Source organism: Lethenteron reissneri, chromosome 29 (genome assembly GCF_015708825.2).
Source record: "Lethenteron reissneri isolate LAM-NWPU_2019-01 chromosome 29, ASM1570882v1, whole genome shotgun sequence".
In the NCBI taxonomy this organism is placed as follows: Eukaryota; Metazoa; Chordata; class Hyperoartia; order Petromyzontiformes; family Petromyzontidae; genus Lethenteron; species Lethenteron reissneri.
Window position 1 is genome coordinate 13438417 of NC_083807.1, and position 254243 is coordinate 13692659.

The following is a 254243-nucleotide window of genomic DNA, read 5'->3' on the forward strand; positions in this document are numbered from 1 at the left end:
GGTGAACCGGCGTTCGTGCGCCTAACAACATGTATAACAGTCACCCATAATAATTCTAAGAAAATCACACCATACATTAGGGCGCCCCTGCAGCGCGTTAACGACAGGGAATTAGCGAATGATCGAACGTTAACGAAACGGAAAAGATTTCGACCGCGTACGCGACGCGGGACCCTCTCCGCTCCCAGCGCAAGGTCGCTTCGCTTCCGGATGAACAGGAGGTGGCAGGCTCGAAGAAGAAGTAGGTTGTTGGTGCATGGTCACGTCCAGGGCGGGCCCCGTTGGAGGGGGGGCAGCGGGGGCTTCTTTAGCCCTCAGAACCTGTTCATCTGCAGGAGGCACAACACAGTCCCCCTTGGGATCAACGGGCGTGTCAAGCGGCGCAGTCGGCCCAGCAGAACCCGGCAGGTCAGATATTGGGGATGAAGGACCGACACGCGCGTCAACATAGGGTTTAAGTCGCGAGGAATGAACATACCACCGACGTTTGCCGTATTGAACGCGGATACTTTGCGAGTTCCGAACATCTACGAGCGTCACAGGCCCCCGCCATGGCCTGTGCAATTTAGGAGATGTGCCCGCCGGTACCTGGGGGCAGTGGAGCCACGCCAGGTCTCCCACTGACCAAGGCATGCGAGTATGCGATCGACGCGCATACCGTTCGTTCCTTGCCTGAGCACGGGCCGTCGCACACCGGGCAGCCTCTCGCGCTTCCGTTACTCGTTCAAGCGAGTCACGCACGTGGTCAGGCAGGGAGCGGGACGGTTGTTTACTCGGCGTACCCAGTTGCACATCGATGGGTGGAACATTTTCACGGCCATACATAAAAAAAAACGGCGAGAATCCCGTGGACGTGTGCGGAACCATGCGGTATGCCGCCAAAACGCCTGGTATGTGCAAGTCCCAATCGGTTTGCTTTTCACTGACCGTGTGACAAAGCATAGCGGAAAGGGTACGGTTGAATCGTTCCACCATACCATCTGTTTGTGGATGGTATGGGGAGGTGCGAACCTTCTTTGTACCTAGCGCGTCACAAACTTCCTTAAGCAACTTAGAGGAGAAATTCCGACCTTGATCCGTGAGCAGCCTTTCAGGTGCCCCTTTGTCCATGACATACCCGTTCAGGAAAGCGTCGGTGATGGACGCTGCCGTTTGGTCGGGTAGAGGCCAGGCCATCGGCCATCGAGAAAAATATTCCACCCCGACCAGAAGGTATTTAATGCCCCTAGCCGACGGGGGAAACGGCCCCAGAATGTCGAGAGCCACTAATTCGTTGATACGGGACACTTCAATGGAACGCAACGGTGGTACATAGTGGTTCCGAGGCGGTTTCCTCTTCGCACAGTCATGGCACGAGCGGACAAAATCATTGATGTCCGCCGTCATACCGGCCCAGAAAAAATCCTTTTGCATCGCGGCCACAGTCTTTTGGACGCCGAGGTGCATCAACTTATCAGCGTGCAGAGCACGGAGCAGGTCGTAGCGAAGCGAAGTAGGCACCACCAAGCGTGGTCGGTCAGACACCCCGTCGGTACACATTAACAATCCCGATTTACCCCGAAACATCCGCCACTTCCAGCCCGCCAATTGCGATTTCTGTTTCCCAATCAATTTGCGTAGTGGAGACAGCGAGGCATCGGCCTCCTGCTCGCGCAACCAGACCGCGTGCGGCAACCGTAAGGTATCATCGGTGTCCACCGGCACCCGCTGGTCCTCCTCTTTCGCTTTCGCCCCTGCGTCGTCCTCATTAGCTATCGCCCCCATAACCGGGCAGGGCGACGTGGGCGGCGCGGCGCAGCGGTGCGTGCCCGTCAGGCAAGTGCACGGAGGAACGGGCGGCAGCCGCGAGAGCGCATCAGCGTTCGCATGACGGGCCCCCTTTCGGTATGTTATATCGAAGGAAAATTCCTGTAACGATTCCAACCACCGGCCCAGTTGGCCTGACGGCTGATCCAATTTGAGGGAATATTGCAAAGCCGCATGATCAGTGCGGACCAGGAATTTCCGTCCATACAGGTACGGTCGGTACAATCGAACAAAATGGACAATTGCCAAAAGTTCCCGCCTTGTCACGCAATATCGTGTTTCCGCAGGGGAGAGAACCCTACTGCCATACGCCACCACCCTCTCAATCCCGTCTTTACGTTGCGACAAAACGGCCCCAATGCCGATATCACTAGCATCCGTATCAAGGATGAACGGCTGTGAAAAATCTGGGTAATCTAACGTAGGCGCCGTGGCGAGGTGGTTCCGAAGTGCCATAAACGAACTTTCTTCCTCCGCCTCCCATTTAAACCTTTGATTTTTCCCAGTCAGAACGTGTAGCGGTTTTGCCAACGTCGCAAAGTTCTTAACGAAGCGGCGATAATAGGAAGCGAATCCAATAAACCGCCGAACATCACCCACTGAAGTGGGTGTGGGCCACTCACGTACACACTTCGTTTTCAGAGGGTCAGTGGATACACCGTCCGAACTGACAATATGACCCAGGTAACGGACGGACTGTTGCAGGAGGTGGCATTTCTTCGGTTTAAACTTAAGGTCAGCCGTACGCATTCTTTGAAAAACTGTCTCAAGGCGTTGCAGATGTTCCTCGAACGTGCGGCTAAAGACAATTATATCGTCTAGATATATGAGGCACGTTTCCCACTGCAGTCCCGCCAACACCAATTCCATGAGGCGCTGAAACGTGGCCGGAGCCGCGTTCAGGCCCATCGGCAGCCGATTAAATTCAAAGAGGCCTTGCGGCGTGCGGAATGCCGTTTTGGGTTTTGACTCGTCATCGAGGGGAAGCTGCCAGAAGCCCGAGGACAGGTCGAGGGTGGAAAAGAAATTAGCACCCGATAAAGCATCCAATGAGTCATCCATCCTCGGTAAGGGGTACGCGTCCGCCACCGAGATTTTGTTCAGCCGGCGGAAATCAACGCAAAACCTCGTACCACCATCTTTTTTCTTTACCAAAACGACGGGCGCGCCCCACGGACTATTGGATGGCGAGATAATATCCGCCGCCAGCAAATCATCTACCGCACCACGCACGTGTTCCCTTTCCGCCGGGCTCATGCGGTGAGGGTGCATACAGACAGGCGGCGACGCACCGGTTTCAATATGGTGCGACAAAAGCGATGTGCGTCCGAGGTCCAAATCATTTTTGCTGAACACATCAGCGTACTGCAGCAATAGCGAACGCAAGGCGTTCCTATGTTCATTTGACAAAGAGGAATTCTCTCCGCATAAATCCGCAATCCAACGTTCTTGTGAACGATCGTGCGGAGGCCCATCCGCGGGCATCTGAGCGCGCGGCGGTTTATTACAAGAGGCAAAATCGGTAGTGGCGTGAGCCAGCACCGATCCCTCCGGAACAACAACGCGATCAGGTCCCCCATTCAAGACCTGTATGAAAGGTGCCTGACCTGGGCGCACAATCGTTTGTGCCGCCGCCAAAGAAAAATATTTCGATACGGAATTCGATGGGGATAATAGCACGCCTTTCGCACCCTTTGCCATCTGAAGTGGTTTTCGGTAACGTAGCGGAATAAGCATTTGCGCTCCCGATGGAACCTCGACCGTAGCCGCAACTACAGCAGTAACTGCGTTACCTGTAGGCGCTGTGGCCAGCAGGGAAGGCAGGAACGCCATCCTACGACCCCCCGGCATTTCCAAACAGTCCTGGTCGACCCGTATTCGCAACGGCATTCGGCGCAGGAAATCCGTACCCAACAAGCATGGAACAGCTAGTGAGCGAGAAATTAACACAGGTCCTGCGGTGGTAATATTTCCAATAGCGATGCTCACATCCACCTGTCCGCAGATGCCCATGCTCCCCCCATTGGCGGCAACACACGCATCATTAACCTTGCGTATTCTGGACGCAGGAATGGACAACAAATGAAAAATTACATCCGAAATGATGGTAGCCGATGCGCCCGTGTCCACCAAGATACGGACGTCAACGCCGTCGATGGTACCGCGTACCGTCGACGAGCCCGACGCCGCTGCCACAATCCTGCGAGCCAATTTCTTCCATTGTGTAGCAGAGCGTGTCAATGGATCAGGAGAAGTAAAATTACCCTTAGGAGTGTAAGAATGAATGCGAGTGGATGAGTGATGTGACACGACCTGCCGGGTGTCCGATTTGTGCCGACTCGCCCGAGTTTGTTGCAGCTCCGCGGCAGGTAGAGAAGATGAAGGTCCCCTTGGCGGAGGAGACGACAGCAGAGGTCGGCAGCGGCAGTCACGGGCGAAGTGGCCCCGTCTGCCGCACTTAAAGCACGCGGCCGATGTCGGCGGGCGGTCGGACGACCCGGCCCTCGCACGCGGTCGGCCCGTGTAGTCGCCCCGCTGGTCGCGCAGCCGCCGGCCCGGAACCCTATGCGGAACAGCAGCAGCCAGCATGTCGTCGTCGCCCGAGTCGTCGGAGCAGTGGACAGCCAGTCGCGGAGACCACCCCAGAGGCGGCCCATCGATCTCGGGTTTCCCCGTCCACGCCGCCATCTGGTCCCACCGCTTGATATTAAACTTAGCGTCCAGGCAGCGCGCCACCCACCGCGATGAAAGCGGTTCGTGGCCGCACACTGGTAGAGAGATGTTGAGCTCCTGAGACAACTCCAGCATACGGGAAAGGATGAGAGGATCTAAATGCTCGGCCGTCGCGTCGGGGTAGGCGGCCATGGCCATCGCCATCAACGCCCCCCGATAGGCCAACGGCGATTCCTCCGGTGCCCGGCGACGCGACATAAATTTTCTGGTGGCCGATGTCGGCGGGTCGTAAAATTCCACCATCTCTGTGAACGCGTCCCGCAGCGTCTTCTTCTTGGACGCCGGGATGGAGCGAAAGACTCCCAGAGACACATCATCGAGCAGCGTAGGTAGCGCTCCCAGCGCTTCTTCCTCCGTCCAGTTGACAGATCTAAAAGCTGACTCGAAGCGCCACGTAAAAGCACTCCAATCGCCCCCGGCGATAAATTCTTTTATTTGTGGAAGGCGATGTCCGCGGAGGCAGGCGCGTGCCGCGGGCGTCTCCGGCCGCCGTTCCCGCTCTCCGCTCAGTGCAGACAAAATGGCGTCCGGCGGCCGCGTGGTGGCAGGCGCGCCCAAAATGGCGGCCGACGACTCTGGCGCAGCCGCCCCACCCAAGATGACGGCGTCCTCCCGCGTGGCAGGAACAATGGCGGGTCCCGCCTCCAGAGCAGGATCCCTTCCCGCAGCGTCCAGCTGATCGGCGATCTGGCGACCCACGGCCGGTGAGGACGCCACCGCGGTCACCAGACTTAGCAGAATTGCGCGCAACGACTCAATCTGCTCCGCCATCAGCCGCCATTCGTCTCTTGGTCCTACGGTGGTGACATCCTCCCCCGGTCGACGCTGAGAGGCGTCGAGGCGAGCGTCATCAGCCGGCGGCACCAGGGCTGTAGCTCCCAACAGCTCATCTTCATCCGTCTCGACCTCTTCCTCCGACAGAGGCACGGGCAGGTTCTTTTTTCTGAGGTGCTTAGACATCTTGACGATCGTCCAAACAGTCGCAGAATTACTTCTGACACCAATGTAATAATCCTCCCGGAGACGGCTTCGGAATCAGTCCTTTATTTCCACTTCCAATACACTGGCTCACTCACTCTCCGTTGCTGGCAGACAACGGAGAGAGGACAGACTACACACTGAGTCCTCTCCGCGTGCGTGGCAACCCCCAGCCCCCGTCCGCGCGTGACCCTGCTCCTGTTAGTTTCAGTCTGCTCGCGATCGCTCTCTCTCACTCGCTCTTAACACCTCTGTCACGTGGTTCCCCCAGCCAATCGTTCATGGACAGCTTTGACCATTCTCGATGGTTCCCTGTCAATCCCGGGACCACGCCCCTCATCCGGCTCCCCATTTGCTGGGACCCCGAATGGCTGGGCCAATCACTCCTGATGACCTGTCGTGATGATGCATGGGCCATGGTCCCTATCTCAACCCTTATTGGCTACAAGCAGGACCGGCAAGCCCATTCCCACGTGAACCCTCTATGGCTGTTATTACACATACAAAGATTATATCCCGAATTGATAAGCGATGGCAATTTTATTCCTAAATTTAACAAAAATCCACCCCCACAACCAAATTTAATCAATGCAGGTACATTTCTTGAGGATGTTTATTTCTAAAATCATGATAAGAATATTATTCATCACGGTAATGAAAGCATATACATTTGTTTCCTTGACCTTGACGCTGATTGCAAGAAAAAATACTGACCAATGATAACACATTCCTGCGGAGGGAGCAGGTAGAAACGTTGGGTTGCTCGGTGAATGGCCAGGGTTAACGGCGGCGTGGAGTATTCTGCAAATATGCCCAACTGTGAGGGCGGGCACAAGCCGGCGTGAGTAGGTTAAACGTTGAGTTTTATAAGGGCACCACGGGGTGACCAGCCCCTCCCCACCTAGCCCCACCCCTCCCACCCCCCACCCAGCCCCACCCCCCCCCCCACCCTCCCCACCCAGCCCCTCCCCACCCTCCCCTCCCCACCCAGCCCCTCCCCACCCTCCACTCCCCACCCAGCCCCTCCCCACCCAGCCCCTCCTTGCACGACGGACGGACACAATAATCTCCTGTGGGCTGGTGGAACCAGTGGGTTCCTACCAGTCAAAGGTTCAATGCACACCAGTGTGATATTCCTGCCGTCTCATCGACATTGAGAGGTGCGTACAGCCATAATAAACACTACGAATGTTTAAGTAATGTATCTAGTTTTAATTTCGTGCGCTGTATTTTACGTCTCGTCTGTAATGTATAGTTGTGTCTATTTGTTACTACCTTTTGCACTGCCATCTATGTTGTACTGTCTCAACCTATCTCTTGTGTTGTCGATTTGCACTGTTTCATCTGTACAGTATTTGGCATCATGCATCCCTGCTGCATTGTTTCATCTTTCGTGAGCATCTACTCTATGTACGTTTAACTTCTTTCGCACCGTACGTAGCCCAGTTGCAGTCCCCAGTCAACGTTTTCTCTGTAGGTCCCCCCAATCTCATCTGCTGCCCCCAATGCCCTGGAATTGCCTCCTTCCAATCACTCGCACTGTTACTCTCGGCCCCTGCTAAAGTATATGCTCAAGATTTGATTGTTCCCTCTGCCTGTGACTCTCCCTTCCTCTCTCTCTATGCAATACATTTCCCCACTCTTAATCTCCGGCGTTTTCAAATGCAGTTGCTGTATATATCCAAATCCTAGTATTATATGGCAAGCAAATAGTCATTAAAATAGAGACAAGTTTGTTCAGGTCAATACAAAATTAATATTTGAACCCGATTCATATCTCGTTTCCTATTAGGATCCTGCAAGATGGTATGGATGTATCAATTCCACAAATTTTACAAAATCAGCAGACGGTCATTTAATATTAGAGACCAAAAATAATATATAATTAAAAATCGAAAACTATGTTTATTTCACCAAGTAAGGCTCACTGATTGATACAGCTCCTTTTCAGAAGCGACCTGGCCACAAATGATAGCTCAACGATGTGGCTTATCGTGTGGAAATGTGTAGCAGCCAAATACTCTAAATCAGTGGTTCTTAACCTTTACTGCAAGCCCTGCACCCTCTTGGTTCTCAATCGTTAAAAAAGTATCATGTTAATACATACATAGGTTTGATAAAACAAAGTAGTTGCACTTACCTGCCCGTGGTTACTTTGTGTTTCGATGATTTACCTTCGAAAAAAATCTGTCCGTGTCTTGCACCCCCAGGGGGTGATTGCACCCCAGGTTAAGAACCACTGCTCTAAACGTAACAAACAATTTAGACATTTTGCCCACTCACTGCTGGAAATTTTGCCCACCCGCTGCTGGAGGAAGGCTTTCCCTGCACCGTGTCGGTTGCCGCGGTTGTTTGACTATACCTCACGATGCTCGCCGGTGCGGTTTTCGTGAGCGAGAGAAAAGCTCAGGACTGGTTCAGATATCACTGACCACGTCACGCTGGACTGGGAATCGAGCCCGCGTCGAAGAGTCAACAGCACGTGAACCACTCCGCCACCGCTCCACACATATACAGCATACACGTGGTACGATAATGGTTTATAGAGTTATTAAATACGCTGTATTACAATATTAGAGCCACTGACAAATGTTATGTGGCACAAGGGATATATTTTCAATATTGTAATAGTGTAATGTGACTCTGAGCCACTCCTCAGAGACACAAGATGGGAGCAGCTGTGCAGTGGGTGGTGCACTGTGTGCTATGAAACCGGCGACCTGAGTACGATCCCGTCAATGGCTAACGTCAGTGGCGAGTGACATCTGAATCAGTTGTGGATGCCTCCTCGTCAGCATGGGGCAGCAGAGGGCCGTCAAGCAAAGTCCGTGGTTGTAATGCACAGCTATGCTCCTATGTCTATGCTTGCCAAACTGCGCCAACCCGCAATGGCCAATGTGGTTAAAGACAATAAAAACAAACCTCATGATCAGCATGGTGTGGATAGGTCTTTATCCTACAGTGCGCTGAGAGTGGCGAACGAGAGACATGACTTGAGTTAGTCTCATTATGAGATCTTGGCTTATATCACATACTTTATGAAAATACAGTATGTTAAGAAGAGATAAATAATAATTATCCAACCAGGGAAGGCCCACTGAGCTACATAGCTCATTTTCAGAAGCGACCTGGCCACAAATGATAGCTCAACGAAGTGGCTTATCACGTGGAAATTTATAGCAGCCAAATACTCGAAACGCGTGTTGATTCTAAACGTGGAGGGAAAAACCGGAGGACCCGGAGAAAAATCCACACCACCACGGGGAGAGAGAACATGCAAAATCCAAATATATAGGCGTCAGGGTCGGGATCGAACCCACGGCATCCTGCGTACCGGGTGAGGGAGTTGACATCACGCCCCACCGTGGCGCCCACAAAGCTCTGGAATTAACTTGTTCTGCTCTCGACATATCAAAGTTAACAGGAGCCTTATAGCAGCAAAAGCCCCGGTGACCTGCGCAACTCTGTTTTCAATTTTCATTTCTCGCGTGCTGCTTAAAAGAAGAAAAGATGAAGCCCCTGAGAATGTTGGCTGATTGCGCTGCGGTGGACAGCATAGCGTGTGCCGCAATATCAAAGTGGTGGCACACTTGGCATGCCAGCCAAAATAACGGTGCAGGTGAAGCCCTTTCTCCCCGTAAATGGTCTCGGGGTCTTAGGAGTGCACGGCTGATTGCGAGTGTCCGCCTGGGAGCGAGCACGCCGATAGACTTCACTTAGTCCTCCTCTGAACGTCACTTTTTTGCTGCACTCCATCGCTGTGTAGCTTTACTCTTTGCAGTCTGTATGAGTATTTGCGGGCGGTGGGGTTAAGGTTAGTTCTGAAAGGGGGAGGGGGGGAATTGGTGGCGCAGTTTTTCTAGCACCGTGTTATGAACCCATTGAGCTGAGTTTAAATCACGGCGACGGCAAACATCACCACTGTGATGATCTGAATGAGAACTGCTTCTCCCCTCCCTTTTACAAACGCGCACTGCGCCTGCATGGTGAAGTATGGACAATCAACCCACGTGACCAGAAAGGAGTGAAGGAGAGACCATCTTCCAGCAGTCGATTGGCAAAGGGCTGTACATGATGAGTATTTATTAGCGAAAGTTGTTCGCGTGGTGTTGTTTCTAAAGACACTTTTCCCAAGACAATTAAGGTCAGCAAAGTTTATTTACATTTCGCTGGGTTTTGTGTAACTTCCACCCATTAAACCACTAAACATTTCAGCAACGTTTTCTTTACACCACACTGCGGCGAACAGCATCTGCCTGTTGCAACTCTTAACATAAAGTATGTCGTGCTGACACTGAAAGTTTCTACCGAACTAAAAGTATAATTTCAAAAAGAAAAAAAAGTACAATTCAGGGTGTTTGAAGCCTGATCGATGTCTGCAATGTGGCGAACCTTGCCCTCTCTACTCTCCCATGTTTCAACATCTGAATCAGAATATTCATACAGGGGGAATCCGATGAGCTATAAAGCTCTTTTTCACTGATGTCCAATAGTTCTTAACCCCCCTCCCCGCCCCCACTTCGCTCTTCTGGCCTCACAATTTTTTTTCCACTTTGGAAAGCATAATTACCGTTGCATGCATACACCATATAAACTTGTCGTTGTAATTCTCCCTCCTATGAGCTGCTTTTCCTAAAATCCACACCCCTTAATCCTCACAACTATCCTTCCTACGAGTCATGTTTTCCCGTGGACAATATTTGTGTGGCCGGAAGTGTCGGCATATCCACCACGCTGCCCACGCTGATCTGCACATCTGTGGGCAACGGGAAAGTCACATAGAAGTATGGATAACACAATCCACCGATTTGCGTTCCCGATGCCAGCGTGGGTAAAATACATTTAACGTAATTGTGCAACAGTAAATTATAGTAGAATACTGCAGTATAAGATCTTTTAAGCTGGCTTGCGTGACTGAATTTTGAACTCTCACGGTCAGTTATGGTTCATATTATTATTGGAGAAAAATAATAGAAAGGTCTTTAATTAATTAATTAAAACACAGAAAGTAAAGAGACAAATGGACAAGAGAATAAGAAGGCAATTGCTGAGGCAGACAACTCGGATGGATGTGGTGCATAACCCTGGCACGGACCAGACAGGAATTTTACTGAGATTTATGGTTCATTATTTCCATATTCTGAGGGGAGAAAAACACTTAATGAGGATACAACATTGCATCGTACGCATTGTAAACTGTGAAACAAACACAATGAAGTGTTCTGGAATGGATTGTACGCTTACATCTGGCACACATTAAGCCAAGTCAGGGTGCCGACTTGAACATAGTCACACATTTGTGCAAACAAGAAGAAATGTGTGGCCTGATGAGATTATTGCATAATATCACTTGCAGAAACAAAATAACCTGTCAAATGTTGGTCATCACATTTTTGTAATTGTACAATTACACAGAAAATGAAGAATTATGTCTCATCCGAAATCAAAATCAGGATCGTAAACATAATTATTAATTATTCTTGGGTCTTTCGGTAAAGTCACGTAGATAGGTTCAAAGGAAATAACAAAAAATATTTTCTTTGAACCGATCTACGTGACTTTACCGAAAGACCCAAGAATATGAATTCCTGCAGTCACGAAAGCTTTAAGTCAATAAATAATTATTAATTAACAGACTAAAACATCGTGTTTTTTTAATTAAATAATATTTCCAATCAGTAATTTCCTTAGTGGTTAAGTTTTGCTAAATTTCCCAACCAAATTATGTTTACAGTCATCCCAAATGAAATAACTTTTTGAAAAAAAATAGAGTCTCGTCATTATTTTATACATATTGAGGTATGCTCATCAGCGTCAGACATGGTCAATCCACTGCTGGATGAAGGTCTCCAAAACCACCGCCACTTTTCACAATCCTGCAATGTCATAATCCACCTCCTATGTGAATTTATTTAATCGCTCCATCTCCATGGCGTGGACGCCCTTTCAAGCGCAAGAGGTATTTTAACCGCACAGACATTCTAATAGAACAAATTGAGTCACTGTTCAGCTTCAACGATGTGGAGCTGAACACGTGAGCCTGTGTTGATCACCAGACTCTGTCCTTTAGCACGGAAAGGAAAATCACTGCCTTACATCTGGGCAACTTCCAGGTTTCCGGAATGCTGCTGGCACCGCAGCATAGTCATTCTTATTACGTGGTACAGAGGATTCAAGCAAAATGACAAGCGTAAATAGATGAAACTCAACTGCCTTGTGTCACGGTGTAAGCTCTCTTCAGGAATAACAACCCATATTTGTGGCACTAATTAGTATATGTCTATGTACAGCGGTGTCTTTTGCCATGGCATTATACCACCCAGCTTCGTGTCATGGCATTGTGACTGCACAGTGTTCATTACGTAGCTCAATGCAACACTAGAGGTCCACTATTACTTACCTCTGTTAGCCACGTCTCATGTGAAATGTGTAAAGCTGATATCTTCACCACCTTTTCATGGGACGAATTCCACCCCTCGTGATTTAATTGCCACGATTTGGGCTCACGATTCAATAAAATAATGTATTATTTTACTTACATAGCGGTGAACATCACGCCTGCGGTGGCTGTTGGGGTAACGTGAACAAATTGGGACATATCGGACTCAAATATTATGGATTCTCACACACAATTCAGTTCAAAGATTGTGAACTTAAAAAACCCAACACGTTTTAATCTATTCCTTTGTTAAATTGCATATTTACTCTACCCACACGTCAAATGATGTCTCTGGTAGAACCATGGTGTTCCTTTTTGCGTTGCACTCCACGCTGAACGAGTTGACCTTCCGCAAAACACATTCCTGCAGAGGGAGCTGGTAGGAACGTTGGGTTGCTCAGTCAATGGTCAGGGTCAACGGCGGCGTGGTGTATTTCGCAAATATGCCCGACTGTGAGGGCGGGCACAAGCCGGCGTGAGTAGGTTAAACGTTGAGTTTTATAAGGGCACCACGGGGTGACCATCCCCTCCCCACCCAGCACCACCCCTCCCACCCCCCACCAAGCCCCACCCTCCCTCCCCACCCAGCCCCTCCCCACCCTCCCCTCCCCACCCAGCCCCTCCCTCCCCACCCAGCCCCTCCCTGCACGACGGACAGACACAATAATCCCCTGTGGGCTGGTGTAACCAGGAGGTCCCTACCAGTAACAAAACCTTTGCACGATACAGTGCATCTTCACAAGAGCACTGTTCAAAAAATAAAGAGCACAATGGACCACGTGCGCCAGTGCGCGTCCAAGTCTGTTTAATGCCACGCAGATAGCATAACCAGAGCTCGGTGACGGGTGCCAAGAGTATTTTGCGTGGATGTCTCAGGCCACGTGTTGAGGATGCTATGTCGATATTGCTCTGGGCTAGCTTTAAGCCCCGAACCACGGAGAGGCACTCTGCCCAAATCTCCAACACTCTTGTAATTATTTCTTAATGGACCACGCTGCTTTACAGACATCGGGCATTGGGAATATGATTTCCAATATTGGGCATTCGATATGTAAGTGCATCACCTCTGGAGTTTAAACAGAATGAACATTTGTAGTTTAGAGGCATGCAAATATAGTGTAACACTATCGAAGGGCTCAATAGTACAACCCTCAACTCGGTTACAAAAGCGCTGTGAAAAAAAAAACTTTTAAAAAATCTACATGGTCCCCTGCTTGTGCATTATTGTTAGTTGTGCAATATTCCTTCTGGACTGATGTTGTTGTCGTTGCTGTGCTCACGCACCACGGATAACCCATGTAAAATAGCTGGGCAACTGGCTAGAATGGATTTGTCGAGTAACAAATACAATCAACTTAAATAAGCATGATGTGGCTTCTTACGTCCTGTTTACATTTCTGAGCCAGTGCTAGAAAGTCCACATGCCTATGCCAGGATGGGTCTATCCATGAGAAAGCCCTTATTGCCTTCCCAAAAAACGGTACTATATGGAGTATTAAATTTACTATATGTGGACCTTTGTGCAAAGCATTTACCATAATAAATTGTGTCGCAAAATAAAGCTGTTTACACAAGAATTTACACAGCATGGAGAATGTGTACATGACTCGCATATCACTGGCGCTGGCGGATATGACCATTTATGGGTGGGAACTTCCAAATATCGGATGTTATATTTTTTTCCCCAAGAGTTCCCACCAAAAATGAGCTGTCACATCTGGCTGGAGATTACCAGCAAATGCCATTCACAACAGCGGCACTGCCACCAAAGTTGTCGTGGCTCGTGCAAACAATGTGCATATCCGCGAGAATTGCTCACTCCCCACTGCACGTGCAAATAAGTGTGTGCTAGGGAGTGAAGACAAGTCCGTAGCACATGCAGCCTTCCTTACGTGGCCCACAGACACAGCCATCCTCGGTAAACTTGGAACGTTGGGTCAACGTTGACTCAACGGTTCCAATCGCATGCCAACGTTGCAGGTGCACTCGATGATGCCTACTCATTGCATTAGCCCCTTTGCCCTTTTGACCTCCCAATGTGAGGCAGCCCTGCTGAATATCAATAACGCCTTCCGGGAGGGAGGGAGGGGAGTCCAGGAAGCAAGAGCCGATCACATCCTGTTGGTGGACTTCACAATGTGTTCGGGATGAATAACGATCGATTGGTTTATATCCATTCTGAAGCCGAACATTCGTGTGGCGAGTATGAGGATCGATGTTTTCTGATCTGCGCATTGCACGCTGTAGGGGGGTATCTCGTGATCTCTGAGCACGGCGTTTAAAGGAGAATTGACGTTTCTGGACTAGAATCGTCGACGTGAATTGCAACAATTCGTAACAGAGACGCTGTCTGGTTAGTGAGACACGTGCTGAATCACGTGCACGCGCCTTCGATTCACTCTACTCCACGCAGTCCCCTTGTGTCAAGCCTCTGCAGGAAGACAGCTGCTTCACGCCGTGTGGGTCGTGGGGAATATATTTGACCATACTTCACTGCGCTCGTCAGTGTGGGTTGAAGGCATTCATACTTACTTTAAGACGTAGGCTTTCACGACCTATATTATACATAATAGAGGCTTTTTGGGTTAGATCGCATAAATATAAATGTGTCGTTAAACCCGCCACCACTCGACACAGCCAATTAGTAACGTTGGCCACAAGTAGTAAGATTTGATAGTACATTTATCCCTCTATTTAAAACCGAAACAGGAGGATTTCTCTACAAATCTGACTGTTGTCTGATGATGCTAGTTGTAATTACTGGAGAAACGTCATACTCGATTGGAAATGTTGCGGGTTTACTCTCCAACACACCGGTTAGTGCTGCACTAGTGACGAATTGGCCACGTTCTGTTTACGTGACAAACCTTACTAGTTGGCTGTGTCGGGTGGTGGCGAGTTTGACGACACATTTACTTTACGCGAGTATAAGTACAGCACGTAACAATGGATAACACCGCCTCGCAGTAGCCAGTAGCACCTGTTTCACGGACGGCTGTCACCCATCGATAAGCAACAGACACTACGGGCTAAAACTTGCTGAGCTGTGATCAGAGGAGATCGGATGATTTGGTCATAGGCCAATTCACTTTGCTGTACGTGCGGAGAATTACCCAACATTGTTTCCCACACTCTGAAATGTCTCTGTAATCTAAATGTTATCAGACTGAATATCATTTTGGGCCACGGGAGCTTGAAGCAGATGCCCCAAGGCTTTCTGAGAAAGGTTAGAGGTGCCTGGGTTAATATTAGGAAAGTTGATTAAATACATGGAAAGTACCAGCTGCATGATTTTGTTTAATAAATGAAGAAATATATCTCCATGAGCTTAGTTTATGTTTTACATAAAATACACGTCCTGCTTGTTGAAATATTTATTTTATCTCATCCATGACTATAAAAAGGACACAAAATGTGATTTGTGTCGTCCTGGAATCCCAACATATAAATCACGGGTGGCATTAATATCTTTTATTAATTTAACTCCACTTTTTCCCTTGCACTGTCAACCATTTATACATCACATATGCTGCGAATACACATCAATGGTTAAACCACAGTGGCTTATGGTACACACAGAGTACGTGCACTTATGGTACACACAGAGTACGTGTACTTATGGTACACACAGAGTACGTGTACTAGACCCAATGGGAAAGTTAACAGTTATGTAACGGCATCAGTCCCATAGAATGTATATGTCCATAGGCAACACATTTACAGATTTTGAAATAAGACATTGTTAATTGGGTTGGGAATGAGTCCCAGCCATGCTCCCTAAATTAGATAAATTCATGGTCATAATTTTACGAAATAATCAATTTTAAGGTATTACCATTGTGGAATGTAGCGGCCACAAGTGGCTGCTAGGATTACGTAATCCCATTACATAACATAATGGGATTGAAAACATCAATTCTCACACCCGCGACTCGATGGGTGATGCATCGTGTGCGATCTTATCGCTTTGCACGCAGCCATGAAATATTCTACACTGCCCCAGCGGTCGTGTCTGGAAAACCCGAAGCAGTAATGTATAATGATATAATTGTCTTATCGATCCATTTATGTAATAAGATGTTACGTGTCTTGTATGAGATCATGAAGAGGCCTGCGTGCAACTTTAATACCAAACACACCAATCCGAGTCGCTTGGACCCAGGGCTCTATCTACAGGTTAATAAACCATACTAATTATTCCCCTAATGCTAAATATGCTAAGTTTGAACAAGTTAAAAGTATGATTGTGCTGGATATTTTATTTCCCAGCAAATGATCTTGCACTTTAGCACCTATTTATTTTTTTATCCTAAAACCAATGCTGTTTTTTTCTGAAAAAATTGAGTTTCTTAAAAAATCCGAGAGTAACAACATTCCCAAAGATTGTACCAGTCGTCCTCAAGCATACATGCAATAGGAGCCAATCCCATTTTGACGATGACTAATTCTCCTCAGATCTTTCCGTGGCAGCGTCTCCCCATTACCACAAACCTGACCAAACTGAGACATCTATATATATAAAATCGTGCATGTCTGTCTGTCTGTGTGTGGATTTCGGACCATACGCACTTTCATTGGACGGCGGTTGCCCCTGGCAACGGCTAGCGACGCCTTCGCCGCTTTCATTGGACCTGGCAACGGCTAGCGACGCCTTCGCCAAGGGCTGCAGTTTCATTGGACGGCGGTTGCCCCTGCCAACGGCTAGCCACGCCTTCGCCACTTTCATAGGCTCCGTAAATAATTAAATAATAGCCATTACACAGTATTGTTCGAGCGCTAGGGGGGGGGGGGGAGGGCACGCCACCCGTACCCTGCCTCTGCCGGGTGGCCAATTTTGGCGAGGCCGCAGGCTCTGCACGCTACTAGGCCTCGACACCCACCACGCTACTCTGAGGTAAATTCATCAAAGTTTTTCCTACTATTCACTCCACCCCCACCACAATGTGTGCAATTTATATTACTTTTAAACCCAACGCGCCAACAATCGATTACTTAAATGTTCACTGTACAAATAGTCATTAAGCTGGGTCAGCGTACTGCCAGTCTATCATGTAGACTGTAGCCTGCTTATTAAACTCGGTGAGCGTACTGCCACTCTATCATGTACACTCTAGCCTGCTTATGAAGCTGAGTGCGTGTACTGCCAGTCTATAATGTGGACTGTAGCCTGGTTATTATAATCGATTCTTTATATGTTCTTTGTACAAATAGTCAATAAGCTGGTTGAGCGACCCCAGTTCCATTCCAACTCACGCCCACCACCGCTGACGATTATTTGAAACGAACCTGGGCCTCCCCTAGGTCGACTCAGCCTCAAACGCGTAACTGCTGTCGTGTGTGAACATCGTCACTGGGGAGACAAAGGCGGCCGGCCATCGTGGATCCAAGTCCCGGCCGAAGCCGGGTCATGTGTATGTGTGTATGTGTTTATGTGTATGTCTGTGTGTCTCTATGTATGTGTGTATGTATGTGTGTATGTGTTTGTGTGTATGTGTGTGTGTATGTATGTTGGTTTTTTTGTATGTCTTTATGTGTATGTCTGCTTGTCTGTATGTATGTGTGTATGTACGTGTGTGCATGTGTTTGTGTGCATGTATGTGTGTGTGTATGTATGTGTGTGTATGTGTTTCTGTGTATGTATGCGTGTGTATGTATGTGTGTTATGTGTGTGTCTGTGTGTCTGCATGTATGTGTGTGTATATTGTGTATGTGTTTGTGTGTATGTATGTGTGTTTTTGTGTGTATGTGTTTGTCTCTGTGTATGTATGTGTGTATGTATGTGTGTGTATGTGTTTGTGTGTATGTCTGTGTGTGTATGTATGTGTGTTATGTGTGTCTCTGTGTGTCTGCATGTATGTCTGTGTGTATTGTGTATGTGTTTGTGTGTATGTATGTGTGTGTTTGTGTGTATGTGTATGTCTGTGTGTATGTATGTGTGTGTTTGTGTGTATGTGTGTGTATGTATGTGTGTGTATGTGTTTGTATGTGTTTGTGTGTTTACGCTCGCATTACACAAATGTGTTGCAGGTCTAAGGTGTTCCTCGCGCAGCATTGCCGCTTTCTTTTTTCAGTCGTTTACTGCCGTACGCACTCTGACAGTCGTGTGTGTCTGCAGCAAGCGCGTGTATGTGTACCTATGGACGCGCGCGCGTGTGTTGTGTAGGGGGAACGGTAGTGTAGTGCTTAGCGTGCTGTCTGTGTGTGTGTGTCTGTGTGTGGTGTGTGGGGAGCGGTAGTGTAGTGTTTAGCGTGCTGTCTGTGTGTCTGTGTGTGTGTGTCTGTGTGTGTGTGTCTGTGTGTGTGTCTTTGTGTGTGCGTGTGTGGTGTGTGGGGAGCGGTAGTGTAGTGGTTAGCGTGCTGTCTGTGTGTCTGTGTGTGTGTCTGTCTGTGTGTGTCTGCGTGTGTCTGTGTGTGTGTCTGTGTGTGTGTCTGTGCGTGTGTGGTGTGTGAAGAGCGGTGGGTGTAGTGGTTAACGCTACGCTGCGCTACAAACCCGGCGAACCGAGTTCCATTCCCGCTCACGGCCACCACCGATGACGATTATTTGAACCTCCCCTAGGTCGACTCAGCCTCAAACGAGTAACTGGTGTGGCGTATTAACATCGCCACTGGGGAGACAAAGGCGGCCGTGCGTGAGTGGTGAGGGAGGGAGAGTGGCAGAGGTGGGACAAAGTCATTGTTATGCAAGTCCAAGTCGAGTCTGAAGTCATCAAATTCATGACTCGAGTCTGACTCGAGTCCAAGTCACATGACTCGAGTCCACACCTCTGGAGAGTGGTGAGGTCGGGAGAGTGGTGAGGGAGGGAGAGTGGTGAGGGAGGGACTCAGCCGCAAAACGAGTAACTGGTGTGGCGTATTAACATCGCCACTGGGGAGACAAAGGCGGCCGGCCGTGGTGGATACAAGTCCCGGGCGAAGCCGGGTAGTACAGCTAGTCCTATGAATACAAGCGACCCTCCAAGGTGAGACCGATACCCAATATTCTCCCAAGGGTCTCAGGGCACCGCCACACATCATCCCAAGTCCAAGCGGGAATCTGGAGTGGCTGCCAAGCGCCATCTGGAGGAAGCTGCCCTCACTCGCTGCTGTGTTATGTAATGGCAATCCACACGCAGACTCTCTGACGCCACCTTCCTCGCCACTGATGGCTGCTAACAGCTGCGGTGTTCGAGATACGTGGCCCTCCATGGAAATCATTTATCAAAGTCCCTGTAGATAAACGAGAAACTATTTTTTGTTAGAATGAAAAAAATTTTTGTTAGTATGAAAACTATTTTTTTTATATTTTTACTTTATCAGGAAAGGCCCTACTGAGCTCTGTAGCTCTTTTTCAGAATCGACCTGGCCACACATGACAGCTCAACGAAGTGACGTAGCATGTGAAGATTTATAGCAGCCAAATACTCGAAACGCATGTTTCTGAATGTGGAGGGAAAAACCGGAGGACCCGAAGAAAAATCCACGCGACCACGGGGAGAACACACAAACTCCAAATATACAGGCGTCAGGATTGAACCCACGACCTGCTGTATACCAGGCGAAGTAGTTAACATCTCGCCACCGTGGCACCCCATAATTGACCAAGATGTTGAAGAATGGTAAAAAAATGACCATGACGTGCACAGCTTGTCGAGGCCCACATCCTACAGTGGATTGTCAACAGGGATGTGCATGCGTACGTGTAGATCCTTTGTCATGAGTTTCGAACGGAAACATTTCGGATTTGTAAAGACAATTATGGCTCTTTTGTGGGAAATTCGGATCGTTTATATTCGATATTTCAACGACAACTGCTCAACTTGTAACCGGTTTTGTAACCAATGACTGGTTCCGAAAATCAGGAACTGGTCATTGTTTCCTGCGGAATTATAGCAATGAATGCACTGACTGTGCCACGCACGAAAGTGTACCACGTGGTGCCTAAGTCACTATTTTTCAGCTCACATGTCAAGGTGCAACCCTGTAATTGTTTGCCTGCTCACGTGATTGCTTGACGGAAGGGCCTCCACTAGAGGGAGCTCTAGAGGATATGTGGTCTTCAGTACTCTCTCCGTTCACCACAAGTGTTTAAAGAGGTGGGTTGAGGCAGAGGTGTGGACTCGAGTCATGTGACTTGGACTCGAGTCAGACTCGAGTCATGAATTTGATGACTTCAGACTCGACTTGGACTTGCATAACAATGACTTTGTCCCACCTCTGAGGTGTGGACTCGAGTCATGTGACTTGGACTCGAGTCAGACTCGAGTCATGAATTTGATGACTTCAGACTCGACTTGGACTTGCATAACAATGACTTTGTCCCACCTCTGGGTTGAGGTGGGTGTACCCTCATTTTACCCCACCACGCGCAACTTGCCATCGACTGCGGCCGGACCCATTCTATACTGCTGGGTGGACAGAGGCCAGTGGCCATTATCTGGTAAAATAAATAAATAATACTTTCGTTTGGCGACGGTGGGGAGCATAGACGTGGGATCATAGCAAACACCGTACAGTACAACAGTAGATGTTGCTGCCCACCTTCAATATGATAGGATAGTGTGTGTGACAGCATCACAGTGAGTTACTAATTGCGCTGTATTGCATGACAAGCTTTGGTTAGCGTTGTGGTATGGGTTGAGGGTTGCCAAACCTAACTTGGAAAATTTATATTTAAGTATAATTTACATCAACTGAAATGAATGCTTTATAATGTGCAGTATATGTAACAAATGGGAAGCTTACTTCGTCCAAAATTAGCATATGACTGAATTGCGTTTGATATATAGAAAGGCCAGCTTATGAATGACTTACCTGTTGTATGACAAGCCCCGTCAATAGTCAACTGTGTAGAAAATGAATGGGCTGTCTATTCACAGAGTAAATAGACTGATAATACAGTCTTAATAACTTTCATTTGCTCACATGGAAACCTATCATCCCATTCTCATGAATGAAAAATATCCGAGAGTTTTTTTTTTTAGGCCTATCTCAATTATCAATAGGAACATCCCCATGCCATACAGATGGACTTTGCATGAACATGTCTATTAAAAAAAAATACTTGCCACAGCAATGGCCTGACGTCATTTATGTCGACCTTAGTAAGGGGTCGGTGCGAGGAGGGTTATCAGAATCACGTTGGGGGTTAATTCGTGTAAAAAAATCCCAGCGTAAACAAGCACGATTACTCGTGGCGAGTTTGCAGTGGCTTTTGAATCCCGACTGTCCCCACTGACGGTGTCACGTGTTGTGTTCCCGCGACGTCAATGCGAGGTGACCTGGCCCGGCTGAAGCAGAACGTTTCCCCTCTGCACAGCAAACTGTAAATCAGTCCTGGGGCTGGTTGGCTGCGGTGGAGGCTATTTTGGACACTTGATATCCAAACATAATTCAATTACTGTCCTTTCTCAAACGCAGGTTTATCGCACGCTATGGAAAAGTTTCAATTATGGGGCTGACATTTTTTACTTTGTAAAATGGCCTTGAGATAATTTAAATCAAAATGAAAGTAGTTTCTCTGCTCAGTTGAGGATTGGGTGGATTTATCTGCTGTTTACACCTTTTGGCCAGTGGTGTAAATTCCACATTACTGTGGCGGGAACAGGTCTCTCCATAGGACAACCACTTTTGACTGTCTCGCAGTGGTGCTCATTTCGTCGATGGCGAAAATTACGAAAGTGGCTGCGGCAATAGTGATTGGCCATTGTGAGTCACGCGATGTTGCCCACCAGATGAGCATATGATATTCCTACAAACTCTGTTCAAGTACAGAACACTATAAAGGTGCATTGCAAGGCTGTGGAAAATGTTCTAAGGATATGGCTGCACCATCTGGCCGGATGTTTTTAGGCGAGTAAATTCATGGAAAATGTTTCCAAATAGTACAGTTAAAGCTAAAGACAAAATTAATTCTAAATTGTTAATTGTCAGCTAAGTTAAGGACTATCGAAGTTGGCTTCATCATCAAAGATCCAATGCAAGCCTTAGCCTATTTGTCCATGAACCTTGGAAATATGTTGATTAGCTTGCCACTGGAATAAAATATACTTTGGCTGGGTCACCCAATTATCTGCTTGAATTATACCACTATTAGTCACATCAGGCGCGGTACAGGAAACGTGTGGCAGACCAACCTAGTCATTTGTAGAATACACCATAGACCAGTGAACCGTTGCAATGTTTCTTGACATCATGGCAATGGTGAGACAACTTAATATTACTGACATCAGAATTCATCCGCGTCTATTGCTGTTTTAAACAAGGGAACTGGGACTGAAAAGGAAATCTAACAGTCACACGTTCCAAAAATGCCTTTGTAATTTTATTTTTCTTCGGGTAACAATTTTAATAACTAATAAATGGCAGTGGTTGTTCTCCTATGGTAAGACTTGTCCCCACCATAGGAAATGGGAATTTTACACCGCTGGCTCAAGGCTAAGAAATGATGATTCCACCGCATGCTTATTTGAGTGAGGCAAAGACTTTGACTTGTATAATAATATTCACACATACAGTGAGGGAAAAAAGTATTTGATCCCCTGCTGATTTTGTACGTTTGCCCACTGACAAAGAAATGATCAGTCTATAATTTTAATGGTAGGTTTATTTGAACAGTGAGAGACAGAATAACAACAACAAAATCCAAAAAAACCCATGTCAAAAATGTTATAAATTGATTGGCATTTTAATGAGGGAAATAAGTATTTGACCCCCTCTCAATCAGAAAGATTTCTGGCTCCCAGGTGTCTTTTATACAGGTAACGAGCTGAGATTAGGAGCACACTCTTAAAGGGAGTGCTCCTAATCTCAGCTTGTTACCTGTGTAACGGGTTCCGGAGACACTTGTAGATGTACTTCTTTATTACAATACAACACTCCAACAGTACTCCAACTCTCCAACAGTCCTGATACTCCGTTACAGCCTAGGTACACAGCCTAGCTACACAGCCTAGATACTTTACTCTGGCTACGCTCCGGAACTCGCCCTCACAAGGTCGTAGAGTCGGGAGTTCCAGAGTCGGGAGTTCCAGAGTCCCAGCGCTGGCTCTCGCAGCATCCCAGGGTCTTCAGATGGCTGGTCGTGGGTCTTGGGTCTTGAGTTACAACTGGGCCCTGATCGTCCAGGGAGCTCTCCTTTTATGCCTGGTCTAACGAGGGGTGGGGCCGTGTGCGCCACCAGACATCCCACAGAGCACACACAGCCCCCCCCGTTGGCGGCGCCAAAAAGGCTTAAGCGCCTGGGAACTCAACGCCTGGCGCCCAGAGGCTTAAGCGTCTGAACCCCCTGGGAACCCAGTGCCTGGCGCCCAGAGGCTTAAGCGTCTGGACCCACCTGGGAACCCAGAGCCCCCAGCAGCCCCTCCCTTCTTATGTCACTACATTACCCCCCTCTACGTAGCCTCCAGCCGACCCGGCTGTCAAAAAAAAATACAATTTTACAAGAAATTATTTGTTAACCATCAGAATGAGTGTGTGACAAATCAAGAAAAAAAATGAGAAGAAAGCGCCTCTCCCCCTCATGTGGTCACTGATGCAGAACAACACTGTATAAACACATATATGCAGGATGAACGCACGCCTCAATCGCCCACTATACATGATGGCAAGGTGAGTGGCGTCGCGTTGGGACGAGAGTTCGTGGGCGGGGGTCATGAAAATCGTTTGAGTTTTGAGCGAGTCCGAGTGGCAGGTCCATCGGTCGCGACGGAGGCGGGAGGGGACCGACGACCCGCTGTTGCGCTTGTGTCCTGGGTCGCTGATCTCGCGGGCAAGCTTGTTCCCGCTTGGTCGGCCGTGGCGGATTTCATTCCCAAGGCACCTGAGGGCGGGACAGCGGGACCTGCCCGAGAGTTAGAAGCAGCATCATTGCGGCGCTCGTCAACCATGTCGCGCTCTCGGCCCCGGAGAAGTGAAGGAGGTGTGTAAGGTTGAATGTAAGGTTTTAGACGTGACGGGTGCACGAACCAACGTCGCTTGCCATGCTGGATCCTGACACACTGCGGGCGGAGAACGTGAATAATAACAACCGGGCCTCTCCAAGGCTTAAGCAGTTTTGAGGAAGTAGCCAATGGTACCTGCGGGCAGTGGAGCCAGGCGCGGTCCCCTTCTACCCAAACGTGGCGGGATGTGCGGAGATTCCGCAACCGCTCGTTGGCAAGCTGACGGGCTTCTGAGTTATTTTGAGCAGCCTCCCGGGCATCCACGAGACGACGCACATTAGCACGGATGTGGTCGGCAATCTTAGCCTTAGGTGCGGGCTGTTTAATGTGCAATTGTACGTCGATTGGGGGGCAAACCTCCCTACCATACATAAGATATAATGGCGAGTACCCCGTGGCAGCATGGGGCGCCATTCTATAGGCGGCCAAGACAACAGGTATGTGGAGATCCCAATCAGTCTGTGACTCAGACACCTGGTGGCTTAGCATGGAGGTAAGTGTCCTATGTAATCGCTCGACCATACCGTCAGTCTGGGGGTGATATGGCGAGGTGCGAATTTTGTGTGTCCCTAGCAGGTTGCACACATCCCGCAACAGGGTGGAAGAGAAATTTTTCCCTTGGTCGGTCAGCAGGCGTTCGGGAGCACCCTTGTCCAGGACGTAGCCCTGGAAAAAGGCCTCCGTAATGGCTGCTGCAGACTGGTTGGGGAGTGGCCAGGCCATGGCCCATCGGGTAAAATATTCGACCCCAACCAAAAGGTACTTACTACCCCGAGGAGTAGCGGGAAACGGACCCAAAATATCCAATGCGACGATCTCATTGACCCGGGAAACTTTAATGGATTGGAGCGGCGGGCAGGACGGCCTAGCAGGTGGTTTCCGCCGTGCACATTCTGTGCAACCTTGCACAAGGTCAGCCACATCGTTTGCCATGCCCGGCCAGAAAAATTCCAATTGGATTTTAGCTAGTGTTTTCTAAACACCCAAGTGCAAGAGGCGACTGTGGGTTTCCCACACAAGTCGCCCCCGCAGGGAGGTGGGCACCACCTATGTGTGGGATTGGGACCCCCCATCCCAATGCATGAGGACGCCTTCCCGGATGACATATGATACGGGGCCCCCCTGCCCCCTGTGACCCTCGGCATCCCTAGCGCGGCGTCTCAATTTGAGGAGGGAGACGTCTTCCATCTGAAGACGTCCCCAGTCGTCCAACCCGAGGCCCAGCAATGCGTCCTGCGGAACTTGCGTGGAGGGAGCCCCGTGGTCCCCGACCCCATCCCCGGCCGCGGCCGCAAGGGATGGGGGCGGTACCCCGTCAGGCTGCCTTCAACGCCCCGCACCCAAAAAACAAGCACAGCGCTCATTGTTCGGCAGTCGCGACAACCCGTCGGTGTTCCCGTGTTGAATCCCCTTGCGGTAAATGACAGTGAACACAAAGTCCTGGAGGATCTCGAGCCAACGCGAGAGCTGTCCAGATGGTTGGTCCACTCGCAAGGCGTATTGTAGCGCCGCGTGGTCGGAGCGTACTGTGAAATGCCTGCCATACACGTATGGCCTGTACTGCTTTATGAAAAAAACGATAGCAAGCAATTCGCGGCGCGTCACGCAGTAACGTTGCTCCGCGGGCGACAGCACCCTGCTGCCATAGGCGACGACGCGCTCCACTCCATTGACAATTTGCGACAGCACCCCTCCAATTCCGGTGTTGCTGGCGTCTGTATCCAGAATGAACGGAGTGGTAAAATCTGGATAAGACAGGGTAGGAGCATCGACCAGTGCTTTTCGGACGGCATTGAACGATGCCTGTTCTAACTCTCCCCAGCGGAATTTGACCTCTTTGGCCGTTAATGCGTGGAGGGGCTTCGCGATGGATGCGAATCCCGCAACAAATCGTCGATAATATGAGGCGAAGCCGATAAAACTTCGCACCTCCCCAACAGAGGTAGGAGTTGGCCATGAGCGCACGCAATTTGTCTTTTCGGGGTCCGTGGCAATTCCCGAGCGGCTGACAATATGGCCCAAATAACGAACCGAATCCCTCATGAGGTGGCACTTTTGCGGTTTGAATTTGAGGTTAGCCGCTTGCATTTTAAGGAAAACTGCCTTCAATCGCGTGAAGTGTTCATCAAAAGTTTTGCTGAACACGATTACATCGTCGAGGTAGATTAGGCAAGAATCCCACTGGAGCCCAGCGAGGACCAGCTCCATCAGGCGCTGGAACGTCGCCGGGGCCGAGTGAAGACCCATGGGAAGTCTGTTGAATTGGAACAGTCCCTGCGGCGTGCGAAAGGCGGTCTTTGGTTTGGATGCGTCATCAAGGGGTAGCTGCCAAAACCCCGAGAGGAGATCCAAGGTGGAGAAGTAATGCGCACCTGCTAAGGCATCGAGCGACTCGTCCATCCTGGGAAGCGGGTAGGCGTCGGCCACAGAAATCTTATTAAGTTTCCTGAAGTCAACACAAAAGTGGAGGCTCCCGTCGTGCTTCTTAACAAGAACGATCGGCGCCCCCCATGGGCTATTTGATGGCGCAATGACATCGGCCGCCAAGATATTGTTGACGGCCACCAGTACATGTTCCTTTTCGGTCGGGCTCAACCGGAATGGGTTTTGACGAATTGGAGCGGCATCACCCGTGTCGATGTGGTGGCTTAGCAATTTAGTTCAGCCAATGTCGAATTTGCTTTGACTGAAAACGTCGGCGAAATCGCTCAGCAGCGTGCGTAATTTAGCATGCTGTAATGGTGACAAATCGGCAGAAGTGGAGCAAAGCGCGTCGAGCCATCCTGTGTCAGGACCTGGCTTGGCAACGGAAGAGAACTCGCCGCCTACGTGACCCACGATCACATCTTCTGGCGGGGCTGGCGTCGCGTGAGCAAGCACCATTCCCTGACAGATAACGGCCGTTTCCAATCCCGCGTTAAGGACCTGGATAAAGGGGTCGTGGTCGCTTCGCACGAGCGTTTGTGCACACACGAGGTCCGACACCCGCTCAGCTGAACGCGAAGGCCCGATCACAGCACCCCCCATGAACGCGTCGTAATCAAGGGGTTTACGAAACCGGAGGGGAACTAACATCTGAGAGCCAGGAGGAATGTGAATTGTGCACGCCGCCAACGCCTGCACCGTCGTAGATGCGGAGTGCAACCGAGTGGGTGTGGGTAGGAAGGCCATGCGTCGGCCGGAGGGGAGCTCAATACACCCTTTGTTAATGAGAATTTTAATGGGCATCTTCCCCAAGAAATCTGTTCCGAGGAGGCACGGAACGGCGAGGGTTGATGAGACCAAAATGGGCCCAACTAATTGGACGTCAGCAATGCGGATCTGAGCATTGATCCGTCCGGTGATGCCCAACGAACCCCCATTTGCGGCATAGCATGGCACATCAACTGGCTGCAAGGGACGGCATGTATCGGGCAAAATGTTATAAATTATGTCTGAAATGATGGTCGCCGACGCACCCGTATCGATCAACATACGAACATCAACGCCCTCGATGGAACCCACTACGGCAGAGGACCCTGCCGCAGCGGCAACGACCCTATGGGCCAACTCGGACCATTGACCCGGCCTGAGCGCCCGGTTGTTCAATGATGGGCCCGAATCCCCCTCCTCCGAAGCATGACCCCCCTGTGTGGTGTGAGAGTGCGTGCTTGTTGTAAGTGGGGGCCGAGAGTGCGAGGTGTCGTGACTCGCCTGGGTATGCCGAGGATACGGTGGTGGCCGAGGCGCCGGAGGTCCTGAAGTCCGGCGTCGGGGGACCCGGCAGCCGGACGCCACATGGCCCCGAAGGCCACAGTTGTGGCAGACGATGGACGCTCCGTCCTGGCGCGAGGTTGGCCGGTCCCGCTGGTGGTGATCTCGCTGGGATCGCCAGTTGGACGATCCGCGATTTTCTGTTGCTGTGAAGGCCTGATGAGGCCCCGAATGCACGTCATAGGCTTGTGCATCAGGTGGGCCTGCGCAGGCTGCGATGGTCGTGTCCTCATCGCAATGTAGGTGTGCTTGGATGCACCTGGCAGCACGTAGCGACGTGAAGTCGTCGTCGTCGTCGGCTGTCGGCATGGCAACTCGAAGCTGGCGGGCCAAGCTCATGAGCTTCTGCAGCACGAGTGACTCCACAGCGTCTTCATCCATGCGAGGGTAGGCAACCTTCGCCATGGCCAGCAGCGCGCTGCGGTACCCCATCGCTGACTCGGAGGCCTTCTTCCTCCTCGCATCGAAGCGGTGACGTGCTTCGGATGGGGGTCCATAAATCAGCCGCATCTGATGAAGGGCATCCGTGAGCGTGGCACGTTTCGCGCGTGGCACAGCAAGGAGTGCTGCGAGGGAGTCGTCGTCGAGCATGGCCGGGAGGCCCTGGAGCGCTTCATACTCCGACCAGCCAGACGTCTCTATAAGAGAGACGAACCGGCGTTCGAACGCTGCCCACTCACCCCCCTCTGAAGAAAATGCCTTGAGTGCCGGCAGGCGTTGCTGGACGTGAGCCAAGCTTTCGTTGCCTGGCAACCCGGCTGAAGCTGGCTTCGCATTCGCAGCGCTGTCACTCGGCGGTGAGGGACGCAGCGCTGATGATGCGGCGTCATCGGGATGGCCCACGCTGGGCCCGGAAGTGACGTCGCTCCCAGCGGCCACTGCTCCCCCCGCAGAAGTGACGACACACCCGTCTTTGTGTTGGAGCCGGCGGAATGGCGCGGTCGTTGCGCCGCCTCTCTCCCTGCTGCCTCCGCCTGTGAGCGACGCATGTCGTCAAGGATGGAGACGGTGGCGTGGAGCAGCTCGGTGAGGCGAAGCAGCGTTTCCTCCATTGCTGCTCCCGATGCTGGAGGAGGATCGGCAGGTGTGGTGGACGACTGCTCAGCCGGCGGTGCGGCGTTGTTAGTCGGCCCGAGTTGGCTGCCCCGTCGCCGCTTGCTCCTCAACATCGCCGTCAGGACTGAAGGTACGTGGCTTACTTCTTGTCTCCATTTCCACCTCTGACGCCAAATGTAACGGGTTCCGGAGACACTTGTAGATGAAACACTCCAACAGTACTCCAACTCTCCAACAGTCCTGATACGCTGTTACAGCCTAGGTACACAGCCTAGCTACACAGCCTAGATACTCTACTCTGGCTACGCTCCGGAACTCGCCCTCACAAGGTCGTAGAGTCGGGAGTTCCAGAGTCGGGAGTTCCAGAGTCCTAGCGCTGGCTCTCGCAGCATCCCAGGGTCTTCAGATGGCTGGTCGTGGGTCTTGGGTCTTGAGTTACAACTGGGCCCTGATCGTCCAGGGAGCTCTCCTTTTATGCCTGGTCTAACGAGGGGTGGGGCCGTGTGCGCCACCAGACATCCCACAGAGCACACACAGCCCCCCCCCCCCCCCGTTGGCGGCGCCAAAAAGGCTTAAGCGCCTGGGAACCCAACGCCTGGCGCCCAGAGGCTTAAGCGTCTGGACCCCCTGGGAACCCAGTGCCTGGCGCCCAGAGGCTTAAGCGTCTGGACCCACTTGGAAACCCAGAGCCCCCAGCAGCCCCTCCCTTCTTATGTCACTACACCTGTATAAAAGACACCTGTTCACAGAAGCAATCAATCAGATTCCAAACTCTCCACCATGGCCAAGACCAAAGAGCTCTCCAAGGATGTCAGGGACAAGATTGTAGACCTACACAAGGCTGGAATGGGCTACAAGACCATCGCCAAGCAGCTTAGTGAGAAGGTGACAACAGTTGGTGCGATTTTTCGCAAATGGAAGAAACACAAAAGAACTGTCAATCTCCCTCGGCCTGGGGCTCCATGCAAGATCTCACCTCGTGGAGTTGCAATGATCATGAGAACAGTGAGGAATCAGCCCAGAACTACACGGGAGGATCTTGTCAATGATCTCAAGGCAGCTGGGACCATAGTCACCAAGAAAACAGTTGGTAACACACTACGCCGTGAAGGACTGAAATCCTGCAACGTCCACAAGGTCCACCTGCTCAAGAAAGCACATATACTTGCCCATCTGAAGTTTGCCAATGAACATCTGAATGATTCAGAGGACAACTGAGTGAAAGTGTTGTGGTCAGATGAGACCAAAATGGAGCTCTTTGGCATCAACTCAACTCGCTGTGTTTGGAAGAGGAGGAATGCTGCCTATGACCCCAAGAACACCATCCTCACCGTCAAACATGGAGGTGTAAACATTATGCTTTGGGGGTGTTTTTCTGCTCAGGGGACAGGACAGCTTCACCGCATCAAAGGGACGATGGATGGGGCCATGTACCGTCAAATCTTGGGTGAGAACCTCCTTCCCTCAGCCAGGGCATTGAAAATGGGTCGTGGATGGGTATTCCAGCATGACAATGACCCAAAACACACGGCCAAGGCAACAAAGGAGTGGCTCAAGAAGAAGCACATTAAGGTCCTGGAGTGGCCTAGCCAGTCTCCAGACCTTAATCCCATAGAAAATCTGTGGAGGGAGCTGAAGGTTCGAGTTACCAAACGTCAGCCTCGAAACCTTAATGGCTTGGAGAAGATCTGCAAAGAGGAGTGGGACAAAATCCCTCCTGAGATGTGTGCAAACCTGGTGGCCAACTACAAGAAACGTCTGACCTCTGTGATTGCCAAAAGGGGTTTTGCCACCAAGTACTAAGTCATGTTTTGCAGAGGGGTCAAATACTTATTTCCCTCATTAAAATGCAAATCAATTTATAACATTTTTGACATGCGTTTTTCTGGATTTTGTTGTTGTTATTCTGTCTCTCGCTGTTCAAATAAACCTACCATAAAAATTATAGACTAATAATTTCTTTGTCAGTGGGCAAACGTACAAAATCAGCAGGGGATCAAATACTTTTTTCCCTCACTGTACATACCAAACTGTGTATTACAGGAGAAAAAAACACCATACAGTGCGCTATAAAAACAGGTCAAAGTACCCTTACAACGTAGATGTTCATAACCAATACAATTATAAATATTTGCTTTTGGCTTTGGCATTAAACTGCCACGTGGCCTTTCCCAAAAACAAATATCGATCGTAGCTGTCCTTGCTAATTAATTTGATCTATACATGCACCATCATTGTTCCACCAACACCTCTACGAAGGCAATGGTGGAAATGGCTGCTATCAACGTCCACATGAGAAGCCACTTCGTTGAGCTATTTATGGCCAGGTCGCTTCTGAAAACGAGCTATATAGCTCAGTGGGCCTTGCCTGGTGAAGTTTAAAATAGTTTAAAGTTTAGTTTCATGTGATGTACTTTGAGTTGCTGGGTCATTTAACCACCATATATACAGTGAGGGAAAAAAGTATTTGATCCCCTGCTGATTTTGTACGTTTGCCCACTGACAAAGAAATGATCAGTCTATAATTTAATGGTAGGTTTATTTGAACAGTGAGAGACAGAATAACAACAACAAAATCCAGAAAAACGTAAGTCAAAAATGTTATAAATTGATTTGCATTTTAATGAGGGAAATAAGTATTTGACCCCTCTGCAAAACATGACAAAGTACTTGGTGGCAAAACCCTTGTTGGCAATCACAGAGGTCAGGCGTTCCTTGTAGTTGGCCACCAGGTTTGCACACATCTCAGGAGGGATTTTGTCCCACTCCTCTTTGCAGATCTTCTCCAAGTCATTAAGGTTTCGAGGCTGACGTTTGGCAACTCGAACCTTCATCTCCCTCCACGGATTTTCTATGGGATTAAGGTCTGGAGACTGGCTAGGCCACTCCAGGACCTTAATGTGCTTCTTCTTGAGCCACTCCTTTGTTGCCTTGGCCGTGTGTTTTGAGTAATTGTCATGCTGGAATACCCATCCACGACCCATTTTCAATGCCCTGGCTGAGGGAAGGAGGTTCTCACCCAAGATTTGACGGTACATGGCCCCGTCCATCGTCCCTTTGATGCGGTGAAGTTTTCCTGTCCCCTGAGCAGAAAAACACCCCCAAAGCATAATGTTTACACCTCCATGTTTGACGGTGAGGATGGTGTTCTTGGGGTCATAGGCAGCATTCCTCCTCCGCCAAACACGGCGAGTTGAGTTGATGCCAAAGAGCTCCATTTTGGTCTCATCTGACCACAACACTTTCACCCAGTTGTCCTCTGAATCATTCAGATGTTCATTGGCAAACTGCAGACGGGAAAGTATATGTGCTTTCTTGAGCAGGGGGACCTTGGGGGCACTGCAGGATTTCAGTCCTTCACGGCGTAGTGTGTTACCAACTGTTCTCTTGTTGACTATGGTCCCAGCTACCTTGAGATCATTGACAAGATCCTCCCGTGTAGTTCTGGGCTGATTCCTCACCGTTCTCATGATCATTGCAACTCCACGAGGTGAGATCTTGCATGCAGCCCCAGGCCAAGGGAGATTGACAGTTCTTTTGTGTTTCTTCCATTTGCGAAAAATCGCACCAACTGTTGTCACCTTCTCACCAAGCTGCTTGGCGATGGTCTTGTAGCCCATTCCAGCCTTGTGTAAGTCTACAATCTTGCCCCTGACATCCTTGGAGAGCTCTTTGGTCTTGGCCATGGTGGAGAGTTTGGAATCTGATTGATTGATTGATTGCTTCTGTGAACAGGTGTCTTTTATACAAGTAACAAGCTGAAATTAGGAGCACTCCCGTTAAGAGTGTGCTCCTGATCTCAGCTCGTTACCTGTATAAAAGACACCTGGGATCCAGACATCTTTCTGATTGAGAGGGGGTCAAATACTTATTTCCCTTATTAAAATGCAATCACCACATTCCAAGAAGAAGTATATAAAATCAGCTTATATTTCAACAATATTCTCAAGGCAATGCTGTAAGTTGTAGTTCAGTTGGTAGATAAACATGCTTCCTAATAATGAGACCATAATTTTAATTTTAAAAAATCTATCAGAAATGTAGGCTTGGGTAGGACATGCCTCCAGGATGGATTTTGGCTACTGGTCAAGAATAATTGCAGCAACAATGATAGGAGCGTGTCTGAAAGCACGTCCGCCAAGGAGATGGAGCAATGAAATCAGCTCGTGTACAGGTATTAGCTGGATTATTACAGCACAGCATCGATGGCGGTGGCTTGGGAAGGCCTTCATCGAGTGGCAGATTCACCAGAGGGAATGATGATGATGAGTTGCAATCCTGGCAGGGACCAACTCAACCCCACCGTGTCATCATTAATGCCTGCGGGGTCAGTAATATGAGTAAACTGGGGAGTACAGAGGTTGTCCTATTAATTACATACACTCGTCCTTGCCAGAGACCTGCTACTTGTTAAGAGGCACCAGTGATTGTCGGTGTGGGCACTTTTCACTTTTAAAAATGTCTATTCACAGTTAATATAAAAGCAATTGCAAATTTCAGAGCAATATTTAAAGTTAAATTTGCACTGATGTTTTTTCTTAACGCGTAAATTGCCTGTGGTATGCTTGGAAATTGCGCTTTCCATAACATAAAGAGAGGAAGTCTGCATGCCATTTTTGTCCAGTGCTTCTTTAACCCCACCAACCAATGTCCTAGCTGTGGAACATTGTCTATTTTTGTTCTTGCAGCTTGCAATACGCCTGAAATGTACCATTAGCCTTTGCTTTAAAATAGACCAGGTGCAGGCCAGCCGGGTTATAAATACACGATACAGGGGTCACAGCGATGCCCACAGCTTTGGAACGAGTGTGGGATTAGCAGCACGGCTGAGGAACGTAGATGAGACATTAGTGAGAGGAGCCCTATGCAGGAGGCTGTGGGCAAGAACTTCCAGTGAGATCGGTTGCTTGCGTCCCCTTGGCTCAACAACACAACATTTCGGCAATGAAAAAAACAGTCCTTGCCTTATGCGAGTGTCTAAACCGTAATACTAGAAGGTGAGTTGTATAGTTGTGGACGATTAAACACTTTCCTGGTGATTTAAGAAAACTCAAAGATCTCTGTGGTCAAAATCGGCACGAGAAGGGTAACTTAAGACTGAGTTGGAGCAGCAGGGAGGAGAGGAGACATCTGAATAAAAGCATTCTTTTGAAGTTTTGGTGCCAAATTGAAAATCACAATGATGGAGAAAAAGGACTTCCAAGCCGAGACAAATGCTCTGGGTTTGATTTCTGATCACGTAGAATGTAATACAAATGAAACGAGTGATGTGCCATTAACTGACATGTCTGGAGACATCATTCTTCCATCAAAAAACCATGGTCTCTCAGACGTAACAACGTGCAGAGTTGATGCTGAAGAATCTGAAAACACCCCGAAAGGGGTAGGGAAAGCCATAAGGAAAAATGCGAGCGCGGATAGCACCCCCACACACGAGGCTACACCTGAGGAAGCAATCACCGACGAGCCTCGCTTGTCAACCATTGAGTTGGACGCGCGAGCGAACAAAGACTTCAAAAAATGCAAACACGACGCAACGGAGCGCGGCTTGCAGGGAACGACGCGGAGCCCTTCGACGAACGCCAGCGACGCCGCGAAAGGCGACACGACGAGAAGGAAAAGCGGCCGCGACGCCAAGGAGCCGGGTCGCACCAGGGTGCCGAACTACGGCGTCGTCGGCGACCTCACCGGCCTCTGGCAGAAGCGCTCGCGCGACCACGTCGACGAGCAGCGGCTGAACCCGTTCAGCGGGGACTTCGACTTCGAGCACGCCATGGCGGTGCGGGCGCGCAAGGGCGAGCAGGGCTACGGCCGCCCGCTGGACGGCACGGCCACGGCGGAGCGGGGCCGGCGGGCCCAGCGCCACGTGCTGCGCGAGGTGGACGAGATGGTGCTCATCATCGGCGAAGTGGGCGTTCGCGGCGAAGACGGGCGCGCGCGCGTCACCTTCGGGCGCCTCTTCGAGCGCTACGTGCGCGTCTCGGACAAGGTGGTCGGCATTCTGCTGCGTGCTCGCAAGCACGGCCACGTGCACTTCGAGGGCGAGATGCTGTGGCAGGGGCAGGACGACGGCGTCGTGATCACGCTGCTCGCGTGACCGAGCTCGGGGTCGGGGTCCAACTGGAGTGCCCCCGGCTGATGGGAGCGAGTCGTGGGTCGTCTGTGTGAAGCCGCCAAGCGAACACTGGGACGGGGCCGCGTGTTTTATATTCACTCTGTGTGTATTTGGAAACAGTGCTTTGTAAAATGATCAGGCTGACATTCGTGTTGCTTTTCAGCTCGCCTTGACAGTAATCTTGATTTAGTTCATGGTTAATTTAATTAAGCTAAACAATTTATATTTTACCAGGTAAGGCTCAACTGAGCTACAGAGCTCCTTTTCAGAAGTGACCTGGCCACACATGATAGCTTAACGAAGTGGCTTATCACGTGAAAATGTATAGCAGCCAAATACTCTAAACGCACGTTGACTCGAAATGTGGAAGGAAAAACCGGAGGACCCGGAGAAAAATCCATGCGACCACGGGGAGAACATGCACACTCCAAATATACAGGCTGTCAGGTCGGGATCGATCCCACAAACTCCTGCATAACAGGCGAGGTAGTTAACATCTTGCCACTGTGGCGCCCAATTTACTGAAACTGCACAAAATACCATTAACTGTCAATAGTTTTGAGTTTCATGACCCCAGACAATTCCACAACCGTCTCTTTACGTGGCTAAGAATGAATTGACAACGAATGAAACTTTATTGCCATTGTAATTATTGTAAATTACATACAATAAGTATAACAATATTTAACAGTACAATTTGTATTCATATAGTGTATAAATGAAACTGCATTTCAAAATGTTGTACATAAATTTGGGCCGTGATTGAATGAATGAGTGAACGAGTCAATGAATGAATGAATGAGTGAACGAGTCAATGAATGAATGAGTGAACGAGTCAATGAATGAATGAGCTATGGCCCCACTCAGGCCTCGATGGGACTATAAGTGTCGTCTTCAAGGGAGACAGAAAGGAATTCAGAGAGTTGTATTTATTTGTCTCTTCCTAAATTATTTAACCTCGAACATCCCTCGAGGTCGAACATCTCATTACAAGGGTGCCCAGGGTGTCATATGACACACGCATTGTAAACAAATAAAGACGCGTAGGCAAACATCTTAAATGTATAAATTATGCAGAATGTATTTATACAATGTTGCATTCATTTGTAGTTGTATGTACTTCGTAAAGTGACATACTGAAGAAAAGTTGAATCCCCATACAATTTGGAATGCCCCGTCACTGTAAGACAGGCTTCATGGAGCCACACACATGTTGGCAATTAGCTCTGGAATGTGCCACTCTTTCTTGTGGCGGTGTTAGTGATTGCACTTCCTATTTTGCAGTCTCCACCACAGGCAGAACCAATAACATCAATCTACTTGCTCGTTCTGTGCTGGGAAATTTTCATAATACGAACTACGTCTTTCAAATTCTGTACTCTGAAGTCTGTCAGAATTGCAGTGTATTTTAATGCTGTTTTACAGAGTTAAACTGACCTTACAAGGCTACGTGTCTCTTGTCATTGACTGTAGTTTTTGTGTGTACAATAAATATGACTGTTATTTAATTTGACTTTTAAAATAGTTTTTATCAGTGTTTTGAAAGTGCCCTTCATAACAACTTGGCCACCACCCGTTGTGGTGGTTGGGTGGGTCAGGGATCAGATGGTATCACCACTGAGTTAATCTGTCCAAATCCAGGCAGCTACTGGTAATTAAACCAGTTTCTCAAGTATAGCGAATGTGAGGCCACCAATAACATATTTCATTGCATTTGTTTTTTCAGTTGATGTGGCAAATTCCAGCCTTGATAATTATTTTTTTTGTAAGTGCCTCTATAGCTGGGCAGGTTGGAGAGTCCAGTGCTCATGGTGTGAATAGCAGGCGACTGAATGGGCCTCTGTAGTCGTTCTGAGATATCACCTTTCAGTGACTCTTGTAACATGGGGCGACAGCTCTGAATGGACATTTCTGCATCTCGTGACAATATGCCGATGATCGCAATTTGGAATATAAATGGAATATAAAACAAAAATTACTTTCCAAACAGAGTGTGATGTTAGATTGTTGGTGAATGGCCAGCCAGAACACTCCATTTTGGTGGAGCTAATGCAAAAAAAACTATTTGACAGAGCCCTCCACCAAACTTCAATGGCCCTCTACCAACAAATGAATCAGATCCACAATGAGTGGGAATGCCCTTGCAGGCACCTCAGACTTAATATGGTCAACACAAGAAAACCCCGTGTCATTTACTCATTTATCGCACATTCTATCAAAGTGATGTATACGCATTATATTATCTTGTTGATCAGTTAGTCCGTATTTCTGCTTTTCTGTGCCTCGAGCAATTTTTTTATTTTTCTGCAATTGAGCACAGATGGAAACTTTGTTGACCGAATGCAGTTGTGTTCCCACTCATGAATTCCGCACGCAGCCACACATTGGCTTGACTCTCTCTCTGCTCAGTTGCTATTTATGGCATCTGTAAACAAAGCTGAATGCTATTTGGAAGAGTGATAGACAACTGGAAGGGAAGGGGAATATTTCCACTTCACAATTATTATGAGACAAACTAGTTATGGAAACAATGCGACAGGCAAAGTGTTAAATTAACCTTCACTGACACATCGGACGGCACACGTTACAAACTATTTAGAGGAGAGATGCCTGGGATATTTTCCGCTGTGCTCCACATACGTTCAATGTGCAATACATTCTACCACAGCAAAACATTGTCCGTGACCTATTTCGAATGCAACCTTCACTGTTTATGCACTGCAAGCTGTTTTCAACAGAAACCATTAATGTCAATTCGCCTATCCGCACAACTCTCCAGTTTCAAACAGCAGGAGTGCTCCTTTGGAACACGCCGTGACTATAGTTTACAGGTCCGTAATAGCTACGGAATTCCTACGGGCGAATGCAAGCAGGGGGAAAAATGTGTTTCATGTGCACTTAAGCAACAGCACATAGATGTTGTACAATGTTGTCTTGTTGCACTGGATACATTTCACAGTGTCCGTGGAGGTGTTTTGCCTATACCAAATACAGCAGTGATTGTTTAATTGGTAAAACTCATTAAACAAGCGCTGCTGTATTTGCTTATGATAACAAGTACATTTAAGCTGGTAGAGTTAGCATGCTTTAACAAATACTGCGTGAAAAATAAAGCATTGAATGATAATACCTATAGGCCCATAGTCTGATGAACATACATGTACAGTAAGTATATATTTTGGTGGTTAAATATAAATAAGATTTCATTTTTCATGAGAATGGGTTTATCCCTTTTCTCTGGCAACAAAACGGGTGTTGAGATGTTCATCTCAATGACTCTGAAAAGTTTGATTTCCCTCCAACATTAAAGTCATAAATGTCGCCCGAGTCAATCGAGCTTTGGCTTCTGACGTTCTCGTCAGTATTTCGACTCCGTTGTCAAGTTTGGGGAGCTCAACAGCGTGACATTGACCAGCTCGCGCCAGACAGGGAACCAACCACCACCTTCTCCAACCATTATATAAACGGAGTGGTAGCTTCTACAATCTCTCATTTACTTGATACAGCTGTCGTGGCTGTGATGGTACCACCTGAAGACGGAAGCTTGTGTTGCCTCCGAAACGTCGTGATTTTTATTTTATTTTACTTTTTAATGTTTTTTACCTACGTGACTTTACTGGAAAAAACCTAAGAATATGGGAACCAACCAATCCGTAAATATCACCAAGAGATGGCTCACAGCTATGTTCACGTACATCTAAAAACAACTTACACCGTCCATGCGTGGAATTTGGCATCACCTACAAATTTTGAGATCGTACTATATGTTCATAAGCCTCTTTGTGGCACAAAGATAAATGTGAGTACTTTGTGTGATGTCGTGGTGGTTTGCGGCGATTGATTAAACAAAGTCGTAGGTAAAACTAAACTACAAACGAAACTATTTTTAGCTCTCGGGATTATTTTCAGGAGCGACCTGGCCACAAATGATAGGTCATTGAAGAGGCTTATCGAAGAGGTTCATCACGTGGAAATATATAGCAGCCAAATACTCTAAAAGCATGTGTCTAAATGTGGAGGGGGGGAAATCGGAGGACACGGAGAAAAATCCACGCGACCACGTGGAGAATATGCAAACTCCAAATATACAGGCATCAGGGTCGGAATTGAACCCACGGCCTCCTGTAAACCAGGCAAGGTAGTTAACATCTTGCCATCGTTAAGGTATGTAATGCCACAGCGCACAGTGGACGCTGTGATATCACACTGCACAGAAATCACTGTGATGTCACAGAAGGCAGGGTTCAAGCTGGGAAATCACAGTCCACGAGGAACGCGGCGATGTGAAACAAATAGCATGCTGCTATGTCAGCATACAACAAGAATGCAGTGATGTCACCAAGAATCGAGCAAGAGATTATGTCATTGTGCACAGCGCACACAGTGATCTCAGTTCACAGAGCACGTTATGCTGTCACACAAAAATTGGAGCGTGCTGTTACGTCACAGCACAGAGAGAATGCTGCGACATCACAGAGATCACAGCAAGCAGTGATGTCATGGCGCACAGCATGCAATGTCACGGTGCATAGAGAAATCTGTGATATCACAGTGGACAGGGAACGCTGCTCATTGCTGTGACAGGTCCCAAGCTGAATCACCCCCCACATCTCCAGTGATTCCACTCCCCCTTTCGCACCACAACCACACTGCATACAAGGGACATGCAAGACACGATAACAAATATGAATTATCACACGTGTGGTATGATGTGTATACTGTCATCTTCATCGTCATTGTTAACAGCGGTGGGGCAGTCGTTAGCCCACTGCGCTACGCTCCCAGAAACCCGAGTTGGATTCTCATCAGTGGCAAGTAAAATCGTAAAATCTCAGCCGGTCGAATGTGCACTGGTTCTGAACACCACCCCGTCTCCCCTCCTACCCTTCTCATGACTGATTGTGGCGTTTGTGGCTTTGGAGCCATAGAATGCGGGTTAAAGTAGATGCAGCAGCGATGTGGAACTGATCCATGTGCATCTTGAACTTCTTTCGCACCATACGTAGCCAACCGTGCTAATCGGCGGCGCGTAGCTGGAGCTGATGGAGCCAGCCTTGAGCTGCAGATGAAGAACTACCTGAGCCACTCCCCGAAGCTTGAGCCAGCAAAACCAGGGCCACTTCCAAACCCTCCCTTGCTGAAGTTTGCAAAGCGGCTTGCTTGCCACCTTCTGGAAAATATTGGTTACTGCAAGATCATTCTGAAGGCTGCGTTCCGGCACCTGTATTTGGGGCCGCTTTGAATGTAAGGGGCCGTCCATAAATGACGTCACGCGATTTTGGACGATTTTGACCCACCCCTCGTCACACGGCGTCAAATATGACGTCACAAAGCTCTGCCCCCCCCCCCAAAATAATATAAAACATGCTTCAAATCGCTTTAAACTATTGCCATTGTAGTGCGTATTTAATGTGGCGCTGCACTCTGATGTTGTAGAAAACATTTATTAAAAAGTCTATTTAATTAAGTAGAACGTGTTGTCTATATTCATTTAAAGTTGCGCATTTTGATGTAACGTCACATTTCTCACCCCCCCCCCCCTCGTCACACATCGTCACAAATGTCTGACCCCCCCCCCTCGTTTTTGAGGGGAGTCTGACTTTTTGTAACGCCGTGTGACGAGGGGGGGAGGGAGGGTCAAAAATCGGCCAAAATCGCGTGACGTCATTTATGGACGCCCCCTAAGGCAAAACTTAAGTGACTATTCTCAAGTAGGTTACCTGCATTTTTTATTAAAAAAAGAATACGAATGCGAAAAAGAATTAATCATAAAAAAACAAGATACCAAAGTGCTTCAACATGAACGTTTCCGTGAGTGTGTAGTTCTGCTACAAGGATCAGAAACACACGCAAGGCACCACCACTGGAGTGCATGGCATGCCTATTCGTCGTAATCCTATTCTGCACCACACATGGCACACACACCGCACGTACCACTGCGGTACAATGTGGACAAAATAATGCGGTGCAGGTGGCGACATTAACTCATTCCTGGGCTGCGGCTGATATTGAGCACCGCTCACTGGAACGATGTGAACTCCAGGAAAGGCAGTCTAAATTTTAAGAGGTCAAGAAGAGCCATTGGCCGAAACAGCACTTGTGTTTATTTTCTTTTAAGACAGTGTTATTTTCAAATCTGTTGGGTTTTGTAGTTTTATTATTTGTGCTTGTGCACCACTGCCCATGCAGTATCAGCAAATACATTGCATGCATTGCAATGGTAAGGAGGGGCAAGTTGCCTGGGGAGTGGAGCACACAGGTCACAAACAATTTATTGAGTGATCTACACATTGGGGTGTTTAATAATTATCAATTACCGATTCCGAAAGTGAGGAACCTGCCATCGATTCAAGTGGAATGTTCAAAATAAATGCACCGATTGGCACGTGCGCGCGTTCAAAGCGCACGGCAGCCGAAGTCACCGCGTGTCTCAGTTCAAAGTTAAAGGCGCAGCCCTGCTACGTTCTTGTCTTGCTGCTCAAGCCGGCGCTGGCGGAAGAGCCTCCGTTACAATGAGCTCAGGGATACTTCGTCTCACCTTCCACACTGACCACGTGTGTTGCAAGAGGGGTGTGTGGTGCGATGTGTAAACATCGTCACTAGGGAGACAAAGGCGGTCGGGCGTGGTGCTGGCCACCCACCCCCTCGTTGTGCCTTGCTCGCTAACAGCATTTGCCCCAGCAGCCTGTTAAGGCCGTACAAGGAGGGGATCTTTGTAATCATACCCACACTTACACCATCCCCATTACACCATCACAATTATCCCCAATGTTTCAACTGCCTTGCCGGGATATCTAATCCAACTTGTGGACCATTAAGAGTGTATATCCGCCAATGAGCTGTTATACTACAACTCCCATCGTTTCTCAGTTAAACAGGTAAAAATGTTAATTTACAGTATTGCTATAGGCATTTCTATACGTGGGTTAAACGGTTATTCACCAATTGTTTGTGGTTAGCGGTAATTTTAACAACCTTACAGAGTATGATAAGCAATGTCTCCTTCACATATCTGTCTCGACAAAGCCCACTGGCCTCACGGCATTGATTCGCCTCCAGCAAAACCCGTGGACCAGTTTCGACATTCAGCATCTCATCAGCAGAGTATCGGCTTGCTAGAATCAATGCTGATGAACTGCAAGATTGAATCAGCAAGGAAGGACTCACTCTTAATTTAAGAATTGAAGATATGGGTCCTATACCCAGTAACCATGGAACATTGTTGGGCTAAATCTGGCATGAGGCTGGAAGTGTTGACCTGAACATTGACGCCAATGTTGTGTGTTTGCTGGGTAGTTGAATGCAAAATCCCACACACAAACGTCACAATTGTTTTACGAGCCTCGTCCCGCATTGTAGAATTCTACTCTTGCATATGGCAACATGTCCTTGTCTTCAGCCATCCCCGATCCGAGGCTTGGCCGCACCATGGGCAATCTCTCGCCACTGACTTCTGTCTTCTGCTATCATCCTAATTGTCTATTCCAGCTTGAGCCTCGTCCATGCTTTGATGTTATCCATCCATGCCATCCTTGGTCTTCCTCGCCCATGTGTACCGGCTACTGTGCCTTGCATAATCTGCTTTTCCAAACAATATGATCAGGAGATAAATGCCAATGTCGAATTCTTCAACCTACGAGAGGGCTTCAGGAGGGAGTTCGTGTAGTTTTGATATTGAAAGAGAGCAGACAACATTGGTTTACTGTGTGGTCCGTAGTTTGGGTTGCATGGCCACGTCCGCACTAACGTGGCTTGGCTTTAATTTCCCATTTCTGAAACAGATATGCGCATCGGCCTGTCGATGTTCTGATACAGTGAATGGTTACACCAGACTCTTAGAGACTCTTAGAGTCTGGTGTAACCAAGATTTTGCGATGTTTGTGTCTCGAATGAGGTGGTCATTCCGGACGCACACATTGTTCCACTCTGTTCACCAGCATTATTCTGGATCTGGGTGAATGTACCATGCTAATCGGGGATGCGGAGGAAGGACAGTGAACTAAAATAAGTTATCAAGAAATTAGTTTTCAATCTAGATTAAAAGTGCATAGCTCCCAGTGACTTCCTAATATCGGAAGGCAGAGCGTTCCAGACGGCCGAAGAAGCGCATCTGAAAGTTTGCGTGATGCAGTGGCCGTCTTCGCTGGATGTCTCGCCAAAAGCCGCTGCGAGGATGAGCGGAGTTCTCGTGATGATGGTTTATGTTGCTTGACGATGTCAGCAAGGTACTGCGGTTCATTTGTGGCAAGCACTGTAGGTGTGATGAGTTATAATGTAACAGGCAAGGGCCCTGTCTTTTAAGGTATGGGTCTCTATACGCAGTAAACATAGAACCGATTCATAATAAAGGTTTTTGGGTTAGATCACGTTAGTTATAAATGTGTCGTAACCCTCCACCACCCGACACGGCCAAACAGTAAAAAATGTCGATTTAAAGCTTTCGTGACTGCAGGGATTCATATTATTGGTTCTTTCGGTAAAGTCACGTAGAAGGGAAATAATAAAATAATAAAATTATCAAACAATTGTTTATCATTTTATTAAGTCACTTGACTTTACTGAAAGAACCAAGAATATAGTAAAATATGTCTCACGTTTACACAAGACAAATAGTTCACGACTTTAGCCCACCGGTATGTTAAAGAGTGAATCAACATCCTTTACAATTTTAGAACCGATGTTGGCTTGTGATTGTTTGGCCCCAACCACTCTCCCATATTTTGCTGGCTAAGGTGGTTCGACCACAAAATCACGCAAACCACGCAAACCACACGAACAAACAACAACAAGATTGAACCGCAGAGGGTCGCTTTAACTCGATACCTACGTGACTTTACCGAAAAAACCTATGAGTATGAATCCTTGCAGTCACGAAAGCTTCAAATATACAATCGATATCCCACCCCAGTGGCAGGACATTGAACTGCAGGCGAGAGAGCGAGAGAGACGTGACGTGAGTGGCCGTGGGGGAGGGTGACACGCACGTCACTCGCCATTGGTAACTTCTGCGCGGCAGGGAACGGCCGTGGCCGCACCAGAGAGAGAGAGACAATTGCGTTCCAGACGAGGCTTTATTTGACACACTCACACACGACCCACGCTCATTTCTCCGCTATTGTCGCAGCGGCGGTGGTCGACGAGGTCCTTGGTTGTGTCTTTGTGAGTCGATGTCTCTGAGTCGCGGACTAACGTGAGTGGTGAGCGCGCTGGCGAATGAGACGAAGCGGCAGCAGCAGCAGCAGCGATGGCTGAATGAGGCCCACCACCACCACCACTTTTGGCCACTAACAGCCCCGGTGGCTTTAGTGTTCTCCGTGTTGTTGTTGTTGTTGTTATTGTTTTAAAGGGTAGTGGTGGTGGTCGTTGTTGTTGTTGTGAACGCAATGGCGACCGTGGGCCACGGCGACACGGGGAACAGAAGAGACGTGGGCAGCGGCGTGGTGGGCGCGCGGGGCGACGGGGACACCACGATGGCCTCCTCCTCCTCCTGCAGGGCCTCCACCACCTCCACCACCTCCTCCACCACGGCCTCCACCAGGGCCTCCACCAGGGCCTCCTCCTGGAGGGCGGCCGCCCTCTGGGTGTCGTGCGCCCTCGGCGCTGCGCTGCTGGCGGCCGCGGTGAAGTTGTACGCGGACAGGGGCGTGATGGAGAGACAGGTAACACACACAGCTGCCGTGTGTGTGTCTACATGTGATGGTGTGTGTGTCTACGTGTTGTGGTGTGTGTCTGTGTATGTGTCTACATGTTGTGGTGTGTGTCTACATGTGTGTCTACGTGTGGTGGTGTGTGTCTACGTGTGTGTCTACGTGTTGTGGTGTGCGTCTACGTGTGTGTCTACATGTGATTGTGTGTGTCTACATGTGATGGTGTGTGTCTACATGTGATGGTGTGTGTCTACATGTGATGGTGTGTGTCTACGTGTGTGTCTGCATGTGATGGTGTGTGTCTACATGTGATGGTGTGTGTCTACATGTGATGGTGTGTGTCTACATGTCGTGGTGTGTGTCTACATGTTGTGGTGTGTGTCTACATGTTGTGGTGTGTGTCTACATGTGTGTCTACATGTGATGGTGTGTGTCTGCATGTGATGGTGTGTGTCTGCATGTGATGGTGTGTGTGTGTGTCTACATGTGATGGTGTGTGTCTACGTGTGATGGTGTGTGTCTACATGTCATGGTGTGTGTCTACATGTCGTGGTGTGTGTCTACATGTTGTGGTGTGTGTCTACATGTGTGTCTGCATGTGATGGTGTGTGTCTGCATGTGATGGTGTGTGTGTGTGTCTACATGTGGTGGTGTGTGTCTACGTGTGGTGGTGTGTGTCTACATGTGTGTCTACGTGTTGTGGTGTGTGTCTGTGTATGTGTCTACATGTTGTGGTGTGTGTCTACATGTGTGTCTACGTGTTGTGGTGTGTGTCTGTGTATGTGTCTACATGTGATGGTGTGTATCTACATGTGTGTCTACGTGTTGTGGTGTGTGTCTACATGTGATGGTGTGTGTGTGTGTCTACATGTCATGGTGTGTGTCTACATGTCGTGGTGTGTGTCTACATGTTGTGGTGTGTGTCTACATGTGTGTCTACATGTGATGGTGTGTATCTACATGTGTGTCTACGTGTTGTGGTGTGTGTCTACATGTGATGGTGTGTGTGTGTCTACATGTCATGGTGTGTGTCTACATGTCGTGGTGTGTGTCTACATGTTGTGGTGTGTGTCTACATGTGTGTCTACATGTGATGGTGTGTGTCTACATGTGATGGTGTGTGTCTACATGTTGATGGTGTGTGTCTGCATGTGATGTGTGTGTCTACATGTGTCTACATGTGATGGTGTGTGTCTACATGTTGATGGTGTGTGTCTGCATGTGATGTGTGTGTCTGCATGTGATGGTGTGTGTCTGCATGTGATGGTGTGTGTCTACATGTGATGGTGTGTGTCTACATGTGATGGTGTGTGTCTACATGTGATGGTGTGTGTCTACATGTCGTGGTGTGTGCCTACATGTTGTGGTGTGTGTCTACATGTGTGTCTATATGTGATGGTGTGTGTCTACATGTTGTGGTGTGTGTCTACATGTGTGTCTACATGTGATGGTGTGTGTGTCTACATGTTGTGGTGTGTGTGTGTCTACATGTGTGTCTACATGTGATGGTGTGTGTCTACATGTCATGGTGTGGGTCTACATGTGTGTCTACGTGTTGTGGTGTGTGTCTACATGTGATGGTGTGTGTGTGTGTCTACATGTCATGGTGTGTGTCTACATGTCGTGGTGTGTGTCTACATGTCATGGGGTGTCTCTACATGTGTGTCTACATGTTGTGGTGTGTGTGTGTCTACATGTGTGTCTACATGTGATGGTGTGTGTCTACATGTCATGGTGTGGGTCTACATGTGTGTCTACATGTCATGGTGTGGGTCTACATGTGTGTCTACATGTCATGGTGTGTCTACATGTGATTGTGTCTCAATGTGTACAGCATGTGATGGTGTTTATCCGTGTGTGTGTGGTTGTACGTCTCCATGTAAATATGATGGGATCTTCGTGTGACTTTATATCTCATTGGAATTGTGTCTTAACGTGATTGTGTGTTGGTCAGATTGGTTATCACCATGGGATTGTGTGTCTGTGATTGTCTCCATGTGTGCAATATCCACTTGAATGTGTGTGAGCTTGTGTGTCTTCATGTGGGTATTATCGTGTGTCTTTGTGGGTCAGTACGGGTTGGTGAAGGGAGTGAGCCGGATGGTATCACCACAGGACCGTGGTGGATGTGACTGCATGGGGAGGCATTCATCCAGCAGTGGATATGCAAGAACTGTTAACGATATCGAAATTATTTGTGTTTCGATGGGACTGTGAGATTGTGCCTCCATGTGATTGCGTGAGATTGTGTGTCTATATCCACGAGATTCTGTGTGGCCACGTTGGCACGGTGGTTGCGGGTCTGCCAGTTGTCTCAAGTTCGTTAACACCTGAGTCTGTCTGGTGACCTGCCAGGAAGACTTTGACAATCACGTTGCGTGAATGTGCACCAAGCTTGGCACAGGAGCTGTGGTGACGTCACCTCCAGTTGTCGAACATTTATGTATTTTGTTACAGAAGGTTCATTCACGATGTTACCGACCGAGAGGTCAGTAACGTTTTAGAACCTATCGCCAGCAGTTGGGTGTTTATTGTCATCAGCATATTGCTTATGTTACATTAATAGTAATATGTTATTCAGTACATTTTTTGAAAATGTGAAGACTGAGTAGGGTCCTGTATGTGTGCAAAAATTCCCACTTCAAGAAGAAGTTGTGTGTTGGATAAAACTTTTCATTGAGTTTTCAGAGAAAAACCACTGCCTATGAAGGGGCAATGCTCTAAAGTCTGTACAGATAGGTCAGGAATCTACTTGCTGCATTACCAATGCCTGGCCCTTTCGCAGCCAGGCGTGTGTGGAAGTTTCACAAAACGTAGTGATCCCCACCAATGCTTGCTTCCCAAGTGCTCAATTACAGTCCTACACCACGAGGCCTGGCTTTTGATGGCACGGTCATGCATTGTATTTATTGCCTGGCTATTTTCCACCTTAGCAAATGGCTGCTTTTAGTTAAATGGATGCAGTGATAGTGGAGTACAATAGTGTATATTGCTGGCTCCGGCAGCCCTCGCTGAGTCCAATCGGGTGAGAACCACATCACAATTTTCTGCCAATTCTATTCGTGAGCTTTTGGTATGTGCAAGTACTGTATATTAGTGTACCCATTCAAAACTCATGCGTACAAGGGTGTAGAGTTAACGCTCTGCAGAGATTATTTAAATATCCATTGCCATCTCCTGGCCATCATGCACTGCTACAACACTTGGTTTTACCCGGCGTTCTTGCATCCAAGCACCAAGCAAGTTTGAAAGCGTGCACATGCAGGGTCGACAAGCGTGCATATACAGTACATGCACTTGCACACGTATGTACACGTACATGCACTGATGCACGATACATAATACAATTTATGGGGCAGACTAAAAAAGTTTCCGTGCATGGGTGGCACGTATGACCATGAAGCAAACCTCAAATATAAATGTTGATCCGGCTTTAATTCAATAACATACACATGTATTATATTCAAATGTTTTTCTTGCACCTAGTAAAACTAACATGGTTGTTATTGGGTTGGGTGCGGGTTTACAAAAAAATTCTGTGCGTGCTGCCGGTGTTGCTGGCTGAGTGTGCTGACGTGGCGTACGTGTGTGCCCGTGACCAAATGTGGCTGAATCGCTAATTGCCTGGCAGGAAATGGCCCTGCGAACACTGGGCAATGACGGGCTGTTCCTTTTCACCTCCCTGGACACCAACATGGACATGCAAATCAGCCCCGAGGAGTTCCGGCCCATTGTCGACAAGATCATAGGTAAACACCAGACCTGCGCATATTTCTCAGAATTCTGCGGTCTTCCTTTTTGCGGTGGAAGGGTACAAGGATTCATCGATATTTTATATGTTGTGCTATGGTCTCAGTGACTTGAGTTAGATTTTTAGGTCCTGGTCAGTGTAAGTGGCGAGTAATATCTAAACCGGTTGTAGATGCCCCATTAACCAACCCACACTGATCAGTTTGGTGACGTTTTGGTAAGCTTTCATCCAGCAGTGGAATTTCAAACCACTGAAATTGTCGTTTCATGTTGTATGTAATGGGTTCATGTCACCCCTGCAGCTTTTAGAGGCACTACAATTCACTGTAATGTTAAAAATAGCTTTTTTAATCAAACCGTGACCCTGAATCTCAGAATTACATTTAATCGCTGGGGTTGGATGGGGACAGCGGTAAGGGAAATCGATCCAACCCCAGTGCCAATTATCATTTGTTTTTATTTTTACTTGAATAGTTGGTGTCTCAGTAATTGTTTTTCATAAACCCTTTGACTGCCTCTGGAATTCGCAAAATGCCCACGTGTCCTTGATTACCGCAGGGCCGCCCCCTTCGGAGTATGAAGGAACGCAAGAGGCCGACCCGCAGGGGGAGGGCCTCACCATGTTGGCTCGGTTTGAGCCGCTGCTGATGGAGACCATGAGCAAGAGCCGAGACGGATTCCTGGGGGTGAGCGCAAGCAAGGGCTGCCTACTCGGATTGAAATATAGCTATCAATGGTGGCTGTGTTTAAGCATTGCGGGAATAGCTGTAGGGTTGTCTACAACTGTGTCGTTAGCCCCCCTATTGTTCCCTGACCCTAACTAGCCAACCCAGCCACTAGTAATATTCCATACACATACCCCAACCAACTAGCTAATTGGCTACGAGTATGAATCTTCACATATCTTATATGTTGGAGAGAGACACGGAACTGTGGTTTTTGCATTGCTCGAGGAACCCGATGACTTGAGATTGATTCCCGGTCACGGCTAGCATCAGTGGCGAGCAATATCTACACCATGCCTGGGCTTCACCTGGTGAAAACGGTAACTGTGCAGTGTGTGAACTACTGCCCCACACCTCTCCCTCCACATACATCCTTTTTTATGTTTAGTTTGTTGTCCTTCCCCCACACCTCTGATTACCACGGTTGGCTACGTACGGTGCGAAAGAAGTTCAACATACAGTGCATACACCTCTGTCTTTAGCTGTTGCTGGGTTTGTTTTGCTGTCAGGTTGGACAGAGCTGCCTTGCCGGTCTGCGCAGCTGGAAGAAGGCGGAGACCCCAAGTCAGCACTTTGGCGCAAACCAGTTCAAGGTGTTTCTGCCCCCAAAGAGCGACCTAGAGCTGGGGGAAGCCTGGTGGATCGTGCCCAACGATCTGAACCTCTTTACCGGGTATCTGCCCAACAGCCGCTACTACCCACCACCGCCTGTTGCAAAAGAGGTAATGACCACAATAGTTGCACACCCTTGAGCTGCTTGGAACATTAGATGTCAATCTGATACGATACATGAAGCCACAGTAATGTGCATCCTTATTGTTCTTGAGAATTAATCACATTTTAATAAAGATCACAGCACAGTTTTGATTTGTTGCTTCTATCAGTTACGTTTTCGTAGGCTCCACAGAGCATTTTAGCTAAGTGTGGCCTGACATGACATCTGTTGACCCCTTTCTTGTCACACCTGGGGGGTGTATTGTTTGTTGAATCCTTGCTGTGACATTTCACATGCACTTGCCTCTTGCGTGTGCGTGCGATTGCGCACGTGCACACCCAATTGTGTAGCTTTGGGGTGTGGCGATATGTTCGCTCAGCCACAACCAAAGGGCCCTGAGTTCAATTCCAGACAGTCCACAATGTGTGCCCTTTTCTGCGTGTACTCCCTAGACACTAACTGTCAGGTTCTTTCTTTCCAGCCTAAAATAAGTATAAAACACTTGACTGAAATATACTGGGTGATTTATTTATAGATATCTCAGAAAAATATTAAAGAAGTGGAAAATTATAGAGAAAACATTGTATTTAAAAGCCTCTTTATGCCTCCGACAAATCTCAACCCACTTATTAAATCGTCAAACACTTTCGTCTGTAAGATATGGAGCCGTCACTTTCACAATATTCAATTACCTGTTGAAAAGAAAGTGATCGTCCTAATACATCATTGGGGGTAGGTATACAGAAATGGATCGGTGTATAAATGTGAACCCTGACTAAACAAATGCGACTTGGTGTAATGTTTCATCCCCTTCCGTGCCGGGTTTCCCATGTTCTGCATAATATCGCTCGTTGCGATGGTTTTATGCTGCTAACCGTGGGTGTGTTTGTGTCCGTGTGCAATGCTGGGGCAGATCATCATTTTCAAGCTTCTGAGCATGCTTCACCCACGGCCCTTCGTGAAGTCACGCTTCGCCCCCCAGGGTTCCGTGGCGTGCATTCGCGCACAGAGCGACATGTATTACGACATCGTGTTCAGGTACGGCTCAGGTTTCACAACTGCTGGTGAAGTGCGTGTGAAGGTGATGGTCGTGAATGGGGCTTGTGAACCACGTGTGACGATCCTACGCTGTGTCTTCAGCGTGACGGGATGGCTCATTGTTCTCAAAAGGGTGTGTCTTTCAACTTCGCTTCTGGCAGCAATTCAATAACCTGCTGATGACATCTATTCAGAAATTCGAACTCTTTCCTGCAAAAATATAATGTTAATGATTCAGCAATAGATTTGGCAAAACTTGTTTCTTTACATTAAGCTTTCTTTGAGGGTGAATATAATAGATGAATGGTTGTTAGATGTTTAAGGATTGTGTTCATTACAGGTATATCCTGTAGAACGCTTGTAATTTTGAAATGAATAGAAATTGTTTAATGAAAAGGTGATTATTGTTATTACCATAGCAGTAAGGTCACTTTTGTGCATGACACGTTTTGGGCTTTCACATTCGAAATGCAAAAGGCCATTTAACAATGCTATTCATTTGTATTGAATCATTCTCCATGAAGGCCATTGTGATGAAGTGAACAAATACGTGTCTCTACATTTCTACCTAAAGGCAGTCCCTCCAGAAAAACGCGATTATGCGATCGCAAGATTCCACGCAAAATCAGCCAAAGTCCGCATATTTATGCGGGGGGCGCGTTTTTTTCAAATACGCCGCACTTTCGCCGCATAAATTGCAGATTTCCGTGCGCAAAATATGCGGGCTTGCATGATTTCATAATCCCCGCATTTTCGTTGCAAAAAGTCACATATCTTAGCAGAAAGTTGAAAAATGTTGCGTTTACTTCACACAAGCGCAGCCATTTCCCCTGTTGCCATGGGAACGTTATGAAGTGACGTCACTCATTACAGTTGTAAGATTTCACTTTTTTGTTAGTAGTATGTAAATTTACATTACTGTAAGACTGTACTGTTACTGTATTGCTTACGTTACTGTGCACTGAAAACACTTATTTTAACAGAAGATGTCTGTTTTGTATAGCTACCTCTGTAAAACAGGAAGCACACATTTTATTTTTTAATATTTTATTTATTCATTTTTACAGAAGTTGTAGCATATTCATTTTGTAAAGCTACAGAACTTGTTCGACTCAATGTTTTGTAAGTTTGAGCCATCTGTTTGTTAAGGTCTGAAATAAAACAAGATGAGAACTTAAATATTCCCAGCACTTTCTGTGATGTAGTATGCTTGCTTATCATAGGAAGTAATAAGAAATGACTCTTTACATTAAAGTAGTAGCCTAGTGAATAGGGTGTTGGGGGAATCACTTTTTTTTCTCTTTTTCATCAAACCGCAGTTTTTGCAAGTTCCCGCAATTTTTGCAAGTTCCCGCAATTTAATCGCATAAAATTGCATAAATATCCCGCATATTCCATCGCATTTTTTAAGAAAACGTGCCGCATAATCAAGATTTTTGCCCGCAACAATCACCAAAAAACTCCGCGTTTTTCTGGAGGGACTGTAAAGGGCAACTTTCCAACTGAACATAAGAGCAAAGCACGTTTTCTTGATTTGAAAGGTCTCTTCTAAAGAACCATCCATTGAGTTAGTCATTCACAATGTATTACCTAAATGTTACTAGAAACCAATGTTATGAATTAAAATATACCCACTAGTGTAACTTATTAAATGGAGATATTTAGATGGCAATTACACATTTGTATGTTTCAAGTTGAACGTGTGGTGTTTCTTTATAATGACAAACTGAACAACATTGAAATACTAACTTTTATCTCAATAAGTGCAGTTTATTTAAATGAACTGACGGAATTAAATTGGATACATCTTACGAAAAACATATCTCACTCGTGAACGGGATACACACTTTTACGTGTATTTATTTATGTTGAATAATAGATAAAATAAATAATAATTGGGACGCAACACCAGTAGTGGCTGCTAAAGTGAAACCCTTTTCTGGTGGATAATGGCCAGTGAGTCAATTCATTTAAGCAAAATAAAATGCAATTTTTATTTAAACTGGACTCCCCTTTCTCTGCAATGGAAAATAAGAGACCGCCGTCATATTAATGTTCTACGCACAATCCTGTACTCAGCACTAAAAGTAATCCGCTATTTTATTTAATAATATGACAAGAAAATGCGTATTGTGAGTTTTTTTTTTAATACTCGATGTTTTAAAGAATATTCTGGCAAAATATTTGCATTCATAGGAGCATAAACTGAAAAGTTAGAGCAATTTTAAATTAACCGTGTTAGTCTTGTTTATTTGTTACTTTCACATTCGGTGTCGCTATGATATATCATGATGCCTTTTGAACTTCTGCTCGTAAAAATAATCAGAATTTGCCAGTTATCCAGGTAGTTTTTGGTGGCAATGGCCTATTGTTGGAGTAGAGAGGAGATCATCCAGGAGCCAGCCAGAAAACTCAAGGCATAGAATAATTTGAATAGCAGAATGATATATAACTCCATTTTCACTTTTCTTATGAATGGAGGCCTTCCTACGCTGTGTCATTGGGGTTGTTTGACCATACTTCATCTTGTCAGGGCGGGTTGGTGAAAGGGGTGATCTGCCCAAGGACCAGTTGAGATATCACCGCCAACATCCGTGGCCAGGAATAAAACTCAAGTCACCGGAATCATAATGAAGTCCGCTGTCCATTGCGTCACCCCTCCATGCTCAGGCGGCGGCTTGGAGAGGCCTTTGTCCAGCAGTGGATTGATCACAGTTGATGGATTTGTCAGTTGCGTCTGTGCACCACAGGGTTCATGCGGAGTTCCAGCTCAACGAGCCGCCCGCCTTCCCGTTCTGGTTCACCCCGGCGCAGTTCACCGGACATGTGACCATCGCACGGGACTCCTCCCACGTCCGCGCATTCCACATGTTTGTGCCAAACAATCGGTGAGAAGGTCGCACGTGCACAGTTCTCAAAGTCAACGGGGATGACTACAGAGCACGAGAGAGTTTTGTGCAGGACGTGGATCTTGGATCATCATAATATATAATTTATTTATACAATTCTTCCAGTGTAGTATATCGCAAGGCACCAGAACAAATGGACATTTTCTTAATTGAACCAACATCAAAAATCACATCAAAGGGAATATATAACACGAGTAACACCATCATGACAAGGGGGAAGTATGCTTTCTGTACTGTAGACTTCCCTCGGTAAGGAAATGATTGCAGACCAAAACATTTTTCAAAACTATAATATATATTATACACAAAAATAAGGTTAACAAAATTGAAAAAAAGGCTTCACCTACTTTCTTATGAGCTTCAGCATCAGACTATTAAAATTACCCACAGTATAGTTAAAGGAAATTTGGCTTATTAAGCCCACTTCAAAGGTTCAGGTACAATGTTTGATGTTTGTGGGCTTAGGCCAAAAAACAAAAGTTTAAACAAATTTGTCGATATTTTAGCCAGCGCAAATTCATTTTTCATTATTTTTTTAATGTTTCAATATCAGATTTTATATTTGTATACGATATTAAGGCCTACCATCTGAAATTCAGTAGTGATGAATGCAGTACAATTTGTTAAAGAGCCTTTAAAATAACATTTCTGCAAACTAGTATGAGGTCCTGCCAGGAAACCGTAATCCACTTGATGAAAACATCTGCAGTAATTTAATTGCTTTGATCCATCGTATACCTGGGGTGCCACGGCCACGAGATGTTCACTACCTCGCCTGGTATACATAAGATTGTGGGTTCGACCCTGACCCTGACACATGTATATTTGGAGTTTGCATGGTCTCCCCGTGGTCGCGTGGATTTCTCTTCGGGCCCTCAAGTTTTCCCTCGACGTTTAGAAACATGTGTTTAGAATATTTGGCTGATGTAAATTTTCACATGATAAGCCGCACCTTTAGATTTGCATCGTGGGCTACGTACAGTGCAAAAGAAGTTCAACATACGTACTCAGTGGACCTTACCTGGTAAAATACAAATTGTTTAGTTTTTAGTGATGTAATACAATTCACTGAATTGTCTCAAGTTTGTGTTAAAATTAAATTCAAGAACATTTTATTCCACTATTTTACAAACTCTAGTGGCTGCAACATTTACATAAACCCCCGGGGTTTCTGTGAATATGTAAATCGCAACTAATATTAATCGATTCTTACACTGAATATTTAATGCTTTGTGTCGTAAGCTTAAAAATTGTTACAATTGATAATTTGTTCGTGCTTAATTATCTTACTGAGATCAAAGCCCGCTATGTTTTCAAGCACTTTAGCTGCACAAAATTACTAGAATGATTTTGAGCAGCTCAAGTGCTTGAAAACGTAGCGGTTAAGACGAGTAGACTTTGAAGAATTGACTTGGGAGAGCTACACCCAAGCATACGCGTGACAATTGGACAGGTGTTGGTAATGTGCGTTAAAATACCTCTTCTTGTTTGAAACTTCACAGGTCCCTGAACGTGGACATGGAGTGGCTGTTTGGCTCCATGGATCAGGGCAACATGGAGGTGGATATTGGATTCATGCCAAAGGTGTGTTGCTGATAAAATAACACAAGGGATGATTATGATTTGAGCGTTAAAATATAAATATAAATTCTTTCAGGTATACATTTGCGTGAAAGGGTATTTTTTTATGTTTGAGTTTTAATGTGATTCCGCTTTTAGTGGCAGATTTGTGCCAGGCAGGTGCCATGTGTGTAAGCAAAAATGAAATGTACTTTACTTGACCATTATGCAGTGACTGATAGAGACTACCAGGGTATAAATATAATAATGGTACATCTCTATTGCGCATTCACATTCTAGTTGAGATGCAGCTGGTATACGGGAGATTATTCGTTGGGTTATGAGACCTGTTAGAGATTTTGAAATGATAATGAATGTATCTCAGAGAATGTCCACCATCGTGTGCAAGTGCTCGGTGGATTATTACATTGCAGGATCAGGACAGGTGGCAGCAGCTTGAGGAGATGTTCATCCAGCAGTGGATTGACCAAGGCTGATGATGAATATTATAATAATTTACATTTCTTTATCAATCAAAATATATAGTACTTGATGAATACAAATGTATGAAGATGATAATGGGCAGCAAGTGACAGATGCCCTCTCTCTTGAAATTGCAGATGGAGCTGGTTGCTGAAGGATCCTTCAGTGCCAGCGCTGATTTACGATGAAAACGGCAACGCGATTAACACGAGCGACCCGGACGCGGAGCCCATCCAGTTTGTGTTTGAGAACATTGAGTGGCGGTCAGAGATCAGCTTCCAGGAAGCCTACAGACAAATGGAGGTCGCCATGTATCCATTCAAGAAGGTAAGCACTGGGTTGGATCATGGCTTTGATGCTGAACACACTGCCACGTGTGCTAATTTAAACTATAAACGATAAAAAACTAGAAACTCTTTTATTTTATCAGGTAAGGCCCACTGAGCTATATAGCTCTTTTTCAGAAGCGACCTGGCTACAGATTGATAGCTCAACAAAGAGGCTCATCGTGTGGAAATTTCTAGCAGCCAAATACTCAAAACGCATGTTGGTTCTAAATGTGCAGGTAAAAACCGGAGAACCCAGAGAAAATTTTACGTGACCACGGGAAGAATATGCAAACTACAAATATAAAGGCGTCGGGGTCAGGATTGAATCCACAACCTCTCCTGTATACCAGGCTGCAAAAGCACAAATAACAACAAATTTGACACATTCGTCAACAACACTTGCAACCATGTACACAACAATGCAACATCACTCATCTCCTATGAAGCAGGGACATTGCCAAAAACGTCGCCTATTTAAATATTTTTTTTCATTTAAGGCAGGGTTGTTGACAATGGTGAGTTTTCACAAATTTACGTTTCATTTTAATACAAATTTTTATTAAAATCGTTGAATTTTTTTTTCACATTCATTGTTAAAGTTATGCTTTAAACTCACGGCTGATGTTCATGCCAAGGGAAATCAATGTATTGTTAATGTCAGTGCTGACCTAATGTGATGTTGCATCACCATTTATACTACATGGATGAATTATTTATTTTACTTGAAGTGTTTATTCTGTACTGTATACTTGTGTTTATTCTGTCTGTTAGATTCAATATCATCCTTTCACGGAAGCCTTTGAAAAAGCAAAGGCAGAAGACAAGCTGGTCCACTCCATATTACTCTGGGGGGCGTTGGATGACCAATCCTGCTGAGGTTGGTGTTAATACTGGCTTTTACAAATTTGACAGGGTCAAAAGTCAAAATGATGTCCTGCTCTATTGAGCATAGGGGGGGATAATCATCCCCAGCCATGAGCAGCAGTGCAAATTCCACATTGCTGTGACGTGGGCCAGTGTTATCCTCAGACTACCACTTGTCTATTTTCCCCACACATTTTAATAATGGAGGCCTGGGTCAACCCCTGAACTCGCAACCTTCCAATTGCAAGTCGATCACTATATATCACTATTTATTTATACACATTATTTTTGAAAGATTCTGTGTCCCAGAGACAAATCTGAACTTGGCAACTTGACATGGCAAGCATTCACATCTTCGCTATTGAGTGTTATACACGTTTATTTTAAGGGCAATAGATATCTTGACGAGCAGCACGAACGAACGCTACCTTTTAGTCTCTTGACGGTGTAGGTGTTTGACGCTCGTGCCCCCCTCGGCGTTTTTGTGTGGGCAGGTTCGGGGCGAACCCTCCGGGAGACTGCCCTGGAGAGTTTGCCCGTCCTCGCCCTGCTGAGCGAGAACTTCATCAGCAGCTGGTCGCTGGTCAAGGACCTGGAGGACCTGAAGGTGCGACGCGTCGTCCCTGTGTCTCTGTCACTTTCTCGCCTCGTCAACGTCGATATCAACGACGCCTGCCATCTTCAGGCATGTTGCTGCCATTTCTGCTCGAATCTCTGTTTGTATAAGGCAGCAGCTACATGCACACCATCCAGGTGAATGCAATCTGGCTGTCTTCCATCAGACGTTGCTTTTTCGTTTGTTAGCGCGTGTATGTATGTTGAACTCCTTTCCCACTGTAAGTAGGCAACCGTGCTAATCGGAGGTGCGGGAAAGATCCCCGACTCTTTTACAAAGTTATTCTTCCTTCGTGTATGTTAGCTCGCCACAAAGCTTAATTTGCTGTGGTGTACTCTCACGTACCGTACCCATCCGTGTTTTAACGCTGGGTGCTTTGGTGCATGCATCTTATCCAGTTCTTTACACACGAAGGATTGTGTATAACGTACATATCTAAAGCGCCAAATCCTTCTGTGCTGCGAGGTTTCCTGAAGATGGCAGTATAGCACATGGGTTGGTGAACCGATCTGTTTAGACCTTTGAATGTTAGATCTCCTTGTATGCATGGGTTTGTCTCCAGTTACCCCCAGTTTACCTCCAAAAATCTAAAATTATTTAAAATATAACTGGCCAAACATTTCAATGCAAAACTCTCATTTAAATTCGGCACTTTCTGAATAACTAAATGAATGTGTTTGTATCATGACATGAAGTTCTGCTGGATTGAAGGTGTTTTATTCTGACTGCGAGCATTCCTGTTTTATTTCTGTTACAGAAGCAGGAGGAGCAAGCGGAGCATGCGAAATGGGCGACGCTGCACCTCGCAAAATACACATTCCCAGTGGAGATGATGATTGCCCTGCCAAACGGGACAGTGGTAGGTCTTGTTTTCTTTACAGCTCTCGTGTTGGAATTGGTTCTTGGGAAGAATTGATTCCTCTCTTACACCTCGGGTTGCCACCTCTTGAGGTACAATAAAATAGGACATGTGATGGAAATAAGAATATCTTACACTAACAGGAGAGGGGAGAACGATTCAAATTTCCCAGGACAGCTACTTCCGAAAGAGGACTTTCTGGGAATACTGGGACAAGGTGGCAACCCAATCTTGCTATTGTGTTGGTGTTTTCTCTCCGTGTCACAAATGCCACAACCTTTAGCCTTGCAACTGGAAGGGGAACACTTTTGCACTTAATATTTTCTTGTTGTCACTCCACCTTTCGTCAACCACATCGCTGTGCTTTTTACTATATATGTTAGCACGTGCATTATTCAATACTGAATATTATCCATGTACATATATGCAGCGGTCATCGCATATTAAGCCTCCCCATGTTCTTGTGTCACTGTTCCAGGTCCATTGCATCAATGCCAATGACTTTTTGGATGCTACCGCAGTAAAAGCAGAGGACCTGACACCGGACCTCCCAGCCGAGTTCCTGGACCCAACGAGCACGACCTACCTGAAGTTCCTCAAGGAAGGCCTGCAGAAGGCCCAAACCTACCTGCAGGCGTAAAGCACTTGGGGCATGTATACCTATCAAGCATCCACATCACTGAACCATCCCATGGTTAAATCATGCTTAGTATTCTTATTTAACAAGCTAATTAAATCTTGACTTAAAGCTTTCGTCACTGCAGGAATTCATACTCTTTGGGTCTTTCGGTAAAGTCACGTAGATAGAAAAATTAACCAATGTACTTTTTCGTGGCTATGGGAGTTATTACAGATTCTTGTCGTCACCGTTAACCAGCAGAATAAATTATTCGTCACGTGTGCCAAATGTGCTTGGTTAGTTTTGCAGATTAGCCAAAATGTGGTTTTGTTTTCCTCTTGCAGTATTTATCTTAAATTGGTCTCCACAATTGCAGAATGTTTTTTCCATTTTCCTTACGAGCAACATTTTATTTAGCTAAATTAAGTTTTTTAATTTTATCTTGAAGTAAATAGTCACGTGACCTGAAAATATTTTCATTTATAAGAAATAATGTGCAGTGGCGACTGCAGACCTAAACACTACCCTTAGATCGAATTTGACATGCGTAGGTGTTCATACTTGAAAAAAGAATGCAGTAAAACCTTGGATTGCGAGTAACTCGGTCTGCGAGCGTTTTGCAAGACGAGCAATTTTTTTTATAAATATTAATTTGATAAACGAGCGAGGTCTTGCAATATGAGTAGTACGTGTATATGCTTTGCCGAGCGTCACGTGATCACAACTGATTTACGAGTGCTTTGGATTACAAACACGTTTCCGGAACGAATTATGCTCGCTATCCAAGGTTTTACTGTACTAATATTTTCACTTACTCGACTATTTTCAGAGAAAGTGCGAACCGTTTTTAATATTCTAACCTACGATTCATGGACAGAAATGTGAGCAGTGTGGAGCAGCAGCAGCAGTGTTGCCCTCAGTAGGACAAACGAATTTGTATTTCACACTCAACCTTAATGCAATCCACGTAGAGAGACTAGTAAGCGAATGCAAGATTACAAAATGTGCAAAGATTTGTCCCATGTAGTTTAGACTTGAAATATTGCCCCATACATGTGGTTTCATTACCAGTACTGTGTAGGTACCAGAAGTAAATTTGTTTTGCAGTTACAATAATGGTTCAGAAATGTCAAGATCCTAAAAATGTTAATAATTTATTATGAAAACAAAATTTACCAACATGGATACAAAGCCCTTCAATCCAATCTACTGGAACCTAAGCTGGCCATTAGTGCGAACAACCTTCCAATGTTCTGAAAATTAATCTTTGTTCTTCGTGTATCATTCATGATAAATCTTCAAAGCACATTGCTACACAACGTAACCTTTTAAAATAACCAACACACACCAAACCCTTGGGTCAAACCTCTTCCTTTCTTTATCTTGCATTGAATTAAGTATCTGAACTATCCTCAAGGTTATACGAAAACACTCGCCCCAACATATTTGTTTTTATTTGCAGTGTTATAAAATACTTTAAGCCTAAATGTTTTGGCAATGAAAAGGCCATATTGCCACTGGGTAAAAAAATGCAACTCTCTAAATAATAACTAGCTCATCCAACTGGAGAGGAGGCACGCGATGACGTCTGCGTTGTCGTCATTAGTTTCCTTTCGCCAGCAGAGCGTGCAACGTGGCCGAGTTGCCAGACACCCGAAGGCTCCGTCTCAATGAAGACTCTGCCAAAAATCCTGTCAAGGAGGGGCTAGGTCAGACCCCCGATGGAGCTGTCCGCGGTGTGATGGTGCCTCGGCTACCAAGCCATTCTGCTGGCTGTGGGGAAACCCGCTGTTATACAGGTGCCTATACTCACCCAGCCAAGACTCATTCGTAAGCATTCCCCTCTCCCGCTGCCAATGGAGGCAGAACGAGTGCTCCAAATGGCATTGAATGAGCATTTTCATAGATGGTGGAAAGTGGTGGTAATAGCATCGCTCAAATACTTGAGACTGTCAAATGAATGGTTTGCCTTGTGGAACGCGTCCTTACGTTGGGACTATATTAGACAATCGATTGTGTAAACAGTTGTCTCTATACGTAGTGAGTTGGGGATACAATCTCAGCATTCTGTTTTGGCTCGAAAGAGCCCAGGTTGCAAGAATGTGCCCAACTTGTTTACTCTTAGTATCTCTTCAAGCATAAACTGCGTGTTATTTTTATGCTGATATTTTAATGATTGCTATGACCAGGCAATGGTTGTTTTTTTTCTTCTGGAGATTTTTGGGGGAGATAATTCTTTGGAATTTTTTTTTTCATGTATAACACTCTGAAGTGCAGTCAGCTCTTACTGTGAGCATACTTTAAAACAGGATTGTCTTTGTTCGTAAAATATAACATTGTTTACAAGTGTCTTCAATCCTGGCTTTCCCATGAAGGACATGTGCAAATTGTGGCATGGTACAGCTCATTCGTATGCTACTCTATTTATGGTTGGCATTTTTTATTAAAACTATATCCTTTTATACTCGTATACAATATTTTGTAGATGTACAATTAGTGTAATCATGTTTACGCTAAGCTCCCGACATTGTAATTCCAGACTTTGGAATTGTGTTTTCATTTTCATGTTTTCATTGTATATTAAGTGCCAAATGGTATTTTGAAAGAAATATAAAAGAAACCAGCAGTGAGTTTTGTCATTCTGTACCTTTATTTTTGAAAGAGCAAACACCCATATAGCTAAGACCTTAATATCTGGCAATATGATGTGGGACATGCATCCTACGACCCATTATAATGCGTAGTATAATTGTAAAAATGTTACAAGTTAAAAATCTCATTTAAAAAAAAAGCAAACTTTTTTCAGTGATTTGATTATATTGAACAATATTGCAAAGCCACAGAGTGTGACTTGATCAACCTGGAGCTCTGATGTCCACACTGCTCTAAACGAACATCGGCACAACTACGGCAAATGCCAGCACAGACAATGTTAACATTTCCTGATATCACATTGCAGCTACTTAATAGTCCCAAAGCTAAAACCACTCGCTTAAGATACATAACGCATGATAAAACTATGACATTCATTGCAGTGTGAGCTTTCTAGAGATATCTGAATATACGATGGGATACCAGCCAGTGCCGACTTATCCCTTTACCTGTGAAGTACCAGCATGGTCACGTGGTGTCCCAATGCTTCCATGTGCAAATGCGCATCAATAGTGGCGTTGTCTAATTGCATTCCCGGGGGAATTCATGCTTCGTGCGTGCACAATACTTCACAGTTAAAGAGAGATAACATCGGTCTGTGTATGTCGACCAGGCTTTGGTAGCTATTTACAAAACAAATGCCCACAAACGTTCCCATTTCTGACATCACCATCATTCAATATCCTTAAAATAAGTTACATTTAGCGTTAAACCACTACCATTAAAACATTCCCCCAATATATATAAAATTATCTCAAACTAGAGGAGCTGTGGTTTCTTTAAATACTTGTTTTACAATCAGCCAGTGGTTCTGCAACAAATGAACTCTACGAGTCGTGCATTCCAGTGGATATAAATTCACACGCCTTTAATTTGTACCTTGCGAGTATTGCTTTTGGAACGTGGTGCAGTTACTACCCACAGGGAAAATTATTATTTGCACTAATGCATAATTCTCTAGTGGCAATACAGTGTTTGTCATCAAGAACAATTCCTTAAATCTCATGAAATAGTATCACCGATGCCTAAAAGCCAATGAGACATACCCATGGCAGTGCAGGTAAGATCACATTTCATATGCCTCAAGGTTGTTATCTTGCATTTAACTGGATTATCTTGGGTAATGGTGTGGAGGAGTGGCACTGGTAACAAAAAACAGATAATGCAAAACATGTAATTTAGGTGATAAAAGTGTTTACCTATGTAGAATAGTTGACAGTGCATCCTATGTTTATATTAAAGCAGTGGGTTTACTTGTCGATTGATTTGCATAATTGGTGGCATGAGTCGCTGTCCCTTCTAGATTAAGGACCAGCTAATAATGAAACTCGGGCATGTGTAAACATTTTTATACGCCACAAGCAAGGTTAGTCCACAAGCCAGTTAATCCACCCAGAGGTAATCGAGTTCACTGGAGTTCAAATTTAGCAGTGTTATTTTACTGAAAAAGCAACTCACAATAGAATGTTGACATCCCAGTTAACAGGCCTGTATGCTAGGGTCCAATTATATTGTTTTCTGATGTGAAATCTTCATACCCTATGACGTGTGTAAGAGGTAAGAGTACATAATATTGGCTGTTGTATGCACAAGTAACAATAACTCTGGTGGGTCAGATGTTGACCTGTAGATAATGAACCACTTCATTTCCTGGCTCTCGTCATGCACTGACAAACAGAATATCCTGCTTATAAAAACTTTCACACGGACATTTTTTACCTCCCAGTGCAGCATTTGACATTTAATTGAGCACGTAAATATCCAAGCATATTCAGGACTAGAGCTCCTCAGGATGCTCATCGTGTTCAGAACTAACACCCAGATTTCTGAGACTACCACTCTGGACCATGTGCAAATGTCTATTGTATTAAACTTGGCCAATTCCACCCTAATTGTATTATACCATACAGGTGAGAGAGTAGGGCTAGTGGGGCCTGCCTTGCCTTGCTAGGCTTGGCGATATCCTGAAGCAGATGTGGGTAAGCAGCGTCCCTGGGACAGCCTCCACGAGCCCATCTAGGTCCTATGGGACCTCGTATCCTCAATGCCACATTGCAATTAACGTGGAATCGGCCCAATTCTATGCTCGAAGCATAGTAATGCATTGCAATGGCGATTTTGGCCTATTGATAGGATGACATTGCCAATGCTTAGCTAATGCTATATCTGTATTCTTGGTTCTTTCGGTAAAGTCACGTAGAAGGGAAATAATAAAATAATACACATAAAACATAATGAAATTAAATTCTCACGACGAATTTAATTTGATTATGTTTTATGTGTATTATTTTATTATTTCCCTTCTACGTGACTTTACCGAAAGAACCAAGAACATGAATCCCTGCAGTCACGAAAGCTTTAAATCGAAATTTAAGCTATATCTGCAACAGAATCTCAATAGAATCCCATCTTATTGCACGAATCATCCATAGCCGTTTTCCCGTAAGGATCTCATTCAATTGATTGGCTATTTTAACAGGGGAACCACCCATAGAAGACTGTTGGTTCTTGCAGGAATTTTCTCGGGTGGAATCGTGGGTATCAAATATGCTCGGACGTAGAATTCTCCCAGTTAAGACTGGCTTCACTATGGTCAAACTGCTGTAAAATATATTATATGGCTTCACATTTTAAATTGAAAACTCATTTATATCGAACTGCTTTTCGCGTTTAGTTTGTTGTCCTTCGCCCGCACCTCCGAGTAGCATGGTTGGCTACGTACGGTGCGAAAGAACTTCAACATATGTACGTACGTACAACAAAAATGGGCATTCCAAACAACGTGCCGCCTTCGAAACAAGGCTCTAGTGCTTTGGGCCATTGGAAGTGGCTGTCCGGGAGGTCGCGTGGCTCGCGTGAGTGGGAATCTTGGACACTTTGGCCGGCAGCGGCCGGGAGGCTTTCTGGTTGGGTCCGTCGGCCGCCGGGGCTGTGGATGGCTCGACCTTGGTGGCCATCCTTGCCAGTGGAGCTGGCGCGGTGCCACTGCGTCGCTGCGTGGGGGACACCCTGCTGCTGCTGATGTTCCCAGGACGCGCCTCGGCAGTGGTTGCTGGAGGGATTCCCGAGGGCTTGTGGGAGCCTGCTTTGAAACGAGAATATCACGGGCACCAGGGGTCAGTAGGCGGGCGGATAAATGTGTCCGCTCACTGCTATCCAACATAAAGGGATTATATTGCACTGCACGAGGTCCGAATTGATTCTGGAGCTCGTGACATGGACACAAATCGCATAATTATTGTGGAGAGACAAGGAGTGAAATGTCATTTAAAAAATACAGTGCTATGAAGAGGGCCCCATTGCCTGAAATGCCACCAATTATCATTTGTTCTTTTAAGGAAGTGTAATTAACAAATGTGTTGTTTGTTAATTGTACTTGGGCACCACTGCCAATGCAGTATCATCACATACAATGTTCACATCAAACCCGATTTCTATGCTCGTGGTATATACACTGAATCATGTGCATAAGAATCACGAATTTATAATTTATGTAAACGATATCATGTTATCAAAAAGCAAATGAAAAGCAAAGAGATAACATCAAGCAGCGCAAAGGTGGAACCAGACGGTGGTACACTGGTCTCGCAAGACACGTCGTGGTGGTGAGATGTGAACTCCCTCGCCTGGTTATACAGGATGTCGGGGGTTCGATCCTGACCCTGACGCCTGTATAGTTTATAGCTCGAGACTGAGCAATCGGAGTGAATAACACGTTCTGTGTCAGCGTGTGATCTACACGAGTCTCGACGAGTCTCGGTGCACGTGACCTCAGTGGCACAGCTTCTTTGATTCAAAAGTGGAAAGACAACATGGCGACTCGTGAGCCAACACCGCGGGCGAGCTCAGCACGGCCCCAGAACGGCTCTGTTGTGCAGTGGAAAAAAATAAGTGTAAGAGACAGAAATGTAGAGAAAGCAAACAAGTCACGGTCTACCTGAAGACGGGGCGTGGGAGGGTATGCTGGACACGGAGCAGCTGAGCTGGCCAATGCGCTCCTTGCGCCCAGACTTTCCATTTCCTGACTTCTTAAATTTGTTCGCAGCGGCATCGGACGCCTGTTGGGAGCGGGAAGCATCACAAACATTGCCCATACGTCACCACCGCTCTATTATATATACATCGTCGGCAACCGGTGCGACATTCGTATCAGGCCGTAGCTCGCGGCCGCGTTGTCGACTTGCACACCTGCTGGGAGTCACGGCTGCCGCCGGCTGGAGCGGCGTCTTCAGGGCAGGCGCTCAGGCTGGGCAGGCTGCTGGTGGAGTTGTGTCGGCTCGGAGCCGCCACCTTCCCGCCGCCACTCTTGCTCCGGAACAGCACCATGGCCTTGCCGCCGCCCTCGCCCGACGACAGCCGCTCTCGCAGGTCCACGTTGGTGCGGCCCTTGGCTGCAGTGGCACATGGAAGCCGGCAAGCAATAAGGACGGGCACCGACTTCCGTTCACTGTCATCACCGTCGTTGTCACGATTAGCACGGTTGGCTACGTACGGTGCGAAAGAAGTTCAATATACGTAGACACATCAACTTCTGGCTGAAGGCCTCCCTGAGCTGTCAATATCCCTGTAAATCCGTGTGTAGATTTGAGAATGGTAGAATTTCTTAAGAATAAATTGTCACAATATACGATCATCAACTATTTATTTATTCCATTGGTGTGGAAGTGAAACCTCTTCGTGGCTGCCGAATTTACATGAACCTATGAGCGACAGGGTGTATGGGTGGCTCAGAAGTTGAGCTGGCACCAATAAGTCCACATTTAGAATTAAGACAGCCTCCCATGACTGAATGAATGAATACATTGACATTGTGCTCTCTTCACCACATAATGAAACGTGTTCGATGCACCTTCCGGGAAGCTGTCCTTGTGTGTGACAAGGCGACTCAACAGCTGGCTAGGAGCTCGGCATGAATCTGCCAGGAAAGGGTGACTACCGTAAGAGTAATTTGAAGGTACATTTTCGAAATCTTCAAAATTTTCAAATCGAGAATGACACTCCAGTGTGTTTTTGTGGTTATGGGGGGAGAACCGGGATGACACGGGGAGAATCCATGCAGAACAGGGCGAGGATATACAAACACACAGAGGTGCTCTAGTCGGGAATCAAACCTGGGCACCTCTTGCCGCAAGGCGTAAGTGTTACCACTGGGTTCTCCGAGTGGCCGTGACAAGGTAGATTGGGGGTGGCGCGACAGAGCGCCACGGTACCTCTGCACGGGTCGTTCTTCTGGAGGAAATCGTCCAGCGAGAGCCAGCCCCCGCCCACGCGCACCATCACCGTGCTGCGCAGGATCCGCACCAAGCGCAGCTGCTGCGAGTCCCCAAACTGCGAGCGATAGCCGCAGCTGATGAGTGCGGTGTTCACCGCGGGAGGGTTTGCACTACAATCTCGACGTCAAAAGAACTCCCGCCGCCACGCACGGCTCGGCATGGTAACGCGCGCATGCACACACGTGCAGCCGCTGGATGAGGGCATCCCCCACACCATGCGGATCGTGGGGGGGGGGGGGTGGAAACCATATTTCACCACATCGATAAAGGTGGGAACACATACAAGGAGCACGAGTGTACAGTATAACACATTTTTTTGCGCTGCCCTCTGCTGCCTGCCACAGACCTGTGACCTTTAACAGCTGTTGTGTACTGCTGTCATCCACCTGAACACTAAGCAGGCCCAAACCTGCTTAGCTTCCGACGTCTGACAAGATCGAATGCATTCCGGGTGATTTGGTCATAGGCCATCATGGTAAAGGATCTTTTTTTTAAACGCTTTTATTTAACTCACTCTGTCGTTGTGTTGTCGTTGTTGTATCCTCAAATCTTGTAACTCAAGTTTTACCCACTTCCCAATGTGGTATCAACTGCAAACTTGGTATACTTATGTCATACTGATGATAATACTATGTTCTATCATTAAAAAACATATTTTGAAACATTATTTTTTATATGTGATGTTTCGGCTTGGCTATAATTGTCCATGGTCAACTGACGTTGGCTCTAAATGGCTACGGTCCCTTACGTTATGGCAAGCTTCGGGGCCACTTCCTGGAGCACTTCCATTACTAGTAAGGTACATTTCATTAAAGCGTGTTTTAAAAAGAGGTTTTTTTTAATATTACTTATTTATTGCCACACCATTAAAGGCCACATAGTATGCCACAGCCCATGGGGATGTGACCACGTGGTCCATGGTTTTGAGATTGGGATCCACAGTCACTCTGTGAGCTACTCATAATTCGATACTGGCGTTGAAGATATCCGCATCCACCATGCAACATTCTGATGTAATTCAGCAGGGACCTTAGTTGTGGCGCTGTCTCTGGGTGAATATTTAAATCTTCAAATGTGCACATTTATTGCATTTTGTTGGGGTTTTATTTTTCCCAGATTGAACAAACAGTAAAACTTACCCTGTATTTGTTTTCTTCCACTTGCTCCACTTGGAACCTCCGGGAACATTTGCAGGCGGACACCTTTCTAATGACCTGGCAGTGATGAGCAAAGATGTTACCACTGAGTATAGAAGTACGTCAACACAATTACAATCTTCATACACAAATCCAAATACCTCAATTTGGATTACAATGTAGACTGGAACATCACCAGGATAGTGAAAGTACCTGTTTCACATCTGTGCACATGAGTTCAGAAGAAAATGCCAGTTTGACACAGTACGCTTTCGCGACCAATATTATGGATTTACTCTCCAACACACCGGTGGGCTGAAGTAGTAACTAATTGACGCGTTTTGTTTACAAGACAAACCTTACTGGTTGGCTGTTTCGGGTGGTGGTGGGTTACGATCTAACCCAAAAATCTTTAAATGGAGAAAATGTAAGCCATATTCTTTACGAAAAAAAAAACATTTAAAGGTTTATTTTGTATGAAAAAAATTATAGAATTCTGTATAGAAATATCGCTTTTTTCTGGATTCAACACATATTTTTTATAGCTGTTACTATTAACTATTTAATATTTTACCAGATAAGGCCCACTGAACTATAAAGCTCTTTTTCTGAAGCAACCTAGCCACAAATGATATCTGAACAAAGTGGCTTATCACGTGGAAATCTTCTAGCAACAACCGTTAAGAGAGAAACTGGAGGACCTGGAGAAAAATCCACGCAACCACGGGCATAACATACAAGCTCCAAATATACAGGCGTCGAGGGTTGGGATCAAACCCACGACCTTCTTCACAACAGGCGAGGTAGTTAACATCTCGCCGCCGTGTTCATGAATTCATTGCCGGATAAAGTCCTCCCTACGCCATGCTGGTCATGGGGGTTATTTGAGCATGCTTCACCACGCTAGTCAGTGTGGGTTTGTGAAGCGGTCGCCCAGGGGCGGTTCAGACATCACTTTCCACTGGTCTTAGCCGAGGCTAGGGAATCGAACTCGGATCACCGGGTTCACAGCGCACTTCACCAACGCTTCCTGCCAATTCGAGAAACATCAGATCTGATATTTCATGTTTTATCCAATTTGCTCCTTAATGATCTATTTGCATTATTTACACGCTCACAATAGCAGTCATACAAACACTTCGAAATTGCTCTTGCAGGGACTACTGCTGGAGTTGCATTGAGTTGGCATATGCCTGCGCGTTTGCTCGTGCATCTTTACAAAATGAAACTCATCTGTGCATGGTGCACAGCCCACCTCGTCGTCGATCTTGTCGGCGTCTGTCATGCTGCCGCCAGCTTTGCTGGGGCACAGCTCGGAGACGAACTGGTAGTAGTCCACGAGCGTGCCCTCCTGCACCCCGAACCTCCCGACCACGGCGTCCAGCTCCCACTCCTCGCTGCCCAGCCCTACAGGAAATGGACCAGCGTCACCAGTTACGAGCGAAGCATCGACTCATCGATTGCACTGACGTCTCGTGCTCCCGATGCATGTACTGTGTGTTGAACTTCTTTCGTACCGTACGTAGCTGGATGAAAGTCTTCCCAAGGCGTGCAGGTCATAGGATTTATTGCAGCATAGGATTTATTGGCCCTTGCAGGTTGGTAAAGGCGGGGATGAATGGACGTGAGAATTGTGGGGCAAAGAAGTGCAGAACAATGATGGATATTGCTTCACTGCCCTCTGCTGCTTACCACACATTTCTTACGTGTGTGTTGTGGGTCACCCATCTAAGCACTATCCAGGCTCCACCCCTGCTTAGCTCATGAGATCTGACGACATTGGGCCCATTCCAAGTGATCTAGTCATAGGCACCTGGTTCTAAATAACGTTGATGAATGGATGGTTGTACGCTGCTATTGTCTCGACAGGGAGAGGCTTCTCTCCTTCTTACCCAGCAGAGAGATCTCGCGGGCAAACTCATCCCGTGTGATGCGGCCGTCCTGGTCTCCGTCCAGACGCTTGAAGATGTCCATGAGACGAGACTTCTTCAGCTTCGTCTGTTGCGAGAAGCGCTTCCTCCACTGCGCGAAGCTGAACTTTTCCTGCTCCATTTCCTGCCACATCTGCCCGTTGTCAAAATTACGATTGACGGCGATGCTGACGATGTAAAAACAATGGTATTCATTCACACGGGAGAGCCCCGCTGGGCCACCAGACACCTTTCAAGGAGGGTCCGCCATTATATGTTTGACCAATTGATTATTAAACAAGGGATGTTTTCATTACGATGTCGAAGGTCATAATGGCGATTGGATTTAAGTCCCCAGGGGAGCCTCGCTGAGTCACAAGAGGCTATTTGCAGGAGGGTCCCGCTACACTGGGGTGTTTTAAGCAATTCCATTCATGAGTTTTTGGCTTCTTGTTTGGGAAGGAAAGTGGAATAACTGGAGAAAACACACCGCCCATGCGAGGGGGTAACACTCAAAGCTCCACACAGATGGAGTCAATGAAACCTCTCTAGTACTGTCATCTCCTAGCCACATCAAAGCCCAAACTTACAAGACTCTGTATTCCGAGGTAGTCTCCCATCTAAGTCTCACCCAGACTTAGCTTCCAATGTCTGATGAGTTCGACTGTTCTGTAGAACCACAACCAAAAACCATCAGCACAAAAAATTTCAAACGATGAAAGAAGTTTTATGGAAATTCATCGGCATGTTCATCCACTGAGGTGATTTTATGATTCTCCTTATTTAAGACTCGTTATTCTATGGAAGAGTTGATCATTGGTTAAATCTTAAACCTTGTTTGTAGTTGTTATTTTTTGAAATATAATTTAAACAAAATATTTTTCACCCCATGAGTCTGAATGCCACAAATTAGCATCTTACTTATGTACGAGAGTGGCACTTCGAGGCATTTGGTTACGTGATTTAGTGCCTTATGAATGAAAGCTGAAGTTTCTGATGTTGTTGAATGAGTAATTTTAACAAATTGTAATTAATTAATTCTTGCACAATTTGATACATGTGTCATGAGCATGATTATAGCTTTTATTGAATTATTTCATACATAACTACATGCCTAACATTTCAAGATCATTGGTAATTCCTTACTGCTGTTGACCAAACTCATATTAAAAGGGAATGAGAACCACATGAGCTCAAACAACAATTCCAAATAAATATCCGATTCTACAGAATTCTGCACGAGTGCATGGAAACATACATGTTTGGAAGAGGAACACAAGGATTGGAGAACGTAGACAAGTTAGAGACATCACGCTGACCTAAGACAAGTGGCCTTGCGCAGGACAGGGCTCTAGGAGGGGATGACAGCCAAATGACAGTGGCAGGCACCTGAGAGAAAGTCTACGGCTGAGATGGAGTGATGAAGTCAGCTTGTATGTAGGAGCTAGACGGAGACCGTGAGAGATGGTGACAGCTTGCGGCTTTCATCCAGCAGTGAATAGATCAAGGCTGATGATAATGATGATGACGATCAGAACAGGATGACAATCACGGATAGATATGATGTCATTGAGCAACTAATGATGATAATAATGATAATGCCACTACAGTGATGATAATAATAATGGCACTCTGGGATGAATTAACAATTCGCACAGCCTTAATTACTGACCGCCAGAGGTCGACTTGCTCGCTCACCGTCTGGCTCTGCTGGAGGGCGTCGCGTAGCCGGCCCTGCCGCTCCAGCGCCGCGAGCCACACCTGGTGCCAGCAGGCCACGAGCGCCGTCACGTGGGGGTCTCGCGGCTCAGACAGCGGCCCGGGGGACAGCGGCGACGACACGGGGCTGTCGGGCTGCGAGCCCGAGAGCTTGCCTGTGCCCAGACACGCACACGCCCCCGCACGCCGCTTCAGAGAGGGCGACGTCGCCACGGCGCTCGTGCCAGGGTAAGACGGCACGAGCCTGGGCCCTGCCGCCGCTGGCGCACGCGGCGGCCCGCACCGTGCCGCACTTGAACGCAAGTCAATGCACGCGCGCAAAAGCACACGTGCGACAGCACGCATGTCACACAACGCACACGTATGCGGGTCATGCTGCTCACGTCATGTACCGAGCACGCACCCGCACGCACGCACACACACCGTACCCCGCATGCACGCACACACCATACCCCGCATGCACGCACACACCATACCCCGCATGCACGCACACACCATACCCCGCATGCACGCACACACCGTACCCCGCATGCACGCACACACACCGTACCCCGCATGCACGCACACACCATACCCCGCATGCACGCACACACACCGTACCCCGCACGCACGCACACACACCATACCCCGCATGCACGCACACACCATACCCCGCACGCACGCACACACACCGTACCCCGCACGCACGCACACACACCATACCCCGCATGCACGCACACACCGTACCCCGCATGCGTGCCACAGAACAATAATGCCACAAGGCGGATGTGGCAAGGGCATGGACACCACAGCGTGCACATGACCACAAGACACACGTGCCACAGCACAAAGACAAAGATCCCCAATATAGCCTTTAACTATGGTGCAAGTGCTCTTAGTGAGGACCTATGAAGGCCGGGATGGACCAACACCACACCCCACCACTTTTGTCTCCCCAGTGCTGATGTTTACACACTGCCCCAGGTACTCGTCTAAGGCAGAGTCGACCTAGAGGAGGCCCTAGACCAGTTAAAATATAGCAGGAATTAAACTCGGGTCGCCGGGTTCGTAGCGCGTAGTGTGCTGACTACCTACAGCTTACACAAACAATGCTGCACACACAACACATATAATTCACACGATCATGCAGCCAAAGCAATGAGCTCTCATGCAATGATCGAGGAATACAAAGTCAGCACAGTAAACATGTTAACTCCGATTCAGTCACTCGTTCTCCACAGATCATCGGTGGACTCAATATGTTCCCCTGTAAAAGCGTGAAGTGAAAAACGACGGCCAAACTCACGCGTCCTCGTCTTGTCCAGAAAGGGGGAGAGGGTCCCACTCAGCTGCGACTCGCTGGAGAGCTTGCGCCTGTTGCACCTACCCAGGCGGTCCATCTCCGGCTGCTTCAGCATCATCCTCTCCATCAGGCTCTGCGGACAGCGGCCTCGTGTGAGCGAACAGCGCGTGGCCGAGTGAGAAACGCCGCTTCGCTACGGGCGGGGCGGGGTGGGGGGGGTCTAGACGCAACATCGGGCAATTGGAGACGACGAGAAGATGTGGTTGGTTGAAGGCAGCGTCGGCGTTTTGGGGGACCTTTGGGCTTGCCCTCAACAACCGTGATAAGCAAAAAAAGCAAGCAGGTGAAATGTAGTGAGTGCAAAACGCATCGTTCTGAATTGCAGGTGAATTCGTCATCATCTCGCTGATGGCAGCACGAAAGGAAGCAAGTTTCTGACCGTATCTCCGAGGAGTTATGACTCGTATGTTTGTACTTTATCCAGGCACTTTCGTTTTCCCCACAGTTAAGAATGCTTGAAGAGGAATTGGCCAGACACCGCAAGGATTAATCTCCTGAAAAAGAGTTTGTGGCTCGTTCAAGAATTGCCTGAGTAAGTACAGGAATCAGATAGTCGGTGCATGATAGAGTGAATGAGCAAGTGAGTGACTAAGTATGGTCGTCACCCGTTCATAATTAGTACTGACATCACAGAGGCGGACCTCTTCCCATGGGAGGATGGGCGGGGGGAATGGCCCCAGTATTTAATTCTCTAGGAATGGGGTCCTACATTAACGATAAACAATCAACACATTTTCTCTGGTAATTATCAACAAAATACCCAAGGGAGGTAGCAGTCACCCTCCACTGCGCACCCCTTGGATGCACCACTGAGACATCACACATTTCAGATGAGTCTCCTCATCACTGTGTTGACTCTTCCTTTATTAATGGTTTTCATGATTCGACACAATTGTCCCAAAAAATACCTATTTGCCAGGGTACGTGACGTTGAAGCGCAACACATGGGTGCGTGATCTATGTCTATCATTTGTTAACCCATTTTGATGACGTACATGGACGTTAACAGTTTTTCCTCCAATTCGTTTGCATGATTCGACATACGTGTACATCATCGCCCTCCCATGCGGGAAGGCGTGTGGCACAGGTTGGCGCCAGCTATCCTAGAGTGCGGTCGTGTCGGTACAGTTCTCTGCAGTGAGTACAATATCTTTAAAACAGCGCCGCTACACCTCTCGAAATAAAATTAACGCTAACCGCTTGCGCGTTTCGAGATTGAGCGGTGAACGGGACCGACCCCGCAACGTGCAGACGTCTCGGAACGGGAAAGGGCTGAGTTCAAAGTGCAACCAACCAATGGCTGAGCTAGCAAGTCAATGGCAACGTACGGCAAAAGTGCGCCGGTTCAGCGAGCTGGGCTCGTCACCTGGTGCTCGTCGATGAGGCCCTGTATGGACTCCTCATCCTGGGGCAGGAGCTCCGTCTCCTTCTCGGCCAGCGAGTCCTGCGCCTCTTGCAGCCACAGGAACATCTCCTCCGCCAGGTGTGCCTGCTCCTCAAGCTCCCGCAGCGACGTGTCCAGCCAGGCCTGGAGCCGCCAGGCCCGGCCACTCACCTGCACGTGCAGACAATAGCAAAAATATAAGTGTTATGAACAACTCTAGCCTGGCGGCCAGGGTCGCTAAGAAACAATCCACAATTCAATGTGGCTCCGGATTTGTAAGTGAATAAGCCACATTAGGTTATAGTGTGCACACGTAGGCCCGTCCTCCCAGATGCCAAATCTTTATTGATTGAACTGGCCAAACATCCAAATGTGGCACGATCCTCCCTAGGAAGAGTCTCGAGACTCAACTAGGCTCTCCTGGATAATCGTAAACAGTGGCCACCAATCGTGGTGGCCTATGAAGTCAGAAGGTCGGCGAAAGAAGTTCAACATACACACGTACATTACTATCTGCTTCCTTAAACATGTGCCAGTAATAGAGAATGTCCTGTCTGCCGGGGCCACGTGTTCACCTCTTGGAAGTTGTTGTGCACCGAGGCCAGGCACTGCTTGAGGCTGATTGTGCCGTCGGGGTGACAGGTAGACAAGATGGCATCAGCCAGGCCAGAGATCCTTGCCATCTCCTCCTCCCTGCTCTCCAGCTCCAGCATCCACTCCTGCGGTGATAATAAAATGCCGCGTAAGCACTCGCTCACGCTGTATGCCAGCGTTCTTCATTGCAAAGCCCGCGGGCCACTGGCGGCCTTCAGTGTGGCCTTTGACGTGCGGCCCCCGACAATAGAAAATGTGAATAAACATTGTGCTGTCAAACCCCCAATGGTTTAAAATGTGTGACGGCCCTCACACTGATGTCTTATTGGCCCCCCTCTGAAAATGAGTGAAGAACACTGATGTATGTCGATGGGATGGCGAGGGGGGGGAGGGAGGAGGAGGGGGGTCTGTTTAGGGGTGCCACCTCTGACGTACGAAAAAACTGGACTTGTCATGGGAAAAACGAATCTCATAATACAGCATAAGGAGGGGATCTACATGTAAATGGATTATCTTGCGTGGTGTATAATTAATCAAATGACATAAACCGGGACATTTGTTGTACTGGGAAGACTTGCAGATATTCCAAGACAGCTACAGGAACCAAAAACTATCCTGGGAAAACCAGGATCGAGGTAGCAAACCTCAGAATCTTTCTCAGAATCTTTATTGAGACTGGATGAATCCGATGAGCTACAAAGCTTTTTCACAGGCATCCAGTAACCTCCGGTAAATGGTGGTCGGGTTTGCGACATGGGGGTGGAGGGGGGGCAACGGTCAGATTGCGCGCAGCGTTCGCATCTGACCGCGTGCTGCTTGGCCAGCTCCTGCAAGGCTTCCTCCTCCTCGGGCAGGGCGTCGTGCGGGTAGAGCATCCGATCGGCCAAGGTGCACCACTCCAGCTGCCGCGTCATCGCTCTCGCCAGCTCCTCCGCCTGCTCCGCAGCGAGATGACCGGACGAGAGAGAGAAAAGCAGCCACAAAAGCTCTCACGTGTGTCGTGGATTAAGCGACGGCGTTGCAAAAAACGGAGCGCTGCGTCTCAGCTCGCAAGTGCTCTCACATCTCGCGCATTAGCGCCGAGACTCAAGTAGTCAGGATTTTTCTCACGCTCTCAGGGTGATACCGATTATCTCACACGTTTCCAGGCGCGGGAACGTGAGAATATGTATTGAAGTCATACGAAAGGTACTGATTTGCATCTGCCCGGGTATAAAATGCCTGAAAGTACAACCTCCGAAACAGTGGAAGAGCGTGGTTGGAATGAGTCCTGGTGTAAGGAATCCAATAGGATGCCCTCTCCAAATCCCCCCGTCTTTGAACCCAGGTGCTTGGGCCCTTGCGGTCTCTTACCAACACAGCAACAGCCCCGTTGCCGCCGCCACCCCTCCCCCATCCTCCACACCCCACCCACCCCCCACCAAACTACGCAGGCAACTGATCAGTTAGGTCTGAGATTCATGCATCACTCGTTCACACCGGACCCCTTTCATATGTTCAGCTGCCTCTCACGCAGGGCCAATCTTAAGGCCACCCGCTGATTACTACCGCACCTCTCCACGCCTGAGAGGTCTGCGCACATTCCACTTGAATTCAAAGGATGCTGTTGATGACGTTGCTACGGTTGCAAAAGCGATGGTACGAAGCAGATAATCACGCCCATCACGAGAGCAAGCTCACTGTGGTACAAACGTCCTTCCGAAGGATTTAATTTGTAGTGTGGAAGCTGTCGGGGCAAATGTGTTTTCATTATAGCAAATCGTTATTTTTGCTTTGGTTTGTGTCTCCACGTTTTCGGTGACCTTTTGACTAATTTGTCCAGTTTTCAAAAAGTAAAGTCACTACTACGAACAGACATGATGCTGTTCACCCTCGTTGAAGAGCGCAATACATGCGTGGCTGGCTTCATAAGCTACAAGGAATTATTTGGGCTGACTTTCTCACCCGATATTTGTCGAGAACACTGCTTATCTTGCCGGACACCACTGCAGAATTGTGAATAAATAAAGGGAGAAGAAGAATTTGAGATGGATGTAGCGGGGCAAAATAATTCCCTGAACAGAAGTTTGAATTGATCCGTGTGAACTGAATCGCGCCAGGCGCACCTCTACAAAACTAAACTTTTTATATTAGCAGGTAAGGCCCACTGAACTATATATCTCTTTTTCAGAAGCAACCTGGCCACAAATGATAGCCCAACGAAGTGGCTTATCACGCGGAAATCTAGAGCAGCCAAATACTCTGAACGCGTGATGTTAATTCTAAATGTGGAGGGGAAAATAGGAGGACCTGGAGACAAATCCACGCAACCATGGAGAGAGAATAACACGCAAGCTACAAATAAACAGCAGGCGGTCAAGGGTTGGGACCGAACCCACGACCTCCTGCATACCAGGCGAGGTAGTTAACATCCCCTCGCTACCACGGCACCTGCTGGAGCGCCGCGTGGAGGCGCGTCTCCTTGGCGGTGGCGAGCCAGCACACGGCCTCCCAGCGGGCGAGCAGCGCCTCGGAGCGCTCCACCATGCCGCACGAGTTCCCGCCGCCCAGCACGGCGCACTCCCGCGAGGCGCGGCGCACAAACTCCGCGCTCTGCCCATGCTCCGACAGCTCCTCGCGGAGGGCCTGCCGACGGGGGGCGCAATGGCGGGACAACAGCAGGGACCACCCCCAGCGCTAAAAACCACAGAACTTTGCAACGTTTAAAGAGATTGCATTTTGGGCGCGATTTTATCCCCAGCCGTCATATCCTGGGCGTATTGTGTGGTGACTGGTGATAATATTGTTCTGTACCCGGTGAAAATGTTGTGTTGTACCTAGTCAACGTGTTGTGCTGCACCCAGTGAACGTGTTGTGGTGTACCCGGTGAACACGTTCTGCTGAACCAGGTGAAGGTGTCGTGCTGCACTATGTGAACGTGTTGTGCTGTACCGGGTGAACACGTTCTGCTGAACCAGGTGAACGTGTCGTGCTGCACCAGGTGAACGTGTTGTGATGTACCGGGTGAACATGTTGTGTTGTACCTAGTCAACGTGTTGTGCTGTACCGGGTGAACACGTTGTGCCGTACCTGGTGCTCGCGCAGGAGCCTGGCGACCGTGTCCATGTCGCCCAGGACGGGAAAGTCAGGTGACAGGAGCGGTTCGACGCCGTCGAGCCACGCGGACAGGGCCTGCAGGGCGTCAACCAGCTGCCCTGAGAGCATCAACGATGCCTCCAAGCTTTGCTCCCTGCATCCGAGGCGATCCGACACATACCACGCATGCAAGTCACTTTGCTACGGTCAGCAGCGACGCTGTCAATACACCGGCGCAAAAACGCCCAGCTGGCGTATTGATTGACCGAGAGACAAATTAAACCATAAGCCTCTCTTCTTCAAGGTTCACCTGGGTAAAAATAAATACATCAAGGAGCAAGACAGTTACACTTTAGAGATCAATCGAACAGCAAAACAAGTTCACCAATAAATAAACAAAACATTTAATGGAAAACTTTAACACCATATAAAACAGGAATAACAGATTTATGTAAGACGTAAAATGTTGAAAAGTATTTACATTCATAGCAATTCGAAACTGTTGATAATCAAGTCTAAAATATTTTTTTTCTATCAAATGTTGGCAATCTACTGGGTCCAAGATAGTTCATGAATATGAATGGTACGGAATAAACAATGAACTACCGTAGGTAATTTACTTGAAGAATGAGGGCTAGTTTCCCATTTTAGTAAACGTGCCAGAAGACATCGTCGCCTTCACGATTTGGTGCGGAGCCAGTCATGAAGACATCAGTGCGTTGTCGTAAAACTAATGGAGGCAAATTAACGCTCATCAGGATAACATTCGGGCTCATAGAATGACAGAGTTATCAAGCTATGCATTGGCATTTACAGAGTTAAGAGATACAGAACTTTTATTAAAGAAACACGTAAGCACATAGTACTTTCTAAAATAATGTGCCAATTGCAATTTTTTATCATGAAATGTGAAAAGTACAATTATGAAGCATATTACTTTAGTTTATTTCAATCAAATAATGTTTAACTCCAACTTTGTACTGGTTATTCAAACAGTGCAGATTGTTTAAACCGCAGTGTTTCATTGTATCAAGCTTGACACCACCAGTCTCTTTGCATTCATACTTTTAATAATTATAATAATCTGATGGGCTCATGGGTGACTTACACAGCCACCTAGTTTAGTATGAACAAAGATATAATACGAGTTATGACAAAACACATTGGACATGCCATGTTATCGAAATGTTCTCAAAATACACACTCACGTACGTGCGCACACACTCACACTGCTTGTCACCACACAACCGGGTAGATTAGTAAAGAACCGATACACGATAGCAGATGATACAATACCCTACATGAGGCCTCGCTATCAAAATGCAATCACGTGTAACATAATATACACACCAACACACGAGCACACAGATATACGACATTGAACCAAACAGAATGCACCGTACAGCAGCACATTTAGCCAACGCAGACATGCATTCCTCACAACAACAACAAACAAAAATCGGCGAAATGAGGGACCGGTTACTTCTGAGTCCACGACGCGGTCATTGCCGCAGCTTCATCCGAGCGGCACCAAACGCGCTGGCGCTGTCACCGATGCGGCACAACGCTCACCGGGTCGCACTGCCGCACAGACGCTGCTGCAACACGCGGCTCCGTGCCAGCTAGGCGAAGGTGGCCACGTGCCAAGGGAGCCCTCAGCGCACATCGGTGGTCGGTACAAGGCATCCAATGACAAGCAACCCCGGTTTGAAATAAAAAAAAAGCTTACTGCTCTTTGCGTCATATATAGGCGATGTCATCGCAGTAAAACTGTACAGATGACAGTCGTTTTGATTTAAGTTTGATCAAGCTATCTTTTATTCGCATTTTTTTTTGTCCGCATTTTGCGAACGTCTCCTTGAGTGAATTATTAGGAGAACGGAGCACCATGCGTGACTTTCACTGCATGTTGATGTGCATCAAATGTATGCGGCATGCTCATAAAATGTTATTGGAATATAAATGAGTTGCGTTCCATTGAACTTGATTTATACACTTGTACCAGCAGAAACATTACGCACACATACATTTAACACAAAGGCTTTTGTTAAATGTGTGTGGATCGCTCTCCGACACACCGATGTTCTGAAGCAATAATTCACTGTCCCGGTTGATCACGTGACAATTTTATGAATTGTCTGTGTCGGCTAGAGGAAGGTTTACGACACGACATTTTACTTACGTGGGCCTACCCAAAAATACATTATGAATCACACATTTACAGAGTGATCATTTATAGATTCATTATTTCTTTCATCCGTGGAAAATGTAAATGACAGGTTGTGGATTATGCACATGAACCATGTCCATGAAAATAAAGCAATGAACAATAAAAATACATACTATGAACCCTAAACAGACAGACATCATAAAATTAGCACTTTAGTGAACACCCAGCACTTACTATCATACAATGATGCCTCTGCACCCGACTGAAGCCAGCTCCGTAATCCTCTGTTTCACTATTAGTGACATTCCTCCTACACAACAAGACACTTCCACCCACTAAAACAAGTTATTGAAAGCATATGCTATCTCAATTAAGGTTTCCACTGCATATGCGTGTGGTGTGTAATGAGCATACCTCTCATTTGTGAACGTTTGGAAATATAAATCTGTGGATGAATGTGGGGGTCAGGCCACTGAGTTGGTATCGCTGAAGAACCTTGGTTAGAAGCGATACTGCCACCCGCGATTAAATCTGCTTCTCAAGTGCAGCAAATTTCAGTTACCTGCAACTGGGTTTATCACGTAACGTGTATTATTCCAGCTCTGATATGAAACATTGCCGTTATTATGATATGATGCTGAAAATACAGGAAGAAAATAATTCATGAAAGGTATACTTTAGGGGGATACAAAAGCCCTATGGACCAAATTCCACGATTATCAGACCTTACAAGCTAAGCAGGTCTGAGCCTGGAGAGTGATTGGATGGGTGACCACCATGCATACCAGGTGTTACAGGTTTCTGCAGGGCTACGTTGTGGGCAGCAGAGGGCAGTACAGTAAAACCTATTGTTGGACGGTACTTTGCAGTTGTATGTTCCCACATCGATGCCTAAAGACTTCACCAATCCGCTCCGACCAGCACGGCGAAGTATGGTCCAATAACCGCCGCGACCAGAATGGCATGAGGAGGCCTTCGTCCAGCAGTTGATCGACAAAAGGACTGGGCACGTACATCGTGAGCGATACACTTGAAATGTAATGGGCGAGTCGATGCTTAGCTCGTTACTGGTGCCACCGGGTCGGCTCCCGGCAGGGCTGGGCAGCGAGGAGTGGGATCAGGATGTACGCATGTATGTTGAACGATTTTCGCACCTCACGTCGCCAACCAGTGCTATTGGGAGGTGCGGATGCCGTGGTCGGCAGGTTCGGGGCGCAGAAGGGGACGTTGGTGGGTTAACTACCAGCCCGTTTCAGTTCGGCATGAGGATTTCCTCATCCAGCAGTGGATTTAACAAAGTTGGGCGTAGGCGTGCGTGTGCAATCATACCCACCGCTCGGCAGACAGGGCCTGCACCTTCTCCCACGTGCCCCGCATCTCTCCCAGCATGCTCTGAAGTTGGCCGTGGTTTGAAGTCAGGGCCGCGGCCTCGACCGCCAACTCTCCGAGATCCACGCACTCCTCGTAGGCCTCTTCGTGAGCGCGCAGGCCTCCCTGAAGCTCCTGGGGGGTCCATAAACAGTGCAGCAAAGATCACCACCACGGACTTCCACACACTCTTGAAAACCCAGCACGCTCCGCCAAATCCATCTCTTGTTCACGTTCCCAATCATGCCATGCGGCTCAAACGTGACATGTGGGTGAGCAAGACCCGCGGAGGGCTATTGCGCAAGCATCATTGGATAGATGCGGCCTGCGACACCGCCTTTCACGCAAGTGTTCGGCGGCGGAGCAGCCACAAGCGGAGTGTCCTCCTCGTGAATGCCTCCCTGGGGGGTTATTGACGACATTGCAGATAAGAGCAACGGATATAAGAAGAGGTTTTACCCTATCTGGCAATAAAACAACAGGTGTTAAGATGTTTATTTAAAGCTTTCGTGACTGCAGGGATTCATATTCTTGGTTCTTTCGGTAAAGTCACGTAGAAGGGAAATAATAAAATAAGAAATATATATTACAAAAATATATATTTTTTTATATTCTTTTTATTTTATTGTTTCCCTTCTACGTGACTTTACCGAAAGAACCAAGAATATAGGTGTGAAGATGCTAAAACACCAAACAGAAACCTTGCACAAGGAATTCTGCGAGCATTAACCAATATTCTTATATTTTGATACTGGCAAGAAAGGTCCCATATTTTCAAAGCAACGGAGTTCCCGGATAAGAGAAGCTCTGGCCGCACTACAAGGCTACCCGCTCTCTATACCGGCTCCCTATGCTCAAGTGATACGAGCGCTGGACCGAGATGGCCTTGTTACCTTGAGCTTGAGGAGCCGTTCCGTAAGTGTATCGATGCCATCATCACAGCCCGGCTCTTGGCTCAGGGCGTCTGAGATCTCCAGCAACCACGTGTGCATGGCTTTCCAGCTGTCCAGAAACTGCCCACGAGGTCGTGACAAAAGCAGAGGGCATAACGATCTCAAGAGTCATGCGTGTCGTCAATAACGTACAATGAACTGAACAAAGAAAGCGAACAAAAGCTATAAAGTGTTTAAAGAGCTTAAACGAATATAAGTTACGAATTACACTGAGGAAATAGCAGAGGCAAAACGTGGATTAGAGAATAAATGCCAATGAGAGACATCGTATTGACTATGGGAGGAAGTAAGTGGGCTTGGCCTGGACACATGGCTGGAAGGGATGATGACCGACGGATGACGCTGGTGATTGAATGGACGAAGCCGAGAGGACGTTCACTGTGGAGGTGGAACGATGAGATCGGTTCATGTGCAGGAGCTACACTCGGCAGCCTTCATGGTAAGCGACTTCGTTCAGCTATCATTTGTGGCCAGGTTGCTTCTGAAAAAGAAGCCGATAGCTCAGTGGACTTCACCTGGTAAAATAAAAAGTGTAGTTTAATTTGTAATTGCTTTTTTGTGATTTGCTTACTTTTCCTATACTTTGCACTCCTATCGTGAATTTGTATTGTTTGTTGTTGTAACGTTCTGACCTGCCCCTCCTGGACATCTCTACAAAATTAGTTTAATAGCTTATTGGATTCCTCCAGTATAAATATTCTGATTCTGATGGTGATGTGGAATTGCGGAGAAGCCTTCTTTCAGCATCGGTTAGCCAATGGCTGATAATGATGATAATGACGGTGCTATTCATTTAGAAAAGCCTCGTTGAGTCTCAAGGCAAATTTTCAGGAGGATAATGTTAGAGATATTTGACCAATTCTGTTTTTAGTACTATTGCATCCTGGTGGAGACAGTGCCTGAGAAGCCTACGAAGGTGAAAACACGCAGACATCGCACAGGCATCTCACAAACCACGCAAAACATATGCACTTATAAACGCAGACAGTAGGAGCAATACAACCCATAACCTAAACAAATGTCACGGATACCTGCTGCTCCTGAGAGTTCGGGTCACCCTCCCTGGCTTTGCTTGCGTCTTCAGGCTCATCGTCTTCAAGCCGTTGGTCTAACATCGTGGCAAGGTCCACGTGCTCGCGGCTGAAAACCGAAGGAGATTCGAGTTCGCAGCCTTGCGTCTCGTCTTCATCGTCTTTATCGTCGTCTCCGTCTGCGCACATCTCCGACGCGCTGCGGTGGCTGTCGCACTCCGCGTGAAGCGCTTCCGAGCCGTCCAGCGACCCCAGCGAGAAGGTCGCGTCCCGTGCCGGATCCTCTTCGGCCTCACGGGCTATCTGCGCGTCGTCCGAGTCTTCGTTCAGGCAAATAGCTGAATCTACGGCAGGGGAGATGGGAATTTTTTTGTTCAACGCAATCGTCAAGAAAGTCACCAGGGGGCTGTGTTCGAGATGGTGCTGAAGGTGTACGAAGAACATGTTTCACCGAGCAATTTCTATTACCTGGTTATGTCATACCCTGCTCTGCAGAGGTCTGACTGAAATATAAGGTGTCCATGAAGATATCAGCCATATTTAGAGCATAATAATTCGACGGAGTTTGAACAGCACAGTTGAATGTTGATCTAATCTGACCTATACAGTGTATTCTTTGGTGATACTGAGTTGGCAGCGGTGCACAAACACAAATAACAACCTAAAACGATACATTCGTTAATACCAATGCATGCTACAATGCGGGAAGCAATGCTCATGTGCTATGAAGGGCCATTGCCCGAAACGTTGCTTCATGTATACTTTTCAAGGCAGTGTTATTGATGAATGTGTAGATGGTGTTTTTTCACAAAGTGTACACCAACAAAAACTAACAGCTTAAGAGATGGCATCACGCCCGAGATGTTGGGGGATATCCAAGACTCGCTCTATGATACCTTTGACCAAAATGCCACGGTGAATATGTGGATGTCAAGAGGCATGAAATTCACACGATCATTTTTGTTACACCGCCAAGTGTGTGCACAGTTTTATCGACCTATATAATAATGTACTAATTATAATTCTTGTGATTCCATTACGGGCACCCGGTACTAATAGTAGTTTAGATGTTTGTGTATGACAAGGCAGTGTGTGTCAATGGCAAGATTGCGAGGCACCATCAGCCTGTGAAATGCTACGTCCTGTCACATGTTACGATAAATGGCTTCAATACAAGTTGTCCTAATCAATTGCTTAATAAATATGGAATGGTAAAATAATGTATTTGTTAGAATTGTATTAATTCAGTAATCAGTTACATTTTCTGGTAATAAAGATTAGCTACTGTATTTTACGCAAGTAAGCCTCAATGAATTGTTTGCTGTTGAAAAGTAAGTTAATTAAAAATAAAGTTTTTTTATCATTAACGCTTACACCTTGTATCACCATCATCATATTTGAAAGTAACAACCACAAATGTCGACAGGGTCACAGTTGGCACGACAAAGATGTTAGCTAGTCAGCAGATCCTTCGTGAAATATCACAAATGAAAGGTTAATCAAACGCATGTAGCCAAGTGAAAACCATACCGGTTGCATCTTGCTCAGGCAGAGCATTCTGCGTTGATGATGGACTCTCATCACTGAAGACCTGCAGACAATACAATGAAAAAGCACCCGACGTCAATTCTTCTTTAGAATACAGAACAACAAAGCCTTTCAATGCTTCTCTTAAACACGTCCGTGTCGTATGCTACCCTATTACAACACAGGGTGCAATGGCGGCACAGTGGATAGTGCTCCGCACTCCGAACCAGCGACCCCAGTTTTGCTCCAGGACACAGCGAACGCCGGTGGCAAGCAATATCTGAACTTGACTATGATGGGCCCCCCTCTCGCCAATCTGCACTGACCAACGCGGTGAAGTACAGTCAACTGATCTGTATGGCCACCACAGGTATATGGGGAGGCCTTCATCCAGCAGCGGACCGATAGACGGCTGTAAATATAAAATATTACCATGTAAGCGAATCCTCGCTGTAATATTCACGCTTTCTGCGATTTCCCGTTTCTGACATATCGTTTCAAGATTCACTAAAGCGTTCCAATCGATAACATTCACATTCTTCCCTGATTTTACATTTTCCCACATGTAAACATTTCATTTGGCCGATTGCCCGTAAAGTACAGTACACAACATTGAGGTGTCGCTGAATAAAACCAACATGAATGTACGTTGCGAGATGCTTTTATCGAGTGGGTAACTCACGGTAGGGGGGGAGGTGTCATCATTGGGAGTGGGAGAGGAGTTATGGAAGAAGTATTCGAAGGTGGAGGAGGAGAAAAGAAGAGGAGATTCTTGCACTTAGAGAGGATGAGTGGCTAACCAGTGGAAGGCATTTTCAGAACGGTAAATGCAAGCAGTGTGGCATGCAGCAGTGGATTTTGGCCGGCGTTAATTTTGTTAACGAAATCGGTGTTGTAAATATTGTGGGTTTTTTTTTTTATATCGGTGAACGTTGACTGTGCACAAAAAAAGTTGCAATCATTCGCAAGGTTGGCTACGTATGGTGCAAAAGAAGTTCAACATAGATACTGTACGTGACTACGACCACTTACCAAAGACCAAAGCATGACATGACTATGACGCAACCAAATTAACGAGTGCCTGAATGACGATGCAGACTTGAGATAATTTAGTAAACGCTATCAGAGACCGCAGTGCGCCATGCTTGTGTGAAAGGATTTACCGAGTTCGCTTCTGGGCCGACTTGATATGGGAGGTGGGAGAGTGCTAAATGCACACCCCTCACACCAACATATCCCAAGTGAAAGCGGACTACATTTTTCATCACTTTCGTCGACAAGATTAAGAGGCTGACGGAATGAAATCCACTGAGACTTGACTAAAATCTCACCAACTAGACGAAGACTATGACGAAAATATATTTTTTAAAACGCTTCCGTAAATGAACACACGCTTTTTAGCGATGGCTCCCTCTCACCTGCGGAGCCGGGCTCCCTGCGCAGGTGTCCGCCGTTTCCTCTCCACCCCAATCCTCGCCGCGGTCGCTGGACACGAACTCCCCTCCAATCCCGGTGCACTTTCCCGTCGTCTCCTGCAAGCACGCCGGATTCGGTCAATTCACCGTCGGAACTCAATGGGCGACGAGCAAAAGAATGTCAGCAGTTGGATTTTAACCCCATTGCCGTGAAACCTGCGTCACCATGCTCGATGATACAGCAATCTCCAGTTGGTATTAAAATGAGTGACAATTTCTCACCGAATGCTTGCCAGTTAAATGAACACCTACGTGTATTTACAGAACACGTAAACGTGAAGACCATTTGGTTAAACAGACATTCGTTGTTGCTGCTCACAAGTTCACGCAGGTTTCTCTGCACGGAGTAAACATCCGCTGATTTTAAGAGCCCCATAATATTCCAAAAACGTGTAAACAGAACAGTGTTTCACCCAGACGACCTTTAGGCCACAGAAGCACCGCACACAACAAAAGTCCCGGCACCTTAACACCGGCAGTTAAAACAATCAGAGCAGCAGTGGCAGCAGGTAAGTTCACCCATAGCGTATGAAACATTTCATCTTACCGTCCACAACAATGTTCCTAGTACATGAGCACAAATCGTGAAAACGGTCAATGCCACAGAGGAGTCCTTCACGAGACAAGCACACCGAGGAATTATCTCATCAACAGTTGCAGATCCCGACACCGAAATGAAGTAAAGTGTACCGCCACCAGAGGAAGATAAAAGCCCATAGAACCTCGAAGGAGACCAAGGATTCCGTGCGTTTGAGAAGTGTTTATTGAGCAGCCAACCGCATTTCCATCACCCATTTACCATGGGTGTCAAAACAAGATATGTGCAGATAGTAACTGCTTTCTGAAGCACTTTGGTTTTAAGGGATACACCGAACTGCCGTAAAAAACATTAACCTTATAACTAAAATTTGCCAAATATCAGACTTATTGCATTGATATAATGAGATGCTCATTATCTGATTCGAATTCAAATAAATGTTGCACCGATTTGCAGTCGGCTTTATGTCGTATATTACTTTTTATTTTTACGCAGGCAACGAAGCAAACAGAGCTTAGTTGTCTCAAAGTCAGCCCTTCTGCACATTTCCACGAACACTTGTCCGTTTGACACGAGCGGAAGTCCCGTCACCTAAAGCACGATGACCCACCACCACCAACAACAACATGGGGAGACCTGTCGCGATTTCTCTCGTCTTGGGCTTGCGTGGCTTCGTCAAAATGCAGAGTGGCCCAGGAGCCGAACTGCCGAAGGATTCCACGAACTTGAACGTTGCATTTGTGTTTCAGCGGCCGTGAAACCTCGTGGCGTTTCATTGTCTCTCGCCCTTGCCTGAACGGCATCATCGGCTTGGACGATTCTGGGTCTTGAAGTTGTCACCACTGGCTATTTAATCTGTGCATTGACACCACGTGGGAGGGGGCTGCATAGTTTTTTCTGGGGTTTTCTTTGAAATTGAAAATTCATGCCATGGAGATTGGTTCGTGGCATTTGAGGTAAATCTGAATCACATTCTCCTCCAGTTTCAGTTGTATATAACCGTTACACAGTAATAACCCATAATCATACCATCATTACAACTTCTTATAAGTTAAGGATTGATGATTTAATCTTAACTTGCGACATCTAAAGATGCATCTATCGTTTACAGAACTTGAATCGCGCTAACAATATCTACAAAAATAATGGTATGCCCGAGTGTATATTTCCACCACATTGAATTAAAGTAAAAAAAGCAAAGCAAAGCTCCTCTGTAACTGACGTCGTCAACTATATCTAACAATCCAGGCGGCTGGCATGAATTATGAGAGACGGGTGAGACATCCGACATTCTAGAGTGCAATCTTCAGACATCAGCGTTTTCTCCTATGTACACTTTCGTAGTGCTTACGCGTTTTTGGATGCACACGCGCACACACTCAACGTGCGCACGCACGTAACCGGGTCAACGTCCGGCCGTGCATGCGCGTGCCGTGCCCGCTTCAGAACGGGTGCGGGGTGGACAGCGACCACCGTCCGCCGTTGACGCTGGCCGTGCCGTAGCCCGAGGAGGAGTGACTCGTGCCGGACGCGTCGAAGCTCCCCCTGCGCGAGCTGGCCCTCGAGCCCGAGGTGGGGCTCACGTCTCCGACGCTGTAGGAGCTCGGGAAGCCTTTCGTGGAAGAGGTGGAGGCCTCGAGCAGCCTGAGCCCCGTCAGGGGGTCCACGACAGAGGAGTCGAGCGCCTCCTTGTAGGATATCCTCAGCTTGGTCTTGGGGCAGGTCAGGCACTTGGAGTAGTTGTTGACGTCACGGAGCTTCTGCACCGTGCGCGCATCCACAGTGCCGTTTTTCAGGGCCTCTTCCATCGTCACCCTCCCCGAGGTGTCGGGCTCGATGAGGCCGCCGGTAAGGTACTGCGCCTCCAGGAAGCGCTGGCCCGTCTCGTAGTAGAGCCAGCCCTTCCTCATGGCCTGTGCTGTCGACATCCTCTTGCCCGTTTTAGGGTCTTCGAATCCGGTGTGAGCCTTCTGCGCCAGCGCGATCCTCTCTGACATTTGCCTGTCAATTATGCCGCGGTTGGCCGCATCTTGAATGAGCATTTTCTGCCCAGTGAACGGGCTAATTATGCCGCCGGTGCACGCCTGGCCTTCGTACAGCCTTTGCGCCGTGATGACATCGACCAGGTTTCTGGCAATAGCTTCCCTGATGGTGATCTTTTCCAAACTGTGGAGGTCAAATATTCCAGCGATAAGAGATTTTTCCTCTGTGGGGTCACTGACGGGACTGTTCGGGAGCAACGGCACGGGGCTCCTCTTTGGGCTGAGCGGGGCCGAATCCGAACTTGTCGACGAGCAACGGGAACGATATCCACTTCCGGTCAGCATGTCGGCGAAATCGGCGATGGATATCTTACCCGCCTGGTAGAGATTAAAGTTGGCTTTGTCGATGAAGCCCCTGGCAAGAGCCTCGTTGATGTTGTACTTCAGCCCCGATTTGGTGTCCTGCAAAACGGAGATGGTCGTTCCATCTGGCATCGTCGTCGTGACGTCTTCCCATTCGCACTCCTGTTCCGAGAGCTCAATGTAGGACTTCAAGTCGATAAGGTCCTTGCAGTAGGCCTCGTACAGGGTCATTTCCGTCCCGATGTCAGGGTCTACGATGACAATTCTCCGCTTCCGGATGGAGGACGTGCTCGACAGCTTCCTGTCGCGCACTTTCGCCTTGATGGGCAGGAGGCGCAGGCCACTGTGAGGCTCAGTCATGCAGCGCTGCATGAGCTCCTGGTACGTGACGCTCTCTTCCGTGTTTGGGTCAAAAAATCCTTTGACAACGCGGCCGCTCTCTGACAAAGCCCTCTTCGTCTCCTCGTCCACGAGGCCCAGCGGAACGGCATCCTCCAGAGGGATTCGCAACCCGAGTTGCGAGTTTACGATCCCACCAGTGGCCACCTGCACTTCCAGGAGACGTAGTCCCTGGTGTTTCGTCACCAGCCCCCTCTGTATCGCTGCAAACAAGGGCACTGGGTTCCCAGATGCCGCCTTCTCGGTCGACAGAAGCTTTTCCCTGAACTCGGCACCAATGAGGCCCTTTTGTATGGCAGCGTCCAAGGTCAGCTTGCAGGCCGTGGCAGGGTCAATAATGTATCCAGTGGCTACCTGCGCCTCCAGAAGCTCGAAGGCAGTGTCAGCTCTAATAAGTCCCCTTTTCATGGCGTTATAGAAACACACTTTCTCTTTGGTGTTTTCCAAAAAAATGCCAGCAATGCTGTTCTTCGTCAGGCTGTATTTCTCAATCATTTTGCTCACTTCATCAGCCGATCGTTTTCCCTCTTCTACCTCCTTCGCGACGCTCGGATGCAACACCTTGGAGTCTACGAGCTCCTGCAGGGAAATGTCACCAACGGGGCCCCTGAAGGTGACGGTCTTCATGACTTCCTGACTGTCCGCGCCATCCTGGATGGCCTGAGCGATCGCCAAGACGAGCGTTTCGATGATAATCTTGCCAGATCTGTACTCCGACAGCAGCTTTCTCCGCTGTTCCTCCGATAAAATATTGGACTGCACGAGCTCCCAGGCGGTCACGTCCTTGCCCGCGAATGGGCCCGAGGGAATGTTGGCGGTCGAATTTAAGAGCGACTGTTTGAGTCCTTCTTCGGTGGACAGGTCGGGCGACTTGTCGCACGGGGATGAGGTCGTGATCGTGATTTTCGTCTCTTTCTTACAAATGCTCCTGGGCTCGTAAAGCCTCTCCAGCGCCGCACCCGACTGCTCGCCGAAGGACTCCTCCACCTGCTTTTGCAGTTGCTTGTTCTTCTCCAGCTGATGCATTTTCTGCTGCGCTTCGTTCTCCGCCATAGACCTCACCCGGGAGATTTCCTCCTCGTAGATCTTGGCCAGCCTTGCCTTCTCTTCGTCGATCATCGTCTGCTTGAGGAGGAGAGACTCCTTCTCCGTCTGGTGCCTCAGGTTCTCATCCTTGATTTTCTTCTGCAATGTCTCAATCTCGTGCGTGATCTTTGTGCCTGCAACCTGATCTCTCTGAGGAAAGAAACAAGTGTTAATACATTTTTCCGTGCAAATAGGTGGCTTATGCACACACACATACTGTTTGGATCATACCAGATTTGACTTATGGCTTTTGAGACTATTTATTTATTCCATAAAGTATTAAATATTTGAGCAAAGAAGCCATTCAACCATCTAGGCAATGCTTTTGGATAAACGCCGACCATTTGAGACGTATTTAACTATACCGTTAGGTGAGTATCCTTAACTTCGACGAGGTATAAGGGCTCATTGACTTTTCACATCTTGTTTTCCAGACAGACCTAGATTCTCCCCCCCCCACACACAAGGTCCCCACGAGGTTGGGGCAACGGGCCCATCACTCCACCCCCCCGCCCCCAAGTATAGCCCTGAAGGGCCGACTGACCACCCCCTCCCCCGCCACCCCCTGTGTTTTTTTTCTGTTCCCCGCGTGTTCTTGTCACAAAACAAAAAGGGAGACCTGGATGATGAATAAAGTACTCACCAGCGCAAACGTTTCCTCACAAAGAACACGATTCGTTGTATCAAATTACATGATTTACATTATGAGGCATCATTATTTAGTTTTTTATCAGAACTCCCAAATGTACTGTAGATGAGCATGCAAATACATACATTAATTTAAAAGTTGTCCTCCCAATTAAAGGACACGACGAAAAATTGTGTCCTATAAAAGATAAAGGTGCAGCCTTGCAATTGCTAGCTCAAAGCCACTGCTGGCAGATGGACCTCCACTAAAGAGGGGCAGCTCTCGACAGCCCCACTAAAGGGTAGATTGGCCCTTTGTTCCACGCTGGATAGACGTGTTGGTAGAGGTGGGAATACCCACACTTTACCTCACCACACGCGACACGCCAATAAACTGTAGTAGGCTAATGACAATTATTCACGTTATAGCCACCAAGTACTGCTTCTTACTCTATGCACGAATGCACAATGGGGTTTTGTGAACCAGATACTATACCAATGTTTGCATTGTCGAACGCGACGACAATTTTGCAAGTCAATGCATGTGTAATTGTGGGCGTGCCTATTGATTAACAAAAAATAAGGCCATTGTTGCGAGTCTGTACAAATATTTAAAGCTTTGTTTTCGAGGTGTTTCAACTGCCCCTCCTTTTGAGTATACACGAGATAGCAAATTAATACGGGCTGTGTTCCAGTCTGTAGGCGAGGCGTGCATGTGGAGTGGATAAGTGTGCTGGCAGTGGCTTCACCATCAGAGTTTTCTCCAACAGACGCGGCCACCGCAGCCAACGCAGCTTGCCAGGAGAACCGCTCTGGTGGGAACCCACCACTGGATGCATTATCATCATCATTGCCACCACCACCTCACCTTTCCTTCATGTTCCAATTATCAACTAGTCCCATACATTCTCATTGAGACCCCATCACCACCACCACCACAGGTTGCCTTCATGATTAAATAATCATGTGGTCTGCCTGAGACTGCCTCTCCAACCTGGAACCACGGACTTCCATTGACCTCAGTCTATTTTTCCTATTTTTTTATGTCAGTCATCTATTATTGTTTTATTATCGATTAATTTTTCACTGTGACTTGTTGCAAATGTCGGAGAAGCGGCGTTGTTTTATTTTTTGTTGATGAAACCCGATTGAATAGCTTATTGGCTCACAGGGTAATTCAAAATACTGAAACTGAATGTTCAACAAGGCTTTGCAGTGCCACACCATGGCTTTAAGCAACCAGTAGCTTATCCACTCCAGATAGGTCCTATGTATGGTACGTGGAAATTGAACAACCCAGCCACTCTTTACGAAGGCACAGCCAATCTCATACAGAGCGGATAAACGTCTTGATCCATGTGGGCAAAACTTTTCACTAAACGCACACGCAGCCATGTTCGTCTATCCATTATAAATACACAATTAGGGATAAATAACCAATCTTAACATTATAAGATGTTCACCAGTTCTAATGAATTTTCTTTTTAATTATGGGGTGTAAAATACTTTTAAAAACAAATCAGTAATACTTTATTTTAACGTTGCTTAAGTTATATCGATGTATCGCCTGATAATGTACAAATTAGTGATGATTAAATTGAAAACAACATTTATCTATCTCAATGAAAATTGTCTAAACTACACATAAATGTACCTGGCATTATTTGTAGATAGTTTTTTATTAAATAAATACAAATAATTGAACCACAAAGACGTTCATTTATCAAATACAAATGTGTTCTTCATGTTCTTTTCTCTCTCTTCATATATTTAGCAAATGATGTATAACGATCACATCAAATAAAGCAAGTTCATTAAATAAATAAGTATTCATATCAGAGCGATGAGCGAAGTTAGTGCTGGGGCAAAGCCCTTTGGGGGCCTTAAGCAGAAATTATTAGTGGGTGTTCTCGCTACAATGATTAGATCCTGCACAGGCTACTCGGGTTCCTAAGCTTCTGGTTAGTTTGCTCGTGCATATTGCCACCACCACTACAGGGGTCAAACACATTTGTTGCTTTGCATCTCAGCGCGCGTTCGGCGTTCGCTTTAGCAGCAAGGTCAGCGCAATCTACAAGCGGGTGGACGTCTAACTTGGGCGACGGAATACCTGCGTTAACATTTTCAGCCGCTCATATTCCTCATTGATCTTCCGGTTCCCTTCCTCTGCCTTCTCGCACACCGCCTCCATCTTCCTCAGCTCCTCCTCCAAGCGCCGCTCGGCGGCCTTCTCCTGCTCCGCGAGCCGCCGCTGCCTCTCCGTCTCCTGCTCGGCCTCCGCCTTCTGCCCCTTGAGCTCCTCCAGAAGGCCGTGCTGCCTCTGCAAACCTTCCTCCATCTGACGCAGCCTCTCGGCCTCGTGCGCCACCCTGCGAACCATCTCCTCCTGCTTGGTCTGCGTGGCCGCCTCGAGCAGCATCTCCTCTCTGTTGCTCCGCTGCTCCTTCTGCTGCTCCGTGCTCACCTTCCTCTTCATCGTGGCCACCTCAGACTCCACTGCCTTTTGCTTTTGAATTGCCAGGCGCTCAGCCTCCTGCGATGCCTTCACCTCCTGCGCGATTTTCTTCTGGTGCAGCTTCAGCTCGTCGATGTAAGCCTTCTGCTCCGAAATCTCCCTCTCCAGTTGGCGCTTCTCTAAGACGGCCTGATCGGCCTGGGCCTTCAGAGCCTCGACGTCTCTTTCTACGACTTCCTTGGTCTTCTCGATACTTTCAGAGTGAAGCTTCAATTTCTCCACCCTTTCGCCCAGAAGATGTTTTTCTCTGTCGAGAATGTCCATTCTCCGTTTCAACTCTGCCTCCTTTTGGGTGACCTGAGCCTCAAAGGAAGATTCCACGAAATGCTTCTCCTTTCAATCTGATCCTTCAACACTTGCAGCCGTTGTTCATATGCCTTTTGCAGGGCTCCTGTTTGTTTCTGTATGTCTGTGGTCGATCTCTTGGTCAGTGACAGCTCTTCCTGCATTTGCTTCATCTTCCTCACGTATTCTTGCTCTGTCTTCATTTTTTCCTTGATCAGCTGATCTGCCTTCTGGATTTTTTGCGAAAGCAATTTGATCTGCTCTACCTGCTCCCGAACTTTGACTTCAGCCATGCCCTTTTCTTGCTGCAATAAATGAATTTGAGCCCTGAGTTCCGCCAGCTGCTCCACCGATTTCTCCTTCGACTTAGTCAGCTCCTCGACCTTCAACTTGAGCATCTCCATCTGCTTCAGGTCACTCTCTTTGGTCCGAGCGAAGCTGTCTATCTCCATCAGAAGCTGCCTTTCCTGGGCCGACGCTTCACTGTGTTTCATGCGTTCGAGCTGCAGTGCTTCTATAATGAACATCAGCTGCTGCTTGGCCTCCATCTCGGCCATCCCGTGCTTCTGCAGACGTTCAGTGGCTTCCGCGTCCAGCCTGTGCATGTGCTGCGCCGACTGCCGCACCTTCATGCTCAGCTGACCTTCGGTGAAGGCCTTTTGCGCCAACATATCCTCCGTTCTTTTCTTCTGCACCTGGATCTGCTCAAGGTGTGCCTCCCGTCTTTTCAACTCCATCTCCATGTTCACCCTGACCGCCTTGCCGGCTTCGGTTTTCTCCCTCAGGACGCGGAGGTGTTCTTCCGCAGCGAGGCTCCTCAGCTGGCCCTGCTGGTGGACGAGCTTCAGGTCGTTGAGCTCCCTCTCCGTGGCCTCGGTTGCGCGCGAGATTTCCTCCAACTTCGCCTTCAGATCTTTTGCCTCCTGCTCAGCAGCGTCCTTTTTCCTCTGGATGTCGGACGAAGCCTGTTCGTGCCGCTTGAGCTCCTCCTCCGCTCCCCCGCGGATGTCCGTGATGTCCCGGGACAGCCTCAACGGGCTCTTAACCTCCTTGGGAGACAGGGTGGGACTCGCGCCGCGATCGGCTCGCGTTCGCCGCTCCTCCACCGTGATCTCGGTTGAGATCATCCGCGGCCGCCCCGCCGACGGCTCCCCCGCGGGGAAGAAAATCTTGTCTCTCTTCAGCTTCTGGACGTGCACCTTCCCGTGTTCGTCAACAGTCCTCGTCACCGACTTCTCGACGAGCGTCACTCTCTGCCGAGCTCTGGGCGACGTGAGTCTCTCGAGGGTCCCGCCCTCCCGGACGTTTCCTTCCTCAACTATTCCCACGGCGACGCTCGGCACGGCTTCGGCCTGCTTCTGCCGTGGCTCGTTCCAGGACAGACATCGATCGTTAGCGGACGCCTCCGCCGCCTTCGATTCGCCGCGAAAAGCTGAAGCTTACCTCGGAGAGCGGCAAAGCACCGCCCACCGGCAGCGGAGCGAAGCGCAAACCACGGAAGGTTTTGTTTTCTCAAGGCAACGGCGCGCATGCTGCGCGTGGAGCCGCTCCAGCTCAGAATAAAAAGCGATGCTTTGGCGTGGCCATTGCAGAGGGGCGACGCTTAGTTGGGTGCTTTGCTCACGCTCGCTGCTCTTGGATGCCATGCGTCGTCCGCACATCGCTGAAGCGGCCAAGCATTTTGGGGTTTTGCACGCCATGCAGACAGGATTTACACCACCCTACGATCAGATTCTTGTCGGTTTCAACACATTAAGCCTCCTTGATCAGAGTACTCCTTATCCTTAATACAGAACAGCCCATACATTCCCCTCACTATTTTCACGTGTAAACCATTTAAATAATTGTGCTGTGACCTGTATTGGATGCACTTAACTCTCGATTATCTGTAGGAAGATTATCCGAATTATGGGGGAAAAAAATATCTGCAAAATGCTCACTGGTTTAATTATAAGCTGCTCCTCACACATGGAAGGTCAGGGTCTCAGTGCCCACGTCACCATGTGCACCGAATACATCAAGAAGCGATAAAGTACATGACACATTCTACTTTTTTGCCCCTAATGCTACCTTGTTAAAAGAAAAATGTTTTTTAAGAGCCAAGCATATGTTTTGCATAATCCACATTATTGTGAATCAAAGCAATCCATCTGCCCCCCACCATTACCCACAGACAATCGAGAGTTGACTGTTATAATAGGAAAAATAATCTACTCAGGTACTTCCTTATCCTCAACGTATGATAATCCCTCAAAATAGAACCAAGATAACGTTGTATGACACCTCCATCTGCCGAAATGCAGTCCGTTAATATTGCGTTTTAATAATATTTTTCAAAGCTAAGCGTGATATCACTTGTTTACTCGTGTACTTCACGGTTAACCTGTAATGGGCTTCGACGCGATCCTGCACGGAAGCAATCGGTGGTTTCGGGGCAAGAGACGGCTTGTGCAGCCAGCTCACAAACAACAGCAACAAGCAGCGGCACACACACACACACAATCAAAGCCACACTTCGCTTCACACAGTATCCCCCGCTTGGCGAATACTGTCGGCGATGACAGCGGACGCTGTATTGCCGCCACGCGCCAGGAACTCGGCCGCTCACGAAGCGATGGGAGAGCGCGGGGGGTGCGTCTCCCTTGTTAATGCGGTTCACAGCCAGGCGGAAGAAAAAAAAACAAACAAACCGCAGAGCGGCCTTTTGGCCATCGCTGCAAACGCCGCCGCCGTCGTCGAAACACGACGGCAACGCGCTACCGCAGTGGCCCTTCCATTTTAAGAGGTCGGCTTTTGATGAACCGTTGACATTTATGTTTGAAAAAAACCTCTCAAAACGCGCAACAAACATTGAAATCGGTTAACTTGTTTTCAAATGGGGGGCAACTGTCAACGAAGCAGCCAGGCGGAGCCATGGCCCCGGGCGCGGCAGCTTCGTAGAGTTGCCGGTCGGATGAGTGTGCAGGGGACGGTCCATGAAATGTGCCCCGAATTAAATGATTCGCGCGCAGCCAAAGCTGATCTTTTTACCACTGCATTCCACTTGAAATAAAAGTGCCACCGTATAATAACTTGCATTCAATGGAGTATTACATTGCCATCAAATTTGGCTCTAATTTGTCAAGATAAAAGTTTAAAAAAACACAACACAGGCAAACAGTTTGTAAATATATAATACCTGTAAATGCAGAGCTGGCAGACAGAAAGTAAACGTCAACTTTGGATAAAGGTGCGTCCAGTGCTTATGAATGCAGAGGGCACACAATGGGATTGTGTTCAATTTCCAGAAGTTACACACAAGGCATGACCATTAAACAGGCATCCTATCATAACAATATGGGGGAACAAACGTAAACAGTGTGGTTGGGGTGGCAGTCCTGATGGGTCCACAAATTTAGCCTTTCATGATCTCTCTTTTGCTTACCCTCTTAAGCAGTGGTTCTTAACCTGGGATGCACGCATCCCCTGGGGGTGCGAGATGCCCTTTCTGGGGGTGGGAGACGTGGCCAGATGTTTTTTCGAAGGTGAATCGTCGAAAACTAAAATTAAGCACGGGCACGTTAGTACAACTACTTTGTTTCATCAAACCCATACGCATTTATTAACATTAGAATGTTGTTGTTACGATTGAGAACCAAAGGGGTGCAAGGCTGCAGTAAAGATTAAGAACCACTGCTCTAAAGAGACCACGTGTCCCCTGCCGGGTGGCTGGGGAGGTCTGACTGGAGCTCACCTCCTGCTGCTGTAGGTGCTGCAGCGAGTCACTGATGGTCTTCACACGGTGACCCGTGAGGTTCACGAGAGCCGTGTAGCGACCTCGCAGGTCCAGAAACTGACCCGGAATACACAGTGGGACGCGCACACGCCCGCAGTCAAGGTTAGCGGGAAGTAATACATCACCTTACAATGTGTCTGAAAGCAAATGCACTTGGGCAGGACCCTCGTGACAAAGAGTCGTGAGACTCGGTGAGGCTTCTCTGGGTAAATAAGTGTAACAATAGACAACAAGTCGAGCAAGTGGGCTCACCTCTTGCGCGATGGTGTCAGCTTCTGACTGCTGCCACTGGTGCCTGCTGGGGCCACTGTGCGCCGATTCCACCAGGGCGCGATACTCCATCAGCTGCATCTCATACTCCTACGTGAAGCAGGCGGCACAAGGACAAAGATCCCTCGTTTCGCCTTCACAGACTGTTGGGGGCAAGGTGCTGTTAGCGAGCACATATGAAAGCCGGCACAACGCACGAGGGGGTGGGTGGCCGACACCATGCCCGACCGCCTTTGTCTCCCCAGTGTCGATGTTTACACACCGCAGTAGGTACTCATTTGAGGCTGAGTCGACCTAAGGGAGGCACAGGACCGGTTCAGATAATCGTCACTGGCGTTGGCCGTGATTGGGAATCGAACCCGGGTCGCCATGTTCGTAGCGCAGCGTAGCGCTAACCGCTACACTACCACTGAACCAGGCAGCACAACACACACACATGAACACAGGCAGCAGGGTTTGGCAAACGCATACAAGGCTAAGTTGGCAGGGAATTACATAGGCATATGTACATATATACATACTAGCCTTTTGCCCGTCCAAGGACGGGTGTATTGCAGTAAATCTGAAACTTGCAAGGGAAAAGCATATCGCAACGTGATATTTATTGCATCAATTCGTGTGCAATTTGTAAGGCCGCGGTGACACAGATCTAGTTCATTTAAAGGTTATAATCCCTTGTTCATCATGACGTCCTTTTTACTTTGATGTCTCAACAGCGTTACGGAGACCGCGTGACGTGAGGGTTGTAAGTTGACGCCGAGGAGGGGGGAGGAGGCGCCTCGCCCCCCCCATGTGGAGTGACATCAGCCGCTAATTATTATGAATGGGGGGGGGGGGTGTCCATTTGGAGAACGTCACCTTACAATGATTATTAATGTGGGGGGCTGTTCGATGTGGAGTGACGTCACCTGCTCATGATTATTAATGAGGGGGGAGGGTGCTCCATGTGGAGTGACGTCACCTGCTCATGATTATTAATGAGGGGGGAGGGTGCTCCATGTGGAGTGACGTCACCTGCTCATGATTATTAATGAGGGGGGATGGTCGATGTGGAGTGACGTCATGAGCGTTAAGGACAGACATTCCCGGGTGAGCAAACTGGACTGACAATCTAAAAGTTCGACCGGTACGATTTGGTCTCCCGGCATGGCAGTTGAAATACTGGTGCAACTTGATTTAAAAACACCAGAGCCCCTATTCACCCAGCCGTATAAATATTGAGATCACTGTGAGCTGACTGGCGTGTCGCGTGCGGTGGGACAAAGTGTGGGCCACTCCCACTTCTTCCAAGATGTCGGACTGGTATGGAAGATTAGGCCAAAGTACCCTCTCGAGGGGCCTCTCTTAATGCCTTTAAAGGAGGACATTCTGGCAGCAGTGTCGTGAGAAAATAATTACAGGACCTGCACCTTTACCTTTGCATTAGATAGGGTGCAGCGATGGCTCGCTTAAAAATATTACTGAAAATGTTTATGCATCGAATTAATCAAGATTTTTTTCTTAAGAAATTAGCATTATAATCACGTGAGGAAATATCCCTCCACCTCAATGGTGGACATCCTCCCGGGCGTGTCCCCTCCCTCCGCTGTCCCTCTGCCGTTAGTGTCGCCCTGTGTGAGCCGAGTGCAAACGGAGAGCGGAGCTCACCTTGAGCGCTGCGCGGTACTGCTCGGAGTAGCGCTGGCACTCGTTCACCTTGTCTTGCCTCTTGTCGATCTCAGTGACCAGCTCCTGTGAGGGCGAAAACGACGCGGCGACCTCAGAGTCGGTGATTGCGTAGCGTCTGCTTCTGTGTGCGTGAATATCTAACACGTGAAACGCTTCAGCAGCATATAAACCGAGATTTTTTTTTTTATCTCGGGGTCGATTGGCGGCAGAGTGGAAAGCGCACTGCACAACCTGGCAACCTGACCGCCTGAGTTTGAATCCCAGGAATCCCAAATCGTGACAACGCATTGAATTGCGAAGGTGAAGCGGGGAAAGCTTGAATTATACAGGCGTAAGTGTCATGTACTTTAACGAGCTAACTAAGGTAAGGCCCACTGAGCTATGTAGCTCTTTTTCAGAATCGACCTGGCCACAAATGAAAACATAACGAAGTGGCTTATCGCGTGGAAATTTATCGAAGCCAAATACTCTAAAACGCACATTTCTAAATGTGGAGAAAAAAACCGGAGGACTCGGAGAAAAATCCACGCGACCACAGGGAGAGAGAGACATGCAAACTCCAAATGTACAACATGCGTCAGGGGTCGGGATCGAACCTATGACCCCACAACCTCCTATTTACCAGCTGAAGTAGCGTAGTTAACATCCTCAGAAAAGCAGACATTCGCAAGTCCGCATAGCGATATTAATATTACATTCAGACTCTGTCGCCTCGACGGACCTGGTTTTCACCTGAGGACGGCTGCTTGCGTTGTGGCCGAAACGTCGTGAGAATTGTTTTATTATGTTTTATTTTTATTATTTTATTACTTCCCTTCTACGTGACTTTACCGAAAGAACCAAGAAGATGAATCCCTGCAGTCACGAAAGCTTTAAATCGAAAATTATTACTATTGCTTCTAATAATAATATCAGGTGATCACCTTGTGCTGGTTCAGCTGGGAGCTCAGCTCCTGGTAGTCGGCCGTCTGCGTGGGGAGGGGCTCCTCTTGCTGGCCGCCCACTTCCTGCACCCACTGCATTATGGTCTGGTACGACTGACGGTAGTGGCCCAGGATGCGTGACAGCTTCTCCAGGTCACGAACCCTGCAGCGACCCATTCGTGACCGTGTAAATCAAACAACCCGCAGCGACCACTGGCAAACACACACCTCGTCGCAAGGGTAAGAATGGACAGCAGAAGGCGTGATCATGACCAAAGCTTTAGTTCCCCCATAATGCCTTTCATGTCACGTGACATTGCCCATACTCTAACATTACCTGAAATCAGATCGAATAATCTGCCGATTAATCTCCTTGTGTTCTCATAACGAACGGGTGAACGATGACACAAGACCGTGGCAAGAGGGGGCAATGGGTTCTCTGATGCATTCGCAATAGAAGAGAGAGACCAATTGTGGAGCTGTTGGTGCCTCATTCCATCGTTCTCGGACAACGAGGCTGACATGTTGGCAACTCCACAATTCCACCCCATCACCGCGGCAAAACTGAGAACCCGGCCGAGGCCGATGCCGATTCCTGCGCTTGCGTGCGTGCGTGGACGTCCTCTCACCGCGAGTCGACCTGCGCTTCGACGCTGTCCCAGCGGCCCTGCAGGGCCTGCGTGGCGTCACGCATGCGGGCCAGGTCCACGCAGGCCTCGCCGTGCGTGCGCGACAGACGCTCGCCCACGGTCAGCGCGCGGCCCAGGGCCTCCTCCAGGCCCCGCATCGAGCGCCGCTTCTGGGACACCTCCGTCTGCCATTGCTGCCGCGCGTGCGCGCACAAAGATAAAGATCCCCCCGTGTAGCCTTCACAGACTGTTGGAGCAAGTGCTGTTAGCGAGTAGCGCCTATGAAGGTCGGCACGGTACACCAAGGAGTGGGTGGCCGGCACCATGCCCGGCCACCTTTGTGTTCCCAGTAGTGATGTTAACACACCATACCAAGTATTTATCTGAGGCTGAGTCGACCTCGGGGAGGCCCAAGACCGCTTCAGATAATCAGTGTTGGCTGTGAACGGGAATCAAACTCGGGTCTTCAACTTTGTAGCGCAGCGCGCTAACCGCTACACTACCCCACGCACGCACACACACGTGCACACATGCACAAACATGCACGCGCATACACACGAGGCAATGGCAAACCCAGGGTTCCGTTACTGTCAACTGCCGTCACCAACGTTTTCTCAGCCTGGTTTTGTTGGACCGCGTTAACAACTTGTCTGGCAGTGATGAATGGTGCACAGGTGGATCCAGAAACCTCTCGTCGGGCGGCAGGCGTGGGGGGGAGGAGGTGGGGGGGCCGTACCCAAATGTTGTCTCTAGTCAATATCAATAAAATGCCAATTTTCTTATTTTCTGTGTCTCGAGTGAGGCGCGATAGAACCCCCCCCCCCCACCCCCCTCCAGCCACCCCCACGCCTGCACGGGCACCACCACGTGGCTCATGGCTTTCGTAAAGTTTAGCCTACAACATGTGCAGTGGTCGAAAATGTTTTGACTGCAACGGTTGTTGTGTAATTTTCGGGCTGCGTTTCACAATTATTTTGCTAAATTTCCAAAAAAAACGAGCTGGGGGCAATGAGCACTCAGTGGCTGCTTTGCTCCTACGGAGCGACGGAAACACGTCCCGCCGTGCCTCCCGCACCTTGAAAGCGCCCCGCAGCCGTACCGAGACTACAATCGCCGAGCCCAAGAACCTGCCCGACTGCGATCGATGGGGCAGCCCGCGTCCTGGGCGGTCCGGTGACGGCGAGCGCGACGACAACGACGACGGCGCGTACCCTGACGGTGTTGCGGTAAGCGTCGATGCCGTCCGTCTCGTTCGGGATGGCGCTCTCCTCGGAGAGTCGGCCCTCGTAGGAGCCGAGAAGTCGTTCCGTCTCCTCCATGCTGGACTTGACCTCGTTCAACATGCTCAGCCTGGACACACGAGACGCCGCAGCGCATCGGCCGCCCGTCAGTGCACGCACCGCGACCGCGAGATGTTAACTACCTCGCCAGGTATACAGGAGGTCGTGGGTCCTCTCCCCGTGGTCGCAGAATTTTCTCCGGGTCCTCCGGTTTTTCCATCCAAATTTAGAAACGTGCGTTTAGAGTATTTGGCTGCTGCTATGAATGCCCACGTGATACGCCACTTCGTCGAGCTGTCATTTGTGGCCAGGTCACTTATGAAAAAGAGCTACATAGCTCAATGGGCCTTATCTCGTAAAACCAAAATAGTTTTAGTTGTTTTCGTTATATAATTACGCGGCGGGCCGCGTTGGGTTATTCTCTTATAAAAGTATCATCCCTATACCTCTATAATATTGGATCTTTCTTGCCGGTATAAAAATAAGAATAGGTTTTACCCTTTCTGGCAATAACAGGTGTTAAGATGTTAAAACACCAAACAAAAACCTGTTGCAAGATGTCTGCATTAACCGCACATACTTGTGGTGGACATCCAAACAAAAACATGCTCTGATAATATATGCATTGTCCTTGAAAATGATTGGTCCACACCAGAAACAGCTTTTTTATTTTATTGCCAGAAACGGTAAAACCTATTCTTATATTTTGGTACTGGCAAGAGAGGTCCCATGTTGTAGCTGCTCACTCCGAGCTATAAATGCCCTGATAGTGACAGTCTTTGTGCTGTCCGCCTTTTGGTGTTTTCTGGTCTAACACTTTGAGACTAGGTTCTAAGGAAAGCTGTCTCTGGTGTGGACCAATCAGTTTCAAAGACTGCATATATTATCAGAGAATGGTTTTTTTTCTGCATATTCACCACAAGTACGTGTGGTTAATGCAGACAGGATTCCTTGAAAAAGTTTCCGTTTGGTGTTTTAACATCTTAACATCTGTTTTATTGCCACAAAGGGTAAAACCTATTCCTATACCTTTATGTACGCCTTTATTTCTCCACTCAAATTTTCAGAACATGTCGTCGCATGTTCGCCGTGAATAACTTTGGTGAAAGCGTGTGCACACGCCCGACGGCACTTCTGATGTGAACTCCTTGTTACATTGTGCAAGCGATCTCTATCCTCGTCCGGCATAAAAAAATGTCACTTATTCTGTTTCCGCCGATCATGGAAAACAACTCGCCGAAGAGTCTGACGCTTCTGTTAATTCCTCGAGCAGGTTTCGCCTGCCCCTTTGGAAACGGACGGACGACCACGGCATCATTCCCCGACTGCGAAGCGAAAATCGACGGAACCTGTCGCCGGCGCCAACAACGAAGATTGGATCGGGCCTGGAGCGGTCGCGGGACCACTAGAGTGCACGTGGCGGTCGGCGTGAGGCCACGTACTTCTCGCGGTAGAGCAGCGAGAGGCTGTGCGTTTGCTGGAGCGAGTGCTGCAGCTGCTCCAGCTGGGACCTCAGAGCGTGGAGGCGAGGGCTCGCGACACCTTGGTTCAGCACTGGCTCGCACTTCTGCGCCATCCGGTCCACCTCCGAGCCGAGGCTCTCCACCTCCCGGTGCAGCCCCTGTGGCCAGAGGAGAGGGGAGAACGCACGACGTCGTCACGACGCATCGGGGGTTTGCGCGGAACGCACGACGAGTTGGTCCGGCACAGGGAGGGAAAGAAAGGCCTGTAAACAACCCACTGCACATTCCGTAGCTCAACGTGGCTTTCCCCGGACATCCCAGTGCGCTCACCTCCTGTGCAGTCAAGCACAGCTGCACGTATTGCGCCGTCTCGGCGTCGAGCGGGGCACGCACGCCGTGAGTTAGCTGCTCTTGACACTCCCGCAGCCGCTGAGAAAGCGCCGCGAGGTCCGACAGCAGCTGCTCGCTGTCCTCGTCCGTCCTCTCCTCTGTGGCACACGCGGCGTCACACCAGCCCCCACGCGCGGTTACGCACCGGGCGAGGTGGCGTCACGCCTGCCCGCGTGTCGTCACGCACCAGGCAAGGCGTCGTCACACACGAGGTACCATCGCATCAAAACACATGTCATCAGACCAGATGAGGCACCGTCACATCATCATCTTCATCATACCAGGCCATACCTCATCACACTAGACTGAGTATCACCACACTACTCTCCATGGTACGCAGCGCCATGGCCACCACTGCACTGCACTACCACCTGGATAAAACCAGAGGATTTACAAGTATGGCTGATAATTCTTGTAGAGATCATTTATTCTATTTTTATACCTACGTGACTTTACCGAAAGAACCAAAGAGTATAGAGATCATTGTTCAATGACGGGTGATGTGAACACGCTGAGAAAGGTGGTCAGCATGCATCGCCTCGAATTACACACCTGTTGAAGATCCAATGAAGGAATTGCCTGGCTTCTCCTGACCTCAAAGAAACTGAAACGCACTAAACCGTGTTAAGGCTCGCTGGCAGGAGGCCACGGGACAGACACAGGTGCCATAGATTGACTGCCTGAGACGACTGGCAGATGCACCAACTGTGCTCCCTACTGTGCGAACTTGCTGCGTTTTATCCGCCCGGCGCTACCACTTATTGTTGTGAGAGCGTCACTCCTCCGCCCTCCGTTGTTATTGGACGGCGACTCAAAATCAGAATTTTTTTTTCATTTAGACTGCAGGAGGAGATCTGATGAGCTGTGAATCTATTTTTCACAGATGTCCGGTATGGGGCGGGTCAGCAAGTTACAGCAGTTAGAAGATAGAGAAAGTGGTGAGCAAGTCACTGCCTCCAACTGCCCAACGGCATCCTACACGAGCCTCCATGGCCATACCTCGCAGACAACTCCTGATGGGTCACTAATCCAAGTCCTATGAGAATATTTTTTGTTACCGGAGGAATCCGATGAGCTCCAAAGCTCTTTTTCACACACGCCAGTAGTCTCACAGACGTCCAGTAGGGGTATCATCACATCAGCAGGGCTCTATATATATACCCTGCTCAGCTTTCCGACAGCCGATGCAAGACGAGGACTGGAGACAAATCGAGCGCGAGTTTACCCAGCACGAGCTGCTCCAGCAGCTGCTGGTAGCGCGTGCGGCATGCGGCCACGTCCCCCCGCAGCTGCTGCATCTCGGCCGCGGAGAAGGCCTGGCTCGCCTCGTTGTGGCCCTCCAGCTGCCCGTAGTGGCTCTCCAGGGCATCCATCACGGACAGGTAGTCTTGCTCTGCCAGCCCACGGAACTGGCGCACGGCGGAGGGGAGAGCGGATTACAAGCGAGGGTGGCGGCTCGACGAGCGACTTGATCTCGTCAGTTCGCGCCATTAATTTGGACAACCTTGTTCGAGACAATTTAGGGGCAAGGGGATTGGGGGTAAAAAGGAACAAGGGACCCACGTCCACCCAACCTCATACCTTAAGTTAGATCAAGTGAACCTGATAGCCCACCCCGCGTTTCCTCGTCATTGCTTTTCTGAGTATTTGTCGTTTTGTTAACGAGTAGTGAGCAGTACGCGGCACTCACGTTGTCGATATTCCAGGCCATGACGATGCCCATGTCAGCATGGAGGTGCTGCCACAGCAACAGCCCCTGCATTTTGCCGTAGAGCTGCTTCCAGAGAGACACGCTGTCCTGGTACCGCTGCTCCACCCTGTGGCCAGTGGACGCACACGCGCACACGCGCACACACACACATACACGCGCAAACCACACATGTACACACGGACACGCGCACATGTGCACACGCACACACGCACGGTGCAGCATACCACTATTAGGCTTAATGCCTTAATCACTGATGGGATGGGCAAATAGGTTGCTAAGTAAGCAATCTGAATTCATAACCAGATGGCAGCCCAACTGGGCGACCTGACTTTGATTACTGGCCATGGTTAATTATGGTGGCGAGCGATATCTGACCCTTCACCAATTTGCAACATCCAGCACGGTGATGTATGGTCAAACAGCCCCCATGACTGAGAGGAGGCCTTCATTTGATAGTGGATTGAGAGAGGGGTGTACAAGGAAAGCCGACTGGGCCTATAAGCTTCTGGGTCACGGCCAGAATACGGTAACATTTACGGTAAAATAGGCGGACACTCGGGGTCGATTTTTGGTGTTCGCAATTTCTCCGAGGCGCTAAACCGGAGGCTGAATTCACAAAAAAAATATTTTACCAGGTACAACCCACTGAGCTATGTAACTCTTTTTTAGAAGTGACCTGGCCACAAATGATATCTCAACGAAGTGGCTTGTCACGTGAATATGTATACCAGCCAAATACTCGAGACGCATGTTCATACTAAATGTGAAGAGATAAACCGGAGGACCCAGAGAAAAATCCACGCGACCACGGGAAGAGAGACACCGAAAACTCTAAATATACAGGCATCAGGGTCGGGATCAAACCCACGACCTCCGTCCACCACGCGAGGGAATTAGCATCTCGCCACCGTGGCGCCCTATAGGCCCTCCCCCGCCCCCCCCCCCCGTGCTCGAGGACGAATCGGTAGGCGGCTGCGTGGTGGTGGTGGTGGTGACGGGGCTCCCTCACCGTGCAGCAGAGTCGAGCGCTTCCTTGTTGGGCGCCGGCACGAGGAAGCAGACGGAGGGCACGGTGCCCGAGCGGCCGGAGGGGCTGCTCACGGTCCAGCGGCCGTCCTCGGCCCCGCTCAGCGAACACTCGTCGTGCTTGGTCAGCGTCACCTGTTGCAGCGGCGCCGGCGGACGAGACACTCGTAAGTGGCGACGCGAGCGACAGCCCCCCCACCATCCCCCGTTTAGATCGCGTGCGTCTCTCCCTTAGGTGTCGCTCAGAGGGCCGAGTACATGTGTGTGTGTGCGTGTGTGTGCGCGTGTGTGCGTGTGTGTGTGCATATGCGTGCGCGTAAGTGTGTGCGTGTGTGTGTGTGCGTGCGTGTGTGTGTGCGTGTGTGTGCGTGTGTGCGTGCGTGTGTGCGTGTTTGTGCGTGTGTGTGTGCATGTGCGTGCGTGTGTGTGTGCGTGTGTGCATGTGCACGCGTGCGTGCGTGCGCGTGTGTGTGCATGTGCGTGTGTGTATGTTGAACTTCTTTCTTTACGTCGCCAACCGTGCTAATTGGAGGTGAGGGAAAGGACAAGAAACTAAACACAAAAGCCGATCCAATGAAGTGAGTTTTCAATCGAGATTTAAAAGTGCATTGCTCCAGCTGGCACTGCCGCCGAGCTCCTGGGTTCAAACCTGGGCTGCTCAACTAAACTTATTTTTTATTCCACAATTTTTTATTTTACCAGGTAAGGCCCACTGAGCTATATAGCTATTTTTGAGAAGCGACGTTACCACAAATGATAGTTCAACCAAGTGGCTTGTCACGTGAAAATCTATAACAGCCAGAGAAAAATCCATGCAATCATGGGGAGAGAGACATGCAAACTCCAAATATACAGCAGGTGTCAGGGTCGGGGTTGAACCCACGACCTCCTATATACCAGGTGAGGTTTGCCCAGGTTTTTAAGTCGAGCGAGTCGCCAATGATTTTCAAATGTACTTTGATAATATTAAATGTAATTTTGTACTTAATTAGGAGGTATATATATATATATGTTCCAGCTCTAGAGATGTTAATAATATCAGTCTGACTGTCACGCAACAAACATGATTTATATCACTAGGCCAACATGCGGGTGCTATGTTTTCAGACTATTACAGTCCGCAGTAGTTTCACAGCAGGCGGGCGATATTTCTACGTAACTTGTAGTTCCGTGACATCCTCTTTTGTGGACTGTTCTCCAGCCTGGGGCGATGCACTGCTCCGCGAGACTTTTGAAGACATCGTTCTCATCGTCACATTACGCCGACGACGCTCAAGACAACGACAACAATGACGACGCCCAACGACACTCCCAAAGCCGGAGGCCGTGTGGAGCCAGCCGCACCTGGTCCTGGTGGTAGTTGCAGAGCGCCGTGACGGGGGTCGGGGAGCGCGGCGAGAAATCGGGCCGGCGAGGCTTCAGCTGCACCACACCCTTGGCTCGCTTGTGCAGCTTCGATGCGCCCACCTTGAGCTCCGACAGCTGCTCCTTCTCCTCCTGTGGCCATCACACATTCACATTCGTTCATTCGTTCACTCACCTGCTCTGTAAAGCATTAAATCGGAGTGTGGAACATTCCCACATTCCTGGTCGAGTTTGTTTTAGGCTGTGAAACAGACTGCAAGTGGCTCACAGCGCTAATAAACTAAAACTAAACAATTTTTATTTTACCAGGTAAGGCCTATGGAGCTACAGTATATCACTCTTTTTCAGAAGCAACCTGGCCACAAATGATAGCTCAACGAAGTGGCTGATCACGTGGAAATTTACAGCAGCCAAATACTCAAAACGTGTGATGTTGATTCTCAATGTGGAGGGAAAAACCGGAGGACCCGGAGAAAAGTCCAAGCGTCCACGGAGAAATAATATCCAAACTCCAAATATACAGCAGGCGTCAGGGTCGAGATCAAACTCACGACCTCCTGCGTACCAGGCGAGGTAGTTAACATCTCACACAATATGCCCAGACCCGGAGACAAATCCTCACGCCCACGAGGAGAGAGACATGCAAACTCCAAAATATACAGGCGTCAGGGTCGGGATTGAGCTAGAAACTCATTGGCATGTTTTGTTTACGTGAGAAACCTTACTGGTTGGCCGTGTCGGGTGGTGGCGGGTTTAACGACACATTTACATTTACGGAATCTCACCCAAAACAAAAACAAAAAACCTCTATAATGGATAACTTCGGTCGCAAAAGCCGAGTGTTGGATCGCGAGACCGTGCGAGAAGGCAATGGCTTAGGGATGCCTTAACTCAGCAGTAGATAGGTCATGGCTGGTGATCAGAATCTAAATGATTATTATACTGGATGAATCCAATCAGCTATAAATCTATTGTTCACAGATGTCCAGTAAATGATGATGATGATGACGATGACGTCGATGCTGATTTCCTGTTCACCTGGGCATCCTGGAGGAGGTTTTCGAGGCGTGCGAGCGGAGTGCTCACGTCGCACGCGTAGCGGCGCCGCACCGCATCCTGCACGCGTCGCAGCTGCTGCTCCAGCTCCCGGGCATCCTTAAAGAACTGATGGCCACAAAGATAAAGATCCGCCCCCCGTGTAGCATCAACACACTTGTAGGGTCAAGCGCTGTTAGCGAGTGGCACCTATGAAGGCCGGCACCGTGGCGCACAGAGGGTGGGTGGATGGCCAGCACCTCGCCCGGCCACCCTTGGCTCCCCTAGTGGCGATGTTTACACACCGCACCAGGTACCCCTTTGAGGCTGAGTCGGTCCTGGGAAGGCCCAGGACCGGTTCAGATAATCGTCGCTGGCGTTGGCCGTGAGCGGGAATCGAACCCGGGTCACTGGGTTCGTAGCGCAACACGCTAACCGCTGCACTACCACACTGATGACCACTCATGGACACGCACACACACGGGGTACTGCAGGCCATATGGGCAAGCGCTCTTCTGATAAGCTATCAAGGTAATCTTAAATCTTGATTTAAAGCTTTCGTGACTGCAGGGATTCATATTCTTGGTCCTTTCAGTAAAGTCACGTAGAAGGGAAATAATAAAATAATATTAATATAAAACAATAAAAATTCTCACGACGTTTCGACTGCAACACAAACAATCGTCATCAGGTGTGAAATCCACAGAAAGAAAATTTTCTTTCTGTGGATTATTTGTGGATTTCACACCTGATGATGATTGCTTGTGTTGCAGTCGAAACGTCGTGAGAATTTTATAGTTATATTTTTATTATTTTATTATTTCCCTTCTACGTGACTTTACCGAAAGAACCAAGAATATATAAGGTAATCTTAATTTAGGTGGCTGTAATTGTGCACGTTAACAGCTCCAATATCAGGTGCTTCTCCAGATCCCTTGCATCCTTGAATAACTGACGACCACGCACACGCACAGAGGTCCCCTGTGCTGTATTCTGTTCACGAGCACCTTTCAGGGTGTTGTCGATAGTGGTCTCAATAGCCTCTTAATATCCCAATGCTCTGTGCTCGAAAAAAGCAATCATTATTCATCACAGTTCTCAACAGTTTCTATTTGCTAGACACAACTCTGTCCGTTCATGCCAGTAAATACATTGACCGTCACAATTACCAGTGCCAACTGCTGTAAAATTGCCATATTTCATGGCTGTAAAATTGTCATATTATGTCCTGACTCTCGGTGCCTGTCGTGATAGAGGTCTGTGAGCAATTGTACGGGTCAACATCAGAACGAGCAAAGCCACTCGCTGTGTGGAAGGGGCCAGTGACTGAGTGGGTGTGGCTATATAAAAGTGGGTGGGGCTTATAGACGGAGGGGGGGGGGTCTACGTGCTGACCACGTGCCCCAGTCGAGCCTCACGTGGACATGGCAGCTCGATTACACGTCGCTGACGCTTAAAGGGCCACAGGCTGTCGGTGGGGGGCAGCTACCTGGAAGTAGACAGCGTTCTCGGCCAGGTGCGTCTCGACGCAGGAGCACAGCTGCAGCAGCCAAGACCACTGGGTCTTGAGGGCGAGCAGGTAGGCCTGCACACGTGGCGCACACGCATTACGGTCAGCACATGCGGCGGTGCGGAGCTGGGACCAGTTCACCACCTCCAGGGTGAAAAGGTTGCGGTGAAAAAAAAATGTCATCGCACCTCCAATACATTCACTGCAAAGGTATCCCACATTAGCCTGCCACATGTACGTGGGAATACGCGTGAGGATGAATGTGCGAGCCTCCCTAGATGCCGTGCGTACGGAATGAGCGTGGTCAAGTTATTTTATTTGGCCTGCAGGCATCACAGATTCCACATCACTCTTGGCAAGAGTTGGCCACTGTTTGCTCTTGACAAGTTTAAATTACCTGCTGTAAGTCAAGTCATTTAATTTAAAAAAAGATACAGTTATGCGGCATTATATGTTATTCATAATGATTTGTTATTATATCGCTGTGTTACAGATGGCAGCGTGGTGGCGCTGGATTAGGGCACAGCGCTATGAAGCATGTGACCTGAATATGTTTTCAAGTCATGGCTAACAGCGTTTCCAACTGATATTCTAAATGGTCTTGGGCCCCCCATAACAAATATACACGACTAACCAGCGTGGTGAAGTATAGTCAAACAACCTCAATGACCAACACAGCATAGAAGGGCTTTCAGCCAGCAGGGTGTTGACAAAGGACTGTACATTATTACTGTATTAACATTTTACTCGTAATCACTGACTTTATCTGGAAAATAAAAACACTCATTTAGACAATACAGATTTGTTTTATGTTAACTGCCATTAAAAGGAGATATACGCCTCTGGATTGGTGCCGCACAGTGAAGAGTGGCACAGTGTTTCTAGAGTGAAGGCCAACATTTTATTCAGATGCAATGTCTACAGATTCCTAGTGTCAGTAAAATGCCAGCAATGAGTTACAAATTGTTACCGCTTTAGCTAAGCAAATCAAAACAGGACGAGTCTTGATATTCGTGTCTACCCAAAGGCTACATTGGGAAAAGCAAGATACAAAAAGCAATATACGTAATTAGCATTGTGGTTTGACATCCGAAACGCCTTTTGTATTTAACGGGATATGTCCCAACCTGTTTTCAGCTGACTCAAAGCAATGCAGTCATAACTGTATGTGCTGCCTTGTGAGAGAACCACGTGAGCTTTGAGTGCAGGGTACGAGGTTTTCGATGTATGTCGGAAGCCACCAAATGGTCTGTTTCATGTGTTGTTAATGTTTGTTTTGGTACAGATATCTTTTTTGCAAACACATGCATTGTCTCCATTACGATGTTTCAATTTGCTCGTGAAATTATTGCAACAATCACATTCGGCTGCTTGTAAAGTCGTTATTTCAAGAATTTACTTTCTTCCACAGGTGCAGAGCACTCAGCTGTGACTAATCTCAGCTCCTGGATTCGAATCTAGCTGCCTATGATAAAACCTGGTTTTCAAGTACAGTATAGTGACTGTATTGTCATATCAGTCACCAATGACTTAACAAACAAACCATTACTAGCCTTTTGCCCATCCAAGGACGGGTGTCTCGCAGTAAATCTGAAACTTGCAAGCGAAAAGCAGACTGCAACGTGATATTTATTGCATCACTTCGTGTGCAATTTGTAAGGCCGCGGTGACACAGATCTAGTTCATTTAAAGGTTATAATCCCTTGTTCATCATGACGTCCTTTTTACTTCGATGTCTCAACAACGTTCCGGAGATCACGTGACGTGAGGGTTCTGCCTTTGTAGTGAGGGTTGTGAGTTGACGCCGAGGAGGGGGGAGGAGGCGCCTCGCCCCCCCATGTGGAGTGACGTCAGCCACTAATTATTATTAATGGGGGGGGGGGGGGTATCCATTTGGAAGACGTCACTTGGTCACGATTATTAATGAGGGGGACTGTTCGATGTGGAGTGACGTCACCTGCTCATGATTATTAATGAGGAGGGGGGGTCCATGTGGAGGACTTAACCTGTTCATGATTATTAATGAGGGGGGCTGGTCGACGTGGAGTGGCGTCACGCGTGGGACACACAGACATTCTTGGCTCATTATAGTATAGAATATTTTATTTGATTCGGCACTCCATTTGGCTAAATTCTGCCTCTGAAATTTTTAAATATCAGTTTGATTGTCATGCGATGAGCATTAATCTGCAGCAGGCTTAAAAAGATCTCAGCAGGAGCTCTGCAATATCCGCTTCTGCTGGCCATCCTCTAAAAACAGGGGGCTTACGCTGTCCTGCCAGAGTTCCGAATGGCCCATTCGTCTCACGGTATGAAACCGATAGCAACAACCGTGATAAAAAAAAAGGTGACAAAAGATGTTCCGTGAAATTCCGAACGTGGCCACGTGACTGCCTGTGTAGGTGCAACCCCCCACCTGGATGGTCGGCTTGCCAGGGTGGCCTTCGCCAACCAAGTCCTCCCCGGTCTGCACCACCTCCCGGAACGCCGGCTCCCTTTGCTCCAGCTCTCGCACCAGCAGCTGAAGGCAAAAACAGATACAAAAATCCCCCGTACAGCCGCGACAGACTTTTGGGGGCAAGATAATCGTCACCTGTGTTGGCCATGAGCGGGAATCGAACTCGGATCGCCGGGTACGTAACCATTGCACTACCGCTCCTTAACAGACAAGTGCTCTTAGCGAGCACGGCAGATGAGAGAGGTGAGTGGCCAGCACCACCACGCCCGGCTGCCTTTGCCCACCAGTGGCGATATTTACAAACCGCACCAGGTGCTCGTTTGAGGCTGAGTCGGCTCAAGACCGGTTCAGATAATAATCGTCACTGGTGTTGGCCGTGAGCGGGAATCGAACTCGGGTCGCCGAGTTCATAGCGGAGTGCGCTAACGGTTGCACTACTGCTCCCCACACACACACAGGCATGGACATACGCACACACGCACAGACACATGAATATCCCCGTCACGACCGCTGAGGGCGTACGAGGGCGCGGGACTCACGGCGTACGCCTCCTTCTTGGGCTCCAGGTCGGGGTTGAGGTCGCTCCAGTCGTACGCGACCTCGCGCTCCTCACGCTGCGTCAGCCACAGCATCTCCCGCTGGCAGCGGCGCAGGAAGCCCTGCTGGTTCTCGAGCAGCCCGAGCCGCGCTCGCGAGCCGTTCTGCGTCGGGACAAGGGGGCGGCGGAGGCGGTCGCGCACACAGCTCCTGATTGAACTCACCACGGCGAGCGTACGGCGATACGGCCGAGTACAAGCGTGTGCAAGCAGAGCTCCGCTCTGTGTCTCCACGTTTGATGGTAGTGTTCCCTCGTTATTCGCAAGGGATACGTTCTGAAGATGCTCGTGATAATCAATTTTGGCGGATACTCATATTGGCCTACGAAAAGGAATTACCTTAAATCAGTATGTAAATAAGCTGTTAAATACGTGAAAATTATCATGGTAGCACATCTCTTTACCTCGTCGCTTTATCTCTCATCACTTTATCTCATCACTTTCTTTCTCTCTCTCTCGATGCAGTCGAGAGAGAAATGCGCTTCGTGGATAGCCAAAATTGTGGATAACAAGTTGGTGAATAACAAGAGAATACGGTAGTTGTTTAGTCCATCAGGCTATTGCCTTTCCAGACTGTTATTATCAAGTAGCATTTGTTTAAAGAAAAACACTCTGGACTGGTTGTGACCTTCTGGGTCTCATCAGCAGTTAGGCTACAGCTGAGTAGATCTCCTTAAGGTTTTAGAGCATCCTTGTGATTATTGATCAATCAAAGAGATTAAGATAGATGGACACAAATGAAGACAAACCTCCACTTTTCACCAAGACTTCACCGACCAAGATGGTGAAGTATGGTCAAATAAAGCACATGGACGACGCGAAGTGTGGATTGACAAAATGCTTGAAAAAGAGACCATTAAGACCAGACAATTTCATTCCGTCATTTTAGGATTCTATGGTGGAAGGGTTGCTATTGGGCATGTAATAATGCAAAACCAAAACAAACGTTTTCTTAATTTAATTCTCACGCTTATTTATAACCATTTATCAAAATTGCTGTGCATTTCAAACTCATTAGATGCCTAGATCATTTGATTCTACGGTGGAAAGTCTGTGGTCTTTACAAATGTGATATTAAGCCTTTTAAATATATGTGCGTGCAGATTGGTGATAATATCAGTTACGTCACTGCACTACACTTCCTGACCATGTACACCTTGATAAATTGGTACATAAACATTTTCTCCTCTTATCTCCTCCTCTTATATCGACTCATCCTCAAACGAGCACCTGGGAGGGGGAGACAAAGGCAGCTGGGAAGTGGTGGTGTTGGTCACACCAACCCTCTGTGTGCTGTGTCAGCCTTAAACAAAAAAACGAGTTCAGGACAATTGCTGTGAAAGTGTCTGCGTACATATCTTTGAATAGATGTTATCTATTGTTGCGAGGATTGTTTTTTGTCAGCGTTCCACGATCTCAATATTGCAAGGTCACGTGCCCTCACCAAGAGCTTGCTGTATTGTTGCTCCAGCTTGTCCAGTGATTTGCTGTAGTCGTAGCGGCTGCCTTGCGACACACTCTGCTGTAAATGCAGCAACGTAAAGTCTTATGGTTCATGCCTGGAGTCATTTGTGTCAGCCTCCTGTGAACCAGGAGTACAAGGCATGAAGTAGGGCTTCTCAAATGCATACCGTGTCAACCCACACGGTTTACCCCACATTCTTGTACAGGAAGATAGAATGTGCAGGTCCATAGGGCGTACAGCCGTTCCAATACGGGCAAAACCACTTTTGTTTGTCTATTTGTTTGTGTTTCTCCCTTGTGATGGGACTTTGTAGGATTAACGTTGAGATTTATAAGGGACACGGGGTGACCAATGAGGTCTGAATTGGTCTGTAATAAGGTAGGGCGCTGGTAAGGGGTTGACAGGTTTGCAAATGCCACTCCTCGCTACCCAGCACAGTGGTCTCCTGTAGCATTTACCAATCGTCTCGATGCAAATGCAAGTTCATCTGTTACACGTTGAAAGCACCTGATGATTGGTAAGGAAGAAAACATTTACCACAGTTGGTCACAATGAATGGGGTTTTAAAAGGCCTGTAATAATGGATCAATTAAATAGAATAATTTTAAGCAATTAATAAAATCTAAATAACAACTTGTATGGTGTAAAAACACGAGCTAACAATGGCAATTATAATCAGAAGTAATTGTCCACTTTGGAAAAAAGCCATGAATGTCAATGGAAACGACTTACAACCAAATGAACACAAGCACATTTGATCGCATAAGTTTGCCTCAAGCAAATTAAACACACCAAACTGATGTGGTAGCATAATTGATGTGTTATTATTACATGCCGACATCGAGTTACAATGCTCATTTTAAATTACGTAATCGTTTGACAAATTGTGGCTTCTAAAACATGAATTGTACAACCTTCAAACATCATAAAATTACAATGTACAGAAAAACACGGCCAACTGAAGATAACTGTGAAATAACATATTTTCCGAATTGTGTAAAATCAGGGCTTCATGGAATATTTTCCACCCTCCACCCTTCTCCCGCCACCCCCCTCCCCCTCCCCACAGCGAGAGCTGGAGAAGGGGGCAGGAAAATATTTTTCTTGAGTTCAACTCCGGATAACTGTAGCTGGAATCAGGCCCTGTGTAGAGTTCATGCTTTACCGCCTCGCTAAGTGAATAGATGCGCCACGTTACGTCATTAGCTACCATTGTTTGCTGAGCTTCACCCAGGCTTGACCGAAAGTTCTCGATGGTTTGGTGAAGGGCCTTTTGCTCTTCCAGCAGAGCCGTCGTCTCATCCAAGTCTTTGCCATAGCCAGACTTGTCAACCGTTACCTGTGGCCACGAATCATACATAAATAACATTACATTACTGCATTACTCAGCATGTGCAAATTACTCAATGCAATATGTTTATCTATAGCAATAACAACGTACAGTCAATATACTAGTGGATGAAGGCCTCCCCACGCTGTCTCAATCGTGGGGGGTGGTTTGACCATATTTCACCATGCTGGTCAGTGTGAATTGGTGGAAGATGGGGAGCATTTACTTGGATCCATAGACGTATCAAGTAATCCAGCAAACCCTAATGACAACTTGTCAGTGCATGACAACTCTGCTAAGCTTCTGATATCCCACGAGATCAGGCGCATTGCAGGTGATTTGGGGGAGCATTAATTAAAATAATCCTGTGCCTATTAACACACACATATACACGATGGCTGACATCTTCGAGTGTAGTAAGTTAACTTAATGGACCGTGTGCGTGGCCCCAGACCTGGTTGCTCTGCACCCAGGTGAGCAGCTCCTGCAGGTAGGCCGCGGCGGTCTGGTCCTGCTGGGAAGACGCCTCCTGCAGTTGGGCCTCATCCCGGCTGCGTTTTCGAGCCCCTTCCCCGGCACGAGACGTGATCTTCGCGTGCTCCGCTCGCAAAGACGCCACCTGCTCCTCCAGCCGCCGCAGCCTGCGCGTCGCGCGCCCACCACGGAAAAGCCCCGTCAAGTGTGAGTTCGTCATTTTACTCGGCAAACTCTGTGCACACGCGCGGCGCGCGATCGCCGCGTTGAGCTGGGTGAGGTGCTCACAGGGTGACCTCGAGACGCAAAAACCTTGAACGAAAACTAGCGAAAGGTAAACGTTGATATGGCGGTGGAAAGATGGCCGTTTGTGAGGGATAAAATCAGTCATTTGACAGCGTGTGTGAAAAGAGCAATGGGTATGTACCGATGCTCAGAATGGAAAGACATTTCATGGCTTCAAATGTAAAAAAAAAAATGATGGCCTGAATTTCACTCTTGTCATACTTTGCCAAGTCAGCTGTAGTTGATTATCCTGATGATTGATGATGGATATTGCAAAGATGGACAAATTGAGACAATGATGATGGCGATGATTATAAACACGATGATGAGGGTTGTAGCTCTGTCGCTGCTAGGGCACTGCGTGGTTATTCTATCAACCTGCATTCAACTTCTGGCCAAAAAATTGCCCTGGTGCTAATCTGAGTTTGACGCTGGCCTGGAATTCCCTTAGATCAACTCGGGCTTTAACCGGTCACCTAGTGGAGTGCATCAACATTTTCACTTGGGAGACAGAGGCAACACACGGCCCCAACATTCTGAGACTAAACACGGGACATCTGCGTTTGTCTCTGTGCGAGTGCTGGTGGTTTACCGGGTTTGCAGCAGCTCCGGCTGGGAGCATCCCCCGTCTGTGAGCGTCCGCACGTCGGGATAGAGACTCTGCACAAACACCTCGATCTCCGAGAGGCAGCGGGAGATCTCCTCTCCGTGCTGTGGGGCTCGGCCAGAGTTTATCAGAGCCACGTCCTGCACACGGCCCAGAAGCACGGCATAATCTATTTACAGGCTCAAAGAGATGATCAATAATTTTAAAACAAATTTTAAAATAAAGGTGCAGCCCTGCAATTGCTTGCTCGCGCAACTGGTGGCGGAAGGTTCTCTACTAGACGGAGCTTGAGGGAGTCCTTCGAGAGAGAATTTGGCCTACTCTTCCACGCTGGCCAGATATCTTGATATAGTTGGGAGCACCCACAATTTACCACACCACAATGACCCTGCCAATCAACTAACTGTGGTGGACCCATTTATACTGTAGGTTAATAGAGGCGGGGAGATACAATTATATGTAATTGCAAGTCCAGTGTGCTAACCATTGTACCACGGCAGTATCCCAGAGGCAGTGAACATGAAAATAAATAATTAGCAAAGGAACTGGCCAAACATCGACCAGGAGAAGCTTTCTTCGCTTAAATTATTATTAAATGAATTATAATTCATTTATTATTACTAATAACATTTAATACTGAAACATAGAAATAGTTTCCAGAAACTAAACATAATTTTAATATTTTGTTGTTGGAGAACACCTTATTTGGAATTAAATGAAGCCAAATGCAGCAGAAAAATACCACCTTCGAAAATTGTAATTTTTCTCCCGATAGAAATCAACCAGAAATTATTTACACCAAGTGAATATATCACACCGTGTTTAAATTAAGTTAATGTTGTTTAACCAGGTAAGAACTCAAGAGACCAGCATAGCCTCATTTGCAAGAGTGACCCAGGAAATTACTCTACCAGTATGGGCAATGATTGCTTTGTATAATCCACATTGAGTCAATTTCTAATTTGGCAAATTTGGACCATGACAACGACACAGAGTGCCCTACTCTGGCGAATGACGTCAGGGGATCTTTAATGTCGTCTACTGTGAAGCAGATGTCGTGGAGTGCCATTGTTGTTAATGCACCCGCAGTATTAACCAGGGCGGCCGCTGGATTTTAACCGTGAACCTCCGTAACAAGCGGGAAACGCGCACTGCCAGGGCATGGGGTTGACCTGTTTGTAGAACATTACTATTTTATCGCAAAGTTTACCACAAAACACGTGATGAATTGCAAGACGTTTCAACAACTTCATTTTTTTACGAAAATTATAATTTCCTCCAAACAAGTCAAGCCCAAAAACGAGTTAGATACAGAGCATAAGATGGTAGAGTGTGAATATGATTTTGTCTATTCAGTGTATCTCCAGTAGTTGGACAACAAGAAGAGGCAGATTCCATCGCAATACCAAAATAAATCCGAAAGACAGGGTTTTTTTTTTTAGCAAATGAGGTGTTTTGAAAATGCGGGTTAACCACTCAAGGTTTGAGTGAAGCTCACTCGAGTCAGTTGAGAATGTGCAAGAACCACAATGAGCACCCACTGTGCAACGAGCGCTGCCTTTTTTTTTCAAAATTAAAAGCTTTTTCTTATTGCGAGGTCTTTAAAAAGCAGCAGCTGTCATCACAACCAGAAGCACGCATTCAGGCTTGTGTCGTGAGCAGTGCATTTCAAGGAGTGGCGGTTATGATAACTTTCCTCCCCACGAAAACTACTCATTTGAAATGGCCCAAGTTCAAATATAAGATGTGTTGCTATTTTCTAAAACATTTTGAAATGTTACTTTGATGGTTTGTTACCTCTGTTGGATAATGCCTTATAAGCATCAGTAATAGCGTTCTTTACTCAGGAAAGCCTGAGTCTCAAGACTCACAGGAATGCCCTGCATTAGGATCTTTTGCCCACTCCATTAATGAGTGTTCAGCATGGGGAGAGCAAACGGAGCACCCAGAGAAAACCAATACATGTGAGAGCGTATCACTGAGTGCAGCGTAAAGATTAATACAATAATCTATTACGACTGCCAGCACCTTACCACCGAGTTACCCAAGTCTACAATACACGGTGTCCCCTGGCAGTCTGATTACTACCCAGGCTCACGCCTGCATAGTTTCCAAGATCTGTCAAGATCAGGATGAGCACTGTGGGAAAACACATTCCTGCGGAGGGAGCTGGTAGGAACGTTGGGTTGCTCGGTCAATGGCCAGGGTCAACGGCGGTGTGGTGTATTCCGCAAATATGCCCGACTGTGAGGGCGGGCACAAGCCGGCGTGAGTAGGTTAAACGTTGAGTTTTATAAGGGCACCACGGAGTGACCAGCCCCTCTCCACCCAGCCCCACCCTCCCCACCCAGCCCCTCCCTCCCCACCCTCCCCTCCCCACCCAGCCCCTCCCTCCCCACCCAGCCCCTCCCTGCCTGACGGACGGACACAATAATCCCCTGTGGGCTGGTGTAACCAAGTGGTTCCTACCAGTATAAGTTCAACATACATACATAAAAGGTGGTGGTGATAATAATGAAGGTAGAAAAATTCCATCAGATGAAATAACTCACGGCTTGCAGAGCCTCGTAGACTTTGTTGAGGCCTTCGGCGCAAGTGTTGGTGTCCACCTCCATCTTCTGCGCCAGCCTCTGTAACATCTCCAGCCTGGTGCGCATAGTCACAGGGACACGTGTATGTTGAATTTCTTTCGCACCGTACGTAGCCAACCACGCTAATCGGAGGTGCAGGGGAAAATAAACGAGACACCACGCATTATGCCGCTGCTGCCTCTTCTTCAATCGACAACCAAGCCACGCTGGAGCCATGCCGAACCAGCCCAGCACAGATCAGGAGGAGGAAGGTTGTTTTTCCACCGCAGAAACCCGCGCCACGCCGCTGATGTTTGAAAGCGTAATTAGCCCCACCCCTGGCCTTGCTTGGGCCCCCAAATCAGATATGGATGCCTTGTGAGAGCAGTGTCGTGCAGTTTGGTTTTGCCTCGGCAAAAAAAAGGAACCCTTGCTGGCTTGGCTCAACTTTGCCAGTGGGAAAGGGGTAAGAGAGACACCCAACATAATCGTTTAACAGGCACCTCACAAATCATGGAAAATTACGCCTTCATTGCCTCCTGCAAGCATTAATGCTGTTGTTTTTTTAAACGTTTAGTGGTGAGGAACTGCCACTCATCGTTTGGCATAGTAAAGCCTTGTGATGTCCATGTGGATTAAATGTGAGTTTTAGGCTGAATGGGTGATTATACAGGATGTTCGTGAAACTATCATCTACGATTAAAGAATAATACTACCCAGCAATTTGAGCTAGGTCTATAAAACTACAAAGACAAAGATCCCCCAAATAGCCTTAACATACTTTTGGGGCAAGTGCTGTTAGCGATCACCTATGAAAGCCGGCAAGGGACACAAAGGGGTGGGTGGCCAACACCATGCCTGGCCACCTTTGTCTCCCGAGTGGCGATATTTACACACTGCACCAGGTACTAATTTGAGGCTGAGTCAACCTAGGGGAGCTCCAGGACCATTGCAGATAATCGTCGCTAGTAGTGGCCATGAGCGGGAATGGAACTCGGGTCGCCGGGCTCGGAGCGCAGCGTAGCGCTATCCGCTACACAAAACACGACACACATACGTCCCACACTCGCACTTGTGCAATATTAATTTTTTGTCATCTTTTAACTATCTGCCTCTAAACCTCCACCACTGTAACAGCGTGGACGACAACTCGTCGAGTCGAAATCAGAGAGGAAAGTTCCAGGCCCTCTCGACGACACCTCGAGTGCGGCTGTCTTGAATGTTTCTGTTTCGTGCTTTTGAGGATCACTCAAGCTCTTCAGTGTCGTCAACATGTTGCGGACGAGCAACTTCTTGCCGACATTTCAAGCAGGCAGTTCAAACTGTTATATAGTTGCAAATCGTAATAGCGAAACAGAGCTTCACGGATACCCTGTATATTACCACCAAACATATTCAGCTAACATTTTAATTTTTTCAGCGGTTAGCACGGTTGGCTACATGCCGTGCGAAAGAATGTCAACATACATTCGTGTTATAACTACCACCTTGACTTAAGTTTAATATTAATTGAATTGACCTTTGAGAAACAAACATTTGGATTGATAGTGACAGACGGGAGACACTTTTCTTGCAGCTGGATTGACAACAAACATCAGCCACGGGCAGTGTGCTGGCTTGCATATTCCATGGCTGCTGTGGATAGAGGGAAACTGTGTCCTGTGATCAAAGATTCTCAACACACGTGACCCCCCTTGCGCTAAACATCAGACAGCCCACACACGGCATGCTGCAGCAAAAGCCGCAGGCTGTACTCCACGCGTAAGCACAAAGATTCCCCGTATAGCCTTAACAGACGTTTGGGACAAGTGCTGTTAGCGAGCACTTAAAAAGGCCGGAACGGTACACAAGGGGGTGGGCGGCCAGCACCACGCTCGGCCGCCTTTGTCTCCCCAGTGGCGATGGTTTTACACACCGCACCAGTTACTCATTTGAGGCTGAGTCGACCTAGGGAAGGCCCAAGACCGGTTCAGATAACGTCACACCGGTGTTGGCTGTGAGCGGGAATCGAACTCGGGTCGCCGGGTTCGTAGCGCAGCGCGCTAACCACTACACCACGGCTCCCCACACAGTGACACTCGGGACAAGCGAAGCAGTGGAGACAGAGGGGTTGTCTCATATCTGCGATGTTACACTGCTTCGCTGTCTCAGCGTACAGCCCATGCTTTGCTGTGGACTGACATGTTATCTCATGCATGCTGTGTTCAACCACGACACTGCAGGTCAATTCGCTTCTCTCTCTCTCTGCTTCTTTCTTCGCATTGCAAAACTTTGGAATTCCATCCCATCGTCTCTTTTCCAAGTGTTTACAACTGTGTTCAAAATCAAGAAATATATTAACTTATTGATTACACCTTCAAGCGTTGCTGTTTGTTACTGGCTGCTTGATATTGTGGACCTCTGGGCCTGTGTTCATCAACTACGATTAAACATTTTTGTAATCTTGAAACCCAAATTCATGTCACGATAATAAGTTCATCGGATCTCACCTGATTGATTCCAACAATATGACGAGTGGATGCAAAATAAATGCTTAACGTTAAAATTGGTCAACGATAAACGTCGGCACTTCTTTCAGAAACTCGAATACAAAATATCCACACGTTTTAAAACGGAATAAAATGCATCTACAGTAGGGACGAGTTGAAATTTTGGGGTTTCTGGTCTGGGATATTTTTGGATCATTGACATTTTGTACAAATGTAAAATGTCCTCGTGCTTACACATGCAACGTGACACAACTGTTGGCGGGAAAAGTGTGAAAGTGCTATCCCTAAAAGTCCTATTAGGGACAGCACTTCTAGTTTCTGGATCAACCCAAATAAAATATAAAATGTGGATCGTACGACGTTTCGTGTCTCGGCCTGATTTTCGGATGAGCACATCTCTAAAGCACAGCATGCAGTGGCTTTAGACGAACAAATGTACTTTACTTATGTCTCCAAATATAAGACTGTACGACACCAGTCATGAACGATGTAAACAGATTTGAAGAATGTTCCGCTGCATTTGATAATGGATGTCCACATGCAACCGCACGTGGTATGAACTCATAGAGAGCAGTATTATTATTACCACAATGAAGCTTGATGACTAACAATTTTTCCATTGTAGCTCACAGAAAATCAGTGCTGGGCAGTTTTATCCCAAACAAAGATGAAGTGAGTACGAATATACATCCTGCATTGTTCACAGTTGTACTCTGGCATGAATTCCCTGTGTATTTACAAATAACAATGCCCTGTATTTATCCAAGAAAGTTTCAAGAGCCTCAAGACTATTTTTTCGTAGATCCTAATGAATTGGAATGTGCAGCCAATTCCACGTGCTTTACATCTGGGAGGAAACTACAGCACCTGGAGAAAACCCCACACGTACAAGGGGATAGCACCCAAAATGCCACACAGATGGATTCAAGAAACAGTTTGATTTACTACCATCTCCGGGCCACTGGAATCAGCCAACTTAAGCACATTACAGACGGGTATTGTTTTTGTTAACAAAGTTAATACAACTAGAGTATGCCAATGACTTTGTCGGTTTGAGGAGCGTTGCTGTAGTTAGCACACCACGCCATACACTTAGCGTCCTGAGTTTGATTCTGGGCCGCAGCTAACACCCATAGTCCCTCCACCAACCCATGCTGACCAGTACGGTCAAACGAGTGGCAATTCAAATGTTGGCCAAAGGCCATTCAAGCCTGTCGGTGCGATCCGTGGAAGCACATCCACCTTTGCGCTACCAACAGTCAGCAACTTTCTCCAGACAAGAAGCCCTCTGCTAGTCTGTCAATCACACCCTAAATGCTACGCAAAATCGAATTTGGCTAAAGTTTTGTTGAATACGGAATATATAGTACGAAAATAGACAAAAAGAATTCTCACAAAGGTAGATGCAAATAAATCCCCAGCTTACGTGAAATGCGTGCACTCGATATACTTTAGACGTAAATACGTTTATAAAATTAAGGAACAATTGCTGTCATTAGACTTGAGAGAAAAGAAAAGTATAAGACGTGAGTTTGAGTTTTACACACGGAAGCAAAGGCACGACTGCTAGTTTACAACAGCTGGTATTGCTCATTGTAAATAAATGACAGTATATACCAAATACGCAAAAAATAAAAATGTTACCTATGGACAGTAATCAAAATTCAGGCTGCTAGGTTCACAGCGCAGTGCACTAACCAATACACCACCCCAATGACATATCACTTGACATTACTCACACTTTACAGCAGCAAACATTACCAACAAGCTACGCTGACAACCTACGATAACTAAACCAATATTCATACCTAAAGTAAACAAACGAAAAACATTCAAGCTCGACAGCAACCAGGGGCCACTGCAGAAGTGAGCGGTGTGCCCGGCGCTCTACCTGTACGGGTTCACGTCCTCGAACACCAGCGTGTGGTTCGGGATGTAACGGGACAACGAGGCCATGTGGATTTGATCGCTTGAGCTGGACCCAAGGCGGGAGACGCTTCCAAAGCCGCCGCCGCTGCCGCCGTGGGCGAAGGCCGGGCTGTAGGAGACCGGGGCGACCCGCTGTCTCGGCAGCGACCAGAACTGCGTGGCGTCGGCGGCCGGAGCGCCGGGCTGTGCCGCCCTGGGCAGCGTGCTCCACTCGGAGGCGCTCATCTCGGCACCTCGGTGTCCCCTTCGCGTGGAGACGGGGAATCGGTTGAGTCGCGAACGGAGGAGGAGAGTTGCCGGACTTCAGTCGCCGAAAATTCCTCGCCTTCCGCCGAAGAAGTGCGGCGTCGCGAGGGACATTGCCGGCCGCCGTTTCAAACGTCTGTTCGGATTTTGAAGATTCAACGCTATTTTGGTGACTCCATCAGGCGCGCGCTTCTCTTCATCGCCACGCTTCCGACACTGTAGCCTGAGATGAGTTGTAAACTTACAGGAGGTCTTTTAATCCAGTGCAGCATTCAAATGGACTTATCGAGGAGGAGAAATAAAATCCTCTCTCATTTCAAAGGATTTATAGGATTCCAACAAAATCCAATGAATTATTGTAATTTCTCATCCGTGCGATGACTCACTGAGTAGGAACGCGCGGGTTGCCACGGGTGCTAACTGTCACTTGAGGTTTTTATATTCCACAGCATTAATACTTTCAACATTCCACATCTGTCATCTCGAACGCCGCCTGATGGCAACAAATCTCCAGCCGCGTTCAGACTTGCTTTTGACAAAATAAAAAAAATCCTGCGTTTTTTTTCCTTCCTTCCTTCCTACCAGCTATGAAGTGTCGATTGTCGACAGCCCTCGTGGATAAATTAACGGCTCGCACGAGAAGGAAGAATACAAGTCGATATTCTCTTGCGGGCGGGGGGGAATAAAACGCTTAAAAAGTAACTCGGGGTTGCCGCGCGAGCCGAAACCAACGTGGCGCTGTCCTGTCCGGACAGATTCTCTCTCGCGCGCGAGCGCACAACACGCACAACACGGCTGGGTGTGTCGGCCCGGAGGAGCGAGCGGTGGGTGTGCAGGAGGCTGAGCCTCGCCTGCGAACACGACCCGGGCACGCCGCTTGAAAGCCTTCCAGGACACTGCCTTGACTTGCAGCGCACGCAGAAGCCCACAAGAACCATTTTTGACATTCCAGCGGCTTCTGCAGGACAATTAGCCTTCATTATAACGACTTCTGTTCCGTTTGCATGATCGCATTCCTGCCTCATTCGCCTTTCATCATCGTGATTAGCCACAATCAATCCACTGCTGGAGGAAGGCCTCACCAAGCTATGCTCATTTTTCATGGTCTTACAATGCAACAATCCATCTCGCGCCTGTGCATTATGTATGTTTGTATGTTGAACTTCTTGACTTGAAGCTTTCGTGACTGCAGGAATTCATATTCTTTGGGTCTTTCGGTAAAGTCACGTAGATAGGTTCAAAGAAAATAACAAGACATAACTAGAAACTACGACGTTTTGACCTATCTACGTGACTTTACCGAAAGACCCAACGAATATGTTCAACTTATTTGGCACCATAAGTAGCCAATCGTGCTAATCGGAGGTGCGGTGGAAGGACAACAAACTAAACACAAAAATCAGTTCTAAAGAAAAGAGTTTTCAATCTCGATTTGAAAGTGGATCGCTCCGGTGGCTTCTTTATATCGGAAGGAAGAGCATTCCAGACGGCTGCAGAAGAAGAAAGTGCGCGATGCAGTGGCCGTCTTTGTTCGGCGGCTAGCCAAAATGTTCGATGGCAAGCCAAATGATTTCATGGCTCCATCTCTGCGGTGGAATTGCTTGCTTTGTTTGCCACTCTGACGCTAGTGTCGACCACTGGCCATCATCTCTTTGAGCAGTGTGTCCCGCAAAGCCCACTAACTCTTCTGAACAGGCAATTTCTATCTCGGGCAAGCTCGTAAATCTTTCCCTCTCACAGTGGTGTTACAAATACGCCCCTCCCCACGCACTTCTCCTGCCACAGAGTGCAATTATAAAACAATTCAGCCACCTCAATGCAAAATTATACCTGTTGCACTACATCAACATCAGCCATGCGAATCATTAAATTATGATTTAAAGCTTTTATGACTGCAGGGATTCATATTTTTTGTTCTTTCGGTAAAGGCACATGACTTTACCGAAAGAACCAAGAATATAATTAAATTATGGTTGTACATATTTTTTTCCCTGTATTAACAATCGCCCCTTTATCCATGGAAGTAAATAAACAAACTTTAGTCGTACCATTGTGACGAAAAAAATGGTTGAAAACAAACTCGAATACTACCACGAGGTGGAATACCATTGGCTGTGTTTTGATAAATAAAGTATTTAACCTCACTTGCTCCAATCGGTTGCACTTTTCGATTTTTATATTTCACGTTAAAAGGGCCAGTGACGATTTAAAACAACAGAAAAATAAGTAAAATATCGCGTACAAAGCATGTGTGATACTACAGCTGCTTTGATGCTCGAGGTTGTACAACGAAACCGATGGCATTATTAGACGATTGCCAGAAGGCATTGCTGCGGGCGGACCAGGAACACCAAAGTGAAACACGTTGTATACCAATCTATGGGACCCTTTTTTTGGCAGTATCCAAAATGATGAAACATAAGGATAGGTTTTACGCTCTCTGGCAATAAAACAGGTGTTAAGATGTTATAACGCCAAATAGCTACCTTTATTTCAAGGCATCGAGTCTGCATTAACCACACGCACGTAAACATGCAAACGAACACGCATGAAGGCAAGAAGGCTGACAAGGGGTCGTGGAATTCCAAAGCCAAAGAAGCACAGTTGAATCACGATCCCTCGTAGGGTCAATATGTTCACGCTGCCTGGACCATGCACACATGCTTTTGGAAGCGACGTGACGCTCACAGGTGCCCACGTTGGGTTCACCTTTCTTGGAGATCGTTAGCATGGCAGTGCGCGCATTTATCGTCCTGCACGAGAGTGAATAAGTGAATCCAATGTTAATTTGTGCTGAGAAAAGTCAGTGTGCGTTTGTACGTGCGCTCAATTACCATTCGTTTGTAAATAAAACTAACTTCTATATATGAAGTAGTTTTATAAATGTGTAGTAAAAGTAACATATTTTGCATAAACACCCTCTTCATGTGAGAATGCCGCCCCTCCCTCCAACTTCCCCAACACTTAACAAGCAGGCTACCACAACATGAACAGTACTTTCTTCTTGCGGTCCGGCACGCTCTACACTGTTTTGCCAACTAACCTTGGCGGGTGAGCCATGTCATTGGTTCAAATGTACGCGTGAGAACATAGACCCACCAATCTGGCCAATCGCGCACGCTTGGAGCAATCGAAATGCGCAGTTGACAGCTGACGCGCCTATCCCCTGGGCAAAATGACTGTGGCTGTTATTGGAGACAGGTACAGGGTAGATACGTTACGAAAAAAAACATACCAACATTTGAGAGAGAGAAAAAAACACACGCACGCCCTTATGGACGAACTACAACAGTGAAATGTTTAGCGAATCAAGGAGGAATCGATTCTGTAAGCATTTGTGTTTGGAAGTATTTGATTAGCCGTGATTTATTTTGTTTTATTTCTACCTACGTGACTTTACCGAAAGAACCAAAGAGTATTTGATTAGCAACAATGGCAATGCCTTTCAAGCCGCGCAAAGGCCAAATTGATGAAAGTGCAACCGCTTTGATCGATGTGGTCCCTACTCGCAGCACAACTTTCTGCGAAAGTTTCTGCATAAGTTGTAATCCCATTGAATCATCTTTACTCCAGCCATCACGACCCCCTGTTACAGGCGGGCAGACAGACGGACGGACAGAGCTCATGCGTTAAAGCTTTTGACCCGAGTTGAAAAGTGTGTTCAAAAAATCCCAGGTTCCTTCCCATCTCTGAGCAGAGGGAGTTTCATGAATGTCTGAGCTGAGTGGGCAGTGTGCCGTCATCCTCTGAGCAGTGCACACACAGAGAGAGAAAGATCGGGGCCCCACCACACCCAGCTCGAGTGCGTGACTTAACAGCACACAAAGGGATGGCGGCCACAGGACACCTGCAATGGGCATTCAGAGGGCACCCCAAGAGGCTGTGCCATTGTTCTCAAGACACGCAATCCACGGTACCGTACCTGTACGTGCAAACCCACCACACAGTCCGCACGGGGGGGGGGGGGCACACTTTGATGAGGCTGTTCACTGACGTCCGGCCGCATCAACCGCGGCTTAAATTAGCAGCAGCTCTGCTGCGTTGGCAACGAGAAACGTAGCGGAGCAACGGGGCCGCGGGAGGCTAAGCGTTTCAGGGCGTTTGTCCCCTGAGAAAGGAGGGTGCAGGCAACGGTAGAACGCTGTCGAAAGCTGAGATTGGGAAAACCCCCCTTGCTGCGACGCTCATCCGTTAACTTGTGGCGTGAAAGACGAGGCAAAGGTGCAGCCCCGCAATCACTGGCTCACGCCACTGCTGTCGGTAGGTACCTACACGAACGGGAACTCGAGAGCGGGGCACGCCAACCTGTATCAGATCAAGAGCCAAACAGCACCCAAGAGTTCTGCAAAGAGCCAAGTGGATCTACACACGTGTAAATATATTGACAGTTTTCGTCACAGCACAGGTGACATTCATGTTTCTTTGCTACTGTGATAGCACGTTCTGTGTTATGCCCCTTTGATAGAGCCCGCACGTGGTGGATTAAAGAGCCAGCATGCGCCTGGTGGCCATCGGTGCTCTGGAGGGTATTTGGCCTACTCTTCTACGCAGAGAGTAAATTTAAGGGATTAAAAAAAAAAGTTGCCCAGAGTTTAAATTGCTGCAAGGGGAGCTCAAGCCTGCAACATCTGGATCGCACGTCCAGTGCGCTGACCACCACACCACAGCAGCATCCTCATATGAAGGTGCAGCCACACATATAACATTGTTAATGTCTATGAAATTGCCAAACAAATGCAGATATGGTGGGTAAAAATGAGGCCAGTATGAATGCACAGATGTATTAATCGGTTAAAATAGATTTTTACGATCACGATGCATGAACAGGTTTCCCTCGCTTTACGAGCATTCGGCTTATGCGATGTCGCATATACGCACGCTAACCAACTTATTACTACCCAAAATTCTCTTTACGCGGTTTGAATTCGCTCTACATGCAGCGATGCGGTTGGACGTGGGGTAACACTGTGTGTACTGTGTGCATGCACTGTGGGTACTGTGTGTGTACTGTGGGTACTGTGTGTACTGTGGGTACTGTGCGTGTACTGTGTGTGTAGTGTGTGTGTGTAGTGTGTGGGTACTGTGGATAGTGTGTGTGTACTGTGTGTACTGTGTGTGTGTACTGTGTGTGTACTGTGTGTAGTGTGGGTACTGTGCGTGTACTGTGTGTGTGTAGTGTGTGGGTACTGTGTGTACTGTGTGTGTACTGTGTGGATTGTACTGTGTGTGTAGTGTGTGTGTGTAGTGTGTGGGTACTGTGTGTACTGTGTGTGTACTGTGTGGATTGTACGTGCTACTTGCCAGGCAGCTGTCTCGTGCGGTTACGTTTTGTGTTCCCTTATTTGGAACGCATCTACTACTGTGCAAATCGAGATACACCTGTACACAATTACGTGCTTGAGATTCAATTAATATCATGAAAGCATATGACATTCAAATTGTGCATTTATACGACTGATGCGTTGAACAAAACCGTGCCGACGAAAGTGAAACAACAATGCGGGCGAGACGGTAGAAACGCAACGAAAGAGAATCACTTCTCAAATCGTGACCCCCCGAATCGTCACAATTCATCTCATCGCTGGGAGGGGTCGGGGATTGCAAGGGGGGGTGACGGGTGTGTGTGTGGGGGGGGTGGCGGGGGTGTGGGGGGGGGTGAATCTTTGAAGGGTAAAAAACAAAGTCTCATGTAACGCATTAAACGTAAAACATGCCGCTGAGGTTGTGCCTCTTGACAGCGACACAGATTAAACAAACACTGCTGGCGTTTCAGTTGGACATGAACAGCTAAAGGCTGCGTAAAGAGGACCTGCTGGGCACACTGGGCGTATGTGACGAAGGGTTCAGATAGACACGAAAGCCGCTCAAACAAGCACGCTGGGTAGCAGGACGGCGTCGGTATTTGCAGAATGTCCTGAATGCACATTTGCTTTCATAGATCAATGTCATGGTCACTTGAAGGCGTTCACATAACCTGCAGCACCAACAATCTCAATGTTCACCTCTCGCCACTGCCGTTGAAAGTTCAAAGTTCATTTATTAGGTATAGCCCTGTGAGCCATTCGGCTCTTGAATCGGGTCCAACCGCAACAATGCGGTCTGAGGTGCCTATCGAAAACTGAAACAAGTTCAAGTGGTTTTAATGTTCTAATCAGCGTGGGGAGTGTTGCTCATCTCCTGTTGACAGCTCTGGGGCAATGGCGGGAATTCCCCTTTCCTGTAGCAGGAGAAACTATACATGGTACAAACATTGCTGACTACCCACAACGTAGTCACAGCTTGTTCCTGAAGAACACCGCGTTGTAGAAAAATCGCGTTGTAATAAATAATATATAATATAGGGTAAAGCACAGTCTGCGATAACACGTGAGATGCATACGCAGGCTCAACAGATACTAACGCGCGGGGGTAGCATATATAAAGCATCGAGCAGCATCCCGCCATGAGTGACGCAATGCCGAGGCAGCCGTAAAACCGCTTATTCCTACACGTGCGACTCAGCTCTGTTCACTCAATTGGGTTATATCCAATTCGCGTTATGAAAACGCGCGTTATAGGAGAAAAGACTGTACTCGTTTTATCAATCCTGGAGGAGTGAAGGACTGTGTTGTTCCCGAACCAGAATATAAACTTGCTACTGCACCACCTAGTTGTATCACAGATAACTGGCCCTATCTGATTCCACCTACATAAAAAAAATTCTACAATGAAGGTAAAATATCTACCAAGCCTAAAATGTGAAGAGGAAGACAGTAACATAGCAACAACAAAAACATTCAAACCTAGTTTCTATGAGACACATGCCTCAAATTGACATCTCAACAGCGCATTTAGAGATTTTGTTGTTAAATTTAGTTGGCTGCAAATTCGCGAAGCATTTCTGTAAAAGTTCGACTCAGATTTTTGGCAAAAAAAACCTTGCCCAACTCATGCGATAACCCGCGTAACTGAAAAAAGAGGAAATCCACTTTTTTTGGCAACTCAAGCTCTGTTCTACTCAAGTTCTGCGAGAAATGAGTCCAATCAAACCAGCTCAAATTGGTCTCAGTTGTTCTATGGAAATCTGTCATTAAAAAAGTTTCACGGAGTTTCAAACACTTTCATGTCCAGGAGGTTGCTGTTTAAGATGCTTGTCCAATTTCTGTTCTTAGTACTTTATGACATGGGCAGAAAATGAGCCCTCAGAGAAAACCCTTACAAACAAGGGAGCATCACTCCAACTGTGGACAGCCAGACCCAGTAACGTGCTTGCTTGTACTGCCTCCTGTAGTCAACATGTTCACCCTGCAGCTGTTTCCGGCATGTTCATGTAAGCATATATGTTGAACGTCTTTCGCACCGTACGTAGCCAACCGTGCTAATTGGGGGTGTAATCCACGTTTTGCCAGGACTCACCTTTGAACCTCGGTGACGATGGCGTCTTCGTAGTTGGCGGACGCGTTGAGCAGGCCACTCCAGGCTTCATGGAGTTCGTCGGGCCGGCAGGCCTCATGCCCGTCATTGCTGAGCTGCGGCTGCAAAGTGGCCGGCAGATGTCCAGCAGTCCACGTTTCCACACAAAACCAAACACAACGTGGGTATTGAGAAACACTGTGCGGCGTGCTTGTACCTTATCATATAGAAAATATGGCATAAAAAGGTAAAGGCGCGGCCCCTGAAATTGCTTGCGCATGTCACTGCTGGCGGAAGGGCATCTGATAGAAGGAGCCACTCTTGAGAGTATTTTGCCTACTCTTCCACGTTAGCCACAGATCTAAAAAGAGGTGGAAGTACTTGATTGCACTTTACCCCACCACACACAACTTGCCAATGAACTAACTGTGGCTATCCCATTTGTACAGCTGGGTGGGCAGAGGTGGGGAGAGTTAAGAAGATTGCCCATTGTTTAAACTGCCGTGTCAAGAGACCAAACCGACAACTGATATAAAGGTACAACAGATTACTGTAGCCTTTTTTAAGTCGCTGTAATGTCTGATGCAAACAGATTTTGTGGGGTAGAAAATGGGCATGGAACAATGCATACATTTATTAATTAAAATACATTATTGTGCTCATGATGCTACATGCATCGACTCATCTGTGTGAGAATCAGATGTTTATGTTTTTATCAAATGACATTTTAGTGTCACATTCAGTAAGGCTAATTGGGTGAACAAACCTTATAAAAACAACAAAGAATCCATGAGGAACAATCTAAACGAGTTACATTTGTTTAACCAGGGGAGAACTCAACAGACCAGCAACGCCTCGTTTGCAAGAATAACCTGGGACATTCGTCTGCCAGTAGCGGGGCGATGATTTCTACGAAAAATACAAATTGAGTAATTTGCGGGTAACGATCAAATGTGACATGTTAGAACCCTGACACTGACAGACTATGGCCTCCTCTTGCTAATGACGTCAGGGGATCGTTAACGTCCATTGTGCAGTGTATTGCTATGGTTATTATCTTGCACCTCCGACTGGCACGGTTGGCTAAGTACGGCACGAAAGAAGTTCAACATAGACGCAGATCACACGTGTTGTGATAATCACGGCGGGCGCTGGGCTCAAACCATTAACCTCTGCAAAACTTGGCGAATGCGCTACAGCTAGGCCATGTCACTGCCCCAAGCGTCTGATGTAAACATGTGACATAAACACGTGATATTAACACGTGATAAACTGTCACTGTAAAAAAAGCCCAATAAACAAGGGGTTTCATTGCATTGTATGCGGAGAGAAGGGCTTTCTGTCTTCATGAATGCTGTGGGGTGGTGGTGGACACTCCTCTGGTGAGTGGGGGTGGTGGTGGACACTCCTCTGGTGAGTGGGGGTGGTGGTGGTGGACACCGCTCTGGTGAGTGGGGTGGTGGTGGACACCGCTCTGGTGAGTGGGTGAGTGGGAGTGGTGGTGGACACCGCTCTGGTGAGTGGGGTGGTGGTGGACACCGCTCTGGTGAGTGGGGGTGGTGGTGGACACCGCTCTGGTGAGTGGTGGTGATGGACACCGCTCTGGTGAGTGGGGGTGGTGGTGGACACCGCTCTGGTGAGTGGTGGTGATGGACACCGCTCTGGTGAGTGGTGGTGGTGGACACCGCTCTGGTGAGTGGTGGTGGTGGACACCGCTCTGGTGAGTGGGGTGGTGGTGGACACCGCTCTGGTGAGTGGTGGTGGTGGACACCGCTCTGGTGAGTGGGGGTGGTGGTGGACACCGCTCTGGTGAGTGGGGGTGGTGGTGGACACCGCTCTGGTGAGTGGGGTGGTGGTGGACACCGCTCTGGTGAGTGGTGGTGGTGGACACCGCTCTGGTGAGTGGGGGTGGTGGTGGACACCGCTCTGGTGAGTGGGGGTGGTGGTGGACACCGCTCTGGTGAGTGGGGTGGTGGTGGACACCGCTCTGGTGAGTGGTGGTGGTGGACACCGCTCTGGTGAGTGGGGGTGGTGGTGGACACCGCTCTGGTGAGTGGGGGTGGTGGTGGACACCGCTCTGGTGAGTGGGGGTGGTGGTGGACACCGCTCTGGTGAGTGGGGTGGTGGTGGACACCCCTCTGGTGAGTGGGGGTGGTGGTGGACACCGCTTTGGTGAGTGGGGTGGTGGTGGACACCGCTCTGGTGAGTGGGGGTGGTGGTGGACACCGCTCTGGTGAGTGGGGTGGTGGTGGACACCGCTCTGGTGAGTGGGGTGGTGGTGGACACTCCTCTGGTAAGTGGGGTGGTGGTGGACACCGCTCTGGTGAGTGGGTTGGTGGTGGTGGACACCGCTCTGGTGAGTAGTGGTGGTGGTGGACTCCCCTCTGGTCTATGGGGGGTGGTGGATCTGCCTTAATCTGCTCTTAAGAATTTTTTTAGAGGATCAAATGTGAAGTGTGTCGGTAGTGGGAGTTTACTGCCCAAGGGAAAAATATATATTTAAACACGTTGGTGTTCTAAAAGTATTTCGTGTGAAGTAATTCTCTGGGGAAGGTAGCCACACAGGCAGGCAAATATTATTTCATGCATCTGGTGTCAAGCGCAAGTGAACACAATGTACCTCCATTGACTTGTACACCTCCTCCAGCTGCAGCAGTTCGGCTTTCTTCTTTGGAAACTCTGAGTTTTTCATGAGAGCGTGTTCCTTCTGCGTCACCTGTGGGCACAACGGGTGGAAATGTATCTCACAACTTACGGACAAAGGATCCCAATGTGATTATCCTGCCATCGGCTTTGTAACAATGCAGAGGACATCCTTTCAATTCAGCAATGTGAGGTTTGCACCTTAAAATGTTGGTCCAATGAACATCTGGCAGTTCACCAGCGTTGCTTCAAGCAAGCATGCCCATGCTTGAGAGACAATGAATATCAAAACGGGTCCAGGGTTTGCTTGTGTTGAACCAATGCCGCTGAAATTATGAATTCACTCCCCGAAGCCCACGTGGCCGATAGTGAGCAATTGTAAAATATCCTTACAGTTTTTATGTGGAGGGCTAAATATGGGAAGGACGTGTATTGGCTGCTGAATTATTTTGTCACTTGTATTCTCCACAGTTAATTCTTAGTCTGTGATATGTATTATATCGTTTTGTGTTGAACAAAGACCCGTGTCTAACAGATAGGCAGTTCATCAGCATTGGTTGACGCAAGTCTCACTCTGCTGATGAAACAGTCAATGTCAAAACCGGTTCAGAGTTTTGCTCGCATTGAACCAATGCTGCTGAGATTATGAGATGTTTAAAAACGTTTACATTTGTTTTAACGTGGAGAAACAGAGATGTAAATGAGGTGTATTGTCTCCTTATTTATATGTTCCTTATATTCTCCACAACGACTCTGACGATTTTTTTGATGTTGTAATATTTTTCTTCGTGCAATCCCGGTGCAGTGGATGAATCTCTATGCCGATCAACAATGCGAGTGGCACTGCCACTTCAAGTGAGTGAAGTTACGGAGATCAGCGGGGGTCCTGACGGGAATTTGAATATCCAAGCTCAGGATATTCACACGGCTGCCACCACTCCCTCCATGCACAGTGCAAGGAGGACCGCCAGGAAGTCGCACCAGGGTGGCACAGCAGGGTATCGGAGGCTGACTGGAAGACTTGCGTACTGTTTGTCAATGTTACTGTTATAGTCCACAAAGTTTAAAGACAAAGAGAAAGATCCCCCCCCACTCCCCCTTCCCCGTATCGACTGTTGGGGCGAGCGTTGTTAGCGAGCACCTATGAAGGCCGCCACGGCACACAAGAAGGTGGGTGGCCAGCAACACGCCCGGCCACCTTTGTTTCTCAGGTAGAAATATTTACACATCACACCAGATACTCATCTGAGGCCCAGGACCAGTTCAGATAATTGTCACTGGTGTTGGCCATAAGCGGGAATCGAACTTGGGTTACTAGGTTTGTAGCGCAGTGCGCTAACCGCTACACCCCCCCTGTCTAAACTACCCCCCCCTCAAATAGACACCCACAATAACACATTCAGAACCTGAATACTCTTCCCCTTTGGAGGCTCGACACAATTGCACAGGAAAGAAAAGAAGATAACCTCAACTACCCACGCAACGATTATTTTGACAGAAATAGTCCAGCATCGTTCAATTCAAACATATGCAGCCGGGCGTCTGCGTCGCTCACCATCAGCTTGTCGATGCTGTACGGGAAGGTTCTGCTTTGCAGGGTGATGGTACGCTCCTCAATCCAGACTCGCAGGGAGGCAGCCAGTCTCCAGAACTCGTCCGCATCCTCATTCGCATCCTCGTCACAGCCCCAACAATCGACGATCAACGGCGGGAACCTTTGGTCGCATCCTTGATAATTAATTCCCTGTTTGTGATAAAGCTGCTGCAACTATCTGCTGCTGGAAACACTGCTTCCTTGCTCAGATACCCGTAACCTTTATTTGGGGTGCCACGGTGGCGAGATGATAACTGCCTCGCGTGGGTCCGATCCCAACCCTGACGCCTGTATATTTGGAGTTTGCATGTTTTCCCCGTGGTCGCAAGGATTTTTGCTCCGGGTCCTCCAGTTTTTCCTTCCACATTTAGAATCAACATCACGCGTTTAGAGTATGTGGCTGCTATACATTTACCATGTGATAAGCCATTTCGTTTAGCTATCAATTGTGGTCAGGTCACTTCTGAAAAAGAGCTATGAAGCTCAGTGGGCCTTACATGATAATAAAAACTTATTTTTAGTTTAGTTTTTTAAACTGCTCTCTGTGTGAAATAAAGACACCAGATTCAAGTCACATTTAAACTGCAATATTCAGAGAGCCAATGACGTAACGCAGTACGAATGACGCCATCCGGATTTAAACTCACAACCTTACGACTGCGAGCCGTACACGATACGTGTGCGGAATTCAAATGATCCCTTAAAACCCATTCACGAAGTAAATCGAACCCTCGTGGTGCGAGGAGTGAAAAATATCCGTGCACAGGTACCAGGGCAACACGGCTCTGCCCGCCTTGCTTGTGGAGGGCATTGTGCAGCGCGGAGACGTATGTGATGATGGATTTCTCATCAGGGGCGTCCACGTCCACATCTACACACAGACAAAACGGGGCATACGGTTGTATTGCGCATGTGTTGCCATTGAAAGGAAGGTACAACCCAGAGCATATATATTATATGGATATATTTCTTCTCCAGATGTTGTGTCCCACACTGTCCTACACATGCACGAAGATTGTTTTTTTAAGAAGATGGACTTTGAAGTTGCAGTCAAGCATTTCATTATTGCACAATAGTGACATCACTGCGACATCAATATAATTTAAGAATAAGTGAGTGATGCCACGTATGTTAAAACGGGGCAGTAATAATTGCCACTCACACAAAACAAAAATCTGTAAAAACACATGTTCAATGTGACATCAGTTTAACATGTGTGACGTTACTACCGTATTACACAAGACAATACCAATGCAGTGAGGCCACGAACGTGCAATGCCAAACACAGTGATGCCATTCAAGACGGGGCTTGGCCACGTTTGTTTTATTCCTGTCAACGTTTGTTTTCCAATAATGTACAAGCCGTGACCAGGCTGAGCCACCCCGACACCGCTCAATCAGACGAGAGCCGCTCGTCCTGTGGCTTCAGAGGCATTCTCGTCGGCGTACGGCCACCGACCACGTCGCCGCACAAACCTTCCGGGTCGATCAGCCGCGGCACGCCGAGCTCCGACTCCGCGAGCGAGAGGGCCTCCTCCAGGTTTTGCCGCGCGCCCCGGCGCCGGACCTCCTCCAGGTCCACGAGACCCGGCCTGCGCGGACAATCGCGACGTTTAAGCCGGTGACACGATACGGGATGGGGGTGGGGAGTCCAAACGAACACAACGCAATCTCCTATAACGCGTGTTTTCATAGTGCGAATTGGATGTAATGCTGATTGAGTGATCAGAAATACAAATGGCATATCAACACCGTGCCATGGAATGAGGAGTCGATATGGATGTCTCGCACAGAGATGCATGACCCCCATTAGAGAATGGTGCACTGCAGCGGATATCGTGGAACTTGTTAAGGTATCCCTTCACATGAGGGGCCGCACACTCTCCCACACACCCCGCTACACAAAGAATGCTTTTGCCACGTGACGAACTGATACACTGGTTGGAATTTAGTAACAATGAAGTAAAAACCTACATTTTAGGTGATGATGTTTTGTTCTCCACTCATCACCGACTGGGCCGACACCATCAACGCACCACAGCTATGAGGATGAAATCCGGACTGAGGCCCAAAATCTCAGTGGTTGCCGGCTCAGTGATCTGCATCCTGAGTCCTCAAGACACTTCAAATCTTGTACCACTACCTATAGTTCCTACAGCAACGTGTGTGTGTGTGGTTCGAATTAGTTTGCCAGCAAAAGGGTCACGGTGAGGTAAAGTCTGGGTATCCACCCCACCTTTTCACAACCATTTAATGTGGTATTTCCATCTATTACTCAGAGACCTCAGAGGCTTATTGCAGGTCTCACTGGCCTGTCAACAGACGCGTGTACTATTTCAGTAGGTGGGGCGTGACTTATTGTCATTAGAAAATTTTACAACCGTGAGACGTACATGAAATATGCGAGTTATGTACACACAATAAATGGAAGAGGCCCAAGGTGGTTTAAATATAGCATGCACGGTCATTCTATCGTAGGAAAACAGACTGAAACGTACGTGAGCACATTACGTATATGTCCGTATCGCGTTAATGAGAACAAAATGAGGTAAATTGACAGGCGAAAAAAACTATTTAAAAAACCAGCGAAAACAGAAGGTGCATGCCATAAACAAGTGATAAAAGTTGTCAGAGGATAATTAAAGGAAAGCACTGCGAATGGTGAAGGTATGTGTTTAGAAGACTGCATTCTACCAACGATTTGGCTTGGCAACTTTGCTTTGGGCAGAACCACCGTATAAGTTTAATCGCTGCGCTGACATCGTTATTTTGGAGCACATAAATGGATTTTTGTTCTCCCTCCGGGAAGACACACCTCGCTTACTTAAATGTGAAGGTCGTTGGGCACGCGGCATTCAATCGCTCATAAAAAAAACAATGTGTACTTCAACGCGGTCCTATGAACTAAAAAAAGATATGTATGAGACAGAACTGGGACGGGTAAACCGCCGGCAACCCTATTTTAATTGGCAAGGGGTGTGATCATACATGTCACGGATCACATCTCTGCAATTGACTTCACTTTGCAATGCCCGATGCCACCACTCACTCACTGGCTGCTGTCAACACTCAAGGGATAAATGCACACGGCATCTTCACAGATCTCGGCTAAAGTACGTGTGTTTTATGTGCATCTGCCCGTATATTTACTCCGATATATTACCTCTGTAAACATCAAGCCCTCCGATGTGTCGTCGGGTTGTATATATCGCTACCAAGTGCTGGGAGCTTTTTCACTTGCTCAGCACGTGGAGAGAAAATGTCGAATATGCATGTCTGCTGAACTTATTTCGCGTACGTAGCCAACCGTGCTAATCGGAGGTGCGGAATATGCCGCCGAACACGCGGTACAGCCTAAAAATACGTGGCACAGCACAATCGCAAACACCTGCACATATGTAGAATCGTTTACTTACTTTCCTGTTTATTTCTTCATCTATCTACATTTACCGCTGTCAAGCGACATGAACAAAAGCTCAGGATCCACATTTAAAAGCTATTAAACTAAATAATGAAATGTTCTTAGGCTAAATGACGTGTGAGGGACAGAGATGGCATGGAAGTAGATATTCTCTGCTGTAAAAGCCTGTCCCCCAAACTATTGGGTGGTCCAAAAGTCAGGACACATAGGGTGATTTAATGTATTTGAACACTGGCATTTAAACATTTGAATGTTTCAATCTTTAAGTTGATATTTTATCTATAAGTATCATCATTATCTATTTTTATTCTTCTTGTGGAGTCACCTCCAATCAGTCGTTTGCTAAACTTGACCAAGAACCCTGAATTAATTCAAACTAAACACAATGAATGAATGCTCAAAGATTACACCTGTAATTAAAAAAAGAAGTCCTAAATCCATATGAAAAGAGAATTAGTGCATGTATTCATGTTAATGAAAGTCAACATTTGTTGAAATAAATCAAATAACCCTTTGTGATTTGTTGAAATAAATGTCATGACTTTTGGGCCACGCTGTATAATTCACAATCTGTTGCGTTGTAATGTATGTTTGTTGCATTTCTTTCGCACTGTATGTAGCCAGCCATGTTAATTGGAGGGGCCTCTGCTGACAGCATGAGTATACAGGGAGACCCATGTATAGATACCCCACTAACATAATTAGAATACATTACAGAGAAAACTACACTTGAATTCAAAGGCTCTAATTGTCTCCCTGCCAAACTCTATACACGCATTCAATGTTTAACAGTCTCCGGATACACCTTGTCCAACAAAGCCAACGCTGTAATACTATTCAAAGACCCGTTTAAAAGAAAGTAAGAGCGCATTTCGAAATCAGTGAGGTATCTGTAGATGAATCACCCTGTGCATATGGTTTCAATGCAGTGCTTGTTATGATGGTCTTGGGCATCCCCTAGGTCGACTCAGCTTAAAATGAGTACCTGGTGCGGTGTGTGTACATCGCCACTATGGACACAAAGGCGGCCAGGCGTGGTGCTGGCCACCCACCCTGTCGTGTGCCGTGCCGGCCTTCGTAGGTGCTGGCTAACAGCACTTTCCCCAACAGTCGTTGAAGGCTATACGGGGGATCTTCGTCTTCGTTATGATGGCAGCAGACATGTATGACACAGCTGCGGGGTTTTTCAACGCTTTTATTTAACTTCACTTGTGTTTGTCGTGGTCAAATCTTGTCATCAAAAGTTATTATACTTCCTGTTGTCCAATCAATTCCAAATTTTTCACGCGTACTCAGATCCGGTGACAATTCATGCCTGTATGAAAATCGGCATCAATTCGTCAATTAAATTGCCTCCTTTCAAGCAATTACAATTTTTGTATGGACGGCTTATTATTTATTTATTTTTATGTAGCTCAAAAATGCCGCGGTCCCTAAACTGTGGAATCGGCTCGCACAAAAAGCAGGCGCAGCGTGTCTCAGGCGCCATCGACGTAATTCTCGAAGACTGTGAGTTAAACGAAGTTGTTAATAAAACCGTTGTTTTTAAAAACTTTATTTAAGGAGTTTTTTATTTTCTTTTGGACGTTTGTGTGTCCCAGCACTGCCCCCACTGAGATAAATTAGTACAACACCTCAAAATGCACCCAAGGATTTGGGAGTACAGCAATTTTTTCTTCTCATGCCGTTGTTAATGTGGGGAGGGTGTGGGGAGCCACTACTGGCAGATAATATTATTTGTGTCTCTCCACACAAAAAATACCTCCTCTGACCTACACCGTCACTGGGGAATAAATGTGAATGGGACGAATATACCGCCACTTCTAGGCGGACATGGGGTCAATTATAATCACAATTAGAAAAATAACACTGCTTGCTGAGATGGGAAATACAATTGGATTGCAATTTGTTTTGAATAACACCATCGCAATGAAATGGATTCCAGGTTTTCTTCTGCGTAACTCATTTATCTGTGAGGTCACGCAGGCAGGAGGATGAATTTATCACCCACTACAACAACTAAAGTGAGGTAGAAACACAATCAGACGACATTCTCACGTGAATCCTCTCATCTGCAACAAAACACAGATGATAGGAATTTATTTCCGATCGATTAAGGGCCACATATAATAAATGGTTGCCGGCCTGCAATTATTTACTTATGCCACTGCTGGTGCAAACACCTCCCAATAGAAGGAGCTTGAGTGAGCAACTATGCATGTGTTTGGCCTACTCTTCTACACTTGCCATGGAAGTTGAGGGCAACGTGGTGGCGATATGTTAGCTACCTCGCCTGGTATACAGGAGGCCGTGGGTTCAATCCTGACCATGATGCCTGTATATTTGAAGTTTGCATGTTCAGTGGCGGAGCCAGGATTTTCAGATAGGGGGGGGGGGGGCAACCCCTCTAGCAATGAAAAATGATATAGGAGTTGTTAGTAAGGACTTGTCCCTTGCTTTTTATTCGCCGTGTGTGCGGCGATGGCGCAGCCATCGATCGAGGGTCGAATTCAAACCGTGTGTGATCGGCATCGCGCTCGCTGAAGGTGAATGCCTTCAGAGAAGTCGTGTACTGAATACGCAACTGCGCACAATTCTGAGTCACTAATAACTGCTTTGCCGTTACTTATTGCCAAATATGGACTCAGACTATTGTCCTATCATCTCAGAGGCCCTGGCACGTAATAATATGCTACACAGTGGCAGTGGGGGTCGCAAAATGCCGATTTATTACTAATAAACCCCAATGATCCGATCGAAATTATGGATTTCAATCGGATCATTGGGGGGGGGAACGTGCCACCCCACCTCCCAACCCCCCCCCCCCCCCCCCACTGGCTTTGCAAGTGTGCATTTTCTCCCCGTGGTCGCGAGGATTTTTCTCCGGGAATCTTCCGGTTTTCCCTCAACGTTTCTAAACATGCGTTTCGAGACTTTGGCTGCTATGAATTTCCATAAACCACTTCATGGGGCTACTGGGCTCTCCAGTGTGCGACTGTGGTCATCCAGAACAGACCATACGAAGTATAACGATGCAATGCCCACAAAGACGAAGGATACTTCACAGCGATACACTTCGCTGCTCCTGACGCGGTTGTCTGACTTGACCACCTAAAATGTGAAATTGTGGTTGCTGCTCTGCAGCTACATCAGCCATACGAAAGAAGACAATTGGCCTTTCATTTTTGGCTAAGCCGCTGCTGAAAAAAATCTAAGCAGTATAGCTCAGTGAGCCTTACCTGCTAAAATAAAAAAATAGTTTAGAAGTTGCCGATAATGCCAGTGGCGGATAAAGAGTGGGTTTTGCCCACGCCGGGATGTTTTGAAGAGTCCCGCGAGGGGTCACACCTGTGCGCGTGGACGATGGCGCAGAGCAGCCGCCCGTCCCTCCAGCTGCTCGAGAAGTTGTGGCACGACAGCCCGGGGACATCCTTTGCGACCAGCCGCGCCCAAGCCAGTAGCCGCTCCCTGCCTGGCGTGCCACCCGCCTGCCCCGCCGACACCTGCCCTCGAGACAAACAGGGAGGCCACTCGTCCTCATTAGATTCAGAATATGTATTTATACTGCAGGAGGAATCTGATGAGCTATGAAGCTCTTTTTCAACAGATGTCCAGTAGAGGCACGAGGTCAGAATGTAACAACAGCGAACAAATACAAAGACACGATAGGAGTCCAAAGTATAGGAAGGGTAAACTATTCACTTAAAAATCTACAAATAAGACTAATCTTTTATCTTACCAGGCAAAGGCCACTGAGGTATTAACCTATTTTTCAGAAGCGACCTGGCCACAAATGATAGCTCAACGAAGAGGCTGATGATCGCGTGCAGATTTAAAGAGCACGACCCATCGACGTGCTATTTTAATCATGCCGCAATGTGACCTGTCATCTCAAAAGCCCAGATCCGATGTCAGCAAACACGAGGTGCAGTCGATGGCGAATGAGACGATCAATTGCCGTGTGTTTTCGTTGCATTCTAAAGAAAGGGGCCCTGCCATTTAATTTCACCGCAAGTAAATGACCTCAACTCATTCCATGCCTTGGCTGCCACTCCGTCATGATTCTTGTTCATCGACCATCATCCCTTCTTGCGACGAGGTCCTGCCCAAGCCCACACTTTTTCCTCGTAGTTTGAACGATGTCTCTAAACCTTGCGTATGCATTAAGCTGAAAGAATAACTCGGCTTATTCAAATTAAAATATGAAATGGCAGAATTATATATCTTTAACGGCTGTTAGTGGCATCGTGTCTACTCGGATCTGTGCATTTTTTGCAGTGACTGTCTATGATTGGATAGTATCCATCACGTGTAGTTGATTTCAAATTAAAATCCCATTCACTGCATCCGAAATGCAATTATTAGTTGAAATATAAAGAACATATTTGCATGTGCGTATCTATTTCACGAGTAGGATATGGCTCTTAAGGAAGAAGGTATGTATATTCATCTGTCTTGTCAATTTTACAAACGCGTTTTAATTGAATAAGCAGCACTTACTCGAATGATAAAGTGAATTGAAATCACAAAAAATGACCACATTGTTAAGTCATCAGGTCAAAGTCTAACGTACGGTTTTGGTACACGCAATTAACTCAAACATATCAAAATAAATCTGAAACAAACATACATTTATTTTAATTCGTTTAGAAATAAAATTTGTATTAATTTTATAATCTGTTAATTGAAGTATAAATGTGTTCATTAACGTATATTAATAATTATCAAGATTATTCTACAATTAACTTGAATAAAAAGGAATGTGTTTACATTGTGCTGGCATGCCATTGAGTCATCATCAGTGTTATATTTAGAATTTATAGAAGTAATTTGCAAACATGGAAGAGCCATTCTTTAGCTTGAATGAGTTAAAATACAACACGTCTTACTCATGTTGAGGTACAACTGTGTAAATGAGGTGTGTTGTCTGCTTATTTAATTACTTATCTTCTCCGCAAGTCCTGACGATAATTTTATATAACGTATTACGTGTATAGTGTTGCGTCAAACTAGGATCCATATCAAACAGAGAGGGTTTTTGGCTAGACATCTGGCCGTTCACCAGCATTGCTTCAAGCAAGTCTGACTGCGAATGAGACACTGCACTTCAAAACCGGTCCAGAGTTTTGCTTGTGTTGAATCATTGAATAAATCAAGCCTGGCTCTTCTTCTTGGTTCTTTCGGTAAAGTCACGTAGAAGGGAAGTAATAAAATAATAAAAATAAAACATAATAAAATAATATAATATACCGAAAGAACCAAGAAGATGAATCCCTGCAGTCACGAAAGCTTTAAATCGAAAGCCTGGCTCTGCTGATGAGACACTGGATGTTAAATCCGGTCCAGAGTTTTGCTTGAGTGAAACTAATACTGCTGAATGTTGCACTCCAAGAAGGTCGAGAGGCTGATGGGATGTTTAAATAAAAGACGTTAATGTTTTATGTGATGGGAGAGATATGTTAGATTGGAATACTGTCCACTTTTTTAGCAGTAAAACAAAAATGTATCCATTTGCATTTAACTACAAGGAAAACGAATGATAAATGTTACTGTTTCCTAAAATGCCTTTTAAATTGCCAATTTATTACACGTTAAAACCTGACTTAAAGCTTTCGTAACTGTAGGAATTCCTATTCTTTGGGTCTTTCGGTAAAGTATTTCGGTAAAATCATGTAAATAGGTTAAAATTATTAAATTAATGCTTATTTCATTTTCATCAGTTATTACACATTCTCTTTTTTGTATTCTCAACACACCCTTACAAGTTAAACAAGTTTAAGGTAGGTGCATATACCAGTGACCTTTATTGCTGTGGTAATTTAAAAGTGCATTCGGCTTGTGAATACAATGGGGCCGCAGTGGTGTGTATTTAAATAAAGGCTCAGTGGTAAGACAGGTTTCAGACCTGGCCAACAATCCAATCGACTGTGGCCTCAGCAAAGTTAGCATTTTCCTGCACTGTGTTGGTTCATCTGAACGGTGTTTATAAACATATCAGCTTTCAACGTGAGCAACATTTAACTTTCAAACCGATATTTGTATTGGCAGCGAATTATTGATTAAAATGCAAATTATAAAACGATACGTCAAATGGCGCAGTGTTCTCTGTTAAAGATCACTCGATCTGTCCCCATACCACCCCTTATGTAAATGGTGACATTTAACATATGACTGGCCAAACTGTGCTGACCTGCTCCTTTGCCAACATCTTCACTCACTGCTCACCACCCCCTTGAAGCTCAATCCATGGCCTCCCTTCAACCCAGATATCTCTCCCCGTGACCTGTCAATGTTTGTCATTTTAGACAAGTGTACAACTGAACAGGCGGGGGGGGGGGGCGTATGTTGTGAGCTCAGGAGCAGTGAACCCCATCGAAGTCTATGTAAGGAGCCTCATCATCAGCCATGGCCGGTCCACTGCTGCACGAAGGCTTTCCCAAACCGTCACCATATTTCACACAGGATTGCCATGCCACAACCCATCACAGTTCCTGTACGCGAGCTGCCAATATTTAAATGTATGGAGTTCTCTTCTTTACTGTGTCTTATATGTACAAGTTTCACTCAGCTTTATGCAGGTTCGGTTTGTGCGATTTCGCGTAAATGTGACTAACCTATTTATACCCAAAATTCGCAATATGCGGTTTGAATTCACTCATATGCGGCGATGCTGTCGGACGTGGGACTGTGTGGACTGTATGTTTCGCTTTGTGCGCCCTTTTCTGGAATGCAGCTACCGCATACAACGAGAGAAACCTGTATGTACGTCGAACTTTTAGGCAACTATGCTAATCAGAGGTGCAGGAGAGGGACAACAAAACTCTGCACAAGTAACAGTCGTTAATAAATGAGTTTGCAATCTATATATATAAAATCGTTCATGTCTGTCTGTCTGTGTGTGTGTGTGGACTTTGGCCCATACGCACTTTCATTGGACGGCGGTTGCCCCTGGCAACGGCTAGCCACGCCTTCGCCGCTTTCATTGGACCTGGCAACGGCTAGCCACGCCTTCGCCAAGGGCTGCAGTTTCATTGGACGGCGGTTGCCCCTGCCAACGGCTAGCCACGCCTTCGCCACTTTCATAAGCTCCGTATTTAATTAAATAATAGCCATTACACAGTATTGTTGGAGCGCTAGGGGGGGGGGGGGAAGGAACGCCACCCGTACCCTGCCTTTTCCAAGCCGACAATTTTAGGCGAGGCCGCAGGCTTTGCACGCTACTAGGCCTCGACACCCACCACGCCACTCTGAGGTAAATTCATCAAAGTTTTTCCTACTCTTCACTACACCCCCACCACAATGTGTGCTATTAATATTACTTTTAAACCCAACGCGCCAACAATCGATTACTTTAATGTTCACTGTACAAATACTCATTAAGCTGGGTGAGCGTACTGCCAGTCTATCATGTACACTGTAGCCTGCTTATTAAGCTCGGTGAGCGTACTGCCACTCTATCATGTACACTCTAGCCTGCTTATGAAGCTGAGTGCGTGTACTGGCAGTCTATAATGTGGACTCTTGCCTGGTTATTATAATCGATTCTTTATATGTTCTTTGTACAAACAGTCATTAAGCTGCTTGAGCGACCCCAGTTCGATTCCAACTCACGCCCACCACCGCTGACGATTATTTGAAACGGACCTGGCCCTCCCCTAGGTCCACTCAGCCTCAAAAGCGTAACTGCTGTCGTGTGTGAACATCGTCACTGGGGAGACAAAGGCGGCGGGGCATCGTGGATCCAAGTCCCGGGCGAAGCCGGGTCATGTGTATGTGTGTTTGTGTTTATGTGTATGTCTGTGTGTCTCTATGTATGTGTGTATGTATGTGTATGTATGTGTTTGTGTGTATGTGTGTGTGTATGTATGTGGGTTTTTTTTATGTCTTTATGTGTATGTCTGCGTGTCTCTATGTATGTGTGTATGTACGTGTGTGCATGTGTTTGTGTGTATGTATGTGTGTGTCTATGTATGTGTGTGTCTATGTATGTGTGGGGAGCGGTAGTGTAGCGGTTAGCGCGCTGCGCTATGAACCTGGCGACCCGGGTTCGATTCCCGCTCACGGCTAACACCAGTGACGATTATCTGAACCGGTCCTGGGCCTCCCCTAGGTCGACTCAGCCTTAAATGAGTACCTGGTGTGGTGTGTAAACATCGCCACTAGGGAGACAAAGGCGGTCGGGCGTGGTGCTGGCCACCCACCCCCTCGTGTACCGTTCCGGCCTTCATAGGTGCTCGCTAACAGCACTTGCCCCTACAGTCTGTTCAGGCTATACGGGGGATCTTTATCTTTGTCTATGTATGTGTGTGTATGTATGTGTGTTATGTGTCTGTCTGTGTCTGCATGTATGTGTGTGTGTATTGTGTATGTGTTTGTGTGCATGTATGTGTGTTTGTGTGTATGTGTTTGTGTGTATGTGTGTGTATGTATGTGTGTGTATGTGTTTGTATGTGTTTGTGTGTTTACGCTCGCATTACACAAATGTGTTGCTGGTCTAAGGCGTTCCTCGCACAGCATTGCCGCTTTATTATTTCAGTCGTTTACTGCCTTACGCACCCTGAAAGTCGTGTGTGTCTGCAGCAAGCGCGTGTATGTGTACCTATGGACGCGCGCGCGTGTGTTGTGTAGGGGGAACGGTAGTGTAGTGCTTAGCGTGCTGTCTGTGTCTGTGTGTGTCTGTGTGTGTCTGTCTGTGTCTGTCTGTGTGTGTGTGTCTGTGTGTGTGCGTGTGTGGTGTGGGGAGCGGTAGTGTAGTGCTTAGCGTGCTGTCTGTGTGTCTGTGTGTGTGTGTGTCTGTCTGTGTGTGTCTGCGTGTGTCTGTGTGTGTGTCTGTGCGTGTGTGGTGTGTGAGGAGCGGTGGGTGTAGTGCTTAACGCTACGCTGCGCTACCAACCCGGCGAACCCAGTTCCATTCCCGCTCACGGCCACCACCGGTGACGATTATTTGAACCTCCCCTAGGTCCACTCAGCCTCAAACGAGTAACTGGTGTGGCGTATTAACATCGGCACTTGGGAGACAAAGGCGGCTGGGCGTGGTAGATCCAAGTCCCGGGCGAAGCCGGGTCATGTGTATGTGTTTATGTGTTTATGTGTATGTCTGTATGCATGTGTGTATGTAGTGTGTGTGTATGTGTTTGTGTGTATGTCTGTGTGTGTATGTATGTCGGTTTTGCCGCCGTGGTGGATCCAAGTCCCGGGCGAAGCCGGGTCATGTGTATGTGTGTATGTGTTTATGTGTATGTCTGTGTGTCTGTATGCATGTGTGTATGTATGTGTGTGCATGTGTTTGTGTGTATGTATGTGTGTGTGTATGTATGTGGGTTTTTTTGTATGTGTTTGTGTATGTCTGCGTGCCTGTATGTATGTGTGTATGTACGTCTGTGGATGTGTTTGTGTGTATGTATGTGTGTGTCTATGTATGTGTGTGTATGTGTTTCTGTGTTTGTATGTGTGTGTATGTATGTGTGTTATGTGTCTGTCTGTGTGTCTGCATGTATGTGTGTGTATTGTGTATGTGTTTGTGTGTGTTTGTGTGTTTACGCTCGCATTACACAAATGTATAATGCGGGTCTAAGGCGTTCCTTACACAGCATTGCCGCTTTATTATTTCAGTCGTTTACTGCCGTATGCACCCTGAAAGTCGTGTGTGTCTGCAGCAAGCGCGTGTATGTGTACCTATGGACGCGCGCGCGTGTGTTGTGTAGGGGGAACGGTAGTGTAGTGCTTAGCGTGCTGCCTGTGTCTGTGTGTGTGTGTCTGTGTGTGTGTCTGTGTGTGTGTCTGTGTGTGTGCGTGTGTGGGGAGCGGTAGTGTAGTGGTTAGCGTGCTGTCTGTGTGTGTGTTTCTGTCTGTGTGTGTCTGCGTGTGTCTGTGTGTGTGTCTGTGTGTGTGTCTGTGCGTGTGTGGTGTGTGAGGAGCGGTGGGTGTAGTGCTTAACGCTACGCTGCGCTACCAACCCGGCAAACCCAGTTCGATTCCCGCTCACGGCCACCACCGGTGACGATTATTTGAACCTCCCCTAGGTCGACTCTGCCTCAAACGAGTAACTTAACTACTGTAGCGTATTAACATCGCCACTGGGGAGACAAAGGCGGCCGGCCGTGGTAGATACAAGTCCCGGGCGAAGCCGGGTAGTACAGCTAGTGTAGATGTAAAAGCACAGAGTTCCAGTCGGCTTCTAATGTCAGAAGATTGAGTGTTCTTCAAATAATGCTCCCAATTCTGTATCCGATTCACCGGCAGGGTCTGTGTGTGTAACGTAGCAATGTTGCAATCCAGAGAGGCTGCGTGTGGTTCTTGCCCAGTGGATTCCTATCATCCCCTGCTCCTTCACCTACCCAGCCAATGCCATGGCTGGTGGATCCAGAGCTGCTTGAGACTGGGGGCTTTGGTTTTAAGTGCGTCGTCGGTCATGGGCATTGTCGAACCATACTTCACCAGGCTGGTCAATGTGGGCTGGTGAAGGGAACACATTTTGTCTCGCCTCTCACTGAGGACTGTGGTGCGACTGATGTGGGTTATCCTCCACGGTACAACTCCTCAGGTTTTTCAAGGTTCTTCATTTGTGTCGCCACGTTAAGGCAATGCCCCAATTAAAAAAAGTAGAGAGGCTTTAATGACGTATGAAAATCACCTACCCGACTTCCCGTGGGACTGAGAATACAGGTGGGCATGTGAAAAATGGAAAATGTGAACATTGAGAGAGATTGGCAGCAGCACGTGCACACACACAGGCTACCAGACAAAACACAGCTCACACTTCCTGAGCACGGGGACAACAACAACATCATCATCATCATCGTCATTATTACTATCACTATTCGCCGTGCAATAGAAGTTAAGGGTACACGAGGTTAAGATTGCGTTCCTGTCTGTGAGGTCGTTTGTTTAATAATATTAGTTACACCATCATGCGCAAATAGTTCACTGGGTGTGGACGTTTAATTGATCTGGGCAGATGTGGTGACGTCAGATATGTGACATTGTACTGTACGTTTAATTCATAGAAAATACGATCAAATGGCCTTATCTCTCGACAAAGAGACGGTCAAATTGTACCCTCTGCGTTGGTGCATGGCTGTTGGTGACGTTCGAGTGCACTCACACTCGTCTTTCGTTTTTTACTCAATTTGCATGCTACTGGAAACTAAACTAAACAATTTTTTTTTATTTTACCAGGTAAGGCCGACTGAGCTATGTAGCTCTTTTTCAGAAGCGACCTGGCCACAAATGACACCTCAATGAAGTGGCTACTCACGTGGACATTTATAGCAGCTAAATAATATAAACGCATATTTCTAAATATGGAGGACATGGACAAAAATCCACGCGACCACGGTGAGAACACGTAAACTCCAAATTCACAGGCGTCAGGGTCGGTATCGAACCCACGACCCTCCTGCATACCAGGCGAGAGTTCACATCTCGCCACAGGGTAGACGGCTTGTACCCAGTAAACATGGCAACGTTGAGCCAACATTCGGCCAACCTTGGCATGTGGTTTGCTATGTACGGTGCGAAAGAAGTTCTACACATATACATACATACGTGGTTGGAAATATTGGCCCATCGTTGGACCCAGCGTTCCATGTTTACGTTTTACTGGGTGGTACATGGCCGAATTAAAAGTTGAATGCACTCCCAGCAAAAAGCCAAATGAACCTCTAATTACAGATTAGGCTGCCTTTGTCATTATTGTCACTTTCCAACAGTAGCTTATCCCAGCAGGTTTTTGAAGAAAACGTGAGCAGAGTTTGTTTACCTGGAAAATTCCAGAGTCCCAGACCATTTAGCGCGGTTGACTGAGTACGGTGCAACAGAAGTTCAACATATATCTACCTCGCTTAGGACAACACTGCAAGGAAAACGTTATTTTTAAATGTTCTCGAACGCATGCCGTATGAAGCGATTGATTTACATTAAATATTAACATGCCGAGCGTCGTTTCACCCTTCTTAAATACGACAACTGTACGAAGTGGAAAACAGGTTCCAGAAAAGGCATTTTTGTGGGCAACTATTTTTAGTATCTAAACTTAAGCATCGTGACTAAGAAATGGGTGTTGGTGCATTCTTTTCAATATGTTGAGTCATCGAAGCAATTCCTCCAGCTTAATACACACTGCATTTAGCACAGCTGGCAAAAACAATGTTCGAAGCATATTTGCACACACCCACAAAAACCACACTAAATAAACAGACAGTACCGCAGTTAAGAATACGCAATAAGAAGTACCATTTCATGCGATGAATCTCTGGCTTCAAGAGCAGGGGTAGCACTCTCCATTTCGACTTCAAAAGGAACGGCGTTGTCTTGAGCGGCTAAATCTTCCTTCAACCATCCATCAGCATTCCCAGTTGCATGTCCCTCATTCAGCGTGGCCGCTCGCTTTACAGGCGCATTTGATTCACCCAACGATTCTCCGTCTTGGACTTTCATTGAACCTAATGGAGCCTTGCTTTGCATGGCAAGGCCGAGGCCGCTGAGGTTTGCAGACACATCTTCTTTACCATTAGACCTCTCTTGCTTGCCTTTCAGCGGAGTGACTAACGTGTCACCCTCTGTCGTGGAGATGGCAGGATGAATATTAACCGGTTGCTCGAGGTCGAAAAATCGGCGTTTTGCAGGGCTCATCTGACTCAGTTTTCCCACACTCTGCCCAAAATTACCAGAGTCTGGGTCACTCAACGTAGATACGCTACTCCCATTGAAGTCTGCATTTGACGAGCCGTATCTTTCTGCCCCAATTGGAACCATTCCACCCCTACTTGTGACCCCAGCGGCGCGATGCTTGTCGCTTAACGGCGACTCATTTCCATCTTCTCCTAAAATCTGCCGCCTCTGCCCTGGATTGGGTCCAGAGGTCGGTGAAGTTGGCGAAGTTTGGAATGCAGATGCCAGGTCGTCCTTTCCACGCCTGTCCTTCCGGTCAACAACCGAGTGCAAGCTGATTGCGTGAATCTGACCGGCAATGTGGTCCCCGCTCTTGGCTCTTGGCACCTGTTCCAAGCGTGACATACTTGCCGACTTGCCGACGTCAGCGTCACTGGCGATCTCCTGAAGCACTATCTCCGTGGTGATCATGGTCTTCTTGGACGTGGAACCCCGTTTGAGTCCCGAGCCTCCGGTAGAAACCAGGCTGCCGTCATCCTTGGACAATTCTCCACACTGCAATTGATCCATCTCGGACACCGAATCCTGCATAGAAGACTTTGAGACTTTGCTTTTCGTGCGTTCAATTATGGTCACCTTCACTCCCTCGACCTCAGTCTCCTTGATGACCTCTTTCACTTCTTCCTCCTCCTCCTCCTCTTCACCCTGGTTAGCTTCATCTTGAGCATCCAAAGCCTCTTCCAGCGAACTAATGTTGCTGTGTTTCGATAGCCGCGCCTTGACTCTCCCGTCATCTTGCGCAGACAGTAAATCAAACTCGTTTAGGACAGCAGTGCTGAGTGAAACTTCATCCACTGGTATTGCCGTTTCCTTTGCTAGAGCCTCTGGGTCTGATAACCATAAGCGCTTCTTCAGTGTGTACTTATTTTTCTTCTTGCCCTTGTACGTCTTGTTGACGACCTCCGAGGTGGCTTCAAGCGGAGCCTTTGTTGGATCGAAATCCAGCTCCTGGTTGTCGACACAGCCTAACGAGTTTCCCATCGCAGTCAGCGGGGGGGAGGGGGTGGTAAAAACTTTTTCTCGTTGAAATCGACGCAAATATATATTTAAAAAAAACACAGCTTTCTAAATGACAAAGAATACCTATCGGAGCTAATTATACCTTCAGAGATGCTCGTGTGTATATAAAACACACACAAACGACTTTCAGATACGATCAGGTACCGCGAACACCTGTCCGAGCCGTTCGCTCCCCGACGCGAAACAGACGCGTTTGCAAATCTCTGAGCCGACACTAAGCCGATCTGAGGTGCACACTGCCGATTGGCGGGGCTCGCCCAGCGTACACCGAGGAAGACTCCCGCCCCGTTTCTGCCGCTGGGCACGAGGTCTGGATGGTTGACATGCCACGGGACTGCAGCCACGGCTCGGGGAAGAGCAACAACCATTCATTCTCATGTTTTATTTTTTTGCTCGTTTTCCTTTCATTTGATTGGCTTATCGTGTTGATGCGTGCGTGTGTGACCGCATTACGTAAAGCCACCTCCCAATTCATTGTCACAGATAAGAGTGTATTTGGAGTCAAGTAACACATTTTGGCCAAGTGTTGCAGCCCTTGCTGATCAATTTCTTGCATAATTATTCGTGCTTACGAGTATAATAAGACAAATGAGCTGAGTTAACGAGGTTTTACATACTCAAACAATGTAAGCATTGCCCCATACTACCCTCTACTGATTGCATTCATGCAGCATGAGAAGCTGGATTAACACAGTGCACCGTGTGCACGTATCACGCCCTTGTTCGTCTTGGAGTTGTTTTTTATTAATATGCATACGGGTCATTTGAGGTTGAGAAAAAATAACCACTGACTAAGAGTTTTCTGTAGGGCAAGGCTGGTTCAGAGATCCTTGAAAATCGTCTTCGAACGAACACGTTCCACCTTTACCCGTGACCACACCTGACTTTCGGCTATTGCTAAAACACGGACCAGAGCGCTTGGTTCCTCCCGTATTAGGGTTCAGTCACAGACGGCCGGCGATGATGTGTCCCCGCTGAAAATAAAATTGCAAAGAATCAACACGGAGTAAAGCGGCCTAATCGCACTGTTCGGTGATGCCGGATAAGGCACTGCCAAGCCACGGCTAACACAATTTTACTGTCATTGCATTGAGATGTTAGGGAAGAGTTCTCGTATTCACGCACCTCCGATTAGCACGATGGCTACATACGATATGAAAGATGTTCGACATACGTACAGGTGTCCCTCGATGTGTGCGAAAGAGGCATTGTAAAAAACGGGCAAGCAGAGTTCAACACACGCAACGCTGCCTTGCTAGATTCCCAGAACGCAAGGCCTTGCTGGTGCTTGAAATATAATGAGTTTAAACATTGATTGGATGATGGGGCTATCATCCACGGCTTGTTTTACACGATAATTAATTCCTTACTCTTGCTCAGTATAAAATATGCTACTGTAGAAACATTAGTATAAGTTATATAGTTACCATTTTGCATTATTGTTGAACCTGGTTGTAAACAGAACAGAAACATATTCCAAGTTGACAATAAATAAAGAGAGATCTGTTAGATACAGATTGCAGTCTGGTATAAGGCTACTTTCTTTATTTCTTGTATAAATTGTTTGTGTGAACATTGATTACATTCCTTTTGCACACGTGCAATTATCCACGTGACCCCTGCAGCCGCTAGAGGTGCTACAATTCTCCACCATGTTAAAAGACGCAGGGTACTTTATTATTAAATTCGAATGGCTTCCCCAAATTGTGAGTGAGATTAATTAATGCCACTCAACTGCCGATTGTTGAAGATAATGTTGGAAGTGCTTTGGTGATAATGATACATTTAAATTATGACAATACATTTATAATAATCTATGCCTTGAGTTCCCTGGCTGGTTGCTGGCTGGGCTCCTCACGACCCCAATGTCACTGTTAATGGCTGTGGGACATTGCCACAGAAGCTAGCTGGGTAACTGGCTAAAACGGTATTTTCCGTGAAACAAATAAAACACTGAGTTGAATTGAAATTGGGAGAAAAAAAGCTCAGAAGACATTTAATAAAAGACAGCGACACCGAAGGAGTGGGAATAACAGATAGAGAAGACTGACATGGTTCATTTAAATTTGCTATATCGTTTCAATTTGTATTCCTATTAATTTACTTCGCCAGAATATTCTTTACATCCTAGAGTACGAATATATATGAAAACCTGAAATTTCATAATATCTTGGCATTTTGTTATGCTAAAAAGGCAGATTATTTGTAGAGTTCAGAGAACAGGATTGTAAGAAGGGTATGAAAATGACAGCTGTCTCTTATTTGCTTTTGCAGAGCCACGGGTTCTCAACTAGTAACCATGAAAACATCGTTCAGCCCTTCGCAATCCACTGCTGGATGAAGGCCTTCCCACACACGTGTTCGGCCATGGGGGTTATTTGGCCATACTTCACCACGCTGGTCAGACAATATGCAAAAGCATACCTCATTTGCCATGATTATTCACGTACCACTGTTTTGTACGGTGTTGAGATGCAGTTGCATGTAAGCACTCTATAAAATGCTATATAATACTCCACGTAGTATTGCAGTGTAAATATATTGAGCTCAACAAATCGTTGATATTATCTAGTCCTGGAGTCTGTCACAGATGAAAAAATTGTTGCATAATACAATAAAAAAACCCATCAATAAATAAATCACCCTGTCAACATTTCTGGCATATTCCCAGGATGCATTAGTCACACTCCCATTTTTATTTTTTTATTCCTGGTGTCTTCGGGCGCATCAGCATTATCATCTTTAAATTAGCTCAACGGGTTTCATCATATTCACTCATTACAATCACAGCCTCCCCTATAGTTACGATATCAAGTGTTCTCGTTTTTAATGGCTGTTTTTAGACAGACTTCGTATCGTAGGTCATGCGAGACGGCAGCAGCTTGGGGAGGCCTTCATCCAGCAGTGGATTCACCATGGCTGATGATGATATTTACAAAGACACACAAAGATCCCCCGTATAGCCTGAACAGACTGTTGGGACAAGTGCTGTTAGCGAGCACCTATGAAGGCCGGCACGGCACACAAGGGGGTGGGTGGTCAGCACCACGCCCTGGCCGCCTTTGTCTCCCTAGTGGCGATGTTTACACACCTCACCAGGTACTCATTTGAGGTTGAGTCGACCTAGGGGAGGCCCAGGACCGGTTCAGATAATCGTCAATGGTGTTGGGTCGCCAGGTTCGTAGCGCAGAACGCTAACCGCGACACTACCGCTCCCCACAGATGATTTACACACACACAAACTTCGGTGTGAAACGAAATGCAACTGTCCGTGTTTCACGCATTTGTGAAAATAATCTTCACGGTCGTATGAATGAACACTCTGGAGGTTATTTTACAGGACACATTCCTCGCTTTATCCAAAAGTCACTAATTTTGAATGCCGGATCTGCCAGAGGCAGGAGACGGTAGAATCTCCCCCTCCCCGTGCTGAGTGCATTCCCTCTCGCTTACCAAACCTGTCCAGGCAGCTGCTACCGTCAAAACGGCAAAGAGCAGTTCAGCACAACAAGCGGCGCTGTGTGTTTGTAAATAACAGCATCTAATTTATGTAACAGACTGCAAACGAGGTGGATCCATGGTTATGTACTAAATTGTTTAGGAAATCTGCTCGTGGTGTAATCCTGAAATAGCTGGAATTGCAATCTCGAGGTCTCCGGTTTCATCTTGCAGTGCGGTAGTTGCAACAAAGAGCACATTTTCTTAACCGCCACCCCCCGCCCCAGGGCCTGTAGTACACCCAGTAGTACAAATGGGGACACCACGGTTATCCGATTGACAAGTCACATGTCGTGGGGTAACACGTGGGCTGCTCCCACCTCTACCAAGACGCCTGACTGCCGTGACGAGAGCAGTGAAAAAATACCCACGGCCATCAGTGTGGTGTGGTGTGAGCACTTCATTACTTAATTGTAGGGTGGCACCTTCAGCCTACCCATTAAATGATATGCAGACATGCGAATTATGGTGCACATGTTTTATTTACAGAGGATTGTGGTTGTAATCAAATTAATGATTGAACTAATTTAAGACAGGTTGTGGTTTCATAAGTCGAAAGCAGAGGTCCATGGGAACAAAATAAGTCCTTGCTGATGCAAAGTCCCATGAGTAATAATGCACTTGGATGAGCATGCAGCTGCCACTTAATTACAAGGTGTGGTAATGTAATTACACTATAAAAATTGACATTTTTACATGTGTTGTGGCATCGTGGGATGCCTCTGCATGTGGTGTGAGCCGGCCCGTGTGAGAGGCACGAGATATACGGCGTGCACACCACCATCGGCCCTGCAATGTGGATGCAGTGCCGGCCCTAGCGGGGGCCGGCTGAGATCACTTGTCAGAGATGGCTGGCACTGCACTCCACGTGCAGTGCCAGCCCACAGAGGTTAGGGGGCGGTGCGGGGTTCACAAGGGGCCACGGCACTCTGAGTGAACCCGCAACACACGTGACCGGAGGTACCGACTGGGGGGGCCCCCAAAGAGGGGGCTGGGGGACCACAAGTCCAATCGAGATCCTTCTGGGAGCTTCCAGAAGGCGGGTGTGGCTCGGGGCGGAACAAGCCCGCCACTGACAATATAAGCCGGAGCCCTGAACGGGGCCGGCTGCTGTTGTATGAATGAAGACACGAAGTCGTCGCCTGGAAGAGAAGCCCCGAAGACAAGACCCGGACCCGAGTCGGGGTCCGGTCTAATATCGCCTCCCCAGTGTGTGTGAGGGTTTGGCTCACCCAGAGGGACTACCTCCCTAGGTTATCTATTAAAGGGGAGATACCCCCTTTGTGTTTAGGGAGGAAGTTACATAAACGTGTTGCCTCCAAAGAAGCCTTCGTCTCCGTTTGTGAACCACTACACATGGAACAGAAAATTTAAATCGTCTAAAATATCCTGGAATGGACTACAAGGCCTGCTGGTTGATATGTTTTATTAATGAATCAGGAATTGTTTTATTTTATTCACTGTACGTACATTGCATTTATATAATACAGGAAGACATTTAAAATGTACCTGTGACAGTCTTCTGGCACGTCACCTCTCTCACTTTCTCAGAAATGTGTGGCATGTGGTGGTACTACCTCCGATCAGGTTGGCAAACTTAAAAAACAGGGGATGAGGAAAGACCCCTGACCTAAAACGAACGTAGCTAAACGGAGAACGGGTTGCGAGTGTGTGTATCACCTGGTAGTGCAGAATTATGGTCCAGATCAAGCCCAGGGTGAGCTTGGGGTTCCCATCCACGATGTCCTCCTTTCTGATGTTCACCAGCTTCACCTGCTCACCGGCGCGCACAGATGCCTCGTGTAAAAACGACGCTTCAGCAGCGGATCTGGATAATGCGCGGTGCAATCCGAAAACGCGTTGGAGAGCTACACAGTAGATTTTGAATTATCAATTCATTGCATTCTTGCTGATTTTATTCCAGTTTTGCTATTGGCGCGATATCGTGAGAAGCAGAATCCATTCTGAACCCTTGCAGAGCAGTGCGTACCCTCATTCGTGAGAAAATGACCCGTGGAAGAGTCTATCACAGAAGTACTTCTGGGATTCACTCAAATTACCTTTTTTCTAGATGCACACTGATGGTCGCACTTTCCAACACACCCTGCTGCAAGGCAACCTGATGTTGTTGCTGGTTCTCAGAGCTAGATTTTAGACAAAATAAGTGAAAATCGAATTAAATTAGTTTTTTTTAAGGTCACTGGTGACCAGGCTTAACATTAATTAGGTGCACTTAGAGAACCCAGTTTAATCACAGGCAGCTGACACCCTGATGAGAACCCATGATCTCAAGAGTAGCAGCTCAGTGATGCCTGAGCCCTTCCTCTGGACATCCGAATGACAGTTTATACAATTATGTGGAAGTGCATGTGCATGCTGGTGCACTGTATTCAATTTCATGCGTGACAGAATATAATACATGCATTCATATTTTGTTTGACTCATCTGCATGAAGTTCAGAGTTTGAAATACAAATATTTACGCAAATTCAATACATTAACATATATGGGAACTTAGAAGAATTATCTGTATGTAACAATATTTTAGGATAATAAATTAAATTAAATAATAGAATACGACGTTTCGATTGCAACACAAGCAATCATCATCAGGTATAATGAAATAGCGACATAAAATCTAACCAGAAAACTATAGACAGACATGTAAGCAGACAGATATCACCAAGATACATAGAGAGAGCAACACAGGTAACAGAGAGAGGTGATCGTCTCTGTGGGGTGGCCTTAAATAGACAGAGGGGGGCGGAGGCAGAGAGAGGGAGGGGGGTTAGAGAAACAATTAGCATATCAATGAGTGAGCACCACGTTTTTGTTGTTCACTCATTGATATGCTAATTTTTTCTCTAACCCCCCTCCCTCTCTCTGCCTCCGCCCCCCTCTGTCTATTTAAGGCCACCCCACAGAGACGATCACCTCTCTCTGTTACCTGTGTAACGGGTTCCGGAGACACTTGTAGATGTAACTTCTTTATTACAATACAACACTCCAACAGTCCTGATACTCTGTTACAGCCTAGGTACACAGCCTAGCTACACAGCCTAGATACTCTAGATACTCTACTCTGGCTACGCTCGCCCTCACAAGGTCGTAGAGTCGGGAGTTCCAGAGTCCCACCACTGGCTCTCACAGCATCCCAGGGTCTTCAGATGGCTGGTCGTGGGTCTTGGGTCTTGAGTTACAACTGGGCCCCGATCGTCCAGGGAGCTCTCCTTTTATGCCTGGTTCAACGAGGGGTGGGGCCGTGTGCGCCACCAGACATTCCACAGAGCACACACAGCCCCCCCCCCCGTTGGCGGCGCCCAGGGGATTAAGCGCCTGGGAACTCAATGCCTGGTGCCCAGAGGCTTAAGCGTCTGGACCCCCTGGGAACCCAGCGCCTGGCGCCCAGAGGCTTAAGCGTCTGGACTCGCCTGGGATCCCAGAGCCCCCAGCAGCCCCTCCCTTCTTATGTCACTACATTACCCCCCTCTACGTAGCCTCCAGCCGTCCCGGCTGTCAATAATTAGAAAGTTTAAATTAACGAAAGGGAGAGAGAGAAAAAAAATATGCGAGCCTCAACAGCAAAAGAAAAGAGAACAAGAAAGCAACCATAAAAACCATAACCAACCTGTACAACTCTACACTATATACAAGTGTAATGCGGGCGCGGGCGACCTCCCGGATGTGACGTCACGGAGAGGTGGAGTTAGGTGACGTGGGAGCAAGGTTAAGGTTCTTAAGGGATGAGACCGGAAGAGGAGGAGGAGAGTGAGAGACTGGACAAGAGTAAGGCCACGTTGGGCGAAGCCAGGAAGAGTGGCACCGGCGGCCAGCGGTGGCCAGCTAAGGGAGCAGCCAGCGGAGCTGCGAGAGAAGACAGCAGTGTGGCTGCTGGAGAGAGGGTGGTTGAGGAGCTGCGGTGAACACAGCCGGCGAGGCTGTGTGTGAGAGGCTACGAGAGCGACGAGAAGAGAAACAGCAGCGAGTGCAGCCAGTGGGGGCTGCGTGAGGGTAACAGCGGCGAGGCTGCTGGAAGGTTACGAGAACAACGGGAGACCAACAGAGGAGCTGTTGGCGTGACGGGGTAAACAGCAGTATCAGTATCAGTGCGGAAGGCGTATAGAAGGAGAGCCGTGTGGGTTGCGAGGAAGAACCGAATAAAGGACACCAAGCCAGACTTCGTGGTCGAGTCCTTTATTACATTGGTGTCGGAAGTGCAACGGCATGTCGAAACAAGTGAGAAAGAAAAATGTTCCAGCGCCAGCATCGGCTTCTTCGTCCGAAGACGACGACTTCCCTCCAAACATGGATCCTGCCGGGGTGGTGGAGGAGAGCCCTGCTGAAACGAGTGCGGGGACTGGGGTTGAAGATGTAGCCGCAGTGTCGGGGCCGCCGACAACATCAGACGCTGATCTGCGATGGCTGCAGGTGGCGGAGCAACTGGAGACGCTCAAGGACGTCCTGGGCCAATTGTGTCATCTCGTCACCCCAAGGACGGCGACGGAGAGGGCGGAGGGTGCTCCACAGGCCGCCACGGTATCTTCGCTCCCGGCGCCATTGGCCACGCGGCAGGAGGCCGCCATCTTGCGCGTTCCGCGGCGGGAAACCGCCATCTTGACCACGCCGCGGTTCGACGCCATTTTGAATTTGCCACCGGAGGAGCCATCGGCGGAGGGCGGAGTAAAGAGAAGTCGGAGTCGCCATCTCACCACGGTCAAAGAATTCGCCATTGGGGGCGACTGGAGCGCTTTCGCCTGCAGATTTTTGGCGGCGGTCCGTTCTGCGAGATGGACCGATGCTGAGGCCTTAGAAGTGTTGCCGACTCTTCTGGACGACGAATCTGTTTGATTTTTTCGTTTCATTAAGGCCGAAAAGAAGAAGACATTATATGGAGTTTTTCAAGAAATGGCCGACGCCTACGAGCCTCCTGACGACGCGCATCGGCGATTTGCTCAACGACAACGAGCGCCCGAGGAATCGCCCGTGGCATACAGGGGTGCGGTGCTTGATTTGGCTATGGCCGCGTATCCAGAAACAACACCTGACCTGCTCGAGCCTCTCATCTTGGGCAAGATGCTCGAGCTGTCGCGGGATCTTGGGATTCCCATGCCGGTGTGTGGGCATGAGAAGCTCACTTCCCGGGCGGCGGCAAAATGTCTGGATGCACAATTCAACCTCCGACGGTGGAAACAAGTCGCGGCGTGGACAGGGGGGCCCGTCGCAGAGGGTGGCGCTCTGGGTTGGGACCCTACGAAGTCGGTATACGTGCCGGATGGGGGGGGGCCCTCAGGAGCTGACGGCCGCCTCTGGGCCATGGTCAGGCCGCGGTGGGCCGGCCTCTCGCGCTGCACCACCGGTACGGGGCCGGCGGGATGCATCCGCGACTATAATATCGGATGTCATTTTTCATCTGTTGGGCATCTCACCCGGGGCCGTGCGTCCGGTTTACGGGTCATGCGTCGCTGCGAACGGGGGTAGTATGGGCATCGTGGGCCAGGTGGACGCTAAAATATCTATCGGGGATGTGTCGGCCTCGGGCGTTGTGTTGATTTCAAGATCCTTGGCAGTTCCTTGTTTATTGGGCACTGATTTCCTGGCTAAGATGCCTATTTTGATCAAAATTAATGAGAATTGTATTGAACTGCCGGGTGGCCGTCAAATTTCGTTTCTGCCGTCGTCCTGGGGGCGACCTGCTTCGGCCGTACAAGTGCAGGTGCTATCCGTGGCATCTGTTGACATCCCACCTGGCTCACAGATGCTTATTCCCTTGCGGTATCGGAAGCCCCTGCCTAGTCAGCTAGGAGCGGTTGGGGTCTTGTTGTCACCTTCAGCCTCGATAACGGCCGGGTTGGCGCTGGTTGGGGCACAGACCATCGTCCGGCCAGATCAATTGCCGTTTTTGCAGGTGCTCAACGCGGGTACTGAAAATGTTCGCGTCCCGGCTGGCACGGTTGTGGCACATGCCACTACGGCATTTACGGCTCACGATTGTTCGCATAGCCAGGAAGTGGTTGCTGGTGTTTCCGAGCCTATGGCTTCGGATCGCTGGATTGCTAGCTTATGTGACGGAAATTCTTCCCTGTCTGTGGATCAACGGGGTGCGCTTCACAAATTATTACTGACGTATTCGGATGTGTTCAGCTCCAATGATTTGGATTTGGGACGCACCTCGTTGCTTCACCATCATATTGATACAGGCGACGCTGCCCCTATTCGATTGAATTCGCACCGAATGAGTCCCACCGAGCGAGAACACGTTCGGGGGGCAGTGGAAGACATGTTGGCTGCGGATATTATATCGCCATCAAACAGCCCATGGGGAGCGCCTGTGGTCTTGGTTAAGAAAAAGGATGGCAAATTACGATTCTGTGTTGACTTTCGGAAATTGAATAAGATATCGGTGGCAGATGCGTATCCCCTGCCGCGTATGGACGACTCCCTCGACGCATTGTCGGGGGCTAAGTTCTTCTCTACACTGGACCTCTCTTCGGGATTTTGGCAGCTTCCCCTTGACGAGCCCTCACGGGAGAAGACCGCATTCCGTACGCCGCAGGGGTTATTTCAATTTAACTGCCTTCCGATGGGGCTGAATGCGGCCCCTGCCACATTTCAAAGGCTCATGGAGCTCGTTTTGACGGGGTTGCAGTGGGAGACATGTCTCATATATTTGGACGATATTATTGTCTTCAGCCGCACATTTGATGAACATTTAAGGCGGTTGGAGACGGTGTTCGCGAGGATGCGCTCCGCGAACTTGAAATTCAAACCAAAGAAATGTCACCTACTGCAACGGTCCGTCCGTTATTTGGGGCACATCGTGAGCGCTGAGGGGGTGTCTACGGACCCGGAAAAAACGGCGTGCGTCCGAGATTGGCCAACTCCGGCCACCGTGGGGGATGTACGTCGCTTTCTGGGATTTGCCTCGTATTATCGAAGATTTGTACCGAATTTTGCGACCATCGCGAGGCCCTTGCACCTCCTTACGGGTAAGGGACGTAAGTTTGTGTGGGGACCGCCAGAAGAGGCGGCCTTTCAGAGTCTGCGTAATCTGTTGGCTACGGCCCCAACATTGGATTATCCCGATTTCGATCAACCGTTCATCCTTGATACGGACGCGAGTGACACAGGTATTGGCGCGGTGTTATCTCAGTCTAAAGGGGGCGCAGAGCGCGTCGTTGCGTATGGTAGCTGGGTCTTGTCGCCCGCGGAAACCCGCTACTGTGTCACTCGCAGGGAACTCCTAGCCGTTGTTTTTTTCCTACGTCAGTTTCGACCGTACCTGTACGGCCGTTCCTTTATCGTACGTACGGATCATGCGGCCTTGCAATATGCCCTTAAAATGGATCAACCTTCCGGCCAGCTGGCGCGTTGGTTGGACACGCTACAGGAATTTTCATTTCAAATTCACCATCGCAAAGGGGTGCGCCATGCGAACGCAGACGCACTTTCCAGATTGCCGCAGCGCTCCCCTTGCAAATGTGCGTCGGGGACGCATAGATGTACGCCCAGCCTATCCCCCCCCTCAGCCGCTGGTGTTGGCTGTTGAGGAGCCGGATGCTCCTGTGAAACCGGGGCCGACTGATGGGGTTTTGAATCTGTCACGGTCTGTTTGGATACGGGAGCAGATGATGGATGATTCGTTAGTGTCCTTGCGGAAGCGATCTAAAGTGGAGATTGGGGGTCCGGTTACGGAGGGTGCGCCGGAAACCGCGATCCGAGATGGTCTGCTCATGTGGAGGGAAGGTCTCCAGGAGCGCTGGCGTCTGGTGGTGCCTGCGTCCCTGCGATACGAGTTGATTAGAACTCTCCATTGTGACACGCTATTACATCTGGGTGTGCAGAAGACCTTGTTGACTTTGCAACGTCATTATTTTTGGCATGGCATGGCGACGGATGTCGTGGGGCACGTCCGCGCGTGCCCTGATTGTGCCCGACGTAAGCCACCTAAACATCCTTATGTGCCGCCTTTACAGTCAATTCAGGTGTCGCGGGTTAATGAATTGGCGGCACTGGACATTTTGGGACCTTTCCCACCATCGGCGAGGGGTAATAAATATTTGCTGGTCGGGGTTGAGTACCTCTCCCGTTGGCCGATGGCCTGGCCGTTGCCCGACCAATCGGCCTTGGCCATTACCAACGCCTTTTTGTTCGGATACGTTATGGACAAGGGTGCGCCGGAGAGACTCCTCACGGACCAGGGACGAAATTTCTCTTCTAAATTATTGGCGGAAGTATGCGCGGGCCTAGGGACTAAGAAGGTCCGGACATCCCCATACCATCCGCAGACGGATGGTATGGTTGAGCGGCTAAACCGGACATTGTCTGCCATGCTGTGCCATACGGTGAGTGAACAACAATCGGATTGGGACCTGCACATCCCGGGGGTGCTTTCGGCGTACAGGATGACTCCTCATGCGGCTACGGGTTATTCGCCGTTTTACCTTATGTATGGTCGGGAAAACGTGCCGCCGATGGATGTGCAGCTGGGAACCGGTGTGAAGGGACCTTGTAAACCACTCCCTGACTACATTCGGGACACTGTTCGCCGGGTCTCGGAGGCGCGGGAGAGTGCCCGCATGGCTACGGCCAAAGCCCAGGCTCGGAACGAGAGGTATGCACGGCGTTCCAAGGGGGAATGCCCCTGGAAGGTTGGGGACCTGGCCTGGCTCCATTGTCCGCAGGTGCGGCCGGGTACCTCTCCCAAATTTCACAAACCTTGGCAAGGGCCTGTCCGCCTCATTGAGGTTCCTAACCCTCAGTCGGCGCGTGTTCAGATTGGTTCTCGCCGCTGGTTTGTTCACACGTCGCGCTTGAAACCGTATGTTGCTCCCCCACATGATGCTTCATCTCCCAATGTTGCCTTGCCGGGGTCTGTTGCTGCCGACTCTCCCCCGCCTGCGTCCATTGATCTTGCTAGAGCGCCTGTCATACCTGTTCCAGGCAGGCCGGCCTTGACACCAGAGGGGACGAGGCGCCCTGCTCGGAGGGTGCCTGCCAGATCTGCGGGAACTTCGAGCCCTGCAGCCCTTCCGACCCCGCTGCAGACACATCCGCGGGACACGCCCGAGACTGATCCTTCAGGGACACGGGACGTTGGTGGACTTCCAACAGCGACAGGGGGATTTCACCCTGTCACTCCTCAAACTCCATCACGTTCCCGTTCCGCAGATGGGCCGCCGACCGTCCGGGACGGGCCAGCGACCCGCACACGTTCTAAATCCCTTGTGTTTCGTTGATTGTTACGTTGCGTTATTGCTCTTACTGTGTATTTATTGCCTGCTTCTGCTACGTTACTTGATTATTGAGTTGTGTTGATTGTTCTTACTGTTATATTGCATGCTTGGTGTCCTTTGGTGTGTTAGGGTCGGTTTCGCCCGCATTACTGTTGGTGTTGTTCAGCCGAGGTCGGCTGGGTTTTTCTCCACAGGGGAGGGTGGTGTAATGCGGGCGCGGGCGACCTCCCGGATGTGACGTCACGGAGAGGTGGAGTTAGGTGACGTGGGAGCAAGGTTAAGGTTCTTAAGGGATGAGACCGGAAGAGGAGGAGGAGAGTGAGAGACTGGACAAGAGTAAGGCCACGTTGGGCGAAGCCAGGAAGAGTGGCACCGGCAGCCAGCGGTGGCCAGCTAAGGGAGCAGCCAGCGGAGCTGCGAGAGAAGACAGCAGTGTGGCTGCTGGAGAGAGGGTGGTTGAGGAGCTGCGGTGAACACAGCCGGCGAGGCTGTGTGTGAGAGGCTACGAGAGCGACGAGAAGAGAAACAGCAGCGAGTGCAGCCAGTGGGGGCTGCGTGAGGGTAACAGCGGCGAGGCTGCTGGAAGGTTACGAGAACAACGGGAGACCAACAGAGGAGCTGTTGGCGTGACGGGGTAAACAGCAGTATCAGTATCAGTGCGGAAGGCGTATAGAAGGACAGCCGTGTGGGTTGCGAGGAAGAACCGAATAAAGGACACCAAGCCAGACTTCGTGGTCGAGTCCTTTATTACACAAGCATCAATCAACAAAAAGGTGAAGCAATGACACGTGAACAAACGACCCGCGGCACACCTAGCCCTCCTCGGGATCCGCATAGAAAGCGGGGAATTAACAACAACAAATATACAGATTCCGACGCGTTGGATGCACAACCAACACCGGTAATCGAACCGAAATCACACAACCACCGCATGGATGGCAGGGATCCACACCACTCTGCCAGCCTCCCATCAGTCAGGTGGAGAGAAGGCGAAGACCAACATGTCGAGCATCCCTCTACACACACGTATCCGGACGTCTGTCTACATCCCGGGTCGAGAAGTCGTACTTCAGGGCCAACCCATGTACTGGGCAAAGAAGTCGCACTTCAGGGCTGCTCCAGTATCTACATTTTTAAATATATATAAAATTTACATGACAACCAAAATAAATCTGCCTGCTCCTGTCCATAAATGGTGGCCGCACACGTGAACCGCATCTCCAAGGCATCCCGTGCTTGCGTCCCAGCAGCCCTCAATGAGGACCACCACCGACATTACATGTCAACCATTTGCACCCCCCGCCTTTCCAACGTGGCGTCTCCATCCTAAAACCGCGCACGTCGGCCATATCGGGGGGGACTTCAACCCAGTCTCCCTTCCAAGACTCGCATCGCAGCATATAGCTCAGTCCCTCCAGAAAAACGCGATTATGCGATCGCAAGATTCCACGCAAAATCAGCCAAAGTCCGCATATTTATGCGGGGGGCGCGTTTTTTCAAATACGCCGCACTTTTGCCGCATAAATTGCAGATTTCCGCGCGCAAAATATGCGGGCTTGCATGATTTCATAATCCCCGCATTTTCGTTGCAAAAAGTCGCATTTGAGAGGGAGGAGATGGTGGAGGGGGAGGAGATGGACACTGAGGGAGAGGGGATGGAGGATGAGGATGGTAAATGATTGGCCAGTGTTAGAGGCTACATAGTTAGTTTTATTCAGGAGTTTATGCAACTTTACAGTTGTAAGATTGCACTTTATTGTTAGTAGTATGTAAATTTACATTACTGTAAGACTGTACTGTTACTGTATTGCTTACGTTACTGTGCACTGAAAACACTTATTTTAACAGAAGATGTCTGTTTTGTATAGCTACCTCTGTAAAACAGGAAGCACACATTTTATTTTTTAATATTTTATTTATTCATTTTTACAGAAGTTGTAGCATATTCATTTTGTAAAGCTACAGAACTTGTTCGACTCAATGTTTTGTAAGTTTGAGCCATCTGTTTGTTAAGGCCTGAAATAAAACAAGATGAGAACTTAAATATTCCCAGCACTTTCTGTGATGTAGTATGCTTGCTTATCATAGGAAGTAATAAGAAATGACTCTTTACATTAAAGTAGTAGCCTAGTTATTAGGGTGTTGGGGGAATCACTTTTTTTTCTCTTTTTCATCAAACCGCAGTTTTTGCAAGTTCCCGCAATTTTTGCAAGTTCCTGCAATTTTTGCAAGTTCCCGCAATTTAATCGCATAAAATTGCATAAATATCCCGCATATTCCATCGCATTTTTTAAGAAAACGTGCCGCATAATCAACGATTTTTGCCCGCAACAATCTCCAAGACTCGCATCGCAGCATATAGCTGTACCGACCGATCTGAGACCCAACCTCTCTCCAAGACTCGCATCGCAGCATATAGCTGTACCGACCGATCTGAGACGACCCATTGTTCACTCCCTGCACAACATGCACCCTAACAACTGAGGGATACAGTCCCAACGTAACGGGACAACTACACCTGAACACCACGAATCTCCAGCCCACTGTTTCAACGCGCCTCGGAGTGTTTCAATCTCCGGGCCGTCAGGGCGAGCCTACTGCTCTAGACGTACCACGGAGGGTCTCAACCTCCGGGCCGTCAGGTCAAGCCGTCAGCTATTCCATGACGGGACCACACTCTCCGAGCCCTGTGAGCGCACAGCCCACTAGGCTAGACATGCCACGGAGTGTTTCAATCTCCGGGCTGTCAGGTCAAGCCGTCAGCCATAGCATGACGGGACCACACTCTCCGAGCCATGTGAGCACACAGCCCATTAGGCTAGACATGCCACGGAGTGTCTCTATCTCCGGGCTGTCAGGTCAAGCCGTCAGCCATAGCATGACGGGACCACAACTCTCGTGTTAGACACGCAACACCCGCTGGGACATCCTGGTCAGGATCTGCACCCTAAGATATTTGAGAGCCAGCATGACAATTCCAATCCTTGGCAGCATGTCACCATCTCAAGATAAATGCCCCATACAGTATATACATCGTTAACAATGACAGCACAAGCTATACATTAACAATCACGAACAAAGCTCAATATAAACCATACATTGTTAACAATCACAAGCAAAGTTTCGCACACACATTGACAACACTCACGGGCGAAGCTCCACACAGTTTACCCAACAACAGTCACGACTCCGAGACGACAACGAAGAAAATGTCAACAAAAAAATCATTAATCCGGAGCGCGTAAATGTACGAAGTGTGAGGGGCCTGGTCTCCCGACCTCCAACCTTAGGCCAGAGCAGCACAGGCGGCGAGCAGCGGGTCGGTCCATGTGCCGGCCCCGGCGCTGGTTACAGTAAGAATGGCGCCCTCACTGTCCGGTCGCAGCGCTGATGACGCGGTATGCTAGGTTGCAAACAGCTGTCACCCGGCGGTGAGGGACGCAGCGCTGATGACGCGGCGTCGTCGGGTTGGCCCACGCTGGGCCCGGAAGTGACGTCGCTCCCAGCGGTCACTGCTCCTCTGGTGGAAGTGACGACACACCCGGAAGTACCCCTCACATCCGTGGGGGGAATGGCGGCGGCGGGCTCGGGCGAGCGCCGCGCCTCCTCTCTCCCTCCCGCCATCGGCCGCGAGCACCGCAGCTCGCCCAGGAGGGAGGCGGTGGCGCAGAGCAGCTCTGCGAGGCGAAGCAGCGCCTCCTCCATCTCTGCTCCCGACGCTGGAAAGGGGACGGTCGGCGGAGCAGACAGCTGCTCAGCCGGCGGTGCAGCGTTGTTGTCGGCCGGCGATACAGCGTCGCTGTCGGCCGGCGTTGGCCGCCCCATCGCTGCCTGTTCCTCTTCATCGCCGTCAGGACTGAAGGTACGTGGCTTACTTCTTGTCTCCATTGCCACCTCTGACGCCAAATGTAACGGGTTCCGGAGACACTTGTAGATGTAACTTCTTTATTACAATACAACACTCCAACAGTCCTGATACTCTGTTACAGCCTAGGTACACAGCCTAGCTACACAGCCTAGATACTCTAGATACTCTACTCTGGCTACGCTCGCCCTCACAAGGTCGTAGAGTCGGGAGTTCCAGAGTCCCACCACTGGCTCTCACAGCATCCCAGGGTCTTCAGATGGCTGGTCGTGGGTCTTGGGTCTTGAGTTACAACTGGGCCCCGATCGTCCAGGGAGCTCTCCTTTTATGCCTGGTTCAACGAGGGGTGGGGCCGTGTGCGCCACCAGACATCTCACAGAGCACACACAGCCCCCCCCCGTTGGCGGCGCCCAGGGGATTAAGCGCCTGGGAACTCAACGCCTGGCGCCCAGAGGCTTAAGCGTCTGGACCCCCTGGGAACCCAGCGCCTGGCGCCCAGAGGCTTAAGCGTCTGGACTCGCCTGGGATCCCAGAGCCCCCAGCAGCCCCTCCCTTCTTATGTCACTACACCTGTGTTGCTCTCTCTATGTATCTTGGTGATATCTGTCTGCTAATATGTCTGTCTATAGTTTTCTGGTTAGATTTTATGTCGCTATTTCATTATACCTGATGATGATTGCTTGTGTTGCAATCGAAACGTCGTATTCTATTATTTAATTTAATTTATTATTTTATCTTTAGACGTGACTTAACCGAAAGAACCAAATAATAATTCCTGCAGTCACGAAAGTTCTAAAATTAAGAATATTTTAGGACCATAAAATAGATTAAATTCACCTGTTTTTAGATAAACTTGAATTTTTTTTAAAGGACAAATCTACATCTGTTGCTTTCAACTCCTTTCAAAGCTGACAATTGTCAGATGCACGAATGCAGTTAATTTGTTAGACTATTACATTAATAAAGTGTTCTAATTTAATCCCAAAGGTATATTTTTCTTGTAAAATCTCCAAAGAAGTCAATTGTGTCAGCAATGAGCTTATCGGGTTCATCTTATAGAGATAGCAGGTATATATATATATATTTCAATCAACAATGGAGATTGCTATCATGTCAATACATGTTCACACTATTAACAATACTGCTTACATTCAAAATCCGTGTGATAATTATATTACTGTGTTGCATTCATGATATTTAGCCAACAGAGGCTGAACGTTCGGTTCGCAATCGGGAAGGTTGTGAGTTCAATTCCAGGTTGAGGGGGAGGTCAACAGTGGTTGTCTAATAGAAAGACTCAACTTCCTTGCCACAGCAATGTGGAATGTCCACTACTCACACAGTGCTGTAAACAGGAGACAATTGTCGCCCTACACTCAACTGAGCAAAAACCATTTTGACCTTTTCATAACATTTCCAAGCCGACACATTTGTGTCATTTTATATCTAGTATGGGAGCAAAATGTGCTGTCAGAAAGGGTTTTTTTTGCGCAGATAACTTAAAATAACCCTCACCGACCAGCGTGGTGAAGTATGTCCACACAACCTCCATGACCAACACAGGCTGCCTCGCTCACCTGCTGGTGCTGCAGGTAGTTGAGTGCGATCTGGATGTTCTGCACGTGGTGAACACGCAGCCGCCCCTTCTCTCGAATCTGCGAAAGAAACGCGGATTGCCATTGAGCGTCTCCCTCTCCCGTCTAGCAGACTGACTGCCTCCATTGCATTGAGGATCTCCCTCTCTCATCAAGCAGACTGTCCACCTCACAAGGAGATATCACAGCAATACACTCTGCTGCTCCTCACTCAGTTATCTGGCTTACCACCCGAATGTGAAATGTCCATGACTAGCTCGGGGTGTTTTGAACAACAGACGAGCACTGTCCCATACTCAATTGAGCAGCAAAATCCTCTTTGGATGTTTTTTTTCTTAAATCGCCGACATCGAAGAGGAGCTAGTTTCAGCAGCGGTCGCTTCAATCTCTTGGAGCGGCAAGATCGGCATGGCGAGAGAGACGCTGTGCAGCAGAAGTGGTTGGATTTACATTTAAACATCGTACTCAACAATCCGGTGCGCTGAAGTAGAAACTAATTGCGACATTTTGTTTACGTGACAAACTTGACTAATTGGCTGTGTCGGGTGGTGGGTTAACGACGCATTTAATATTAACGTGATCTAACCCAAAACAAACCTTTAATATGGACAATATTGGTCGCGAAAGCCTACTCCTACGTGTTTAAACACACGTGGTTGACTTGGGCCCTGCTACAAGTACTGCAATGCCCCCCCACCCAGCCTCTTGGCATCCCCCCCTCTCCATATCCCCGGCGTTCTCTCCGGCCCGTGAGCCCTGGTGTAGCTGCGCCGCCCGCACACTCGATAGCTACCATCCACTCCAGATTGTAAGGCACCCCAAAGTTGTTCCCAGTGTCAGTGAAAGTCACACAAATCTGGTCTCACATACGCACACACACAACTACCGTATTAACGAGACGCACCCCTCGACTTTTGCTTTCAATTGCAGGTTAAAAAATAAAGTGTCCATCTTATTATCCGGAGGGTTCAGTATGCCACCGCTGTGCAGAAAGGACCGATCGCACGTACAATGCAGTCTCCAGACAAGGATTCCAGCAGCGAGATGAGTGCCTGTCCATCGCGCAGGTCCTCGTACAGGTCTCCAATGTTCACGCGCACCTGCAGCATGGCACAGCGCAGGATCCACACTGTGAGCTAAGAACGCCATTTTTATTTTACCAATTAAGGCCCCACTGAGCGATATGGCTCATTTTCAGAAGTGACCTGGCTATAACAAATTATAATTCAACGATGTGACGTATCATGTGAACATTTATAGAAGCCAAATACATTGGGACGCTGTCTTTCCGACAGCTCTGTTCTTCACCTGAGGACGGCTGCTTGTGTTGTGGCCGAAACATCGTGAGAATTGTATTTTATTATTTTTATAATTTTATTATTTCCCTTCTACGTGACTTTACCGAAAGAACCAAGAATATGAATCCTGCAGTCACGAAAGCTTTAAATCGAAATTTAAGCCAAATACTCTTAATGCATGTTTGTAAATTTGGAGGGAAAAACTGGAGGACCCGGAGAAAAATCGGCGGGGAGAATATACAAACTCCAAATATACAGCAGGTGTCAGGGTCCGCATCGAACCCACAACTTACTGCATACCAGGCGAGGGAGTTAACATCTCGCCACTATGAGCGGTGGTGCTCCCGGCGTCAAAGCCCCCGTGACAATCACAACTAAGAGCCACGATAATAATAGTGTACGCTACGTAATGCCCACTGAGAGTAATACAATGCTTTCTATGGGTAGGGTAGGACATTCTTGCGTTGGAATGTTTCTGCAGGATACAAGTGCTGTCGTACACAAAGCAGGTCTAAGAAGCAACGCAGCTTTGACCCTGTTTAGTATTTTGATGGGCGACTGCCTGGGAATATGAGGCGTTAAAGGCTTGGGCTGCAAGGTAGCAGGTAGATGTCAGGAAAGGAATGGATTACTTAAATCTATCTGTGGAGCCTTTTCTCCACGTAGCACGGTTGCTGTCAAACACCAATGGATGGAATTGGCCAAACATTTTAATGCATTGCTATCCTAAAAAAATTACCTTGAGACTCAGTGAGGCTTATCATGGGTAAGGAATTGTAATTATAAATAACGTTATTGATGTGTTCTACAGTTCACCAGCACTCACCTGCTGTAAGTGGTTGTTAATCCATTTGGTGAACGTTTTCTTTTGCACCCTGTCTCGTTCATCTGCCAAACCAGAGTAACGAAACCCGATACAACAATGTTACTGCCAGTGCACTACTCTCCTCTCGACAACCTCTCACAATTGTCAAGGGTATGGTGTCAATGCCTGGTATGTCATTATTTACCCCCAACCACAGCGATTCATATGGTTAACTTCTTTTCGCACCGTATGTAGCCAACCGAGCTCATCGGAGATGCGGGAGAAGGACAACAAACTAAACCCAAAAATCAGATGCGATTGTCATGATTTGTAGTTGCGATTCCATTCATAAATCTCTCATTTTGTCGTCTCAGTTTTACCCTTATATATTGTTTCGCATTTGTCCAGGTTTGTTCGCTCTATTCGACTAAATCTATCATTAACCCATGATGTGTATGCTTTGTAAACAATAAATTATCATACGTGATGTCACACAAGTATGGTGAGAGGAATAATCAATTTGAATTGAATCATTGATGCATCGTTGTAATCCCGAATCACTATTTAAAGTTGTCAGGGTTATCGGGCGGAGGGAGGGGGTGAATTGTGACACCGCTAATAACAATGACGACTATGATGACCTTCGTAATTACGACCGACACCATATCCATCGATGCATTCCTGCCTCATTCATTTTCATGATCATCATCAGCCATGATCAATGGACCGCTGGATGCAGGACTCCCCAAGGTGTCACCATTCATCGCGGTCTCGCGAGGTTTTACAGTCTATCGAGGTCCTGCAAAGGACATTATTTCATCACTCCACCACCACGTGAACGAACTTTCAGACCTGTCCCCTCCCTTGGCTGGCACTCCATCATTATTCTTGGCCATCTCTTACAGCCAACTTACTTGTGTTAATAGTTAAAATACTGATTTTAACCTGTGACCCATGTGATCATCTTTCTGTCCCTCAGTGTCATTCTAAGCACGCATGTCTCAATGGCACTTTCTGCAGTTTTGAGCTTTTGTAATGTCCCTGTTTCTGATCAATGTGTCATAGCAGTTAATTATAATAATCAGTGCACACACGAAAGTATACGCATACATTTACGCTGTGTAAAACATGCTTTTTAACAGTCATAACATTGATAGTATTTTTAACTCAGTGTAAACCCATTGAAGTATTTTAACAGGGAGACACATACTACACATATTACATTACAATACTTTACACATTTACCTGCAAAGGGCACCAGCTAGGCATGGTGGCACACACGTGTGATCCAGGGCTTTGGAGGATAAGGTCAGTGGATCACGCAGATTTGTGAAATTCCCAAAACCTGCTGAGCTTCAAGGTGGCCAGGAGATGAAAGTACAAACATTTAATTGTTGAATCCATCTGTGCGGAGCACTGATTATCATCCCCTTATATACGACCAAATAATTCTAAATGAGCCTGAACTCATCAGATGTCAAGTGCTGGATAGTATTTGGGTGGGACTGAGAATAACAGGCGTCAATAGGTTTGGGCTGTTAAGGGACAGAGATCTCAGTAGAATAATGGATATTGAGAGTTTTGAGTGTTACCCCCTTGTATGCTTGGGGTTCCTCTGGTCGCTCCCGTTTCCTTCCATATGCCGCTTTGGCCAAACACCCTAACGCAGCACCTTCTCTGGGTAAAGGGCATTATTATATCCGTCATCGCATTACAATGACAATGCACCAGCCCCATTCTAAAGCCACACCTTTACGTTAAATGTCAATGAAAGTCACCCTCAAGCAAGCGTGGGCTACTGCTCATCTTCATTGGCACCACTCCGCCAGCGGTACAAACTCCACATTCCCATGACAGGAGCCAGTCTCTCCGCACGACAACCCGAAACGTGTAACACATTTGTGCCGACCACGACTTGAACTCTCGCCCTTCCGATTACGAGTTGCGAGCCCCGAAACCGCAACATCTCGCTGCGTGCACACCATCCAACAACACGTGGTGCGGTGTGTGTGTGTGGGCACGTTGCGGGGACACTGTACCCAGCACTGTGTCGGAAACAGTCTCGTGCGTTCCCGACGAGGCGTAAGTTGATCTCACACCATCCAGCAATATGAAAAGACTTCACACAGACAGACGCGTAGTGGCCCACCACCCTACACACGCACGCCCCAGTGGCAGGGGCAGGATGATGCCCTTGTAATGGCTCAGCCATCTGTCGCCACGCACACGCGGCAAAGCTGCTTGGAGTGGGGGGGGGGGCTGCACGTTGAAGCATTCGGCAACGCCAACTTCGGGGGGCCCTTTCGGACACATTCTGGACGCGGTGGCGAGGCGAGAATGCGTTCTTCGTGTTTTCGAGGTCGCCTCGATGATGTTTTATACGAAATCGCCTTCACACGAGCACGTTTGGAGCGCGCAGTATCAGCTCGTGCAATGCGTATTCAGCTGGGCGCAATTGACGTCCGATCCGAGACGGAAGAGTAGGCCAAAAACAACCTCCACGCATTCTCTCTCGAGCAGTGACAAGCGACTGCCTGCCCAGAGATGCTCGCGGAGCGCTCGAATTGAACCGCAATTTTGTTTTGTTTTTAATTTTGTAGCCACCCCCGGGCACAATGGGGCATGAGACACAAAGTCTCTGTCTGAGACAAAGTCTCTGAGACACAAAGTCTCTGTCTGTAGAGAGACAAAGTCTCTGTCTGCATGAGACACAACGTCTCTGAGACACAAAGTCTCTGGCTGTAGAGAGACACAAAGTCTCTGTCTGCATGAGACACAAAGTCTCTGAGACACAAAGTCTCTGGCTGTAGAGAGACACAAAGTCTCTGTCTGCATGAGACACAACGTCTCTGGCTGTAGAGAGACACAAAGTCTCTGTCTGCATGAGACACAAAGTCTCTGAGACACAACGTCTCTGGCTGTAGAGAGACACAAAGTCTCTGTCTGCATGAGACACAAAGTCTCTGAGACACAAAGTCTCTGTCTGTAGAGAGACAAAGTCTCTGGCTGTAGAGAGACACAAAGTCTCTGTCTGCATGAGACACAACGTCTCTGAGACACAACGTCTCTGGCTGTAGAGAGACACAAAGTCTCTGTCTGCATGAGACACAAAGTCTCTGAGACACAACGTCTCTGGCTGTAGAGAGACACAAAGTCTCTGTCTGCATGAGACACAAAGTCTCTGAGACACAAAGTCTCTGGTTGTAGAGAGACACAAAGTCTCTGTCTGCATGAGACACAAAGTCTCTGTCTGCATGAGACACAAAGTCTCTGGCTGTAGAGAGACACAAAGTCTCTGAGACACAGTCTCTGGCTGTAGAGAGACACAAAGTCTCTGGCTGTAGAGAGACACAAAGTCTCTGAGACACAAAGTCTCTGTCTGCATGAGACACAAAGTCTCTGAGACACAAAGTCTCTGAGACACAAAGTCTCTGGCTGTAGAGAGACACAAAGTCTCTGTCTGCATGAGACACAAAGTCTCTGGCTGTAGAGAGACACAAAGTCTCTGAGACACAAAGTCTCTGGCTGTAGAGAGACACAAAGTCTCTGTCTGCATGAGACACAAAGTCTCTGGCTGTAGAGAGACACAAAGTCTCTGGCTGTAGAGAGACACAAAGTCTCTGTCTGCATGAGACACAAAGTCTCTGAGACACAAAGTCTCTGTCTGTAGAGAAACAAAGTCTCTGGCTGTAGAGAGACACAAAGTCTCTGTCTGCATGAGACACAAAGTCTCTGAGACACAACGTCTCTGGCTGTAGAGAGACACAAAGTCTCTGTCTGCATGAGACACAAAGTCTCTGAGACACAAAGTCTCTGTCTGTAGAGAGACAAAGTCTCTGGCTGTAGAGAGACACAAAGTCTCTGTCTGCATGAGACACAACGTCTCTGAGACACAACGTCGCTGGCTGTAGAGAGACACAAAGTCTCTGTCTGCATGAGACACAAAGTCTCTGAGACACAACGTCTCTGGCTGTAGAGAGACACAAAGTCTCTGTCTGCATGAGACACAAAGTCTCTGAGACACAAAGTCTCTGTCTGTAGAGAGACAAAGTCTCTGGCTGTAGAGAGACACAAAGTCTCTGTCTGCATGAGACACAACGTCTCTGAGACACAACGTCGCTGGCTGTAGAGAGACACAAAGTCTCTGTCTGCATGAGACACAAAGTCTCTGAGACACAACGTCTCTGGCTGTAGAGAGACACAAAGTCTCTGTCTGCATGAGACACAAAGTCTCTGAGACACAAAGTATCTGGTTGTAGAGAGACACAAAGTCTCTGTCTGCATGAGACACAAAGTCTCTGTCTGCATGAGACACAAAGTCTCTGGCTGTAGAGACACAAAGTCTCTGAGACACAAAGTCTCTGGCTGTAGAGAGACACAAAGTCTCTGTCTGCATGAGACACAAAGTCTCTGAGACACAAAGTCTCTGGCTGTAGAGAGACACAAAGTCTCTGTCTGCATGAGACACAAAGTCTCTGGCTGTAGAGAGACACAAAGTCTCTGTCTGCATGAGACACAAAGTCTCTGGCTGTAGAGAGACACAAAGTCTCTGAGACACAAAGTCTCTGGCTGTAGAGAGACACAAAGTCTCTGGCTGTAGAGAGACACAAAGTCTCTGGCTGTAGAGAGACACAAAGTCTCTGAGACACAAAGTCTCTGTCTGCATGAGACACAAAGTCTCTGGCTGTAGAGAGACACAAAGTCTCTGAGACACAAAGTCTCTGGCTGTAGAGAGACACAAAGTCTCTGTCTGTAGAGAGACACAAAGTCTCTGAGACACAAAGTCTCTGTCTGCATGATACACAAAGTCTCTGGCTGTAGAGAGACACAAAGTCTCTGAGACACAAAGTCTCTGGCTGTAGAGAGACACAAAGTCTCTGAGACACAAAGTCTCTGTCTGCATGAGACACAAAGTCTCTGTCTGCATGAGACACCAAAGTCTCTGGCTGTAGAGAGACACAAAGTCTCTGAGACACAAAGTCTCTGGCTGTAGAGAGACACAAAGTCTCTGAGACACAAAGTCTCTGTCTGCATGAGACACAAAGTCTCTGTCTGCATGAGACACAACGTCTCTGGCTGTAGAGAGACACAAAGTCTCTGGCTGTAGAGAGACACAAAGTCTCTGAGACACAAAGTCTCTGTCTGCATGAGACACAAAGTCTCTGTCTGCATGAGACACAAAGTCTCTGGCTGTAGAGAGACACAAAGTCTCTGAGACACAAAGTCTCTGGCTGTAGAGAGACACAAAGTCTCTGAGACACAAAGTCTCTGTCTGCATGAGACACAAAGTCTCTGTCTGCATGAGACACAAAGTCTCTGGCTGTAGAGAGACACAAAGTCTCTGGCTGTAGAGAGACACAAAGTCTCTGAGACACAAAGTCTCTGTCTGCATGAGACACAAAGTCTCTGTCTGCATTAGACACAACGTCTCTGGCTGTAGAGAGACACAAAGTCTCTGGCTGTAGAGAGACACAAAGTCTCTGAGACACAAAGTCTCTGTCTGCATGAGACACAAAGTCTCTGTCTGCATGAGACACAAAGTCTCTGGCTGTAGAGAGACACAAAGTCTCTGAGACACAAAGTCTCTGGCTGTAGAGAGACACAAAGTCTCTGAGACACAAAGTCTCTGTCTGCATGAGACACAAAGTCTCTGTCTGCATGAGACACAAAGTCTCTGGCTGTAGAGAGACACAAAGTCTCTGGCTGTAGAGAGACACAAAGTCTCTGAGACACAAAGTCTCTGTCTGCATGAGACACAAAGTCTCTGTCTGCATGAGACACAAAGTCTCTGGCTGTAGAGAGACACAAAGTCTCTGGCTGTAGAGAGACACAAAGTCTCTGAGACACAAAGTCTCTGTCTGCATGAGACACAAAGTCTCTGTCTGCATGAGACACAAAGTCTCTGGCTGTAGAGAGACACAAAGTCTCTGGCTGTAGAGAGACACAAAGTCTCTGGCTGTAGAGAGACACAAAGTCTCTGGCTGTAGAGAGACACAAAGTCTCTGAGACACAAAGTCTCTGGCTGTAGAGAGACACAAAGTCTCTGGCTGTAGAGAGACACAAAGTCTCTGGCTGTAGAGAGACACAAAGTCTCTGAGACACAAAGTCTCTGTCTGCATGAGACACAAAGTCTCTGGCTGTAGAGAGACACAAAGTCTCTGAGACACAAAGTCTCTGGCTGTAGAGAGACACAAAGTCTCTGTCTGTAGAGAGACACAAAGTCTCTGAGACACAAAGTCTCTGTCTGCATGATACACAAAGTCTCTGGCTGTAGAGAGACACAAAGTCTCTGAGACACAAAGTCTCTGGCTGTAGAGAGACACAAAGTCTCTGAGACACAAAGTCTCTGTCTGCATGAGACACAAAGTCTCTGTCTGCATGAGACACAAAGTCTCTGGCTGTAGAGAGACACAAAGTCTCTGAGACACAAAGTCTCTGGCTGTAGAGAGACACAAAGTCTCTGAGACACAAAGTCTCTGTCTGCATGAGACACAAAGTCTCTGTCTGCATGAGACACAACGTCTCTGGCTGTAGAGAGACACAAAGTCTCTGGCTGTAGAGAGACACAAAGTCTCTGAGACACAAAGTCTCTGTCTGCATGAGACACAAAGTCTCTGTCTGCATGAGACACAAAGTCTCTGGCTGTAGAGAGACACAAAGTCTCTGAGACACAAAGTCTCTGGCTGTAGAGAGACACAAAGTCTCTGAGACACAAAGTCTCTGTCTGCATGAGACACAAAGTCTCTGTCTGCATGAGACACAAAGTCTCTGGCTGTAGAGAGACACAAAGTCTCTGGCTGTAGAGAGACACAAAGTCTCTGAGACACAAAGTCTCTGTCTGCATGAGACACAAAGTCTCTGTCTGCATTAGACACAACGTCTCTGGCTGTAGAGAGACACAAAGTCTCTGGCTGTAGAGAGACACAAAGTCTCTGAGACACAGTCTCTGTCTGCATGAGACACAAAGTCTCTGTCTGCATGAGACACAAAGTCTCTGGCTGTAGAGAGACACAAAGTCTCTGAGACACAAAGTCTCTGGCTGTAGAGAGACACAAAGTCTCTGAGACACAAAGTCTCTGTCTGCATGAGACACAAAGTCTCTGTCTGCATGAGACACAAAGTCTCTGGCTGTAGAGAGACACAAAGTCTCTGGCTGTAGAGAGACACAAAGTCTCTGAGACACAAAGTCTCTGTCTGCATGAGACACAAAGTCTCTGTCTGCATGAGACACAAAGTCTCTGGCTGTAGAGAGACACAAAGTCTCTGGCTGTAGAGAGACACAAAGTCTCTGAGACACAAAGTCTCTGTCTGCATGAGACACAAAGTCTCTGTCTGCATGAGACACAAAGTCTCTGGCTGTAGAGAGACACAAAGTCTCTGGCTGTAGAGAGACACAAAGTCTCTGGCTGTAGAGAGACACAAAGTCTCTGGCTGTAGAGAGACACAAAGTCTCTGTCTGCATGAGACACAAAGTCTCTGTCTGCATGAGACACAAAGTCTCTGGCTGTAGAGAGACACAAAGTCTCTGGCTGTAGAGAGACACAAAGTCTCTGGCTGTAGAGAGACACAAAGTCTCTGGCTGTAGAGAGACACAAAGTCTCTGTCTGCATGAGACACACAGTCTCTGGCTGTAGAGAGACACAAAGTCTCTGGCTGTAGAGAGACACAAAGTCTCTGGCTGTAGAGAGACACAAAGTCTCTGGCTGTAGAGAGACACAAAGTCTCTGGCTGTAGAGAGACACAAAGTCTCTGGCTGTAGAGAGACACAAAGTCTCTGGCTGTAGAGAGACACAAAGTCTCTGGCTGTAGAGAGACACAAAGTCTCTGGCTGTAGAGAGACACAAAGTCTCTGGCTGTAGAGAGACACAAAGTCTCTGGCTGTAGAGAGACACAAAGTCTCTGGCTGTAGAGAGACACAAAGTCTCTGGCTGTAGAGAGACACAAAGTCTCTGGCTGTAGAGAGACACAAAGTCTCTGGCTGTAGAGAGACACAAAGTCTCTGGCTGTAGAGAGACACAAAGTCTCTGGCTGTAGAGAGACACAAAGTCTCTGGCTGTAGAGAGACACAAAGTCTCTGGCTGTAGAGAGACACAAAGTCTGTGGCTTTTTGGCGCCCTCGACAAAAAGCCACTGCGGGTTTTGCAATCGTCGTAGGACAATCGCGGCGATCTCATGCCTACAAACTGCTCTTTATATCTGTGTATATGTATATCTGTGTATATGTATATCTGTGTATATGTATATCTGTGTATATGTATATCTGTGTATATATCTGTGTGTATCTGTGTGTGTATATCTCAGCATTGCCGCTGCAGCGGGTGGGGACACCAACAAAGGCTGCGACGTCGTGCGGCTCGGCGCGGTGGGGATGACGGCGGAGACGATTTCGCGCCACAACGGGGCCCGCGAGCACACGACACACACAGTACACACACACAGCACACACACAGTACACACAGTACACACACAGTACACACACACAGCACACACAGTACACACAGTACACACAGTACACACACACCGTACACACAGTACACACACAGCACACACAGTACACAGTATATACACACAGCACACAGTATATACACAGTACACACACACAGTACACACACACCGTACACACAGTACACACACAGCACACACAGTACACAGTATATACACACAGCACACAGTATATACACAGTACACACACACAGTACACACACAGTACACACACACAGTACACACACAGTACACACACACAGTACACACACAGTACACACACAGCACACACAGTATATACACACAGTACACAGTATATACACACAGTACGCACACAGTACACAGTATATACACACAGTACACAGTATATACACACAGTACACAGTATATACACACAGTACACACACAGTACACAGTATATACACAGTACACACACAGCACACAATACACACAGTACACACACAGTACACACACAGCACACACACAGCACACAGTATATACACACACAGCACACAATACACACAGTACACAGTATATACACACAGTACACACACAGCACACACAGTATATAAACAGTACACACGATACACACAGCACATAGTACACACACAGTATATACACAGTACACACACAGCACACAGCACACAGTATATACACACAGTACACACACAGCACACAGTATATACACACAGTACACAATACACACAGTACACAATACACAGTACACAATACACACAGTATATACACTACACAACACACACAGTACACACAATATACACACGACACACACAGTACACACACAGCACACGACACACACAGCACACACAGTACACAGTATATACACACAGTACACAATACACACAGTATATACACTACACAACACACACACAGTACACACAACACAGTACACACAAAACACAGTATACACACAACACACACAGTACACACACACATGACACACAGTACACACACAGCACACGACACACAACACACACATGACACACACAGGACACATGACACAGTATACACATGACACACACAGGACACAAGGCACACAACACACAGTACACACAGTATACACATGACACATGACACACAGTATACACACAGTACACACACACGACACACACAGAGAGCGAGGCGAGCCGGCGGCGCTCAAGGCGGCGGGGTACGCACCCATGCAGCACATCTGTAGAATGAGACGAGCATTCCGCTCTCGTTCTTCCACGAAAATCTGCCCCATCGTTACCACCTCGCACCGAAACAGACGCAGAACCAAATACAGTGGTCCTGGTGGTGGTGGTGGTCGTGGTGGTCCTGGTGGTGGCACTGCTACTGTACCAATAATGATCGCACGCTGTAATGACGCCCAGCCGAATTCAAATTTCAAATCGCGGGCTGCGTGGAATATTTCGCCGTTACCGCCCCAGAGCTTCCTAGGCACTGGGGGGGGGGGCTGAGGGGGGGGTGGGGGGGGGCTGAGGGGGGGGTGGGGGGGGGGCTGACGAGGGGGGGGCTGACGAGGGGGGGGGCTGACGAGGGGGGGGGGCTGACGAGGGGGGGGGCTGACGAGGGGGGGGGGGCTGACGAGGGAGGGGGGGGGGGGCTGACGAGGGAGGGGGGGGGGCTGACGAGGGAGGGGGGGGGGCTGACGAGGGGGGTGGTGGTGGGGGGGGCTGACGAGGGAGGGAGGGGGGCTGACGAGGGGGGGGGGGCTGACGAGGGGGGGGGGCTGACGAGGGAGGGGGGGGGGCTGACGAGGGGGGTGGTGGTGGGGGGGGCTGACGAGGGAGGGAGGGGGGCTGACGAGGGGGGGGGGGCTGACGAGGGGGGGGGGGCTGACGAGGGAGGGGGGGGGGCTGACGAGGGGGGTGGTGGTGGGGGGGGCTGACGAGGGAGGGGGGTGGTGGGGGGGCTGACGAGGGGGGGGGGCTGACGAGGGAGGGGGAGGGCTGACGAGGGAGGGGGGGGCTGGGGGGGGGCTGACGAGGGGGGTGGTGGTGGGGGGGGCTGACGAGGGAGGGAGGGGGGCTGACGAGGGAGGGGGGTGGTGGGGGGGCTGACGAGGGGGGGGGGGCTGACGAGGGAGGGGGAAGGCTGACGAGGGAGGGGGGGGGGCTGGGGGGGGGCTGACGAGGGGGGTGGTGGTGGGGGGGGCTGACGGGGGGGGGAGGCTGACGAGGTAGGGGGGTGGTGGGGGGGCTGACGAGGGGGGGGGCTGACGAGGGGGGTGGTGGTGGGGGGGGGCTGACGAGGGAGGGGGGGGGCTGGGGGGGCCGCGTTATTGCAAATCTGCGGGTGTCCCGGGTGCAGTGGCAGCGGCAAAGCTCCCCCCCCCCCGCGCCTCTTAGCGGCTTCGACGACGAACGCCGCCGCCCCCCCCCCCCCACGACGCCTCGTGAGCACAGCTGGTGCCACCCGGACACCGCTACAGCTACTCCTGCTGCAGCTGTAGCTGCAGCTGCTGCTGCTGCAGCTACAGCTGCTGTAGCTGCAGCTACAGCTGCAGCTACAGCTGCTGTAGCTGCAGCTGCTGCAGCAGCTGCAGCAGCTGCAGCTGCTGCTGCAGCTGTAGCTGCTACTGCTGCTGCCGTAGCTGCTGCCGCAGCTGCTGCTGCTGCGTCTTCTTCTGCTTCTGTAGCTGCTCGATCGGCTTGTGGCGGCATGGGGAGCGAGGCGAGCGATTTGGCGACGCCGCAGCTCTCGTGGTGCCGTGGGGGGTGGGGGGCACGCCGTGGCCGACCGCCCGTGCCCCATTTCGAGTGCGGGGGGGGGGGGCACGTTCATTCAACGCCGCTCTTCCCACCGACGGGATGACAGACGATTGAATTGCTTCAAGCCGAACGCGGGGTTTGTAGGCCGACGGCTGTCGCCTCTAACCGCGTTGTGTTTCTTCTCTCCCCACCACCCACCGCCGCAGTTATCGGGAGAGATGAATCGGCGATTGGGAGATCATTGATCATTGCTCGTCACTGTCCAGAGTGCTGACAACGCAGGCGACACCCGAGTTCGTTTGGCTCGAGCGAGTCGTCCTGGCTTGGGGATGCAGCAAGATGCTTGGATGCAGCAAGGGTGGCACAGTCGGGTTTTTTTACAATCGGGTTTAATCGTCTTTTTATATTAAACCCGATCATCTGAGATTGGGAGAAATCCGGTTTAATTGGTTCTAATTGCAGAACCGCACTTCGCCAACTTCTCAACGATGGGCTTCATCCATTCCAAGCTAAGGAACTCACTGGCGCCCACGATTCTGGAGGAGAAGCTCCTCGTGTTCATCACGACCAACCTGCCCGCCGCATTCTACGACTACCCCGTGCCTGATGGCCCCCCGAGTACGATGATAGCAGCACCGACGAGGAAGCAGCCTGAGCCTTGGATCAGAGTTTCGTATTCATTAAACCAGGTTTTAACTCCCCGAGATGGGTTTAATTCTATTAAAGAAAAAACCCGAAGCCTGCCGCTGGAAAATCGGGTTTTTTCCATCCATGGGATGCAGGCGGAGGGGGGGAGGGGGATTATGATGATTATGATTCATCTCGCAGCGAAGGGAGCAGCAGCACGCGGGATGGATCCTTTGGTGTGTGAACGCTCTCCGAGCGCGTAGCGGATCGAGTTCCAACTTTGTCCGCACGCGGAGGCAGCAACAACAACACAAACACACGAAGAAGCCCTTAAGCGTTCAGTAAAGCGAAGCTAAGAGCATCTTTAACAAGCACCGCACAGGAACCCAGGGACACGTCTACTTCATTGCGACAGCAGTCAGCTTAGAGTTCGTCATTTTGAAGGTCTCTCACAACGCAGATTACAACAACAACGAATATCAAATTTAGACGACGTCTCAATTAGTTTGCATAGCCTCTTTGCGACCGCGTTCTTCCAAATCTCTTGATCTGCTACATCTTGTGACCTGGAGACATCTTGAAGACTGAGCAACCCGACGCGATGTCTTAGTCCCGGGCTAAATCCTTGCTGCTGCTGCTGCTGCTATTATTAGAAGAGCCGAGCAAGAGGGATTTGGGTTCAGGCTCGGAGCGCGCTGTGTACGCACAATAGGTGCAGGCGCTTCCTTGACGCGAACTTCCGATACAGAGAAAAATGTCCCAGCGTGCACGAAACACTTTGCACTCGAGTGCCGAAGGCGTCAGCCTGGAAATTTTATTTTTAAAAACCCAAATACACAATCCACACTTTGACAACAGCGTCACATTTTTATTCTGTCGTCCCTTTAACAAATAAAAAAACCAGCTGTTAATCTCTAGAGCAGTGTTGCTTGCGAGCGCCCCCCCCCCCCCTTTGAAAGCAACCACATTTCCTACGTGGAGGGGAGGGGGTGGAGAGAAATTGCTTATGCCGAAGGGAACCGCACATTATAATCTACAGCTCGCAGATGTTGCTGTACAGTCGTTGTTTTTCTCACACGCGCACCAAGCAACGTGCAACACGTTCTCCGCTTTGAGAACGGACAGCCCCCAATGCCTGAAACGGTCGGTGCAACTGCTAATACCGCCCATAATGTCGGGATGTTGCAAATGTGTGATGGGAGGGAAGATGTGAAATAAATAAATAAGGGTTAAAAGCAATACGACTCCCCCCACCCCAGCCAAGAGAGAATACAGCACAATAGAAGTTAACTAAGTCACATTTATAAATCACTGATGCCCCCCCCCCCCCCCCCCCAATAAGATTAGCGGTGGCACGCTCGCCCAATGCTTGTATTTCGAATGTGGAATAAGTGTCAGTGAATAAAGGAATAAATATATATGTTTCGATGCTGTAAAGATATAGCATTGCTTATCTCATCATGACACAGAGGACATGCTCAAACGTGGATATAGCCAGAGGCTCCAAAAGGACTGTATAATGATTTGCTGGCAAATCTTGAGGTGCACTGGGTATAGAGCGCTGAGCTCTAAACCTGCCGACCGAGGTTGGATTCCAAGCCACAGCTGACGTGACCGGTGAGTGGATTTAAAACCCGTCCTGCCTAGGACCCCAGTTTTTATTTAGCAACCCATATTGACCAGATGAGTGACATTTGGTAAAGCGACTCCCACTCACTCGCCCATGACAGACACGAAGTGGGTGGCCTTTATTCAGCAGTGGATTTTTTTAAAGGGCTTCAATTACGATGTCTTTTTATTCAGTCAAGTTTAATTCAAACAAAATTCTTTCTTTACCGCTTATTTGCTGCATATTCACTGGGTAATGTGCTAAAGCAGATAGATGCAGTCGCACACAACTACAGTATTGTGAAATAAAATCAAAATCCACAACGTTCATAATTAGTGGTGAGTATACAGTAATGTGAACCCGAGTGTGATTCCTAATGTATGGTCAAACAACCGCCATGATACATTGCATGGGGAGCCCTCCATCCGGTAGTGGTTTGAAGGTTTGAAAACAAGTTTCTAATTGCTATTACAGTACAACAAAAATATACGTTAGGCTGACGTAATGGAAATGACCATTCCTCAGAGCAGAATCAGGAAAGAGAAATTGCATTTTCTAAATATGGCTACTCAAGGGAAAGCGATCATAAGATAACTGAAATCTGTCAATTTGCCAACTTTCTCAGAATTGTTTACAGTCCTTCATCAATATGTTACTTTATTTTCAACATGACCGGTTGGCTGAAAGGCGGAATTAAATGTCACAATTGCCAATGTGACATCAATAGTGCATCTATATACATTTGCCAATGTGATAACTTGTTTGCTTGGCTTTGTTGGCTAGTGTCGGGTTACAGCTCCAATAGACATTATAACTGCATAACAAAGGACGCCAATTTTGAATCACACACACACGCCAACCGCCGATGCAAAGCCCAACATTGTAATGCACCTCAAAGGAAGGGCTTCAACATTGCCCGAAGACACAGGCGGTGGAACCATCAACTGCATAAGAACATCAACAGGCCGATGCACATATCTCCTTCGTCAATGGGGAATTAGAGACAGTGCGACTGTGGCCATGCAACCAAAACTATGGACCACGTAGTAAACCACCGGAGCAAAGCTACACAAATTGTCTACCGAACCCCTCTCGTGGCTCGCAGACCTCGACATTGGCATTTAGCTCCTGAGCATATTGCCACACGCGTGGTTAAAGCAGGCAGAGGATGTGGCAACAGCACATGTGCCGAGACGTGGCTCAGACGGTTTTGTGATGTAAACAAGCGCACATATCAATAGTGCCTATTATATTGGACGTACAATTCAGTTTTACATGTAAGCACGTTTCAATCTATATTTGAAAGAAATGCTACAAAAATAAGCATCACATCATGGTTTCTGTGCAGGATAAAAAGTTACATGTTTCACGGCGTCATGATTATCAACCCACGTTCTTTCCAATTCTGGATGAAATCCTCCAAAAGGCCTTGCCAACATTATTGTACAGTCATATTGATGCCACAAACCATACCACCCTTGCCCACGAGTTAAACTCATTGCAACAGAGACCGAGAGAGGAACACAAGTTCCCTGATCCACGCGTTCCTCTTTCTGCCTCAGTGTACTTCCAAGCAAGTATATTTAAATGCTTATCTGTGCACTGTTCAGCCTTTAGTCCATTTTATATGTCAGTGTCGACGTTTAAGACGAATATGTTATCGTGGGTAATGTGCACTTATTCAAAGCCATCTTCATCTATCCAAAAGCTCTCCATTCGGTTCACCTCTTTAAAATCACCACTAATGCCGTCAACCCAGCGACCGAGCACTGACCAATGATCGCCCATTCTCCAGAGCAACAACAACAGTCCTCGTTCATAACCCCAAGCCACCAGTTATGCCCCTCCAAAATGTTTTCCTTTAATTTCTCTACGGACACACTACAGCTGTGTAGGGTTTTTTCTGCGCTTGTGCTGTATGTCCGTGTTTTCGAAACTGAATTCGGTTCCCAAAAAAACTGGCGGCGCGTGGAGGCGAAACGTCGGATATCGTGTATGTATGTTGAACTTCTTTCGGCCCCAAACACACACCGGGGAATCTACCACAGTTAAAGATTCAAACACTGCACGTGCACATGGATCAAACGTTCACCCCCGTCAATATAGAGAGACTGGATCAGGCTGTTTAGTGGCGTGTGAGCTGCCCTCTCTCTCTCTCTGGCTGATATAGATGTGTGTTGCTCAACAGGCTGTCCCTGTCCTTTGAGGCTGAATCACCGATGACTGTTCGTGGGAGATAACATGAATCCAGGCAACCAAACGCACCACGCTTGACTAGTGACATCAGTGCCATCAGTCACTGCACATGCAGCTGCTACAGTATCCAACAATGCCCCATTTGTAAGTTTTGCTCATGCGCCATTTGGTTCTTTCGGTAAAGTCACGTAGATAGAAAGAATAATAAAAGATAAAGTGAATAAAAAATAAAATATATAAAAACAAAAAACCACGACGTTTCGATCGCAACACACGCGGTCATCATCAGGAAAAGGGGGGGGGGAGAAAGAATTTTCTAGATATGTAAACGCAAAGATACCTGTTTATGTTATTTCTTCGTAAACATTACCAACAAATACATGCGATCCTGCGATCAGCATTTGTGCTCCGTGATGAACTTGCATGCACAATCAGCCCACTGGCTTGCAGAGAATGCCCCCTGCTGGACCAGTTGGTTACTTCTCCCCCTTTCAGGCTCATTCAGGTTCGCAAGGACGAATCCGTTTATGAGAAGTCAGAGTGTGGGGAAACTGCATTATTCTATATCCTGTCGTGTATCGTGCTGCACAGCTCGTGTTTTTGATAAGCATGCAACATGCTCACTTACAGCTAACATTGCCCACTGCGTGACGAAAAGCTTCCACTGAATTATCTGGATTGCAGTGAATGCCCTGGGTGGGAGCGGTGGTGCAGTGGTTAGCACAAGCTCGAGATATCATCCTGGCTGCCAAGGGAATTAGTAAGTGGGCTGGGGCAGGACACATTCCTGGAAGGGATGATGGTGATTTTGACGAAGAATATCATTGTCAGGGCGCCTGCTGAATATTTGGAGCTTGAATGTTCTCCCGATGGTCGCGTGGATTTTTCTCCGGGCACTCCGGGTTTTCCCTCCACATTTAGAAACACGCGTTTAGAACATTTGGCCTGCTGCTGCAACTTTCCACATGATAGGCCGCATTGTTGAGCAATCATTTGTGGCCAGGTCGCTTCTGAACAATAGCCACATCGCTCAGTGGGCCTTACATGGTCAAATTTAAAAAATATATAGTTCGTTTAAATGGTCGATCGTGAAGACTGACAAATGGAGCTTCAGCCAAAGGGGCCGTCCATAAATGACGTCACGCGATTTTGGACGATGTTTGACCCCCCGCCCTCGTCACACGGCGTCACAAGAAGTCAGACCCCCCTCAAATATGACGTCGTCGCAAAACTCTGCCCCCCCCCCAAACCCAAAACCATAGTTTCCATTTTGAAAATAAACACATGCTTTAAATCGCTTTAAACTATTGTCATTGTAGTGCGTATTTAACGTGGCGCTGCACTCTGATGTTGTAGGAGAAAACATTCATTGAAAAAGTCTATTTAATTAAGTAGAACGTGTTGGCTATATTAATTTAAAGTTGCGCATTTTGATGCGACGTCGCACATCGTCACAAATGTCTGACCCCCCCCCCCCCAGGTGCGTGACGTCATTTATGGACGGCCCCAAAGGACGTAGTCCACCCGAGACGATGCCCACCATTGATACTGGAGAAGGAAGCGATGACATCGGTGGCGACTTGGGGGGGGGGGGGGGGGGCTTCATCCAGCAGTGGATAGATGACGGCTGGTGATGATGACTGTCGGGGCGGGGGGGGGGTCACTCGAGCACTGCGCTGTATGAACCCAGCCACCTGAGTTCCATCCCAGGCCATAGCTAACATCACTGCCGAGTGCTCACCGTTCCTATCATTTGCACTGCTATCCGTGTGTCTTTGTCCTGTTTGTTGTAACTTTCTGACCCGACCCCGACTGAACATCTGTGAAAAGGAGCCGCGTTCCCGCCCCCTCGATCCCCAACCCGCACTTACAAACATAGTCACTTTAAGATGTTTTCTTGTTCACGTTTAAGTTTTTTCTTTGTTGCGGTTGCACCCGATTCAAGAGCCGAATGGCTCACAGGGCTATACCTAATACATGAAACTGAAAAATTGAAACTGAAAGCATGATCAAACATTTCCCGTAGAACTGGGAGGCCTTCGCCCAGCAGAGATTTGACAGAGTGCTGTAAATGATAAACTACTGTGTATCACTATTTTACGTAGTAATGTCCGCCAACCCTACTACTACAAGTTGTGCTTCAGTTATAAAAAAAAACAGCCCCTCCCTATCCACTTTTGCCAGCTGTACTGTGAGATCTTTCCATATCAGATGCTAATACATGATAACTTCTCAAAGTGATGGCCCTAGACTGGTTCAGATATCACCGGCAAATGGATGTCAGCTATGACTGGGAATTGAACTAAGAGGACAATGGTTCATAGTGCAGTGCACCGAAGCACTGCACTACTGCATTGCCGGTCCCAACGTAACAATACTGTCTGATTATGACACATTTTCCTTCTGTATTTTAAAGCAAAATTTAGTGGGGCGTCTTAGGGGCCGTCCATAAATGACGTCACGCGATTTTGGACGATTTTGACCCCCCCCCCCCCCTCCTAGTCACACGGCATCACAAAAAAGTCAGCCCCCCCCTTAAATATGACGTCATAAAGCTTTGCCCCCCCCCCCCCCAAAAAAATGCTTCAAATCGCTTTAAACGATTGTCATTGTAGTGCGTATTTAATGTGGCATTGCACTCTGATGTTGTAGGAGAAAACATTTATTTAAAAGTCTATTTAATTAAGTAGAACGTGTTGTCTATATTTATTTTAAGTTGCGCATTTTGATGTGACGTCACATTTCTCAAGCCCCCCCCCCCCCCCCCCGTCGTCGGCACACATCGTCACAAATCTCTACCCCACCCCCCCCCTAGGTGTGTGACGTCATTTATGGACGGCCCCTTATAGCCCAGGTGTGTGTGTGTTTACATATTACCAAATATGAATCCTCTACTTATGGATGAACTAGGTTCCAGACGTTTTTGTTTGTTTGTAAGTCCAACTTTACTCCTGTCGATTCCAAACAAGTTGTACGGCGTGTACACGAAACACGGGGAATGACTTTACAAGTTGTATACTCTCCTGTAGACGTAGATACCACTGGTTATTCACGTTCTGCAGCTGTAGATGTCACCACAGCCATCTATTGCGCAGTGGTTTAACTTACGACTCATGCTCCGATAAAGCAACTGGACATACAGACAGGTTTGTTTGTATCTCTGAAAGTTCGTAAGCCAACTGTTCGTATGTAGAGGAGTCCCTGTATATCATAATCTGGAAATATGGTCATTCCTGCCCTATATTTATCCAACAAATTATTTGTTGATACTACATTACCAGTGGTACACAAGCACATTGTGCTATAAAGAAGAAAGACCATTTCCCGAAACGTCACCTATATATGTTTTCATTTTAGGGCAATGTTATTGATGAACGTGTTGGCTTTTTCTCTATTATATTGTCTCCAGACATGTTTTCCCCCCGGAAGGATTGTGCATTGGGATGTTTGGACAGTTCCATCGATGGGTGTTTGACACGTGGAAGCAAGCTGGAGTAGCCACGGGAAATCCCAACTTGCACTCTATGAACTATTGAACTATTTTTTTTATTTTGCCAGGTGAAGCCCACCGAGCTATACAGCTCGTTATCAGAAGCGAACTGGCCACAAATGGTAGCTCAACGAAGTGGCTTTATCTTGTGGACATTTAGGGGCCGTCCATAAATGACGTCAAGCGATTTTGGACGATTTTTTACCCCCCCCCCCCTCGTCACACGGCGTCACAAAACAGTCAGACCCCCCCCCTCAAATATGACGTCACAAAGCTCTGCCCCCCCCCCCCCCAAATCAAACATGCTTCAAATCGCTTTAAACTATTGTCATTGTAGTGTGTATTTAATGTGCCGCTGCACTCTGATGTTGTAGGAGAAAATATTTATGTGACGTCACATTTCTCAACCCCCCCCCTCTTAGGTGCGTGACGTCATTTATGGACGGCCCCTTATAGCAGCCAAATAGTCTAAAATGCACGTTTCTAAATGTAGAGGAAAATTTTCAGAGGGCCCAGGGAAAAGTCCACGTGACCACGGGGAGAGCATGCAAACTCCAGGGTCGGGATCGAACACACGACCTCCTGTGTACCAGGCGAGGTACTTAACATCTCGCCACCGTGGCACCCACCCAAAGCTCTGCACAGTTAGATTCGAAGCCATTGCTGCATTAACATCTCCTGGCCATCTTGCAGATGTTGTTATCCTTTTCTTTCCACAGGCATTACCGTGCAAATGTGTCCAGTAAATTCTCCTCATATCTCTCACAAAAAGAACGGATTATACAAATGTTTTGTAATGTATTTTTTTCTTTGCTCGCAGAGCCATTGAAAGTTACTCAAAACCTTTCAATAACTTTTCAGAAAGAATAACAGGAGTGGGTCAGTGCCTAACCTTCAGAGTTAATTATGCATCGTGTCGAACAAATAATTATTTTTTAAGGTTCTACAGTCATCAATATTTTACCACCCTATAAGCCGTAATTTTACAATACGGATTATGAATAATACAGGTGGAATATATGAATAATTAAAGCTGCGGCTATAACAGAAGCCACTGTTAACGTTTCCTCATGTATCCCCTGCCGACAAAATGCTGTTGACGACACTCACTTTTAAGCCAAAGCCAAACAGCAGAACTAAAGTTGTGGCCGTTTGTAACGCTTAAGGAAATAAATTGCTGTGAATTATTGAGAGCACACTTGAAGATTAATATTTTTAAACGTAAATAAGTGAATGATGTTACAACTGTGTATGCAAGTTGAATACTATCCGATGAGCCTGTTGATTTGGGTTAAAACTCAACGCGGATTCAACGCGATTCCATTGAAGGATCTTACGTACAGCTTAACAGAGTCAATAGACAGCGTGAGCCATTTTTCTCAGTCCATCGGCATTTCCAGACCAACAGTGTTCAGTAGGACATTATTTAAACAGGAAAATTCTGGACAGATTTCAACCTTTTAGTTCTCAGCTGCACTGTCAGTCTATCGTGGCCTAAAGACTGCAATGCGTCATTGTATGCTAGATTGCAGAATGGCAAACTGGTGTCTGGAACTCCCTACGAATACAAAATCCTTCCTTGCATTTTTCTATTGTAAGTCGTTTTGTGCAAACTTTGCACCATTACACCTGGTGGACTTTTGTCACAAGAACACCAAGTTTAGAGAACATAACAGCTCCCAATCGAATTGAATCGTGTTTTGGGGAACATTTTCAAATGGATGCCACAGTGGTGGGATGTTAACTACCTTGCCTGGTATACAGGAGGTCGTGGGTTCGATCCCGACCATGACGCCTGCTGTATATTTGGTGTTTGCATGTTCTCACCTGGTCGTATGCATTTTTCTCCGGGTCCTCCGGTTTTCCCCTCCACATTGAGAATCAACGTGCGTTTCGAGTATTTGGCTGCAATAAATTTCCACGTGATAAGCCACTTCGTTGAGCTATTATTTGTGGCCAGGTCGCTTTTGAAAAAGAGCTGTATAGCTCAGTGGGCCTTACCTGGTAAATTTCAAAATAGTTTAGAGTTTAGTTTAAAATAGATATTATGAAATTCTTCATAATCGGTACTAAATTGTACACTCCATCCCATATTGAATTATGCGGCCGTTGTTGCTAAATTAATTTAACAGTTTCATTTTGAGGAGTTTCTTCAAAAGCAGGATTATGGATAAAATAATCCATTAATTGGTAGGGGGTCTTTATTATAATGTACTTATCTACATTTTACAGATAATTGATGTATATTCTGAATGCGCTCTTTATGAACAACTCCCCCAAGGCCACCGATGCCCCATGCAATGGCTAGAAGAATGTGAACGTGCCTTTGCACTTCAACTTATCCTGCAGGTAAAGCGTGGTGTGCCTGTATGTTTTCGTAACTCAATTATAATTCAAAGTATTGCACTTTCCTCTTGCATGACTACAGTACAACATTAGACCGGTGGTCAAGTCTATGACCATACAAATGTTTTTGAAACGTCACGATATTCTAGCCATTGCGGCAGACAGATACGGTAACAATGAAAAAGACGGGTTGTGTATGTACATTGCAAACCCTGTGTTGACTCTCACACTGTATTGTAACAAACACATGGTTTCAAGTGTTGTCTATTGACAGATGCTGGCAAGAAGAGTGATCTCTGTGTACCGCCAATCCTGAATGAAAATTATTCGGATGTTGCTTCTCGAAGCCATTTAACATTGACGCTAAATACAAATGTAGTTTCGTAACAATGTAACGACATGACATTCGTTGTCCATGCACGTTTAAATTAATGCTGAAATCAAAGTGCTTTAAGTGTATCTACATTAGGTATTTTATTCTTTTTCAATTACATTTAATTCGTGTACACCTGCAATTATTCACTCACACGAAATATTACACTTAGAATTTGTCTAAACATAACAGCTGATAAGATACAAAAAAATATAAAGTAAATGCTGCAACGCATGTTCAAGTAATTGTTCCAGTTCAATAAAATACTTTTGGAAAAAAGTAATTGTTCCAATAATATGTATTATTCTAAATAATATCAACATGAGCGAGGTGATGAGGATGGCCAGCCGAGTCGGAGGCGTTGCCAGCTCGTCACTTACCGGCGATCCGCGTGACGGCTCTCTCGGCCAGGTCCAATGGTCCCCTTGCCACGGAGGGACCACGCGACTGCCTTGCCAGCATTTGGACAACAGGGTTGCCTTAAGAAAGGGGCCCTCTGGGACAAAACTTCCTCCTCTTCCTCCACCGATATTCTTTATCTCCGGTTGAAGCTGCTGCAACAGCACGCAGCGCCGAGGTGCGCACATGGACGCGACGACGCGCTTGTACGCCGCACTTCGAGGCGGACTTGAGAAGAGACCTGGGACACAGGAGGCGTGCCCCCCCCCCCCCCCCGATATTATTCACCACGGCTACTCGCCTGTCACACTTCTGAATAGGACCATTCAATCAGCCTCCGCAATTGCCAATTGTTTGCGAGTATCGCAACCGCGGGTATAATTTACGACGCGTGCGTTTAAAATGGATGTAAGCAGGACAATCATGGAAGTGAAGGAAAATGGTCACAAATGAAAGTTTGCAATATGCAATTGCTCTTGTCCGCTATCATCTTACAGTACCTACTATGTCCACTGTCCAAACCCATAATCTGGCTGGGATTCTTTCATTTATCTGCGCTTTGTATGCATCATGTGTAGGGATAAGTCACCTTATTTGTTACACTTATGGTGTGGATTTGACCCGACCCAAATCGACCCTAAAAGAGGTTTCCCACAAGTACACGATTCTTCCTATTTAACACGTCGGCTGTCGCGAACAATATTATCAATGAAATGTGTTTTTTGTGTGTTGTGAAACCCGTCACCACCCCACACAGCCAATTAGAAAGGTTTGTTACGTAATCAAAACGTTCGAATTAGTTACAAGGTCAGCACACCTGGTATGTTGGAAAGTAAACCAAACAACATTTATAATTCGAGTACGACGTTTCTCTGGTGATTTCAACCAGCTTCATCAGGCTATAGCCAGAATTGTGAACCTGTTTTTCGGTCTTAAATATCTGCAGAAGAGCGTGGATAAGAAGATTGATAAAAAATATTTGTAAAATCCATACGTACTACAGTATCATCCGTGCATAAATGTAGTTGAGAGAAGTTGGCAGTTGGCAGCAATTTCATCCGTTTAGCCACAGAATTCCAAAGGCGATTGCCCCAATAACATCAAGGCACACATGCCCACGAACAAGGAATGTTTTCAAGAGATAAATAACATCTGGCATTACAAACATGTCAAGATTCAAATAACGTCATTATGTCCAGACTTAAGACATTCCTCACCTCCTCTGCTGTTGACTACTTGCGTATAACTCCCCTTGCTTATCCATCTTTCTCTTCCATCTTCATCCAAATCGGCAACCCTCCCATTATTTTCCCAGTGTCAAGTATTACACATAACAGGACAAACCCACCATCTGCACTGGATTACGTGTGCCCAGTGTTATGTCGCTACCCTATCTGCCCTATCTGCCCATATTTTTGTTTCACGATTGACGGTACTTTTTTCTAAATGCATTGTTCATGTTTACGCACAGCGTTTTAGATGGTTATTTATTTTGATGCAATATAAATTCAACTTATTATTAGACTGCCAAAAGCTTTAATTTGACTTGTGATACTCTCTGGAGCAGAGGGACGTACCTTAAATATGAGAGATGAGTCGAGGATGCAATCTTTGGTTTGCACCGCTATTGCCACGGTCGCCAAGTCTCCTACCCAAAACACATTCTTCGACAAGACTATGTTTTTTTTATTTTACCAGGTAAGGCCCACTGAACTATAAAGCTCCTTTTCAGAAGCGACCTGGCCACAAATGATAGCTCAACGAAGTGGCTTATCATGTGGACATTAACAGCAGCCAAATATTCTAAATGCACGTTTTTAAATGTGGAGGTAAAAACCGGAGGATCCGGAGAAAAGTTCACGCGACCACGGGGAGAGAGAAATGCAAACCCCAAATATACAGCAGGCGTTGAGTCGGGATCAGGGATCGAACCCACGACCTCCTGTATTACACTGTGGCGCCCCGAAACTCCTAATGGACTAATTTATTTGTTGTGATAACTTTTTTTATTGTTTGGTTTTTTTGTGCCATTTCTTAATTTGTTTATTTACTTTTGAAATGTATTGGTAGTAGGGTTTTTATTTTCTTGGTAGTGGCTGTATATGAGCTGTAGTCATATATAATGAATGTACAGCGTTAAGACAAGCTATTAGCATGAATGACGCTATATTAAATTAAAATATTATTAACTCTGGACTGACAAGAGACAACTAGAGTACTTGCGGATGCAATGTGAGCTTCTGGGAAGAGTGAGTAAGCAACAGCTAGGATCTATAGGACGTGTTAAAGAGGAAATGATGGTGAAGTGGCTCTAACGATCACAGCAGGGAAAACTCGAGGGAAGAGCGAGGGCCAATTCCAGACGATGTTGGCTGGTAAGAGCAGATGGTGGACTGGTATATCCCAGATTGGATTGCCCAGACTGGCTCAAGACCAGGTCAGTTGGCAAACGTGTCTGCTGGGGGTGGCTGAAGCTATCTCAAAACCTCCTATAATGAGGATTTGCCATGATGAGGATCCATGGGTATGAACCAAGCAGAATTAACCTGAAAGTGGTTTCCTGGAAGTCATCTCTTACTATTCTGTTCAAAAGTGCAGATACAAGGAGCAACCATAAGATAGGGAAAGTTAATCAACATGTGTGTGAAATGCAGAAGGGTGTGGATGTCAGAAATCACCAAGCACTGCCACATCAGGGTGGGAAAAAGCTACATCACTTTTCTGTACTAATTTGCCACGAAACATTTTATTTACCTTTGTTCGTATTTTGAATGTAGCTAATTCCGTTGGAGAACAGCTTATTTGTTCCGAGAATATAGGAAATTAACTGAAATGAATGATCCCTTTTCACATCAAATATTTTAATTTTATTTTCCCACATTATTTGGCAGTAGTTAATATGTTGGTATTTAATAGTTTACAAGCAGCGTCGAAGAACTGCATGAATAAATTCCTCAATTTCTAACAAGATGAACAAGAACTGTGCATTTGGCCAGATCACCAGGAATGAACCCGATCTCATGAGCCACGCAGGGTTGAGCCTCCAACTACGAGACATCTGTGAAAAACAGCTTTGTAGCTCAATCGCTTCCTCCGGTATATTCTGATTCTATAAGAATAGGTGTTACCCTTCTCGATTTGAAGTTTTCGTGACTGCAGGAATTCATACTCTTTGGTTCTTTCGGTAAAGTCACGTAGGTATAAAATAAAATAAATAAAATCACGACGTTTCGATCGCAACACAAGCGATCGTCATCAGGTGGAACCGATACAGCAGGACAACTGCTGCTACCTACGTGACTTTACCGAAAGAACCAAAGAGTATGTATTTATCTTCTTGGTTCTTTCGGTAAAGTCACGTAGAAGGGAAGTAATAAAATAATAAAAATAAAACATAATAAAACAATTCTCACGACGTTTCGGCCACAACGCAAGCAGCCGTCCTCAGGTGAAAACCAGGTCCGTCGAGGCGACAGAGTCTGAATGAAACAGCACACGAGCTTGGAGCATATATATAAGCTGGGCGCATTGACAAAGGAATTTGCATATCAAAAGGAATTTAGCATATTTATGGGAAATGCAGGAATGTGATTAGTACTGCATATGCATGTGCATTATGCAGGATTAACAGCATCAAAGGGAGCTGCAGTTGCTGCTGCTGCTGCAGTTGCTGCTGCTGCTGCAGTTTCTGCTGCTGCTGCAGTTGCTGCTGCTGCAGTTGCTGCTGCTGCTGTTACTGCTGCTGCTGCACTTGAGTATGTATTTACCCTTCAGGTGTCAAGAAGTTAAAACACCAAACAGAAACCTTTTGCAAGGAATCATGTCTGCGTTAACCACACATTTGTGTTCTGATTCTGCTTACGTGGGTGAGCACCATGAAGAGAAACGGGTGTTGTAGGCTGCTGCAGGGATACGTTTTCATCAAACGTGGAGTCCATTACTATTCTTTTTTTACTATTTTTATTTTACCAGGTAAAGCCCCATTGAGCTTTTTAGCTCTTTTCAGAAGCTACCTGGCCACAAATGATAGCCCAAGAAAGTGGCTTGTGGGATGTATAGCAGCCAATTACTCTAAACGCATGTTTCTACATGTGGAGGGTAAAACCGTAGGACTTGGATAAATCTTCACACGACTACGATGTGATTTGCAAACTCAAAATATACAGCAGGCTTCAAGGGTCGGGATTGAACCCACGACCTCCTGTATACCAGGCGAGGTAGTTAACATCTCGCCACTGCGCCGTCCAGTAAAATCCAGTGTTGTACCGTATTGTGCATCTATGGTCCCGTGTCGATGGTCTCCAATCAGACGGTCGTGAGGAAGTGTGTTCAATACACCCCCATGACTCACATGGCAAGGGGAGGCCCTCTCTCAAAAAGCGAATTGACAAAAGGGCTGTACATGCAAATGGACATGATCCAAAACAGCTGTTCTCAAGACACTGCCGAGGCATTTCCCTTTCCACTGTTCCTGCCCCCACCATTCACCAGCAGGCTGGGATACAGTATTCACCCCTGAGCTCCCCGCTGTGTGTCAGGCTTGCTTGCACCATCAAGGGTTCTCACAGGCACACAAGTGACTGTGTGACACTTTCAGTCAACATGCGTCTTACACTTTCCCAAAACCCATCCCCCATTCTCCCATCCTCCATGCAAAGTGCACGAGATTAAAAGAGATTAAAATCAAGCTTGGAGAGTGGTGCTGGGAGGGGTGGGTGTATGTATGTGTGTTGAATCTTGAGTATATATGTTGAACTTCTTTCGACACTTAAGTACGTAGCCAACCGTGCTAATCGGAGGTGCAGGAGAAGGACAACAAAATAAACACAAAAAGCAAATATAAATAATTTAGTTATCAATTTATTCCAACCCAAAATACGTTGTGATGTCCTCTTTGAATACTGCTAGTGTATTAACATCCACTATCACGTGGTGCATTGCGATTAACAGCCCAAAGGGTGATGTGAAACTTTGATTGTCAATATAAGCGTACCCTTTATAGGAGCTACTGGAAGATGCTAAGTTCAAACTGAACAATGGTAGATATACACAATCCCTGATTACTAACTTAAATAATTCTGGAATGTGAATCATTTAATTAGGCATTGTGTTTGTGGTGACAGATTGCATTATCTTCTAGAGCCACTCCTGTTATACTTGACTTGTTTTAAGATCCCTTATAATTAATAGTGGTGTCATCACACTCGGATGTTGGAAAATATAGTGTCCTTCACTCAATTCAGGTACAGTAATGACATAGACATTAAAACTAAATCCTTACCACTACTGCAAATGAACCTGGGCAGGTAAAAGAACAGCACAAAACAGTTCAACAGTACTATGACAATCAAGTTAAATGAAAAACATTGGGCAGCAATGACAAAAACAAGTGTTCTCCATAATATGCCATATATTATTAGAGTTTAAACGAAAACCATTTACAATGCATGTGGACAAAATTCTATGTACTGACACTTTAAGGATTCAACACTACACAAACATATAAAAAAAAGTGTATACAAATCTTTTTTCCAAATTGTGCTATCGGTATCATGAAACACATTAGTCAAAAACACAGCCGAGTCTCTGTGTTGTATTGCGTTATATTTCCAAGTTTACTATGTTTGTTTTCTCATTCGTTTGTACCTGATGATGGTTGATTGTGTTGCAATCAAACGTCGTCGTATTCTATTATTAATTTAATTTCTTTCTACGTGACTTTACCGAAAGAACCAAAGAGTAATTCCTGCAGTCACGAAAGCTTCACATCTGGCAATACTATTCACGTGAGTTTTGTATATATATATAATTGTGCTTGTGCACCACTGCCAACGCAGTATCAACAAATATTGCGAGTAATGTATCGGTATCATGTCATGCGTCACATCCATTTGTATCTCTCGGACTGCAATGTAACCCTTCGCATTGTTGAACGCCCTATAGAAATGGACACCGCAGCTGCCCCGAGATCCTTTCACGTGACCTCTTACACACAGGAACAGGTAACTTGAGGGGGGACAGCACTTTCCCACCCACTCTGGCACTAAAAGTAACGTTCGTCACGTGGCAGTGAAATCAACATTTTAAGTTCTCAGATTTGGAATGTAGCTATAGTGCTGAATCGCATTTATTCCAATTGTTATTTTAGTCATTTGCGACTATAAACTCACAACGATTGAGAATCAATCACAGGCAGCTGCCTAAATCTAAATTGAGTATCTTATCAGTGCCAGCTCAGAGCTGATCAAAGCCACAACGCTACCTTACTAGGCTATATTTGATCAAACACTAAATCAACATATCATACAAAATATCTTGTTACATTTTCTAAAACAAATTCTCATCATAAACCGAGATCAGGAAATGATTCGAAAATGTGATATTGCTATAACACAGCAGAGATGTATTTACTTGATTAACTCAGTAAAATCTGTGGTACCTAAACATCGTCTAAATATACCACTGTCATGTTAAGTTTGCACATTTGTGAATAAACCTATTTAGCACGTAAGGCCCACTGAGCTATATAGCTCTGTTTCAAAAGCAACCTGCCCACAAATGATATCTCAACGAAGTGGCTTATCATGTGGAAATGTATTTCAACCAAATACTCGAAAAGCATGTTTATTCTAAATGTGGAGGGGAAAACCGGAGGACCCGGAGAAAATTCCACACGGACCACAGGGATAACACGCAAACTCCAAATATACAACAGGCATCAAGGTCGGGATCGAACCCAAGACCTCCTGCATTACCAGACGAGGTATTTAACATCTCGCCACCATGGCACCCCACATCTCAAACTCATTGAGTTTGAGATGTGTTATACGGGTGGGTCCTGTCTACCCACTATTTTAGAAGAGATACATTCTTTAAAAACATCTGCATAATAAAAAAATTACCTTCCATTGAAAGTATTGAAATTATTTCAATATTACACTCGTAGCTTTAGAGAAACTCAAACAAATGTGAAATAAAATAGGTGTCATTCCAATATAGCATCGAAACATGTTCCACTGTGCAACAGTTATGGGAAAAATACTACATTTAACTAAACTACAAAAAAGTAGACAATTACAGCTTTTCATTCGTTGTGCATTTTACCTAGATCTGAAAGATAATTTACAATATTGCAGCGATCATAGAATGTTTAACCAAACCCGGACTGACATGAAGCAAGTGTCATCATAAACCTGTTCCTAAATGCCTGGTTCACATACAAGACAGTGCATTCGAATTTGCAGTAAAAAAAACCTAAGCTATATTTACGTGCGGCTATAAATATATTATTTTGTATCAAAATGCCTTAATTTTAGGTTTCTAAAAGGGAAAAAAACTTGGTATAATGAAAATGTCACATCAGTTAATGGCCTATAGCATGCACATAATGGCTTGATCACTTTCACGTGAAAAGCTGTTTGAAATGTTAAATTAAATGTACGTATTTTGTCATCTGCTCTAGTCCAACTTGCATGCAAGTCTTAAACAAAATAAATATACCAGAGTATTTTATGCCACAAATCCACAGCATTTCATGGAAATAATATTTTTAGCGAGATAGATTGTCAAGGCAAATGAGGGATGGCAATGTGTGGGGAGGGTTCCATCCAGCAGTGGATAGACCATTGTGGCTGCTAATGAGGATGTTAACTTAAATGCCAACAACTGTAAATCCACAAAGCCACATTTAGCCTCCCACCAGTGGGGGATTTCTTCATTCTACTGTCTCAGCGATCTCTCATGTTCAAAGCCTTGTTCAAGACACAATTTCTCCTCTAATCACAACCAATTAAATACCTACAAAGTCAATGCTCAGAGGATTGACCACGTTTACACTAAATGCCTGAAAGTATAAATGTAAACTACGTTTTCACACAGAGGTAAAAAAAACCATGACTGAGATCTATTTAAACATACATCGATGTTTGCTTTACCTTTGTAAGCTGCATTTCCAGTTGCATTCATGTAATTCATTACCTCTTTCACCTGTTAAAATTATAAAGGTATTATCACTCAATAAATGTGTTATTGCTTGATTTACACTCCCTAAAATCATCACAATTTATAGCAAATGTGTTGGTGTTTGCTCTTTATCTGTTTGACATTCCCAGTAGCACGTGATGTTTAGCAGCTATACAAATTATAGTTATACCGTTATTGCAGCAAATAACAGTCGATTATGTAAATACCAAACAAAACAATTTTAAAAACTATCACCTAAAACCAGCAACCATATACTCATATATTCTTAAACAACTGTTTACAAGTAGCACACTGTATGTAAATATATTAGTTTTTAGATCGTCATGATTGATAGATTGAAATATGCATATTACAATCTACTAATAAAGTATTTTAGTACACATCATACATTAATAAAGTCTCCGAATATCAAAGTGATTTGATTTTAATGCAGTAACTGAGCTTTTCCTAAACCCTACGCTTGCATCCCACCACTCCATGTCCTGAAGCTTTGACACTCCCTGGAAGTGACGGAGCTGGAAGGATGTAAAGGAGAACATAAGGATAGTGAATGGCCTTGTAACAGACCATAAGTTTAAAGCACAATAAAAAAAATATATCAGCTTAACATAACCCGATGGGATATGTAAAATTGCATGCAAAAACTGAGCTTGATTCAACATGCAACATTTCAAACAGTAAGCATTAATACATCACAGACGGCACCAGTAAGGAAAAATATGAAAGCTACAATCTGCATAAAGTGCACAATCTCTTGTTGCAAGTACCGTGCATCTAGACGAAGGGTTCTTTCAACTGAGGCCTAAGCACAAGTAGAGGATAGAAGCATGTATCTTGGGGGTCTGTTCCAACAGATGCCACTCTCCCAAGTCTGAATTAATTGGGTCGATTCTTGGCCATTATAAAGAGCATCAATCAGTGCTCGAGTCTCAGCTATTTGGAAGCACTGGTCAAAACTCAGTTGAACACGTCGGCTCTCGTGACCAATATTATCAGAAGAGGTATTTTTGGGTTAGATTGCGTAAATGTCATTAACCACACAGCCAATTAGTAAGGTTTGTCACGTAAACAATACATGCCAATTAGTTACTAGTTCAGCACACCGGTGTGTGTTGGAGAGCAAAGCCACAACAGTTTACAATCCGAGTACGACGTTTCGCCAGTTCGAACTGACTGCAGTCGTCAAATACCACGAAAATGTTGCATGTCATCACACACATCTCAGGCTTTCTCAATCTGATCTCTAAAAATACATTTGAGTCACCAGTGTTATCTGTAGGATCAAAATTTAATACCTATGTGTCTTGCTTAAAAAAACAGTGGCATGAATACAGCTGCAATCCTACGAATGCTTCCTGTTAATCACATCTGCAACTTTGTGGCCATTTCTGTTCATGTCTTTATTGGCAAAGTTCCAATCAACAGGGTTTGTCAACTGCAAAGTCTTCTTGTAGGTCCAGTATGGGTTGAGATAGACTGTCAGCACGAGCAGGCCCGTGTAGAAAATGACCAATGTAGGGAGGGACACATGATTCACAAGGTCCTGTCGATGTCTCCAGCTTTCCCACCACAAGTAGTAGGTGAGGAACATACGCCCGTGGAACATGTGGATCATCACCATCTGGTTGACTCGCCACAGCAGAGTTTTGGCATAGCCAGCCTGCAGACAAGAAAGCATGTAAATCAACACATCTACTTTCATCAAGTGTGCTTTGCATCAAAATACTGCACACTGATAAGGCGAGCATTAAGCAAATAGATTTATATTACGTAAATGGCATTTTTTTCTCGACATGTATTTATAAACACTAACTTCCGTCTAAATCAAGTAAATCTTCTATCAGAATAATGCACACTATAAGGGCAAGCACTGTCAACGAGACATATTTCCTAATTTACAATGTTTGTTGTACATACAGTAAAACATTGGATTGCGAGCATAATTCGTTCCGGAAACGTGTTTGTAATCCAAAGCACTCGTATATCAGTTGTGATCACGTGATGCTCGACAGACAAAGCGTATACACGCACTACTCGTATTGCAAGACCTCGCTCGTTTATCAAATTAATATTTATTAGCAAAAATTTTGCTCATCTTGCAAAACACTCGCAAACCAAGTTACTCGCAATCCAAGGTTTTACTGTATTAAGTTACTCAAGTTGTAAGCTGTATTTTGCATCAAAATACTGCACACTATTCGGATACGCACTGGCAAGAGGACACAGCAACACCGCATAAATGACAGCGTTTGTGATTGTAAAGTAACCCTTTCAATTTCCATTGAGAGGGCTACTCACATAAAACATGTGGAATGGTAACGTTTACTGCTGAACATTTCAAACCTAATCGGTGGTGACTGGCTAAATCAGGCTGGGCAAGCAGGGTGTGGGTGCACAATTGTGTCGTTGGAGTAACTGGGCAGTGCATGTGCTCAAAGACAACCGGGCATTCACAGCGGAGTACAGAAACACCAATCACTGCAACATGAACTAAGCATGCTCTTTGAACAATGCAGTCTCCAAATATACAGGCATAAGGATCGTGATCAAACTCGGTTAAAGCTATATTTGACAGAATTATTATAAAATTACGTTCCATAAAATCAATTACACCTCAGTGATAAGAGCTGTTCTACGACAAGCAAAGTGGAAGAAGCAAATAATTACAGGCCTTTGGTGATTTTAGTACCAAACACGTAGGCTTTCACGACCAATATTATTCATAATAAAGGTTTTTGGGTTAGATCGCGTTATTTATAAATGTGTCATAACCCTCAACCACCCGACACGGCCAAACAGTAAACAATGTGTCACGTTGACAAAAGACAAATAGTTAACTACTTTAGCCCACCGGTGTGTTGAAGAGTGAATCCACAGCATTTACAATTTTTGAGTACGACGTTTCGCTGGTAATTACATCCAGCATCATCGGGCAATTTGCCAGAATGGTGAAGCCCTCCACTTGCTCCTGGTCTTAAATAGAGCAGCAGCAGGGTGACGTCATCATTTAACTAATTCAGGTGCAGTGATTTGAGGCGGAGAGGGGGAGTATTGTAATTATATAATAGATTGGAAATGAGTCAATTGTTATGATTAGTAATGAGTTGTAGATTAGTAATTAGTTGTAATGTGTGTTATTGTAATTATATGCTACGTTAGTAATTAGTTAATTAGTATGTGTTTCCCTGAAAAGTGGAAGAGCTTACCTAAAATAGATGAATGCATATAGATTAATGAGTTCAATAGTAAATTAAAGATGTAATTTTTAGACAAAATAGTGTCTCAAGCACAATTTAAGTTATCAAGTTTGCTTATTGTCATTTGTACTTATATATTGCTTATACTGTTTCGTTTTTCCACATTGCACTTGGTCTGCAATCACTTCCATAATGAGTGATTCTCTTGTAATGATCTCAAATGCCCCTTTTGTTCCAATGCCCTTGAGATGTACTGCGTTGGATGCGTGGTATAAATATATTTTGTTTATTGATGACGATAATGATGAAAAGCTGCACAGAACCTTGAGCAGCATCCAGGAGATGCAGGTGAATGGGGTGCTCATTTCCAGTAGGAGGATCACAATGGCCAAGTAGTGGCCCGTGGAGTCCCAGAGCACCATGGTAAGGAAGCCGAGAGCGCTGAGAGCGTGGTGGACTGCCAGTCCCAGGTCGAGGCCACCGAACACGGCGCTTGACACGTGCAGGGCGAGGTTTTCGAAAAGGAAGAAGCCCACGGTGGTGAGGATGAGTGCCCAGCTCCACCAGCACTGCCGCCAAACCAGACCCTCGAAGAGCCAGCGATCGGCAAGCAGTGTCCAAAGCCCTGCCCCCGCACGCAAAAACAAAGGTTACGTGTCATCAGACTGCATCGCAAGAAGCTGCTGCATCTAAGTCCCATGGATTACAGTGATTATGTTTCATAATGGGTAGAATAATGATCTTCAAAATAACTTGACATTAAACTCAAATCTTGATTTGAATGCTTTCCCACCTGATGATGAACGCTTGTGTTGCGCCTGAAACGTCGTGATTTATTTTAGTTTATACACACGTGACTTTACAGAAAGAACCAAAGAGTATTAAATTCAAGAAAACCTAGAACTGTAAACTATGACATTTATGCTACAACCTGTGAATGTACCGCTGTTGTTAATGACTATTTTGAAACTAAATGTTTAAACTTGAAATAACTTGATAATAGGTTTTTCCCATTTTTTATGGCAACAAAACAAGTGTGAAGATGTTAAAACACCAAACTGAAACCTTCTACAAGGAATCATGTCTGCATTAACCACAATGCTTGTAGTCAGAATGCAAACAAACAACATACTCTGATAATATATGCATTGTCCTTGACTAGAGACAGCTTTATTTTGAGCCTCATCCTCTGGTCTAAATAACTTAAATAACTTTTTAAATAATTGCTTCAGCAGGAAAACATTATTGAGATAGCCAGTGCTTTAAATAAACAATTTTAAACTATTATTTGGTAAAACATTTTTTAATGGAAATTGTAAACCTCTTCAAATTAATCTTCATACTAAGTGATTGTCCGTTACTGCTCTGTATCATGTTATAAAACCCGAATAACATAAATTGCCAGTTTGCAGAACACATGCAGTGTATAGAGTTAAATATTGTAATTACAGTCAAAAGCATTCCTTTCAAAACATTATCTGTGAATTTCTCACATTTTGATAACGTGGCATAATACGCTTTAAGTGCCTGATAAGCGGATTCAAGGAGAAAATGTAAAACCAACATTGCTATCAGTAGCTTCTACAAACACATGAGCAGTGTATGTATGTTGAACTTCTTTCGCGCTGTAAGTAGCAAACCGTGCTCATCAATGAAGGTTTTAAGGAGATTGCCACCACCTGCGAAAGTTGCCTTCACCCCAAAAACGGCCCGCGTGGCTGCCAGAGACCAAAACGCGCGTTCTTGCGAGTGCAGGCTGTTGTAGGTGACGCTCAGCGCCTGGGAGACGAGGTGCGTGAGCAGAAACACGCAGGAGTAGAGCGCAAAGCCGCCTCCGATCAGGGCCACGCGCACGTCCCACGCCCCGTAGTCGAGAGAGAAGAAGCCGCCGTCGGCGCGACCGTCTTCAGCTTCCGTCTTCATCTTCTGCCTCGCCACGCCAGAAAGCAAATGAAGGATGAACAAGTTTTTAATGAATTTCATCACCGTATGAATACATTCTTAACTAAATGCAACGGGAATTTGTTTTGGTTACAAGGAGTAATATGCTATATTACAAAGGGTAATTGCAATAAAGGCAAATTGGAGGTAAATTAGCATATACAGGCATATGAAAAAATGGTAACACCGTATTGATAACGTTATTTTTTTTAAATTAAGTACAATGTTTTACTAACTCTGGACAATTTCACTATAAAGAGCAACTGCTTAGCTCTTATTCTAATTAATTGAAAAGCATTAAAGGTTTGACAAGAATGTAATACACTTCTAATCCGGCTTCCATGATTATTCGGCGGTGCCGGGCAGATCCGGCAAAACTGCTCCAGAGGCTGCGACCAGTCCGGCGATCGTCGCCACGTGTGCGTGCCAAACAAAAAAGTAGCTCCGCTCGATTTCAGTGTTACATTACATATCCAGCACATTATACACTACACACAGCAACTTAGACAATTACAACACTGCACGGATATACACCACCCCATGCAGAGTCTTTGAGATTAAAGTTGGATATTTATTTGTTGCCCATTTGTAAGTTTAGTCACGCCAATTTCACATCGCAAACAAATTGAATACACAAACATGCAACAACACCTAGAAACATAACGTCGTACAAGCATGTGCAAAAATAAGCAGATTTTAAATCATGATTTAGTGAATTATCCGGCGTTTTTTGAAAATCCGCCGCCTCCGACCCGAAACCGCTGGATAATCGATCTATCTACTCTACTAAACTCTGCCTTAAACGCTTTAGGTCATTTACATTTCAAATAACACCGAACCTGTACCACTCTCACGTCAAATGTAAGTGGCGTGCTGCCTCCACACACAGCGGGTACAAGATGAGTCGTCTGGTGGGCACGAGAAGACCGTGAGAACTGAACCCCATTCACGTGGCCTCGCACACACAATGGGGGTCTCAAGTCCAGCCATAAACAAACTGTAGAGTGGACAATTATGCAAATCCTTCTTTTAAGCACAAGCCAACATTGGTTTTATAGAACATGTACATAATACAGCGCGACTAATATACAGCTCGTGTCGGCTTCACGAATATCATAGAACTGATCTATTTTTGTAATTCCTGTATACATGTCCATTCATACCTGTCAATCCCTTACCAGTGCCTACCTTATTACAGACCAATTCAGACCTTATTGGTCACCCCGTGCCCCTTATACATCTCAACGTTCATCCTACAAAGTCCCATCACAAGGGAGAAACACAGAGACCATTTTTTGTTTTCCCATATTTAAACGTCTGTACGCTGTATGGACCTGAAAACTCAAATCCCTGTACAAGAATACGGGGTAAACCGTATGGGTTGACAGGCATATGCATGACCATACTGCATATTTGAAAGCATAGCATGCAACAACTTGAATTGTCACGAACCCTTTGCCATCACCATGCCAGCCAGCTCTGATAGAATTGCAGGTCAATGATGTTGTGAAACAAGCCCCATGGCTATTATGCCCAAATGTGAAGGTTCTACAGACTGTGTACAAAACAATATATGCCGTCACCACCACTCTAATAACACTCAATACACATACAACTATTTAAAGTAAATTCATTTCAGTTACGATTAATCAGGCAATGATCAAACATGTTTGTAAGTGGCTCAAGACCATATGTATCACGAAGGTCAAATATTTTATTTACAGTATTACGCTGATGCATTACATAATCAGCACGTTATTTATTAAGCTCACCCAAGTTTACATTTTAGAAGTCTCACGACAACGTTTGCTCAATAGCTGCCTTATTGTGTGATCAAAAAGACATGCGCTACTAGATAATTCACGTGCACCTTTAAAAAACACACGACATGACACTGTTTGCCTGTGCAGATGGGCATTGTGTGCAGGTTACAATTACAAACCCATTCGTGAATAACACTTGGATGCCTTTGTGGCTTAAAGCTGATGGGATTCCACCAGTTTAGATGTGAGAAACTCGTGGATTTTGATGTGATGAACTGGTGGGACCCCACTTGCCAAATAAACTACAGTACATACATGCTGCTTCTGGAAACCGGTAAAGTATTATGCTTTTGACAGCTTCCTTATATGTAGCAATTAACGGGACAAGGATATGGCCTGCAAAGTTGTGATCTAGATAAATAGTTCACAAAAGGAAAACAAGAGGCATGTACATTGTCATGTAAAATGATATGACCAACTCTACTGACATTTCCACATTTCTGCGACTGATATCTATTACGGTAACAGGTTATGTAAGTAGTGTATGAGTGTGTATTTAAAGCCCAACATCAAACCAATAAATCGTTAAGGTCTGTCACCCCAATGTCAGTAACAACAAATGACATTGAGACAATCTAGTAGGTTTTTGATACGAGTGTACTGCCAGGTGTAATTGCTCTTTATCAAGCCACTGTTGGATTGGGGGGGGGGGGTTATTTGACCATACTTCACCACGCTGGTCAGTGCGTGCCGGTGGAGGCAGGCACAGCATCAATACCCCTCGGCATGGAAATGCAGTACAAGGATGGAGATTGCTGCCCTGTCCCCTGCTTATTTTCAACAACCTTGTTTAAGGTTCAACCATCAAGGGGGGTCAAAGACCGGCCACAGCATCGCAGGAGCGGGGTTATCTCAACAACAGTCGCCTATGTACTTATTTAAAATGCAATATTGTCAAAATGTCCCCATCACGCCTGCTTGGGCACAATTATTGTACGAGTGGACGGTATTTTAACGATGGTTGCGGTGCGGTAGCGCAGTGCTTAGGGGCCGCCCATAAATGACGTCACGCACCTGGGGGAGGGGGTCAGACATTCGTGACGATGTGTGACGAGAGGGGGGGGGTGAGAAATGTGACATCACATCAAAATTCGCAACTTTTAATAAACATAGACAACACGTTCTACTTAATTAAATAGACTTTTTAATAAATGTTTTCTCCTACATCAGAGTCCAGCGGCACATTAAATACGCACTACAATGACAATCGTTTAAAGCGATTTGAAGCATGTTTTATTTTGGGGGGGCAGAGCTTTGTGACGTCATATTTGAGGGGGGGGGGGTCTGACTTTTTGTGACGCCGTGTGACGAAGGGGGGGGGGGGTCAAAAATCGTCCAAAATCGCGTGACGTCATTTATGGACGGCCCCTTATAGCCCACTGCGATAAGATGAACCAGGCCATACAAGAAGGGTTGCCACTCCTGTGCTGCTGGTGACATTAGTGAGTGGCGAGAGAGTTAGTGATGTCTTCAAATGAACTCACGTTGACCGGGAGAGAGTCAAATATGGGATTACGGTCCAACAACAGCTCCCTTACATTTAGATTTAAAGCTTCCGTGGCTGCAGGGATTCATATGCTTGGTTCTTTCGGTAAAACCACGTAGAAGGAAAATGAAAAAAATTCTCACGACGTTTCGATTGCAACACAAGCAATCATCATCAGGTGTGAAATCCACAGCAACAACATTTGGGGGGGGGGGGGGTGGGAGGCCTTCATCCACACTCGCAGCGGTGGCGAGATGTGCACTACCTCGCCGGGTGTGCAGGAGGTGTGTGGGTTCGACCCCGACCCCGACCGGCGTCTCTCCCTCTCCCCGTGGATGTCTCCCCCCCCCCTCTCCCCCTCCACGTGGAAACTCAACAATCAGCTGCTTGTTTATATCCACGCCGACTGCGTAAGCCCAACAGCGTTGAGCACTTGCGATGGCCAGGCAGCTTCTCTATATCTATCTATCTGAGCGGGGCCTTAGCTGGCTGAGAGACTAAAGAAGTGTGCGGTTGCACATCACTCAGCACGTGCACTGGGCGCGTGGTTACGCAACATGCGAGACGCCGTTGGATTTCCTACAACGCATGGGCCCCAGCGCAATGGAAAGCGACGGTGCCCGGTACCCCCCCCCCCCCTCCGAGTGGACCAATGGGATCGCAGCTTCGAGCGGTCACGCGCACGCCTCGGCCAATCGGGATGCGAGCATGACGCCGCCGACCCCGATGCGCTCTAGTAAATGCAAATGCCAAATTTCCCACGTTCGTCCGACGCAAGAATCAATCACACTTTGTTGTTGGTCTGTGTTCGCGTTCTTAAAGATCTTCGAGCACATTCCATTGCCACACGAGTACAACAACAACAAGTTATTCAAACGTATAACGCGTAAAATCGACGCATTTTTCGGCTGACTTTCATACGATTATGAAATGATCCGTATACTCGAGTACTTACAACTGAATGGGCAGTCTTGAAAGGTGGTAATTTAGCGACTAACTAAAAGCGGCGTTTAAATTACATTGAAGAAGTAAAACAAACTCTCAATAAATTAAAATCGGTCACCCGAGCGAGTCCCAACAGCAGTCAACTCTCATCACGTCGCCCTGTCACGCGACTCCAACAACATCGCGTCATTTAGGAATCGATTCCTAAAAAGGCTTCCCGATTACCTCTAACGTGGTGGCTGCAGTGGATCGATTCTACGGAGCTCGATTTAACTTCACGTGGCGACATAATGGGAATCGATGTCAACGACACCGACGTGAAATACCCCCGATACCAGAATCGATACTGATTTGCCACTGGAGGAATCCGATGAACTCTGAACAGAAGTTTGGATGAGATCAATTAAAGTTCTAAATGCACAACTCACGCTTGAGTTAGGCCACCTGATGATCTGGATACGTGTGTGTTGTAGGACCCTCCCACCACCCGACGACACAGCTGAACAATTTAAAGTGTCTCGTTTATAAGAATTCACAGCGCTAATTATTATTCTGACTTTCTGATTTCGTGACCTGAAGATGCTTGACGCACTTTCAAGCGAAACGTCGAATCTAATTGATGAATGAGATTTGTTCCCGAACCTTCCTGTGAACCCAGAGCAACAATTGGCGCGTTAAACGCTTTTAAAGGTGGCAATGTATTTCGGCTCTTTCTGGCGGTGTTGAATTGGCCAGATCATTACGTGGCACGCCGCTAATGATTATTTAGTGGGAGGCATTAGGGGCCGTCCATAAATGACGTCACGCACCTAGGGGGGGGGGGGGGTCAGACATTTGTGACGATGTGTAACGAGGGGGGGGGGGGGTGAGAAATGTGACGTCACATAAAAATGTGCAAATTTAAATAAATATAGACAACACGTTCTACTTAATTAAACTTTTCAATAAATGTTTTCTCCTACAAACATTGGAGTGCAGCGCCACATTAAATACGCACTACAATGACAATAGTTTAAAGCGATTTGAAGCATGTTTTTTTTGGGGGGGGGGGGGGCAGAGCTTTGTGACGTCATATTTGAGGGGGGGTCTGACTTTTTGTGACGCCGTGTGACGAGGGGTCAAAAATCGTCCAAAATCGCGTGACGTCATTTATGGACGGCCCCTTACGCATACTCATTTCACATAGAACTAACAGCGAAGGTCCGTGGCTATAAACATCTGGCAGTTCATCATCAGCCCAATGAATACCGACTGCTTGACGAGATACTGGATACTCTTTGGTTCTTTCGGTAAAGCCACGTTGGTAGCACGACGTTTCGATCGCGACAGAAGCAACCGTCTTCAGGTGAAAAAGAGGGGGAATCTGCTGAGGCATGTTACTTATAAAGATTTTTAACATCTAACTTTTTAATGTGTGGCTCTGGTTTCGTTTTTGACAGGAGGTTGAAATGTATCAATCAGATTAACTTTATAATTTGTTTGACATTGAAGTAGCTGATGGAACTGTTATCTACGTGGTCCCAATAATCAGATGTGCACATTTTATCTGTATATGATAAGTGTGATTGTAAGAGGGCCTTGTCTAAATTGTCAAGTTCAAATCGGAGCAGTCTTATTCTCTCAGATTAAAGCTAAGCGAGCCCTAAATAAGATTCGTTTAGCGTTCGGAGAAGTGACAGCAGCAGATGCCAAGGTGATACCGATCGCCTTGACACTGTTGAAGCAATGCTGCTGAAATAATGGCATTCCCAAGCAAGACGTGTGTCTGATGGAATGTGCAAAAAATTAACCCGTAAAAACAACGTTTTTCACTATAAATCCTTTATATGCGTGGCGGCTAGAGTCCTCTCTTCCTCTGGCTTGAGATGGCTGCCACCTATGGGTCAGATGATTGCCTGCCACCATTAAGCAATTGGTAATTAAATATTTAACAAAATCCTAAAAAGTGTAAAGTTATGGAAAAAAATTTTCACTAAAATAAATTGTCACGCACAACGAGTCTGTGTGCAAAATGTCAGCTCGATTGGATCACGGGAAGTGGGTTAAAAAACGACCGAAAGATTTGCACGGTTGTAAGCGCGCAAGCAAGCAAGTGAACTTAATATAAAGGATTTAAAAAGAAACAAGACACCGCACTTGTTGACGTGGAGACAAATATATCGCTGGGAAGGGAGCGTGTTGTCCGTCTGCTTGTGCATTGTGAAACTCCATAACAGTGTTTATTCACAGCCAGCAGGAGGCTCTATGATCCCATAAATACACAAGGACCAGCACGTCCAATGCGGAGGGAAGAGCAGGGTGGGTTGGGGGAGGATGCCGGTCTTGACACACGAGTCGATGGCTTCCTCCTGTGGTTAACTATACACGAATAGAGCCAGACCTTTGAACACGGAGTCCCACCACCCCTGCCCTTCAGGTTTGTGGCAGCTGCCAGTCTGCAAGAATTAAAGTCGAAGGGTACAAGGGTTATAACGCACCGAGACATATTACACTTCGCCAACTTAGAACTGCGAATGTGCACACAGAATCAGGTTTAGAATATCAAAACATCGTCTTTTAAAAGCGGCAGTTCTTGCCTTCCCGTACGAATCAATGACCGGGGCGTCAACAACAACAACAACAACTTGTGTCTGTGCCTCCCTCGTTCTGAGCGAGTCCATGCGGCGGTGAATCAGCCCGGCTGTGGATTTTAACTCGTCCCGCATTCCACGAGGCGACATGCGCTGCGTTAAAAACCCGGTCCACGGGATAAGCTCAGCAGTTCAACTTCATTTATTAGCAGACAATCAGCAATGAGTTGGCGATTGACAGCACCTGCAATGCCGCAGCAGCTGACGGACTGCCAGGGAGGGCATCGGCAAACTCACCCCGTCAATGTGGGGCTCTTGATCCGGCAATTTTGCGAGTCATGTTGTGGTAATGAGTGATGTAGTTACCGGCTTCAGGAGAAAATGAGCCCCGAGGCTTCATTCGTCACCGTGAACGTGACAAAAAGGGCGAGTGACAGCACTGTACATGTATCAATGCCGAGTGACAGGACACACATTATATGACTTTTGCGCAGGTTAAAGGGAACCGCAGGGAAAGTTACGAATTTAACACGTTCAAATATACAATAATGTTGTTACTTTCAATCACATCGCTGTATTTTGACAGGGAAACGGCACCTTTAACTGGACCGCCACGGTGGCAACATGTTGACTACCTCGCCTGGTCTACAGGAGGTCGTGGGCTCGATCCCGACCCTGACGCCTGCTGCTGTATATTTGGAGTTTGCGTCTCTCTCATCATCATCATCACGGTGGCTAGTAGATGTTGACTACCTCGCCTGGTCTACAGGAGGTCGTGGGGTCGATCCCGACCCTGACGCCTGCTGCTGTGTATTTGGAGTTTGCGTCTCTCTCATCATCACGGTGGCTAGGAGATGTTGACTACCTCGCCTGGTCTACAGGAGGTCGTGGGGTCGATCCCGACCCTGACGCCTGCTGCTGTGTATTTGGAGTTTGCGTCTCTCTCATCATCACGGTGGCTAGGAGATGTTGACTACCTCGCCTGGTGTACAGGAGGTCGTGGGGTCGATCCCGACCCTGACGCCTGCTGCTGTGTATTTGGAGTTTGCGTCTCTCTCATCATCACGGTGGCTAGGAGATGTTGACTACCTCGCCTGGTCTACAGGAGGTCGTGGGGTCGATCCCGACCCTGACGCCTGCTGCGGTGTATTTCGGAGTTTGCGTGTCTCTCTCCCCGTAGTCGCGTGGATTTTTCTCCGGGTCCTCGGGTTTTCCCCTCCACATTTAGAAACATGCGTTTTGAGTATTTGGCTGCGATAAATTTTCACACAAGCCACTCAGAGCTATCATTCGTGGCCCGGTCACTGCTGAAAAAGAGCAAAATCGCTCAGTGGCCCCGACCTGGTAAAATAAAAACGTTACGTTTTTAATAGTTTATGCTAAATGTATGCGAATGCGCAGCCTGTTAATTCCTCACATTTATGCAAATACATTTGATGGAATCTGACATGAGTTGTGTGCAGCTGTATTTATAAACCTACTTGATCAACAACTCTCAGATTTGCGGTTTTTAACTTCCTCAACCGAACACCAATTTCCCACAAATCACAAAAGCAACTTGCGTCGTTTTAAAAAGAAAAAAGTGAACCTTAAAATCAAAGATAATTATTTGTGCCTCGCGATAGAAAATTACCCAGACGTGAGCTATGGAAAGTTCCCTAAGACACGTGCAGAGCACGGAACAAAACAAAAGCAAGGATCCATGATAACTATGAGCAAACAGAAACAGCACCCAGCTGCGACTGGAGCCTGTCTGAGTGAGCAGCTTCAGGAGTTTAATGGATATACGTCTGGCAGGTCACAGTCCAGCGTCAGGCCAATAAAAATGTCACTTCACCTTTCAGGTGCTGCTGAATGTTTTGCGAGAACGTTTCGGTCATGTGACTCCCCCCCCCCCCCCATGCAACACAGCGGCAATGGGAAAATAAGTCTCACGTCCCCCCTTCTTTACAGAGCCGGTTGACAATCACACGTTGTACTATTTGACTGCTGCAGACAAGTGTGGAAACTGAAGGCAGTAAAGGCAACTAAAGTGCAAAAGGTTTCATAATAAACAAGTCGGCCATTTAACTCAAGTAGCTACTTTAGTAAGTTATATAGTAAAAAAAAATACCGCTCTCAAAAAAATTAATTGCCCCCAATTATGAATACTAACTTGAGTCTATCAATTCGCTATAGAGGGAGTGTGCTTTGTGGTGAGCCTACGTAACATCGAATACATCGATAAAGCACGTGTTAATGATAATTTACAACGCCTGGTCAATCCACAACAGAGCGAGGGCCACCCTATGCTGTGCCAGTCATTGGCCTTCCGCAAACATATTTACGTGGTCAGTTCAGATATCACTTAGACAATTAATGTCATTATTGCTCAAAGATACGTGATTTAATGTGAATAGTGTGTTATTGAAAGGCGGATACCACGGCACAAAATCACATTGTTCAACCAATCATCGAAAACGGACTCTTTATCGTTTTGAAACTTTTATTGAACGTAAAAATACAGCAATGATAATTCTCATTTTTAAAAATCACAGTTTACAAACAATTGGAAGGAAAGCTTCCATTACAGTAGAAAAAAAAATGTAGAAAAGCATTATAAACCCTTGCAACCTGAAGGCAGTTATTGCACAGCTCAATGAGTTGTCACATCCAGCCAACTAAATCAGTCTTCACAGTCTTCCCAGTGTTGTGCTTCATCTATACTGGTACTGGATTTATACACGCACACACATACTATTAAAGGCCACAATGGTTATTAAGTATGGGGACAAGGTGACTTGTTATAAACAACATTAAAATGTCCAAACCATATGCACAGAATAGGATGTAACATGTAATTAAGTACATCCAGCACACGTGATAAGCTTTCAGATGGCAATCATGTGCACACAGTACTGAACGAATTTAACATTTAAGGCTACATTGGGGCATATCAAACCGACACCACAAACACTATTAACAAACTGAATTTGATCAATTGGTAGTGTTTAGGCTGAACACACATTCACATTGTTGTAGATTGGCAAATTATTTTATGTTTGCATAAAAGTAAGGCACTCTGCTCCATTTAGTCTTCTTACATTACTCACATTTCTAACATGATATCCCGAAAAAATGGTCAAACACCTGAATGTCTATCACTGATGAAAATTAAACAGGTGTTCATCATTTATAACCACAGAATGAAAATCAAGGAATTGTTTTACCTAATTTCCACCTATTGCAGCATACGCAAGTTTGCTTCTGTTTACCGTTAATTTAACAACGGAGACAATGACAATTGCATAATGCAGTGAAACTTCGACAACACGAAATAATAAATTCAAGTTCTGAATTAAAAAGGAAAACACAGCAATTTCCATACATTTCCAGCAGGTTTGCTTTTAAGTCTACTTCTTAAACGTCAAACTATTGCATTTCCATGAGACCCATACATTTTAATGTTTGCACACAGGTGCTCACCATTCTTCATCATTTACCCATGGAAACATTCATCGCCCATTAAACAGAAAAAAAATAAACCACGACAGCGAGGTAGTTTATTTTAAAAAACCATCAACTTAAAACACTTACCCCTGGAAAACACTCCCTTTTAATTTAAACTCAGAAACTAATCTAAATAACTAACAAAAACTAACCTAAAAACAAGCAACCGTCAAGTATAGTCAACCGCTATAATCAGATTGAAAAAGCTACACATTAACATTTATAGGATCACTTCACGAGGCGTCACTGCATACATAACAAGTATATAATGATGCATATATGTATATGCTACCCATGAAGACTCAAATTATGTAATGCAGTGTATTATATGAACATGCTGGCCAGACAACACCATCTACTTAAAATGGGCACATTCAAAGTCCGCTATGAAAAAGTAATGTCAAAAAATAAATTAAATGTTTACGGCTTAGCATAAAATGTAGCTTGGCCCAAATGTGCACATTAAAAAGATAACCTTAATACACTTTACAAAAAAAGGTTATTAATGACACTCGGAAGATGGGTTATATTTAATAAATGGTCAAAAAGATATGCAAAAAACAAATTACTTTACTTTTAAATATAAATACAGTACAACTGTTACGCAGTATTTATCAAATGACAAGAAAAAAAACTGCCCAAGTAAGCAACATTAACACAACAAACCCTCATCATTTTTTGGTTTCCACTGTGCAGTGCAAGACAAGTACCGTTATGATTAGTGTAAAGTACATCCAGAAAGTTTGCCAGTTTCACCGTGGAGCAGATTGAAAGTTATTGCAACACTAATCTGATTTGCGCAACGAGTCTTGCACAAGGTAGGTGACAGGTTTCCAAGTGTGCATGTCGATTTGAAAACAATACCGTATGGAAATGACCCAAACGTTAAGAGGACCATTGTATTGGACCATGCATAACTAAATCAAGGTGCTTGAATACCAAGATTTAAAAAAGATGTCTGTCGACCCAAGAGAGACAGATTGTGTCTGAACATTTTAATATTGACTTAAATGTTAAAATTAACCTCAAAGTATCATCCCAAGCATTTTAATTACTTAAATTTTTACGTTTTTACTCAAAATCAAATATTTTAAGCTCATGATCCATAATAGTCAGCATCAATGTGTAACGTCATCACCCCGATGAAAACAGAGCCACTGGGACGCAAAGTGACTACAACGGTATTTAAACAAAAAAACTAAATATACAAATACTTAACAATATGCAGCATCACAATTCAGTATAAAAAAAAGTTAAAGTTACATTGCAAAAAATGTTTTTTTATGCGAGGGAAATGGCAGCATTTATACATTATAAAAGAAAGAGGGGGTTACTTTTGGACCTATTTATTAAAACTCCCAACATACAAACCGTGTTCACAACTGTGCCACACGTGAGATTTGAGAAGCCCAATTTTCTTTTATAAATTTACTAAAGGCTGCCATGCTCACAGTTTTTTTAGTTTTGCTCAACTACCTTAAAATTAAGAAACCATGCAAAAAATACTCAAGAAATGCACTTTAGGCCGACGACAACTTAAACTATGAAAAACTTCTACGCCTAAAACTAACAAACTATTTAGACATTAAAGTTAAAATGCACAGAGCGTTGCATACGATAATACTTCTATTCCGGTTGTAACTAACCAACCGACCTAGAGGCACACTTTGCACGTGAGAAAAAAACTCCACTGCACTTGAAACTAAATGAAAACAAACATCTGACAAGCTTGCATTTATCTGGACCATGTGCCTCAAAAACACCAGTTTCAATACCATGCAGTGCATAGTCTGTATTGTAAGAATATTGTCTATATGCTTTGTTTTGTGTAACTCGTTAATAAAATAGATGTGTAGTGGTATACACCTAATAGTGCACAGGAATGTCAAAAGCATTTTTGGGGGTTTTGTTGAACAGAAAGATGTTCAAAAGGTGGCTGTATCATTGTAAAATTTAGCACGAAGCTTTGCATTGTTTAAACCTTTGATTTGTTCAGTCGCTGTAAATGGAAACAATTAAGAGAAAAAAAACTAAAGATCGCACTTATCGGTGGTCATGTATTGTTGACGATCAATTTTTTTTAAAATCCCCTTGCCATTACCCATTGGATGAAGTGCTGTTGGTCTGATCCAAGGGGAACAAATCCCAACCTGCATGAGACCAATGAAAAGCTGCCACACTTCACCAGTAGGTCGGCAATGCATGTGCCTAAAACTTGGAACACTTTCCAAGGTACATAGCCTGCTCCACAGCTACATCAGCAAGCATACAGAGGTTGGCAAAGTCCGGTGGACCTGCAGGCATATCCGCTGGACTTACAGGCGAAGCGCTGTTGTGGAAAATGGTTTTGTATGTCTCGGTGTCATAAGGGTTCAATTTCGGAGAGCTGTAGTCCAACGGAAAATCTTGGAAAGTAATTGGGGTGCTGCTTGTGCTGCTGCTGGTGCTAATCCCGCTGCTGCTGTTGCTGCCACTGTCGCAGATGTTTGCGTAAGCGGTCGCATAGTTTGGGCTGACAGAGCCGCCGTTATCCTTCAAGTACTGGCGCTCGGAGATGACAGCGTCAAAGAGGTAGTTGACCAGCCGGTTGTGGGGAAGGTCAGCCATAAAACTGGGTGGGGAACGCACAGGCAGCGGTGAGGTGGTGTGCTGGATCACGGAGGGGCGCAGCACCCTGCTGTTGGACGGCCTGACGGCAGCCACCGTCACTTCGCGGTCGATCAGTGGCAGTGCAAACGTGGGGTGCTCCATAGTGAAGGGCAGCCCGTTGGACATACCTGCGGCAGCATGGCTGTTCCAGCGAAGCGCCAACTGCCGTGCAGTGGTCCTAGCGGACGATTTTCGGGACACCACGTAATCTGCCGGGTCTTCACCTTCCATGCGCAAAACATCGGGCAGCACCCTACGACGAGCATTTATGAACCAGTTGCAAACCTGTAAAGAAATTAAAAGAAAAACTTGGTTAATTACATACAATTTACATTCATTTAGCGGTTTTTTTTTGGAATTGCGTAATTGTTTTACAAGTCTTTACATTTGTATTTGGAATATGAAAATTTAATTTGCAAAACTTTTCATCAATGTCTGATTAAAAATCATTAACCAACATCGGTTTATGTACGACTTTCTCAAACAATGCCAGGTTCGCGCTTCCTGTTTCCGAGTTGCAGGGGCAGAGGTTTCGTTACCAAGCAAAGACACGTGGGAGTTGACTGCGATGTAGTCATGCAGAAACAGAATGAACACTATGCCATTTCAGGAGAAAAAAGAAGGATCGATGTGTTTTCAAAATAAACTATTAATTAATTGTCCTACCCATTACTGTTTGTCGAACTAAATACTGTAAGTCCATTTGGTCACTCAAAACAATACCTCTGCGATGCGACCCGTCACAATTACCACCACACACTCGCTAACACGTGTCGGGGAAGATACTGCTCAATGGTTATGAATGAACATGTTTTTACTTGAGAACGTTTGACCTCCACACACCAACAAAGTGTGCTTTATTTGAACATTGAATTGCACGTTAATCATTAATCGAGAACAGGCATGTCTGATTGGTAAAGCCGAGAGGAAAGCACACCGAGAAAAAGACTAAACACTCCTGGCCATCACCAGATGCTACTGCAAGGTATTTGGACAAGTCCAATTTCTTTGCAAACTGGCACTCCTCATAAGTAGCATTAATTAAATAGCATTTTCTGCAACAACGACAGATACATTTTTCACGGAGATCTTGTGCTGGCCAATATCTTAAACGACCTACATCTATCTCTGGTGAAGATCAGGTCAGTATGTGCAACAGAAAAAACGAATGCCGTTTATGGAAGTGAAAGCTTTTAACATGTGACACTGTGGTTAAGTTGCAGGTCATAGAAATTATGAAAAAATGTACAACTACTGTACTGCATTGGAAGTATTTATGGATGTTGAACTTATTTCGTATCGTACGTAGCCAACCGTGCTTTGCTATAAATGGTGACAAAAGCCTCATCTGTCCAGCAGTGTGCATGCGAGTCCTAGAATCCCACAGCTCACAGACAGTAAACCCACAAGCAAAGCAGCACTGCTTGGCAGTGGTTTTTTTTTGTGTGCAAGCCGTCGTGTTCACAACACCAAACAGCGTGGTCCCCCCCTCCTGCCTGCACAATCTCCTCTGCCCCTTAACTGTCAGCAGAACCACCCACGGTGCCATGCTTACTTGTGCACAGGAATCACTATAAACGTGTGGCCGATGAGATTATGGGGAGGGAGATATTAATTTCACAAGTATGTTTTCATGACCAATAGGATTCATAATTAATTACCATTTGATTAGATTGTGCAGGTACAATGTATTGTTTTACTAAAACCCTCCACAATTAAGTTGTGACATGAGAAAATATGCAAAATAATAGTTTTTTTTGCAGAAATCATGAATGTTGAAAAATAAGACAATGTATTGCTTGCATTGATTATTTGTAAATGAAAAATTACGAAGGATCATTGTTTTTTAATATAAAAACAGGTAAAAAAAACTACCCTCTAGTCACCAACATGGCCTGTTTTCACTGTAAGCGTTTAATAAAAGAAGTCTTACCACTACCACTGTCTCAAACCATTTTTATAGATGGCACATCCCCTGAAACCAATGCATTTACTATACAGACAAGTGCCCCTCCCACAGACACGACGTCTAGACATATCTGGACTAGAATGTGTTGGTCGACATTCTAGGAACTGCTGGCCGCTGGCCAGAGCAGGGCTCCCATCAAAGCTGTCACCGCCGTCTTGTGTAACGCATGGCAATTCTATCTCTTGCCACATTGAGGGCCGAGAGCTTTTCCAGATGTTAACTACTGCTGGGCATACACCGGGATGCAATATTGATGTCGTCATGGACTTGTGGACTGGTAAGCGAGCAGCAGCGCTGTCCAGATAACGTTACGGCATGTTTATTTAACCTTCTAACTGCAGCCACCACGTTACGTATGTAAACAAACACGTTCTAAAAATGTGCCTGCTCCTTTTGTAAATGCAACTAATATATATAAACAATCATGCCAAAACATAAGCACTATCTAGGGATTTCAGTGATAATTCTCTTGCTACTTAACAAAATCCCTAAATTCTAAACACATAATAAAGTGATTGTTTAGTATTGGGTTACACTTGAAGACACCCCATTTCTCCGTGCCCTCAACCCATGCACTCTTACATTTCAACCTGGCTTAATTGATTGTGGGCGTTTGTGTTCATGTCAATGGGGGTTTTTCCATCTGCTATGCCTGGAGTCAAAAGATACAACATCATGTCCCTTCCTGCACTTAATTCAAACCAATGTCCATACCGCAATTGCTGGGTTTTACCTAATTACAGTACGTTAACTATCAATTAGTTTTTTGAATACCACTGAGAATCGATCACCAGATGAATGCTAGCACTTGATTCAACAGTTACAATTTGAAACGTTACACTCACCTCTCTTCAAGCTAAGCACGTCTCAATGCGATGCAGCTTTCAAAAATGACAAGTACCGTGCTGTAGTCATACACGGAAAGTGTTTGGTCAGTATGTGTGGTTTTAATTGTTTCACTTCAAAGCAACCCCCCATGTCGTGGTTTAAGGCGATTCCTGTATTCTTTCCTGTTTCTTAGCACTTAAAACACGTACCCAAACTTAGACACTGAATCTTTCAAACACTCGCTTGAGAATGCCCAAAGTTAAAATCGTGTTTATCCGCCCCTTGCCACCAAATTCCAACCACCCTGCCCAGCTTCTGCCTACCTCAAATCTCATTACACTAAGAATAACAAAAGAACAGCTGCTTGATAAAAAAAAGAGTTTAAACCTGTTTTAAAGAATTCAGGGATTCTTGAAAGCATGAAAAGTAATTGTGGTACACTGCGCCAAAAAGACACTGCACGTTGCAGTCATTCTGTCAGCTGTGACTTGCTTGCAAGCTAACTGGAAGAACTCAAAGCTACGATAAACTTGTATGATTCTGCTAAACTACAAATAGATACAATTACAAACATTTTGTATGCTTGTACGTTGAACTTATTTCGTACCATATGTAGCCAACCGTGCTAAATGGGGGGGGGGGGGGGGTGTAGGGGAAGGACAAACCAAAACAGAGAAAGCAGTTCTAAAGAAATTAGTTTCCAATATAGATTTGTTGCATGGTTAGCAAAGTCGTTGCGAGGATGACCAAAGTTTGCGTGGTGGGTTATGCTCCTTGACGAGACGAGCAAGGTATTGTGTTTAATTTGAGTGAATTATTTACACATTTATTTTATGTAAGTGGTTCTCAAGAGAGAACGGACAAAAATGTGTTATAGTTTTTGGAGTGTACAGCTTGCAATGTCCATGACATGCAAGTGCTTGAAAATCATGCATCAGTTCAGTCAAAATCACGTAAGATCCATCAGAATCAGCCAGATGGATAAGATCACAAGGACCACGACTTGTTAAAAGTTACAACATGCTTTTGTAACCTTTTCACACTGTACAAATACATATATTCAACCAAATCTTTGGCACTATATCTAATTGATATGTTTGGCAGTTAAGAAAGTCACAACGTATCTATTAGCAATTTACATTGGTACGCAGGCAGCATTCATAATTTTTGGTTCTAAATAAATGCCGCTTAAATTTGTTGACTTAACTAACATATTTAATTGCATTTCTATACTCTTTATTTATCCAGGATGCACATTATTTATCCAGGAATCGCTCACCGAGTTAATACCCTGCATGAGGAAGTTTTGGTCAATGCCATGTATATGAGCGTTTGGCATGTGGGAAGAGGTAACTCTTCCATCAACACTGACATTCTAAAATAAACTTTTTTAATTTGACCAGGTCAGGCCCACTAAGCTATATAGCTATTTTTCAGAAAGACCTGGTCACAAATGATAGCTCAACAAAGTGGCTTCTCATGTGGAAATTTATACTCGTGATGTTGGAGGGGAAAACCGGAGGACCCGGAGAAAATCCACGCGACCACGGGGAGAACATGCAGACACCAAATATATAGGCGTCAGGGTCGAACCCACGACATAATGTGCACCAGGGTGAGGTAGTGAACATCTCGTCACCGTGCCCCACAGTGGCAACATTCCATTCCTGGCAACCTGGCAGCCCAGCGTGCTTGGGCGTGTCACAATTTCTGTACGATCCGTTAATCAACCCCCCACATCCCCGCCACCGTTTTAAATGACTGGACCTGCAGGCGTACACCACCACCACCACCACACCATCTGAACGACATCGACCACTTCCACCGAATACACAGCTCGGGATGCACGGGTGTTGGCCGCATGTTTACCTGCAGCGACGTGAGCTGCGTGCGCTGGATCATCATGATCTTCTCCACATCCGACGGGTAGGCGTTGAAGCGGTGCGCCAAGAGCCACTCGCGCATCAGGCTCACCGCCTCCTTGGGCAGATTTCCACGCTTGCGCTTGATCGTGCCCGACTCGTCACTGACCCCCAGATTGTCCTCAGCCTTGACCTCATCCATTGGGCATGCCGCCTCTGCAATACAAAACAAATCGAAAATAAATATAAAAAAACTGCAATCTTTACCTCAACATCCGAAAACAGCGCACGTGCTATGCCCTAGGTGAAACCCAGCTTGGGTCAGATTATACTCGTAACTGTCAAAACAGCAAGCGATGCCAAACATGCAAAAGCACACGTGCGATTCTGTGATGAGCATTTACTCAGGTGTAGATATGCAAAATGGTGAGTTCACGGTTAATCTGTAAAATAAGTCAAGGCAAGCATTCCAACACACCCACACAAGACTACTTGAATGCACACCTACTCCTGAAAATCTGTCAAAAGGTTTATGTTTTGGTCAGATGAAATACCCAATAATAAATGTCAAGATTTTTGCTTCGAAGACGAGTTTTAAATCACAATAAAGGTTTTTGAAAGGCAAGCAACGATCAAGCTGGTAGTGCCGCATTTTATGAAAGATTGTGAAGCTTTCATTAAACAATAATATCAATATTTAGCTTAAATACCTTAACAGGACGACCAAAAGCAAACAGTTGATTAAAATAGAATTTCGAGTTTTAATACTTTAACAGTTCCTTCATTTGGTTAATGATGGGGATGCATAAGCTTACACATTACAAGGCAGCGTGCACATTAAGCGATGATTCAAAACACATTATAACAACAAGAGGTGTTAAGAAGCGGGACGGGAAAATGAACACCACTAACATTTGACCTTGCGATGGCACCTGTCCTTTTCAGTGCGCTGAAAGTGTTCCAAACAGAGACAGGGAAAAAACTGAATGACGTTATAAAGATGCGCCACATATTACCGGACTGAAAAGCAGACAAAGTTAGTTTGCTGGCACTAGAGAGAAACCAAAATTGAACGTACAATTCATGGACACAATTCATGGATCAGGTGGCTGTCACAAGACTTCACATGCACTTTGGATGCAGTTGACAGGTCCGATTATGAAGGAGCTCTTTAAATAATGTATATTAATGTAATTTGGCAATATTGCATGATAAAAAAAAATTACATTCACTTTGTAGTTTTTACATTTCAGTATTGCCAGGTATTAGCCGAAATGCAATTACTCTTTGGACAAATAACGCTATCACAAGACTCCGCTTAACTATTGAATGCATGTAGGGATACATGCAGCGCGGCATTAATTCCAGGGATATACCCAGGAAAGCCTCATTGCATCGGGATGTTTGGTGAAGTATGTTTGGCCCACTTGGAGAAAATCCACCCATACATACATCTCAAATAACCACCGTCTACTCCTGGCCACCTCGCAGCCCCAATACTATTCCCAGGCTGAAGTCTGCGTAGCCGAGATGCCATGAGAATGAGACAACCACACACAGTAACAAGGAATATACAAGAGTATGCTAAACAAACAAGTTCAAACGTACAAAACGTCTCGCATTCATATCAATATGCACCTCAAACCAGTGCACCAGCAGCAGCAGCTCACGCCTACAACAAAAGCAATCACACCCCACGGGCATCAGAGTAAGTCGCCCGGTGGTGGCTCGACTGTCGATGGGGGAGGAAAAAAAAGTGACAAGAAGATACATAAATGGTGGGCGATTGACAAGCAAGGAAGCACAAAGAAAAAACACACCGTAACACCCGACACACAACACAGAGATAAAGTATTGAATAAGCACATTACCATCAGAAAATGTTTCTACGAGTTGCAGAATCAATGCATTATCCCACACAATTAACATGGGGGTAAGACAGTGATCGGTCTTGATGAGTTGAGACTTATCACAGACCATATTTACACTTTTAGTCGGAGGGGTCATTGCTAAATTACCCACGCCAAACCATTTAGAGTAATTGAGAGATTAGAAATTAAGGGTTTTCCACACTTGGATTAAACATTAAAGAGCCAAGGACAGTAACATGTAAATACACAGATCTACCAGTGTTCATTTCCTGCAGCTGCTTTTTTTTTGTTTAGTGACAAAGCAAATAGTAAAAAAAACGTGGCAAATTTCACAGCAAGCGTGATGCATGCTGTGAATTACTCCGAGAGACATTTCAAGAGAACGACACGCGTGGTACTAAAGGGCGTTAAAGGGAATGAATAGTTAGTTTCCTGGGCAGTCACCAATCATCGGGGCAGGGCACACAGGATGGCGACTGTCACACCCGAGACTTGAAGCGACACGGGAGTGGAGTGACAGCCCAGGAATGGTAAACACGCCCCGAGAGGACTGGAAGGACGCACGTCGCGGAGATGTTTTGAGTGATGAAACGTCGAGTTCGTGTACAAGGGAGCTGGTGGTGGGTTTACGTCGCTTCAGATTATCACGATTAGCGCTGGTTGGCTACGTACGGTGCGAAAGAAGTTGAACGTGCAAAACGGAAATTGTCAATTCGTTTGTTTCTCCCTTGTGACGGAACTTTGTAGGATGAACGTTGAGATTTATAAGGGCACGGGGGTGACCAATAAGGTCCGAATTGGTCTGTAACAGGTTTGTCATCCCTTCGCACCAACACGCACGGACCAGCGTGTTGAAGTATGGTCAAACGACAGCCGTGAAACACGGAACTTCGTCCAGCAGTGGGTCGACGCATATTTTAGTTTTTTTTTTAAGCGATATCATCAGTGTAGTAAATTTACTCTCCACAATCAACGTTCTTACGACGCAAAATAACCTCACAAACACCCGCGGTGAACTCGGCCGAGCCAATGTCACAGGCCAACAAGTGACAACCACCTCGTAGCTTCCCACCACGAACTACATTCATACAATCGCCCCTTGTTCAGTCTCAAATTAGAAGCTTTCCGTCCGTCCGTCGTCTGCGAAAGAAAACCAAACACACAACCACAACCACCCCCCCTGCCTCCCCCAGCCCGTCTCGCCATCGTCATCTGTCAGAAGCGGAGCAGCAATCGGTGGGGGAGGAGGGAAGAGGGGAAACACGAGAGGACAATCGACGCCGCATTCCCGCCACCACGAGCCGATGCAAGAAGCTCGCCTCCACGTGGGCCACGAGGGAGACGGCATGGACACACACGAGAGAGGAGCGAGACGGCATGGACACACACGAGACGGCATGGACACACAGGAGCGAGACGGCATGGACACACACGAGACGGCATGGACACACAGGAGAGAGACGGCATGGACACACACGAGGGAGAAGGGAGGAGACCGCCGAGACAGACGAGGGAGCCGCGTTGACGCCACTCTCCCCTCCCTCTTCGTGTTCACACGACGCAGCAGCAGCACAAAGCGCGCGGGGGGGGGGGCAACGTTACGGTCATCATCATCATCCGAGTGATTATTATCGTCATCATCATCGTCACCGAGACACGGACGAGCACGACTCACCGTTCTTCTGCTGCTTGTTCTTCATCGTCTCCGTGCAGAGCAGTCACAGCAGCAGCAGCAGCAGCGGCGGCGGCGACAACAAAAATAACAAAACGAGAGGAAACTTTCCCCACGCTGTCGGAAGCGCCCTGCTGCTGCTGCTCCGCCCGCGTTAAACTTCTTCTCCGCCTTTCTCCGCGACGACAACAACAAAAACCCCGCCGCTACCTCACCGCGTCTCACCCCCTTCTCTGTCTACCGCCGCCCAACAAAACTTGCAACAAATCTACGCGAGCAACTCGGTAGAGAAAGAGAAGAGGCGAGAGAAGAAGCAGCGGAGACTGACGCGAACACGAGGCGGTGACAGCCGTCAGACGATGACTGCGGCGGCGAGGAGGAGGAGGAGGCTGATGATGAGGAGGCGGTGGTGGTGGCCGCCGTGTGAGGAGTGGAGGCGAAGACGGCTCCTTTTAAACTCCTCCCTCGGACACGCGGCGACCAATCAGGCGGCTCGGCTTCCTCGCACCCCGGGGGGCGACCAATCGGAGAGGCTTCCTCGGAGTCTCCGCCCCCTTCGGCCGCCTTTTGAAATGCAGCGGAATGCGCGAGCGCAAGAAGGAATGGGCGGGGGGGGTCGTGGGGGAGGGGTAGTGGGGGGTTGGGGGTGTTAGTGGGGGGGGGGGGGTAGCGGAGAATTGTAGTGGTGGGGTAGTGGGGGGGGGTCGTGGTGGGTGGTAGTGGTGGGGTAATGGGGGGCTGGTAGTGGGGGGTAGTAGTGAAGGGTGGTAGTGGGGGGTAGTAGTGGGGGGTGGTAGTGGGGGGTGGTAGTGGGGGGTTGGGGGTGTTAGTGGGGGGGGGTAGCGGAGAATTGTAGTGGTGGGGTAGTGGGGGGGTCGTGGTGGGTGGTAGTGGTGGGGTAATGGGGGGCTGGTAGTGGGGGGTAGTAGTGAAGGGTGGTAGTGGGGGGTAGTAGTGGGGGGTGGTAGTGGGGGGTTGGGGGTGTTAGTGGGGGGGGGGGGGGTAGCGGAGAATTGTAGTGGTGGGGTAGTGGGGGGGGGGGTCGTGGTGGGTGGTAGTGGTGGGGTAATGGGGGGCTGGTAGTGGGGGGTAGTAGTGAAGGGTGGTAGTGGGGGGTAGTAGTGGGGGGTGGTAGTGGGGGGTGGTAGTGGGGGGTTGGGGGTGTTAGTGGGGGGGGGGGGGTAGCGGAGAATTGTAGTGGTGGGGTAGTGGGGGGGTCGTGTCGTGGTGGGTGGTAGTGGTGGGGTAATGGGGGGCTGGTAGTGGGGGGTGGTAGTGAGGGGTAGTAGTGAAGAGTGGTAGTGGGGGGTAGTTGTGGGGGGTGGTAGTGGGGGGGTGGTAGTGGGGGGGGATGTGAGGGGTGGTAGTGAGGGGGTGGTAGTGGGGGGTGGTAGTGAGGGGTGGTAGTGGTGGGGTAATGGGGGGGTGGTAGTGGGGGGGGGTAGTGAGGGGTAGTAGTGAAGGGTGGTAGTGGGGGGGGGTAGTGAGGGGTAGTAGTGAAGGGTGGTAGTGGGGGGTGGTAGTGGGGGGGTGGTAGTGGGGGGTGGTAGTGGGGGGGTGGTAGTGAGGGGTAGTAGTGAAGGGTGGTAGTGGGGGGTAGTAGTTAGGGGTGGGTGGTAGTGGGGGGTGGTAGTGAGGGGTGGTAGTGGGGGGGTGGTAGTGGGGGGTAGTAGTGAGGGGTGGTAGTGGTGGGTGGTAGTGGGGGGGTGGTAGTGGGGGGGGTAGTAGTGAGGGGTGGGTGGTAGTGGGGGGTGGTAGCGGAGGGTTGTAGTGGTGGGGTAGTGAGTGGTGGTAGTGTGGGGGGGGTAGTAGTGGGGGGTGGTAGCGGGGGGAGCGGTGGTGCAGCGGTGAGCGCTACGCTGCGCTCCGAACCTGGCGACCCGGATTCGATTCCCGCTCACGGCCACCACCGGTGACGATAATCTGAACCGATTCTGGGCCTCCCCTAGGTCGACTCAGCCTCAAATGAGTACCTGGTGCTATGTGTAAGCATCGCCACTGGGGAAACAAAGGCGGCCGGGCGTGGATGTTGGCCACCCTTTCGTGTGCCTTGCTGGCCTTCATAGGTGCTCGCTAACAGCACTTGCCCCAACCGTATGTTAAGGCTATACGGGGGATCTTTGTCTTTGATGGGTGTTAGTGGGGGGGTTGACGTCTGCGCTGGCACGGTGCCGTGGAGGAGCAGGCAGCAGCAGCATCGTCCAAGTCGTGACAAATGCGCACGCATTGTGCGTCATGCCGGTCTGCATATGCATCACACAAGCGAGCGCGCATGCATTGCAGCGCCACGTCTTTCTTCTTTTTCAAATGCACAGCTTATGCGACGGAAGTGTTAATTTCGGATTTCGTTGCGCTCGTTCGTCGTGGCTTGCGCGAGCGGCACGATTCGCTTTATGCAGGGACGACGGCAGAGTTCAGCGCACACGTCCACGCGGCGACAAACACAACCTCGTTACAGCACTGCATAGTTTGTTTAACAAGGGTGTAAAATAAGAATGAAATCAAAGCACGATGGTAAATGATCAATGATCAGTAAAGGCGACACAAAGTATGCATTTACACGTGAGATTATATGAATATGTTCAAGTTATAATGCGAATGGGGAAGCAGAGGTCGTCGTGGTTAGCGCACGAAACACGACGTGCAGTGACATCGCGCTGTGAAAGCAGCCCGAAATCCCCCGCGTCGCCTGAACAGAATGTAGAGGCAAGTGCTGTTAGCGAGTAGCACCTATGAAGGCCGGCACGGCACACGAGGGGGTGGGTGGCCAGCAGCACGCCCGGCCGCCTTTGTCTCTCCAGTGGCGATGTTTACACACCGCACCGCGTACTCACTTGAGGCTGAGTCGACCTAGGGGAGGCCCAGGACCGGTTCAGACAATCGTCACTGGGTGTTGGTCCGTGATCGGGAATCGAACTCGGGTTGCCAGGTTCGTAGCGCAGCGTAGCGCTAACCGCTACACCACCGCTCCCCATATGTCGCACGCGCACGCATTGCACGCAATGCCACACGCTACACGTGCTATGAACCAAACTCTTACCTATGTTGTGCATTGGGTTTTAAAAATCTCTCTTTTGTAATGCATATTTTACGGGACAAAGTAGTTAATGTCCCGGTTGTTAGTTCGTCGTGCTTGTGCGACACTGCCAAAGCAGCAGCTGAAGCACCAAATAATGACGTCCTCGATCCAAGGATGATATCGTTCAGCGCTCACACGCGCGCGCGGAAAACACAACCTCATTCCTTTGTATGTACAGTACTGTGTGTATGGTTGATTTAACAAGGGCCTGACGTAAGAAATAGACTGATAATACACCAAATTTGACAATACATTAATATCGTCCAATTCACTAACACAAAAAATGAATTACACTTAAAATAATAAACGTATACAAACCACGTTGTCACATTGCGGAGAGATGCATGCTCGGAATGTAGAGAACAAAGGGGCAGGGAACGCGTGGATACGAGACCACTGGCAGGTTAATGACGAGTGCGTTTGGGCAGGGCACGTCCCTGGAAAGGGATAATGGCCAGTGGCGAAGGCTTCCTCGGGCTTGGCAGCCGAGGAATGAACAACTCCGTCGGCAAGATGGAGCGTCTCTCTGCACGCTCGCGTAGCAGAGAGAGACGCTGGCTGAATCGTTACATCGCAGCAGGGTCGTTCGAGGTGGTGGCGACTGTAAAATTGAGCACGTATGATGATGGCATTCAGAGAAAGGCTGATGATGATGATGATGTTCTATCCACTAATGGATGAAGGCCTCCCCCAAAGCTGCCGCTGTCTCTCTCAGTCTTAAGATGCAAAACGTCAGTGGAGCTACTCCGCGGGGCACGCGCTCCCACCGACGTGTCCACTCTTCGTGGCTGCCGCTGCCTTCGTGATGCTCGACCAGCGGCCATCATCCTCCCTGCCAGGGCTGTGTGTCCCCTGCCCAAGCCCACTTGTGCTTTACTGACACTCCAGTGTCGTGGGTTCAGTGTTCTTTTGTTTATATAAATCAGTTATTTTTCTTTCTGTCGCCCTGTTTAATTTGAAGCATGCGACATGTCTCCACGCTTCTTGGCGCAAGTAACTAATGTAACAAAGTCAAACATCTCTACTTGTATAATTAAAGGATAGAACAATGCTCTGAGACGTCTTGTTACGTTACGGGCTCAATACAATTGCAAGTAGCAAAGTCGTGCATTGTGATAATGAGATCAGAATCTTTATTTTTATTGGAGAAATCGGATGAGCTATGAATCTCTTTTTCACAATGTCCAGTGGACGTGTACATACAAAAACACATTAATAGCAAAGACTAATATGAATAAAATGTTTAAGGCTCAACACCTTAGTTTACAACACTGCCTTAAAATAACAAAATATAGAGGCGACGTTTCGATAAACGGCCCTTCTTCACATCACATACGTGCCAAGGCAGCGTTATTAACGATTGTGCAGAGTTTTTTTGTTATTGGTGCAGCAGCACCAGGAGCTTCACGAAACCCATTTGCTTTGTTATTCAAGGCGCCATCGTCGTCGTCCGTGAGGCCGCATCAGGAACATGCGGCGGTAACTGAACTCAGTTGCATGACAAATCCCTACACAAAATCAAACCCTTTGTAAAGTTCTATACATTTAATTATTTGAAGGCGTACGCTTGAGTGCAGATGCTCGGCGAATCGTTACATCGCATGCTCTTTGGTCCTTTAGGTAAAGTCACTTAGGTTTAAAATAAAATAAATAATTTATTTTATTATCAGCACATTTCGGTAAAGTCACGAAGGTATAAACTAAAATAAGTAATTTATTATTAATAAAAATAAATATTTGTGTTTATTGTATATTTACGTGACTTTACCGAAAGAACCAAAGAGTATGAATCCCTGCAGTCACGAAAACTCAAAATCTAGATCGTGACATCGCAGCAGGATCGTTAGAGGTGGTGGCGGCAGTAAGTTGAGACACGGATGATGATGATGACATAAAATAATAAACGTATACACACCACGTTGTCACATTACGGAGAGATGCATGCTCGGAATTTAGAGAACAAAGGGGCAGAGAACGCGTGGATACGAGATCACTGGCAGGTTAATGACGAGTGGGTTTGGGCAGGGCAGGTCGCTGGAAAGGGATAATGGCCAGTGGCGAAGGCTTCCTCGGGCTTGGCAGCCGAGGAATGAACAACTCCGTCGACAAGATGGAGCATCTCTCTGCACGCTCGCGTACAGAGAGAGACGCTGGCTGAATCGTTACATCGCAGCAGGGTCGTTCGAGGTGGTGGCGACGGTAAAATTGACCACGTATGATGATGGCATTCAGAGGATGGCTGATGATGATGTTCTATCCACTAATGGATGAAGGCGTCCCCCAAAGCTGCCGCTGTCTGTCACAGTCTTAAGATGCAAAACGTCAGTGGAGCTACTCCGCGGGGCACGCGCTCCCACCGACGTGTCCACTCTTCGTGGCTGCCGCTGCCTTCGTGATGCTCGACCAGCGGCCATCATCCTCCCTGCCAGGGCTGTGTGTCCCCTGCCCAAGCCCACTTGTGCTTTACTGACACTCCAGTGTCGTGGGTTCAGTGTTCTTTTGTTTATTAATCAGTTATTATTATTTCTGTCGCCCTGTTTATTTTGAAGCATGCGACATGTCTCCATGCTTCTTTGCGCAAGTAACTAATGTAACAAAGTCAAACATCTCTACTTGTATAATTAAAGGATAGAACAATGCTCTGAGACGTCTTGTTACGTTACGGACTCAATACAATTGCAAGTAGCAAATTCGTGCATTGTGATAATGAGATCAGAATCTTAAATTTTCTTGGAGAAATCGGATGAGCTATAAATCTCTTTTTCACAATGTCCAGTGGACGTGTACATACACAACACATTAATAGCAAATAATAATATGAATAAAATGTTTAAGGCTCAACACCTTAGTTTACAACACTGCCTTAAAATAACAAAATATAGAGGCGACGTTTCGATAAACGGCCCTTCTTCACAGCACATACGTGCCAAGGCAGCGTTATTAACGATTGTGCTGAGTTTTTTTGTTATTGGTGCAGCAGCACCAGGAGCTTCACGAACCCCATTTGCTTTGTTATTCAAGGCGCCATCGTCGTCGTCCTTGCGTCACGTGAGGCCGCATCAGGAACATGCGCGCGGTAACTGAACTCAGTTGCATGACAAATCCCTACACAAAATCAAACCCTTTGTAAAGTCTTACATTTAAATATTTGATGGCGTACGCTTGAGTGCAGATGCTCGGCGAATGGTCACATCGCATACTCTTTGGTCCTTTAGGTAAAGTCACGAAGGTATAAACTAAAATAAGTAATGTATTATTAATTAAAATAAATATTTGTATTCATTGTATATTTACGTGACTTTACCGAAAGAACCAAAGAGTATGGATCCCTGCAGTCACGAAAACTCAAAATCTAGATCGTGACATCGCAGCAGGATCGTTAGAGGTGGTGGCGGCGGTAAGTTGAGACACGGATGATGATGATGACTTAAAATAATAAACGTATACACACCATGTTGTCACATTACGGAGAGATGCATGCTCGGAATTTAGAGAACAAAGGGGCAGGGAACGCGTGGATACGAGACCACTGGCAGGTTAATGACGAGTGCGTTTGGGCAGGGCAGGTCGCTGGAAAGGGATAATGGCCAGTGGCGAAGGCTTCCTCGGGCTTGGCAGCCGAGGAATGAACAACTCCGTCGGCAAGATGGAGCGTCTCTCTGCACGCTTGCGTACAGAGAGAGACGCTGGCTGAATCGTTACATCCCAGCAGGGTCGTTCGAGGTGGTGGCGACTGTAAAATTGAGCACGTATGATGATGGCATTCAGAGGAAGGCTGATGATGATGTTCTATCCACTGATGGATGAAGGCCTCCCCCATAGCTGCCGCTGTCTGTCACAGTCTTAAGATGCAAAACGTCAGTGGAGCTACTCCGCGGGGCACGCGCTCCCACCGACGTGTCCACTCTTCGTGGCTGCCGCTGCCTTCGTGATGCTCGACCAGCGGCCATCATCCTCCCTGCCAGGGCTGTGTGTCCCCTGCCCAAGCCCACTTGTGCTTTACTGACACTCCAGTGTCGTGGGTTCAGTGTTCTTTTGTTTATATAAATCAGTTATTATTCTTTCTGTCGCCCTGTTGAATTTGAAGCATGCGACATGTCTCCATGCTTCTTTGCGCAAGTAACTAATGTAACAAAGTCAAACATCTCTACTTGTATAATTAAAGGATAGAACAGTGCTCTGAGACGTCTTGTTACGTTACGGACTCAATACAATTGCAAGTAGCAAATTCGTGCATTGTGATAATCAGATCAGAATCCTTATTTTTCTTGGAGAAATCGGATGAGCTATGAATCTCGTTTTCACAATGTTCAGTGGAGTATACGTGTACATACAAAAACACATTAATAGCAAAGAATAATATAATTTTTATGTTTTAAATCTCACACCTTAATTCTAGATTTGAAGGTTTCGTGATTGCAAGGCTCCATACTCTTTGTTTTTGTCGGTAAAGTCACGTAGGTAAAAAAAGAAAAGAAATAAATTAAATCACGACGTTTCGTAGACGGAGGCTTGTGTTGCCTCCGAAACGTCGTAATTTTTTTTAACTACGTGACTTTTTCCGAAAAAACCAAAGAATACTCAGCACCTTAGTTTACAACACTGCTTTAAAAGAACAAAATACAGAGGCGACGTTTCGATCAATGGCCCTTCTTCATATCACATACGTGCCAAGGCAGCGTTATTAACGAATGTGTTGAGCTTTTTTTGTTATTGGTGCAGCAGCACCAGGAGCTTCACGAAACCCATTTGCTTTGTTATTCAAGGCGCCATCGTCGTCCGTGAGGCCGCATCAGGAACATGCGCGCGGTAACTGAACTCAGTTGCATGACAAATCCTTACACAAAATCAAACCCTTTGTAAAGTTCTATACATTTAATTATTTGAAGGCGTACGGTTGAGTGCAGATGCTCGGCGAATCGTTACATCGCATACTCTTTGGTCCTTTAGGTAAAGTCACTTAGGTATAAAATAATATATAAATAAATGGAGATTTACTTATTTATTATTAGCACATTTCGCTAAAGTTGCGTAGGTATAAAATAAAAATAAATACATTATTAGCTTATATTTACGTGACTTTACCGAAAGAACCAAAGAGTATGGATAATGATGATATTCAGAGGATGGCTGAAGATGATGATGATGTTCTATCCACTAATGGATGAAGGCCTCCCCCAAAGCTGCCGCTGTCTGTCACAGTCTTAAGATGCAAAACGTCAGTGGAGCTACTCCGCGGGGCACGCGCTCCCACCGACGTGTCCACTCTTCGTGGCTGCCGCTGCCTTCGTGATGCTCGACCAGCGGCCATCATCCTCCCTGCCAGGGCTGTGTGTCCCCTGCCCAAGCCCACTTGTGCTTTACTGACACTCCAGTGTCGTGGGTTCAGTGTTCTTTTGTTTATATAAATCAGTTATTTTTCTTTCTGTCGCCCTGTTGAATTTGAAGCATGCGACATGTCTCCATGCTTCTTTGCGCAAGTAACTAATGTAACAAAGTCAAACATCTTTACTTGTATAATTAAAGGATAGAACAGTGCTCTGAGACGTCTTGTTACGTTACGGACTCAATACAATTGCAAGTAGCAAATTCGTGCATTGTGATAATCAGATCAGAATCCTTATTTTTCTTGGAGAAATCGGATGAGCTATGAATCTCGTTTTCACAATGTTCAGTGGAGTATACGTGTACATACAAAAACACATTAATAGCAAAGAATAATATAATTTGTATGTTTTAAATCTCACACCTTAATTCTAGATTTGAAGGTTTCGTGATTGCAAGGCTCCATACTCTTTGTTTTTTTCGGTAAAGTCACGTAGGTAAAAAAAGAAAAGAAATAAATTAAATCACGACGTTTCGTAGACGGAGGCTTGTGTTGCCTCCGGAACGTCGTAATTTTTTTTAACTACGTGACTTTTTCCGAAAAAACCAAAGAATACTCAGCACCTTAGTTTACAACACTGCTTTAAAAGAACAAAATACAGAGGCGACGTTTCGATCAATGGCCCTTCTTCATATCACATACGTGCCAAGGCAGCGTTATTAACGAATGTGTTGAGCTTTTTTTGTTATTGGTGCAGCAGCACCAGGAGCTTCACGAAACCCATTTGCTTTGTTATTCAAGGCGCCATCGTCGTCCGTGAGGCCGCATCAGGAACATGCGCGCGGTAACTGAACTCAGTTGCATGACAAATCCTTACACAAAATCAAACCCTTTGTAAAGTTCTATACATTTAATTATTTGAAGGCGTACGGTTGAGTGCAGATGCTCGGCGAATCGTTACATCGCATACTCTTTGGTCCTTTAGGTAAAGTCACTTAGGTATAAAATAACATATTTTCCTTTATTATCAGCACATTTCGGTAAAGTCACGTAGGTATAAACTAAAATAAATAATTTATTATTAAATAAATACATATTTTGTATTTGTTGTATATTTACGTGACTTTACCGAAAGAACCAAAGAGTATGGATCCCGGCAGTCAGGAAAACTCAAAATCTAGATCGTGACATTGCAGCAGGATCGTTAGAGGTGGTGGCGGCGGTAAGTTGAGACACGGATGATGATGATGATGACATAAAATAATAAACGTATACACACCACGTTGTCACATTACGGAGAGATGCATGCTCGGAATTTAGAGAACAAAGGGGCAGGGAACGCGTGGATACGAGACCACTGGCAGGTTAATGACGAGTGCGTTTGGGCAGGGCAGGTCGCTGGAAAGGGATAATGGCCAGTGGCGAAGGCTTCCTCGGGCTTGGCAGCCGAGGAATGAACAACTCCGTCGACAAGATGGAGCATCTCTCTGCACGCTCGCGTACAGAGAGAGACGCTGGCTGAATCGTTACATCGCAGCAGGGTCGTTCGAGGTGGTGGCGACGGTAAAATTGACCACGTATGATGATGGCATTCAGAGGATGGCTGATGATGATGTTCTATCCACTAATGGATGAAGGCGTCCCCCAAAGCTGCCGCTGTCTGTCACAGTCTTAAGAGGCAAAACGTCAGTGGAGCTACTCCGCGGGGCACGCGCTCCCACCGACGTGTCCACTCTTCGTGGCTGCCGCTGCCTTCGTGATGCTCGACCAGCGGCCATCATCCTCCCTGCCAGGGCTGTGTGTCCCCTGCCCAAGCCCACTTGTGCTTTACTGACACTCCAGTGTCGTGGGTTCAGTGTTCTTTTGTTTATTAATCAGTTATTATTATTTCTGTCGCCCTGTTTATTTTGAAGCATGCGACATGTCTCCATGCTTCTTTGCGCAAGTAACTAATGTAACAAAGTCAAACATCTCTACTTGTATAATTAAAGGATAGAACAATGCTCTGAGACGTCTTGTTACGTTACGGACTCAATGGCATTGCAAGTAGCAAATTCGTGCATTGTGATAATGAGATCAGAATCTTAATTTTTCTTGGAGAAATCGGATGAGCTATAAATCTCTTTTTCACAATGTCCAGTGGACGTGTACATACACAACACATTAATAGCAAATAATAATATGAATACAATGTTTAAGGCTCAACACCTTAGTTTACAACACTGCCTTAAAATAACAAAATATAGAGGCGACGTTTCGATAAACGGCCCTTCTTCACAGCACATACGTGCCAAGGCAGCGTTATTAACGATTGTGCTGAGTTTTTTTGTTATTGGTGCAGCAGCACCAGGAGCTTCACGAACCCCATTTGCTTTCTTATTCAAGGCGCCATCGTCGTCGTCCTTGCGTCACGTGAGGCCGCATCAGGAACATGCGCGCGGTAACTGAACTCAGTTGCATGACAAATCCCTACACAAAATCAAACCCTTTGTAAAGTCTTACATTTAAATATTTGATGGCGTACGCTTGAGTGCAGATGCTCGGCGAATGGTTACATCGCATACTCTTTGGTCCTTTAGGTAAAGTCACGAAGGTATAAACTAAAATAAGTAATTTATTATTAATTAAAATAAATATTTGTATTCATTGTATATTTACGTGACTTTACCGAAAGAACCAAAGAGTATGGATCCCTGCAGTCACGAAAACTCAAAATCTAGATCGTGACATCGCAGCAGGATCGTTAGAGGTGGTGGCGGCGGTAAGTTGAGACACGGATGATGATGATGACTTAAAATAATAAACGTATACACACCACGTTGTCACATTACGGAGAGATGCATGCTCGGAATTTAGAGAACAAAGGGGCAGGGAACGCGTGGATACGAGACCACTGGCAGGTTAATGACGAGTGCGTTTGGGCAGGGCAGGTCGCTGGAAAGGGATAATGGCCAGTGGCGAAGGCTTCCTCGGGCTTGGCAGCCGAGGAATGAACAACTCCGTCGGCAAGATGGAGCGTCTCTCTGCACGCTTGCGTACAGAGAGAGACGCTGGCTGAATCGTTACATCCCAGCAGGGTCGTTCGAGGTGGTGGCGACTGTAAAATTGAGCACGTATGATGATGGCATTCAGAGGAAGGCTGATGATGATGTTCTATCCACTGATGGATGAAGGCCTCCCCCATAGCTGCCGCTGTCTGTCACAGTCTTAAGATGCAAAACGTCAGTGGAGCTACTCCGCGGGGCACGCGCTCCCACCGACGTGTCCACTCTTCGTGGCTGCCGCTGCCTTCGTGATGCTCGACCAGCGGCCATCATCCTCCCTGCCAGGGCTGTGTGTCCCCTGCCCAAGCCCACTTGTGCTTTACTGACACTCCAGTGTCGTGGGTTCAGTGTTCTTTTGTTTATATAAATCAGTTATTATTCTTTCTGTCGCCCTGTTTAATTTGAAGCATGCGACATGTCTCCATGCTTCTTTGCGCAAGTAACTAATGTAACAAAGTCAAACATCTCTACTTGTATAATTAAAGGATAGAACAGTGCTCTGAGACGTCTTGTTACGTTACGGACTCAATACAATTGCAAGTAGCAAATTCGTGCATTGTGATAATCAGATCGGAATCCTTATTTTTCTTGGAGAAATCGGATGAGCTATGAATCTCGTTTTCACAATGTTCAGTGGAGTATACGTGTACATACAAAAACACATTAATAGCAAAGAATAATATAATTTGTATGTTTTAAATCTCACACCTTAATTCTAGATTTGAAGGTTTCGTGATTGCAAGGCTCCATACTCTTTGTTTTTGTCGGTAAAGTCACGTAGGTAAAAAAAGAAAAGAAATAAATTAAATCACGACGTTTCGTAGACGGAGGCTTGTGTTGCCTCCGAAACGTCGTAATTTTTTTTAACTACGTGACTTTTTCCGAAAAAACCAAAGAATACTCAGCACCTTAGTTTACAACACTGCTTTAAAAGAACAAAATACAGAGGCGACGTTTCGATCAATGGCCCTTCTTCATATCACATACGTGCCAAGGCAGCGTTATTAACGAATGTGTTGAGCTTTTTTTGTTATTGGTGCAGCAGCACCAGGAGCTTCACGAAACCCATTTGCTTTGTTATTCAAGGCGCCATCGTCGTCCGTGAGGCCGCATCAGGAACATGCGCGCGGTAACTGAACTCAGTTGCATGACAAATCCTTACACAAAATCAAACCCTTTGTAAAGTTCTATACATTTAATTATTTGAAGGCGTACGGTTGAGTGCAGATGCTCGGCGAATCGTTACATCGCATACTCTTTGGTCCTTTAGGTAAAGTCACTTAGGTATAAAATAATATATAAATAAATGGGGATATATTTATTTATTTATTATTAGCACATTTCGCTATAGTTGCGTAGGTATAAAATAAAAATAAATAAATTATTAGCTTATATTTACGTGACTTTACCGAAAGAACCAAAGAGTATGGATAATGATGATATTCAGAGGATGGCTGAAGATGATGATGATGTTCTATCCACTAATGGATGAAGGCCTCCCCCAAAGCTGCCGCTGTCTGTCACAGTCTTAAGATGCAAAACGTCAGTGGAGCTACTCCGCGGGGCACGCGCTCCCACCGACGTGTCCACTCTTCGTGGCTGCCGCTGCCTTCGTGATGCTCGACCAGCGGCCATCATCCTCCCTGCCAGGGCTGTGTGTCCCCTGCCCAAGCCCACTTGTGCTTTACTGACACTCCAGTGTCGTGGGTTCAGTGTTCTTTTGTTTATATAAATCAGTTATTTTTCTTTCTGTCGCCCTGTTGAATTTGAAGCATGCGACATGTCTCCATGCTTCTTTGCGCAAGTAACTAATGTAACAAAGTCAAACATCTCTACTTGTATAATTAAAGGATAGAACAGTGCTCTGAGACGTCTTGTTACGTTACGGACTCAATACAATTGCAAGTAGCAAATTCGTGCATTGTGATAATCAGATCAGAATACTTATTTTTCTTGGAGAAATCGGATGAGCTATGAATCTCGTTTTCACAATGTTCAGTGGAGTATACGTGTACATACAAAAACACATTAATAGCAAAAATAATATAATTTTTATGTTTTAAATCTCACACCTTAATTCTAGATTTGAAGGTTTCGTGATTGCAAGGCTCCATACTCTTTGTTTTTGTCGGTAAAGTCACGTAGGTAAAAAAAGAAAAGAAATAAATTAAATCACGACGTTTCGTAGACGGAGGCTTGTGTTGCCTCCGAAACGTCGTAATTTTTTTTAACTACGTGACTTTTTCCGAAAAAACCAAAGAATACTCAGCACCTTAGTTTACAACACTGCTTTAAAAGAACAAAATACAGAGGCGACGTTTCGATCAATGGCCCTTCTTCATATCACATACGTGCCAAGGCAGCGTTATTAACGAATGTGTTGAGCTTTTTTTGTTATTGGTGCAGCAGCACCAGGAGCTTCACGAAACCCATTTGCTTTGTTATTCAAGGCGCCATCGTCGTCCGTGAGGCCGCATCAGGAACATGCGCGCGGTAACTGAACTCAGTTGCATGACAAATCCTTACACAAAATCAAACCCTTTGTAAAGTTCTATACATTTAATTATTTGAAGGCGTACGGTTGAGTGCAGATGCTCGGCGAATCGTTACATCGCATACTCTTTGGTCCTTTAGGTAAAGTCACTTAGGTATAAAATAATATATAAATAAATGGGGATATATTTATTTATTTATTATTAGCACATTTCGCTATAGTTGCGTAGGTATAAAATAAAAATAAATAAATTATTAGCTTATATTTACGTGACTTTACCGAAAGAACCAAAGAGTATGGATAATGATGATATTCAGAGGATGGCTGAAGATGATGATGATGTTCTATCCACTAATGGATGAAGGCCTCCCCCAAAGCTGCCGCTGTCTGTCACAGTCTTAAGATGCAAAACGTCAGTGGAGCTACTCCGCGGGGCACGCGCTCCCACCGACGTGTCCACTCTTCGTGGCTGCCGCTGCCTTCGTGATGCTCGACCAGCGGCCATCATCCTCCCTGCCAGGGCTGTGTGTCCCCTGCCCAAGCCCACTTGTGCTTTACTGACACTCCAGTGTCGTGGGTTCAGTGTTCTTTTGTTTATATAAATCAGTTATTTTTCTTTCTGTCGCCCTGTTGAATTTGAAGCATGCGACATGTCTCCATGCTTCTTTGCGCAAGTAACTAATGTAACAAAGTCAAACATCTCTACTTGTATAATTAAAGGATAGAACAGTGCTCTGAGACGTCTTGTTACGTTACGGACTCAATACAATTGCAAGTAGCAAATTCGTGCATTGTGATAATCAGATCAGAATACTTATTTTTCTTGGAGAAATCGGATGAGCTATGAATCTCGTTTTCACAATGTTCAGTGGAGTATACGTGTACATACAAAAACACATTAATAGCAAAGAATAATATAATTTTTATGTTTTAAATCTCACACCTTAATTCTAGATTTGAAGGTTTCGTGATTGCAAGGCTCCATACTCTTTGTTTTTGTCGGTAAAGTCACGTAGGTAAAAAAAGAAAAGAAATAAATTAAATCACGACGTTTCGTAGACGGAGGCTTGTGTTGCCTCCGAAACGTCGTAATTTTTTTTAACTACGTGACTTTTTCCGAAAAAAACAAAGAATACTCAGCACCTTAGTTTACAACACTGCTTTAAAAGAACAAAATACAGAGGCGATGTTTCGATCAATGGCCCTTCTTCATATCACATACGTGCCAAGGCAGCGTTATTAACGAATGTGTTGAGCTTTTTATGTTATTGGTGCAGCAGCACCAGGAGCTTCACGAAACCCATTTGCTTTGTTATTCAAGGCGCCATCGTCGTCCGTGAGGCCGCATCAGGAACATGCGCGCGGTAACTGAAATCAGTTGCATGACAAATCCTTACACAAAATCAAACCCTTTGTAAAGTTCTATACATTTAATTATTTGAAGGCGTACGGTTGAGTGCAGATGCTCGGCGAATCGTTACATCGCATACTCTTTGGTCCTTTAGGTAAAGTCACTTAGGTATAAAATAATAATAAATAAATGGAGATATATTTATTTATTTATTATTAGCACATTTCGCTAAAGTTGCGTAGGTATAAAATAAAAATAAATAAATTATTAGCTTATATTTACGTGACTTTGCCGAAAGAACCAAAGAGTATGGATAATGATGATATTCAGAGGATGGCTGAAGATGATGATGATGTTCTATCCACTAATGGATGAAGGCCTCCCCCAAAGCTGCCGCTGTCTGTCACAGTCTTAAGATGCAAAACGTCAGTGGAGCTACTACGCGGGGCATGCGCTCCCACCGACGTGTCCACTCTTCGTGGCTGCCACTGCCTTCGTGATGCTCGACCAGCTGCCATCATCCTCCCTGCCAGGGCTGTGTGTCCCCTGCCCAAGCCCACTTGTACTTTACTGACACTCCAGTGTCGTGGGTTCAGTGTTCTTTTGTTTATAAATCAGTTATTATTCTTTCTGTCGCCCTGTTTAATTTGAAGCATGCGACATGTCTCCATGCTTCTTTGCGCAAGTAACTAATGTAACAAAGTCAAACATCTCGACATGTATAAATAAAGGATAGAACAATGATCTGAGACGTCTTGTTACGTTACGGACTCAATACAATTGCAAGTAGCAAATTCGTGCATTGTGATAATGAGATCAGAATCTTTCTTTTTCTTGGAGAAATCGGATGAGCTATGATTCTCTTTTTCACAATGTCCAGTGGACGTGTACATACAAAAACACATTAATAGCAAAGAATAATATGAATAAAATGTTTAAGGCTCAACACCTTAGTTTACAACACTGCCTTAAAAGAACAAAATACAGAGGCGACGTTTTCGATAAACGGCCCTTCTTCATATCACATACGTGCCAAGGCAGCGTTATTAACGATTGTGCAGAGTTTTTTGTTATTGGTGCAGCAGCACCAGGAGCTTCACGAAACCCATTTGCTTTGTTATTCAAGGCGCCATCGTCGTCGTCCGTGAGGCCGCATCAGGAACATGCGCGCGGTAACTGAACTCAGCTGCATGACAAATCCCTACACAAAATCAAACCCTTTGTAAAGTTCTATACATTTAATTATTTGAAGGCGTACGCTTGAGTGCAGATGCTCGGCGAATCGTTACATCGCATACTCTTTGGTCCTTTAGGTAAAGTCACTTAGGTATAAAATAGAATATTAATAAATGTTTATTTATTTATTATCAGCACATTTCGCTGAAGTCGCGTAGGTATAAAATAAAAATAAATAATTTATTAGCTTATATTTACGTGACTTTACCGAAAGAACCAAAGAGTATGGATAATGATGATATTAAGAGTATGGCTGCTGATGATGATGATGTTCTATCCACTGATGGACGAAGGCGTCCCCCAAAGCTGCCGCTGTCTCTCTCAGTCTTAAGATGCAAAACGTCAGTGGAGCTACTCCGCGGGGCACGCGCTCCCACCGACGTGTCCACTCTTCGTGGCTGCCGCTGCCTTCGTGATGCTCGACCAGCGGCCATCATCCTCCCTGCCAGGGTTGTGTGTCCCCTGTCCAAGCCCACTTGTGCTTTACTGACACTGCAGTGCCGTGGGTTCAGTGTCTGTTCATCCATCGGCTCTTCGTTATGTCGCCCCGTGTCATTTCAAGCGTCTCTCCATGCCTCACTTGCAGTCACAATTCCACGCTTCTTTGCACAAATAAATAATTTAATGGAGAAAAATTATGAATCTACATTCATTATTCAATAATAAAACAGTGATCTGAGATGTCTTCTTACGTTACGGACTCAATACAATTGAAATTCGCAAATAAAAATCAAAATTTGTATTTATTTTGGAGAAATTCGATTAGCTATGCAGCTCTTTGAATTCCATTTTAAAAAGCTAAACGCGTTCGTTAACAACACTGCCTTAAAAACAAAATACAGAGGCGACGTTTCGATCAATGGCCCTTCTTCATATAACATACGTGCCAAGGCAGCGTTATTAACGAATGTGTTGAGCTTTTTTTGTTATTGGTGCAGCAGCACCAGGAGCTTCACGAACCCCATTTGCTTTGTTATTCAAGGCGCCATCGTCGTCGTCCTTGCGTCACGTGAGGCCGCATCAGGAACATGCGCGCGGTAACTGAACTCAGTTGCATGACAAATCCCTTACACAGAATCGAACCGTTTGTAAAATCTGAAATTTAAATGTTTGATGGCGTACTGTTGAGTGCAGATGCTCGGCGAATCGATACATCGCATACTCTTTGGTCTTTTAATTAAAATCACTTAGGTATGAAATAAAAGAAATAATTTATTTTATTTATTTTATTATCAGCACATTTCGGTAAAGTCACGTAGGTATAAACAAAATAAATAATTGATCATTAAATAAAAAAAGTCACGTAGGTATAAACTAAATAAATAATTGATCATTAAATTAAAAAGTCACGTAGGTATAAACAAAATAAATAATTGATCATTAAATATAAAAGTCACGTAGGTATAAACAAAATAAATAATTGATTATTAAATAAAATAAATACTTTTTTTTATTAGTTTATATTTACGTGACTTTACCGAAAGAACCAAAGAGTATGGATAATGATGATATTCAGAGAATGGCTGATGATGATGATGATGTTCTATCCACTGATGGATGAAGGCGTCCCCCAAAGCTGCCGCTGTCTGTCACATTCTTAAGATGCAAAACGTCAGTGGAGCTACTCCGCGGGGCACGCGCTCCCACCGACGTGTCCACTCTTCGTGGCTGCCGCTGCCTTCGTGATGCTCGACCAGCGGCCATCATCCTCCCTGCCAGGGCTGTGTGTCCCCTGCCCAAGCCCACTTGTGCTTTACTGACACTCCAGTGTCGTGGGTTCAGTGTTCTTTTGTTTATATAAATCAGTTATTATTCTTTCTGTCGCCCTGTTTATTTTGAAGCATGCGACATGTCTCCATGCTTCTTTGCGCAAGTAACTAATGTAACAAAGTCAAACATCTCTACTTGTATAATTAAAGGATAGAACAATGCTCTGAGACGTCTTGTTACGTTACGGACTCAATACAATTGCAAGTAGAAAATTCGTGCATTGTGATAATGAGATCAGAATCTTTATTTTTCTTGGAGAAATCGGATGAGCTATGAATCTCTTTTTCACAATGTCCAGTGGACGTGTACATACAAGAACACATTTATAGCAAAGAATAATATGAATAAAATGTTTAAGGCTCAACACCTTAGTTTACAACACTGCCTTAAAATAACAAAATATAGAGGCGACGTTTCGATAAACGGCCCTTCTTCACATCACATACGTGCCAAGGCAGCATTATTAACGATTGTGCAGAGTTTTTTTGTTATTTGTGCAGCAGCACCAGGAGCTTCACGAAACCCATTTGCTTTGTTATTCAAGGCGCCATCGTCTTCGTCCGTGAGGCCGCATCAGGAACATGCGCGCGGTAACTGAACTCAGTTGCATGACAAATCCCTACACAAAATCAAACCCTTTGTAAAGTTTTATACATTTAATTATTTGAAGGCGTACGCTTGAGTGCAGATGCTCGGCGAATGGTTACATCGCATACTCTTTGGTCCTTTAGGTAAAGTCACTTAGGTATAAAATAATATATCAATAAATGTTTATTTATTTATTATCAGCACATTTCGCTAAAGTCGCGTAGGTATAAAATTAAAATAAATAATTTATTAGCTTATATTTACGTGACTTTACCGAAAGAACCAAAGAGTATGGATAATGATGATATTCAGAGGATGGCTGAAGATGATGATGATGATGTTCTATCCACTAATGGATGAAGGCGTCCCCCAAAGCTGCCGCTGTCTGTCACAGTCTTAAGATGCAAAACGTCAGTGGAGCTACTCCGCGGGGCACGCGCTCCCACCGACGTGTCCACTCTTCGTGGCTGCCGCTGCCTTCGTGATGCTCGACCAGCGGCCATCATCCTCCCTGCCAGGGCTGTGTGTCCCCTGTCCAAGCCCACTTGTGCTTTACTGACACTCCAGTGCCGTGCGATCAGTGTCTGTTCATCCATCGGCTCTTCGTTATGTCGCCCCGTGTCATTTCAAGCATCTCTCCATGCCTCACTTTGCAGTCACAATTCCACGCTTCTTTGCACAAATAAATAATTTAATGGAGAAAAATTATGAATCTACATTCATAATTCAATAATAAAACATTGCTCTGAGATGTCTTCTTACGTTACGGGCTCAATACAATTGAAATTCGAAAATAAAAATCAGAATTTGTATTTATTTTGGAGAAATCCGATTAGCTATGCAGCTCTTTGAATTCCATTTTAAAAAGCTAAACGCGTTCGTTAACAACACTGTATTTTGTTATTAAGGCAGAGGCGACGTTTCGATAAACGGCCCTTCTTCACAGCACATACGTGCCAAGGCAGCGTTATTAACGAATGTGTTGAGCTTTTTTTGTAATTGGTGCAGCAGCACCAGGAGCTTCACAAAACCAATTTGCTTTGTTATTCAAGGCGCCATCGTCGTCGTCCTTGCGTCCGTGAGGCCGCATCAGGAACATGCGCGCGGTAACTGAACTCAGTTGCATGACAAATCCCTACACAGAATCAAACCCTTTGTAAAGTTCTACATTTAATTATTTGAAGGCGTACGCTTGAGTGCAGATGCTCGGCGAATCGTTACATCGCATGCTCTTTGGTCCTTCAGGTAAAGTCACTTCGGTTTAAAATAAAATAAATAATTTATTTTATTATCAGCACATTTCGGTAAAGTCACGAAGGTATAAACTAAAATAAGTAATGTATTATTAATTAAAATAAATATTTGTATTTATTGTATATTTACGTGACTTAACCGAAAGAACCAAAGAGTATGGATCCCTGCAGTCACGAAAACTCAAAATCTAGATCGTGACATCGCAGCAGGATCGTTAGAGGTGGTGGCGGCGGTAAGTTGAGACACGGATGATGATGATGATGACATAAAATAATAAACGTATACACACCACGTTGTCACATTACGGAGAGATGGATGGTCGAAATTTAGAGAACAAAGGGGCAGGGAACGCGTGGATACGAGATCACTGGCAGGTTAATGACGAGTGCGTTTGGGCAGGGATCGTCGCTGGAAAGGGATAATGGCCAGTGGCGAAGGCTTCCGCGGGCTTGGCAGCCGAGGAATGAACAACTCCGTCGGCAAGATGGAGCGTCTCTCTGCACGCTCGCGTACAGAGAGAGACGCTGGCTGAATCGTTACATCGCAGCAGGGTCGTTCGAGGTGGTGGCGACGGTAAAATTGGCCACGTATGATGATGGCATTCAGAGGAAGGCTGCTGATGATGTTCTATCCACTGATGGATGAAGGCGTCCCCCAAAGCTGCCGCTGTCTGTCACATTCTTGCGATGCAAAACGTCAGTGGAGCTACTCCGCGGGGCACGCGCTCCCACCGACGTGTCCACTCTTCGTGGCTGCCGCTGCCTTCGTGATGCTCGACCAGCGGCCATCAGCCTCCCTGCCAGGGCTGTGTGTCCCCTGTCCAAGCTTGTGCTTTACTGACACTCCAGTGTCGTGGATTCAGTGTTCTTTTGTTTATAAATCAGTTATTATTATTTCTGTCGCCCTGTTTATTTTGAAGCATGCGACATGTCTCCATGCTTCTTTGCGCAAGTAACTAATGTAACAAAGTCAAACATCTCTACTTGTATAATTAAAGGATAGAACAGTGCTCTGAAACGTCTTGTTACGTTACGGGCTCAATACAATTGCCAGTAGAAAATTCGTGCAGTGTGATAATCAGATCAGAATCTTTATTTTTATTGGAGAAATCAGATGAGCTATGAATATCGTTTTCACAATGTCCAGCGGAGTATACGTGTGCATACAAAACACATTAATAGCAAATAATAACATAATTTTTTTACGTCTTAACGCTTAGTTTACAACACTGCTTTAAAAACAAAATACAGAGGCGACGTTTCGATCAATGGCCCTTCGTCATGTCACATACGTGCCAAGGCAGCGTTATTAACGAATGTGTTCAGCTTTTTTTGTTATTGGTGCAGCAGCACCAGGAGCTTCACGAAACCCATTTGCTTTGTTATTCAAGGCGCCATCGTCGTCGTCCTTGCGTCACGTGAGGCCGCATCAGGAACATGCGCGTGGTAACTGAACTCAGTTGCATGACAAATCCAAATACACAAAATCAAACCCTTTGTAAAGTTAATTCTAAATTGGTAAAGTCTTAAATTTAAATATTTGATGGCGTGCGCTTGTGTGCAGTTGCTCGGCGAGTCGTTACATCGCTGCAGAATCGTTAGCAATTGTTCCTTGCTGTGGTTGTCCCACCTGATGACGGACGCTTGCGTTGCGCCCGAAACGTCGTGATTTTATTTAATTTATTTTCTACCTACGTGACTTTACCGAAAGAACCAAAGAGTATGGATAATGATGATATTCAGAGGATGGCTGCTGATGATGATGTTTTATCCACTGATGGATGAAGGCCTCCCCCAAAGCTGCCGCTGTCTCTCTCAGTCTTAAGATGCAAAACTTCAGTGGAGCTACTCCGCGGGGCACGCGCTCCCACCGACGTGTCCACTCTTCGTGGCTGCCGCTGCCTTCGTGATGCCTGACCAGCGGCCATCATCCTCCCTGCCAGGGTTGTGTGTCCCCTGTCCAAGCCCACTTGTGCTTTACTGACACTCCAGTGCCGTGGGTAAAGTGTCTGTTCATCCATTGGCTCTTCGTTATGTCGCCCCGTGTCATTTCAAGCATCTCCCCATGCTTCACTTGCAGTCACAATTCCACAATTTGAATCAACATTCATAATTCAATAATAAAACAGTGTTCTGAGATGTCTTCTTACGTTACGGGTTCAATACAATTGAAATTCGCAAATAAAAATCAGAATATTTATTTATCTTGGAGAAATCCGATTAGGTATGCAGCTCTTTTTCACACAGTGGAGAATACATGTCCACACAAATAGGGTGTTTTAATACCAAATAATTATATTCATTCCATTTAAAAAATCTAAACGCGGTCGTTAACAACACTGCCTTAAAAGAACAAAATACAGAGGCGATGTTTCGGTCAATGGGCCTCCTTCATATCACATACGTGCCAAGGCAGCGTTATTAACGAGTGCGCCGAGCTTTTGTGTAAGTTGTGCAGCACCAGCAGCTTCACGTAAAAAAAACATTTTACTTCGCGTGTCAAGGCGCCATTACTTGCCGCGCACGCGGCACGGGCGGCACAAGGCAACATGCGCCCGCCCGGTGACTGAACTCAGCTGCATGACAAATCCAATACACAAAATGCAACGCTTTGTAAAATCGTACGCTCATTATTCGGCGACACTGCGTTGGCAGGGGGTGCAGCGAGCATCGCGTTGACTCACGCGTCGAGGATTTGTTTTGGGTTGTTGCCCTTTGTCAGTCTGTAGCAGGA

The 254243-nt window shown here is 46.8% G+C and overlaps 5 protein-coding genes across 13 annotated transcripts; 2 read left to right on the forward strand and 3 right to left on the reverse strand.

Annotated features, from left to right (window-relative positions):
• The first annotated feature begins 33487 nt into the window (after positions 1-33487).
• On the forward strand, positions 33488-36461 carry LOC133349275 (actin-binding Rho-activating protein-like). The gene has a single exon (XM_061562636.1). The coding sequence runs from the start codon at positions 33866-33868 to the stop codon at positions 34781-34783; it is 918 nt and encodes a 305-aa protein (XP_061418620.1). The 5' UTR covers positions 33488-33865; the 3' UTR covers positions 34784-36461.
• Positions 36462-43778: 7317 nt separating this feature from the next.
• On the forward strand, positions 43779-61545 carry SELENON (selenoprotein N). The gene is given in 13 exon segments (XM_061562643.1): positions 43779-44460; positions 48080-48197; positions 48757-48884; positions 49433-49645; positions 50552-50676; positions 53427-53564; positions 55088-55169; positions 55766-55786; positions 55788-55955; positions 56729-56834; positions 57316-57428; positions 58195-58296; positions 58775-61545. Coding segments are annotated over 13 exon segments (1752 nt in total). The 5' UTR covers positions 43779-44184; the 3' UTR covers positions 58937-61545.
• LOC133349276 (dystonin-like) lies at positions 61543-184744 on the reverse strand. 6 transcript variants are annotated; one of them, XM_061562640.1, is made up of 51 exons: positions 184506-184744; positions 174870-174931; positions 173756-173845; positions 172728-172805; positions 159734-159826; positions 144212-144366; positions 138919-139034; positions 138213-138313; positions 137404-137523; positions 135826-135921; positions 133209-133327; positions 121132-121225; positions 118565-118719; positions 117668-117854; positions 117094-117222; positions 115863-115940; positions 114362-114523; positions 113781-113885; positions 111344-111439; positions 109858-109983; positions 108799-108951; positions 107438-107589; positions 106408-106534; positions 105943-106126; positions 104658-104815; positions 104307-104485; positions 102796-102934; positions 101585-101778; positions 100956-101118; positions 100012-100095; positions 98347-98454; positions 98053-98151; positions 86468-86581; positions 85053-85113; positions 83523-83866; positions 82432-82551; positions 81504-81673; positions 77995-78154; positions 77356-77550; positions 75732-75860; positions 74907-75050; positions 74314-74502; positions 72891-73020; positions 71585-71760; positions 69869-70040; positions 69232-69383; positions 67980-68054; positions 66778-66895; positions 65756-65958; positions 65505-65625; positions 61543-64652 (listed from the first exon to the last, which is right to left on the reverse strand). In XM_061562640.1, exons 1-51 carry the CDS (start codon positions 184570-184572, stop codon positions 64372-64374), a joined length of 7023 nt encoding a protein of 2340 aa, XP_061418624.1. In that variant the 5' UTR covers positions 184573-184744; the 3' UTR covers positions 61543-64371. The 6 variants fall into 6 exon arrangements, 5 of the variants coding, with proteins under 5 accessions (XP_061418624.1, XP_061418623.1, XP_061418621.1 ...); XM_061562639.1 differs by lacking the exons at positions 159734-159826; positions 172728-172805; positions 173756-173845; positions 174870-174931; positions 184506-184744 and adding an exon at positions 153098-154774 and having other exon boundaries at positions 61543-64649; XM_061562637.1 differs by lacking the exons at positions 159734-159826; positions 172728-172805; positions 173756-173845; positions 174870-174931; positions 184506-184744 and adding an exon at positions 153098-154774.
• A 17183-nt stretch (positions 184745-201927) lies between these two features.
• Positions 201928-214637, reverse strand: CLN8 (CLN8 transmembrane ER and ERGIC protein). 3 transcript variants are annotated; one of them, XM_061562646.1, is made up of 5 exons: positions 214469-214637; positions 209943-210193; positions 208587-208888; positions 206635-206726; positions 201928-205581 (listed from the first exon to the last, which is right to left on the reverse strand). In XM_061562646.1, the coding sequence occupies exons 2-5, from the start codon at positions 210184-210186 to the stop codon at positions 205521-205523; spliced, it is 699 nt and encodes a 232-aa protein (XP_061418630.1). In that variant the 5' UTR covers positions 210187-210193; positions 214469-214637; the 3' UTR covers positions 201928-205520. The 3 variants fall into 3 exon arrangements, with proteins under 3 accessions (XP_061418630.1, XP_061418629.1, XP_061418628.1); XM_061562645.1 differs by having other exon boundaries at positions 201928-206726; positions 209943-210189; XM_061562644.1 differs by having other exon boundaries at positions 201928-206726.
• A 4870-nt stretch (positions 214638-219507) lies between these two features.
• On the reverse strand, positions 219508-231778 carry LOC133349279 (homeobox protein AKR-like). Of its 2 annotated transcripts, XM_061562649.1 has the most exons (4): positions 231372-231778; positions 228738-228774; positions 227833-228041; positions 219508-223451 (listed from the first exon to the last, which is right to left on the reverse strand). In XM_061562649.1, exons 3-4 carry the CDS (start codon positions 228025-228027, stop codon positions 222726-222728), a joined length of 921 nt encoding a protein of 306 aa, XP_061418633.1. In that variant the 5' UTR covers positions 228028-228041; positions 228738-228774; positions 231372-231778; the 3' UTR covers positions 219508-222725. The 2 variants fall into 2 exon arrangements, with proteins under 2 accessions (XP_061418633.1, XP_061418632.1); XM_061562648.1 differs by lacking the exon at positions 228738-228774.
• Positions 231779-254243: the final 22465 nt, after the last annotated feature.

What these genes read in the sequence shown, in the direction of transcription:
- LOC133349276 (XM_061562637.1), bottom strand. Translation starts at nt 154,516, where the DNA reads ATGGGAAACTCGTTAGGCTGTGTCGACAACCAGGAGCTGGATTTCGAT. An exon ending in GAAGCGCAGGTCGACTCGCG is followed by an intron (nt 101,119 to 101,584) that starts GTGAGAGGACGT and finishes GGGTCGCTGCAG; the next exon opens with GGTTCGTGACCTGGAGAAGC. An exon ending in CAGGGAGCCCGGCTCCGCAG is followed by an intron (nt 85,114 to 86,467) that starts GTGAGAGGGAGC and finishes TATTGTCTGCAG; the next exon opens with GTCTTCAGTGATGAGAGTCC.
- CLN8 (XM_061562645.1), bottom strand. Translation starts at nt 210,186, where the DNA reads ATGAAGACGGAAGCTGAAGACGGTCGCGCCGACGGCGGCTTCTTCTCT. An exon ending in GGTGAAGGCAACTTTCGCAG is followed by an intron (nt 208,889 to 209,942) that starts GTGGTGGCAATC and finishes GTGCGGGGGCAG; the next exon opens with GGCTTTGGACACTGCTTGCC. An exon ending in TCTCCTGGATGCTGCTCAAG is followed by an intron (nt 206,727 to 208,586) that starts GTTCTGTGCAGC and finishes TCTTGTCTGCAG; the next exon opens with GCTGGCTATGCCAAAACTCT.
- LOC133349279 (XM_061562648.1), bottom strand. Translation starts at nt 231,396, where the DNA reads ATGAAGAACAAGCAGCAGAAGAACG. An exon ending in GAACAAGCAGCAGAAGAACG is followed by an intron (nt 228,042 to 231,371) that starts GTGAGTCGTGCT and finishes TTTGTATTGCAG; the next exon opens with AGGCGGCATGCCCAATGGAT. An exon ending in CGCAGCTCACGTCGCTGCAG is followed by an intron (nt 223,452 to 227,832) that starts GTAAACATGCGG and finishes ATTTCTTTACAG; the next exon opens with GTTTGCAACTGGTTCATAAA.
- LOC133349275 (XM_061562636.1), top strand. Translation starts at nt 33,866, where the DNA reads ATGATGGAGAAAAAGGACTTCCAAGCCGAGACAAATGCTCTGGGTTTG.